The sequence below is a fragment of the Hypomesus nipponensis genome, chromosome 12 (assembly GCF_054491055.1).
Source record: "Hypomesus nipponensis isolate SF chromosome 12, ASM5449105v1, whole genome shotgun sequence".
Taxonomy (NCBI): Eukaryota; Metazoa; Chordata; class Actinopteri; order Osmeriformes; family Osmeridae; genus Hypomesus; species Hypomesus nipponensis.
In genome coordinates, this window is record NC_140372.1 from 11,299,766 (window position 1) to 11,540,000 (window position 240,235).

General features: G+C 46.3%; 14 protein-coding genes across 24 annotated transcripts in view; 9 read left to right on the top strand and 5 right to left on the bottom strand.

Annotated features, from left to right (window-relative positions):
- Positions 1–1,448: 1,448 nt before the first annotated feature.
- On the top strand, positions 1,449–20,283 carry appa (amyloid beta (A4) precursor protein a). The gene is made up of 17 exons (XM_084667830.1): positions 1,449–1,641; positions 10,140–10,307; positions 10,899–11,028; positions 11,164–11,276; positions 11,378–11,568; positions 11,761–12,050; positions 12,302–12,469; positions 14,043–14,176; positions 14,350–14,424; positions 14,574–14,732; positions 15,005–15,133; positions 15,275–15,374; positions 16,732–16,944; positions 17,063–17,116; positions 17,229–17,320; positions 17,809–17,955; positions 18,041–20,283. The coding sequence occupies exons 1-17, from the start codon at positions 1,579–1,581 to the stop codon at positions 18,140–18,142; spliced, it is 2,328 nt and encodes a 775-aa protein (XP_084523956.1). The 5' UTR covers positions 1,449–1,578; the 3' UTR covers positions 18,143–20,283.
- A 238-nt stretch (positions 20,284–20,521) lies between these two features.
- On the top strand, positions 20,522–22,285 carry atp5pf (ATP synthase peripheral stalk subunit F6). The gene is made up of 4 exons (XM_084668360.1): positions 20,522–20,582; positions 21,569–21,749; positions 21,852–21,976; positions 22,181–22,285. The coding sequence occupies exons 2-4, from the start codon at positions 21,580–21,582 to the stop codon at positions 22,207–22,209; spliced, it is 324 nt and encodes a 107-aa protein (XP_084524486.1). The 5' UTR covers positions 20,522–20,582; positions 21,569–21,579; the 3' UTR covers positions 22,210–22,285.
- Positions 22,286–22,366: 81 nt separating this feature from the next.
- jam2a (junctional adhesion molecule 2a) lies at positions 22,367–31,038 on the bottom strand. Of its 2 annotated transcripts, XM_084668358.1 has the most exons (11): positions 30,661–31,038; positions 26,316–26,381; positions 25,893–26,003; positions 25,587–25,736; positions 25,034–25,221; positions 24,638–24,740; positions 24,431–24,535; positions 24,259–24,271; positions 23,616–23,687; positions 23,331–23,364; positions 22,367–23,112 (listed from the first exon to the last, which is right to left on the bottom strand). In XM_084668358.1, exons 1-11 carry the CDS (start codon positions 30,710–30,712, stop codon positions 23,074–23,076), a joined length of 933 nt encoding a protein of 310 aa, XP_084524484.1. In that variant the 5' UTR covers positions 30,713–31,038; the 3' UTR covers positions 22,367–23,073. The 2 variants fall into 2 exon arrangements, with proteins under 2 accessions (XP_084524484.1, XP_084524485.1); XM_084668359.1 differs by lacking the exon at positions 23,616–23,687.
- A 1,285-nt stretch (positions 31,039–32,323) lies between these two features.
- mrpl39 (mitochondrial ribosomal protein L39) lies at positions 32,324–35,062 on the bottom strand. The gene is made up of 10 exons (XM_084668080.1): positions 34,861–35,062; positions 34,243–34,449; positions 34,002–34,141; positions 33,732–33,831; positions 33,545–33,612; positions 33,341–33,453; positions 33,159–33,224; positions 32,766–32,919; positions 32,609–32,656; positions 32,324–32,521 (listed from the first exon to the last, which is right to left on the bottom strand). The coding sequence occupies exons 1-10, from the start codon at positions 34,898–34,900 to the stop codon at positions 32,405–32,407; spliced, it is 1,053 nt and encodes a 350-aa protein (XP_084524206.1). The 5' UTR covers positions 34,901–35,062; the 3' UTR covers positions 32,324–32,404.
- A 1,266-nt stretch (positions 35,063–36,328) lies between these two features.
- LOC146261086 (ras-related protein Rap-2a-like) lies at positions 36,329–41,167 on the bottom strand. The gene is made up of 2 exons (XM_084668455.1): positions 40,276–41,167; positions 36,329–36,940 (listed from the first exon to the last, which is right to left on the bottom strand). Exons 1-2 carry the CDS (start codon positions 40,587–40,589, stop codon positions 36,703–36,705), a joined length of 552 nt encoding a protein of 183 aa, XP_084524581.1. The 5' UTR covers positions 40,590–41,167; the 3' UTR covers positions 36,329–36,702.
- A 3,861-nt stretch (positions 41,168–45,028) lies between these two features.
- LOC146261087 (muscleblind-like protein 2a) lies at positions 45,029–178,449 on the bottom strand. 10 transcript variants are annotated; one of them, XM_084668446.1, is made up of 11 exons: positions 178,321–178,449; positions 177,822–177,933; positions 72,333–73,228; positions 56,000–56,164; positions 55,550–55,750; positions 54,564–54,815; positions 51,492–51,545; positions 50,811–50,961; positions 49,670–49,705; positions 48,754–48,848; positions 45,029–46,015 (listed from the first exon to the last, which is right to left on the bottom strand). In XM_084668446.1, exons 3-11 carry the CDS (start codon positions 72,504–72,506, stop codon positions 46,001–46,003), a joined length of 1,143 nt encoding a protein of 380 aa, XP_084524572.1. In that variant the 5' UTR covers positions 72,507–73,228; positions 177,822–177,933; positions 178,321–178,449; the 3' UTR covers positions 45,029–46,000. The 10 variants fall into 10 exon arrangements, with proteins under 10 accessions (XP_084524572.1, XP_084524575.1, XP_084524570.1 ...); XM_084668449.1 differs by lacking the exons at positions 177,822–177,933; positions 178,321–178,449 and adding an exon at positions 81,702–81,953 and having other exon boundaries at positions 55,550–55,747; XM_084668444.1 differs by lacking the exons at positions 177,822–177,933; positions 178,321–178,449 and adding an exon at positions 81,702–81,953.
- LOC146261088 (myosin heavy chain, fast skeletal muscle-like) lies at positions 96,195–108,017 on the top strand. The gene is made up of 39 exons (XM_084667601.1): positions 96,195–96,401; positions 96,511–96,654; positions 96,760–96,916; positions 97,026–97,053; positions 97,213–97,327; positions 97,484–97,576; positions 97,672–97,735; positions 97,851–97,949; positions 98,089–98,192; positions 98,299–98,437; positions 98,541–98,659; positions 98,819–98,968; positions 99,192–99,362; positions 99,554–99,857; positions 100,003–100,067; positions 100,193–100,280; positions 100,413–100,530; positions 101,004–101,127; positions 101,379–101,515; positions 101,780–102,035; positions 102,120–102,362; positions 102,453–102,629; positions 102,802–102,947; positions 103,310–103,400; positions 103,569–103,958; positions 104,044–104,170; positions 104,311–104,429; positions 104,550–104,746; positions 104,859–105,042; positions 105,255–105,420; positions 105,516–105,640; positions 105,733–106,041; positions 106,341–106,544; positions 106,629–106,754; positions 106,931–107,101; positions 107,251–107,355; positions 107,443–107,538; positions 107,705–107,836; positions 107,944–108,017. The coding sequence occupies exons 1-39, from the start codon at positions 96,195–96,197 to the stop codon at positions 107,959–107,961; spliced, it is 5,808 nt and encodes a 1,935-aa protein (XP_084523727.1). The 3' UTR covers positions 107,962–108,017.
- On the top strand, positions 111,305–123,626 carry LOC146261089 (myosin heavy chain, fast skeletal muscle-like). Its single transcript, XM_084667600.1, has 39 exons — positions 111,305–111,511; positions 111,621–111,764; positions 111,870–112,026; positions 112,136–112,163; positions 112,318–112,432; positions 112,662–112,754; positions 112,850–112,913; positions 113,029–113,127; positions 113,267–113,370; positions 113,453–113,591; positions 113,695–113,813; positions 113,940–114,089; positions 114,313–114,483; positions 114,675–114,978; positions 115,124–115,188; positions 115,313–115,400; positions 115,533–115,650; positions 116,125–116,248; positions 116,500–116,636; positions 116,901–117,156; positions 117,249–117,491; positions 117,582–117,758; positions 117,931–118,076; positions 118,954–119,044; positions 119,213–119,602; positions 119,688–119,814; positions 119,953–120,071; positions 120,193–120,389; positions 120,502–120,685; positions 120,896–121,061; positions 121,157–121,281; positions 121,374–121,682; positions 121,922–122,125; positions 122,208–122,333; positions 122,491–122,661; positions 122,810–122,914; positions 123,004–123,099; positions 123,266–123,397; positions 123,518–123,626. Exons 1-39 carry the CDS (start codon positions 111,305–111,307, stop codon positions 123,533–123,535), a joined length of 5,808 nt encoding a protein of 1,935 aa, XP_084523726.1. The 3' UTR covers positions 123,536–123,626.
- LOC146261090 (myosin-13-like) lies at positions 129,259–129,997 on the top strand. The gene is made up of 3 exons (XM_084668597.1): positions 129,259–129,465; positions 129,575–129,718; positions 129,824–129,997. The coding sequence occupies exons 1-3, from the start codon at positions 129,259–129,261 to the stop codon at positions 129,995–129,997; spliced, it is 525 nt and encodes a 174-aa protein (XP_084524723.1).
- LOC146261091 (myosin heavy chain, fast skeletal muscle-like) lies at positions 130,278–142,076 on the top strand. Its single transcript, XM_084667603.1, has 35 exons — positions 130,278–130,386; positions 130,616–130,708; positions 130,803–130,866; positions 130,982–131,080; positions 131,220–131,323; positions 131,406–131,544; positions 131,648–131,766; positions 131,893–132,042; positions 132,266–132,436; positions 132,628–132,931; positions 133,077–133,141; positions 133,267–133,354; positions 133,487–133,604; positions 134,079–134,202; positions 134,454–134,590; positions 134,855–135,110; positions 135,203–135,445; positions 135,536–135,712; positions 135,885–136,030; positions 136,907–136,997; positions 137,166–137,555; positions 137,641–137,767; positions 137,906–138,024; positions 138,146–138,342; positions 138,455–138,638; positions 138,849–139,014; positions 139,110–139,234; positions 139,327–139,635; positions 139,875–140,078; positions 140,161–140,286; positions 140,444–140,614; positions 140,763–140,867; positions 140,965–141,060; positions 141,233–141,364; positions 141,484–142,076. Exons 1-35 carry the CDS (start codon positions 130,381–130,383, stop codon positions 141,499–141,501), a joined length of 5,163 nt encoding a protein of 1,720 aa, XP_084523729.1. The 5' UTR covers positions 130,278–130,380; the 3' UTR covers positions 141,502–142,076.
- On the top strand, positions 144,382–156,666 carry LOC146261092 (myosin heavy chain, fast skeletal muscle-like). The gene is made up of 40 exons (XM_084667598.1): positions 144,382–144,422; positions 144,675–144,893; positions 145,003–145,146; positions 145,254–145,410; positions 145,516–145,543; positions 145,723–145,837; positions 146,257–146,349; positions 146,445–146,508; positions 146,624–146,722; positions 146,862–146,965; positions 147,048–147,186; positions 147,290–147,408; positions 147,581–147,730; positions 147,915–148,085; positions 148,264–148,567; positions 148,906–148,970; positions 149,125–149,212; positions 149,356–149,473; positions 149,557–149,680; positions 149,927–150,063; positions 150,181–150,436; positions 150,523–150,765; positions 150,857–151,033; positions 151,206–151,351; positions 151,721–151,811; positions 152,007–152,396; positions 152,482–152,608; positions 152,753–152,871; positions 153,216–153,412; positions 153,535–153,718; positions 153,929–154,094; positions 154,189–154,313; positions 154,406–154,714; positions 154,950–155,153; positions 155,236–155,361; positions 155,519–155,689; positions 155,831–155,935; positions 156,033–156,128; positions 156,296–156,427; positions 156,548–156,666. Exons 2-40 carry the CDS (start codon positions 144,687–144,689, stop codon positions 156,563–156,565), a joined length of 5,808 nt encoding a protein of 1,935 aa, XP_084523724.1. The 5' UTR covers positions 144,382–144,422; positions 144,675–144,686; the 3' UTR covers positions 156,566–156,666.
- LOC146261093 (myosin heavy chain, fast skeletal muscle-like) lies at positions 159,291–171,690 on the top strand. Its single transcript, XM_084667599.1, has 40 exons — positions 159,291–159,332; positions 159,585–159,803; positions 159,914–160,057; positions 160,165–160,321; positions 160,427–160,454; positions 160,634–160,748; positions 161,168–161,260; positions 161,356–161,419; positions 161,535–161,633; positions 161,773–161,876; positions 161,959–162,097; positions 162,201–162,319; positions 162,492–162,641; positions 162,826–162,996; positions 163,175–163,478; positions 163,817–163,881; positions 164,036–164,123; positions 164,267–164,384; positions 164,468–164,591; positions 164,838–164,974; positions 165,092–165,347; positions 165,434–165,676; positions 165,768–165,944; positions 166,117–166,262; positions 166,634–166,724; positions 166,920–167,309; positions 167,395–167,521; positions 167,663–167,781; positions 168,126–168,322; positions 168,445–168,628; positions 168,839–169,004; positions 169,100–169,224; positions 169,317–169,625; positions 169,936–170,139; positions 170,224–170,349; positions 170,526–170,696; positions 170,846–170,950; positions 171,040–171,135; positions 171,303–171,434; positions 171,568–171,690. Exons 2-40 carry the CDS (start codon positions 159,597–159,599, stop codon positions 171,583–171,585), a joined length of 5,808 nt encoding a protein of 1,935 aa, XP_084523725.1. The 5' UTR covers positions 159,291–159,332; positions 159,585–159,596; the 3' UTR covers positions 171,586–171,690.
- A 4,424-nt stretch (positions 178,450–182,873) lies between the features above and the next one.
- On the bottom strand, positions 182,874–185,392 carry LOC146261094 (zona pellucida sperm-binding protein 3-like). The gene is made up of 9 exons (XM_084667906.1): positions 184,964–185,392; positions 184,753–184,871; positions 184,533–184,636; positions 184,192–184,369; positions 183,992–184,109; positions 183,791–183,882; positions 183,590–183,687; positions 183,383–183,511; positions 182,874–183,112 (listed from the first exon to the last, which is right to left on the bottom strand). Exons 1-9 carry the CDS (start codon positions 185,324–185,326, stop codon positions 182,970–182,972), a joined length of 1,344 nt encoding a protein of 447 aa, XP_084524032.1. The 5' UTR covers positions 185,327–185,392; the 3' UTR covers positions 182,874–182,969.
- A 34,215-nt stretch (positions 185,393–219,607) lies between these two features.
- The window catches only part of pard3ba (par-3 family cell polarity regulator beta a), a 62,892-nt gene continuing 42,264 nt past the window's right edge, over positions 219,608–240,235 (top strand). Inside the window, exons 1-10 of the mRNA XM_084668598.1 lie at positions 219,608–219,856; positions 223,156–223,250; positions 226,869–226,955; positions 227,118–227,243; positions 227,860–228,328; positions 228,367–228,490; positions 229,921–230,060; positions 230,178–230,306; positions 235,421–235,606; positions 237,372–237,554. Coding sequence (XP_084524724.1) covers positions 219,608–219,856; positions 223,156–223,250; positions 226,869–226,955; positions 227,118–227,243; positions 227,860–228,328; positions 228,367–228,490; positions 229,921–230,060; positions 230,178–230,306; positions 235,421–235,606; positions 237,372–237,554 — 1,788 coding nt within the window. The remainder of the gene's footprint in view (positions 219,857–223,155; positions 223,251–226,868; positions 226,956–227,117; positions 227,244–227,859; positions 228,329–228,366; positions 228,491–229,920; positions 230,061–230,177; positions 230,307–235,420; positions 235,607–237,371; positions 237,555–240,235) is intronic.

The window sequence follows — 240,235 nt, forward strand, 5'->3', positions numbered from 1 at the left end:
GATTTTTACTTCAATAAATGTATGGCGCACGTGTCTGCCAGTGCACAACTGAGACTGGTCGGGACCTGGTCTTGGAGCTCTGGAGATCAATAGGTTGATGATGAATCCTGTGGAGTGAAATTACATTTTACGGCAGACATTTTTCATCTTGTTTCGTATGTTGTTGCTATGTATACAGTGCGTGTGGTGTAACATTGAATAAAGTTTATTTGTGAATTGTATTTTGACCTCAATCGGTGTTCTGTAAATTCCCACCCAGGGAACACTAACACTTGTAATATGTAGGCCTGTATTTTTATCGATGAGGAAGTGTTGCTGTGTAATGGTATGTTACAAGAAACAGTTTAGCATTATGTGTGAGATATTGTCTATCTGCTAGCAATTAAAGGATGTTGTCTTGTTTTACATTCAAGGTTAGGGGGGGAGGGCTTGTTTAAACAGGAAGATGTGTGTGTGTGTGTGTTTACATAGTGATAGGAAACACGAAGCGCCAAAGGCCAAGGAAACAAACAGTCCAGGCTGTGGAGGATAAGCCGGGTCTCTGGGGACAGGTTGACGGTGTCCTGCAATCAGAAGCGCTTATCCTTATCGGAGGAGTGACTGCGAGTTCAGGATCGGGTCACTGTATAGTCTGGTCTGCAGAGTGGAAGAAAAAGGTCAGGCTCTGCCCATAGTGTGACTTCAGTCAAGGTTTTGAAGTTTGAAACGCATTTATCAGTCTGCTGAGTGGAGAGAGAGATTGGAGTCAAGAAATACGAGTCAGGAATAATGAATAGATCTAAGACACGGAAAAGGCCCGCTGCGAAGTGTCTCTGAGGCACGAAGGTCAGAATGCAGCCTGATTTATACAGAAGGCAGCCCTTATATTTGATGTCACGTCCTGGCAGCTAACTTCCTGGTCTAGGCACAGGACATGGAAAGCACCTGCACAGACATATATTGCCAAGACTTCAATACAAGAATATCAATATAATGATGTCAAAACAACAATGGATATTTTTATGTAAGATGTTGATGAGGTCAAACATAATCTACCGATTAGGATGAACAAATGTTAATACTTCAATTACTCCCTTTGCATGCCTATTTATGGCAAATTGCCTGGTACAAGGTTGTTTTTTTTCCCATCACCAGTCTGAGAGGCATTTACTGTATCTTGTAACCGCCAATGCTTTCTCACCTGTGACTTTCCGACGCCTGTATTTAGTGGGCATGCACAATGGTGACCTTAACCACAATGTTGGCCTGACGATCTAGAACATTATAAAGCCAACAAGGATTCAATCACAGCTGATGAGCTACCGCCTCATGCTTATTCAACTGTGATTTGTGTGTTTGTGAAAGAAAAAGAGGGGGGAGGCGGCACCATCGGCCCCCTCCCTTCCCTTCCTCCATTCTATTCCCTCGTTCTCCGGTCAGGTGATCTGGCGACTGAGCAGCTGTAAAGCCTCGGTATCGTTCTCCATCACACAGAGAGCAACACACACCGAGAGAGTCACGCTGCATACCTACACCCACGGATACATAAAATAAGCCCCGACACATCGCACATTGGACGCGTTGTGACAAGAAATCGGCATGGGGGACCGTATGGCTTTGTTGCTGCTGGTGGTGGCGACGACCTCGGCGCTTGCTATTGAGGTAAGGAAGGGTTTAGACGGGATGAAACCAGGCGGTGATTACCGCTACCATTCCTGTTCTCTTCCGCGGCTGTTGTGAGATTAGTTGGGCCATGTTCCAAACAGAGGGGGTTAATTACGCGTGAATAGACCATGATGAAACCAAAGTCAGGAACTGTGTACTTCTGAATGTTTAAAGAAATGCATTTTAAGATCGATTTCAGAGTAAGGCTACCTCGAGTTCGGATGGACCGAATATATATCTTTCAATCTTGTCCTTGTTGGCATTCGTTGTCATCTCGCGAATGTTATTCTGCCGATCGTTTACATTGTGTAAATACACGTGTCCGAACCTAAGAACAATACATTTGTTTAAAAATATGGGATACAAATGCCTATTCGGGTAAACTTGGCTTGTTCAAAATTATTGACAAAATAGAAATTCTCTATTTCAATCGGGCGTGATTTCGTCTGTGCATTTGTCCTTTGGTTAAGACTACACACAGCCGTATAGCCTACACACGCCACATTTTGTCCATAATATGATTTTTAAGTCTACATCGATTGAGTTGGGGGTGATATTGTGTGTTTCTTAAATGTTTGGAGAAATGAGACCCTTGTGGGGTGGGCGTGTTGGAGATGGAAATCTTTATATAGGCCTAATTGGTTATATAGGCCCATTAGAGAGGGGAAAAAAAACTTTAAAATAAACGATTAAGATAAGGGTAACAAATTCTTAATGTGTTAGGTTGACATTGCACGGAGCCATGCAAATAACGGCCGCAGAACATTTTCCTGCTCGTCAACATGTTTCATGTTGAGGATAAAGAGAATGTAGAGAGGCAGAAGTAAGATGGCGGCGGTATACTGCAGCATTCCACAGTCAGAACATTGGGAAACTAGCACTCGCCTCGCACAGCATTACTTTAGCATTTTAACAACCATGACAGCATGTTCCTTTGACATTTCAAGTTGTTTTGAGTGTCTTGAACTTTGGTAAAAATATATATATATATATATCAGTAGAGGCAAGTTTAGGATTTGGCCCTGGCCGAGATTCCAGGGATGTGTTTCACATAATAACGGATCATCTATCTTGGGCGACGTGCCATGTATGTGTGAATGTGGCATTGTCGGCTACAAAGACATGTTTTACAACCATATTTAGCGTCTTTCCTACCTATCAGAACAACAGTTGCGGCGTTCCAGATGCAACATTTCGAATAAACTTGGGAACTGCGGTTCTGGAAACAAATGTTGCTGGTCAGTGTAGGATACATTTAATAAAGGCGCTACTTGTAACGGGTCGATATGCGTCCGTTCCTCACATAATAGCCATTATTCTCAAATGCACATTCCTCTGTTTCACAGCAGCCGCTTTCTCACAGATGAACAAGTTCAAATTATTGTAGTTCTTTTATGTTACGGTGACACTTTTACCAGTGGTTATCGCTGTATTTCTCAAACCTGGCTGTAGGAAGACCATTTGGGATTGAATACCCGTTTCATGTGTCATGTCAGCAAACCTACATCATCTATTGTTGAACATCAATCAACAAATGCTTTCTTTCTTTTTTGCTTCAAATTCTTTTGTATAAATGACCTTTTCTGCTCTACATGCTGGTTACATCAGGTTCCTTGTTAATTACCCTCTCCATGGATGGTGTTGAGTGTGGAAACTGAATTCCAGCCATTGTGTGGTTTTCATGCTAGGGCAATGGGTTGAGGACCAGAGAAAGCAGTCTGGCAAAGCACTGTAGTCATTCAGCCCAAGGCAACATAGCCGATCTCAACACCATTAGTGCAAATTATTCCTGTTGGTGCACCCGTTGTTTCCCTTTGGCACCTTCCACGGCGAACACTGCAGTGCCATCTCTCCACTGTTCCCCTGACCGTTAACACTGTTATGCTGTTCAGGCCTTTTAACAGGTTGTTGTGCCCTCTCTTGTGTCATGCCTCTGGCCCGCCAGACAGGAATTTCAGCTTTTATTGCTTGGTCGTCACACAGCATTTGTTGTGTTATCGTGGCTGTTGGCTTCTCTGGCAGAGGATGCACCTCCCCACTCAGTTTGTTGTCTTTTGGTACCTCTCTTCAACTCCTCCCCCACCTCGTCTCTCTCTGTCTCTCTTTCCCTCTCTCTCTGTGTGTGTGTGTGTGTGTCTTTCTCTCAGTCCATGCTGGCCCCCCTCCCCTGACTGTGAATGTGTCTGCCTGTGGAGGTGGCCCCATGGTTTGCGTGGAGGAGAGCTGATCTCAGTCAAATCAGGCCAGTGAGGCTCAGAGAGATCAGAGATGATTCTTCGCTGCCAGGCTCCTAACCGCGCCTCGACGCTGCAGCGTTCAAAGGCCCTTCAAATAAGAACCAATTTTTTGTTTTATTTTTTTACAACTTCCCTCCTCCTCGTCCCATGGCTGTGGGGCGAGAGCGTCCCCCCCCCCCTCCCCTAGCATCGGCGGTGTGAGATAATCAATCCTGGCGCCGCGGCGCCGCCGCCGTATACACGAGTCCGATGGCGAGATGCGGGTGCGCCGTGTGTCGCGATGATGACTGTGGCGTGACGGATGTGCCCTTTTTAGCGAGGCGGGCCAAGCGACCTTCGCGGATCCATGCGTGACCCAGAGCTTGACAATCCAGCCAGGGTCCAGGGAGGAGAGGCCCGGCTTCCAGAAATGTAATCAACATTGAGTCATTACTTCAGTCTGTCACACCATGGTCGATGTGTTATTATTCAGCTGGAACTGAGAAAAGGGAGGGGGAGGGGGGGCAGATTCTAGGTCCGTGTCAAGGAGATTGATGAATAAGTCTTTTAATCATTGAGGATGTACACAAACACGCCGCACACACACAGCGATGGTGAAAATAGCAGTTTTAGTCATCTTGCACACCAATGTACAGACATTGGTGTTCTGCCAAATACCTAGGTAAGATGGTTGACTTAACAGCTAAGTCTTAAGAATTACCAAACACGTGTGGATTACAGTGAGGTGACCACAAGTCCCTCCCATCTTCTACGGCAAAGGTGACACCTTCCATTTGACTTTCTAATTGTCCTCACTACCCACTGCACCCCAGGAACACAAATGACAATACTGTATTTAAAATGGCCGCTCGCTGTAGTCCCATTTCAGTTTTTTCTCCAAACTCGAAGGTTTCCAGGGTTGTCGTGGCGGCAGTGCCTTCCCCCGGCGCCTGGCACCCGGACTATAATTAGAGAGACGCTGCCGTAGAGCGATATTCCTGTCTCTCACCTTCCCTCCCTCTCTCTTCTTGCTTGCCGCACCACTAGCACCAACTCCTGTGTTTTCTTCCTCGCTAAGTACTCCATAGGGCCATCCAAGTGTCTGTCACATGTGTCGTGCAAGCAAGTAGGGACATGTTTCACGTATATCTTCAGACAAAACTCGAGACTCCTTTTCATGAAAAGGAATCAACTCAGAAGTCTGTTACTTTCCAGCCCCCAGCCAATCCGAACCGAGGGCTTGGATTCCGTCGATTTGCACCCACTGCTAAACGCAAACCCCTTTTTTGCTGGTCTTGTAAACGTCCATTGGTTCTTTTATGGAGTGAAAGTCTGCTTGAGAATGCCAGTCCTGCCAGCCTGACCTCCTGACCCCGGTGTGTCATGAAGCCATGGGATATACTTGGATGTGCCTGGCTATTCTTGGGTGTTGTGTCTTGTTTGGTCTCTGCTGTAATGGACTTCCTTCACTTGTGTTCATGCAGATAGAGGTGCATGCTGTGTATGGGTGTGCTTGCATAGAATGTGCCCCAATATTGCTAGCACTGCACTTACATAATAACTGGGAGGGGCCATCAATTCCGACTGTGAATTGCTTTAGATCACTGGAAGGAAAGCTGCTCAAGTACCAGGAAATGTTAGGGAATAATACAGACCCAAATGTGAAGGAATTAAAAATTAAGAGCCTTATCAAAAGGGTAATGTCCTCTGTGCGTGTGTGTGTGTGTGTGTGGTTCCAAACCATTATGTGATACAAGTGTAACTAGTGTGCATTAGTTTCAAAAGCTGATTTATTAGTTTTTTTGTCCCTAAAGCTTATCAGAGACCAGGGATGATGATGTCGTCCAGGGTTTGGATGACAGATGTCTGCTGTGGTGGTGGTCACCAGCAGATCAGGCCATCTGGGCTGGCAGGGCACAGCCCATGTGAGCTGCCTGGCTGGAGGGGAGGGGAGGGTGGGGGGGGGGGGTCAGGAAACCATAACTGGAACTGCTCCTCATATACACACACACACACACACACATGCTCTCCTACATCTCAACAGACACTCGCACACACAGACTCATCCCCCTCACACCACAAACACACTTTTATGATGACCTGCCTGCTCCCAAACGGGCTTGGCAAGAAGGGCTGTTGCTTGTCGTCATAGCACGTTGGGGGGTGGGGGGGGGGGTGGTGGTGAGTCTGCCGCAGGTCCAATGGGAACAGACGTCAAGATAGACCCCATCGTCATGGTGATAGCCAAGGCAACCACTCTTCCGTCCCGGGTGTCTTGCCTGTAATTGGAATGTTGGCAGGCAGGGGTGTGAGAGGCTGGAGGTCTGATTGCCCTGTAATCACAGTAACACATTCCCCGGAGAAGATCCGGTCCCCAAGACCAGGTGCAGATATCATTACAGGCGCACACACACACACACACACACACCAGTGCACAAGTTCAAAGATGAGCTCAAGCCAGAGGTTTAAGTCACTGGATGTTCTGCTCGCCAACTGCTAAAGTGTGTGTGTGTGTTTCGGTCAGCCTGTGTGTGTGTGGGAGATAGGAAGAGGTAGTCTTGACACCTCTCCTGCCTTCTCCAGTTCAGTCCACACACTTCCTCGCTAACTGGTTTCCCACAGCTCCCGTTTCCTGTGCTCTGTAGAAAAAAGAATCGATGAAAAAGCAACCATTTGTCTATGCGTCATCGCTAATCCCCACCATTTTCGATACGAGGCTGCCTTTGCGATCTGGCTTTGTGGTATCTCTCTCTCGCCCCCCCCCCCGGGTTGGTAGAGGGTTGAGAAGATCCCTCAAAACACATCCAGACCCTCAGGGGGTCTTCCCCAGGCACCACCCTCATCCCAGACCCCCCGCCCCCCGGCAGGCCTGAACCACTCTGATAAGACCCTCTCCACAATTAACATCACTTGGGGCCAGCCAGGACCGATTTCCACCATCTGATGCGTGTGTTTGCGTGCGTGTGTTAATGTTATGAAAAGAGTGAGAAACAGATGGAGGAAGAACAAGATTTTACCCCAGGCCAAACCCAACACAAGGGACTCCTGCATAAACCAATGGGAACATTGTCATCTGGGAAGGCAGGGCCATAGGGAATTTGGTTAACCAATAGAATAATTATTCTGGGCTGAGAGACACGCCCAAGAGCCAATTGCGTCATCTGAACTAATCGCTGGCCAAATGAGGTAGCAAACATTGACGAAGGACTACAGGGTCTTTCAGACCAAACAAGGAGCAAAGTGTTTGTTTGTTTATAGATCCCTTTTATAAAAATTATGGTCTGACAGGATTTGATTTAGGCTAATTGGAATATTTCACAACTGTTATGCATGTGGGTGTGTACAGTTACTGTGAAACTGTAGTGGAATTCTAGATGATGAAAGATTTCTGATGAAATCTGGGTCTGTCAATAACTGAACTTGGAAATGAGATCCTAAATTGGTTAAATTGAGTGTTGGCTGAAGCAGTAATTGGACAAACATAATTCTCCTTTAGAAAATGTCTCACCGTTCAAATTGTGAGTGTTACAGCTGGTTCAAAGACTAGACCCTGGGTATATGATTGACTATTTCCACAAACACACGGTGGCCCACTTTGGAAATTGCACACAGACAAACAGGCCGACAAAGAACAGAACTTCAAAATTTCAAAGGAGCCCTGCACTAGTTTCCATGGCATCAGCCATTTTCCCCTTGGCCTCAGCAGTTGTGTTAATTAGCTAATGTAGCTAGCTCCAAGGCACATCTTGCTATGATGGATAGCGGCAGCCTCGAAACCTGCTTATCAAGAAGCAACGATATCAGCTCCTGCATTAGCCAGCTGTGATAGCCTGGCTCTTGTTTGAGATGGTATCAAATTGATACAAAATTAAATATACATAATTTTGTATCTAGATCTGTTGTTCCTTTCAGCGTTTTTGTGCATGATAGAGGGAGATTAACGTATCAGTATATCAACGTCTAGCCCTGTGATGCAAGAGCTGCTTCAAGGAATAGTACTCAGGTCTGCGCTGGCGTGGCTTGCAGCTGTCTTAAACACACACGCACACACACACCATCCTCCATCCTGTCGGCCTCGGTGTGCTGTTCACAATGGTTGTGTGGCGATTGGCTGGTTGTGACTGGAAGCACTGTGCCGTGAGTTCCTTCACTGTGGGTTGGGACTAGCAGGGGGGGATATGTCGCCCGGGCTCAGTCCTAATTCTCCTCCCAGATTACTCGCGGCAGGTTGGCCAGACGATGGATGAGATGGCAGCCTGGTCGAGCGGAGGGATGAGGGCCGGCAGAGGCGAGCGAGCGAGCAGGCTGTTCAGGGAAGCCCTGTCGCTTCGCATCAAGCCCACCATGTTACTATTACTGCTGCTGTTACTACTACTGCTACTCACCCCCCCCCCCCCGGCCTCTCTCTCACCCACTCTGTCTCTCTGTCTCTCTCTGTGTCTCTCTCTCTCTGTGTCTGTCTGTCTCTCTCTTTCTCTACTGCATCTTGTAATGTGGCATAGCACTTGACCTTCTGAGACAGAGGATTATTGACCAATCTGTCTATATTCCAATCTCTTCCTGTCTTTCCCTGTGGTGTTTATTGCTTTCTCTCATGCCCACCCCCTCCCCTCCACTTTTCCTTTCACACACCCCTGGCTCTCAGTGTGTTCTAGAAACGGAGATTGATGAGACTGCAGAAGGATTTGGCTGCTCGCCCCAACCCTCCCCTTGCAAAGAACAGTCAGAGAAGAGAGAGGTTAGGGCGATTGCTGGAGGCAGGGAGGGAAGCGATGGGAGATTGGGATGGGGGAGAGGCCATGGAAGAGGGATGTCCGGGGACAAGTGAGAAAGGGCATCGTTTACAAGCCAAAACGGGACAGGATTGATTTGAAAGTAACTTGTAGGCGATCAAACCGCTGAGTCAAATCCATACCTGCTCTTGGACAACATGGAACCACAGCACATCCACAGGGCGGGGTTTAACCTTAGCCCTCCCCTGCATGTTTATAAGATGGACGGCTGTTTATCCCCGGTCCCTGAGTGCTCATGCTCAGGGCTCCCAGATGGCAGGATGGGAGTTGAGCCCCGGTCCCCAAGTAACCCCACTGGTGCAGATGGCAGAGTTAGTGCTGCTGGCCTGGGCTAAGGTGACCATGTGTTGAGGCTGAGAACGGCCGGGGGTGCCACGGATGGCACACCCCGCTGGGTGTGTTGGTGTGTCTGGAGAGTGTGAAGGGGATTTGATGCCGCGTGTGTGTGTATGGAGGGTGAGTATGAGAAGGATTTAATGCTGTGTGTTTGTGTGTTTGTTGAGAGGGATTTACGAGACATGCGGTTCACCAGGGCATGTGTTGTAGCAGGTTGGCGTGAAGGACATGAACTTCTTTAGACAGTAGCTTCACAGAGCATAAGGCGCCAATCTGATGTGTGCGTGTCCGTGTGGTTCTTGTTTGAATTCGCTGGAGAAGGGAAAAACATTGCATCGACTGCTCAAGTGAATCAAGTCCGGCCAAAATATGTTATCCACTTCACAAGCAAACATTTGTGTTGTTGCCAGAACGGTCGAACCACTAACGAGATTATGGAATACACAATGGCATCAGTCTCCCTCTCTCTCTCTCCCACCCCCCCCCCACCCTCCCTCCCTCGCTAGCAAACTCTTTCTTTGTGGTCTCCATTTCCCCACACAATGCAGTCATTCACTGTCTGTGCTGCACCTCCTTCCCTGAGGGAACCTCCTTATGCATGCGGACGGCTTGGTCAGCATGACACTACCCACACGCTCTCCTCATCTGCCTCGATTCCTGTCTGCCTTCACTCCCTCAGTTGGCGTGGCAGAGATGGAGGCAGCCCTGCACGTCGTCAATACAGTTACATAACCCCATTACCAGTCCAGGGCCGAGAAAATTACATGGAGACGCGCACAGGTTTTACCCCCCTGACGTGATTGGGTGCTTGGTTCCATTTATGGGACTTGGAGAGAGGGCACAAGGAGAGTGTGAGTGCATGTTGCTCGCTCTCCTGATTGGTCTACAAGACGCTTCTTGTTAACATCCAGCCCCTCATTTGGAACAGATTATCGGGTGATTGATCCGCCTGGCTTAAAGGCCTCAGACGCATCTCGTGGGTGGGGCTCGTTGATGTGCCAGCAGCATCCAAGTTAACCTCATCTTCCCTTTCTTCCTCTCTCCTTTCCTTCTTCTTCTCCCCCGAACCTCTTCTTTCACTCGTTCTCCCACCCGGCGCCACCCCACCCTTACCTCCCTGTTCTCCCTCACCACCTCCTCTCCTCCTCAGGTGCCGACAGATGAGTCCATGGGTCTGCTGGCGGAGCCCCAGGTGGCCATGTTCTGTGGGAAGCTAAACATGCACATCAACGTCCAGAGCGGCAAGTGGGAGTCGGACCCTTCCGGAACCAAGAGTTGCATCGGAACCAAGGAGGGCATCCTGCAGTACTGCCAGGAGGTAGGAGAGGAGGAGGAGGAGGAGGAGGAGGTGGAAAGGGCGAGGAGGAGTAAGGATAGGGTGGTGGTGGGGGTGGGGGGGGGGGGGGTGGTAAGGAATGTGGCCATGTGAGCGTAGATGGTGAGGCCGAGAGGGGAAGCGGGGAGGGTGGAGTGGAAAGGATGAGAGGGAGGGATTACTGGCACAGAGGAACGAATTCGGAGAAAGGGAGCATCTCGGGAGAGACGGGAGGGGGAAAAACACAAGGAAGGCTTTTGAGAAAAGGAGGAGTACAGAGAATTGGGTCAGGTGGAAGGGTGAAGAAAGGATAAACTGCAGGCAGGGGAGGGGAAAAATGCTGGCGTGAAATCAACAAAGTAATTAGTAACAACAAGAACTAATATCGGGGGAGGGAGGGGGCTGAAGGTTACAAAGAATACTGAACAGAGGGTGACAAGAGGAGAGGAAGGGATTCGCAGGGGAGAGGACGAGGACAGTGAGGCTAGCTGGAGCAAGGGCGGGGGGGAGAGGTGGACCAGGAGGGGAGGAGAGGAGGGGGGGGGGGGACGAGAAGGGATGGGCAGACTGATGGAGCGTGCTCTGTGTGTGCAGGTGTACCCTGATCTCCAGATCACCAACGTGGTGGAGGCCAACCAGCCAGTCAGCATCCAGGACTGGTGCAAAAAGGGACGCAAGCAGTGCCGCAGTCACCTGCACATCGTGGTGCCCTATCGCTGCCTGGGTGCGTGCGTGTGTGTGTGTGTGGTCTTATGTGTGGGTGGTTAGAACTGTGTGTGTGTGCAGGTGGGTGGCGAAATCTGTGGAGAGGCTGTATATATGTGGGTATATTAAGTGTGTGTGTGTGTGTGTGTTGCAGTTGGGGAGTTTGTGAGCGATGCCCTGCTGGTTCCTGACAAGTGCAAGTTCCTGCACCAGGAGCGCATGGACCAGTGTGAGAGCCACCTGCACTGGCACACTGTGGCCAAGGAGGTGAGACACACACACACACACACACACACACAATACATATTGTCAACACACACTCGCACACATAAACGGACATGTTTGTAACCCATCATTCCCCTACCCAGTCCTGCGGAGACCGAACCATGAATCTCCATGACTACGGCATGCTGTTGCCCTGTGGCATCGACCGCTTCCGGGGGGTGGAGTTCGTGTGCTGTCCCGCGGAGGCCGAGCGCTCGGCCGACAGTGGCGAGCAGGACGAGGACGATTCAGACGTGTGGTGGGGCGGAGCTGAGGCCGACTACACCGACAACAGGTACACACACACACACACGTCACGCTATGGACTAGTGTTTGTGGTATGAACAGTGTGGATGTGACATGCAACAATTGACATTGACACATAGTATCTCTCTCTCATTTTCTCTCTCCCTCTGTCCCTTTCTCCCTTTCTCTCCCTTTTTCTTTCTCCATCGCTCTCTCTCGTTCTCGCTCTCTCTCTCCTCAGTATGCCCCGGGAGGCGGAGCCAACAGTGCAGCAACAGCAGCAGGAAGAGGAGGAGCCTGCTGTGGTAGAAGATGACGAGGATGACGAGGTGGTGGAGGAGGAGGAGGAGGAGGAAGAGGAGGTGGAGGAGGGGGTGCTGGACAACGACCAGGACGGAGACGGCGAGGAAGAGGAGGAGGAGGAGGACGACGACGACGTCATCGACGAGCGCGACGACGAGCCCACCACCAACGTTGCCATGACGACGACCACCACCACCACCACCGAGTCGGTGGAGGAGGTCGTCAGAGGTGAGCCTGTGTGTGTGTGTGTGTGTGTGTGTGTGTGTGTGTGTGCGTGCGTGTCCACACGTGCTTCTCACAGGCCTGACAAATCGTAGCTGACTCAAAAAGGTTGCAACTTGAGTCAAATGTGTGTGTGTGTGAGCAAGCCTGCACACGAGAGGACATGGACACGTGTGTGTGTGTGTGTGTGTGTGTGCGTGTGCGTGTGCGTGCGTCTGCTGACCTGTGTGCGTGTGTACATGCGTGTCTCCTCTCAGAGGTGTGCTGGGCGAGTGCGGAGACTGGTCCTTGTCGCGCCATGCTGCCCCGCTGGTACTATGACCGCGAGGAGGGCCGCTGTGCCCAGTTTATCTACGGGGGCTGTGGGGGCAACCGGAATAACTTTGAGTCGGAGGAATACTGCCTGTCTGTCTGCGACAGCGTCCGTAAGTCACCCCCCCCCCCGCTGTGTTACTGCTAGCCGCCTAGCTGCTAACCTCGCTGCCGGCTGGCTAACCTCTGGTGCCTCTCAACACCACTGGTTGTGTGTGTGTGTGTCTTAACGTAAACCGATCCATGCACGCACGTGCTCTGTGGATTGGAGACTGTACACACTAACAAGACTGTCCGCCACTTCCAGACTCCTATTTTAAACACTTCATTTTTCGTGGTTTTTTTTTCGAGCGAGCGCCACCGTCTGTTTGTCTTGTCTGTCTGTGTGTGTGTCTGTGTGCCTTTTGATAAACGGGAGTCAAAGGTTTCTTCCTCACACTGATTGGAATGTTTGTGTAGCAGTGACCTGGCAGTCTAGACATCTGTGTGTGTCACTGAGGGCACATGATATCTCTTCCCTCCCTCCTGCCCCATTCTCTATATTTGTCCCCTCTCCGCCTCTCCTAACTAGTCACGTATTTTCCCCTTATCCCGCAGATTCAGGTGCGTGCATGTGTGTCGGGCTAGGTGTGTCGTTTCTGCTCTGTGGAGCATGGCGGAGGTGTGAAGGTGCCGCAGCAGTGTGGGAATGAAAGTACCGTCATGTCTGTCTGTGTCTCTCTCTCTGTCTGTTTCCTTCCCTCTTTCTCCACCCCCGTCAGTCTCTCTTTCTGTCTTCCTCTCCCTGTCCCTCTCACTTTCATTCTCCCTCTCTGTCTCGCTCCGTCTCTGTCTTTCTCTCCGTGTTCCCCTCTCTCTGTGCCCTCTACACTGCCCTCCCTCACTTCTCGCATGGTCACAGAGCGGTCAGTGAGTGGTCAGACCAGGATCAAACTCCACGGGTGGACCTGGGGTCAGAGCCAAACGGGAGGCGTTTTATGCGTGTCCGCGGCACAAAGTTTCAGGAGATGTCAGTTAGCCATGGTCAAACCTCCTGGGGTGGTTGAGCCACTAATACTGCCTCTGTGTCTCAACCTAACCGCACTTTCAGTTCATTTGTATTTTTAATACTGTCTAATTTGAGGAAGTTAAGTCATATGACATGAGCAAACTAGCCTCACATGGTTTACACACACACACACACACACACACACACACACACCCACCCTCCCTCAGTAGAGTCCTAACAGATATAGATAGAAATGTCTACATGTGAACATCCATTTGTGGTCGATGGTTAATTAGGCTGAAAGGTGAAAGGTTTCGTGTAATGTGAGCTTCAGTTTTGCCTTGAGGACAAATTCCACGAACGGGTCACTGAGAGAAGAGGATCCTATGAAGCAGGATGAGGATGGGTCACCCTGGGGGACAGGACCGCCTCGCTCACTCACTTGTCTGCTCGCTCTATCACTCACTGTCTCTCACTCGCTCGTTCACTTGCACTCTCTCTCGAGTTCACTCACCTCAAAATGCAAGCTCACTCACTCTCCAATCGGCTTGTTTCTGACTAACAAATGTCGATGGTAAACCAGAAAAGGAGCACAAGAAAAGGGATTGTGCGGTGCCATGTTTATTTACTCAACATGCCTGTTCACCTCTGCCTCGTCCCTACCCTTCTGCCTCGTCCCTACCCTCCTCCTCCCCCAGTGCCCACCGCCGCCCCCAGCTCCTCCGACGCCGTGGACCGTTACCTGGAGACGCCCGGCGACGAGAACGAGCACGCCCACTTCCAGAAGGCCAAGGAGAGTCTGGAGGCCAAGCACAGAGACAGGATGTCCCAGGTACGAGGGAGGGAGAGGAGGAGGAGGAGGAGAAGGAGAGGGAGGGTAGAAGGGAGGCAGGGGAGCAGGGAGTACATCTAAATCAGATGTTGCTGTATCTGGGGGGGGGGGGGGAATTGTTGTCTAGCCTACAGTAGATAACCGTGGTCTCTGTCCTGCGGCCCTGTGTCTAGGTGATGAGGGAGTGGGAAGAGGCTGAGCGGGAGGCCAAGAGTCTGCCTCGGGCTGATAAGAAGGCTGTCATCCAGGTCAGACACACACACACACGTATTCGACTATTACTGCTTGTGCTGTACAACATGTATTTGTGCGCGTGTGGGGAGTACGGTAACTCTGTTTATACAAGTTACACAAACGAGTTGCGTGTTTAACTTGGTGTGTGTGTGTGTGTGTGCAGCGTTTCCAGGAGCGCGTGGAGGCTCTGGAGCAGGAGGCAGCCAGTGAGAGGCAGCAGCTGGTGGAGACGCACATGGCCAGGGTGGAGGCCCTGCTGAACGACCGCCGGCGCCTGGCCCTGGAGAGCTACCTGACCGCCCTGCAGGCTGACCCTCCCCGGGTACACACACACACACACACACACAGAGACACAGGCGCACACACACACACACACACACACACAGAGACACAGGCACACACACACAGACAGACATGCACGCCCCCACACACAGACGCGCGTCGGTACGCGTGCCATCAATACGTGTGCGCACGGTGCCCACGTTCTGTTCAGCGCATGCTCCTACGCACAGGCCACGTTAAGACTTCCCTCACACACACGACGTTCTGACTCACAAAGCATCTGACTCCCCCTCCCTCCCTCCCCCCACCCAGCCTCGTCACGTGTTCAGCCTGCTGAAGAAGTACGTGCGCGCCGAGCAGAAGGACCGGCAGCACACCCTCAAGCACTTTGAGCACGTGCGCATGGTGGACCCCAAGAAGGCGGCCCAGATTCGACCCCAGGTACGGGCCCCTCCCAGGGAGCACTCACCCTGGAGAGAGCGACCCCCTCTGTGTGGAGGCGAGGCTCCTCTTCTGGTGTCGGAGGGATGGGTACGTGCTGCTCGGTGCAGGTGTTGATTGTGTGCGCATGTGTGTGTCCAGGTGCTGACCCATCTTCGTGTGATTGAGGAGAGGATGAACCAGTCTCTGGGTCTGCTCTACAAGGTGCCCAGTGTGGCTGATGACATTCAGGATCAAGTGGGTGAGTATCTGCCCTGTCCTTCCGTCTTTCTGGAAGTCGAAGGCAGACGCTATCATTCATTAACTGGTCGTTCGGTCTCGCTTCGCAACAGTCAATGTGGCATTGTGTTACAAAATGTAGTTATTAGTGCTGGACGTCTATAAATCCATCCAAACACACATTACCGCTCAGTAAGAATGAGAACAGCTCGCCCCTGTCTTTGTTAGGAGGTTGTTTGAGTTATATGTGTGTTTGCGTCACTGAGCCATCTGGGTCTGTGCCTGACTCAGATACAATTTATCTTTCCACTCTAAGCCCAACCACGGCTTCTACGGCACACACTCCCACACACAAACGCATGCTGTTGACTTTTCTCTTTAGATCGTAAGATCGTGTCAGGGTGAAACCGATCGACTGGTCTGGGTCTTTGACCAGTATGTTTGTGTTTTTATTAGCCAGAAATGTGGTGTGCACCTGCCTCACTGTCAGGGTCCTATCCTGTTAGCTGTTCCACATTTCAGAACTGAATTGGGTATAAAGGGCTTTTGTGTACTCTTCCATCCACTTAGAACAGCTTCCATATTGGTTTCAGACTGGATGAACCAGATTGGTGTTTTAAAATCATTGATGAAGGATTTTTGAGGGTGAATCCCTGACCTGTAAATGTTTGTCAAGTGTTTTAGGATTTTATTTTACCTCTGTGATTTTTATCATTTAAATTATAGTCTTTCATGTTGCATAGGCCTAATGACTTACTACTGCCTATCTAGGCCAGGACTTTCTTGAAAAAATAGATGTTTCCATCTGTCATCCTTTGCTTGTTAAATCAAGGTGAAGTAAAACAAATACATTGACTTTGCATTCATTAAATGTCCCCGTGAAATACATTTTCTGTTGAATGTTAAATCGGTATCAATCGAAGGGAAATTGAAGAAACCATTGATTCATGTTGTCGTTTTGGAACGCGTTTCCACTCCCGTGGTCGTCTCCTGTTCTGTCTGGAGGGTTTGTTCGGGGGCCGTCTCATGGCTCATGCACCCTCATGCGTTTTCAGTCCAAAATACAACCAGGCGCTGTTTGATTGTGTTCCTGACATTTTAATGTCGCAGTAAGTCATTCACACGGTTCGGCAACACAATATGGCTATTTGCTGCACTACTGAGCAGCGACGGAACCGTCGGTCCCTCCTTTCAATCTCTCGCGCTCGCTCTTTTTCTGTTTTTGTTTCTTTATTCTCCCCATCAACATCTACCCCTTCTCCTCACGTCTGTCTACCCCTCATCCTCTTCTCCTCTCTGGCCTCACCCCGTCTTCCCCTGATCCTCCCCCTCCATCTCCACCTACCTAACACCCCCTCCCTCCCTTCCTCCTCCCCCAGAGCTGCTGCAGAGGGAGCAGGCAGAGATGGCCCAGCAGCTGTCCTCCCTGCAGAGCGACGTGAGGGTGAGCTACGGCAACGACGCCCTGATGCCCAACCTGCCCGACAGCACCTCCAGCCTGGACTCGCTGCCCAAGGAGGATGGCCTGGGCCTGGACGGCCTGGGCTTCATTCACCCCGAGAGCTTCAACCAGGCCAACACCCAGAACCAAGGTAGGAGGCACACTCGGCACACTCCGGCACAGAACAGTCCCGCATAATAAACGATTATCATCCAGACATGAACTACATTCTCTCTCCTCCTTCCCTCTCTCTCTCTCTCCTTCCTCAGTGGTTCCTGTTGACGCTCGCCCCATCCCTGACAGAGGCCTGCCGACACGACCGGGTGGGTTGTGTGTCTGAGTTTGTTATCTTTACTGTGTGTGTGTGTGTGTGTGTGTGATAACGTGCAGCTGCAGTGTGTGTGTAATGTGTGTGATTGTCTGCATGTGTTCCAGTGTCTGGTCTGAAGCCAGAGGAGATTCCTGAGCTCAGGATGGAAGCTGAGGAGAGGCACAGCACCGGATATGAAGTCCACCACCAGAAGCTGGTACACACACACACACACACACACGCACACACGTGGCACTTAAGTCTCCAGTGTGTCCTTGCAGCCCACTTGCAAGGTTGTCGCCATGGCAACCGTATCCCGCGGAGACGGCGGCCTGCTAACGACCATGCCCGAGACCTCCTTTCCTCCCGAGTCCTCGCTCTAATGGCCCTCACACCGGCTCCCCCCCTCCAGCCACGGGAACACTGAGCTTACCGCCCTAAATCCCTCTCCACGTCCTCCAATCTGAAACCCTCACTTTCTACACCTAAGTGTAATCCCTTAATCCTGACATTCTATTACAAATCATCTTTCTGTCCCGTTTGTTTGAGCCTTAAATTTGCCAGGCCCTCTCCTACCAACATGTCTAGCCCTAATCCACATCCCCCTCGATCCCAAATCTCCACGAGGTAACTAAGCCTCCTGTAGCAGTGCCATTGCAGGCCTGGGTGTGTGATTGACAGGTCATGTCTTCACCCCTCCCCCAGGTGTTTTTCGCGGAGGACGTCGGCTCGAACAAGGGAGCAATCATCGGGCTGATGGTCGGTGGTGTTGTCATAGCGACCGTCATCGTCATCACCCTGGTGATGCTGAGGAAGAAGCAGTACACATCCATCCACCACGGAGTCATCGAGGTGGGGAAGTTGTGTGCGTGTGTGTGTGTGTGTGTGTGTGTGTGTTCAGGTGAGCAGTGCTCTAACTCGTCCCTCCCTGGTGCAGGTGGATGCCGCCGTCACCCCCGAGGAACGGCACCTGTCCAAGATGCAGCAGAACGGCTATGAGAACCCCACCTACAAGTTCTTTGAGCAGATGCAGAACTGAAGAACACGCCGTGTCACCATCCCACCTTGACCACTGTCACCCCACCCCCATCTCTCGCCCCCATAAACATCCTTCACCCCCATCCTCTCCTAGATGTGTCCCATGCCTAGCCTAGACCACCCAGCCCCACCACCACCACCAACCTCTCCTGGTCTGGGGTGGGAGGAGCAAGCCCTCATACTGGTCCAGGGTCAGTGTTAGCTTCTGGCTTGCGAATGCTGAGGTGTGGACTTGAGTAGAGAAACTGACCCTGCATCAGCACCTACGAGGTGTCGTGTGTCACACACTGCTCCTCCTCCCCCTCTTCCCTACCCTACAGCACCCACGATACACTGGGGTATAGGTGAGGTCTATGGGTCATGAATCCCCTCCCCCCTTTCTTTTCCCCTCTCACCTACCCGCCCCCCATACCCCTCCCCCCACCCCTCATATCTTTCTCTGTTCATTCTTATGACAGCTGTGCTGTGTTAGATCACACAAGGCTTTTAAGGATTCAGTGCTATTGCTGATGTTGATGATTATTATATATGATGATGATGATAATGATGGCAACAATGTATTCTGAATGAGCTCTTTTGTTTTGGAGTTATTCTATCATTTCTGGTTTTGTTTTCCAAAAAAAAGATTCAAAATGTAAAAAAAAGAATTCTATGTAAAGATGACAATTGTTCTTTTTTTTATTGCGTGTTATGTACTGAAGTAATGCTTAAATCTAGCTGTTCTATTTAGTGCATGATGACAACAATGACGATGATAATGATGATGAGGGGATTCAAAACGGTCTTTCCGGTTCTGAGAGATCTTTTCTCACGTGTAGATTGTCATTCTAGCAAGATTGTAAATTTTTAGTATCTTCTCGTGATCACGTGACTCAAAAAAACAATGGAAATATATGATAAATCTAGATGACTGGGCTCTCTGCTTTGATATCATGTGAAGTACACCTTGAGAGGTCTGTGCTTTTGGATTTGAAGATTTTTTTTTTCCCCTTTTTTTTTTTTATTTTTTACCATGCTTGTTCCTGGAGCTACGGGCCCTGGCTTGATCCGTATGTGTACATTGTTATTATGATCTGAAATGTATTGTGTTGGAATCCTATATTGCGTTTGCAGACTTAAATGTCGAGGCTCTTCGACATGGCCCTATTTAATTTTGATTTATTTTCAAACCCATGTCGTTTTTTTTTTTTAAGGTTTGGGGAAGATTTGCTGTATGTTTGGTGGGGGGGGGGGGGGGGGGGCAGGACGGATGGTTCTCTGTGTGTGTGTTCTCCAGTCTAGTTAGTGTTCTCGTCCTGTTCCACGTTTGCAAAAAAATAATAATTAAAAAGCCCCTCCTTTTGTTTAAGATGCAAACATTTTAAATGTCCAATAACAAGATACAGTAACAAGACATCCTGTAGGGTTAGCCCTCTCTCCATCTATCTCCTACCTTTCTCTCTGCTGACACCAGAACAGGTGCACTGCTAGAGGGTGTGCATGTGAGAGGGGAGGAAAGGAAGGAGAAGGGGGGGGGGTACAGGGAATTAGCTGTTCCAGATGGATGCCTAAGCCAGCAGGCTGTAAAATAGATTTTCTCTCCAGCCTTTCCACCCTTTAGGCATCCTCCTCACTTCATAACTATCACAACACACTTCTTTCTAAAGACCCCCTGATTAACCAAGCCTGTTCTTCGTGGCTGGATGTGAAGAGTACTGGCAATTAGTAAAGATTAATTGAAAGTAACTGGGAGTGAAAAGAGGGATACCAGGCTGATTGGAGGTTGTGATTCTAGAAGATTCCATGGCAGCCTCCTTCTCACCATCCATCTGACCACACCATTATTGTAAAACATCACTACAACACAACTCCAAGGGTTGTCTACTGCTTGTTAGTTGGGAATGCTGGAAGCATGCATCTCATGAGTGGAGCTTTTGATAGAAGGTTGGTTCAAGAGAAAGCCTTGTGAAGAATTGCTGATAGCTGAGAGAGGGTGTTTTTGACCAACTGAAAGCAGTCGAGTTGGAAGAAAAAGCAGGGTTTCTTTCCGTCTATTTGTGGCTTTATATCCACCGTGTGTAATTGTGCAAGCCATTTGCTTTGACTGGGAAAACGCTTTCTACACTGTATTCCATATAAATAAAGTTTTGAATGTACATACAGCTCCCTTGTGTGTGCCTTATTTTGTTTAGTTTGGGTCAGTGCACATGCCACTGCAATACGTCTCTATATTAAAATATATATAATCGTATTCAAAGATAACTTTCCCTCATGGGTAATGTAACATCTCTACTGAAAGAAGGGAAGAAAGATTAACAAATATGACACAATGAGACTCATTTAGCAGTTTTCCAGCACTGCGCAAAGGGTTTGCGCTTTGATGCGCACGAAGCTTGACTGACATTTTACCCACAACCCACCGCTGCTCATCACATTCGTTTTTCGCTTTCCCGAGTGTCAAGGTGAGTGGTGTTTATGAGACAAAGAAGTGTATATAAACGAACGTAATCGTACTTTCTTCAGCATTTCTGATAGTCATTACATATTAAGTCCAATGATAAAGATATTACTTTGTTTTACAAGTAAGAATGATGAAAGCAGACGGTTTAAGCAAGGCTACGATGCGAATCAGGGCAGCTAACTTTAGCAAGCTACTGTGTATCTAGCTCTAATGCTTTAGCTACGCTGGCATGAACCTAGTAAGACGAGCTACTTAGTTGCATTAGCCGTATACAATAAGGCGTAATACAGTGTCCGTGAAAGGTTTTTAAATAGCTGTACAGATAAGGTCACATTAACCAAACATTTTAAGAAAACACATGCTAGGTAGCTAGCTAGCGAGGTGCGTTCTTGTGACACTACTCTGGTTGCAGACGCGTGCCACCAAATAGCGATGTATTTACATGTATTCATTTAGCAGCCGCTTTTATCCAAAGCGACTTCCAAGAAAGAGCTTTACAAAGTATTTATATGGAAGTTGAGGATGTATCGTTATATTCAAGTATTTTATTTTGTCAGGTACACAGAACAACACAAGGTCAGACTGGGCACTGAAATTCTTAAGACAAGACAACGCAAGCACTTGGCATAACATATAAGTACACATAACATAATTTACATCTATACCGAGCTTACGTAAGTGAAACTTCCTAAATTTACTGATAGCAATAAATAATCGACTTTACTAACCCTAAATGCACTTAAAACCTATCCCAACCCTATAACCTATTCTAACCTAAGTGGAGTACAGTACAATAGTGCAAACTTGGAGATCAGTGACTGTGTCAATGACCATACAGGAGCCTGGTGGCGAGGTATAGTGAGGTTTATAATGCTTTGACAGTCTTTGAACTTGACGTCTGTAATGAAATGGCGAGAACGATATTGCACATGACCTCGGAGCTGACAGACATCGTGTATAACACATCCTCTCTTTTTGCCTCATCAGACAGTACCAGGATGGCGCTTCATCGCTTGTTCCAGCTGTCCGCGCTGCTACGCTCTGCCGTGTCACTGACACTTCGCAGGAACGTGGGTCTGTCTGCAGTCCTATTTAACCGGGCATCGGACATGGACCCCGTCCAGAAACTCTTCCTGGACAAGATCCGTGACTACAACACCAAGAGCAAGTCAGTCCCAGTTAATACTACATACGGTCCCTGTCCATGCTATTTCGAAAATGTTATAAGTGTGCACATCATTTTACCATGTCCCTGCCTCTACACCCTCAGGGCCACTGGTGGGATTGTTGATGCCGGCACCACCTATCAGAAGAACTTGTCGGATGAGAAGACTAAGCTCCAGAGGTTATACGGTGCCGGTGACCTCACCAAATTCCCAGACTTCAAGTTCCAAGGTGTGTAAAATGCCCAGGGTTTGATCTGGTCCTATATTAAGAGATCGCATTTCTCTCGTCAACAAAAGCTGCTGTTGACCTGAGAGCTATTTTCCATGACTGTGTCACTGATGTTTGCCCACTTGAAATATTTGGTACTTCCAATGTAGGTTATGAGTGCTCTTTATGAATAAGATTGACAATAAGTTCTTCTTTCTCTTCCAGACCCCAAGTTTGATGAAGTGGTCAAGTAAATGGTGGCTATGTTGTCTGTCCTAAATGTCACCACTATAATGTACTATTTAATAAAAGAAATGGATATATCAATAATGCTATGTATTTTCCATAATTTTTATAGGGATACCAAGACTGTGCCAATGCACAATTATACACACACGTGACAATTTGCAGTTTGATAAGAAAAACTACTCTTTAATTGAGTGCATATCATAATGAACAAACTTAACTCATCCATACCTTATCTAGAAAACATACACTCAGGTATACAGACACACTTTGGAGAACACAGTAGCATAATAATACTTAAGATGCAAGTAAGGCAAATGTTGACAAAGAAATAGAAAAATAAGGTCAACCCAAAGCAAAAGGCACAGGTTATCAGAGACCATGCAGGCACATACGGGTGACAAGGGTTCTTAATCAGCTTAAATGGCAGCTTCAAAACATTTACAATATGTCCCAGTTAAGAACCTGATGCATTTAAAGCAGAGCAGAGGAATACAAGTTTAAGGTGGTGGTGCTGTACACTGTGGTTCCCTCATGTCCACAACTTGACATGTTGTATGCCAAAAACATTTCAGTTTTTGGTTACCCAAATTGTAGTTCATGTTTTGGCCAATGGAGGGGGATAAAGACTTTTCATATTTAGTCACCAGTGGGGGTGAGAGTTCCATGTAACTTCACAAGGAGGAAAAACAGGCTTTGTTTTCCCAACAGACAGGCAGAGAAGCCTTGATGAGATGTCTATTTTTAAACTCCATGAGGAGAGAAGAGTGACTGGGCAAGAGAAACACAACTTCAAGGAACATCGATGAAGACTCGTCCAGTGTTGGCACAGCAATATGAACCTGAAGCAGTGTCTGGAGAGGGCTGGATCCTTACAGCATGAAGGACTGAGTGTGTTTAAAGTCTTGAGGCTTAAAAAGAAGATTAGGAAATGAAGCATTCTGTGTCTTATGCAAATCATAAATCATGTATACTACATGATCTAGCTTTTTGCTGAATCATTTCATCAATTGGGTCCCGTGTGCAATGCATGAGCCAGAGAAACCCGAATCAGCACTTGTCTGTCACAATCCACCAGTATTCAACTCACAAAGAAATCAGCAGAAAAGCAGATTGACTCAACACTCACATTTTGTGGAGGAGCACTGTAGTTGGTGTTGGGCCTGGAAGAGAAAGAGAAACAATCTATAGATAAGACTATTGGGAATACCCAAAGCAGGATAAAGAGATAAGCAGCCGCTGTAGCCTGAACATCGACTAGATGTCTGAAACTAGTTTCTTTGCCGTGCCTATTTTGCTGGGGGAAGGGCTTTTATCAGAAGTCTTTGTCAGGACGTGGTTGGTTGTGTCTCTTAACGGAGTGAGTCTGTCGGCCATTTTAGGGTCTGTGTGTCTGTCTGAGGGTCAGACTCACATGTCCTCTGCTCTGTGGAGGTTCTGGCTGCTGATGTGGGCCACACCGTGACACTGGGGGATCCAAAAGGACCTGCAGTGGGTACATTTACGGGGGGGTCGTAGGACAGAGTTGAGTGCAGGGGTTGGGGCAGGGGGCAATTTAGTTTCACGCTGCACACCACATGCTTGGGGGTTACGGTCAAAACACAACCATACGGAGTGGGAAAGCCAATCGCAATGCTGCTACAGTTGTGTTAGCCAATTCAAATGAAAGAGAGGGGGGACCTGTGGCGGCAGCTAATCCGGTCAGTGATCCAGTCAGTAACTACTGCAGCCAGTAATGGAGTCCTTCAGTGTTAGAATCTGTTTTTGACATTATCTTTGGTCTTTGACCTGACCTAGTGCATGTCAAGTAGTGGTAAATGACAACACAGATTCTCATCAACTGCTCAACACCTGTTAAGTGTCTGTAGTCTGTATGCACACAACCAGGACAACCAGACCCCCACTGCGTTTACACACACCTGTTAGACTTCACAAGCCTGACCCAGCATTAAACTTATGCGCGCGTGTGTGCGTTTGTTGGAACAACCACTCTCACTTCTGGCGAGCAGTGTATGTGGGCTATTTTTAGTCAAAGGAGGAGTGACACTCATGCTTACCGTCCTTTTTGCCCTGGACAGAGAGAGAGATGGATTGGAGAAAGGAAAGAAGAGGGTATACATTGAGAGACTTGTAAATATGGACACAAACAATAAAAAAAATTATATCCATCAACCATATACATTGTCAGATGACTAAAGGGACACACACACAAAACATGCAGAGACTCACTGGTGAAATAGCCATTGCGGTGGGCATAGAAGCCTCCAACTCCACCGATGGCGACCAAGCATATCACCACAACTGCAGCTACGACCGCTGGGATGTTGACATCATCTGAGAAAAAGAAGATGCACAAAATCTAAAATGTGTGCATACCAAGACACTCACTCCACCTTAAAAAAAACAACAAAAAAACACCCTCACACAGTCACATACCTATCTTCATGCGTTTTCCCTCACACATCTTGGATGGTCCCACTCCATTTGAGGCCTGACAACTGTACTGTCCAGTGTCTGTCCTGGACACCGTCCTAAACTCCTGAATGGGGAAGCGAGAAAGGAGGGTTATACATTTCATTTTGGCATTTGGCAGACGCCCTTATCCAGAGCTACTTACAGTAAGTACAGGGACATTCCCCCCCGAGGCAAGTAGGGTGAAGTGCCTTGCCCAAGGACACAACGTCATTTTCACATGGCCGGGAATCAAACCGGCAACCTTCCGATTAATAGCCCGATTCCCTAACCGCTCAGCCATTTGACAACCTATAGAATAACACCCCCAAAAATGTGCAGGATGTGTTGAAACTACTGGTTCAGGGTGCCTTCTCTCACCAGGATGCCCGTCATAGGGTTGATTTTGTAGGTGGCGTTGGCTAAGTGGGAGGGAACCAGGGGCTGGTCATCCTTGTACCAGGAGTAGGTGGCAGGGGGGATGCTCTGACGGTCCCTACAGCGCAGCTGCACCACAGAGCCCGTCAGTGCTGAGCTGGGGATGTCACAGGACGGGGTGTGTGGGGGCACTGTAGGACAAACACACAGACACACAAACACCAGGATAGCATCAGACAAAGGGACAAACAAATACTTCCGACTGCAAGTACAGCAAATCATCCAAGACTAGAAGTGCAACAGTTCTAACAGTATTTCAGTGGTGTTAAGAGCCAAGGAACGGTTTGTATTTTAACCAGACAATGCAACAATACTCCTATCAACGACAATAGTACATAGCTCGATAGGAGAATGTTACAATAACATCAAATTTAAGTGCAACATCTTAATCAACAGTTACAATTGTCAGTCAACATAAAACAGTGCAGGGAGGAAGAAATAGACAGGACAAACTGACAAGCAGGCAGATAGTTAATAGGCAGACAGACAGCCCTACCCAGAACTTTGAGGGTGATGTTGGTCTCTCCCAGGGTCAAAGTGTCTAAAGGGGCGCTGATCTCACAGCGATATTGGCCGGCATCTTTCTGGCTCACCCGCCTCAGTGTCACCGTTGCCCCCTCAATCTCCGCTCGGCCGGCAAAGTTTCCTGGGAAGCACGATAGCGGATGAGGGAAAAAAAAAAAAGATCCTTCTTCCTGAAACACGTACTGATGTATCTTAAATCAAGGCATGCGGGGGGAGAGAGAGTGACAGGGAGGGAGAGAGAGTTATTGGGAGGGAAGAGGAAAGAGAAGGATCATACCTCTGAAGTCGCCTTCAAAGTAGACAAATGACACGTCCGTGTCTTTCTTCTTCCACTCAATGCGTGGGTTCTGCTCTTTCTCTGTCTTGAACTCGCAGGAGAGAACGGCATCTGCATGCAGACAGAAAGTGTGGGAGAATTAGAGAAAGACGCAGTAAATACACAATAAAATGACACTGGGAAGGGATAGATTAGTGGTCCTCTACCTGGTCCTCAGAACCCCCTTGTACTGCAAGATGATTCCCTCTTCCAACACACCTGATTCAAATGAAGGGGTCGTTATCTAGCTCCGCAGAAGCCTGGCAACAATCGTTCATTTGAATCAGGTGTGTTGACGCAGGGGAGCACCTAAAACATGCAGGGCAAGGGGGTCCCGAGGACCAGGGTTGAGAACCGCTGGGATAGATGGGGTGACCATCTTACCTGCACCTTCACGGACCTCCACCTTTGGCCGGCTGGTGAACACAGTCACAGGAATGGTGGGTGGGCCTGTAAAACAGATTAGGGAGAACAACAGTGAGATTATCTTTGCCTGCAGTACAGCTGTCATCCATGAGGGGGCAGAGGAATCGTAACACATGATGAAGACAGGCACTTAGTGGGTGTGAGAGAGGTTCCTTGTATGCGGCCTCAGATGACGATGGGATTACCAAGAGGTGTAATCCTAGGAGTTAGCCAGCCTCCGTATGAAGATTTAAGGGATGTGTAAGGAGAAGTTTAGTGGGTCTAATTTGAGCTGGCATGTAGTTGATGGCCTCTGATTGGCGTTGAAATGTATTTCTGGCGTTCAAAGGCTGCCATTGATTCATGTTATCTTGACAGGAACAGGAAACAGATGCAACCCTTCCTGCAAGCTGATTGGTGAGGCGGTCAAGATTATTGTTTTGTCAGCCTGCTTCTGTTGGCAAGTCGCCTTGGGAAACGCCTATTCTGCATGAGTAAAGTCTGAGATTTTTCGATGGTTCATGTGTGAATGCAAAAAGAAACACATGCAAGACATGAACACACTGCCTTTGATTGTGCGCTTCATGTTTCAGAAGATAACATTTACATTTGTTTCATTGAACACCAAGATGTACTGTGTACTTAGCAATTACAAGCAAAGATTAGACATAATCGTAAACAAAACCAGTGTAGTCTTGTTAACCTGTACATTGTTGGGCAACATCCCTTGGGTTGCTTAACAAACAAGGTGTTTGCGCTTGGCACACAGCTAAGCCATCAGTTTATCAAGATTATCGGAGGACACCTCATCCCTATGAAGCACTTAGGTCAGTTGCCAAACACCAGCCCTCAGAGCTGGCCGTGAGCTAGCTCCCTCTTTGATGGGCCTTGTTTGGTGTCTGCTTCCTGTGTGATTCTATTAGCAGACCAGGGTAGGGAGCAGATAGTGGAAGGTCAACGGACTGGCTTAAGTCATTGTCCTGCTGCGGCTGTGGCTGTGGCTGCTGGAGGGCAGATCTTTAGAGGAACGGTGGAAGTCAACACAATAGCAGTGGAGAAAAACACAGGAAGTGTGTGGAGACCACAGGAAGGAGACTATTATGGGTGGCCATGACAGGGCTTAGTGTAAGCTAGGCCCAATATTTCCGCTATGTCCACAATACCATAAGACCTAATGAATCAAGCTCAGCACACGTTGACACGTGCAAATACATCAAAGCTGGAGTGAAGTAAACATTTACCTCTTTTCCGTAACTTACTTTGACATTATAACAGCATCTTTTTTTTGGCCTTGTTTTCACACGCCCTCAGAAATTTCAATACCGCCCAAGATAATAGCAGCATCATGTTTTGGGGTCCCCATCCTGCTTGCTTGCCTGCGTGTGTTGTTATGTGTGAGTAACGAGGTTATCAGTGCAGCTGGTGTAGGGAGTGTGGCCTTGCAGCGAGCGCCTAGACAGACTTTTCTAAGAGCCTTTGTTTTTCTAAATGGATGAACACAGGCAGAGAAAGAAAGAAAGAGAGAGAGAGAGAGAGAGAGAGAGAGAGAGAGAGAAAGAGGGGTAGGGAGAAAGACAAATAGAGAGATAAAGAGGGAGAGGAAGGAGGGAGGGAGGGAAGGAGGCGAGGGCGAGAGAAAGTAATGGAGGAAGATGGAGGAAGAAAGAAGGCTCATATTGGGAGACATGGATGGTACTGAGAGGAAGAGGATGAGACAGAAAAGTGAAAGAAAGAAAAAAAGGGAATGAGAGAGAGAGAGAGAGAGAGAGAGAGAGAGAGAGAGAGAGAGAGAGAGAGAGAGAGAGAGAGAGAGAGAGAGAGAGAGAGAGAGAGGAGGGAGAGGGAGAGGAGAGAGAGAGAGAGAGAGAGAGAGAGAGAGAGAGAGAGAGAGAGAGAAAGAAAATGGATATATTCTATGATGACGGTAGCATCCCGTTGCATTGAAGAAACTTGTCACAGTGTATCAGCTGTGGTGAGCGAAACCTCGCTGAGGGTTGTCTCTTAGAGGAAGCGGAGATGCAGCGACCTGACACAGGGCCCACACTTCTCTGCCTGCCTGCCTGCCTGCCTGCTGCTCTGCCTGGACCAACTGACCTGTCTAAGCTGTCACACACACACACACCACCAACACATAGCACGCACGCCGTGAACACACAAAAGCACACGCACGCACACCCCGATTTCAACGACGCATAACCAGCCTGATGTCACAAACGTACACACATATACTGTGACTACACAGACAAACACAGACACATGGGCAAACACTTCTGTCACACACTATACACTTCACTGTACATACTCACTGAGGTCCGGCCCAATAACAGAACTTCCACATCAGAATCAGAAAGGGTTTTATTCGCCATGAAAGTTCGCACACACAAGGAATTTACTTTGGCAGGAAGGTGCATACATTCTAACTATACTAAAAGTACAAAGTCTAATTTATACTAAGGGGCTAAAGTAGTTGGACTTTGTACTTTTAGTATAGTTAGACTTGTACTCCACATGCGCACGCACACACACACACACTCAGTCACGCATGTGTTCACTCACTCTGACTGTTCTGGGAGCTTTAAATAAAGGTCCACCTGCAGCGATCTCACACGAAGTCTGTGGACATTCAAAGGCATACATCTACAGAAGAGACAGCCAGCCCAGAATCCAGGGACAGAGAAAGGACAGTTTGTGTGTCTGTGTGTGTGTGTGTGTGTGTGAAGGGGTGTGGGTGTGTGTGTTCCCCCCCTTGAGAACAAAGCCTCTCTGTATCAGTGTAACCCTGCACTCCACTGTGTGCAACAGCTGGCCTCGTCAAGCCCTGGGGGTGAGGGGTCCTACAGGAGCCCCACCCTGGCGTACATACCCCGAAACCACAACAGCCGGTAGACACACTACCTACCCAGCTGTATGAAATAATCCCTACCATCTAATATTACACAGGCTTCAATCGTGTTTTTGCAAAAACACACCAACTCATAACAGTGAATAGGATAACTGTAACCGTATCTGGCTATGCTTCCTGATCCAGATTAAGATGATTCATATCATACTGCCTATTCCAGGGTTCCCACACCTTGTTTCACATCCAATTCTGTGACTTTTAAGGATTGTTTTCCTCAAATTCAAGGACTCAACATTGCGTGTTTTGCTGCACAAATGGCAGGTGCTTATCTCCCACTGGGAACGTTTTAAGGCAGAGCCTGTTATGTCTGTAGGTCTGATACCATGGCAGTGGCCGCTTTGTCCAAAGAACTGATGACCCAATCTGTGACATTGGAATGTAAAGTCACAGTAAATATAATATGAAAGTTTCTTGACGGGACAGGAGTGGATTAGATGTACTGAGTTATGCGAGTGGGAGAGTTATCTTCACACATTTGAGATTAATCAGAGGACTTGAAGTTAGGGAACTGTATACCCACTATTAAACATAACTTCTACTGTATAATATAGGCGATACTGTATATCTCAACTGTGGATTCCAGTACTGAAACAGATTCTGTTTTTCACTGTCAACTTTTCAGGTCTTATTTTACCTTTCTAGATTTCACAAACTTAATAGGATTTTCAAGACTTGTGGGGACCTGCTATCCTGATGAGCAGAAACGGTATAGCAGGCTCCATGACCATGGAGCAGAGCAGAAGGAGCTGCTTAAGATAGATCCATTAGTCTGGTCTAGGACGACCGCAGAACCACAACGCTGCAGCCTCCGGGACAGGCGGGAGCCAACAGGAACACTGGTATCAAGCAGCAGGACGGGAACACAGTCTGGGTCCTGTGGACCGCATCTAATCAGGACTGGAACAGTTCAGACGGACCGGCCGTAGGCTGCCCTGGTCTGCCGTGTCTGCGGACCTTCCCAGAACAGTGTGTTGATGCCAGCAGGGCTGGGGGTGGGGGCCTGGGGGTGGGGGCCTGGGGGTGGGGGGCTGGGGGGCACACCCTGGGTCTCCTCGACTGGACAGCGGCCAACTACAACTCAACACCACCCGCTGTGGTCCCCTCTCAGATTCACAGTGGAACATACTTTCATGACTGGCCACTCACGGGAAGTGGATTAGATGTGAAGATCTATAAATCTACAGGAACAAACTATGGAAGATATCCTCCTAATATTGCTGTTCACCTAGCCAAGCTGACAGTAGTTTGAAAACAGCTATGATCATAACAATACATTGAATGATTAATTAGGTGGACATCCATTTTCTTCTTAAACACACACACACACAGTCAGACAAAGCTTCATGCAATTTACTTAAGGGTAGAAAGCATCGCAAGCTTATGATATATTTAAGTCCTCGTTGACGGAATAAGGCTACTTACACTGTATAATTAGGATGACAATAGACAGCAACAGTGACGCTTTCTCCATCATCAATTCCTGATGTTAAAAATATACGTCCTTCCTCGAAAGGAGAGCTTCTTCTGAACCTTCGCGCCTATTCTTGCACTTATTCACAACTCCAAAATCCAATTAATAATCGAAAATATTTTCCAACGTGGGGCATTCCATTCGAGGTCGCACTTTCGGACCCTTTTGTAAACTATTTAGCGCTTCGGCCACGACGTAGTCAGTAGCAGCGTGGGTCTCCCAACCTCCTCAGGTCTCCTCTTAGTAATTACACTGTGATATCGGCTCTTCGATGTCCTGCTGTCGCGATCGGAGAAGGTTCTTGGATGAGTGGAAGGGAGGGGTGGGGGAAAGGTACTAACCATGGCATGTGAAGAGCGCAGCGCTGTGTTCAAGACGCGCACTACACTTGTGCACTCCTGCGCTCAACCAATGCCACCCCAGCTCACTCTCTGGCAACAACATCGAACGTAACTACTGAATTAACGCTTAGATAACACTTGTTTGTCTTGCTTTACTATATAAGAGGTTAAGGAAAGTGACACCTGTGGGTAGGTGTGTGACTTTGGTGGTTTACAAAAATTGATAATAGCTCACAATGGTGTAATTAAATTTGACTGAGACAATAGAAGTCGTACTGAAAGCAATTCAAACAACCCCAAAGTTAATTAACCATATAAATCTGAGATATTTTTTCCGCTCATCTGCCTTTGCTATTTTAACCCCGATTAAATGTCAAATGTTCATTACCCCATTTTAAGAGTCCCTCTCAATTTAATGAGTATGAAAAAGGTGACATAAACCTTTGTTTTAAAAGTCCAAAACATTTAAAACTCAACAACTTCTGAAGATTTTCCAAACATTTCTCCCAATCATGTTCTACAATTGCCAGGAATTCTTGGCGGTGGTGGAAACATTTCAATTGCTGTATGGTGGGGACACATGGGTGGGCATATGTCTTTGGGTGTGTCACACACACACACTGTGAGTGTAAAAGTGGGGTGTATGAGTATGGCCAACAGCTGTGAAGTCACAAACCTTCGACCTCAAGTCTCTCTAGGCTTCTCTTCAGGGAAGCGTCACCATCCTTCTTCCATAAAGGGCCAGGTCAACGTGTGGTCCGTGAAACAATTACAAAGAACATCCTTAAAATGATATACATCTACAATAATACCTAACCTCAGTCTGTCAACTGACCAGGTAGTTCTGACTGATCTAGTTCACTTTCTCACCCCTCCCCAACACACACACACACACACACTCCTTCAACACCTGTCTGAGAGTGACAGACAGAGCAGCTGCTCTATCCTGACAGTCAGCCTCCACACACCACCGCCTTTGTCTCAGGGCAAAGTGCTGACTGTTAAATACCAAAAAAAAACACACCCACCCAGACACCCCTTTGACTTACATGTTGTCAGCTGAGCAGTTAAAGACCCATGCAAGCACACCTCACAGTGAAAGCACATTATTATACCTCGCTCACTGGACACAGTGGTCTGTCACAAACAAGCAGAGAAGTTATCCAATTGTGCTTTCAAGTTGAAAACCAAGTATATATTAAATGGATCATGCACTTTTCACAATCAGCACATATATACACATACATATACACACACAAAAATGTGTCAATAATGAGTTGAAACATTAGTTTACATTTATTGAACAAATATAACAAAGATATGCAAGTATGTATGCATGATGTGCATTTATGTTTTAGTTGTTGGCTGCCGGGGTGGGAGTCTCAGTGGCGGGGGGTGGAGTCACAGCAGAAGGGGGTGGGGACAGCGCATCTGGAGCTGCTTTATTGGTTGTTTCTGTAGGCACTTTAAGCTACAGGGAGAACAAACCAGTGAGATTACAATATCAACTCCAGTTATGTTTGAGACAATTCTGAACATCCGTGCAAGGATACCTTACCAGCTTCTCAGCCCGACTTCTAAGCTTCCTCCAAACTGTGTGATGAGCCTTTGAGGGGGAGGGGGGCAGAACAGGGAATTATTCTCTGACAGAAAGATCCACACATAAAAGGGACATATAGCTTTATGTCTGCACCTAAACAGGTGTGTTATTGTACCTGTAGCTGTAGGGGCAGCGAGAGCCCCTGCACGCGGCGCTGGAGACCCCAGGGACCCTTTCCCAGAGTGTGGACGGCCGTCACCTCGTACTGGGAGCATAGACCCGTCCTCGCCACTAGGGGCCCTCCGGTCAACAGCACATGGTCCCCACACCTAAAAGACAGACAGTGGGTCAATACAGGTTGGTCAATTTCCCGAGGGCATCAAATTTAATGAAACCTCCCACTATCCTTGAGATTCAAACACACTACCAGCAGAGGGTGCCAACCGCGACACGTCACATGTCCGTGTTGTGGTTAAACCAGCATGGAGAAGTTTCAGTGCACAACTGTGTTGCAGGAGTGTGTAGTATGTGAGGTACCTATTTGTGTGGGTGTGTCTGGGTCTCTCACCTGTAAAGTGTCACTGTGCCTTTATCGCTCTGCGCTGCCTTCTCCTCCACCTCTTTCTGTTTACACCTGCACACCCACCCACACTTATTAGAAGACTGCACTCGCATCTTTTCTGTAGAGGAAAAAAACTAAAAAATGTACGATACGACAGAAAGAAAGAGAGAGAAAGGAAAGGAGGGTACCTGCTGTGGGAGAAAACCTCCAGGGCTACAGAGGGCACCACCTCCAGAGGTTCCCAGGGCAGGTCCCGGTGGATCAGCTGCTGGACTCCCTGGGTCAGGGACCTCAGAGACTCCTGGGGGGCAGATCAGACCATGTCTACAAGACATCCTACAGACGGCACCGACACAAAAGGAAAAAACATGGATGAAACGACCCTCACGTACCTCAGAGGGTTCCCACGAGTCTAACTGTGGATCCAGCACCACATCACAACAGAACGCTCCTGCCGTCACTGTGGACAGAGATGGAGACAGGGAGGCGTGAGGGACAAACACTGCTGCATAATATCCCAGGACAGTATATCAAATGTTTACTCAAGTATTCAGACCCGTGTGTGTCCAAGGACAGTACCTGGCACCTCTAGGATTGGGAGCAGCTCCACCGTGAAGTCTTCCTTAAAGGCATCCTCCAGCACCTGGCCCAGCAGGCCTGCACATGACCTCCAGTACGCCTGGCCAACAGCAAGGGGAGGGAAGACTTACAGAGCAGCCAGGCACATCAGTTAAACCAGACCGTCTTAACTTGGTACAGTGTCTGGCATCACATGGGTTGTCCACCATCGCGAGAGACAGGTAGACACCTGACACTGAGTTTGGCAGACAGGACAGTGGCAGCCAGTACCTGGTTGACCAGCTGGGGGTCAGAGTCTTTGAAGGTGAGCAGGGATAGGGAGCAGGACTGGGTGAGGGGCTGGTGCAGGGGCCAGGGCTCCCCATCCACTAGCGCCAGGGCAGAGTTGGTGACATGCCACTCTGTCAAATCTGAGAGGAATAAAGAGCCAGTCATTGTCTTATTCAGACACAGCCAAAATCTGAAGACCAATCCCTTCTGCGCACACACAAATTTTGTTTACTGAACTTACGGCGTGCGCAACTGTGTGGAGTGGACATTCCCTTGTTCATGACGAGCAGGGTCCCTTGCAGACCTTGTCCTTGCAGGGTCACCTCTATCTTCTCCGTGCGGGGATACAAGGCGCGTTGCCGAGCCTGTTCACGGGAGAACACCGCGCTGCGCTGGACTCGCAAGTCGGTGGCCAATGGACGGACAGCCGCTACGCTGGACGCCAGACCTGAACGATGCCAGGACGGAATACGCGATTAGAGGGTTATTCTAAACGTTTCAAGCAGTTTGAGCGGACTGCCCACCCATCCCAAAAATACTAGCTAGTTAACGCTTCTGTTACCAGTTGTTCTCACAGCTGACTGGAGAATGACAAATAATACAGGCTTTAAACCACCTAGTGTCCTAGCTAGCTAGCTAGCAACAAACATTTTGTCAACGTTTACTAGCCAATTTCACATTTAGCATTAGACACATCATCGACCTCATCTCACAATTTAAACATATTTATAGATTTGTATGACATTAAAACAAGGAAACCCCAAGGTCACACAGGGAATATCAGAGCTTGCTCGGTTTCTATGGCCGGCTAGCTCTTAGCTGGCATTGCAGTTCTGCATAAAAGGGATGGTGTACTTACGGCGCAAAAGAAGTTGACACATGGTCCTCCTACACGACATGGTGTAATATTCACTGTACAATTACTTAAATTATGTAATAGTTCAATAGCAAAGCTGTGCATGGAAAATATTTCAGTTTTCTGCAGTTGACTTTAAGCTACAGAAACTGTCAAAAGGACGCCATGCGTACTCGGGTGCAAGTCTTATTTATGTCCGTGTTGTATGTCGGGCTAGTTATAAGGGTTCCAGTCATCATCGTAGAGTGGAGGCTGTTCTACGACATGGTCAGTAGGGGTAGCTGTTGCTGTATTTCAGATATTTCCTCAATTTGATTTAGTAACTGTTGTTACAAAAAAAATAATACTGTTATTTTCAACTCCAAAGCGCTTCACCTTTCCACACGGGCACCCACACATCCCACGCACTCCATTAGTGTCCCTGTCATTCTCCCCTTCTTGTTCTCTCTCGACAGGTGCTGCTATAAATTGTCTTGACTGTCTGTGCCAATAAGCTGCCATGGTGAAGTAAAATAAGATCAACGTTGGTTATATCATTCTTAAAGTAGGACGAAGGAAATGTTTGTTGCCACAACTTGATAGAGTTCCAGGACTGTAATACAGGCTATGTGACTAATGCTTGTTTAAATAAGACTAGGATACGTAGTTGGCATTCATAAGGAGGAATGTTTGCTAATGGATCTAAGACATTGGGCTGTAGAATGGAGCTGGATCCAAATGCAATAAATTAGGCCTGGCATCCTATGAAGTTTTATGAATCCTCTAGTATGTATTTCAGTCTTGTATGCATTGTTGATTTGCATTACTGATCTATGGACACACATGCACACCATAGCATAGTGTTTATATATTGGATCCTATCTTGTGTCGTAGCTGCTTCTGTAGCCGTGACTGTCAACACCCTGATTCACTGATAAATCATGTCGGGTGATATCATCAGTCACTGTACTTCCTGTAATTACATGGCCTGTGCCGCCTCCCAAGTCAACTTGCTGTTGATCCTCGGGGTCTCTGTCTCCAGGGCTTCTGCAGGTTTAGGGTTTGAACGTCCTGTTAAGTTCAGATGAATACAGGAGTAACACAGAGGCATGAGTCTTCCAGGAATTGGAGGGTTTTACCTTTAGGTTATGTAGTGTAATTATACATACAATGTACATATTTTACATTGTATACATACGTATACAATGTAAAGATTTCATAAAGGGTCTCCAATGAGCTTGTCAAGCCTTTGGCTTTGTCTGAAGGCATGAAGTTCCTGCTTTGACTCCTCCCACTGGACTAGTGGCTGGCCGTTAAGTTTAGAGAAGTAAATCACATTGAAATTCCCTATAAAGATTTGATAGCAAGCTAAGACCTTGCCAGCCATAACACCAGTGCTGAAGACCAGCTGTCACATCCAAAGATGCTTTTAATCAGTGGCAATGGTGTTTGTTTTGTTTCCCAGGACAAATGCCATTTAAGGATAGTGAGACCTTTTCAAGTTAATTTATTGAGGTGCTAAAATAAAACAGTTTTACCATGTCTCCACAGTTGAGCGCAATGTCCTGTACAAGTAGAAAATCTGTAGTCAGCGATTAATGTAATGAGACAAGGCAACTAATTGACCCACAGACAGAGTCTAACATTAATTGTGTCATACATCTGTACGTCTGTCTGACTAAGGTTTGGTTGTACACATTCAACAACAGTGGAACAGGAAAGTCCAGACTGAAGTAATCAACACACTCACACAAAACCAATTCACATTTGATCGTTTCACCACTTTTGCCACACGAGCTAGTAAATATTCAGAGTTTTGCGTTTGTTGCGCTTGGTTGGTGGACTCTTTCCCTCCGCCCCTCCGGGTCACTGCAGACTGCAGGTGGAGCAGCATGGCTTGTCTCGGTCAGGCAGGGAGGACGAGTCCATCTGCCTGACGATCTCAGTGAACAGCTGGTCTACCATGGTTTTGCTTTTGGCTGAGGTCTCCATGAAGGGGCAGCCCCAGTCCTCAGCCAGGGCCTGGCCCTCGTCACACGACACCTCCCTCTCGTCCTCCAGGTCCACCTTGTTCCCCACCAGCACCACCGGCACTCGCTCGAACCTAGAGAGAGAGCGAGAGAGAGAGAGAGAGAGGGGGGGGGGGGAGGGGGGAGGCATTCATGGTTAATAAACTGTATGTATGGTACATTGAGCAACGAGAAAGGCCATTCCTGAGATCACGGGTTCAGAGGTGAACATTTTTACGAACAACAGAGGTTTTCTGACATTGTGATCACACACACTGGCTTGGACACTGACCCGAGGAGCGCTGTCTGGGAGGAGATGCCATTCTTAAGCTGTCCTTAAGAGCCCTACGCATGCTCTTCATGGCACCATCTCAGGCTCAGAACTGCATGGCTAGGCCCCTCAAAGTACCCTCCCCTTTCACACCTCATGGCCACCAATGGCATCATGCTGTTATGCATTAAAGCAATCTAAGCTTTCCCATGGTGCCCGTGTTTTCGCTCCATTGTTCGAATCCTTTCCTCTCATCTTGTCCCGTTCCTGCCGTGCGCTCCAGCTTGTCTCAGGGTCCCCCAAAGCTCTTCCCCGGACGTGTCGCTGACAGTTCACATCAGAGGAGCCTCCCTCAGGCGGCAACACCAACAGGGAGGAACGGGACCGCTCGTTGAATAATTGACCACATCTAATGGGAAGTTCTCAGAGAGCCTGTGAACGCAGCGCCCGGGCTCCCTGTTACAGACACCTCCTGCCTGGGAACCCACTGGAGGGGGGGGATTTGGGTGTTCAAGACAATCTGCATGTCGCTGATGGGAGAAACGATCTGGATTTCCGCCCGCGAACGAGAACGTTCATTTCCGCTTTTTTTTATGAGGTCCTGGAATACAGACCGTTTGTTGGATGGACTAAACAAATGATTGTCCCGGACGTTGCGTCGCCGGGGAAGGATCCCTTGGGGCTCCTGGGAAACGGTGTCAGAAAGGAGAACCCGTGTCTCCAGAAGGAAGGATCACCATGTGGTGGCTCTGCTCACAAGTGTCTCTCTGACTCAGGAGTGCTGAGTCATGGAAACAGCTGGGAGCATCATCACTGTTATTCTTATCGGCAATTGGGAAACAGGAATCTATCTAGATATATTCACTTGGCATGCACACAACATACCACAAGACACACGCACACATACACACATGCAGACCATGGTGCAGAATGCTTTGCTTTTTACCAGTGCTAAGCATGTGTCACTTTGGGAGTCTTGCAGCCTAGAAGGTGTGAAGTGTGTAGGAGGAAAGTGCCACACAGACAAAATGTCATGTGGCAGAGATGCTGGAGAGGCTCTAAATATAGCTGGCGAAGCAAGCGCCACCTAGAGGAACTGCACAAGAACTGCAGCTGGTCCTACTGCTAGCTCAGTCACCAGATACAAACTGTATGTGCACACCTACGACGTTGCATATCTACACAGTTGTTGAGTGTAGATATCCAACTGGGGAGCTACGAGCCATCATCGATTGTGTCTCTGCTGTACAAAAGATCCTCTGGTCTCAGTTTTGGCTGGGATTGGAAGCGGTCTCATTGTTGAGGGGGGTCTGTTTGAGCTGTTATGAAAAGCATCGCTCCAGCTGGGAGGCAAAGATGGATGCATCGTACAAACGTCCACACTGCAGATGCTCACAGACACTGTGCGAGATGAACATGTTTCCTGACTTCCTGGCTAAAAGGGAAAGGCTCCATTCTTCGGCCATTTCACCCTCAGGCCAGCTTGACGTGGCCAAAGGCTTTGACGAGACCTTCACAGGCAACCTACCCTGCGAACTCGACACCAGCTTCACAATCCTCCGTGCAATTCTACTAATTACAGAGCCGCACACAGTCTCTCTACAGCTCAATGGGCCTCAGGCCTGGAGCTGCTATTGTTCTTCAGCGTTCATATGTCCTTAATTAACAGGGAAACTGGCCTACGCAGTAAACAGGCCTCACCACTGGCTTAGCTGTTACTGCAGTGACGCAAGCCACTGTAGATAGCAGAGTTGGAGAATAGAGAATATTATTTATGGTCTCAAGGGATGCAGTCACTGTATAGTTTCAAACCCCCCCCCCCCACCCCCCTTCTCCACCCCCCCACCAAGCAGCTGCTTCTGATGGAGTCTTTCACAGTAACTCCAACTCTTGTTGAAGATTTATGACGCAGGCCCAAACCTACTTTGAAAGGCTATATTTTCGAGGCACTTAACGGCAAACCAGGACACCTCCAAGAAAATAGGTTTCTGTATGAAGAGACGTGAAAAATGGGAGAAAGAGGGCTAATAAAGACAGAATATGCACAGGATACAGAAACCTGTTTTTGTCGGTGTGAGCCAGTGTACTGCTGATGTGAGTCGGGCCGCAGCACACAGTGGGTGCTTGGAATACAGTAGCTATGTGAGGAGTTCAGAACTTATAGGTAAAGATCTCTTTCACCAGTTTTTAAGACGATATACTAGAGAGATGCAGAAGGAATCCTGTCCAAGCGATTATTTCGCAAACAGTGACTGTTCTCATTTGGCACCTCACTCGCAGGCCCATTGAAGTACAGTCAGTACAGGATATGGGTTGGGCCTCAGTGTTTAGCAGTTCCCCCCTGGGAAATGTTGTTTCAGTCTCCATCCCATTCCTCATCTCTATACACTTAACGGCTCACTGTGAATATGCTGTTATTAGACACAGCATAAGCACAGCGTGAGAACCCTCTGATGTGCTGGGCAAACATTGGCCCTCCACCCCATACAATCATAAACCTTAGCAAGCTTCGGAGGAAATCATTAAATCATTACGTGGCACACCCAGTTTGGATTTCCCTGTGAGGGCTCGGTTTATTTGGTTCTTCTGTGGAGCATTGCAGTTGGGGGTTACACCAACAGCATGTACTCTGATGTAACACAGACACTAGCCACTGTCTTTGTCTAAGATGTGAAGACTTGCTTTCCTGAGAATCTCCCTGGGTTATAACTTAACAGACCAAGGATTTGGTTTGCAGGTACCTGGGTTTATATCTTGTTGGTCACAATGCAACAGAACAGCCTTGATGGTACCTCATTCCAGCTCCCTATTGCTTTCTGGGTGCCAGGAGTTAAAATGTTCCTCATTGCTCACTAATGGAGGCCTGATGTCTTCTTGGCTTCCAGCTGAACACAATCCCATTAGGTTCTGGTGAGTTTGCAGAACTCAGCATGATGTGATTTCTACTTGCTGGCTCAGCACTTGCTGTTATTTTAGGGTGAAAATCCCATCTCAGAGATAAATGGCGATATTCATGAAGACACTTTCGTAAAAGGTATAGTGCGTGCTGGATAGCTGCTCGCCAAAACAGTACAGTTTCAAAGATACAAATACACCCACACACAAACTTATGACACCTGCTCAGTCTAGGACTGCTGTAATTTGCTTTTTCATACTCACCTTTTAACCCTGATAATCTGATCTCTCATTGGCTTGATGTCCTGAAAACTTTGTTGATTGACAAGACTGTAGACCAGAATGAAACCTTGTCCGTTTTTGATGTAAAGGTCTCTCATAGAGGCAAACTGTTCTGTTCCAGCGGTGTCAAGAATCTCCAGCACCGATGGAGAGGAATCCACCTCAATCTCTTTCCGATAAAAATCCTCAATCGTAGGGTCATACTTTTCGATAAATGTTCCAGTCACGAACTGAACCGTGAGGGCGGACTTTCCCACGCCACCACTGCCGAGCACCACCACTTTGTACTCGCGCATTGCGCTCCAACGCAATGTGATCTGATCAAAGCTCAAAATACAGTGACATCGTACATCGGATCTCAAAGCATTGCAATATAGTACAATGCATAAAGCATGACATTGACAAGGAAACGCCAAGTCAATTGAGAAATACAATTCCTACTCCACGTCTCATCAAAAGCAAATACAACGATTAAGAAAAAACGAGAAAACAATATTATTAAATAGAGTGACTTAAATATGCGGCACACTACATACAATTGTATAAACTTCCTGTCCAAATCTATAGCAGTCTTATGCGCATAGTTTTCTTTTGCACATGAGCAGTACAGTATATACGGTGCCCCTTCTAAATCGGATCCCTAATAACGTAATCTTGCCTCTTGACTACGTCCTTCAGTCGCCATTTGAAGGAAAAAATAACGGACTCCGTGTTGTCTAGGCTCCTTTGCAAAGATGCCAGCCAGAGCCACATTCAAGCAGGACCACAAGCCCATATTGCTCGTGCGCGTTTTGCACAGCAGGATACTCTGCCGGTGTAACACTGACATCTTTAGACGGAGGAAAGCATCGAACCATAACTAGGATGCTAACTGTTGAACTGTAATGTAAACGACATTGGATGCTGTTTCTATGACAGCAACTTGGTCTTTCAAATGGGTCGTGGAAGAGACTTGCTGTTTGTTTAGACTTTTATTTTGGATCTGGCTAATCTTAAGTCCATACAATTAAACAAAACAAATTATTTGAAGCATACACATGCTCTCATTTTATGTAGGCCTAATGAAAAACAACATGAAAAACCTACATTTAAATATAAATGAAAGGATAACAAACACTGAATAATTGCAGAACACACACATCAAACAATACCTTGCTTATAGCCTAAGTCTACATGTTACGAGCTTTGTGGGTTAAGAATTACGCTCAATGTGTACGACCACCAACCTGCACCCGCACATTTAATGACGCAAGGCTGGAAACAATCTGATCCGTGAGTCTCTGGACCGGACCGAGAAGATATAGTTAACAGTGACGTCACCGGGATACCGATTTCATGCAAGTGTATGGCCATGATGTATATCAACTCAAGATGTAAACGCACGGGAATTCATAACTTACACAAATATGAATGCTTGTTGCATCTCATCATGTTGTGTGTTTTGCTGTCGTTCATTTGTAGATGCTATAGTAATAATCATGCGTATGAGTCCCATGTATCTAGCGCCATCGTGTGACATACAGTTGCAACTTTTGAATTATCGGATATCTAACTACTTTTGCAATTAATTCTCACAATGTCCCCTTAATAAAAGCATTTGTTTGCCGATACTAAAAAGATGAAAGGTCCACCCGACAAACAGTCTTTCATTTTCTTTATTTCTTTCAATAAATTTTACACTATCTTGCTGGAACCAAAACATTTGACTATAGTAACATAAAGTAGCACAAAATATATGCACAAATCAAACATTGAGAAATGGTTACATTGAAACTAAGAATCCAATGAGGGTCTTGGTGTCTGTTTATGTTTTAGTTACATCTTCGATCGGATACTGCATTTCGGATGGCATAGCAGTCACAAGTGATGGCCAGACCCTCCCGTTATCGCACCCACAACACCAGGTTCTGAACTGGAACAGGATACGCGCCAACTTCCTGTACTCCGGTCAACTCTTTTGGCCTCATAATGGAAATTAAAAACAGAAACAATATAATATATATTTATATAGATATATATTTTTGTTCAACTGAGAAGTCACTTCAGTGGAGACCCAGTTCACAACCTTTTTTTTCTCCTATTTTAAGAGCTCTGGAACATGAAACCTTAAGCACGATGGACTAAAGATAAGGCAGAGTGTTTGGATTAGCGTGTCTGCTCAGTTGACCAACTGCTCAGAAAGTGCTTACATTTTCCTGTTACCATTAATCAGTCATTGTCAACACATTTCAATACATTACAGTTCATTTCAATACAATTCAATTCCATTCATAATGCTTGGGTCCATTCACACGGACCCAAACTGGGGACAACCTGAAGTTTGTCTCATGTGCAGACCTTTTTTTTTCTGTGTTTTTCAGTATAACTAAAAACATTCAGTATGTTATTATGTAGTCCTAAAAACATGGTGAGTTTTTTCTCATGCAGGATGCTTAATGAAGATAATTTACTGGTAGTAGTAACTGGTAGTGATTAATACACAGAACGACAGTGTTGCCGATGTGTTGCTAAGAGTGCTAGATCCTACAGTCACATATTACATTTTCTTTTACAGGAAGAAAGTGCAATCCATAACTTTGATGGACCATCAAGCATACAACTTTGATTAACCATTGCCTCTGATGCTGATAAAACCAATGGTCCTTTCTTAGGGGTTTTTACATCTTAACTAATTAATAGACAATTCACTTTTTTATCCTACAGAATATTGGTAACTTTGCCTAAGTGTTACAGATACACCTTTATCGAGGCTGATAAATGCTAATGAAAATATTAGGTCATTAAAATCTCAACAAATAATAAGAAATATTCAAATCTGCTTTACAATCTAGCTTGTGTACAGTGTTCTAGAAAAAAAAGAAAGAATCAACTTAACAATTACATCATTTACAAAAATACCGAACTTTAGTAATTGCAACTTTAGGTTGCCACAGCAACAACTTAATATCGTTATGAAATACTATCATACTAGAGTGAAAAGTACATCCTTTTAAAATTGTATTTTTTTAGTTTTTTTTTGGTAAAATGTAATCTATACAATAAACATTTTATTTTTTAATATTTTTTTTACGATACAAGCAATTTCAGAGCCTTGCTCATTACTGCAATGCGATGACCTGTGTTGATGACAAGGCGAGAAAGATCCAGTAGCTTTCTATTGGTGGTTTATAAGACTCCACCCCTTAACCCTGACCAGCTCCTCAGTTCCTGAGCTGACAGACTAGACCTTGAGAAGGGACCACCGTGCAGAATGGAGCACAGCTCAATAAATTACATTCATTTCCAAATATAATAGGTTACAACATTGTTCCAACTCAAATTTGACAAAGTAAAATAAGATAAATTACAACAAAATATATCTTTTTTTTCACCACACCAAAAGTTACATTAAAACTGTAACTTTTGTGAAAAAAACCTTAGTAAAAGTGAATGAAAAACAAAAGGAAACGTAAGCGTCAAGACCAGTGCCGTATTTTGCTGAACTAGATGTGTCTTGTTGTGGATTGTCTGTGTCAATCAAGCACCATGAATAAACATCATGATTCTGATCAAATTATTTTGAACATGAACAGACACACATTCCCCTCTCTCTCTCACCCACCCACCCACACCTTCCCCCCCTCTCTCTTTCTCTCACACACACACTCCCATGCATCCATGCATGCACACACTCACATACACTCATCCACACACACAAAAGTTGTGTAATACCACAGACATTGAATACACTGCCATAAAGACAGCTAATATAGTATGGAGGTTGGTTTAAAACAATGCTAGTACGTTTTAAAACATATTGGCATGTAAATAACTGATTCTTCTAATGATAGTCTTGACACACATACCTTGATAGTTACATTAAACAACACAATTTGAAATTTATATAGAATACACTGCTATGACCATGAATATAAACTCTCAAAATAAGAGACATATGTTACGTACACACACACATCACAATACATCTTCTGTGTCACTTTTCCCATGTAAACTACTTAAAACCATGGTAAGAATGAATATTACATCATGAAATATTCAACAAACATTCTAGCAAGCTATCCTAATTTGACTGTTGTCTCTCTTTGTATATTTTTTTAAGTGACAAAATAACTGGTTGTGTTGGTGAACGACGTCTACAATGACATGCACATCACACAACTGTTCATGTTTTCTGTAGTTTTGGAGCTTTGCTTTGACCAACCTGTTTCTATCCTGCGGCAAAAAGTAAGATTCTCCGGATGCTTATGGTGGTAAAGGATTTTTTAGGCACTTCTACTGTTTCTCGAATGGAACAGGATTATCGGTGATAGCAGGGTTGACGACTGACAGTCACAGATAGCCCTCCAGTCAAAGTTCAAGTCATCTCACTTGACGAGGATCGTCGAATGCACCTTTCGAGTCTTAGCACTTGTTTCACCCCTCTGTGACACCTGCCACCCCCCCCCCCCCCCCCCCCCCAGGCTTTGTCCTGTGTTGAGGAGCTCAGAGGCCTTGGCAGGGGCCTCTGGGGGCCCCCGGGTCTGTCTGTCCCAGTCTGTCGGCAGACCTCCAGGCCCCGCCACACTGCTAGGGCTGGGCTTCACCACAGCCATCACCACAGCCTCCTCCAGTCCTTGGCACACAACACCAGCTGGCCAGAGGGCCTCTGCTCCCTCCCCATGGCCCATGACTCCCCCGGATGAGCAACCCCCCCCCCCCCCCCCCCTGCCACCCCCCCCCCCCTGCCACCCCCCCCCTTAACCCAGCACCTATTCTAAAGACAAAACTGAACAGGGGGCTGATGAAACAAACTAGAAACCCCCCCCCCAGGTGTCCTTTTCAGCAGGGGATGTGGACAGCAGACACGGCCTGGCTGAGGTGGCTATAGAGTCGTTCCTCAACCAGACTCCTCCCTCGCCTGTGCTCTCAGTGATGGGGACTTGTTGTTTGGCAAGATTCATATCCTTTGTTGTCTTTACACCCCAATCTCTTGTGTTGGCAAGTGGTTCCCATTGTAGACACAGTGTACCACAGCATCTTAAGGGGGGTAGTGGGAGTGTGTGTTGGTGCGTAAGGGTGGGAAGTGTGTGTGGGTGGAAGGGGGGGTCATTTCCTTTATCACTAGGACAGTCCATTTAGTAAACACTGAGCTCATTTTGCCCTGCGACATTCATATATATATATATATATATATATATTGTTTTTAAAGAAACAAAACTTTAGCTTGGCCAAAGCACCAGGTGTAACTGGTAAATTACATTAAGAGGGGGTTCTCTGTGACGTTTAAAACAATGAAGCACTTGACAATAAGCACTATGTCTCTTATAGTGCAAATAAGGAGTTTTCAGGGGTGAACATTGTGCAGATGTTCCTTGTCTCTGAACAAAATATGAAAAGAGGGACCCACATTGTTTTGGAGAAGAACAATCATTAAAACAAACTCGCCACCTCTGCCTCTATGGGTCTATGTAGAACTGTACATTTTCTTTTTGTCTTTTTCATGTTAATAGTTTTTCTAGCAATACATATACGTCTTTTTTTTTGTCTTTTTCTTTCTTCTCCTCCTGTGCATCTTACACCAGCACTCAAGTCTTATGGTTAACTGTTGAATGACTCTCTTAGCATGCAGGTTGCTGTACCTCAGGCTGTGAGGGTTGGTAGTATTTACATAAGAACTGTTTGGGTCTTCTTAGTGCAGCCTCTTGACACCCCATGTCGTGCCTGACCATTACTTCAGGATTATCTGAGAAAGGAAAGAGAGAATAATTGATGAGAGAAATGATTTGACTTTGCAAATAACGCCAATCATTTTCTCGGGCTACTGAGAAGCCACTCCACACAAAACCTATGTGCAATGTAGACCCTGCAAAGCCCCTGCTCACACTAACAGAATGGGGCAGTGCAGACGACGTCTACAGAACGAGGAGGATTCTGGTGTCCGACACAGACTGAGCAGACTGAGTTGGCTGAAGGTCTGAACATGTTGGGCTGGATGCCAGAGAGTCCGAATGAGAGTGAGACGGCGAGAAAGACAAAAGAGAGATGAATAGAGATAAAAAAAGCTGATAGGCTGGACCTAGTGCCCATCACAGGGTGTCCACAGCGTACCACAGCACAGGGCAGAGGCAGGCAGGCAGGGAAGTAAAGCACATAGACCAATGAGCTGAGGGGAGAGCCAACACCACGTGGAGGAGGAACAATGGAGGGATGAAGGTTTTTTGTTGTTGTTTTTTTTTTACACAAACGTTGGTGCAACTAGGTGTACAACTAAGTGTCCTCCCCCCCCCCCCCCCTTTTGCTTGGTAGCCTTTTAAGCCAGCTGAGCGGACATGTGTGGGATCGTTATGGAGGTGGGGATGTGATCTGGGTGTCTGTCCTCTCACTCTACCATGCCTGGCGGATCGGCACAGCATCAGCCCAGAGGGCCGGTCAGCCCTGCTGCTCTCCAACAGGACCTTCTCCGGCTGACCTGCGCCGCCTGCCTTTACAGCCAGCAGAGGGCGCCACAACCTCAAACCTCAGAGGTGATGGATGGTTCTGCTTGCGGCGAAGACGGCGAGTCTTATTAATATGACCCAGACAGTGCGATATGGGCCTGGCCAGCTGGGAGTCTAAGTATGACTAAAGTCATGTGTTAACCAGCTCACAGAGACAGTGACTCAGCGATGATGAGATTCACATCAGGGACCTGTGGCGGCAGCCATCTGGGACAGAGAGCCTGTTCACACACACACAAACATGTGCAGCGAGGGGAGTCAAGGGTGAGGGTGGGGGGTTGGGAGGTCTTGACACACAAACGCGCGCACACACACAATAGCATATACACACACACACACACACAGAGGTAAACAGACAAACACAGGCGCACACACACTTGTCTGTTTGCTCAATCAGCATTCAGGGCGGATGCTGTGTACTACAGGGAAGGGGAATGGAATGAGAGAGAGCAGGAGAGAGAGAGAGAAACAGTGCACGACAAAAAGAAAGAGAGCTGTAAGGGAGAGAGAGAAAGAAGGAATAAGAGCCAGAGAGACACCGAGAGAGAGAGAGAGAGAGAGAGAGAGAGAGAGAGAGAGTGAGAGGGAGGGAGATAGAGACTGCGAGAGAGGGAGAGACAGTGAGAGGGAGGGAGATAGAGACAGCGAGAGAGGGAGGGAGATGAGCAGACAGACATCGGCATTGCTCCTGTTCCCAGTCCCACGCATGTATCTTTAACAAGGCGCCCTGCTCCCCACTGCTGCAGCCAGTCACTCACAGGAAGCGGCACTGACTCACAGGAAGTGAGCTCACTATCAGCCAATAAGGGGGAAGAGCACAAGGGACCTCCCAAAGGGATGAATGAGTAGTCAGATCCGAGTGTTCAACCCCAGTCTACAGCAACATCGCCTGGTGCTCAGGGTATTCTATTGTCGCTAATAAGACACATTCTATTGTCGCTTCACGACCCCCATCTTCTAAAGTGAGATCGCAGATCGTAAACAAAACATTGAAACGTCAATGATGTCACGCAACGAGAACTATCGGCAACAATCCGGCTACAGATGTCGTTGGTGGGGGAGGAGTGAATGCTGTCTCGTGCTGTCTCATGTGCTGGTGCACTAGAAACAGACCCAGGCAGGTGGAGTGTTTGGTAGATGCACGGACTCTTCCACCGCAGGCAGAGAGCTCTAATTGTCTGGTCTAAATTGGCGTGTGTGTGTGTGGGTCTGTCTGCAGGCAGACACACACACACACACACACACACATCTGCGACTTCCTGGCCCCTGCTGACACAGAGCCACGGGTGGCCGGACCGGAGCCATTTTTAGCCCTCGTTTCCGGAATAAAACATCCTTCCTGTCTCCTGCAACAGCAATAGAGGGCAGGAGCTGGTGGATCTATAGCAGGTCTGAACAGGCAGTGTCCTCCAGGCCTCCTCCCCCCTTCCCCCCCTCCCCCGGTCCCCTCCCCCAGCTTCACTACGCCCCGGACTGGCGCTCTGCACACAGACACCACCCAACATGGCTGGCGGAGACGGATCAAGACTGACCAGAGGAGTGTGTGTGTGTGTGCATGCATGTGTGTGTGTAAGCGTTCGACACACAGACAACATTCTTACGTTGATGGAAAGGGATACTTGAGACACAAACAGAAATGGGGGAGGACAAAAAAAACCAAAAAAACACAGACATGCTAAACAGGAAGTTACGCGACACAACACAACAAACATTTGCAAACGTGAAAAGCTCTGAATAAGTGAGGGAGCTGGACGGTCAAATACAAGCCCATTAATCAGAACAACACTAGATATAAAAGTAGCGATGATCCTAACGATCCTATTCCCTCTGTGACTGGGCCGTTCTGCCTCATGGTCTGTGTGCCGTCATCCTGCCAGCCAGGACGCTAGCAGCAGCACACCAGGGCAGTGAGACGGCCTCAGCTATGTGGAACTTATTCAGAGCTCAGGGACGGATGAGAGGAAGCTGGAAAAAAGGAGCAAACCTGGTTGGCTGGTGCTGTTGCTGCGTAGGGGACACTTGTGGCAGGAGTTGCTGCTGCAGAGACAGCGGCGGGCGAAGCGCTGTACATCATGGGGACTTTGTTCAGGAAGGGGGGAGGGCAGGCACCGTGGAGGCAATGGACAGGGAGGGGTGGAGCGTTACGGTAATCGTGGTCGATTGTGTTTTTTGTTGTTGTTGTCGTCGTTTTGTTCGTTTGGGAGTGGTGGATTTGTTACAGAGCGGCAAGCCATCGTGAGGTTAGACCAGCAGATGGCATGCAACCACAATGCAAAGCGAGAAACGCATGGAAGGAGAACAGAAACACAAAACAGAGGAGAGAAGCTGATTACAATCACAAGTAAGGAAATTTAGCCAGACAATCAGTTTTTCCCAGAGAAGATTAAGATACAAGTTGCTAAATTAAAAGAGCTTCCTCCTGGGTTAGATTGCCAATCGAGATCACATTTGTTCTCTGAGAAACTGATTAAATTTCCTAATCAACAGTGCACAGCAATGGACAATTTATATTATACAACAACAAATTCAACTGGAACTGTACGCACACGTTTCATTGACATGGCATTTATGTAAAAAAATAAAATAAATAGCTTATCGACCATAAACTAAGCATTGAAAGGAGAGTTAGAACTCAATCGGAAAATAAAGCTTCGGCTTTTTCATTCCGGGCTCCATTCATCATATCTCACAGGTGAGCTCAAATCTCCACGTGCCATCTTCTACGGCCTACTTCACCAATTTCTTTATGCACCGTGTGTGAACGGTGCGCTGCGGTCAATGGGGGGGGTCAACGTGATCGAGTCACCTGTGAGAGTTGAGGAGAGACCCCCCCCCCCCCCCCCCCCGTGTCAGAGAGCTAGAGAGAGAGCGAGAGAGAGTAAGGGAGGAGAAGAACCTACCAAGGCTGCTAGCAGGAGTCATGCACAAGACTGACCCTGTGTGCCCATGCAGTGGACAGTGAACAGGAGTTAACAAGGGGAGAAAAAAAAAAAACAAAGTTAGAGAAGAGCCAGAGGTCTGACCAAAAACAGCATGCCGTTCATACAGGTTGATTCACAGGGCTATCGTCGGTTTCAAAACTGCTGGAACATTCTGAGAATTCAATTCACAGCACGGTCGGTAGAAAATAACACGAGAAAAAAAAAAGATGTGCTTTTACCACACCATAGGACTAAATATAGTTCTGTGGGAGGATGCTACAAATAGGTTATTTTCAGTGCGAGAAGGTAGAAGGAGGTTAGGGGGCTGGAGGCTGTTATCAGAGCGGAACATGCAGTGAGGGTGGACCTTGGCAGTCTGAACAAGCTTCCCACACAGGTCCACTGTCAAGAGGGAACGGGGGAGAGGAGAGGGGCCACAAGGCATCAACCACCACAGAGGAGAGGGAGGGACAGATTGTAGTCTCTTCAAGCGCAAGACCGAGCAGAAATGGAACCATTAGCAACCGCTCACTCCCTTATCCGCTAGCCTGAGGTACTCTCTGTCTGTACTCCTTCGCACGGCGAGAAATGACCCTTCTTACTATCACATGGGGCTGAACAGTAGGTGTCAAACGTTTTTTGTCAACGCCGGCTGGCACCTCATGGGTGCCGTCGTTAAATAAGGAGGTGTTGAAAGCGCCAGGTGTATTTTATAGCATTTTCAACTGCCATACATCCCGTCATCAACGGTTTTAACGAGAGGACCTTTATGACCGTGATCAAAGCTTAGCCATGCCTCCACCCAGTCTAACAACCTGGCAGCCATTACCTGTCCTTACATGGGCGTGGATTCACTCAAAGTACAGGCATTAATGACACCTCTATCACGTGTGTAAGCTTCTATTCTGACGCAAATTCATATACTCGGCTGAAATGTTTGTTAGTTTGTTAAATAAGGAGATGCCATCCCGTTTTGGGGGGGTTTTGGTTTTACAACTATTCAACAGTGTTTTTAATGCTCGCATGGGGACTTTGAAGAGTTAGGGGAAGCTACATCCAGTGAGTGTGTGTGTGTGTGTGTGTGTGTGCGTGTGTCAAGTTGTCGGGGTGTGTCTCCTACCTGTGGGAAAGAAAGCGGGCTGCTGGAGCTGTGCGTTGGCCAAGGCCTGCTGATAGTGCAACATACTGGGGTTGAACAGAGAGCTGGCCCCGTTGCTCTTCTCCAGGGCTTGTCTCTTTGGTAGGGGCTGCAGCATGCCGTGGGGGAACGCCTGCGTGGGGGGTGGGGGGGCACAACGGAGGAGGACGAGGGGGGGTTGGGGGGGGGGGGGGGGGGGGGAGGGTGGGTGGACGTTAGACCAGAGGCTGAGGCCTCGCACCAGCAACATGCCAGTCTTGACAACAAGATCACACTCTGCTCTGTCGTGGCTATAGGCACAAGCACGGGTTACGACAAGGTCACAATGGCAACTTAGGTTTAAAATAGTCACAGACAATGAGGGAACTACACACAATATCTAGCAAGGCAGTTATCAACAATACACTTACAGCGTAAAGAAAATCATGAAATACTTAAGAATTAGTACAGGTAAACATTGTGTAACTGATACACAATTCATGAACGTAAATCAAAGTTAAACATTACTTGACCAGTTAAGCAAATTGTAGGATATCTACTTCATATACATATACTGGGTGTGTCTTACTGGTTTCAAAAGCAAAAAGCCAAATTAAATTCTGTGAGTTGCTACAGTACATTACAAAAGCTACATGCAAAGCAAAAGGTGAAAGGTCAAAGTACCAGGTCTACAGTTGCCTCGAGGGGTCGCTTCATTGCTTTGGCAGTCGACTGAGTCTTTTAATAGCAGGCAGCGAGCACATGATGGCAGTGGGCCAATGGGATTCAAGCGTATTAACATACAGGTAACAGCAAGCAGAGGTGCATCATGGGGGACAGCATTGCATTGTGGATAGGTGAGAAGGAAAAAAAACAAAATACAAAATAATCTGAATGCAGTATACCACATACGAAACAATAGGCATGCACATAAACAAAAATATATATTTTTTTTTTTTCAAAGAAACATTGCTAGGTTCTGAATTAGTACGAAAGCAAAAAGCCTCTACGTTACCTTTGGTTAAAAAAGCGTTAGAACTTACAAAATACGTTTGTAAAATGTACTTTGCTGCGTGCTAAACAAACTACAGGGATAGTATTGCGTAGATAGGTAAAAGTACTTATCATCAAGTAAATCAGCTTGGCTAGGATCAACAATACAGAAGGCTTTCGGTAAACATGATAAAGTCGGCAACTCTATGAAGACGGCCGAATGCCAACCTTCGGATCTGAAGGTGGAGATCTTTGGGTTAGGCACCCGGCCGATACAAATCATAAGAGAGAAAGCCACCACCAGTGACTCTACTGTCTGTGGTGTTAAACTGGGATAGGTGTCAGTGTGTTCTGGGTGGGAGTGGGGACCACTGTGACATAGAGGGACATGAGGGAGGGACTGCTACACAGACCAGAGAAGCAGGACCCAAGCACTGGTTCTGGTCTGTCCCTCGATATTCCCATTCAAAAGGGGCAGAAACACTTGTAGCACCGTGTTAACATGGTGACATGTTAGAGCGCTGGCATTTTTGAAGCAGAGCGCATGTCTTCAATATATAATGAGACACGCTCTGGGTTGTCAGATAATCACGTCCATCTGGGTCACAGGTCGAACCTGTCTGAAGTGGAGCCGGCAGCGGTGATGGAGGGCACCCTGGTTATGACAGGGATTTTCACTCTCAAAGTCTGCTTGGGGGAAGCTAAATGTGTCTTGGTCGTGTTCAGGGATGAACGGTATAGAAGTGAATGTCGAAATGTAAATCGGGGGGGGGGGGCTATCAAATGCGGAGCTCAGTTTATTCATCGTTGATATGTGTCTATGGGTTTGTAAAAAATATGTAAATAATAAACTAGAGCAAAGCAGCGCAGTCCACAAATACTGACTGGCTGCGGGCGCGGACTTCACTAGAGGATGTGGTTTTCTGAGACTTGAATGGTCACTGAAAACGATATGGGTTAGGCTGTAGCTGCGAGGCCGCGCACCAGACTTGGGTTCACACAAGATGAACACATTCCGAGTCTCATTCCACATACTGTACGCCACACATCCAGTGTTAACAGGTTGAAATGGTCTGGTTAATATGAGCACAAGACAGACAAGGGGGGGGGGGGGGGGAGCAAAAATGGCGGCGTTGGACGTCAAGCAGCTTGCCATGACAAAGGAAATCAAACAGACGACACGGGTGAAGATGGAGCGCAACGCCACGACACCTGAGAAGCTAACGACGACTCCTAGCAACAGCAGCCGCGTGGGCGTAAGCACCCCCCCCCCCCCAAAAACGGAATATTCCGTTACGCTCCTTGAAATCCCGACGGGGGAATTCGACCCCGTCGACGGAAAAGAACGAACGGGTTCCGTCTCCGTCAAGTGGAATGGTGATACTTGAGGGGCGGGGTGGCTTAGATTAGGGGGACTTGGGAGTGCTCGGGGAGGTGCTTGCTCAGCTGCAGCGGAGGCCCTGCTGTCCTCAGGTCAACCTCAAGCTTTGCTCATAACCGGCTTAAGAAAACACAAGTGTCATCAAGGTAGACAGGGGGGGGGGGGGGGGGGGGTGCGGGGGTGGAGAGAGAGGGGAGGGGGGGGGGTCATGTTTCTGGAGCGCGGGGCTACCAGTGCTCCAGTCACCTTCTCACCCAGACAGACAGAGGAAGGGCAAAGGGAGGGAAAGGGGAGGGGGCGAGCAGTGCTGGAGCAGGCTGATGGATGTGCAGGCACGGCGTGGCCGCGGAGGAGCACACTGCAGTGGGGGGGGTGCGTGCGGCGCGGGAGCAGCAGCAGCGGCGGACCCCGTTGACAACGTTGCTCGCTTGAAACCGTGATTACGGAAATGGCTTAACATGGGGGGGGTGGGGGTGGGGGGGAGACTAGTCGGTCCCCTGTAGTCAGAGCCTGCCGGCCTCCGAGTCTGTGTGCATCTACTCCTCCGTCCTGGTGGGGCTGAATGGGAGGGGGGGGGGGGGGGGGAGCAGCAATGGTGTCAGCCCGGCTCCGAGTTCTCATCCATCTCTCTTGATTCAATTTGCAGCGATCTGTAGAAAGCTGCACTTCTCATTGTGACAGAGAAAGTGGAGGTGGGGTAGCCGGGGGGGGGTGGGGGCTGAATGTATTTGTATGATCAAGGGCACTGGAATAAAAGGGCCGGGGCGGATGATAATAATATATTGTTGTGGTCTGTCATGTAACTGCACCTTCGGCTATTTCTTCCCCCCCCCCCCGGCTAAAGGCCAAGGACCCCTGTTTGGGTGGAATGATTCAACTGTAAACGTTTAAGACGGGAAACCGCAAAGGTGGTTGCGTCTGTGTGGTGGGAAAGCGGGGCTCTGCGTTTATGAGAGCTATGCTGGCTGTGTAAACAACATTAATCACTCGCTTGTGTTTGTGCACACTCGACTTAAACTAGCACCTTCGCGGAAAAATCGCGCCTAAACGATAATGCAAATCCTACGTGGGCCGAAAGCTGACACAGAGAGAAAAAAAAGTGGATATTCATGTAGGGTGAATGAGTTTTGTACCAGCAGAGCACAGTATGTCCACTGTGTGTGTGTGTTGGAGGACATCCACAAATGTGTGTGCGCGTGTCACTCCAATGCTAGGGGCAGTGTGTGTGTGACTAACACTAGGAGGCCTCTGTGTGTGTGTGTGTGTAGGTGTGTGACTAACACGAGGAAGGGTCTGTGTGGGTGTGTGACTCTAACACTAGGGGCGGCGCGTGTGTGTGTGTGTGTGTGCGTGCGTGCGTGCGTGTGGGGAGGGTGTCTCACCATGGCGGCGGCGGCCTGGGCAGCCACGGCCGTCTGGTTGGCCTGGTGCTGGGCAGCCTTGATCTTGGCCTGCAGGTGGGCCGGAGGGTGGAAGTACTTGCACTTCTCCCTGGAGCAGCGGCTCTTGATGTAGTCCATGCACACGGTCACCGTGTTGTCGCTGGTGTCGATCATGGGGCTGTCGCTGGGGTGGGCGAAGCGGCAGTCCGTCTCGCCCCGCGCGCAGTTGCCCCGCTGGAACTCGCGGCACACCTGCGAGCGCGCGCACACACACACACGGGACACACACACAGGATACACACACACACACACACAGGACACACAGAGGGGCACGCACGCACAAATAACATTGTCTGTCATATCAAAAAGGTGACACATCTTGGATGAAACCAAGCGGCTCAAATGCAAATTTGGAAAGTGTTAGATGAGTTATCATATAAAGCACAGCCTATGAATCCTGCAGAGCTGGGTGTAATTAGGGACTAAATGAACCAGTTTATGTGTTTATTCTAGTCTGGGCGTGATCACAGGAGGTCTTCACTGGCAATCTGGGACTGACACAAACACATAGACACACACTGTCACACACACTGTCACACACATACACAGTAAACATTCTCACTTAGTGTGGGAGTGGCTCCATTCCCCTGTGGAATATGGCCTCTCATTAGAAACCACCAGCTCAGTTGCTAAGTGACAGCACTTGGGCTCAAACACACCACTCCAAAGCTAGTCAAGGCTGCATCTTTGGACTAATTCTCGTCGAAAACAAGAAAGCATTGAGATATTCCGTTCCAAGTGCTGAATCAAGCTGAGGTAAACAAACCCAGTCACCGACAGGCCCTACCTGAAATCCCTAACGTACAAAAGGTCCAAACAACTACAACCCCCAAAAAAGAAAACAAAATCAGATTTTGGGGGATTGGTCAGTGAAGGACATGCCATCACAGGCTAGAAGGGGGGGGGGGTGAGCTGTGATTGGTCACCTCCAGCTTGTCTGTGCGTAGCAGCTTGGGGTTGGAGGAGGAGCCCTGCATGGAGATGGGAGGGCTGCCCGGGACGATGAGCGGGGTGTTGGGCAGCATCTCGCTGGGGACCAGGCCCATGCTGTGGGTCATGGGGGTCAGGTACTGGGCGTAGCTCAGCCCCGGGCTGGAGCCCAAACCCTGGCTCACTGGGAACGTCTGCTGCAGGGGACCGGAGGGAGAGGAGAGGAGGGAGACACCAGAGAGGAGAGGAAAGGGGGGGGGGATATGTGGAGAAGAAAGGATGAGAGAGATATTTATACACACACGCGCGCACATGAGAGAAAGAGAGACAGATGGGAGGGGGGAGTGAAGAACAGAGGGAGAGAGAGAGAAAACGCATGGGGTAAAACAGTGAGACGTTTCTGACACCAGGTGGGCGACCCCCGGGGGGGTCCAGAGGTTACTAACCACGGGCTGCATGGTGGTGCCGGGGATCATGAACTGCATCTGCTGCGCCAACATGGCCGCCGCCGTCTTCTGCTGGATGAGGTTGTTGCGTCCGTTGATCTCCAGCTGGGTCTTGAGGTGGGCCGGGGGGTGGAGGTACTTGCAGTTCTCTCGCGTGCAGCGACCCTGGAGGAGGGAGGAGAGGAGGAGGACGGCCGTGAGCGACAGCAGGGAAGAGAGAGAGTTGAAGAACCAAGTAGGAACCGGCGGCGGCTGGGCTTTTTGCTGAGAACCAATTCTTAAAAAAAGATGCAAGCGGAGAGACTGTGGGGAGACTGGGCAACATGCCATAGCTGAATAGTGATAAGGCATCCCCCTGCAGGCAGGTCAGACACATACACTGGCTGGTGCCTGCTCCGCGGACAGCGAACTGGCGAGCGAGGTGACTTGGTGGGCTGTGGTCCTGAGGGCAAGGGGAGAGCTACGCTTCCCACTCTGACGTCAGCCAGCGCCAGCTGGAGAAGCGGAGGAGGCCCGGAGCGACCCTCCGCGCCATTCCTCACAGCCCGCTCCCTCGTACAGGAAACAGGGGGGGGGGGGGGGGGGCAGGGGGGGGTCGAGGGTTACGCTCGCCAAGGCGCTCACATTCAAGGCCAATTAGCGTCAACCCAGAGGGCTCATGGAGAACACAATAATCCAATATGGATTTCTCCTTGGCGCTGCTTATGAGGGAGGGAGAGGGAGGGAGGAGAGGCGGGTCAGGAGGAAAGGATAGAGAGAGAGAGAGACAGAGACAGAAAAGCAAAGGAGAGAAGGGAGCGAGGGAGAGGAGAACGCAGCAGCGACCTAATTAGTGATGCGTCATTTCCCCAGTCACTGGTGAAATAGGACATCGTAGCCCGGTAAAAAAAAAAAAAAAAGAAGAAAAAAGAAAAAAAGTACAAAATATTACCTACCGCTCTCCAGGCACACAGTCTCACTCAAAAATAGCTAGTCTGGGCCTAGTTCCCCTTTAGAATGTAAAAACACAGCACCCGGAGGCCAGCACAGTTGTCGTGAGTTATGAATATCAGCAAAGACGGAAGCTAATCAGCTCCCATTTCCACAGCCCGCTGCCAAAGCACGAGCGCCGAGTGTGGAGAAAGGAGACGGCGCGCCGTCGACCGGCGACAGACCCCACGGCACGCCCAGTCCCTTCACGACGGCTCGCAGGCGAGCGCATGGCCGAGCGTGTCACTGCGGAGGCTCCTGAGAGGCTCGCCGCTCGTCAGTTCAATCTCCGGCGTGCGTCCGTGCCGGCAGCCTTCATCGAGGACGGGGCCATCGGTGCCTGGGGGACTGCACAGGGCCCCGATAAAGAGAGCCCTAACACGTGGGTCAGCAGGGTGCACTTTGGTCCGGTCAAAATGAGGATGTGGATGGGGAAACGGGGGTTGTTATTTTCCAGCCCGCTGATGTGGAGGGCTCCTCTGGGACGTGGAGTGTTTTACGGGGCGCGCGCGGGCGTTACATTTGAACTTGGGGGAGGCTCTGTGTGCTCGAGCTGAAACACACCCTCTCCGGAGACGTGTCGCGAGGCTGGCCGCGCGGGCTACTGTCATCGGGAGCGCGAGCGCGGGGCTGGGCCTGCGACCAGTGGCAACCGGACGCGAGGATGATGGACGTCCGGGGCTGTGTCTGGGATGACCCTGAGCAAGGGTGTGGGGACAACACTCCGCCCCCTCGCTGTCTCTACAGGAGAGGTGGGTGTGGGTGGGTGTGTGCGTGTGCGAGCCAGAGATCGCTCACCTCCATCCGACCCAGAAGAATAATGTTAGCGCTGGGCCTCACAGCCCAAAAAGCCTGAGAGGTGTCAAAACCAATCAGAGCCTCTCAGTGACGCCAGCTCAGAGCAGACAGAGAGTCCTGGTGGCTGCTGGGAGGATGCTGAGTGTGTGGGCGTGTGTGTGTGTGTGTGGTGTGTGCGCACAGTGTGACTAAGTGTGTTCACGCAGTGTGACTGTGTGTGTGTGTGCGTGGGTGAGGGGTGTGAACGTGTGTGTGTGTGTGTGTGTGTGTGCGTGTGTGTGCGTGGCGCAGCTGAGGCTTGGCTGCCAGCCAAACAGCAGAGACCACCCGCCCCAGGCCTGCAGGGTACAATGACGTCACTCCACCCCCCCCAGAAGAGCGGCCGTTCAGCGAGGAGAGAAGCCAGCACTCCCCTTTTCATATTCTACCTCCACCGACCCCTCCTGTGCAGTGATTGATTCCGATTTTATTGCATCATTACTCTGTGTGAAGTGATGAGGTAAGTAGAGCTATAAAGCCCGCTAGGAGAGAAGGTTTCATCTCAGTCACGTTGGGACACTGCGGGGGGGGGGGGGGGGGGAGCAGGCACAAAATGAGCAGGGCTGGGCTGCTGCTGTTAGCTCTCCCTACCTGATTCCCCCCGTGTTTGGGGCATCGCCCTAATCCCAAGATCGATAATAAAATCAAAACAATCAAATCGATGACGCGGCCGTCTGCGGACACGGATGCCAGCCCCGTCACTCACAGCAGGGGCGGCTGGGACACTTGTGGATCCCTGACACGTGCAATGACGCAAGGACTGAATGTCTGATGGGGAGAGAGAGCGAGACATCATGTGAGAAGGAGAGAGAGAGAGAGAGAGAGAGAGAGAGAGAGAGAGAGAGAGAGAGATGGAGAGAGTGAAAGAGACAGAGAGAGCAACAGAGAGAGAGCCCGATAAGACAATGAGAGACAGAGACAATGAGAGAGAGCGAGAGACAGAGAGAGAGCAAGAGACAGAGAGTGAGAGAGACAGAGAGAGCAAGATACAGAGAGTGAGAGAGACAGAGAGAGAGACAGAGAGTGAGAGAGACAGAGAGAGAGAGAGAGAGAGAGCAAGAGACAGAGAGAGAGAGACAGAGAGTGAGAGAGACAGAGAGAGCGAGAGAGAGAGAGAAACAGACAGAGAGAGAGAGAGACAGAAAGACGGAGAGAGCGAGAGACAGAGACATAGAGAGAGACAGAGAGAGAGGCCTGGAGCTGCTGATCCCAGTCAGGAGCGCTGCTCTCCTGGCTCAGCCTCTCTGAGCTGCTTCGCTGGAGGAGCACGTCTCACGTAACAATGACAGCGCTGGAAAACCTGCCACCGTAACTGATGGAGCACTGAGCAGGCGCCATCAGGGGATGGAGTCAGATGATATCCAGCCCCGGGGGAGTTGGGGAGGGGGGGAGAGAGACAGAGGACAACAGGGGCGGGATGCATGTATGGTGTCGTCTTTTCTGCCACCCACTATGATGGAGCAGACTCTCTCTCTCGTTCACTCCCTCTCTCTCTCCCGCTCGTTCACTCCCTCCCTCTCCCTCTCCCGCTCGTTCACTCCCTCCCTCTCCCTCTCGTTCACTCTTTCCCTCCATCCCTCTCTCCCTCTCTCTCTATCTCCCTCTCTCTCTCTCGCTCTCTCTATCTCGCTCTCTCTATCTCTCTCTCTATCTCTCTCGCTCTCTCTCGCTCTCTCTCGCTCTCTCTCGCTCTCTCTCGCTCTCTCTCGCTCTCTCTCGCTCTCTCTCGCTCTCTGTCTCTTTCTTTCAATCTCTCCATCTCCCTCTCTGTCTCTCCCTCCCTCTCTCATCCCCCCTCTCTCCGTCTATGAAAAGGAGCTTTCAAAACCTGAGGCACATGACTCAGATCGCCGGAGAGAGCTGGCGCTGTAGCCATGGCAACGGCGTTAAGCAAGCGTCTCGGGGGCGCGTCGCCGTGGCTCAGATGCAACGACAGCGTTTTGCTTCTGCGCCAGTCGATGAGCCGCGCCGCTCGCGCCGCTAACGATTCCACGAGGACTTCATCGTCATCACTGGGGGGAGGGGGAAGGGGAGGGGGAGGGGGAAAGGGGGAGGGAGGGGGGATGTTGTGTCAAAGCCCGGATCATACTCGAACAAATGGAGACCCTGCAGCTGAAAAGGCATCGCAGGCCCACCCGCTCTCCTGTCTCGGAAAAGTTGATTTCGTCGGGAGTGAGAGCTTCGACTTTGACACCACCGAAAAATGGGTTCTAACGTTCGCAGTAAGCCTACAGGGGATGGAGATGAGCGCCTCTAATTTCATAAACAGATTAGGCTTATGCCCTCTTAGCCCATTTAGACCTGTCCCATGGGGGCCTTGCTAATTATGACCACTAATTGTCCATGCGGATCCAAGACCGTGGTTGATATCAACCCCAGATTTGTATTTCCTCTTTCCGAGCATGAAATCGTGGCAGCACTGTTCTTGGAATTTCCCCTTTGCCGTCATGTAGGCATGTCAGTTGAAAGCCCTGCCCTGTACGAAGCTCTTTGGCAAGGAAAGGAACCGTTTTTTTTCGGGCTGCGCAAAAACAGAACATGGCAGAACCTTGCATGGCTTACACCCAACCTACAACAGCCTATCCTCTGGAAGACCCCCCCCCCCCCCCCCCCCCAGCTGTGAGCCGCGCCCGCGTGTCTGTGGGTGGCACACACAAGAGGGCCACTCTTCCCCGACGGCCACAGAACGACGCCTCGGCCGTGGCCTCCGCTAACGCCTGAAGCATTTGCATATTCTCCCTCAATGGGCCCCTCTATTCTGTACGGGGCCTAGACGGGGGCAGGCCCGGCCGTCTCTCCAGCAGACACCCTGGTCAGGCTGGAGGGGCAACAAGGCCCCTTATTAGCCTCCCTTCTCCTCCCAACTCAGTTCCCAACATGCGAGGCTCTGTACTTCAGACAAGTGCTTGTGAACGAGGGCTTGGGAGGGCTTGAGTTGCATTGTTGAGGAAAGTGGTCTGTCTGTCTGTCTGTCTGACTTTCACCCCTCCTTCTCTAAACTTTTCTCAGGTCTTCCAACGGGGAGAGGAGAGAGGTGGACCCAACAGCAGAAGTCCACATTCCAGCAGCTCCTACTCACCCAACCCAGCCCTAGCAAGGGGAAGAAGAAAAAAAAAAGCCATGGGGAAAAACTGATATTCATGCTGGACAACAAACCGGGGCGTCTCTGTAAATAGCAGCTAATGGAACAGGGCTACATTGTGCTCCCTGTTTAGCCACACCTCAGCTAGCCGTTATCTCATGAGGAGCAGACAGAAGTCCTCCTTTATCCGGTTGTCCTTCTCGCGGCGAGGGGAGGAGAGCTCTTGTGAGAGCTGACACTAATTTCTTTGACACGAAGCCGGCGATATGTGTAATCCCCTTACACCATATCGGAGAAGCTCTTGTATCTACACTGACCCGCCAGGGTAGACTCCCCACTTTCCTCCCATTTCCCCCTCCCCCCTCCCCCTCCTTCCCTCCATCTCTCTCTCGCTCCCAGGGCATTAATGGCTGCTTACACGCTGGCCTTTCCCCGTCACGGGGAGGAAAAGCGAACCCTCTTTAGTGAACCCTCGTGCAACAGGAACCAGACAGGATGGCCAGTGGTGGAGATGGGGGGGGGCAGTCGGTGAAAAGCAGAGGACGACCCCGGCCAGGGGAGAGGGGGGCCTGGATGCACACGGACAGACAGGCCCTTCATCTCGGGACGAGGAGTGCTTCCGTGTACCCTTTCCGGATCCCCTGTCGGGTGTGCTACCACGTCCACTTTGGTGGTGAATCTGAGGAGGGTGGTGTGATCCTCATGCGGGGGTGGGTGGGGGGGGGATGGGTGCCACCAGCGCGGGGGGGGGGGGGGGGGGGCTCTCCGGTTCGCGAACGCTCGCCGATCTTCTGTCGGGCCGCGCGGGGCGGAGCGGAAATACTTTGCTTCCATTATGAAGCGACACCGGGGCCTTTGCCCTCCGCCACGACTTAGAACTCAGTCATGTGATATGAGACAGCCTATCGGCTCCCATATCTACCCTAATCGACTTCAAGGAACATTAAACAAGGACAGAATTTTCCTGTTAGATGTTGGGGATTCCCCCCCCCCCCCCCCCCCCCCCCCCCTCAACTGTCGGCCGTGGAAAAAAGGTTTTACGACACAATGGCTGCCCATTGGGCTATGTAGCCCAGCCTTTTTTAGCGAGGCTATCAAGACATTGTTCTGCAACACAAATAACCCACACAGACACACACCGCCCTCCAAACAAACAACTACAGTATCTCATTATGGAAACAAAGGACTAAGCCATCTTCTATCTTCCATAACATCTTTCATGTACAGTATCCGACACACACTCCACCCTCTGACACAGCCTTCATGCAATGCCTGGATTCCAGTGGCGTCTCAGTGGTAATTAAGTATGCCTTTGTTTCAGCAGCCATAATCCTCCAGATTGTAGAGTAGAGCAGACACGCCTAAGACTGTCTCTGTGTACTATGAGCCTGCTCAGGGCAGGAGGCGTAGGACTGAAACAGAGGGAAAAGATAGATAGATGGGTGATAATTCTTCCCCGCTGCTAGCTCTCTCTCTCTCGCCTCTCTTACTGTCTAACTGGGCGAGGACATTCTCCGCTGCAGGAGTCCCTCTCCCACAGGGCCCCACGCAAACACACACTCACCAAAACACACACCTAGGCACAAACGCACACCCACACGCTCACCGAAACACACACCTACACAGCGCACTCACCAAAAACACACACCTACGCACTCGCCCCAAAAACATAGAGCCACCAGGCATGTGCGTTTGAAAGTGTGGCAGCCAGCTATACAGTCACCGTACACCTATAATCAGGGACAAGCCCTTCCACAGTTTCTGAGACGGTAACATCAAGGTAGACGGCACTCTAGACAGAACTGACACTGAGCTGAAAAACGGAGGACCTAGGACTGCACAAGAACTACTTTCAAGAGCTAGTCTGCCGACTGGCTGGGCCGTTCTGTGTGTTTGTGTATCCCTCACTTAGAGCCAGTGTGGGCCCAGGACAGAGACACAGTGGCCCTGGCTCTACGGGTAATCCAGTGAGGCCTGCCCTGCTGTAGTTAATCTGATCATCTGTGACCTGCTGAGACATGAAACCACCTTCAAGAGCTGCTCTAATCCACATCTCTCTCTCTCTCGAACACAATGCCATCTTTATCTCTATGTTGACAGGCCAGTCACAGCTAAAGAACTGAGGAATTAAGACTTCCCCCTTCTCGACAAGGAGTCATTTCACCACTCCAGTTCAGAGTTCTGTTAAGGCTACGCCTAATGGTTTCTGAAACACATAGTTGAGGGTTAATCATTTGAAAGAGGGGGGCATTTTCAGATGTAAATGACGCCACCTGAACCCTTGGGGGGTGGGAAGAGGACAATTGATTCCAGAAAACTCAGACAATTCGATGGATTCTTTCCTGTAGACGGCCAAAGACATTATTCATCAGACCTGGGACCCGGAATGTTGCGGAGAAACAAAAAAAAAAAAAAAAAAAGGAAAAAACGAAAACGAAAATCTTTCCCAAGTGTCTTGAGGACGGTATTGATTGTGCAAGGAGGAGTGCACGTGAGCGATGCGGGCCTAAATCCATAGCCGAGATAAAGTGGGATAATGAGATGGGGGAGAGAGACACAGAGCTGATCTATTCATCAAAGCCCCTTTCCAACGCACTCAGCAGATAGGGGCCTGTCTACCTAGTGCTGGTGCTAGTCTGTTATGTTGTTACTGGCCCCTGCTTCATTCAGGGAAACTACAGCACCCATCACTCCACACTGGAAGGCTGCGTGGTTAAAACAGAGAGTGACATCATCATCATCAGCATGAGTGTTTTGGAGAGATAATGGTGTGGGTGACATCTCTGCTGGTGGCGAGTATGGAGATGTTTAGCCGCCTCCGGGGAGCGGGAAACAGAGGAGGGTGCTCTCGAAGAGGAGAATCAGGGACAGAGCGAGAGCAGAGCTCCTCTGTCTCTCTCTCTCTCCGGGTGGACCTATCACAACCCAGGATTGCTGTTCCAGGAAGTGAATAAGAGCTTCTGTGTTCTGGTGACTCATGAGGCGATGAAGTGGAGCCCACCTCTTATCTCAGCACCATCACTGTGGGCCTACACACAAACACCGCTGTCCTCCACCTCATCCCCCCTCTCTCTCTCTCTCTCTCTCTCCCTCTCTCTCTCACTCTCTCTCTCTGTCTCTCTGTCTCTCTCCTCCCCAGGCACTCTGCCGTAGGAGGGCTCTGAGTGGGCTGAAGCAGAGGGTGGGGAAACAGGTTATGTACGTCACTACACGCACGCACGCACGCACACACGCACACACACAGCTGTTGTAGGGCAAAGGGAGCAACAAAGAACGGTGTGTAGACAAATCTGCGATTTACATCGATAAAAAGGACGGTCGAGAAAACACGTTCACAAAGCAAAGAAGCGTGAGCCCTTATTCCTACTCTGAGCAGCAACACAACGCTTCCTAGGGAGTTCCACCCATCTGGGGTGGATCGTGGTGCTGCCAGTGTGCCCTGCCGTGAATCCACCACCACCACTACGGCGCTCTGCCTCATGGGGCTACCGGAGTCTGCCGGCAACGTGTGCGCTGCCAATTAGTGTCCCCACCTGTCGTGGAGGGTCAGTGCTGCAGGCATCTGCTGGGCGTGAAATTGGCCATCTCACTTTCGGCCCTGAACTCTGCACATCCCTCTTCCCCTCCCCTCCCCTCCCCTCCCCACACCCTCCACCTCCTCTCACCCCCAGCAGGGCCGGCAGCCTGCCCTGGCCATGGCCTCTATTTGGGAGGGAGGGGAGGAGGAGGCGATCACAGTGCTACCAGTACTCACTGACTACTCCAGCACACAGTCCTTCGGAATCACAAACGGTGACTACCAGGGTTTTCAGCCCCAGCGAGGCTGAGCGAAAAGAAAATAAACCATCTTTTCAAACAGAAGGAAAAATGACACCTTCGGCACAGTGATATGATTCGACTTATCGCTTAACGTAAACAAGACTCACTGACACGGAATCACAGCTGTACAATTCGGAGCAATCGTAGAGGGAACATGACATGAGGTGTCTCTTGTTGACATGCTGCGAGAGTTCAGAGGTAAAACTGAGTGTGGTAGAAAGCAAACACCAGCTCATTAAAATGAGGCGCGGGGGGGTGCTATTTTTGAGATGCATCTGGTGGCCTTAGTTTTGTTCATAAATCATCCATGCACTGCAGAGGCACTGGGGCACAATGGTGGATTCTGCTTTGACAGTGCTCTAATTCAGACCACCCTTGCAGCCAACACTGTACAGAATACAGCTTGATGGCTTCATGAGAAGTAACAGTCTACTGTGGCAAAAAGCAGTGTGTCCCTGGCCTCGACTCAATCCTGTCGGCTCAGCCCTTCTCTCCTCTGTCCCACCTCAGCTAGCAGCAGCCCTGGTTTACCCAGCTGCCCTGGTCTATCTACCCTGCTGCCCTGGTCTATCTACCCTGCTGCCCTGGTCTATCTACCCTGCTGCCCTGGTCTATCTACCCTCCTGCCCTGGTCTATCTACCCTGCTGCCCTGGTCTACCTACCCTGCTGCCCTGGTCTACCTACCCTGCTGCCCTGGTCTACCTACCCTGGTACCCTAGTGTATCTACTCTGCTGCCCTGGTCTATCTACCCTGCTGCCCTGGTCTATCTACCCTGCAGCCCTGGTCTATCTACCCTGCTGCCCTGGTCTACCTACCCTGCTACCATAGTGTATCTACTCTGCTGCCCTGGTCTATCTACCCTGCTGCCCTGGTCTAACTAATATGTTGACCTGGTCTACCTAATCTGGACCTGGTTTATTTACCCTGCTGCCCTGGTCCATCTACCCTGCTGCCCTGGTACATCTACCCTGCTGCCCTGGTCTACCTAATCTGTTGACCTGGTCTATTTACCCCCTGCTGCCCTGGTTTATCTACCCTGCTGCCCTGGTCTATCTACCCTGCTGCCCTGGTCTAACTAATCTGTTGACCTGGTTTATCTACCCTGCTGCCCTGGTCTACCTAATCTGTTGACCTGGTTTATCTACCCTGCTGCCCTGGTCTACCTAACCTGTTGACCTGGTCTACACGGCTGCCCTGATCTGCCTCCACATTGCCAGAAGGATTAAAGACATTGCATGAACATCATGTGAGCGTCAAAGTCTTTGATTAACCATGCCACGAACACAAGGGGGCTGGTTAGCTATCTGGTTAGATATCTCTGGGATTGACACGGCCATGCCGGGTCATGTGAGGGTGGTTCCGCACGTTATGATCGCCCCTCTCCACACAGTGGCATGCACAGGCGGCCGTGTCATTTGATTTGACGGTGGCGAACACGGGCCGCCAATCACAGACAAGCCTAGCAGGGGATGGGAGCAGCCAGTAAGCGTCAGTGCGGCACTAAAAGGTTACCATCCAGGCTAATTAGACAAGAGCTTTAGATTTTTTGCCGCACGCCCCCCCCCACCCCCCCTCCAACCCCTCCCTCCTCCTCGTTCTTTCTGAAGGCCAATTAAGGAGGTCCCTGGCTCATTAATGCGTCTGCCCCTCCGAGCCAGCTGTGCCCGTCTGTCTCCCTCCCGCTCCCCGGACGGAGAGACGAGGCATGGGTGGGAGTCCTCGGGGCTCCTCCCACCGCCGCATGCCCTGCCAATTCCACAGCCTCCATTTTACACCACCGGGGCGGAGTCCTGTGCTTATTGAGACGAGTGAATCATTTGTCTCTGGTGTCTGTCTGTGTCTGTCTGTCTGTGTGTGTGTGTGGGAAGGGAGGAGTGCCCCTCAAACCGTCTTCGTAAACGTGTTCGGGCGTGGGAAACTTCCAAATCTTCGCTTGTGGCAAATGAGCTGTTGGGTTACGGTCCCCCGTGGGGAGAAATCTGTTGAACACCTGAAGCGGCGAACAAAAGGGAGAAGTCACGAAGGGAGGAGGTGGATCGAGAGGTGTGATGACGAAGGTAGATTTCATATCAATAAGTAATGAGCGGTGTAAAGGTCGAGCGTGTGGTGAACTTCCTGCTGCTCTGGCACTCTGGATGCAGACAGGCTGGATCTGCAGGGGGAGGGGGAGGAGATGCAGAGCTGCTTACCCTAGCAGAGCAGCCCAGAGCCAGGCTCGTGTAGGGGGGAGATGCAGAGCTGCTTACCCTAGCAGAGCAGCCCAGAGCCAGGCTCGTGTAGGGGGGAGATGCAGAGCTGCCTACCCTGGCAGAGCATCAACCATGGGAGGACACCCTGCATTCTCCAATATGGTTTATGTAGAGTAGGGAATCTATTTGTTCTATCTCTGTTTTAAGACAAAGGGGACCGAGTGAGAAGGAAGAAAATTGAGGAAAGAGAGTTGAGGTATAGAGATGTAGAGAGACAGATGGAGAGAGAGAGCTAGGGAGAAAGAGAGAGTGTGAGTGAGTGTGTGTGGACCAGGTGAGAGCTCGGTACAGCTCATGGAGTTCTCTGTCCTACAAGCGAGCTGACAAGGTCGAAAGCAAACGTCCTTCCCTCGATCGTCCTCTACTCGGGAGAGACCGGACGATCAATTGAATTATCAAATCCATTACTGAACAATGACACTTGTTCCCAACACTATGTTGCACCTAGGCACAGTGCATCAAGTGCGTCGCCACATTGTCCAATACCGCTGTGCTTTTAGGAAGCTAAACTAACATCCTGCAATGCGCTGTAAAGCACTGCGTCGTGGTGACCAGCACCCCCCTCCCCCTCCCCGCGCACGCAGATGTGGGTCAAATCGATGGCCCAATTAAAGGGGAAAAAGACTGGGCTCACGTCGGCTGCACAACAGGAGGGGCTCCACACATCGGCCGCTGCCCCTGCCGCCAGCCTCCACCCGGGCACCGTCTATCTGGGGATAGGTCACAGGACAGGGACAGAGCCGGTCCCCTCCGTCGCGGCCCTTCTTGTCTGCTCCCAGCTCCTCACCACCCGTCCCCTCTGCTTTCAGAGTGGCCGGGGCGAGGGAGGGGGTGAAGTCGGATGGACAAAATGAAGTTTGGCGTGTTGGAAGCTGGTGGTGGTGTATGTGTGTGGAGGGGGAGGTGGCGAGAGGCCCGTGTTAAGGAGCGAGAGGGCCTGATGACCTCATCAAAGGCCGGCCCCCGTCGGTAGCCTTGCGTTAGGCTCCAGCCAGGTCCTTCCTTGTTGCCGTGGATAAACCCTTGGGGGGCTGTCCGCCCGCCGCACACCACATTCCCCTTCGTGTTTGCTCTGCAGAGGGTGTGGCCCGGCTTGGGGGATTACACCCAAGAATGTGAGCTCTCCCCCGGCACATTGTCTGAACGCGAGCCAGCGAGCAGATGTAAAGTTCAAGTTCAAAAATCAAGAGTTCCCCTCCTAAAACATCCCCCTGCGGAGCCTCGTGTTTTTCGATATCAAATCCAAACTAAGGGAGAGAATTCCCCGAGGTGATTTGGTGTGAAAGCCGGCCTGGCTAACTCCGTTCCTTGGCCCGGCTGCTGTCTAAAAGGCCCTGCCGCTCGCTAACAGCTGAGCTTAGAGAGGTCAGGCTTTTCTCCACCCCCCCCCCCCCTCCTGAATCTTAGACACAATCTTTGATAATTGGTTTCAAATCCGGCCCAGGCTTCCTGCCTGACTCTTCACGCTGGGCACCCAGCGGAGAGGAGCGCCCCTGCCCATCATCCTCCCAAGACCATTCGGTGTTTTAAGCTCGAGCTACTTGCTACCTTTGTGAAGGCTTAAAAAGTTTCGACAGGAAGCGAGGGGATGAGAGGGGCAGGCAGGGGAAACCGAGATACGTGAAAAGACCCTGCTGCTACTGTTACGGCGGCTAACCACTTCTGTTTGACAACTCCTCCAGTGAAACCTGATAGGCCGGGGCGCACTCTGAAACGGTTCCTTGTAAAAGTTCAGTCAGGCAAGGAGCCCGCACTCGGGATTGCGTAGTGGAACCACCGATCATGTAGATTAGAGGAAGGCACAAGGTCAAGATCTGCCCAAAACACTTCACTTCATCATTGTTCTGGTCTTAAAACATCCCAAAGGATCCAAAGGAAGAAAACAAAGTGTCTTTTTAGGAGTTAGCCTTTGATTTGCTTCACACACGCCAGACTATTGGTTGAGACAACATGGAGTAAAGCCTGTACGTATGATAACCCCCTATGTGGGGACTGCACCTGACTACATCAAGTCTCTCGTCTAGCCTTACACTCCCACCCACCACCTACGGTGTTTTTCTGACAACAGTCCGGTGGCCCCACTTCTCAAGAGCGCCCACTCCCAACCTAAGCTCTTCTCTTGTCTGGCCTCCCAATGGTGGAATCATCTCCCCACCTCCATAAGAAATACTGACTTGTCTCTCCACCTTTAAGAAAAGGCTAAAGACGCACTTGTTCCAGGAGTACAACGGTACTTAAGAAAGATTTGTTGGATCAGATGTTAGCTTATTTCCTCCAGGAACACAATGACAATTATTGAGGGACTTGTTGATTAGTTGTAACTGATTTAACTATTTGTACTCACTGTGAATTATATGACTGTTGCTTGCTTTTCTCCAGGTACACTCTAGCACTTTCGAGGATCATGTTGTTTAACTACATGCTCTTCTGGTTCTACCCATTGGCACTTATTTGCTTTTTCACAATTTATGCTTCATGTTTTGGCTACCCACAATGTTTGGGGCTTGTTGTTTATGATCATTGACCTATGCACTTTTTGTAAAGCTTTCTCTTGGAAGTCGCTTTAGATGAAGACCTGCTAAATGAATACATGCAAATGTAATATAAATGTGTTAAAAAGAGTCTAAACTGATACTGCCAGAGGCAGAGTAGACTGGCACAATGGAGAGACTTATCACGAGCAGACCAACACTCCAGGGGAGAGAGGAGATAACAGCACACCTACATGACTCATTAGACTACCTCCACTCCAGCCTGGCCTGGAACAGTTTCATGGTCAGCATGCTGTTCGAACAGGGTTTTACTGACTAATGAACCGTAAGGCCGGTGTCACGCATGGCAGCTTTGTCTGGAGTCGCCCCAATTCATCAGGGAATATAGAAATTCTGCATCGTGGAGAAACCCTATCTCAAACCCTCAGGGGAGAACAGAAGCTGGAGAACATGCACAATCCTCTTTGGCATTTCAAATACGCTGAGAGCAGCAAGATGAATGCAGGACACCGTGGCGACAGCCCAAACAAGTCTGTGACAGAGCTCGTTTTTCTTTTGCGCCCCTCTCTATCTCCGAAATGCAAAGCGCGCCAACCGAAAATGCAAAGCCGGCCGTTCTGTCGTTTCCTCTGCCGGTCAGGCTTTCAGTGCTTATCTGTGCTGTGCCGTTTGCCTCGGAAGCCCATCCCCCACCACTCTGTGGGCCTTCTGGCCTGGTCTGGTGACTGCCATCCCTGCCTCTTGGGGGTCCTGGGGAGGAGGCTAGAACAAGGCCTGGCTGTTCTGGCTGGGGCTACATCACCCTGCCTACAGTGTGCGGGACCTCTCCAAGGTTAGGGCTTGTGAATGGGCCTGTTCAGATGCCTGGTCTGTCAGCCTTCACACTCCCCCACAGCAGCCATGGGCAGATAACCTTAACAAGGCCGGGAGTGGGAGGACACAGGGAGGCCCTGAGGATGTGATTGGATGAGATGCCAAGCCTGCCTTAAGGGAAGGGGAGCACACCGCGTGAAAGAGAAGGGAACATTTTGTCTCTCTAGCTTCCGGTGACGCTCCTCCACTTGCTCGTCACGTTCCGAGGGGGGCTCGATGGCCCGACAGAACAGAGCGTCGGAGCAAGCTCGGTTGACAACCCGAAAGGTTCGACAGACAGCGAGCGAGGGGGAGGGAAACGTCAGGCCCGTGGCATGATAAATTGATCCCAATTGGAGTCAGCTGTTTGCTCGTCAGGCCGTCACTGGGCTTGATGGGCCTTCGCAGTCCACACCACCCCATCAGTCGACGGCTGATTGCTCCGCAATAACTCAGCGGGCTTACTAAGAACCGCCGCGGACGCCAAGAAAACAGCTGATGGCAACATAAACACGGCTCATTTTCAACAGTGTGTTGGCCAGATCGTGTCAAGCTGCCAAGATTGGTATAGAGTATACAGACATTGTGTAACAAGGAGAGAAAGTGGTGCGCAATCCAGCAATCTGATGTAAGGAAGAAGAAGGTGATTCTGGATAATGTTTATTATTTCCCATGGAAATACAGGCCATTATAGACGAGACATATTGAGAGGCACAAGCCCTCTTTTACAGGACAGCAAGAGCTGTAATTCACACTCTTATAGGGCCAGTGACTCTGCAAATGGTTGTGTTAGATTACAGTCTCTGGCCATTTCTATTCCTGTCTTGATATTATAGGAAACATTAAACTCTCTCATATGAAACTCTATCAATACCATGACTCTGACCCCACGTATAAAGAATGTGTTTCAAACAGCACGCTCCTCGGATTGCGCTTTGTTTTCGAATGCTGCGGTAGTTACATCTACGAAGTTACAGTAAGGACTGACATGCGAGTAATGTTCCGCAAGGTGACTGCTCTAGTTTCTATGGTCGTTCATCACTGTCACCTCTATGCTTTACTTTTCTCACAGTCTTAAAACAATGACTGCACACCTCACTGCAGGCATTGCTTTGTCAAGCTACTGTGTGGACACCTGGTTTATATTCGATCATTCACACGTTGTTGAACAGAAGAACCATTCCGTTCTCTGATTTCTAGGGTATTTAGTAGAATCATAGTGTCATGCCCCTTACAGTCCCAAAGCTCGGCTACAGTAGTATTCCCAGATTACTGGGAAGATGAGAATCATGATGCTAAATAGACCAACTCATCTTCAGTCGTCGTAAAAACCTAACAGGAAAGAAAAAAAAAACAACAACACTTTGGGGAAAGCGGCCATTTCCTTGTCAGGTCATATTCGTGTTGTTGTTGTTTGATGTGTAACAGCTGACAGGCTCCATAAATAGAAACCCTCCGTCGCTAGTATAAATGATGGACATGGTATGGTAATATTAGAGGCACACACACACACACACACACACACACACACACACACACACACACACACACACACACACACACACACACACACACACACACACACACACACACACACACACACACACACACACTTGAGGTGGTAGGGATCCTGACAGGAGTCCTCTCTCTGACCTTTCAGCCAATAGGTCAACCTCATGTGATGAGTCTGACATTGCATGGAGCGCTGACGCGCACACTCTAATTTGAGCACTGGCGCTGATACGCACACCTCCTGACCCAAGATGAAATCTTTAACGGCAGACATCGGAGTGATACCACAACGATACCACAACGAGAATGAGGTCTTTGTATACGCTCATGTGGTTCAGATGTATGGGCTGTGGCATTATTCGTCTAATGTAACAACTACAGACAGATTACATAGACAGACATTTAAAGTGATAATTATCAAGCCCTTTGAATAGCGTGATTCAAAGCTCTCCCAACATGAAAAAAAACCTCAAACGAAACACAGGTCATAAGGAAGACATTGTGGTTGGCATTTCTTACCTTTAGCGAGTCAAAGCAGGCAATCACCCTTCCGTTTTCAACCTGGCAGCTTTTAGGCGGGTGTGCAAATTTGCATTCCTCATCACTACGTGAACAAGTCCCCCTCTGAAACTGCCGGCACACTTCCAGGGTCAGCCATTTTGTGTCTCGTATTGAAGCAATGTTTAAAGCCATATCTGCGCTGGGTGATGCTAGAACCAGCCACTACTTTTTTGGGGGGAGACACTATTGTCTGAGGGCTTTTCAGGGTGTTTTAAAAAAGAAAAAAAACTAAAAGGGATGAACCATGTAGCTAAAAGTGTTTTTTTTCCTCTTTTTTTTATGTCAGTCGATGTTTGCCCTTGAGGACTTTAGAGAGGAGTAAATGGCCTGGTTACCCCCCTCCCCGTGGCTGCAGCTTGGGAGACCACTGCTATCAGAGAAGCTGTCAATCAGAAAGCAGTCATTCATCAATCACTTAGTCCCAGGTGCAGAAGCCTGACAAGGCAGAAGAGGCATGCTCAGAGGCAGGCTCGACTGACCCCACCGACGTCCCCGAAACGCCCTTTCCTTGACAGGAGCACTAGGAGTCCTGGAAGAGGGGGGTGAGGATCTGAAACAGGTGCTATTTCGAGGCGATGGCCCAGCTTGGGAGGATGGGAAACGTGTGCAGACCGTGGTGGGTTCGGTGTCAACTTCAGCTTCGACAAGAGCACAGCGGGCTCTCGGTGTTGTGGCAGCGCAGGGCCGGCTTTCTTCTCTGTTTGGGTTCCCCTCTCGCTGGGTTAAGACGAGATGGGAGGGCAGGGGCGTTTGTGGTTGAGCTATCTTCCGTCACGGCCGCAGGAGGAATGTTTGGGCTTCGCGGGGAGCTTCAAGTAGGGATGTTGTCTGACAAGGCACTTTCTGTCGACGGTCTGCAGAGAAAAAGAGAGAGAGAGAGAGAAAGAGAGAGAGAGAGAGAGAGAGAGAGAGACAGAGAGAGAGAGACAGACAGAGAGAGAGAGACAGACAGAGAGAGAGAGAGGGAGAGAGAGAGAGAGAGAGAGAGAGAGAGAGAGAGAGAGAGAGTTATTCTCAGAGAGCATAAACAATAAGCGCACCAAATCTCCCATTTTGTCTTATACGCTTTAATTTGTCGCTGAAATCAGGTTTATGTGGCCATCATAGCTGGGGAAAGCACTGCGTCGCCATTTACTTCCTCAATTACAAAAGCAAGAGCAATCACCCTGAATACTCTGTAAAAATTATCTAAAAAGGAGCTAGATTGGCCAATGGTGGCATGGCAAGACTACAAAGCCTACTCACTAGATTCCACCGCTTGAAATGGTTTCAATGAAGATACAGAAGCCATTGTTTCTACAATTGTATCCTGTGTGGATAACGTCATCCCGCTAAAAGCCTGGCCTCCTCTAGATCTGCGTTAGGACAGCGAACCCTGTGTAGAGAGAGGAGCTCCGGCTTTATGAAATATATCATCCTTTATTCAAATATAATAGGCCCCATTGCCTGAAAAAGCTAGTCAAGAATCCACCGGTCATATTTTAGACGAACAAAAGAGCCGTCAGACAGACACACCGACTGGCATCCTTGTCTGACATCTCTGTTCACTTTTAAGTGGGTTCGAAACGTCTGTCTGTCTGTGTGTGTGTGTGCACGTGTGTGAATGTCTGTGTTGAGCTGGCATGGAAGTGTCGCCGACACCCGTGCCCGTTCAGCCCCACAAAAAAGGCAGTTGTGGGGGTTATTCAGCAGCCACTTGGTTGAAGGCCCTCATCATTGCTGTGTGCCATTGTGCCGCGAGGGCAGCTCTCCAGCCGGCGGAATACAAAGCGGAGAATGGCAACGACCCCTGTGCGACGAGACAGCCGAGTGCAGTAAGCCAGAGAGGGATAAAGCCCCAGGGTCCACCCACCCGTCGAGAAATGCGCGGCGGGACCGCCAGCCAATAGAAAACGCGCAGCGCAGCATTATTCCAGGCAGCCGTCCAACAGGCAGGAGAAGGACTGAGACAGATGCGTGTGCCAGACGCGATTACGACACTGCCTAGCGTGCCCCCGAGCGCCACAGCCCTGACGCTGGTCGTCCGAACGAGAGCGGTGAAGCGATGACGACCTGTCGATGTTGCTTCTTCCGGAGAACACACGTCTTGCCTGGTTTATGTTAATCTGACAACAGCCACAGGTCTGGGTCTGGCTGAGTGATAAGGTCAAAAGGGACAATTGCTAGACGGATCCTGTTGCGGGACACATCTAGGCCGGTTTAGCTACTGAAACCATAACAGCAGCTACTGCCCTTAGTGCCTTCTCCTGGAACATCTGGAAATATTTTCTTTTTGAGTACCGGGGGCGGGGAAAAGGGAGTGGGGTTGGGGTTGAGGTTGAGGTTGGGGGTGGGGCAAGAGGAAGAGGGATGGTTGTAAAAATCTGCAGCTGCTGTCGATTCCCCTAGCTGTTCAGATTGAATACGTGACACATCCCTCTGCTTCACAGACCCAAGGCATGGAGCAAAACAAGACCACCAACAAAAAATTAAAAACACAACCCCAAAAACAACATGGAGAGTTACCATGGAGAGTTGACTCAATGAGCAAAACTTCCCACACAGATCCCATAGTAAGATGTTATGATGGGAACTTCCCTAGGCTGTGTGATAAAACCTCAAGGCCAAACTGTGACGAAAACGAGCTCAGACTTGCAGTTGAAACACCACCTCACACTTACGATCCGCCGAATATAGGGCTTGGCCTGGAGTAGCTGCTCTAGTGATAATCCCTCATTACCGATACATTACCCCTCATTAACAAAAACGTTTGACTTGGCTTAATGTAGCCTACCTCTCAATCTAAGTAGTCCACAACATCTACATTCACTCAACGGCAAAAACATAACCGATTTAGACCTTGGCCAATGATGCAAACTGAGGTTTTTACATCTTGGTTCATAGCCCACTTTCTTAGTGCGTGTCTGACAGGAGATGAGGGCCAGGGCCCAGTCCCTGGCATGGAGGCAAGCTCTCTCAGGCACTGTTTCATTTCATGCCATCTCCCCAAGGAGAGACGGTTGCTATGAAGGAATCAGGTGAGAATCATGTCAGATGTGACCTTTTACAATTAGGTCTAATCTCTCTATTATTTTTAGAACTTACCCCAAAAGAATTAAGGTTTAAGTTGTGTTGAGTGAGGTAAGAGAAAGAGAAACTGTGACATTTCACGGCTATGACTTGGCTTAATTTAGGCTAAATATTTGAACAAACTGAACAGCCTAAATTTGCCATGCATTTCTACCATTTCAGCTTTAATTGCCTCATAAATGAGATTAGCATTGTTACATTAGTCAAGTTATCAAAATAGGCTAGTCACAGCATAATACATGAGCAATTTCCCAATGTCTTTAAGAGCTTGTACAAGTAGCCTTGCGCTGAAAATGGTGGGAGTTCAGTTAGAATTGCAAACATCATTAGACCTGTCTTTAGCCCAAACAGATCTTGTGCCTCATCCTTGTTGCCAGCAACAGCAACACTGGCTACAGTACATAGTAATAGCCGAAATAAGCTAAACTGCATGAATCTAAAAAGTTGCTTGAACCGACCTGGGGACAGTAGCATAGCTTAGCCTAGCCTAGTCATCTTAGGTCCAAGTAAGTGCTGGTGAGGTAAAGACAGATGGTGTGCAGGTAGGACGGGCCACGCGACACCCTTGTTGTGGCCTGAAGAGATTAGTCCTCCTGAACGCCCCCTTGCTTTGTCTCCACTCTGATTGGTGCTCGCAGAGCAGTGTGCCCAACAGGGAGGCTTGGCATTCCACAGACAAACTCCAAAACGCTGCAATCCCCACAAACACTAAAAACGTTCCCACCATGGACAACAACACAGACCAAGGTGATCTGTCCATTTAACTGGAAGAAAAATATAAAGTTGGAATTCACCAGTATTGGATTATTTAATTGTAATATCTAAAAAAGGTACATTATACAGTCAGTAACACATAGAAACACGTAACCTCTCATTCCTCTCACGTTTTCACTTGAAAACAGAGGAGACGCAAGGAATGAAGTTCGGCCCTTTCTTCCAGACAGCCAGCCGTCAGATATTTTCTCAGACAGGAGAAGGGAGAGTGACCAGGGGCTGGCTGAGCACGAGGAGAACAGACATACATCGAAAGCACCGTGCTCCTTGACCCTTTGGATTAGGCCATCAGCGTTCCTCTGGCCAGCTGTCTGCAGCGTTTCCTCCAGTCTGCTTAATTGAATGGGAGCCGGCCGACCCGGGTCCTCTCCGGTGAAAGTCATTGGCTTGACCTCTGAATACCACGTATGCCTTCTATTAGCCGTGCCTCTGCTCGTGTGTCTGTGTGGATTCAGTCAACCTGGGGAGCCCCGCGTTAGATCGGAGCCCGTTTTCAATTTGAGAGCATCTGGCCAACATGGTTAAGTAACACGCCAGCTAGCCAGATGTTAAACCATAGCCATGTTTTCTAATGTGGGTTTAACGCCCAAACAAATGAAGGCCAGCTCTTTTGAATTTATTTATCATACCGAGAGGGGAATCTAGCGTGTAAGCCTGGGTCCATTTGCATGGGCAAGAGGAACCACTGTGAGCTCATTCGAATGGTAGAGAAGAGTACTTCAGTCTAATGAGAAACAGTTGACAAGAACATTTGATTAACACTAGGTTTTACAAAACCAAGTCGGTCAAAGCTTGAGTCTAACCTACTTCAGTTCAGGTTCATTTGAATCTGTATTACACCTATTAAGACATCTGCCTAAGGTTCTGTCATGTGCTGAACACTTTGGCTAATCATATCTAGTTACAGTCATTGTTGTACAGCCCAAACTATTTGAGCATTGATGTGTCGTACGGGCTAGAAACCTTTACTTAACCCCAATGGAAGTTCTGAAATTGTGGCGGATGCTTAAGCTCTTGAGACAATTAGAATTATCAAATGTCATTAGTGTCAGGACAACTGTATGGTAGAGGTAGGGTAAGCAGTAAGCAGATGTTAGCAGACTGATCAGGGCAGCTAAGGGGAGGCAATGCAGTCAGGATCTGACGGAGTCAGCAGAAATGTGTGCTTCATATCGTAATAGCCTTATCTAAACCCTCTTGACCCATTGGTCATCTTATGCCACTCATTCAGTGGGCGGGCCTCGCTAAAGGAGCTTCAACCAATCAACTGGACCCCTCACGGCTGCAGAAGAGTAACTTGTATCTCAATGTCTGGTAGAGCCAGCCTGTTTAGTGTCTTTGTGATCATTACGAATATTTTGTAATCTGGTCCACATGGGTGGTCTGCACTGGGTGGTCTGGCAGAAATCATAAAAAAGACACCTGAATGCTACTTCTAAGTAGGCTACCGTAACACGTCCCACTACTGGGAATCCATTAAGAGAGTTGCCCTCTGGGTCTCACAAACACAAACACACCCTCGGATTCCTTCGTTTTCTCAGCGGGAAGGGTTGAGCCTGTCTTCCATTTCAGAAAACACCCCTTTCTCCGGCAATCCCTGCCCATTTCCGATCAGTGGTCCTGTCTGGCCTTTTCCTGCCTGTGGTCAGTTCGCAATGGTAGCCTCTGTCCAGCCCCAATCTGGACAAACACTACAAACCTGTGGATCACCACAGAGATGATGAAAGACCTAGAATCCTGGACCTCGTTATTTTGGTGTGAGGCTCAGGCTAATTAGAGAGCAAGATTTTGGTTTGCCTGAGTCAATTTTCAAAGGGCGGGATACATTTATTGATTTGCCAATCCCAAAATAATAATACAAGATTTCAAATGTTATAAGACCAAGAGAAAGAGGAATACATGATAAAGTTTTGAACTGCCTATGGTGAAGGCATAAACTCAACACAGCCAATCCCTTGGCAGGCGGCAGATGCAACTGGGAATAAAAGAAAGAAATGTGTGCTCAAACGTGTCTCATGATCACCCTACAAAACAATCACTAAGGGGGTAAAGAAAACCTGGCAACCGCCGTTTCATGTCGCATAGTAGAGAAACCCAACAAGTCCCTCATCTTGAGCAAGCGTAGGGGAACTGCTGCACCAGTAACCTGCAAGGGCAGTAGCTTGTCACAGAGTACCATCTAGCTCTCCTCGCTCTCGTCCAATTCAGTTCCCCGTCTCTCCCTTTACCCTTATTTCCTCACACACTACATTCTCTCTCTCGTAACTCCCTCCCCCTTACAGGATGGTATGCACCACACTGCAGCAAACTAAAAAATGCCGCTGTAAAAAAAAAAGAAAAAAAAAAAAAAAAAAAGAGGTAAAACCTACCCGAGAGACGGTCGAGTTCCCACCTCGTTACGTTAAGTCCGGTGGCCTCTGTTGTGCCTCAGTCTAAGCCTCAGCGGAGATACACCAGGTGCAGGCGTCTGTGTGTGCAGCTCCGAGTCCTCGCGCTTCAGCGTCTGCAGCTAATGACCATGTGAACTGTTGTCATTCTCTGGGAGCTGCCGAGTGCTGCAGCCAGAGGCCCATGCTTAGACAGGGATTTTCTCTCTCGACTACGGAGCAGGCAGGCAGGCAGGCAGGCAGGAAGCAGAGGAGTGTCTGCTCAACTATCTGGATGAAACACTTCCAGCCATCCCCCACAGCCAGCCCCTTCCTGGCCATCCGCCTCCAGCAGGGACCGCCCCTCACTGCTCCGGCCAATAGGAGGACAGAGGTCTGATAACAGACGTTTCTGTTGGCTCACTGTGTGCTGATTGGCATGGACATCTCAGAACTTTCAATGACAGCCATCAAATACTGATCTTAAAGATATACCAATTTTACTATTTCATACCCCAGCTCAACTAGGGTGACACTGTTCTGTCAGACTTTCAAAATACTGTAGACACACACAACTATATGATTATTAATACTAGAGGGTTGAAAATTATGAATTGTGGACACTGGGTCTTTTTTTGTAACCCGTGTGAAATGCTTATGTCAGACGTGAACCACAAGCTCAGCTAGTCAGCACCCTGTAACACCATAATTAACACCATCCCCCAAGGAATGAGCTCAGTCCCTTCTCTCGTCTCCCCCTCCTTGACTCCCCTTCCTCTCGCCTCCTCCTCTTCCTTTCCTTCCCCACACCGCTCCTCCTCCTCTCACTCTCCTCCCTGGTGACGGCAGCCTCTCTGGCGTCACGTGAGACATGAAGCCTAAGCACCGCAGAAGTGATGAGTCAGAGGGCCCGGCTTCACGATGTTTCTGTCCAAATCTATACAACAGCTGTATTCTCTCTCTCTCACCCATTCTCTTCCTCACTCTCTCACCCATTTTATCTCTCTCTCTCTGCTTTCAGCTCCCACTCCTATACAAAAACTGCAAATGATGTGACAGCCTGAATGCTTCATCAACAACATCAATGAGAGCGGACATGCTTTTTACAGTCCGCTGCCAAATAAACCTGTTAACCCTCCAGGGTAGCTTTGACAATACAGTTCTAAAAGGGGACCATTTCTTTTTTTTTTTATCTGAAACGAGGGGTTAATCTTTTGGACCAGGTGAAATGTCAACCTCAGCAGTGGACAATACCCACGGGATGGTGACTTTAAAGTGTTCTAATATAGGAGTAGTATAGTAGTACTGACATAGAACCCACAGGAAGGATGGTGATTCTACTAACAGGTAACAGAGGGGGGAGATGCCAGTGATTATCCTATGGTCCCCGTCAACAGTAAACAAGTACTGTGCAGTATCATGATACATCTAATGAAAAACATGTTCATCAGGCCATGAGTGTTCAGAGCAAAACAATTCCATGTTTTCAAAACCACATGCTACTTGCCATTGTACTCTAAGGCTTGTAGCAAAATTGCATGGATGGCACAGAAGCAACTCGTTCATTTTTATTTTTTTCTTCTTCGTTTCAGTGAATATGTGATTATCGGAACCATGAGTACATTTTCGTGTCTGTGTTGTCTACTCCGCGTTCTCTAACATCTAGCCAAGATGGATGCCTCGTCTTATTACAAACCAAATAAATCTACCTTACAGTAATAAATCAAGTAACCTGAAGGCAATGCTGCTGCGTAATGATTCATCAGTTGAACAATTGAACGTTTTTTTTTTTATGAATAACACCTCCCATTTCAATACAAAACTAGCCATAGCCAACCTGCAGGTAATTTTGGAGATCTAAATAGATTTCCCCCACAGGAAAACAAACAAAGACCAAGCAGAGCCAAGTGATACTAGGCAACTTCCTTCCCTTGTGGTCTCCACTCCCTCACCCATCCTGTTTGACTCTTGAGGCTAGTTGAAGCCAGACCAGATTTAGTCCATCTCATAGGCAACAACTGACAACAGCTGTTATATGACCAGATCTTTGTAGCATAGTACAAGTGTGTAGATGTTAGTAAGTTAGACCAGACACTAAAAAGAAATATCAAAGGGAGAGAGGGAGAGTTGTTTCAAGCCGAAACACATCCTGCCATTTTAATTTGTCTATCATTAAAACAAAACTATAATACAGTACCCCTGTCTGTGTGCTGCATATAAGAGTTTACACAGTATGCCTACAGTGCAGCCTGTTGAATGATACCTCAAAACAAATGGTCTTTGTCATATTTCTTTCAGACTAATTGAATTGTTGATTATCCTATGCAATGCACTGAGCCTCTGACAGTCTCATTCAGTAGGTTTCCATGGCTACAGTGATGTACAAAGAAAACAGATCCACAGATAACAGGCTAACTTGCATTTCAGTGAAGGTTCTCTTTTGGAACAAACGTCTAGCAATTAAAAGGACATTGGTATAAAAGATTATTCCAGTCTGAACACCACTGAACATGTACAAATTAGTACCACAGACAGTGCTGTGTTTCAGATAGGGACAATCCCAAATACTTGTGTCGGCTCACCAGTTCTGTTGGTTGAAGAACCAGCAAGTAGCCTATGCAGTGACGGTAAATAGCCTACTATTTTGAAAATGAATGGTTGCCGCACATCACGATTAGAATTTTTTTTTTTACATGGCAGATTCAAATCAGTGTCAACCCTTAGCAACAGTAGTGTAATACATAGAATACATTTTACAAACCGACGTTGTCAGCGTTGTTTATGCTATTCAAACCAATTCAGTGGCAAGCACGATATTAGAAAGAGGATTCGGGTTAATTATTTTCAGCTCGCTATTTAACACAGCGTTAGCTGTCAAGCTAGGACTAGCTATACGCTAGTTAGCTAGCATAGTTACGTGTAGTTTCATGCATCACTAGGACTAGTAGTAGTAGTAGTACTAGCTCAAGTCTATGCCAACACGTAGCGGCCGTTTCTTTTGCTAGTGTAAACTGCAGTGTACAGTAGATTAGATAATACATTTTTGCAACGTACTAGCTAGTTAACAATATGGCTAGTTAACAAGCTACAAGCTAATAATAAGAGCAATCTAATTTACCTGGTGATGCCACAGGCTGTAAGTGACCTGCCTCATCCAGCTGTCTGAATCACGATGTCGAGGTGGAGAAGAGTAGGCCCACGGTCAGCATTAAAAACTACATACGATAAGACTAACTAAGGCTTCTTGTTAATTTAATGCAAACGTTCTTAAGGATAATTGATTTAAAGGCAGAAAGTTTTGCTTGGAACTAGCTAACTAGATAACTACTTTGCAGAAGTAAGGCTGTTTGGGAAGCAACAAGCGCGTTTGACAGTTCGCAGGGCCGACAAATTGTAGTTTATTGACGGGGGTAAACTGAAGTAAAGATACACACAAAAGTATCACTTATTTTTCCAAATATTGCAAATGCATTTAAATTTAAATGATATACTTACTATGTTTATGTAAATTATACTAATGACATGACTTGGTCTTATAAAGGGATGTAGATATGTCTCATACTCGAACATGCAGCCTCCCTATATCTAGTTGGTATCGCCCAAATGAATTACAGTAAAGGAGGGGGTGGGGCGGGGTAGAGTTCTCGGGCGGGGGGTGGGGGTGGTGTTTGGTGAGGTTGGGGGTGTCTGCTTGTTACCTAGGAAACAAGTGAATCTCCCTGGGGGCAGAAAACATATCAAACCAATACAGTTTGAGCCAACTAAAATCCATAGAGAATAGACCTCTTTATTATCTCCGGATTTTAGAAGATCAGTGAAATCGACAGTTGACCAAAGAAAACTGACCTGAAAATCGCTATATTGTTTCACATCATAATTAACTACTTTCACATAGTTTTAATGTTTTAATTAGCTGATTATTAACAGGGTCTATTGCTATTTTTTCAATAATAATTAGCAATAGGCCTATGTCATGGAATCTCAATGCACTATTCACTTTTTGGGGGTTATTCTCAAACTGATAAATCTGCATATGCAGTTTTCAAATTCAGAAGAGAGAACACAGTCTGCTGCTTTTGGGTATCTAATTACATATCTTGATTTAGCATTCATTGGTGATAGCAACACAAACTTTTTTCAGCAAGGAGCCAAAGTTGGAATGAGCAAGAGCAAGGATAAAATATTCTTGGAATGAGCCAGACACAAATTTGGCTCCTGTGACTCCTGCCCACACCATATGCAGTGGAACTGCCTATTGAGTGTGTGAACAATGCGCATTGCTACCATGATCTGTGCCCAAGGCCATTGCCGGGCCAAGTGGAATGTTAGTGACAATGCACCATGCACCCGCTTGATTAGCAGCAGGTCTGAGAACAGAGACTCATTCTAGGGATGGTGAACTCAGTACAGTAGCTCTACTACACCCATTATCCTAGTCATCAGGAAATGTCTGTGTCTGTTTTTAACAGATTGCCGAGTGTTCACTATCCCTTGTCTTTACGTGTCGTTAGTTGTCTCAATATCCATCCTCTGACACCCTTGTTGACCTGTGAAACAGTAAGCAGATGATTGCTGAGTTAGTGTTGTGAGTGTAACTTGACCACAGAGTTTGGCTTTTGCCGTACAGGTCCTTTAAGAGCTTCTTGAAAAATCTACTCAATGACAAACCCCAAATAACGTGTATGTGCTTTACCTTAAGTGAACATTGCAAGGCTGCTTTCGAGAAGTGTTCTCAACTGAGTTATAACAAACATAAAGTACCAGTCCTTCTCTAAGTACATAGGAACAGACCATAATAAACAATGTCATACTGCGAACAGTTTTATGGTGGTAATGACTAGGAAGAACGTGGATCCAGAGTCAAGCTCATCCCCTTGGGTCCCCATATTGATCTCACTGCAGAGGAGGCATACTGATTGTGAAAATGCTGTTGCAGGCTAAAGCATAGTTTTGCAACCATCCTCCCACACATACTGTATACACACACACACACATACACCCACCCACATAAACACACACACACATATGCACACAGGCAATGGATCAGAGTTGTTCTGTGATTGCTACTCTACACCGGCTAACCAGAGGCTCAAAAACATGCAGATAGTGAAATAATGGATGTTGGAAGCAAGAAACACACCATGGGACTGGTCAGGGCTAGCAATCTCACACAGACCAGCATATATACCTATCCTGGAGCTAAATCTGTCCAAGTCCATTCATAATGCCTTTTAATTAGTAGTTAGCATCGACAGTGCTATGGAGATGCTGGCTTTCTCCTTGGCAGATGTGGAGTAGGATGATGTCACCTTGGGATCATTTGAGGAGGCGTTCGGTATTCATGTGGGAATTGATCTGCATTCCAAGCAGGAAGTAATGCCTATTATTGTGCTCCAATAGTTTCTTTAAGGAGGTGAAGAAAGCTGCATTGCATTTAAACAGCTTTCTATCTTAAATCCATTGACAAAGTGTTACTTTGTGGTTAACAATAAAGCATGATTCACACAAATGTATTCCACAGACGTTCTTCTCGGACTTCCTCCATAGGATCAGCAGGTCAAGTTCATCTAACACCATACTGGATTAAGGAATCAGGTAAATAGTGATCAGTGAAGCCAAGTGAACAGACTAAATAGAAACATGAAGAAGATGGGCGGTGGAGCCTAGCCCGTGGAAATTCCAGTGGATTGACATTCTCTCCAATGTGAGCATAGACCCTGAAAACCTCGCAAACCATCACACACCTGATTGGGAAAGCTTTTAACCCAAATGTTCAATGTAATGCTGATTAAACTGAAACAGATTAAAGCTGTGGTGTGTGTGTGAGTGTGAGTGAGTGCTGTCAGTCAATTTGATTGATTGAGGCTTTTTCACTTGGGGGTTTCACCTATCTGGTCTGCCTTTCATGTGCATTTTCCAAATCACCTCACTAATGCTACATTTTAGTTTCCCATTCAGACAGTTTAGCATTTCAGCAGAGATTCCTTGAGCCCTGATCAAACCTAATTTGCTGAGTGATGATCTTGTTAGATCTTGGCAGAGAAAGCAATGCCATGACCCCATTGGTGGTAAACAAACATCCTACACCAGTACTGTCTCTCTCTCTCTCTCTCTCTCTCTCTCTCTCTCTCTCTCTCTCTCTCTCTCTCTCTCTCTCTCTCTCTCTCTCTCTCTCTCTCTCTCTCTCTCTCTCTCTCTCCTCTCTCTCTCTCTTTGTCTCTCTCTCTTTGTCTCTCTCTCTTTCCCGTTCTTTCTTTCTTTCTTTCTTTCTTTCTAAACACAGTACCTTCTACTACCATAACTGCTCTTCACTCCCCTTCTCTCTGTAGAACCAAACCACGTTGACATTTACAGAATGCCAGGTAGGAAAAAAGATTAGGGGAATTGCAAGAAGAAACACTCCTTAAAATGTCAGAGAAAATGACACATGATTATGACCATGTTTCTAATGCTTGTTTTTATCAGGCTTGAAGGGTTGTCTCTGCTTGATGCTGACTACTCAAAATGTTGGCCTTTTTCATTCCCATTTTTATTGTTGTCTTTTTTATTTGAGAGAATAAAACATTGATAGGGATGGTGACCTCAGCCATCAATGTGCCTCGCTACACTGATATTACAGGATCAAACTTTCCAATCAATTGGCCAATAGCCGACCCTGATTTCCTTTCTCGGCCTCAAGAGGCTCCAAATACAGTAAATCTCCTCTATTATTCATGAGTTCCAGGTTCAGTCAGGGCCACCTCCGTCTCTCCCTGTGTGTTCACAGCTGAGCGTCTTGGAGCTGCTGTACTTCTGCTCCACTCCGTGAACCCTGCTCAGCAGTCACCACTTAGCCCAGAGGATTTAGCTTCTTTTGAAATATTCAATAAAGCGCCGGGATCAGAGAGAATTCAGCTAATTACATTCTCCTAACGTCACGCTCACTCATGCTCAGCAGTTCCCACTATGGCGGACTATTGTAGACATCAAATGTTGACTGGTTGTAGTGGGGTTTTCACTAGATCTTTTTTTTATGGAAAAAATGAATGAATTGAAAGTGTCTGAGAGAAATTGTAAGTGTGTGTGTGTGTGTACGATGAGGAGAAATGAATATAGATGCATATCCTGTGTTTACGTATAGTCTCGGAGATGATAATAATAGCTTGTCTCAAGCAGTCCATCAGCTTGAAATATTGATGGAACCCTGCTGCAAGGCTGCTGCAGAGAGAGGACAGCTGCAACCAACACTATGTTCATCTGCAAGACGTCATGTGTCTGAGGCATTGGACAGTAGCAGACAAGAAGATGCACATATGAGTGATTTGTCTATCCCAGGTAAGAGATGCTCTCCATCTCCCCTTCATGATGCCCAGAACAAATGGTTGATAATTGCTGGTCATTCAAGTGCTCATAAATACATATTCAGACCATGAAATCAGTCCTTTCTAGTGCCAAGCAAGCATTAACCAGAAATCCCTCAAGTGCAAGTGGTTTATTGCTGTTACTATGGTGATGATGAAAGGGGAGGTTACATTTAAATATATCCATATGTGAGAGACTGGGAGGATGGTCAGTGTTGGGTTGAGGAGCACACACACACACACACTTGTTGCTCTAGGTTGGCTGATTGGTTTGTTGCCTTGTTAGTGGGAGTTGAGCAGTAACCTCACACCAAGTCTAGATTTAACGGGCAGCATGAATGCTAATAGACAAAGTATGTCCTGTTACCTGAAATCTGTAACAAACTTGCTACAAGGTGAATATTCCTCTAAGGATACCACAAACTAGCTGTCTGTCGATGGCACAGAAGACATGACGATGTGCAGCTGTGACTGACAGCCTATATGAGGATAAGGCACCATCTAGTGGACAATGGTTGTATCTGCAGATTTTGTTTAACTTTTTTTCAAATGCTTCCACAATTCTTTTTTACTTGTCCTCTTTTTTTTCAAAACTTAACACACAAATCCAATAATTGCACACACAAAATGCAAATTTCCTCGCTTTTCTTTCAAAATGAAGCACTGCATTCAAAATGTTTCTGAATGTGGCATGGTCAACCAGGATCCTGGTTTGTATCTGTCGGAGTGTGAAAGTTTTGTTTTCACAAACCATTTTCACAATGTCAGTTTCCTGTTTGGCTGTGAAAGTGCATGTTCTTCCTCCACGTCGTGGTTCTCTTTCAGTCATGCAAAATACAACTACAGTGAGCACACTGTATTCTATTGATATGCAATATTTCAGTACACAAGGGCAAATATGATTCATACCTGTTCTCCATTCTAAAGTTTCTAATGATGGCAGTAACTGTGAAGCGGCTGATATTTGGTTGGATCCTCTGGCCAGCCTCCCTCATGGTCAACCACGGTGGCCCGAATCTCATTGGAGATCTTCGTTCTCCTTCTTCTTTCTCCTTCTTCTTTCTCCTTCTCCTCCTCCTCCTCCTCCTCCTCCCCCTCCTCCTCCTCCTCTTCCTTGTCCTCTTCCTTGTCCTCTTCTTCCTCGTCTCACTCTTACCCCTCTCCTTCTCTGGTTGTTGATATGTTCTAAGTTGTAATATGTTCCATTGTTCACCAAACAAAACAGAGGCTCAAGACCCTTTTTATGCTGCAATCCTGATCGCAAATTGCTCACCTGGGGCCTATTCCATAAAGGCCACTCAAAAAAGCTAGACTTAAAGTCCTAAACCAGACTTGAATAAGTTTAATTAGTCAAGCGGGGCTTAAGCAGTTCCATAAAGGCCAATTTCAGCTCACGCAGTCCTACTAATTCAAGTCAGATTTACGTAGTCAAGCTAATTGCGCATGCACCCTATTTTTTAACAGCCCGAGAGGTAAAACATGGATCATACAATCCACCACGGCAAAAGCAATGCACACGGCCACGTGACTTCTTCCAGAAATAACGTCCCTTTTAAATCGTGTACAATGACAGCTCCCTCATCCACCGCTTCAATCAATGTAAAATGACACGCCATGATTGACGTCATGAACGAAGACCTTCGTTGATTAAAAAATACCCTCTAAACTAATCTAAATGGACTTTTTTGACATTGTTTAAAATAAATAGCCTACTATTAATTAAAACTATCCAGTAGCCTAGTGCTAACTTTTTACAGTAACATGGGTTTTGTGTCGGGGAAATGGGGGGCGGATTTGGGTTCGTTTTGCAATTGTAGGCTACTGTTAACAATTATATTGCTATGATAATTATACTCGGATAATTTAGATTGAGATGTAGGCCTATGCCTGATGCCTAAACTCACAAACTAACATCCATACATTTAACGGCTATGGTGCGTAGCCTAACAAAGCATTATTCATCATTGTTTAATGCATTAGGCTAAATGTTGTAGCCTATGTAGGCTATTTACGTTGACGGCTCCAGCCCCCCAAAATAGGGCTAGATACGCCCATGTGCCTAAATATTTGAAATCACAAACTAGGCTATAGTTTAGCCAAACGTTTACAGTAACGTGGCGTGTTTCAAATCATTGTTCATCATTGTTTAATGCATTAGGCTAAATGTTGTAGCCTATGTAGGCTATTTAATGTAGATTTTCTATCAATGTTGAACATATTGAACTGATGAAAATAAGAAAACGAGAATATACATGGTAAATCGTAGTTTTCCCGTTGGGTCAGTGTTACAGGAAGGTCTGGTTAAGCACCAAGTCACGTTACAGTAAGCCTGACAGTTAGCCTGACCCTGACCAAACTAGTTTTGCAGCCTAAGTTGCTATAGTAACCGGTTTGAACTACGTTGAGCTTTATGGAACCAAATGAACTTGAAATTAGTCAGACTAACTGACATAAGTCTGGCTTTACAGAACAGGCCTCAGGTATGAATTATATTTGCCTTGTATACAGAAATACTGCATATACAGTTTTTTGTGAATAAGTGAAAAACTGTGCTAGGACCGCCACTGCCTGTAATCTAATATTCTTCCTTTTCTACAGTGTCTCACTGTACCCCACTGTGTTGACCCATCTGTGTCCATACTACAGTATAACTGGCATTATCATGCTGTCTGTTCCAGCGGATCCAGGAGCATGACACAGCTAATGAGCTATATGAATACATATTCATTGATGAGGTTGGATTAAACCTGGTGAAGAGGAAGCGCCGGGGCAGAAATGTCATTAGCCAGCGCGCCATTGTTGAGGTCCCCGCCGAGCGTGGTGGGAACATCACTTTGTGTGCTGCAATGGGTTGAGCAGGCCCGTTGACAGTACTGTACTGTTCAGAAATTAAAAAATGTTTTGCCGCACATGTGCTGTTTTGTTTGACTATGAAAAAATTAGGCCTACACTGAGACATTTTACATTGTCATTCATATGGTGTGTTCCATTTCTAGAATTGTGTTTTTAATTTTGCACTACTGTGTGCTGTGAATGCTTGGTAGTGTGCAGCAAAGGCGTATTGTGTCTACTGTTATGAATGGTATGTGTGTTCCATTTTGTAAACATGTGAGCGATTTGATGGGAAAGAGTCATCTTCCAAAGGGAGTGTCAGGTTTAGCATTTTGTGTGTGAGGTTTTCAGTTTTGTGTGTGCAGTTTTGAGAAAGCCGTTCGTGTTTTGAGAAACGTTTGTTAACAATTGTGAAAAACTGTAAAGACTGTGGTACATGGTCTTTCTGCTGGGATTTGGCAAAATAGTTTTGTGAGGATGGCTTACCATACAATTTTTGTGTTAGAAATTGAGAAACTAATCAGAAGGTTGCCGGTTTGATTGACCATGCCAAATGACGTATCCTTGACCAAGGCACTTCACCCTACTTGCCTCGGGGGAATGTCCCTGTACCTACTGTATGTCGCTCTGGATAACATTGTCTGCTAAATGACTAAATGTAAAGTTAGACTTGTACACCACTATTCAAGATGTATGATCATACATCTTGAATAGTGGTGTACAAGTCTAACTTTACTAACAGTACAAGTTTAACGAATACTAAGGGGCTGTAAGAGTTTAGTAGTACTGATGATATACAATATAAAATACAAATATAAAAGTACAAAAATACAAATAAGGTAACTTACGGCAAATAAGAAAGTGTGCAAATATGGCAAGTGTGCAAATGTGGCAATGGTTACAGTTTTTTCTGATTGCTTAGACACAAAAAGTAAATAACACACAGTTAGTGAAACCTGACAGTCAAGGAGCAAAACAGCAGCCCAGACCTGCACAACTATAAGCACATTCTCAGCCTCACACTATTTTCAAAATACTACACAGCGTTTTGCAAATCACTAAACACACTTTTCTACATTAGACACAGAAATGTAAACTTATGTCACTTACATGCTATTGTAATTTTTAGACACTGTCTGGTAAAATGCCACACATGTGAACAAATGGATCAAACATGGACGTCAGCACTTACAATTTTTTCCAATTGCTTACGTAAGCACAATTTTGAAAACAAGGCTCACATAGACAATGTGGAAAACTACAGTAAATATTTTCATCAGTGTGCAGTACTGGTCTTGTGTGTTGTGTTTGGTCAACATATTCATGAAATGTACGTACTTGTAACAATATCTCTGACAAAATCAAGCAGGTTATGTCATCAGAAAAGAATAGTTAGTGTAAAAGTGTTTAAAATTTTGCACAGCACTGTGTAACTGGTATGAACAGAGTCCAATTACATGAACCATGTGTGTGGCATACGGTGACAGAAATTGTTTTTTTTATACATGATAATGTAGTTTTGAACAAAGTGCTTCATTTGTCAAATATTGGAGGTATTCTGCTACTTGTGTGTCTAGTTGTGTGAATTGTGTGTTGTGTTTTGACAAAGTGAGCCCTGTTCTCAAAATTGCGCTTAAGCAATTGGAAACAACTGTAAATTTTATGTGAGCCTATGGCCTTGTTGAAGAGGCCAGCAGCAGATGGGAAGAAGCTGTTTTTGTGATGTGGGTTTTGGTCCTGATGGACTGCAGCCTTCTGCCGGAGGGAAGTGGCTGAAACAGAGTGTGTGTGCGTAACTGGAGGCCATTTTCACCCCCACCCCAGGGAGACACAGAAACAAACTAAAAACGCCGCTAGGGGGCAGAGGTGGCACGACAATTGCTGCTTGCAGCTATATTTTTTTTCTGTCTTATGGTAGCCTACAATAAAGTTGTTGCAACTATTAGCCTACCTACTGTGTTTGGCTCAGTCAAACAACAACTGCCTGCAGCTACACTGGAATCTAAAAGTCTGCTTAATTAAACCAAAAAATGATCTCTCCCTTAATGTGTATGTTTATGGTATAAACGTGGTTCTAGCTAGCTAATTTAATCATTTTAAAACATTATTTTGTGATAACGTTTGCCATACATAACGCTAGCCGCGATGCTAATTTTCGCCATGTTAAACACTATTAACTTCTGCCAAAAACGAAGTACAATTTAAGTAAGCATATTAGTATATAGCCAGTACAGAATACACTATCTTCCGACCAGCGACACTAAAGCTACTCCTTAAAAGAGGGGCCTGAGGAGAGAGTTCCGGTTTAGAGGGGCCTCAGGAGGGAGCACTGCAGTTGGACCTTCCTGCCTTTTTCAGCCCAGGAGGTTGCCCCTTGGTCAGCACATATCTTTACTGTAACTAAATAGCCCTGAATGTCTGCCGAGCCAAAACCTTCTCTGGCCTTTCAATGAAGACATACCAAAGATATTTACTGGCTTGACATGGCATTTGACACCTCACATCCCAAATTGGATTTCAACTAGGCCTATGACATGTTTGTTGGTCCCAGCCACCAGCGCTACTTGATCTACCAAAGTAATTGCTATGTGTCAGGCAGACTCCCAGTAGATATAAAACATGTCAAATAGTAACAACTCACACCAATAAAAAGTGTCATAATAAGTTATTTCCCCTGTAGAGGGACGTTTTGTTTGCAAGAGCATAAAGCTTTAATGTGCTGAAATTAGTTTAAATCAAGATATTCTACATACCATTAGATAATGTTGCATGGTCGTGCAAGAACCAATAAATCACCCCAATGCAATAATACACAATTATGTTGGTTAGCTCTTACATGAATCACTTTTGTTAGTTAGTTTAACCATCTGACAAGTTTTACAACCTTTCCATGTCAAATATGTTATAGTTGTAATGAAGCCAGTCATGCAGCACAAATGGTTGGTCTAGTGTTTATTACAATGTCAATCTGTGGCCAGTGAAGAGGTCCGTCATTAACTACTGATCAATTAACAAATTAAAGATAACAACTAATGATTACTTTATTACTTTTAAACAGTTTTGAATGTTCTTAATATAATAATGTTTGATCAATAGACAAATTATTTGTTTGTAAACATTTGGGATGCGCGCGCAATGTGGTTGCAGAAACCCGGGAAAGGATAACATTTTAAATGGCAAAAGGACCACACGGATAATACAAATAGTTAGATTTAAAAAGACCAAAAAGGTCGAGGAGGACAGCCTTTAAGAGAGAAAGTTACCCATTGATCTGTCGCATCAGAATTTTGATTTGGGTCACGAAAGTCTTGAAATTTGAGTGAGAATGTCTTCAAGTCATGTCACAAAGTTCATAATTTTACAGTTTTACAGTCAATTCTACATCTAAAAAGTCGAGCAGGTGTCATCATAGATGATGGCATGATCCACACTCCAAGCGTAATAGACCGGGGAGAAGTTTGTCTTTTGCAACCGACATGCGCAGTTGAGCCTGCTTGACAGTTGTGTGACGTAGGGTGATAATTGGTCTATACCCTGCTATATTAGCTCATGTTCAGAAGAGAAATATGACTATCTTTGAATTATGTTGCTTGTTTCACGTAAACTATCATTAGGCTGTTTGCTAAAGCTTGCTTATGCCTGCATAGCCATAAGTTAGTGCTTTGTAAGATGCAACTAAGAAATGTATGTGACACTAGAGTATAAGTCAAAGGTCAAAATGTTACCAAAATGTATAATGCCATGCAACTTGGAACAAGCAAAATAGAAGGAACATCAAAGCCATTACTACAAGCTCTATCTAAAGACTAAACAAAAGCCATCCAGCACCATGAATGAAAAGTATTTTTCTGTGCTTGCAAAGCAATGTGTTGGGTTGATTGTCAACCCCCTCCCATATTGTGATACTATTTAACTGCCCTTCGTTCCTTTATGCTTTGTCCAGTCCTCTGAGATGCTCAGCTTGAGTGTATCAGACCTCTGCACCTTACATAGTATGTAATAAATACATATTTAGTCTTAAACTTTTACTTGGCAACTGACTTCATTGACTTGGTACTTTCAAAGCAATAGGGTAGACAAGATACTTCTTCACCAAAAAGATGCTCAACAATTAAAAAGGGTTGACTTGGTTACAGTTTTTCACAATTGCTAAAACACATTCTTGAAACAGTCACCCATTTTCTCAAAACTGTAAACACAAAACCTCATCTTCAAGCACTATTTACAAAACCTCGAATTCTCTTACTAAATGAAACTTTCGCCTCAAAACAGTTTTACCTGTCCTCAAAATCAAACTTTCACCTCAAAACAGTTTTACCTGTCCTCAAAATCAAACTTTCACCTCAAAACAGTTTTACCTGTCCTCAAAATCAAACTTTCACCTCAGAACAGATTTACGTGTGCTCAAAATCAAACACTGCTCTCAAATCATAAACAAAGTGATCAAAATGATATACACTATCAAGCAGTCAGTAAACAATACACCAAAAAATTTAAAACACATTGTTCAAAACATATAGTTCTCAAGGAGAAGTACATTTTTACGTAATCTCAAAACTAATTTCATATGTATCCGTCATTGTTTTTTGATGAATGAAAACATGTTCTATCATAGTAGCTCAACATTTATCAGAAATTACTACTCTGCTTTGCTCTTTGCAATTGTTCTTGTTCTTTCTCCTCCTTGTACCCCTATACAGTACTATACTGGCCTTGCATAGTTTGTCACCAAAGGGCACTCTACAACGTCCCTGCTGGCAACACGCGTGGGGCAGAATGTTAGGGAAATCTGTTTGTTTTGTTATCCGTTTCTGGATTTTTTATTTCATTACAGTAATTTTCTATATCGGCCGATATATCAGAGATATATCAGATAACATGTATACCCTGCATCTCACTACCCACAACTCACTCTTGTTCTTTGTTGATATAAACCTGCAACCAGTCTAAATATATTGAGCATTCAGTACTGTTACTGTAACAAATGGAAAGTGCAATGTTCAGGGACATACCATTTGTTACGTACGTAATTGTACAGTATAGAGCTTACAATGCACTGTACTACAGTATACAATACTATACAGTAAAAGGGACAAAAATCAAAGGAGTGAACATGTGATCAATGTGCTTCTTCTTGTCTTTGGGCTGGGTCAGGGTCATTGACATCACAAGGAATATTTTCCCACCTTCAACAACCTGTTTGCTCTCTGAACTGGCTTATATTGGTTGTGTCACATCATTTAAAAACAAGTGAAATCAATTTTGAGTGGTTGTGTTTAGTCAATGACATGTTTTTTCTATTTGTATTTGATTGTTGCCATTTGTGTTTACCAGTATGGATGACATGTCCATTAGAGTGCAGAATGTGTTTTGAGAATGAGAATGTGTTTAGAGTTTTGCTGAAAAGTCTATGTGAGATTTGCAAATTGTGTTTTACCATGTGAAATGGTTTAAGGTATTGACAACAGACTGCACAATTAGCTACATGAGTTTAGGCAACTGATAACTTTGTTCAGCCAATGGGTTTTAGTGTTTTAGCAATTCAGAAAAACTGTAACAAGAACGAGCTCAGATTATTTAACCACTTAAAGCAAGAGTGGTCAAATGAGTGATGCCAAGGGTTACCACAATCTGTATATACAATTAATAGACAAGTTCAAATATAGTTTCCACAGAATATTTCCTTACAGGGCACAAGTATGTGTTCAGCGTCTGCTCACTGACAGCTGTCAGTCTGACCAAGTAAGGGCCTTATCTAAATGTGGACTGGGCTAAGCTCCACAACATGACCTTTTAACCTCAGAAGAAGAGAAGCCTCTTTAAGTCTAGGCCTCAGTTAATGTCAAGACAGCTTTGAGAGGAAGTTCAACCAGAAATACAGGTGTGAATTCTTTACATGTTGTCTCCTGATAGCTGGATTTATAGTAAGCCTACCGTAGATATTATCAAGTCTATGGCTTGCTCAATCAGTAGATCATGTCATCCAATAATTTCTTACCCCAAAGAAATAGGTCTTAGATTTCCATGGACTGAATAGGATTAGGATACTGGAAACCAGACTGGATACATTTCAATGTAATTATTATAAAATTCATAGTTAACTAAAGAATGTGGCTAAAAAGATATTTTATCTATACTCTTCACGGTGGAAAAACAATACAACACGTTATCTACGTAATGTTCACCTTCAAATAAAACATATATTTTTCATTTTCTGGTGAACCTATTAATCATTTCTATGATCTAGAATGAAACACAATTTTCCTTTTCACACAAGTGTAGCGAATTGGTCAAAAGGTGTGAAACTGCATACTATAAAGCAACCCAAAAAAGTTAAAGTAATGCAGAACATATTCAGGAATGTCCTGTGTCATGACAAAGAGACACAGGGGCAAGGAGAGAAAGGGAGGGATGGGCTAAAAGTTTAACTCTTTCCTTTAGAGGAGAGTAGTCCACAATTAGTTTCTGCTTACTAATCACTCAACACAATATATAAGGAGTCCCAAAAAGAAGCATCTATGGACAGACAACTTCCACCTCTGGGGTAAGACACTTGTTATTTTTACATCCATTTACTGAGTTCAGGCACATAGATACAACTCATAACACTTTGTGCAATTTGTCCACTATTATGGACAACATTTTTTTGATTGAGTTTGGAAAGACTGCCAATGTTATACAATTAATTGTTGTCTCATTACTGAAATTCTATTTTGGGATGACAAACCTTTGTTTACTATTAGATTCTAAATGGGGTAAACAAAAACACAGGTGTGTGCAATATCGCGTAATCAGCACTGGACAGCGGTGCCACTAGTATTGTTGGCCATTTATCTTATGTCTGAATGCGGTATCATTCCTTTTCTTAATCAAATGAAAAAATAAATCCTCAAATTAACCTAAATTAAAGTGAGCAGAAAGACAATGTTTATCACATTTTCTGACATTGTTGAAATTATCAGTGCAGTCAAAACATTGGCATAGGACAATTTTGTTATATGAATATCGGCTGTTGTTGTTGGCCATTTTCTTATCGGTGCATCCCTACTAGGTAAAATTGAAATGTAATGGGAGTTATAGCAATGACATGTAAATATTGTATACAATGTTCTGGTTGTGCTTTTTGTGTATAAACTACTAAAAAACTCAAAACAAATATATTTTACAGCACCAACTAAGAGTCAATTTCATCTAGGAGAGGACAAACAGGTAAGACATAGTTTGATGCTATATACTAATGTATTCTGCTCAAAGCCTAAGGACCATCAGTATAACTACTACTGTAATTGTATAATATGAATGATGATATTGTTTTATTTAGTATACACCATTTGAAGTGATAATTGGTCGCAGTTGAATTGAATTGAACTTTGAATTAATGAGAAAAGAAGGAATAGATTTTGTAACAGTGATATATTTTTTCCCAGTAAACCGCCACCATGAGTACGGACGCGGAGATGGCCCAATATGGCAAGGCCGCCATTTACCTCCGTAAGCCTGAGAGGGAGAGGCTTGAGGCCCAGGCTGCACCATTTGATGCTAAGAATGCCTGCTACGTGCCTGATCCCAAGGATTTGTACCTTAAGGGTATGGTTGTTAAAAGAGACGGTGGGAAATGTGATGTGAAAGTCCTTATCCTTGACGAGGTAAGATGATACTTAGCGCGGAATGAAAGAAACATTTAGTGGATGTTGCTGTACATGTTTGTGTTATTCATTTAGTGTAGGCTTCATGTTTGTTATTGACGTTTTTCAGGTAAAAACCTTCAAAGAAGAAGACATTTCACCCATGAACCCTCCTAAGTTTGACAAGATTGAGGACATGGCCATGATGACCTACCTCAATGAAGCCTCTGTCCTGTATAACCTCAAAGAGCGTTATGCAGCATGGATGATCTACGTAAGAAAATGATGAGCCACCTTAAGGAGGCAAAATACACCCTCCGAAAATGTACCATACTTGGGCTCTAAAATCAAAATTTGTCTTTACTCTGCTTATATGCAGACCTACTCTGGGCTCTTCTGTGCCACGGTGAACCCCTACAAGTGGCTCCCTGTGTATGACATGGAAGTGGTCAACGCCTACAGAGGGAAGAAGCGTATGGAAGCTCCACCCCACATCTTCTCCGTCTCTGACAACGCCTTTCAGTTCATGTTGACTGGTATGGACGCTCACTGATAGATGGCTGAAGTCATATATAGATGGATGGATGCATTCTTAGTTGCTACTCGTATCACTTCTGACGCATTTATTTGTCAATTTACTTTCAGATAAGGAGAACCAGTCTGTCCTAATCACGTAAGTTTGAGACTTTAATTGAGTGTATATTTTGTATTATCTGACTTCTATATATGTATATAAATATGAAGACAAAATGCTTAATGACTTAAGATGCTTGACAATACTTATTTTAGTTAATGCACACTAAATCATATTTTTTATCATCTCATAAACTAGTGGAGAATCTGGTGCTGGAAAGACTGTCAACACCAAGCGTGTCATCCAGTACTTTGCCACCATTGCTGTGTCTGGAGGTGAGAAGAAGAAGGAACATGTTCCTGGTAAAATGCAGGTATGACCAAACATTTACCATAGAAAGTGCATGCAACGTCAATGAGACTGTTAGTGTATTACTTGTTATTACTCATTCAGCAACTTGATAGGTTATGGATTTAGTTTTGGATGATTGATGATCAGTCTGAATGACCAATGTTTTGTCTCCCTTCAGGGTTCCCTTGAGGATCAGATCATTGCAGCTAACCCTCTACTGGAGTCCTACGGTAATGCCAAGACAGTGAGGAATGACAACTCATCTCGCTTTGTAAGTTTGGAGGGAAAATATTCATTTTCACATTTTTCACTAACTTAGAAATCAATAGGATGCGTTGAAAAAGCCCTCTCTATGACCTCTTTCAGGGTAAATTCATTAGGATTCACTTCCACATGAACGGAAAACTGGCTAGTGCTGACATTGAGACCTGTAAGTTGGTTTGAATTACTTCCCAGATGATCCTTTGAATACATGTTGGTGTCCATTCACTTGAGACTCAAACTGTTCTCATGTTTTTATATCCTTTCAACCACGTTTCTCACAGACCTGCTGGAGAAGTCTAGAGTGAGCTTCCAGCTGCCTGATGAGAGAGGCTACCACATCTTCTACCAGATGATGACCAACCACAAACCTGAGCTTGTTGGTGAGGCACTGCAGGGATTAAAGAAACAATATGTTCTGAATGACATTTACTCTTTTGTCCACTCATTGAGGGTTCTTCCTTTGACATAACATGTACACATGCCTTTGTTGATAGTCATTTTAGTTTTGTGTCTCCACAGAAATGTCGCTTATCACCACCAACCCCTATGACTACCCCATGATCAGCCAGGGTCAGATCACTGTGGCCAGTATTGATGACACAGTTGAGCTTGATGCCACCGATGTAAGTCACTAAAAGGGTTCAACTTGAAAATATAATAACATATAAACTTTAACTTCACATATTTAACTTTACATACTTTACATATAAACTTTCTTTCCCCATCCAGGATGCTATTGACATCTTGGGCTTCACCGCTGAAGAGAAGATGAGCATCTACAAGTTTACCGGTGCTGTCATGCACCACGGCAACATGCACTTCAAGCAGAAGCAGCGTGAGGAGCAGGCTGAACCAGATGGCACAGATGGTAAGACACACTATTTCTATCAAAGTTCTAAAGAGCATGCATTTAACTATATTCCTGTGATAAATTTTGCACTCTGATGCTCATTGCTCATTTCTCTCCCCAGTGGCTGATAAAATCGGTTACCTTCTGGGTCTGAACTCAGCTGACATGCTGAAAGCCCTGTGCTACCCCAGAGTGAAGGTCGGCAATGAGTTTGTGACCAAGGGTCAGACAGTGCCTCAGGTAACAATAGACTTGAGAGCAGTCATTTTATAATGATACTGTTTCTTTAGACTTGTGGAGTTTTTGTAAAAAGATATTTAATCACTTTGCATTGAATTAATAAGTTAATAACATTTGTGTAAGACAGTGAAAGTAACTGCTAGCATTGATGTTACACAGGTGAACAACTCAGTGATGGCTCTGGCCAAGTCCATCTATGAGAGGATGTTCTTGTGGATGGTCATCCGCATCAACCAGATGTTGGACACCAAGCAGCCAAGGAACTACTACATCGGTGTGCTTGACATTGCTGGTTTTGAGATCTTTGACGTGAGTTTGAGATCCTTATGGCAATATTTGACAAATTATTAGAAATACATAAAAAATGTATCAAATGGTTCCTTTGGTGCTTCCTTAAACTATACAGATAGTGTCTACTTTATTTCAATGATTTGATTCATAGGAACACAAATCAAGTGCAAATAAAGTAAAAAATGCATTTGGTATGGTGGGATGACGCAATAAATTTCTGCCAAACTTTGCAAATCGACAGTACAACAGCATGGAGCAGCTGTGCATCAACTTCACCAATGAAAAGCTGCAACAGTTCTTCAACCACACCATGTTCGTCCTGGAGCAAGAGGAGTACAAGAAGGAGGGCATTGTCTGGGCTTTCATTGACTTTGGCATGGACTTGGCTGCCTGCATTGAGCTTATTGAGAAGGTGAGGTGTCTGTAAAAACTGTGGATGTTTCATACCTGGCAAGGATACAAGGTTTTTCATACATGTAGATACATTAAACTGACATGTTCTTATCATATCACAGTGCTTAATATATGTCTTATTCAATTATACCGTTTCAGCCCACGCTTATACACAGTATATTTGACTGATCAAAGTATATTTCTACACAGCCAATGGGTATCTTCTCCATCCTTGAAGAGGAGTGCATGTTCCCCAAGGCTTCAGACACTTCCTTCAAGAACAAGCTGTATGACCAGCATCTTGGAAAAAACAAGGCATTTGAGAAGCCTAAACCAGCCAAGGGCAAGGCCGAGGCCCACTTCTCCCTGGTCCACTATGCTGGTACAGTGGACTACAATGTCACTGGCTGGCTGGACAAGAACAAGGATCCCCTGAACGAGTCTGTGCTTCAGCTGTATGGAAAGTCCTCAGCCAAACTGTTGGCCACGCTCTACGTTGCTGCTCCAGCTGAGGGTTAGTATGGTTGAATTAGATTACAAACACAAAGGTTTATACATTGAACATATTAACATGATTTGTTAATTAATTAACAATATTGTTCAAGCAACAAGACACAGTCATGTGTTATGCTGTCTAACTCCCGACTCTCCTATGACAGATACCTCAAAGAAAGGAGGCAAGAAGAAGGGAGGTTCCATGCAGACTGTGTCCTCTCAGTTCAGAGTGAGTTAGGTTTTTTTTATATAATTTGTGATATGCTGTGATTGTACTCTAATATTAGTGAAGATTTTTGCTTTATTGTGAATAATATCTGAGCGTAACATAAATGCTTTATAACAACTTTACAGGAGAACTTGGGCAAGCTGATGACCAACTTGAGGAGCACCCACCCTCATTTTGTGCGTTGTCTGATCCCCAATGAGTCTAAGACTCCAGGTATAACATATTGTTTCATGGATTACTTCTCAGTAGTCATTATTACCTTAAACATAGAATACGTTCATTCTATTATTATTTCTATAAATAAGTTCCACAAAGTAAAAAGCTGACCCCAAATCTTTCATCCAGGTTTGATGGAGAACCACCTGGTCATCCACCAGCTGAGGTGTAACGGTGTGCTGGAGGGTATTAGGATTTGCACTAAGGGCTTCCCCAGCAGAATCATCTATGCTGACTTCAAGCAGAGGTAGTCTTACACACAAATGCAACAAAGATATGGTAGATGGATAAAAACATTAGCCTGGCTTTCAGCCCAACTTAGCTCCGCCCACAAAAAAAGGGTCGGGAACTTGGGTCTGGAGGGGCTCGTATTGGGGACAAACTATATAAAACGAGGAGCTGAGCGGACCAATGAAATTGCCAGGGCGGACTTTATACGATGATGGACAAATGATAAACAGTAACGTAATCAACAACGTCACGAAAGAGCGCATGGGTTGAATTTGTTTTCAACAAACAACATATGACGTTGCTCTGATTGGTTGTAGGTCTATCCAACTGAGCGAAGAGGCATTTGTTTTACGAGTTCGGTTGAAACACGCCCCATTGTCACAGCCCAACGGAGAGTTATCAGACTCAAATTCTGACTAGAATTATGAGTATGACAACGTCAAGCTATAAAAACATAGCAAATAATAAACACATTTTCTCCCTATTCAGATACAAGGTATTGAATGCCGGTGTAATCCCCGAAGGCCAGTTCATGGACAACAAGAAGGCGTCTGAGAAGTTGCTTGGGTCCATTGATATTAACCATGATGAGTACAAGTTTGGACACACCAAGGTAACATACCATACACTAATGATGATGGAATACTGGCAACTCATGTTTGTGACCTACAGAGGTTATTAAATATCTAATGTATCTGTTTCGAGAGCAATCCAACAATCTTAATAATTAACAACATATGAGAAATGTACTGTATTATCCATATTTGATCCTAATGTCATACATAACCTTTGCTTTCTATTTAGATGGCAATGTGTTTTCACCAGAAGTGTTTACTTCAGTTTTGTTTTATACTTGTGTCTCAGGTGTTCTTCAAAGCTGGTCTGCTTGGTGTCCTGGAGGAGATGAGAGATGAGAAGCTTGCTCATCTGGTAACCATGACACAGGCTCTTGCCCGGGGATACCTGATGAGGAAGGAGTTTACCAAGATGATGGAAAGGAGGTGAGATGGAAATGATAAAAGGATGGATTCAAGTATTTGCATTCAAATATTGCTTTTAGAGATGGATTCATTTTGTTTCACCAAGAAGCTATTGTTGGAATCATGATGTGGACTTGTGAATTTTGGAATGATGGATATCTTGGGCTTGATTGAATGATAGACTTTACATGTAGGAATGGGTTATAGTAATGACTTTACATTGCATAATCTGCATCGGGCTAAACTATCTCTTTTTGTCCATGCCTCTCTTTTTCTTATTATCAGAGAGTCTGTCTTCACCATCCAGTACAACATCCGCTCGTTCATGAATGTGAAACATTGGCCATGGATGAAGGTCTACTACAAGATCAAGCCTCTCCTGCAGAGTGCTGAGACTGAGAAGGAGCTGGCCAACATGAAAGAGGACTATGGGAAGTGCAAAGCTGCTCTTGAAAAGGCTGAAGCTCGCAAGAAGGAGCTGGAGGAAAAGATGGTGTCCCTCCTGCAAGAGAAGAATGACTTGTCTCTCCAAGTTGCATCAGTGAGTGAGCCAGACACACACACCCACACGCAAACACACACACACACACCTCATTAAGGTCTAACAAACCTCTGTTATTCTCAGGAATCAGAGAATCTGAATGACGCTGAGGAGAGATGTGAGGGTCTGATCAAGAGCAAGATCCAGCTGGAGGCCAAACTCAAAGAGACAACTGAGAGGCTGGAAGATGAAGAGGAGATGAATGCTGAGCTGACTGCCAAGAAGAGGAAGCTGGAGGATGAGTGTTCTGAGCTGAAAAAGGACATTGATGATCTGGAGCTTACCCTGGCCAAAGTGGAGAAGGAGAAGCATGCCACAGAGAACAAGGTATCAACATCTCACCACTTTCCGAGCAGTAGTTTGTTAAAAACACCAAACATTAGCTATAACTTGAGCTAACTTTGTCTTTGTCTGCAGGTTAAAAACCTGACAGAGGAGATGGCATCTCAAGATGAAAGTGTTGCCAAGCTGACCAAGGAGAAGAAGGCCCTGCAAGAGGCCCACCAGCAGACACTGGATGACCTGCAGGCAGAGGAGGACAAAGTCAACACTCTGACCAAGGCCAAGACCAAGCTGGAACAGCAAGTTGATGACGTGAGTCAAGTTATGTTTTCTGTCTTTTTATCCAACTTTGCCTCTATTGGTAATGAATTTAATAGGTTTGGGGATTCAGTATGACGTCTGACTACACTATAATAATATAAGGTGTTATGAATGAGCTGTTAACATCAAAGCTTAAGTATGAGAAACGCGTTTTGTCCTCCAGCTTGAAGGTTCTCTGGAGCAAGAGAAGAAGCTCCGTATGGACCTGGAGAGAGGCAAGAGAAAGCTGGAGGGAGACCTGAAACTGGCCCAGGAGTCCATCATGGACCTGGAGAACGACAAGCAGCAGTCTGATGAAAAGATCAAGAAGTAAGTATTGTATAATCATTAGACTTTCTTGACATTATATGGATTTCATTCACTCCAGCAATCATTAAAACCAATTTTGACTTCCACATAATTGTTTCGATGTCCAATGTTCAAACCCATTTGTGGGTCAATGCATTTAACATTTCTTACTTCAACTTAGAGGAATGCAATAATAAAGACCTATGACACTGACTTTTGTTTCTAAATATACTATTCAGATAACATAGATTACATCGCTGAATATCTTAATCATTAGGCATAGAAAGGCATTGTTATGAAAAATGGTGGATGTGCTTTACAATGTAATCTCCACTCAATGACAAAAAAACGAAAACTGACATGGATTCATTTGTGCACAAAAGGAAGGACTTTGAGACCAGCCAGCTCCTCAGCAAGATTGAGGATGAGCAGTCTCTGGGTGCCCAACTGCAGAAGAAAATCAAGGAGCTCCAGGTGCGTTGTAGTTACTAAACCCCAGACAGGTCGTATTTCCTGTTTTGGGATGGATGAAATGTGACTTGCTTGTACTTAAAATCCATGTTGTCTATTAAGTCATTTTCTGCTCATATTTAGGCCATTATTTGGAGACTTTGATGCAAAACAATGTTTTTTCTATTGTAGGCTCGTATTGAAGAGCTGGAAGAGGAGATTGAGGCTGAGCGCGCTGCCAGGGCCAAGGTGGAGAAGCAGAGGGCCGATCTGTCCAGGGAACTCGAGGAGATCAGCGAGAGGCTGGAGGAGGCCGGAGGCGCCACAGCTGCTCAGATTGAGATGAACAAGAAGCGAGAGGCTGAGTTCCAGAAACTGAGACGTGACCTGGAGGAGTCCACCCTGCAGCATGAGGCCACAGCCTCAGCCCTGAGGAAGAAGCAGGCTGACAGTGTGGCAGAGCTGGGAGAGCAGATCGACAACCTGCAGCGCGTCAAGCAGAAGCTGGAGAAAGAGAAGAGTGAGTTCAAGATGGAGATTGACGACCTCTCCTCCAACATGGAAGCAGTTGCTAAGGCCAAGGTATGAATCAAAGCAGAAAGATATAAGCATTTCAATCATTTATAAATAGATTCATGTAGAGTGTAACATTGTGTTTGTTGCACAGGGCAATCTGGAGAAGATGTGCCGTACCCTTGAGGACCAGCTCAGTGAGATCAAGACCAAGAACGATGAGAATGTTCGCCAGCTCAACGACATCGGTGGACAGAAAGCCAGACTCCTCACTGAGAATGGTAAAAAAAAAATTATACCAGACACGATTGATGTGTTCAAAAGTCTACATGCAGAAATATGTTCCACAAGGTGTATATTGAAAATAACCAAGTATAATCAAGAAACAGACCTAACAAAGAGCTTTCTTAATTCCACATAGGTGAGTTTTCTCGCCAGATGGAGGAGAAGGAGGCCCTAGTGTCCCAGCTGACCAGGGGAAAGCAGGCCTACACCCAGCAGATTGAGGAGCTCAAGAGGCTTGTTGAGGAGGAGGTCAAGGTAAAATAACTAAAGAAGCCCCATGTTGCCTAACTATGACAGTTTTACAGTACAGAAGTTATCAAATACTTTTTTAGTCCATTACTATATCACCCATGTCTCCTAATATTTTCCTCTCAGGCTAAGAACGCACTGGCCCATGGTGTCCAATCTGCCCGCCACGACTGTGACCTGCTGAGGGAACAGTTTGAGGAGGAACAGGAGGCCAAGGCAGAGCTGCAGCGCGGCATGTCCAAGGCCAACTCTGAGGTGGCTCAGTGGAGAACCAAGTACGAGACTGATGCCATCCAGAGGACAGAGGAGCTGGAGGAGGCCAAGTAAGTCCAAAAGATAGTCATTCATAGTACCCCAATATAACATTATTGTCAACCACTCCAAGCTAGCAATCAGTACAGAACATATTTGCAATGTCATGATTTCTGTCAATAGGAAGAAGCTGGCTCAGCGTCTTCAGGAAGCTGAAGAGACCATTGAGGCCACCAACTCCAAGTGTGCCTCTCTGGAGAAGACCAAGCAGAGGCTGCAGGGAGAAGTGGAGGACCTCATGATTGATGTTGAGAGAGCCAATGCCCTGGCTGCCAACCTGGACAAGAAGCAGAGGAACTTTGACAAGGTGAAAAATATTGTGCCAGTTCAAGGTTTTGATGTAACTGTACGTGTGGAACATGGGGATATTAATGTTTAATTGAATACATATATACATAAATGCATACATTGCAAGACTTATTTGGGATGTGCCTACTTGCCTAGATGGACCAAAATCTGCAATTGGGGCTTAAGAACTCTATTGTCATGCTCATGTCGTTGTCATGTGCTTCTTCCTAGGTTCTTGCAGAGTGGAAGCAGAAGTTTGAGGAGGGCCAGGCTGAGCTGGAGGGAGCTCAGAAGGAGGCTCGTTCTCTCAGCACAGAGCTCTTCAAGATGAAGAACTCCTATGAGGAGGCTCTTGACCAGCTGGAGACTCTGAAGAGAGAGAACAAGAACTTGCAACGTGAGTTACAAAGTTGTGTGTGGTGCTTTCCCACATGTTAAGTACATCTGACTATACATTTTGGAATGAAACTATGTTTCTTTTTCAAATCACAGAGGAGATCTCTGACCTGACCGAGCAGATCGGAGAGACTGGCAAGAGCATCCATGAGCTGGAGAAGGCCAAGAAGACAGTGGAGACAGAGAAGTCTGAGATCCAGACGGCTCTGGAGGAGGCTGAGGTAAAAACTCTCCAAAATTCCCAGAAAAGAATAAACCCTCTTGGAATCACCACAACTAAGATTGACATTTGCAAATATTTTCATTCATTCAGGGAACTCTGGAGCATGAGGAATCCAAGATTCTTCGTGTGCAGCTGGAGCTGAACCAGATCAAGGGTGAGGTGGACAGGAAGTTGGCAGAGAAGGATGAGGAGATGGAGCAGATCAAGAGGAACAGCCAGAGAGTGCTGGACTCCATGCAGAGCACCCTGGACTCTGAGGTGCGCAGCAGGAATGACGCCCTGAGGATCAAGAAGAAGATGGAGGGAGACCTGAATGAGATGGAGATCCAGCTGAGCCATGCTAACCGCCAGGCTGCTGAGTCCCAAAAGCAGCTGAGGAACGTTCAAGCGCAACTCAAGGTACCGTGAATATTGGCAATAGTGATGCGTATACTGCAGGTAATTACATTACCAATGACTTCAGACCATTACTACAGATCTAGACTCAAAATAAGAAAATGGGGGCTCAAATGTCCATCTTGGATCATATTTGTTTTGGTTTGGATAACATGGGTGCATGAATATAGAAGGGCAAGGAATAATATCATCCTTACAAAGAGCATGTATTTTCAGTACAAACAGTACTGCTGAAGCAGTATAAGCCATACTGTACACAGCAGCATCTCATCATTCCTCTCTACACTCTTCTGTGTTTCTAGGATGCCCAGTTGCACCTGGATGATGCCGTCCGTGCCGCAGAGGACATGAAGGAACAGGCTGCCATGGTGGAACGTAGAAACGGTCTGATGGTGGCAGAGATTGAAGAGCTGAGAGCAGGTCTGGAGCAGACAGAGAGAGGCCGCAAAGTGGCTGAGCAGGAGCTGGTGGACGCCAGCGAGAGAGTGGGACTGCTGCATTCCCAGGTGCGGACACATAAAGACAAGTAGATAAATAACTTGCACAGCAAAGGTTTTGTTTTGCTATATCCAAGTGTGCTCTCTTTCCAGAACACCAGCCTGTTGAACACCAAGAAGAAGCTTGAGGCTGACCTGGTCCAGGTGCAGGGAGAGGTGGACGATATTGTCCAGGAGGCCAGGAACGCTGAGGAGAAGGCCAAGAAGGCCATCACTGATGTGAGTTTGGATAACTAAGTATCCCAGAACAGTCACTATTGAGTATGCTACTTTACCTGCACTGTCTTTAAGGGCACATCAAGTCATGTAACCATACCAGGTCATGTAACCTGGTATGATATATTATGTGTGCGTACGGCTCCTCAGTTCAACCAAGCTGCATTCTGTTGCTGCAGGCGGCCATGATGGCAGAGGAGCTGAAGAAGGAGCAGGACACCAGCTCTCACCTTGAGAGGATGAAGAAGAACCTGGAGGTGACAGTCAAGGACCTGCAGCACCGTCTGGATGAGGCAGAGAACCTGGCCATGAAGGGCGGCAAGAAGCAGCTCCAGAAACTGGAGTCCAGGGTAAGTTTGCAAAAGTTGAAAATAAATCCCTGTTGCCTTGAGAAAGGTCAAATATTTGTAAGCCCCTTTTCCCCAGTTGTAATGCTGTTCAAACGGACCTTTTAGCATGGGAGTGATGGACTCACCATGAGCTACGGTTCTCGCTGCAGGTGCGTGAGCTGGAGACTGAGGTGGAGGCTGAACAGAGGAGAGGTGTAGATGCAGTCAAGGGAGTCCGCAAATATGAGCGCAGAGTCAAGGAGCTGACATACCAGGTAACAACGCAGTCAAAATCATCATTTGTTGATACAACAGTTCATGTTGACACATCTCATTCTAATTGACCTTATTATCTGCTTCAGACTGAGGAGGATAAAAAGAATGTAACCAGACTTCAGGACCTGGTGGACAAACTGCAGCTTAAAGTGAAGGCTTACAAGAGACAAGCTGAGGAGGCGGTAAGTCTAATGCTAAATTGACCCTTGCTTATGCAAAATAAAGCTTTCCTAGCTTTCAGTGTATACATATATGGCTTTACCAATGGTATTGTTCTTGTCAAAATGATCACTACAGCAAGCACTTACAAAATTTGTAAGAAATGTTTTTCAAATTAATTTATTCCAGGAGGAACAGGCCAACTCCCACATGTCCAAGTTCAGGAAGGTTCAGCATGAGCTGGAGGAGGCTGAGGAGCGTGCCGACATCGCTGAATCTCAAGTCAACAAGCTCAGAACCAAGAGTCGTGATGCTGGAAAGGTAAAGATCTGCTGTCACACCAAGGAATAAAATGCAGTATATTGTTTTGTCAGACCATTTGTAAATAGAATACAATAATTCCCTATTTTTGTCTTTCTCACAATCAGGCAAAAGAAGCGGAATAGACACTAACCTGAACAAGACCCTGTGAATCATTGCTGTGTTTCATAAAATATGTACATAGTGGTATTTTGAGGATTTTTGAAAATAAAACAAAACATCTACACAATGACATGGCTTGTGGGTTTGTTGTAGGAGGCACAAATGTCGTCTCAGGTTGCACAACTTTGTCCATAGAAATTCAATTCTATGGTCAATAAAGCATATACAAAATGTCTGCATCCAAATTAAGTTTGAAAACACATGGCATGTGTAGTCTTTGAAATAGATTCTTCCATGTTCCTGAATATAGTATTTATAAGAAAGTGAGATTTTTAGAGCTACTGTGGCCGGATTAAAGGTGCTATAGCTGAAAGTCTAAAGATATTTGTTTCAGTAAATTATGTTTGAAAAAGTGGGTCCATTAGTGACCAAGAGTGAGTAAAAGATCATGCGGCTAATCTCCTCTACTCTTCACACCTAGACAATCACTTGGTCAAAACTCCTTGCCGGGTAAGGATAAAATCACCAAATGTCATCCAATGTGACAAAACTAATTTCACAACACTCACATGCTAAATATACATAACTCTATAAATGTCATTACATCAAACCTAAATATTATTCCTTAATGCATCCCTAAGACTAGGAAGGTAGTAAACTTTTTAATTAAAATTGACATCACATGCAAACAATCAGTTCAAAACAAACTGATGGCATGAGTGAAACTCTGTCTCTCAGTCATGCTTAAATACATGAGTTGGACAGCACAGATATAGAATGCACAGAATTGCTTCCTTAACGGGTCTTCAGTGGTCAGTACACTGATACACTAGAGTAGTCAGCAGCTGAGGTGGTGGTTAATTACGTTGAAGTCCCAGTTCGTACATGATTTGCCTCACAGTCTCCTAACTGTCTGGGCTGTGTGCCATAATCTGCTCAGAGAGAGGCTTCGCTGCATGTACACAGAAAATCTGCCTTACTGTTAGTGACCGCAAGGGATACACAATATACCGATGAAATAATTCAAATTCATTTAATATTGCATCTTGACTAAATGTGAGCCTAACATTGGCCATTCATCTGATGTTATACCTGAACAAGAAAAGTCAGCTCTCTTGATATTTGATATTGATTCGATATTGCATCTGGATACTGGCCACTCATTTCATATTCCATCTGGAGAAAGTGTCCGCATTCTGGACACTGGCCATTAATTTGATACTATATCAGGAGAAAATATCAGCCTTCTGGACACTGGCCATTAATTTGATATTATATCTAGACAATAATGTCAGCCTTCTGGACACTGGCTAATCAAGCTCACAGGATAGCCCCAGTTACGTATTTATCAACTACCTTGGCGTCCAGGCAACATTTTGTTCTGCGTTGATCTAACATAACTTGTTGGACACAGTGCTTTGGGCAGCACAGTGGCTCAGTGGTTAGGACTGTCGCCTCACAGCACGAAGGTCCTTGATTCAAAACCCGGTGGCTTCCAGGTCTTTTCTGTGTGGAGTTTACATGTTCTCCCCGTGCCTGCGTGGGTTTCCTCCAGGTACTCCGGTTTCCCCCTCCATCATAAAGACATGCATTGTATGAATGTGATTGAATGTTGGTAACGAATGTTGGTGGTGGTTGGAGGGGCCGTAGGCGCAGATTGGCAGCCACGCTTCCGTACGACCACCGGTTTGACAGTGTCGGAATGAATGCTGGACTCTGTAAAGCGACTTTGAGTACCTTGAATAAACGCAGCACCAAAAATTGACCTTTTTTAATAAACGCCGCAGCGTTTATTGGAGGAAATGCTGTATGTATTTATTTAATTAATTTAGAATCAAACTGCATATTGCAGGACCCTAGTATCTAGTACTTTACTCATTAAAACCTTTAATGTTTACTGTACTTAAAAAAACAAACTTGGGCCTTTGTATGCATAATTGTATGAGGTATATGAATTAACCCATTAAAAAATACATTTTAAACTAAGAAAATGGAAAGCAATGCACAGAAAGCAATGCATGGAAAGCAATACACAGAAAGCAATGCGGAACATATTCAGGAATGTCCTGTGTCATGGAAAATAAACATGTAGAGGGATGGGCTAAAAGTTTAACTCTTCCTTTAGAGGAGGGTAGTCCACATTTAACTTCTGCTTACTAATCACTATACACAATATATAAGGAGTCCCACAGATAAGCCTCTATGGACAGACAGCTTCCACCTCTGGGGTAAGACACTTGTTATTTTCACATCCATTTACTGAGTTCAGGCACATAGGTACAACTCATAACACTTTGTGCTATTTGTCCACTATTGTGGACAAAAATTTAAGATTGAGTTTTGAAAGACTCACAATGTTATACAATTTGTTTTTGTCTCATAAATGAAATTCTATTTTGGGATGACAAACCTTTGTTTACTATAAGATTCCTACTATGTAACGTTAAAATGTAATGGGAGTTATAGCAATGACATGTAAATATTGTATAAAATGTTCTGGTTGTGCTTTTTGTGTATAAACTACAAAAAAACTCAAAACAAATGTATTTTACAGCACAAACTAAGAGTCTATTTCATCTGGGAGAAGACAAACAGGTGAGACATAGTTAGACATAGTAGACATATATACTAATTAGTGATGGGAAGTTCAGATTCTTTGATTCTGAATCGCGAATATCATTCACGTCCTAGTAAAACAGTGGCCACGCAAAAGGGGATGAGGAAACTATACTAAAAAATACAATGCGGGTCCCGTGAAAAATGATCCAAAGACTCGTAGAAAGACCGAGTCGGGAAATTAACGAATTGTCCGTTTCCTCTAGCTACCACCACAGAGCCTATGCGGGTCACGTGAAAAATTATCCAAAGACTTGTAGTAAAAGACCGAGTCGGGAAATGAACGAATCGTTCGTTTCCTCTAGCTACCAGTACAGAGCCTATGCGGGTCACGTGAAAAATGATCCAAAGACTCGTACCCGAAGACCGAGTCAGGAAATTAACAAATCATTTCTGTTTACTTGGACGAGCCTATGCAACAGTCCCGATGCGCGGCCACGAGAAAATGAACGATTCACTCTTTGAGAGGACTTGTTACTCCCGAGTCCTTGTAAGGATTTGTTCAAAATGAACGAATCGTTCACAAACGACACATCACTAATACTAATGTATACTGCTCAAAGCCTAAGGACCAGCAGTATAACTACTACAGTAATTGTATAAAATTAATCATGATAATGTTTTACTTAGTATACACCTTTTGAAGGCTTCTGAGGCCTACGTACTTTACAGTGATATAGTAAATGTATTAATCAAAAGAAGGAATACATTTGGTAACAGTGATATCTTTTTTCCCAGTAAACCGCCACCATGAGTACGGACGCGGAGATGGCCCAATATGGCAAGGCCGCCATTTACCTCCGTAAGCCTGAGAGGGAGAGGCTTGAGGCCCAGGCTGCACCATTTGATGCTAAGAATGCCTGCTACGTGCCTGATCCCAAGGAATTGTACCTTAAGGGTACGGTTGTTAAAAGAGACGGTGGGAAATGTGATGTGAAAGTCCTTATCCTTGACGAGGTAAGAGGATACTTTGCGCGGAATGAAAAAAACATTTAGTGGATGTTTCTGTACATGTCTGTGTTATTCATTGAGTGTAGGCTTCATGTTTGTTATTGACGTTTTTCAGGTAAAAACCTTCAAAGAAGAAGACATTTCACCCATGAACCCTCCTAAATTTGACAAGATTGAAGACATGGCCATGATGACCTACCTCAATGAAGCCTCTGTCCTGTATAACCTCAAAGAGCGTTATGCAGCATGGATGATCTACGTAAGAAAATGATGAGCCACCTTAAAAAAGCAAATTACACCCTCCGAAAATGTACCATACTTGGGCTCTAATATCAATATTTCTCTTTACTCTGCTTATATGCAGACCTACTCTGGGCTCTTCTGTGCCACGGTGAACCCCTACAAGTGGCTCCCTGTGTATGACATGGAAGTGGTCAACGCCTACAGAGGGAAGAAGCGTATGGAAGCTCCACCCCACATCTTCTCCGTCTCTGACAACGCCTTTCAGTTCATGTTGACTGGTATGGACGCTCACTGATAGATGGCTGAAGTCATATATAGATGGATGGATGCATTCTTAGTTGCTACTCGTATCACTTCTGACACATTTATTTGTCAATTTACTTTCAGATAAGGAAAACCAGTCTGTCCTAATCACGTAAGTTAGAAACTTTAATTGAGTGTATATTTTTTATATTTCTATATATGTATATAAATATAAAGACTATAATGCTTAATGACTCAAGATGCTTGACAATACTTATTTTAGTTAATGCACACTAAATCATATTTTTTATCATCTCATAAACTAGTGGAGAATCTGGTGCTGGAAAGACTGTCAACACCAAGCGTGTCATCCAGTACTTTGCCACCATTGCTGTGTCTGGAGGTGAGAAGAAGAAGGAACCAGTTCCCGGTAAAATGCAGGTATGACCTTGTATTTAAATCTGTCCCCTTACATGTTAAAACAAAATAACTCCCTAAGTAAAGTTAAAATCTAGTTCATACCCTCAAAATATGTTGTCAAACAGCACAATGTAAATAAGACTGTAAATTACTTGTTATTACTCATTCAGCAACTTGATAGGTTATGGATTTAGTGACAAGAGAATGATTGGTGATCTGTCTAAATGACCAATGTTTTGTCTCCCTTCAGGGTTCCCTTGAGGATCAGATCATTGCAGCTAACCCTCTACTGGAGTCCTACGGTAATGCCAAGACAGTGAGGAATGACAACTCATCTCGCTTTGTAAGTTTGGAGGGAAAATATTCATTTTCACATTTTTCACTAACTTAGAAATCAATAGGATGTGTTGAAAAAGCCCTTTCTATGACCTCTTTCAGGGTAAATTCATTAGGATTCACTTCCACATGAACGGAAAACTGGCTAGTGCTGACATTGAGACCTGTAAGTTGGTTTGAATTACTTCCCAGATGATTCTTTGAATACATGTTGGTGTCCATTCACTTGAGACTCAAACTGTTCTCATGTTTTAATATCCTTTCAACCACGTTTCTCACAGACCTGCTGGAGAAGTCTAGAGTGAGCTTCCAGCTGCCTGATGAGAGAGGCTACCACATCTTCTACCAGATGATGACCAACCACAAACCTGAGCTTGTTGGTGAGGCACTGCAGGGATTAAAGAAACAATATGTTCTGAATGACATTTACTCTTTTGTCCACTCATTGAGGGTTTTTCCTTTGACATAACATGTACACATGCCTTGGTTGATAGTCATTTTAGTTTTGTGTCTCCACAGAAATGTCGCTTATCACCACCAACCCCTATGACTACCCCATGATCAGCCAGGGTCAGATCACTGTGGCCAGTATTGATGACACAGTTGAGCTTGATGCCACCGATGTAAGTCACTAAAAGGGTTCAACTTGAAAATATAATAACATATATACTGATGGTTTAAAGTAAACTGTCTTTCCCCATCCAGGATGCTATTGACATCTTGGGCTTCAGCGCTGAAGAGAAGATGAGCATCTACAAGTTTACCGGTGCTGTCATGCACCACGGCAACATGCACTTCAAGCAGAAGCAGCGTGAGGAGCAGGCTGAACCAGATGGCACAGATGGTAAGACACACTATTTCTATCAAAGTTCTAAAGAGCATGCATTTAACTATATTCCTGTGATAAACGTTGCACTCTGATGCTCATTGCTCCTATCCCTCCCCAGTGGCTGATAAAATCGGTTACCTTCTGGGTCTGAACTCAGCTGACATGCTGAAAGCCCTGTGCTACCCCAGAGTGAAGGTCGGCAATGAGTTTGTGACCAAGGGTCAGACAGTGCCTCAGGTAACAATAGACTTGAGAGCAGTCATTTTATAATGATACTGTTTGTAATCACTTTGCATTGAATTAATAAGTTAATAACATTTGTGTAAGACAGTGAAAGTAACTGTTAGCATTGATGTTACACAGGTGAACAACTCAGTGATGGCTCTGGCCAAGTCCATCTATGAGAGGATGTTCTTGTGGATGGTCATCCGCATCAACCAGATGTTGGACACCAAGCAGCCAAGGAACTACTACATCGGTGTGCTTGACATTGCTGGTTTTGAGATCTTTGACGTGAGTTTGAGATCCTTATGGCAATATTTGACAAATTATTAGAAATACATAAAAAATGTATCAAATGGTTCCTTTGGTGCTTCCTTAAACTATACAGATAGTGTCTACTTTATTTCAATGATTTGATTCAGAGGAACACAAATCAGGTGCAAATAAAGTAAAAAATGCATTTGGTATGGTGGGATCACGCAATAAATTTCTGCCAAACTTTGCAAATCTACAGTACAACAGCATGGAGCAGCTGTGCATCAACTTCACCAATGAAAAGCTGCAACAGTTCTTCAACCACACCATGTTCGTCCTGGAGCAAGAGGAGTACAAGAAGGAGGGCATTGTCTGGGCTTTCATTGACTTTGGCATGGACTTGGCTGCCTGCATTGAGCTTATTGAGAAGGTGAGGTGTCTGTAAAAACTGTGGATGTTTCATACCTGGCAAGGATACAAGGTTTTTCATACATGTAGATACATTAAACTGACATGTTCTTATCATATCACAGTGCTTAATATATGTCTTATTCAATTATACCGTTTCAGCCCACGCTTATACACAGTATATTTGACTGATCAAAGTATATTTCTACACAGCCAATGGGAATCTTCTCCATCCTTGAGGAGGAGTGCATGTTCCCCAAGGCTTCAGACACTTCCTTCAAGAACAAGCTGTATGACCAGCATCTTGGAAAAAACAAGGCATTTGAGAAGCCTAAACCAGCCAAGGGCAAGGCCGAGGCCCACTTCTCCCTGGTCCACTATGCTGGTACAGTGGACTACAATATCACTGGCTGGCTGGACAAGAACAAGGATCCCCTGAATGAGTCTGTGCTTCAGCTGTATGGAAAGTCCTCAGCCAAACTGTTGGCCACGCTCTACGTTGCTGCTCCAGCTGAGGGTTAGTATGGTTGAATTAGATTACAAACACAAAGGTTTATACATTGAACATATTAACATGATTTGTTAATTAATTAACAATATTGTTCAAGCAATAAGACACAGTCATGTGTTATGCTGTCTAACTCCCGACTTTCCTATAACAGATACCTCAAAGAAAGGAGGCAAGAAGAAGGGAGGTTCCATGCAGACTGTGTCCTCTCAGTTCAGAGTGAGTGAGGTTTTTTTATATAATTTGTGATATACTGTGATTGTACTCTAATATTAGTGAAGATTTTTGCTTTATTGTGAATAATATCTGAGCGTAACATAAATGCTTTATAACAACTTTACAGGAGAACTTGGGCAAGCTGATGACCAACTTGAGGAGCACCCACCCTCATTTTGTGCGTTGTCTGATCCCCAATGAGTCTAAGACTCCAGGTATAACATATTGTTTCATGGATTACTTCTCAGTAGTCATTATTACCTTAAACATAGAATACGTTCATTCTATTATTATTTCTATAAATAAGTTCCACAAAGTAAAAAGCTGACCCCAAATCTTTCATCCAGGTTTGATGGAGAACCACCTGGTCATCCACCAGCTGAGGTGTAACGGTGTGCTGGAGGGTATTAGGATTTGCACTAAGGGCTTCCCCAGCAGAATCATCTATGCTGACTTCAAGCAGAGGTAGTCTTACACACAAATGCAACAAAGATATGGTAGATGGATAAAAAAAATTGCCTGGCTTTCAGCCCAACTTAGCTCCGCCCACAAAAAAAAGGGTCGGGAACTTGGGTCTGGAGGGGCTCGTATTGGGGACAAACTATATAAAACGAGGAGCTGAGCGGACCAATGTAATTGCCAGGGCGGACTTTATGCGATGATGGACAAATGATAAACAGTAACGTAATCAACAACGTCACGAAAGAGCGCATGGGTTGAATTTGTTTTCAACAAACAACATATGACGTTGCTCTGATTGGTTGTAGGTCTATCCAATTGAGCGAAGAGGCATTTGTTTTACGAGTTCGGTTGAAACAGGCCCCATTGTCACAGCCCAACGGAGAGTTATCAGACTCAAATTCTGACTAGAATTATGAGTATGACAACGTCAGGCTATAAAAACATAGCAAATAATAAACACATTTTCTCCCTATTCAGATACAAGGTATTGAATGCCGGTGTAATCCCCGAAGGCCAGTTCATGGACAACAAGAAGGCGTCTGAGAAGTTGCTTGGGTCCATTGATATTAACCATGACGAGTACAAGTTTGGACACACCAAGGTAACATACCATACACTAATGATGATGGAATACTGGCAACTCATGTTTGTGACCTACAGAGGTTATTAAATATCTAATGTATCTGTTTCGAGAGCAATCCAACAATCTTAATAATCAACAACATATGAGAAATGTACTGTATTATACATATTTGATCCTAATGTCATACATAACCTTTGCTTTCTATTTAGATAGCAATGTGTTTTCACCAGAAGTGTTTACTTCAGTTTTGTTTTATACTTGTGTCTCAGGTGTTCTTCAAAGCTGGTCTGCTTGGTGTCCTGGAGGAGATGAGAGATGAGAAGCTTGCTCATCTGGTAACCATGACACAGGCTCTTGCCCGGGGATACCTGATGAGGAAGGAGTTTACCAAGATGATGGAAAGGAGGTGAGATGGAAATGATAAAAGGATGGATTCAAGTATTTGCATTCAAATCTTGCTTTTAGGGATGGATTCATTTTGTTTCACCAAGAAGCTATTGTTGGAATCATGATGTGGACTTGTGAATTTTGGAATGATGGATATCTTGGGCTTGATTGAGTGATAGACTTTACATGTAGGAATGGGTTATAGTAATGACTTTACATTGCATAATCTGCATCGGGCTAAACTATCTCTTTTTGTCCATGCCTCTCTTTTTCTTATTATCAGAGAGTCTGTCTTCACCATCCAGTACAACATCCGCTCGTTCATGAATGTGAAACATTGGCCATGGATGAAGGTCTACTACAAGATCAAGCCTCTCCTGCAGAGTGCTGAGACTGAGAAGGAGCTGGCCAACATGAAAGAGGACTATGGGAAGTGCAAAGCTGCTCTTGAAAAGGCTGAAGCTCGCAAGAAGGAGCTGGAGGAAAAGATGGTGTCCCTCCTGCAAGAGAAGAATGACTTGTCTCTCCAAGTTGCATCTGTGAGTGAGCAAGACACACACACACACCCACACGCAAACACACACACACACACACACCTCATTAAGGTCTAACAAACCTCTGTTATTCTCAGGAATCAGAGAATCTGAATGACGCTGAGGAGAGATGTGAGGGTCTGATCAAGAGCAAGATCCAGCTGGAGGCCAAACTCAAAGAGACAACTGAGAGGCTGGAAGATGAAGAGGAGATGAATGCTGAGCTGACTGCCAAGAAGAGGAAGCTGGAGGATGAGTGTTCTGAGCTGAAAAAGGACATTGATGATCTGGAGCTTACCCTGGCCAAAGTGGAGAAGGAGAAGCATGCCACAGAGAACAAGGTATCAACATCTCACCACTTTCCGAGCAGTAGTTTGTTAAAAACACCAAACATTAGCTATAACTTGAGCTAACTTTGTCTTTGTCTGCAGGTTAAAAACCTGACAGAGGAGATGGCATCTCAAGATGAAAGTGTTGCCAAGCTGACCAAGGAGAAGAAGGCCCTGCAAGAGGCCCACCAGCAGACACTGGATGACCTGCAGGCAGAGGAGGACAAAGTCAACACTCTGACCAAGGCCAAGACCAAGCTGGAACAGCAAGTTGATGACGTGAGTCAAGTTATGTTTTCTGTCTTTTTATCCAACTTTGCCTCTATTGGTAATGAATTTAATAGGTTTGGGGATTCAGTATGACGTCTGACTACACTATAATAATATAAGGTGTTATGAATGAGCTGTTAACATCAAAGCTTAAGTATGAGAAACGCGTTTTGTCCTCCAGCTTGAAGGTTCTCTGGAGCAAGAGAAGAAGCTCCGTATGGACCTGGAGAGAGGCAAGAGAAAGCTGGAGGGAGACCTGAAACTGGCCCAGGAGTCCATCATGGACCTGGAGAACGACAAGCAGCAGTCTGATGAAAAGATCAAGAAGTAAGTACAGTAATCCCTCGTTTATCGCGGGGGTTACGTTCCGAAAATGACCCGCGATAAGTGAAATCCGCGAAATAGAAAACTTTTTTTTTTTACAATTAGCAACTATTACATGTATACAAATACAGTGACTCACGTGTTACCTTCCCTTAGCATGTCCAGAAGTTTAACTTTATCTGAGATAGGTAGCATCTTCCGCCGTTTGGGCCCATCCGCAGGTGCTTTTGTCGGTCCAGGCCGTTTCGTCGACATTATGGGTTTAGGAGATGTTCGAAATTACAAGATAATTTGGCCAACTTAATGTAAATTTGCCAAGCTGTTTTATGTACGTACACATAACTGCACGAGACGACAAAATGATAGCACAATTCGTAGCATGTTTTGATACAAGAAGCGGGAGTGAGTTTTTAGCGAATCAGAATGCAGAGCACAATGCACCCAAAAAAAAAAAAATGCATTATGAAAATCCGCGAAATAGCGAATCCGCGATAAGTGGACCGCGAAGTGGCGAGGGATCACTGTATTGTATAATCATTAGACTTTCTTGACATTATATGGATTTCATTCACTCCAGCAATCATTAAAACCAATTTTGACTTCCACATAATTGTTTCGATGTCCAATGTTCAAACCCATTTGTAGGTCAATGCATTTCACATTTCTTACTTCAACTTGGAGGAATGCAATAATAAAGACCTATGACACTGACTTTTGTTTCTAAATATACTATTCAGATAACATAGATTACATCGCTGAATATCTTAATCATTAGGCATAGAAAGGCATTGTTATGAAAATGGTGGATGTGCTTTACAATGTAATCTCCACTCAATGACACAAAACCGAAACCTGACATGGATTCATTTGTGCAATAAAGGAAGGACTTTGAGACCAGCCAGCTCCTCAGCAAGATTGAGGATGAGCAGTCTCTGGGTGCCCAACTGCAGAAGAAAATCAAGGAGCTCCAGGTGCGTTGTAGTTACTAAACCCCAGACAAGTTATATTGCCTGTTTTTGGATGGATGATATTGGACTTGCTTGTACTCAAAATCCATGTTGTCTATAAAGTCATTTTCTGATCATATGTAGGCCAGAATTTGGAGACTTTGATGCAAAACAATGTTTTTTCTATTGTAGGCTCGTATTGAAGAGCTGGAAGAGGAGATTGAGGCTGAGCGCGCTGCCAGGGCCAAGGTGGAGAAGCAGAGGGCCGATCTGTCCAGGGAACTCGAGGAGATCAGCGAGAGGCTGGAGGAGGCCGGAGGCGCCACAGCTGCTCAGATTGAGATGAACAAGAAGCGAGAGGCTGAGTTCCAGAAGCTGAGACGTGACCTGGAGGAGTCCACCCTGCAGCATGAGGCCACAGCCTCAGCCCTGAGGAAGAAGCAGGCTGACAGTGTGGCAGAGCTGGGAGAGCAGATCGACAACCTGCAGCGCGTCAAGCAGAAGCTGGAGAAAGAGAAGAGTGAGTTCAAGATGGAGATTGACGACCTCTCCTCCAACATGGAAGCAGTTGCTAAGGCCAAGGTATGAATCAAAGCAGAAAGATATAAGCATTTCAATCATTTGTAAATAGATTCAGGTAGAGTGTAACATTGTGTTTGTTGCACAGGGCAATCTGGAGAAGATGTGCCGTACCCTTGAGGACCAGCTCAGTGAGATCAAGACCAAGAACGATGAGAATGTTCGCCAGCTCAACGACATCGGTGGACAGAAAGCTAGACTCCTCACTGAGAATGGTAAAAAAAAATGCATCAAACACGTTTGATGTGTTCAAAAGTCTACATGCAGAAATACGTTCCACAAGGTGTATATTGAAAATAACCAAGTATAATCAAGAAACAGACCTAACAAAGAGCTTTCTTAATTCCACATAGGTGAGTTTGCTCGCCAGATGGAGGAGAAGGAGGCCCTGGTGTCCCAGCTGACCAGGGGAAAGCAAGCCTACACCCAGCAGATTGAGGAGCTCAAGAGGCTTGTTGAGGAGGAGGTCAAGGTAAAATAACCAAAGAAGCCCCATGTTGCCTAACTATGACAGTTTTAGAGTACAGAAGTTATCAAATACTTTTTTTTGTCCATTACTATATCACCCATGTCTCCTAATATTTTCCTCTCAGGCTAAGAACGCACTGGCCCATGGTGTCCAATCTGCCCGCCACGACTGTGACCTGCTGAGGGAACAGTTTGAGGAGGAACAGGAGGCCAAGGCAGAGCTGCAGCGCGGCATGTCCAAGGCCAACTCTGAGGTGGCTCAGTGGAGAACCAAGTACGAGACTGATGCCATCCAGAGGACAGAGGAGCTGGAGGAGGCCAAGTAAGTCCAAAAGATAGTCATTCATAGTACCCCAATATAACATTATTGTCAACCCCTCCAAGCTTGCTATCAGTACAGAACATATTTGCAATGTCATGATTTGTGTCAACAGGAAGAAGCTGGCTCAGCGTCTTCAGGAAGCTGAGGAGACCATTGAGGCCACCAACTCCAAGTGTGCCTCTCTGGAGAAGACCAAGCAGAGACTGCAGGGAGAGGTGGAGGACCTCATGATTGATGTTGAGAGAGCCAATGCCCTGGCTGCCAACCTGGACAAGAAGCAGAGGAACTTTGACAAGGTGAAAAATATTGTGCCAATTCGAGGTTTTGATGTAACTGTACGTGTGGAACATGGGTATTAATGTTTAATTGAATACATATATACATAAATGCATACATTGCAAGACTTATTTGGGATGTGCCTACTTGCCTAGATGGACCAAAATCTGCAATTGGGGCTTAAGAACTCTATTGTCATGCTCATGTCGTTGTCATGTCCTTCTTCCTAGGTTCTTGCAGAGTGGAAGCAGAAGTTTGAGGAGGGCCAGGCTGAGCTGGAGGGAGCTCAGAAGGAGGCTCGTTCTCTCAGCACAGAGCTCTTCAAGATGAAGAACTCCTATGAGGAGGCTCTTGACCAGCTGGAGACTCTGAAGAGAGAGAACAAGAACTTGCAACGTGAGTTACAAAGTTGTGTGTGGTGCTTTCCCACATGTCAAGTACATCGGATAATACATTTTGGAATGAAACTATGTTTCTTTTTCAAATCACAGAGGAGATCTCCGACCTGACCGAGCAGATCGGAGAGACTGGCAAGAGCATCCATGAGCTGGAGAAGGCCAAGAAGACAGTGGAGACAGAGAAGTCTGAGATCCAGACGGCTCTGGAGGAGGCTGAGGTACAAACTCTCCACAATTCCCAGAAAAGAATAAACCCTCTTGGAATCACCACAACTAAGATTGACATTTGCAAATATTTTCATTCATTCAGGGAACTCTGGAGCATGAGGAATCCAAGATTCTTCGTGTGCAGCTGGAGCTGAACCAGATCAAGGGTGAGGTGGACAGGAAGTTGGCAGAGAAGGATGAGGAGATGGAGCAGATCAAGAGGAACAGCCAGAGAGTGGCTGACTCCATGCAGAGCACCCTGGACTCTGAGGTGCGCAGCAGGAACGACGCCCTGAGGATCAAGAAGAAGATGGAGGGAGACCTGAATGAGATGGAGATCCAGCTGAGCCATGCTAACCGCCAGGCTGCTGAGTCCCAGAAGCAGCTGAGGAACGTTCAGGCACAACTCAAGGTACCGTGAATATTGGCAATAGTGATGCGCATACTGCAGGTAATTACATTACCAATGACTTCAGACCATTACTACAGATCTAGACTCAAAATAAGAAAATGGGGGCTCAAATGTCCATCCTTACAAAGAATATATATCTCCAGCACAAACAGTACTGCTGAAGCCGTATAAAACAGTATAAGCCATACTGTACGCAACAGCATCTTCTCATTCCTCTCTACACTCTTCTGTGTTTCTAGGATGCCCAGTTGCACCTGGATGATGCCGTCCGTGCCTCAGAGGACATGAAGGAACAGGCTGCCATGGTGGAACGTAGAAACGGTCTGATGGTGGCAGAGATTGAAGAGCTGAGAGCAGGTCTGGAGCAGACAGAGAGAGGCCGCAAAGTGGCTGAGCAGGAGCTGGTGGACGCCAGCGAGAGAGTGGGACTGCTGCATTCCCAGGTGCGGACACATAAAGACATCGATAAATAACTTGCACAGCAAAGGTTTTGTTTTGCTATATCCATGTGTGTTCTCTTTCCAGAACACCAGCCTGTTGAACACCAAGAAGAAGCTTGAGGCTGACCTGGTCCAGGTGCAGGGAGAGGTGGACGACATTGTCCAGGAGGCCAGGAACGCTGAGGAGAAGGCCAAGAAGGCCATCACTGATGTGAGTTTGGATAACTAAGTATCCCAGTACAGTCACGATTGAGTCTGCTACCTGCACTGTATTCAAGGGCGCATCAACCACGTCATGTAACCTGGTAAGATATACTTTGTGTGCATACGGTTCCTCAGTTCAAGCAAGCTGCATTCTGTTGCTGCAGGCGGCCATGATGGCAGAGGAGCTGAAGAAGGAGCAGGACACCAGCTCTCACCTTGAGAGGATGAAGAAGAACCTGGAGGTGACAGTCAAGGACCTGCAGCACCGTCTGGATGAGGCAGAGAACCTGGCCATGAAGGGCGGCAAGAAGCAGCTCCAGAAACTGGAGTCCAGGGTAAGTTTGCAAAAGTTGAAAATAAATCCCTGTTGCCTTGAGAAAGGCAAATATTTGTAAGCCCCTTTTCCCCGGTTGTAAAGCTGTTTAAACGGACCTTTTAGCATGGGAGTGATGGACTCACCATGAGCTCCGGTTCTCGCTGCAGGTGCGTGAGCTGGAGACTGAGGTGGAGGCTGAACAGAGGAGAGGTGTAGATGCAGTCAAGGGAGTCCGCAAATATGAGCGCAGAGTCAAGGAGCTGACATACCAGGTAACAACGCACAGTCAAAATCATCATTTGTTGATACAACAGTTCATGTTGACACATCTCATTCTAATTGACCTTATTATCTGCTTCAGACTGAGGAGGATAAAAAGAATGTAACCAGACTTCAGGACCTGGTGGACAAACTGCAGCTTAAAGTGAAGGCTTACAAGAGACAGGCTGAGGAGGCGGTAAGTCTAATGCTAAATTGACCCTTGCTTATGCAAAATAAAGCTTTCCTAGCTTTCAGTGTATACATATATGGCTTTACCAATGGTATTGTTCTTGTCAAAATGATCACTGCAGCAAGCACTTACAAAATTTGTAAGAATTTTTTTTCAAATTAATTTATCCCAGGAGGAACAGGCCAACTCCCACATGTCCAAGTTCAGGAAGGTTCAGCATGAGCTGGAGGAGGCTGAGGAGCGTGCCGACATCGCAGAATCTCAGGTCAACAAGCTCAGAACCAAGAGTCGTGATGCTGGAAAGGTAAAGATCTGCTGTCACACCAAGGAATAAAATGCAGTATATTGTTTTGTCAGACCATTTGTCAAATATAAAATAGAATACAATACAATAATTCCCTGTTTTTGTCTTTCTCACAATCAGGCAAAAGAAGCGGAATAGACACTAACCTGAACAAGACCCTGTGAATCATTGCTGTGTTTCATAAAATATGTACATAGTGGTATTTTGAGGATTTTTGAAAATAAAACAAAACATCTACAAAATGACATGGCTTGTGGGTTTGTTGTAGGAGGCACAAATGTTGTCTCAGGTTGCACAACTTTGTCCATAGAAATTCAATTCTATGGTCAATAAAGCATATACAAAATGTCTGCATCCAAATTAAGTTTGAAAACACATGGCCTGTGTAGTCTTTGAAATAGATTCTTCCATGTTCCTGAATATAGTATTTATAAGAAAGTGAGATTTTTAGAGCTACTGTGGCCGGATTAAAGGTGCTATAGCGGAAAGTCTAAAGATATTTGTTTCAGTAAAATATGTTTGAAAAAGTGGGTCCATTAGTGACCAAAAGTGAGTAAAAGATCATGCGGCTAATCTCCTCTACTCTTCACACCTAGAAAATCACTTGGTCAAAACTCCTTGCCGGGTAAGGATAAAATCACCAAATGTCATCCAATGTGACAAAACTAATTTCACAACACTCACATGCTAAATATACATAACTCTATAAATGTCATTACATCAAACCTAAATATTATTCCTTAATGCATCCCTAAGACTAGGAAGGTAGTAAACTTTTTAATTAAAATTGACATCACACGCAAACAATCAGTTCAAAACAAACTGATGGCATGAGTGAAACTCTGTCTCTCAGTCATGCTTAAATACATGAGTTGGACAGCACAGATATAGAATGCACAGATTTGCTTCCTTAACGGGTCTTCAGTGGTCAGTACACTGATACACTAGAGTAGTCAGCAGCTGAGGTGGTGGTTAATTACGTTGAAGTCCCAGTTCGTACATGATTTGCCTCACAGTCTCCTAACTGTCTGGGCTGTGTGCCATAATCTGCTCAGAGAGAGGCTTCGCTGCATGTACACAGAAAATCTGCCTTACTGTTAGTGACCGCAAGGGATACACAATATACCGATGAAATAATTCAAATTCATTTAATATTGCATCTTGACTAAATGTGAGCCTAACATTGGCCATTCATCTGATGTTATACCTGAACAAGAAAAGTCAGCTCTCTTGATATTTGATATTGATTCGATATTGCATCTGGATACTGGCCACTCATTTCATATTCCATCTGGAGAAAGTGTCCGCATTCTGGACACTGGCCATTAATTTGATACTATATCAGGAGAAAATATCAGCCTTCTGGACACTGGCCATTAATTTGATATTATATCTAGACAATAATGTCAGCCTTCTGGACACTGGCTAATCAAGCTCACAGGATAGCCCCAGTTACGTATTTATCAACTACCTTGGCGTCCAGGCAACATTTTGTTCTGCGTTGATCTAACATAACTTGTTGGACACAGTGCTTTGGGCAGCACAGTGGCTCAGTGGTTAGGACTGTCGCCTCACAGCACAAAGGTCCTTGATTCAAAACCCGGTGGCTTCCAGGTCCTTTCTGTGTGGAGTTTACATGTTCTCCTCGTGCCTGCGTGGGTTTCCTCCAGGTACTCCGGTTTCCCCCACCATCATAAAGACATGCATTGTATGAATGTGATTGAATGTTGGTAACGAATGTTGGTGGTGGTTGGAGGGGCCGTAGGCGCAGATTGGCAGCCACGTACCACCACCGGTTTGACTGTGTCTGAATGAATGCTGGACTCTGTAAAGCGACTTTGAGTACCTTGAAAAGCGCTACATAAATAACATTTATTATTCTTAAAAATGTATTATAACTAGTTACCCTGGGCACACCGTAGACATTACCCAAGTTTACCTGTCACTCGTTTGGGTTTCTTGAGGCAATAGCCATATTGACCATCACAGCCCCTTATGACACTACATTACAAATAAATACTTAGATCGTCATTAAACCCAGACAATATAAACAAAGTATGCTTAAATGCTTACACTGAGGCAAAGGAAGAGTATTCAAGTGGTAATATACTACCCACAACACTCTACTGAAGGTGTGGAATTTATGTGATTGACCATCCAGGTAACTTAATTAGGTGTCTAAAATACAGAGATTTGTATTTTGATTTGTAACAAACACACAACACTCACTTATGACATTTAGTACTATAAAAATTATTGAATGTAAAGCAGCAAAAAAATTAAAGAATACAACAACTCTAAGGGCTGCCCTTTGTCACCGATTCTGTTCATTACTTTTATGGACAGAATTTCTAGAGGCAACCAGGGCGTTAAGGGGGTCCGGTTTGGTGACCTCAGGATCGGATCGCTGCTTTTTGCGGATGATGTGGTCCTGTTGGCTCCATCGGGCCGCGACCTTCAGCTCTCACAGGAGCGGTTCGCAACCGAATGTGAAGGGGCTGGGATGCGAATCAGCACCTCCAAATCTGAGGCCATGGTTATCGACCGGAAAAGGGTGGAATGCAATCTCCGGGTCGGGGAGGAGATCTTGACCCAAGCGGAGGAGTTCAAGTATCTGGATGGAGCGCGAGATCGACAGCCGGATCGGTGCGGCGTCCGCAGTGATGCTGGCTCTGCATCAGTCCGTCGTTGTGAAGAAGCAGCTGAGTCGAAAGGCAAAGCTCTCTATTTACCAGTCGATCTACGTTCCCACCCTCACCTGTGGTCACAAACTATGGGTAGTGACCGAAAGAACGAGATTGCGAATACAAGCGGCCGAAATGAGCTTTCTCCACAGGGTGTGGGCTCCCCCTTAGAGATAGGGTGAGAAGCTTGGTCATCCGGGAGGGGCTCAGAGTAGAACCGCTGCTCCTCCGCGTCGAGAGGAGCCAGCTGAGGTGGCTCGGGCATCTGATTAGGATGCCTCCTGGACGCCTCCCTGGTGAGGTGTTCTGGGCACGTCCCACTGCGAAGAGGCCCCGGGGAAGACCCTGGACACGCTGGAGGGAATATGTCTCTCGGCTGGCCTGGGAACGCCTCGGGATCCCCCAGGAAGAGCAGGTGGAAGTGGCCGGGGAGAGGGAAGTCTGGGTCTCCCTGCTTAGGTTGCTGCCCCCGCGACCCGACCCCCGGACAAGCGGTAGATGATGACATGACAACAATAAAAACAACAGAAGGAGGCAGAGCAATTTACATCAAGAGGAATAAGCGGTTTTAAACAGATGTGTTTTGAGTTGTAATGTGTGGCATTACAGTAAACACGATATTACTGACTATTAACACACAATTTCAATACCAAACCCCTTTCCCCATGCAGAAACCACCATGATTAACATGTAACATAAGTTACTCCCAGAAGTAAAAAAAAAAAATGCAATTGCATTGAAAATGCTATTCAGGAGGTGAAAAGCACTAATTAGTAGGATTGGAAATAAATATAGCACAGAAATAAATGTGGCATTAGGAAATAAAAGTCCCATGCAATAAATAGATGTGGCATTAGGAAATAAAAGTCCTATGAAATAAATAAATGTTGTCTTTTGAAAGTCATTCTGAAATTATGTGTATTTTTGGGGGGGTAAATGGAATCATCTATATATTTATAGAATGCTATATTTAATGCAATCTTTTTTTATTTCAGGGTGTATTTCATAACCATATTTATTTAGTACTATATTATTTAGTACATATTTAATTACCTACCGTATTTCTTCGAATAAACGCCGCCCTCGAACAAACGCCGCCCTTGAATAAATGCTGCACCAAAAATGAACGTTGTGTAATAAACGCCGCCCTAAAATAAACGCTGCACCCAAAAAATCTGAAAAAAACTGATATTTAATTGGTTACATTCATTCCCAGTATTTATTATACATGTACTACATAACTTTTTGCACAGCTTTCTGTTTGAAAGCTAACGTGTATGAACGTTTCGGCATGCTGCTTCCGATTTCTACACAATGTAGAACAAAGTTGTACTACAGACGCACACCTAATTGATAGCCAATGAGAAAGGGAATTACCGCACTCAGAGAAAAAGAATAGTGGTCAGCGGTGGAAAATGAAACCTGAGTTTTTAGCTGCATGATTCATTTGTCTAAATGCCAGCAACAAAGTTGTCTATTGCTGCACTGCAGCTACAATTCACAAAATCACTCTTATTAATTAAACGCCACCCTCGAATAAACGCCGCCCTCGAATAAACGCAGCACCAAAAATTAACCTTATTTAATAAACGCTGCAGCGTTTATTGGAGGAAATGCGGTATGTATTTATTTAATTAATTTAGAATCAAACTGCATATTGCAGGACCCTGGTATCTAGTACTGTACTCATTAAAACCTTTAATGTTTACTGTACTTAAAAAAACAAACTTGGGCCTTTGTATACATTAATGTATGAAGTATATGAATTAACCCATTAAAAAATACATTTTAAACTAAGAAAATGGAAAGCAATGCACAGAAAGCAATGCATGGAAAGCAATACACAGAAAGCAATGCGGAACATATTCAGGAATGTCCTGTGTCATGGAAAATAAACATGTAGAGGGATGGGCTAAAAGTTTAACTCTTCCTTTAGAGGAGGGTAGTCCACATTTAACTTCTGCTTACTAATCACTATTCACAATATATAAGGAGTCCCACAGATAAGCCTCTATGGACAGACAGCTTCCACCTCTGGGGTAAGACACTTGTTATTTTCACATCCATTTACTGAGTTCAGGCACATAGGTACAACTCATAACACTTTGTGCTATTTGTCCACTATTGTGGACAAAAATTTAAGATTGAGTTTTGAAAGACTCACAATGTTATACAATTTGTTTTGGTCTCATAAATGAAATTCTATTTTGGGATGACAAACCTTTGTTTACTATAAGATTCCTACTATGTAACGTTAAAATGTAATGGGAGTTATAGCAATGACATGTAAATATTGTATAAAATGTTCTGGTTGTGCTTTTTGTGTATAAACTACAAAAAAACTCAAAACAAATGTATTTTACAGCACAAACTAAGAGTCTATTTCATCTGGGAGAAGACAAACAGGTGAGACATAGTTAGACATAGTAGACATATATACTAATTAGTGATGGGAAGTTCGGATTCTTTGATTCTGAATCGCGAATATCATTCACGTCCTAGTAAAACAGTGGCCACGCAAAAGGGGATGAGGAAACTATACTAAAAAATACAATGCGGGTCCCGTGAAAAATGATCCAAAGACTCGTAGAAAGACCGAGTCGGGAAATTAACGAATTGTCCGTTTCCTCTAGCTACCACCACAGAGCCTATGCGGGTCACGTGAAAAATTATCCAAAGACTTGTAGTAAAAGACCGAGTCGGGAAATGAACGAATCGTTCGTTTCCTCTAGCTACCAGTACAGAGCCTATGCGGGTCACGTGAAAAATGATCCAAAGACTCGTACCCGAAGACCGAGTCAGGAAATTAACAAATCATTTCTGTTTACTTGGACGAGCCTATGCAACAGTCCCGATGCGCGGCCACGAGAAAATGAACGATTCACTCTTTGAGAGGACTTGTTACTCCCGAGTCCTTGTAAGGATTTGTTCAAAATGAACGAATCGTTCACAAACGACACATCACTAATACTAATGTATACTGCTCAAAGCCTAAGGACCAGCAGTATAACTACTACAGTAATTGTATAAAATTAATCATGATAATGTTTTACTTAGTATACACCTTTTGAAGGCTTCTGAGGCCTACGTACTTTACAGTGATATAGTAAATGTATTAATCAAAAGAAGGAATACATTTGGTAACAGTGATATCTTTTTTCCCAGTAAACCGCCACCATGAGTACGGACGCGGAGATGGCCCAATATGGCAAGGCCGCCATTTACCTCCGTAAGCCTGAGAGGGAGAGGCTTGAGGCCCAGGCTGCACCATTTGATGCTAAGAATGCCTGCTACGTGCCTGATCCCAAGGAATTGTACCTTAAGGGTACGGTTGTTAAAAGAGACGGTGGGAAATGTGATGTGAAAGTCCTTATCCTTGACGAGGTAAGAGGATACTTTGCGCGGAATGAAAAAAACATTTAGTGGATGTTTCTGTACATGTCTGTGTTATTCATTGAGTGTAGGCTTCATGTTTGTTATTGACGTTTTTCAGGTAAAAACCTTCAAAGAAGAAGACATTTCACCCATGAACCCTCCTAAATTTGACAAGATTGAAGACATGGCCATGATGACCTACCTCAATGAAGCCTCTGTCCTGTATAACCTCAAAGAGCGTTATGCAGCATGGATGATCTACGTAAGAAAATGATGAGCCACCTTAAGGAGGCAAAATACACCCTCCGAAAATTTACCATACTTGGGCTCTAATATCAATATTTCCCTTTACTCTGCTCATATGCAGACCTACTCTGGGCTCTTCTGTGCCACGGTGAACCCCTACAAGTGGCTCCCTGTGTATGACATGGAAGTGGTCAACGCCTACAGAGGGAAGAAGCGTATGGAAGCTCCACCCCACATCTTCTCCGTCTCTGACAACGCCTTTCAGTTCATGTTGACTGGTATGGACGCTCACTGATAGATGGCTGAAGTCATATATAGATGGATGGATGCATTCTTAGTTGCTACTCGTATCACTTCTGACACATTTATTTGTCAATTTACTTTCAGATAAGGAGAACCAGTCTGTCCTAATCACGTAAGTTAGAAACTTTAATTGAGTGTATATTTTTTATATTTCTATATATGTATATAAATATAAAGACTATAATGCTTAATGACTCAAGATGCTTGACAATACTTATTTTAGTTAATGCACACTAAATCATATTTTTTATCATCTCATTAACTAGTGGAGAATCTGGTGCTGGAAAGACTGTCAACACCAAGCGTGTCATCCAGTACTTTGCCACCATTGCTGTGTCTGGAGGTGAGAAGAAGAAGGAACCAGTTCCCGGTAAAATGCAGGTATGACCTTGTATTTAAATCTGTCCCCTTACATGTTAAAACAAAATAACTCCCTAAGTAAAGTTAAAATCTAGTTCATACCCTCAAAATATGTTGTCAAACAGCACAATGTAAATAAGACTGTAAATTACTTGTTATTACTCATTCAGCAACTTGATAGGTTATGGATTTAGTGACAAGAGAATGATTGGTGATCTGTCTAAATGACCAATGTTTTGTCTCCCTTCAGGGTTCCCTTGAGGATCAGATCATTGCAGCTAACCCTCTACTGGAGTCCTACGGTAATGCCAAGACAGTGAGGAATGACAACTCATCTCGCTTTGTAAGTTTGGAGGGAAAATATTCATTTCACATTTTTCACTAACTTAGAAATCAATAGGATGCGTTGAAAAAGCCCTTTCTATGACCTCTTTCAGGGTAAATTCATTAGGATTCACTTCCACATGAACGGAAAACTGGCTAGTGCTGACATTGAGACCTGTAAGTTGGTTTGAATTACTTCCCAGATGATCGTTTGAATACATGTTGGTGTCCATTCACTTGAGACTCAAACTGTTCTCTTGTTTTAATAACCTTTCAACCACGTTTCTCACAGACCTGCTGGAGAAGTCTAGAGTGAGCTTCCAGCTGCCTGATGAGAGAGGCTACCACATCTTCTACCAGATGATGACCAACCACAAACCTGAGCTTGTTGGTGAGGCACTGCAGGGATTAAAGAAACAATATGTTCTGAATGACATTTACTCTTTTGTCCACTCATTGAGGGTTCTTCCTTTGACATAACATGTACACATGCCTTGGTTGATAGTCATTTTAGTTTTGTGTCTCCACAGAAATGTCGCTTATCACCACCAACCCCTATGACTACCCCATGATCAGCCAGGGTCAGATCACTGTGGCCAGTATTGATGACACAGTTGAGCTTGATGCCACCGATGTAAGTCACTAAAAGGGTTCAACTTGAAAATATAATAACATATATACTGATGGTTTAAAGTAAACTGTCTTTCCCCATCCAGGATGCTATTGACATCTTGGGCTTCAGCGCTGAAGAGAAGATGAGCATCTACAAGTTTACCGGTGCTGTCATGCACCACGGCAACATGCACTTCAAGCAGAAGCAGCGTGAGGAGCAGGCTGAACCAGATGGCACAGATGGTAAGACACACTATTTCTATCAAAGTTCTAAAGAGCATGCATTTAACTATATTCCTGTGATAAACGTTGCACTCTGATGCTCATTGCTCCTATCCCTCCCCAGTGGCTGATAAAATCGGTTACCTTCTGGGTCTGAACTCAGCTGACATGCTGAAAGCCCTGTGCTACCCCAGAGTGAAGGTCGGCAATGAGTTTGTGACCAAGGGTCAGACAGTGCCTCAGGTAACAATAGACTTGAGAGCAGTCATTTTATAATGATACTGTTTGTAATCACTTTGCATTGAATTAATAAGTTAATAACATTTGTGTAAGACAGTGAAAGTAACTGTTAGCATTGATGTTACACAGGTGAACAACTCAGTGATGGCTCTGGCCAAGTCCATCTATGAGAGGATGTTCTTGTGGATGGTCATCCGCATCAACCAGATGTTAGACACCAAGCAGCCAAGGAACTACTACATCGGTGTGCTTGACATTGCTGGTTTTGAGATCTTTGACGTGAGTTTGAGATCCTTATGGCAATATTTGACAAATTATTAGAAATACATAAAAAATGTATCAAATGGTTCCTTTGGTGCTTCCTTAAACTATACAGATAGTGTCTACTTTATTTCAATGATTTGATTCAGAGGAACACAAATCAGGTGCAAATAAAGTAAAAAATGCATTTGGTATGGTGGGATCACGCAATAAATTTCTGCCAAACTTTGCAAATCTACAGTACAACAGCATGGAGCAGCTGTGCATCAACTTCACCAATGAAAAGCTGCAACAGTTCTTCAACCACACCATGTTCGTCCTGGAGCAAGAGGAGTACAAGAAGGAGGGCATTGTCTGGGCTTTCATTGACTTTGGCATGGACTTGGCTGCCTGCATTGAGCTTATTGAGAAGGTGAGGTGTCTGTAAAAACTGTGGATGTTTCATACCTGGCAAGGATACAAGGTTTTTCATACATGTAGATACATTAAACTGACATGTTCTTATCATATCACAGTGCTTAATATATGTCTTATTCAATTATACCGTTTCAGCCCACGCTTATACACAGTATATTTGACTGATCAAAGTATATTTCTACACAGCCAATGGGAATCTTCTCCATCCTTGAGGAGGAGTGCATGTTCCCCAAGGCTTCAGACACTTCCTTCAAGAACAAGCTGTATGACCAGCATCTTGGAAAAAACAAGGCATTTGAGAAGCCTAAACCAGCCAAGGGCAAGGCCGAGGCCCACTTCTCCCTGGTCCACTATGCTGGTACAGTGGACTACAATATCACTGGCTGGCTGGACAAGAACAAGGATCCCCTGAATGAGTCTGTGCTTCAGCTGTATGGAAAGTCCTCAGCCAAACTGTTGGCCACGCTCTACGTTGCTGCTCCAGCTGAGGGTTAGTATGGTTGAATTAGATTACAAACACAAAGGTTTATACATTGAACATATTAACATGATTTGTTAATTAATTAACAATATTGTTCAAGCAATAAGACACAGTCATGTGTTATGCTGTCTAACTCCCGACTTTCCTATAACAGATACCTCAAAGAAAGGAGGCAAGAAGAAGGGAGGTTCCATGCAGACTGTGTCCTCTCAGTTCAGAGTGAGTGAGGTTTTTTTTATATAATTTGTGATATACTGTGATTGTACTCTAATATTAGTGAAGATTTTTGCTTTATTGTGAATAATATCTGAGCGTAACATAAATGCTTTATAACAACTTTACAGGAGAACTTGGGCAAGCTGATGACCAACTTGAGGAGCACCCACCCTCATTTTGTGCGTTGTCTGATCCCCAATGAGTCTAAGACTCCAGGTATAACATATTGTTTCATGGATTACTTCTCAGTAGTCATTATTACCTTAAACATAGAATACATTCATTCTATTATTATTTCTATAAATAAGTTCCACAAAGTAAAAAGCTGACCCCAAATCTTTCATCCAGGTTTGATGGAGAACCACCTGGTCATCCACCAGCTGAGGTGTAACGGTGTGCTGGAGGGTATTAGGATTTGCACTAAGGGCTTCCCCAGCAGAATCATCTATGCTGACTTCAAGCAGAGGTAGTCTTACACACAAATGCAACAAAGATATGGTAGATGGATAAAAAAAATTGCCTGGCTTTCAGCCCAACTTAGCTCCGCCCACAAAAAAAAGGGTCGGGAACTTGGGTCTGGAGGGGCTCGTATTGGGGACAAACTATATAAAACGAGGAGCTGAGCGGACCAATGTAATTGCCAGGGCGGACTTTATGCGATGATGGACAAATGATAAACAGTAACGTAATCAACAACGTCACGAAAGAGCGCATGGGTTGAATTTGTTTTCAACAAACAACATATGACGTTGCTCTGATTGGTTGTAGGTCTATCCAATTGAGCGAAGAGGCATTTGTTTTACGAGTTCGGTTGAAACAGGCCCCATTGTCACAGCCCAACGGAGAGTTATCAGACTCAAATTCTGACTAGAATTATGAGTATGACAACGTCAGGCTATAAAAACATAGCAAATAATAAACACATTTTCTCCCTATTCAGATACAAGGTATTGAATGCCGGTGTAATCCCCGAAGGCCAGTTCATGGACAACAAGAAGGCGTCTGAGAAGTTGCTTGGGTCCATTGATATTAACCATGACGAGTACAAGTTTGGACACACCAAGGTAACATACCATACACTAATGATGATGGAATACTGGCAACTCATGTTTGTGACCTACAGAGGTTATTAAATATCTAATGTATCTGTTTCGAGAGCAATCCAACAATCTTAATAATCAACAACATATGAGAAATGTACTGTATTATACATATTTGATCCTAATGTCATACATAACCTTTGCTTTCTATTTAGATAGCAATGTGTTTTCACCAGAAGTGTTTACTTCAGTTTTGTTTTATACTTGTGTCTCAGGTGTTCTTCAAAGCTGGTCTGCTTGGTGTCCTGGAGGAGATGAGAGATGAGAAGCTTGCTCATCTGGTAACCATGACACAGGCTCTTGCCCGGGGATACCTGATGAGGAAGGAGTTTACCAAGATGATGGAAAGGAGGTGAGATGGAAATGATAAAAGGATGGATTCAAGTATTTGCATTCAAATCTTGCTTTTAGGGATGGATTCATTTTGTTTCACCAAGAAGCTATTGTTGGAATCATGATGTGGACTTGTGAATTTTGGAATGATGGATATCTTGGGCTTGATTGAGTGATAGACTTTACATGTAGGAATGGGTTATAGTAATGACTTTACATTGCATAATCTGCATCGGGCTAAACTATCTCTTTTTGTCCATGCCTCTCTTTTTCTTATTATCAGAGAGTCTGTCTTCACCATCCAGTACAACATCCGCTCGTTCATGAATGTGAAACATTGGCCATGGATGAAGGTCTACTACAAGATCAAGCCTCTCCTGCAGAGTGCTGAGACTGAGAAGGAGCTGGCCAACATGAAAGAGGACTATGGGAAGTGCAAAGCTGCTCTTGAAAAGGCTGAAGCTCGCAAGAAGGAGCTGGAGGAAAAGATGGTGTCCCTCCTGCAAGAGAAGAATGACTTGTCTCTCCAAGTTGCATCTGTGAGTGAGCAAGACACACACACACACCCACACGCAAACACACACACACACACACACCTCATTAAGGTCTAACAAACCTCTGTTATTCTCAGGAATCAGAGAATCTGAATGACGCTGAGGAGAGATGTGAGGGTCTGATCAAGAGCAAGATCCAGCTGGAGGCCAAACTCAAAGAGACAACTGAGAGGCTGGAAGATGAAGAGGAGATGAATGCTGAGCTGACTGCCAAGAAGAGGAAGCTGGAGGATGAGTGTTCTGAGCTGAAAAAGGACATTGATGATCTGGAGCTTACCCTGGCCAAAGTGGAGAAGGAGAAGCATGCCACAGAGAACAAGGTATCAACATCTCACCACTTTCCGAGCAGTAGTTTGTTAAAAACACCAAACATTAGCTATAACTTGAGCTAACTTTGTCTTTGTCTGCAGGTTAAAAACCTGACAGAGGAGATGGCATCTCAAGATGAAAGTGTTGCCAAGCTGACCAAGGAGAAGAAGGCCCTGCAAGAGGCCCACCAGCAGACACTGGATGACCTGCAGGCAGAGGAGGACAAAGTCAACACTCTGACCAAGGCCAAGACCAAGCTGGAACAGCAAGTTGATGACGTGAGTCAAGTTATGTTTTCTGTCTTTTTATCCAACTTTGCCTCTATTGGTAATGAATTTAATAGGTTTGGGGATTCAGTATGACGTCTGACTACACTATAATAATATAAGGTGTTATGAATGAGCTGTTAACATCAAAGCTTAAGTATGAGAAACGCGTTTTGTCCTCCAGCTTGAAGGTTCTCTGGAGCAAGAGAAGAAGCTCCGTATGGACCTGGAGAGAGGCAAGAGAAAGCTGGAGGGAGACCTGAAACTGGCCCAGGAGTCCATCATGGACCTGGAGAACGACAAGCAGCAGTCTGATGAAAAGATCAAGAAGTAAGTACAGTAATCCCTCGTTTATCGCGGGGGTTACGTTCCGAAAATGACCCGCGATAAGTGAAATCCGCGAAATAGAAAACTTTTTTTTTTTACAATTAGCAACTATTACATGTATACAAATACAGTGACTCACGTGTTACCTTCCCTTAGCATGTCCAGAAGTTTAACTTTATCTGAGATAGGTAGCATCTTCCGCCGTTTGGGCCCATCCGCAGGTGCTTTTGTCGGTCCAGGCCGTTTCGTCGACATTATGGGTTTAGGAGATGTTCGAAATTACAAGATAATTTGGCCAACTTAATGTAAATTTGCCAAGCTGTTTTATGTACGTACACATAACTGCACGAGACGACAAAATGATAGCACAATTCGTAGCATGTTTTGATACAAGAAGCGGGAGTGAGTTTTTAGCGAATCAGAATGCAGAGCACAATGCACCCAAAAAAAAAAAATGCATTATGAAAATCCGCGAAATAGCGAATCCGCGATAAGTGGACCGCGAAGTGGCGAGGGATCACTGTATTGTATAATCATTAGACTTTCTTGACATTATATGGATTTCATTCACTCCAGCAATCATTAAAACCAATTTTGACTTCCACATAATTGTTTCGATGTCCAATGTTCAAACCCATTTGTAGGTCAATGCATTTCACATTTCTTACTTCAACTTGGAGGAATGCAATAATAAAGACCTATGACACTGACTTTTGTTTCTAAATATACTATTCAGATAACATAGATTACATCGCTGAATATCTTAATCATTAGGCATAGAAAGGCATTGTTATGAAAATGGTGGATGTGCTTTACAATGTAATCTCCACTCAATGACACAAAACCGAAACCTGACATGGATTCATTTGTGCAATAAAGGAAGGACTTTGAGACCAGCCAGCTCCTCAGCAAGATTGAGGATGAGCAGTCTCTGGGTGCCCAACTGCAGAAGAAAATCAAGGAGCTCCAGGTGCGTTGTAGTTACTAAACCCCAGACAAGTTATATTGCCTGTTTTTGGATGGATGATATTGGACTTGCTTGTACTCAAAATCCATGTTGTCTATAAAGTCATTTTCTGATCATATGTAGGCCAGAATTTGGAGACTCTGATGCAAAACAATGTTTTTTCTATTGTAGGCTCGTATTGAAGAGCTGGAAGAGGAGATTGAGGCTGAGCGCGCTGCCAGGGCCAAGGTGGAGAAGCAGAGGGCCGATCTGTCCAGGGAACTCGAGGAGATCAGCGAGAGGCTGGAGGAGGCCGGAGGCGCCACAGCTGCTCAGATTGAGATGAACAAGAAGCGAGAGGCTGAGTTCCAGAAGCTGAGACGTGACCTGGAGGAGTCCACCCTGCAGCATGAGGCCACAGCCTCAGCCCTGAGGAAGAAGCAGGCTGACAGTGTGGCAGAGCTGGGAGAGCAGATCGACAACCTGCAGCGCGTCAAGCAGAAGCTGGAGAAAGAGAAGAGTGAGTTCAAGATGGAGATTGACGACCTCTCCTCCAACATGGAAGCAGTTGCTAAGGCCAAGGTATGAATCAAAGCAGAAAGATATAAGCATTTCAATCATTTGTAAATAGATTCAGGTAGAGTGTAACATTGTGTTTGTTGCACAGGGCAATCTGGAGAAGATGTGCCGTACCCTTGAGGACCAGCTCAGTGAGATCAAGACCAAGAACGATGAGAATGTTCGCCAGCTCAACGACATCGGTGGACAGAAAGCTAGACTCCTCACTGAGAATGGTAAAAAAAAATGCATCAAACACGTTTGATGTGTTCAAAAGTCTACATGCAGAAATACGTTCCACAAGGTGTATATTGAAAATAACCAAGTATAATCAAGAAACAGACCTAACAAAGAGCTTTCTTAATTCCACATAGGTGAGTTTGCTCGCCAGATGGAGGAGAAGGAGGCCCTGGTGTCCCAGCTGACCAGGGGAAAGCAAGCCTACACCCAGCAGATTGAGGAGCTCAAGAGGCTTGTTGAGGAGGAGGTCAAGGTAAAATAACCAAAGAAGCCCCATGTTGCCTAACTATGACAGTTTTAGAGTACAGAAGTTATCAAATACTTTTTTTTGTCCATTACTATATCACCCATGTCTCCTAATATTTTCCTCTCAGGCTAAGAACGCACTGGCCCATGGTGTCCAATCTGCCCGCCACGACTGTGACCTGCTGAGGGAACAGTTTGAGGAGGAACAGGAGGCCAAGGCAGAGCTGCAGCGCGGCATGTCCAAGGCCAACTCTGAGGTGGCTCAGTGGAGAACCAAGTACGAGACTGATGCCATCCAGAGGACAGAGGAGCTGGAGGAGGCCAAGTAAGTCCAAAAGATAGTCATTCATAGTACCCCAATATAACATTATTGTCAACCCCTCCAAGCTTGCTATCAGTACAGAACATATTTGCAATGTCATGATTTGTGTCAACAGGAAGAAGCTGGCTCAGCGTCTTCAGGAAGCTGAGGAGACCATTGAGGCCACCAACTCCAAGTGTGCCTCTCTGGAGAAGACCAAGCAGAGACTGCAGGGAGAGGTGGAGGACCTCATGATTGATGTTGAGAGAGCCAATGCCCTGGCTGCCAACCTGGACAAGAAGCAGAGGAACTTTGACAAGGTGAAAAATATTGTGCCAGTTCGAGGTTTTGATGTAACTGTACGTGTGGAACATGGGTATTAATGTTTAATTGAATACATATATACATAAATGCATACATTGCAAGACTTATTTGGGATGTGCCTACTTGCCTAGATGGACCAAAATCTGCAATTGGGGCTGAAGAACTCTATTGTCATGCTCATGTCGTTGTCATGTGCTTCTTCCTAGGTTCTTGCAGAGTGGAAGCAGAAGTTTGAGGAGGGCCAGGCTGAGCTGGAGGGAGCTCAGAAGGAGGCTCGTTCTCTCAGCACAGAGCTCTTCAAGATGAAGAACTCCTATGAGGAGGCTCTTGACCAGCTGGAGACTCTGAAGAGAGAGAACAAGAACTTGCAACGTGAGTTACAAAGTTGTGTGTGGTGCTTTCCCACATGTCAAGTACATCGGATAATACATTTTGGAATGAAACTATGTTTCTTTTTCAAATCACAGAGGAGATCTCCGACCTGACCGAGCAGATCGGAGAGACTGGCAAGAGCATCCATGAGCTGGAGAAGGCCAAGAAGACAGTGGAGACAGAGAAGTCTGAGATCCAGACGGCTCTGGAGGAGGCTGAGGTAAAAACTCTCCACAATTCCCAGAAAAGAATAAACCCTCTTGGAATCACCACAACTAAGATTGACATTTGCAAATATTTTCATTCATTCAGGGAACTCTGGAGCATGAGGAATCCAAGATTCTTCGTGTGCAGCTGGAGCTGAACCAGATCAAGGGTGAGGTGGACAGGAAGTTGGCAGAGAAGGATGAGGAGATGGAGCAGATCAAGAGGAACAGCCAGAGAGTGGCTGACTCCATGCAGAGCACCCTGGACTCTGAGGTGCGCAGCAGGAACGACGCCCTGAGGATCAAGAAGAAGATGGAGGGAGACCTGAATGAGATGGAGATCCAGCTGAGCCATGCTAACCGCCAGGCTGCTGAGTCCCAGAAGCAGCTGAGGAACGTTCAGGCACAACTCAAGGTACCGTGAATATTGGCAATAGTGATGCGCATACTGCAGGTAATTACATTACCAATGACTTCAGACCATTACTACAGATCTAGACTCAAAATAAGAAAATGGGGGCTCAAATGTCCATCCTTACAAAGAATATATATCTCCAGCACAAACAGTACTGCTGAAGCCGTATAAAACAGTATAAGCCATACTGTACGCAACAGCATCTTCTCATTCCTCTCTACACTCTTCTGTGTTTCTAGGATGCCCAGTTGCACCTGGATGATGCCGTCCGTGCCTCAGAGGACATGAAGGAACAGGCTGCCATGGTGGAACGTAGAAACGGTCTGATGGTGGCAGAGATTGAAGAGCTGAGAGCAGGTCTGGAGCAGACAGAGAGAGGCCGCAAAGTGGCTGAGCAGGAGCTGGTGGACGCCAGCGAGAGAGTGGGACTGCTGCATTCCCAGGTGCGGACACATAAAGACATCGATAAATAACTTGCACAGCAAAGGTTTTGTTTTGCTATATCCATGTGTGTTCTCTTTCCAGAACACCAGCCTGTTGAACACCAAGAAGAAGCTTGAGGCTGACCTGGTCCAGGTGCAGGGAGAGGTGGACGACATTGTCCAGGAGGCCAGGAACGCTGAGGAGAAGGCCAAGAAGGCCATCACTGATGTGAGTTTGGATAACTAAGTATGCCAGTACAGTCACGATTGAGTCTGCTACCTGCACTGTATTCAAGGGCGCATCAACCACGTCATGTAACCTGGTAAGATATACTTTGTGTGCATACGGTTCCTCAGTTCAAGCAAGCTGCATTCTGTTGCTGCAGGCGGCCATGATGGCAGAGGAGCTGAAGAAGGAGCAGGACACCAGCTCTCACCTTGAGAGGATGAAGAAGAACCTGGAGGTGACAGTCAAGGACCTGCAGCACCGTCTGGATGAGGCAGAGAACCTGGCCATGAAGGGGGGCAAGAAGCAGCTCCAGAAACTGGAGTCCAGGGTAAGTTTGCAAAAGTTGAAAATAAATCCCTGTTGCCTTGAGAAAGGTCAAATATTTGTAAGCCCCTTTCCCCGGTTGTAATGCTGTTCAAACGGACCTTTTAGCATGGGAGTGATGGACTCACCATGAGCTCCGGTTCTCGCTGCAGGTGCGTGAGCTGGAGACTGAGGTGGAGGCTGAACAGAGGAGAGGTGTAGATGCAGTCAAGGGAGTCCGCAAATATGAGCGCAGAGTCAAGGAGCTGACATACCAGGTAACAACGCACAGTCAAAATCAGCATATTGGGGATCAGGGATATAACAGTTCATGTTGACACATAGCATTCTAATTGACCTTATTGTCTGCTTCAGACTGAGGAGGATAAGAAGAATGTAACCAGACTTCAGGACCTGGTGGACAAACTGCAGCTTAAAGTGAAGGCTTACAAGAGACAGGCTGAGGAGGCGGTAAGTCTAATAACTAATTTGACCCTTGCTTATGCAAAATAAAGCCTTCCTAGCTTTCAGTGTATATATATATAATATGGCTTTACCAATGGTATTGTTCTTGTCTAAATGATCACTGCAGCAAGCACTTACAAAATTTGTAAGGAATCTTTTTCAAATTAATTTATCTCAGGAGGAACAGGCCAACTCCCACATGTCCAAATTCAGGAAGGTTCAGCATGAGCTGGAGGAGGCTGAGGAGCGTGCCGACATCGCTGAATCTCAGGTCAACAAGCTCAGAACCAAGAGTCGTGATGCTGGAAAGGTAAAGATCTGCTGTCACACCAAGGAATAAAGTGCAGTACATTGTTTTGTCAGACCATTTGTCAAATATAGATAGAATACAATAAAATAATTCCCTGTTTTTGTCTTTCTCAAAATCAGGCAAAAGATGCGGAATAGACACCAACCTGAACAAGGCCCTGTAAATCATTGCTGTGTTTCATAAAATATGTACATAGTGGTATTTTGAGGATTTTTGAAAATAAAACTAAACATCTACAAAATGACATGGCTTGTGGGTTTGTTGTAGGACGTACACATGTTGTCTCAGGTTGCACAACTTTGTACATAGAAATTAAATTCTATGGTCCATAAAGCATATAAAAAATGTCTGCATCCAAATTAAGCTTGAAAACACATAGCCTGTGTAGTCTTGCTCCTAAATATAGTATTTATAAGAAAGTGAGATTTTTAGAGCTACTGTGGCCTGTTTATTAAAGGTGCTATAGCTGATAGCTTAGTCTAAAGATGTTTGTTTGAGTAAAACATTTTCAAAAAAGTGTGCCCATTAGTGACTGCAAGGGATACACAATAAACTGCTGAAATAATTAACATTAATTTAATATTGCATCTTGACAAAATGTGAGCCTAATATTGGCCATTCATGTGATGCTATACCTGAACAAGAAAAGTCAGCTCTCTTGACATTTGATATTGATTCGATATTGCATCTGGATACTGGCCACTCATTTCATATTCCATCTGGAGAAAGCGTCAGCATTCTGGACACTGGGCATTCATTTGATATTATATCTGGACAATAATGTCAGCCTTCTGGACACTGGCTAATCAAGCTCACAAGATAGACCCTGTTCATTTTATTTATTTATTTAAAGAAATAAGTTACGTATTCATCAACTACCTTGACGTCCAGGCAACATTTTCTTCTGCGTTGATCTAACATAACTGGTTACCCTGGGCAGACCGCAAACAATACACAAGTGTACCTGTCACTTATTTGGGTTTCTTGAGGCAATAGCCATATTGACCATCAAAGCCCCTTATGACACTACATTACAAATGAATACTTAGATCGTAATTCAACCCAGACAATATAAACAAAGTACGTTTAAATACTTACACTGAGGCAAAGGAAGAGTATACAAGTGGTAATATTCTACCCACGACACTGTACTGAAGGTGTGGAATGTATGTGATTGACCATCCAGGTAACTTTGATAGGTGTCTAAAATACATATACTTGTATTTTGTTTTGTAACAAACATACAACACTTACTTATGGACATCTTATTTCTTTAGTATATACTACAAGCATACAACAACATTAAAAACAACAGAAGGAGGCAGAGCAATTAACATCAAGTGGACTAAGCGGTTTTAAACAGATGTGTTTTGATTTGTAATGTGTGACAGTACAGTAAACATGATATTACTGTCTATTAACACACAATTTGTATACCAAATCCCTTTCCCCGTGCAGAAACCACCATGATTAACATGTTAGATCACTCAGAAGTTACAAACGAACCAATGCAATTGCATTGAAAATGCTATTCAGGAGGTGAAAAGCAATTTAATTAGTAGGATTGGAAATAAATACAGTATAGAAATAAATGTGGCATTAGGATAAAAAGGTCCCAAGAAATAAATAGATGTGGCATTATGAAATAAAATTCCTATGAAATAAAAAAATGTTGTCTTTTGAAAGTAATTCTGAAATAAGTATGTGTATTTTTTGGGGGGTAAATGGATTTAGCTATATATTTATAGAATGCTATATTTATTGCAATTTTTTTTTTATTTCAGGGTGTATATCATAGCCATATTTATTTATTTAGTACTTACCTATTTATTTAATTCATTCATTTAGAATCAAACGGCATATTACAGGACCCTGGGATCTAGTACTGGACTCATTACAACCTTTAATATTGACTGTACTTAAAAAAGTAAGCAGTATCTGAATCAACCCATAAAAAATAAATTTCTAACTAAGGAAATGGAAAGCAATGCACAGAAAGCAATGCACGAAAAGCAATGCACAGAGAGCAATATGGAACACATTGAGGAATGTGCTGTGTCATGAAAATATAACATGTGGAGAAGAAGGGAAGGGAGGGATGGGCTTCAGATCTATTTCCTTTATAGGAGAGTAGTCCACAATTAGCTTCTGCTTGCTTATCACTCTCCACGATATATAAGTAGTCCCACAGAGAAGCCTCTATGGACAGACAGCTTCCACCTCTGGGGTAAGACACTTTTTATTTTTACATCCATTTACTGAGATCAGGCACATAGATACAACTCAACACTTTGTGCTATTTGTCCACTATTGTGGACAAAACATATAATACTGTGTTTTGAATTGAATGACTGACAATGTTATACAATTAATTTTTGTCTCATAACTGAAATGCTATTTTGGAATGACAAACCTTTGTTTACTATTAGATACTGAATGGGGGAAAGTAAAATACAGATTATATACTTCACTGACAAGAATTAGAAACAGGTGAACAAAAACACAGCTGTGAGCAATAGTGCGTAATCAGCACTGGACAGCAGCGCCACTGATACTGTGGGGAATCTGAGCGTAGACGAGTCGCTGGCCTACATGTAACAGGCACCATGCTTGGGCTACTTTGTTTTTCCAGTGACGTGTCAATGTGTCCACCATATGTATAGCATATCAAATTGGTGGCCATTTATCTAATGTCTGAATGCGGTATAATTCTTTTCATAATTAAATGGAAAAATTACTTGAAAGTAACCTAAATTAAAGTGAGAAGAAATTAAAAGCCTCATCAGAAAATAAAATGTTTATTACATTTTTTGACATTGTAGAAATTGAGGGTGCAGTTAAAACATTGGCATGAGACATGGTGTTGGCCTATCAATTTCTTACCGGTGCATCCCTACTATGTAACACTCAAATGTAATGGGAGTTAAAGCAATGACATGTAAATATTGTATACAATGTTTTGGTTGTGCTTTTTCTGTATAAATTACAAAAAAACTCAAATCAAATATATTTTACAGCACAAACTAAGAGTCTATTTCATCTGGGACAGGAAAAACAGGTGAGACACAGTTTGATGGTATATACTACTAATGTATTCTGCTCAAAGCCTAAGGACCTAAGGACCATCAGTATAACTACTACAGTAATTGTATAAAATGAATGATGATATTGTTTTATTTAGTCTACACCTTTTGAATGCTTCTGAGGCCTACGTACTTTACAGTAATATAAAGTAAATTCATTATTTATAATTTGAATTAATGAGAAAAAAAGGAATAGATCTTGTAACAAAGATATATTTTTTACCCAGTAAACCGCCACCATGAGTACGGACGCGGAGATGGCCATATATGGCAAAGCCGCCGTTTACCTCCGTAAGCCTGAGAGGGAGAGGCTTGAGGCCCAGGCTGCACCATTTGATGCTAAGAATGCCTGCTACGTGCCTGATCCCAAGGAATTGTACCTTAAGGGTATGGTTGTTAAAAGAGACGGTGGGAAATGTGACGTAAAAGTCCTTGTCACTGACGAGGTAAGAGGATACTTGGCACGGAATGAAAAAAACATTTAGTGGACGTTTCTGTACATGCCTGTGTTATTCATTTAGTGTAGGCTTCATACTTATTATTGACGTTTTTAAGGTAAAAACCTTCAAAGAAGATGAGATCTCACCCATGAACCCTCCTAAGTTTGACAAGATTGAGGACATGGCCATGATGACCTACCTCAATGAAGCCTCTGTCCTGTATAACCTCAAAGAGCGTTATGCAGCATGGATGATCTACGTAAGAAAATTATGAGCCACCTTAAGGAAGCAAAATACACCCTCCGAAAATGTACCATACTTGGGCTCTAAAATCAAAATTTGTCTTTACTCTCTGCTCATATGCAGACCTACTCTGGGCTCTTCTGTGCCACGGTGAACCCCTACAAGTGGCTCCCTGTGTATGACATGGAAGTTGTCAACGCCTACAGAGGGAAGAAGCGTATGGAAGCTCCACCCCACATCTTCTCCGTCTCTGACAACGCCTTTCAGTTCATGTTGACTGGTATGGACGCTCACTGATAGATGGCTGAAGTCATATATAGATGGATGCATTCTTAGTTGCTACTCGTATCACTTCTGAGACATTTATTTGTCAATTTACTTTCAGATAAGGAAAACCAGTCTGTCCTAATCACGTAAGTTAGAAACTTTAATTGAGTGTATATTTTTTATATTTCTATATATGTATATAAATATAAAGACTATATATGTATATAAATATGAAGACTATAATGCTTAATGACTTAAGATTCTTGACAATACTTATTTTAGTTCATGCAAACAAAATCATATTTTTTATCATCTCATAAACTAGTGGAGAATCTGGTGCTGGAAAGACTGTCAACACCAAGCGTGTCATCCAGTACTTTGCCACCATTGCTGTGTCTGGAGGTGAGAAGAAGAAGGAACCAGTTCCCGGCAAAATGCAGGTATGACCTTATACCTTATACCTTACCATAGAAAGTGCATGCCATTAATTGTTGACCCATCAACGTTTTTGCCCCCCAAAAAATGCTTTTCCATGGAACAGTTCAAGGGTGTAGGTTTCATTATACATGAAAACTGTAAATATATCCCCCCCAATTCTTAATTCACTGGCTGCATCATCAGTTTGAAAAAAATAATACATCCCCTTACATGTTAAATCAAAATAACTCCCTTAGTAAAGTTAAAATCTAGTTGATATCTTCAAAATATGTTGTCAAACAGCACAACGTGAATAAGATTGTTAGTATATTACTTGTCATTACTCATTCAGCAACTTGATAGTTTATGGATTTAGTGACAAGAGAATTATTTTGGATGATTGGTGATCAGTCTGAATGACCAATGTTTTGTCTCCCTTCAGGGTTCCCTTGAGGATCAGATCATTGCAGCTAACCCTCTACTGGAGTCCTACGGTAATGCCAAGACAGTGAGGAATGACAACTCATCTCGCTTTGTAAGTTTGGAGGGAAAATATTCATTTTCACATTTTACACTGACTTAAAAATCAATAGGATGCGTTGAAAAAGCCCTCTCTATGACCTCTTTCAGGGTAAATTCATTAGGATTCACTTCCACATAACTGGAAAACTGGCTAGTGCTGACATTGAGACCTGTAAGTTGGTTTGAATGACTTCCCAGATGATCCTTTAAATACATGTTGGTGTCCATTCACTTGAAATTCAAATCTTTCTAATTTTTCTCTATCCTTTCAACCACGTTTCTCACAGACCTGCTGGAGAAATCCAGAGTGAGCTTCCAGCTGCCTGATGAGAGAGGCTACCACATCTTCTACCAGATGATGACCAACCACAAACCTGAGCTTGTTGGTGAGGCACTGCAGGGATTAAAGAAACAATATGTTCTGAATGACATTTACTCTTTTGTCCACTCATTGAGGGTTCTTCCTTTGACATAACATGTACACATGCCTTGGTTGATAGTCATTTTAGTTTTGTGTCTCCACAGAAATGTCGCTTATCACCACCAACCCCTATGACTACCCCATGATCAGCCAGGGTCAGATCACTGTGGCCAGTATTGATGACACAGTTGAGCTTGATGCCACCGATGTAAGTCACTAAAAGGGTTCAACTTGAAAATATAATAACACATATACTGATGGTTTAAAGTAAACTGTCTTTCCCCATCCAGGATGCTATTGACATCTTGGGCTTCAGCGCTGAAGAGAAGATGAGCATCTACAAGTTTACCGGTGCTGTCATGCACCACGGCAACATGCGCTTCAAGCAGAAGCAGCGTGAGGAGCAGGCTGAGCCAGATGGCACAGAGGGTAAGCCAAATTATTTCTATCAAAGTTCTAAAAAGCATGCATTTAACTATATTCCTGTGATAAACGTTGCACTCTGATGCTCATTGCTCCTATCCCTCCCCAGTGGCTGATAAAATCGGTTACCTTCTGGGTCTGAACTCAGCTGAAATGCTGAAAGCCCTGTGCTACCCCAGAGTGAAGGTCGGCAATGAGTATGTGACCAAGGGTCAGACAGTGCCTCAGGTAACAATAGACTTTAGAGCAGTCATTTTACAATCAGACTTCTTCTTTTGACCTGTGATGTGTTTGTAATGTGTTTGTAAAAAGAAATGTAATCACTTTGCATTTAATTAATACAAGTTCATAACATTTGTGTAAGACAGTGAAAGTCACTTTTAGCATTGATGTTACACAGGTGAACAACTCAGTGAGTGCTCTGGCCAAGTCCATCTATGAGAGGATGTTCTTGTGGATGGTCATCCGCATCAACCAGATGTTGGACACCAAGCAGCCGAGGAACTACTACATCGGTGTGCTTGACATTGCTGGTTTTGAGATCTTTGACGTGAGTTTAAGAAATACTTTCAAAAGTGGTTTCCTTCGTGTGTCATTAAACTGTACAGATAGTATCTACTCTATTTGAATGATTTGATTTAAAGGAACAGCAATCAAGTGTAGATAAAGTAACAAATGCATTTGGTATGGTGGGATCGCTCAATAAAGTTCTGCCAAACTTTGCAAATCTACAGTACAACAGCATGGAGCAGCTGTGCATCAACTTCACCAATGAGAAACTGCAACAGTTCTTCAACCACACCATGTTCGTCCTGGAGCAAGAGGAGTACAAGAAGGAGGGCATTGTCTGGGCTTTCATTGACTTTGGCATGGACTTGGCTGCCTGCATTGAGCTTATTGAGAAGGTGAGGTGTCTGTAAAAACTGTACTGATACAAAGTTATTCAAACATGTAGATACAGTATGAATAAACTGACATGTTGCTATCATACACAGTGCTTATTATATATCTTATTTTTGAGATCCGTTTCAGCTCACTCTTATTCACAGTATATTTGACTGATCAAAGTATATTTCTACACAGCCAATGGGTATCTTCTCCATCCTTGAAGAGGAGTGCATGTTCCCCAAGGCTTCAGACACTTCCTTCAAGAACAAGCTGTATGACCAGCATCTTGGAAAAAACAAGGCATTTGAGAAGCCTAAACCAGCCAAGGGCAAGGCCGAGGCCCACTTCTCCCTGGTCCACTATGCTGGTACAGTGGACTACAACATCACTGGCTGGCTGGACAAGAACAAGGATCCCCTGAATGAGTCTGTGCTTCAGCTGTATGCAAAGTCCTCAACCAAACTGTTGGCCACGCTCTACGTTGCTGCTCCACCTGAGGGTTAGTATGGTTGTATTAGATTACAAACACAAAAAGTTTATACATCGAACATATTACATTTAGTCATTTAGCAGACGCTCTTATCCAGAGCGACCTACGGTAAGTACAGGGACATTCCTCCTGAGGCAAGTAGGGTGAAGTGCCTTGCCCAAGGACACTGAGTCATTTGGCATGGTCAGGAATCGAACTGGCAACCTTCAGGTTACTAGCCCGATTCCCTAACCGCTCAGCCACCTGACTCCCTATTAACATGATTTGTTAATTAATTAACGCTATCGTTCAATCAATAATACATATGTATGTGTTATGCTGTCTAACTCCCGACTTTCCTATAACAGATACCTCAAAGAAAGGAGGCAAGAAGAAGGGAGGTTCCATGCAGACTGTGTCCTCTCAGTTCAGAGTGAGTGAGGTTTTTTTATATAATTTGGGAGATGGTGGTTGGGTGGATAATTTGGGATAGTTTCATGCTGTGATTGTACTCTGATATTAGTGAGGATTTTAGCTTCATTGTGAATAATATCTGAGAGTAACAATGCTTTATAACAACCTTACAGGAGAACTTGGGCAAACTGATGACCAACTTGAGGAGCACCCACCCTCATTTTGTGCGTTGTCTGATCCCCAATGAGTCTAAGACTCCAGGTATAACATATTGTTTCATGCACTATTTCTCTGAAGTCATTATTACATTAAACATAGAGCACGTTCATTCGATTATTATTTCTAATAAATAAGTACAAATAAGTTCCACAAAGTAAAAAGCTGACCCCAAATCTTTCATCCAGGTTTGATGGAGAACCACCTGGTCATCCACCAGCTGAGGTGTAACGGTGTGCTGGAGGGTATTAGGATTTGCACAAAGGGCTTCCCCAGCAGAATCGTCTATGCTGACTTCAAGCAGAGGTAGTCTTACACACAAATGCAACAAAGATATGGTAGATGGATAAAAACATAGCAAATAATAAACACATTTTAACCCTATTCAGATACAAGGTATTGAATGCCGGTGTTATCCCCGAAGGCCAGTTCATGGACAACAAGAAGGCTTCTGAGAAGTTGCTTGGGTCCATTGATATTAACCATGACGAGTACAAGTTTGGACACACTAAGGTAACATACCATACACTAATGATGATGAGAGGTTATTAAATATCAAATTTATCTGGTAGACATTCAAAATCGAGTTTCCATTTTTCTAAAGCAATCCAACAACTTAATAATTAACAAAATATGAGAAATGTACTGTATTATAAATATTTGATCCTCTGTAATACACAACCTTTGCTTTCTATTTAGATAGCAATGTGTTTACACCAAAAGTGTTTATTTCAGTTTGGTATTATACTTGTGTCTCAGGTGTTCTTCAAAGCTGGTCTGCTTGGTGTCCTTGAGGAGATGAGAGATGAGAAGCTTGCTACTCTGGTAACCATGACTCAGGCTCTTGCTCGTGGATACCTGATGAGGAAGGAGTTTACCAAGATGATGGAAAGAAGGTGAGATGGAGATGATAAAAGGAAAAATATGGATTCAAGTATTTGCATTCAAATCATATAATCATGCATAATCTGCATCGAGCTGAATCTCTTTTTGTTCATGCCTCTTTCTGTTAGAGAGTCTGTCTTCACCATCCAGTACAACATCCGCTCGTTCATGAATGTGAAACATTGGCCATGGATGAAGGTCTACTACAAGATCAAGCCTCTCCTGCAGAGTGCTGAGACTGAGAAGGAGCTGGCCAACATGAAAGAGGACTATGAAAAGTGCAAAGTTGCTCTTGAAAAGGCTGAAGCTCGCAAGAAGGAGCTGGAGGAAAAGATGGTGTCCCTCCTGCAAGAGAAGAATGACTTGGCTCTCCAAGTTGCATCTGTGAGTGAGCCACGCACACACACACACACACACACGCCCACACGCACGCACACCACATTAAAGTCTAATTAACCTGTTATTCTCAGGAATCAGAGAATCTGAATGACGCTGAGGAGAGATGTGAGGGTCTGATCAAGAGCAAGATCCAGCTGGAGGCCAAACTCAAAGAGACAACTGAGAGGCTGGAAGATGAAGAGGAGATAAATGCTGAGCTGACTGCCAAGAAGAGGAAGCTGGAGGATGAGTGTTCTGAGCTGAAAAAGGACATTGATGATCTGGAGCTTACCCTGGCCAAAGTGGAGAAGGAGAAGCATGCCACAGAGAACAAGGTATCAACATCTCACCAATATCCGAGCAGTAGTTTGTTAAAAAACACCAAACAATAGCTTTAACTTGAGCTAACTTTGTCTTTGTCTGCAGGTTAAAAACCTGACAGAGGAGATGGCATCTCAAGATGAAAGTGTTGCCAAGCTGACCAAGGAGAAGAAGGCCCTGCAAGAGGCCCACCAGCAGACACTGGATGACCTGCAGGCAGAGGAAGACAAAGTCAACACTCTGACCAAGGCCAAGACCAAGCTGGAACAGCAAGTTGATGACGTGAGTCAAGTTATGTTTTCTGTCTTTTTATCCAACTTTGCCTCTATTGGTATTGAATTTTATCGGTTTTGGGATTCAGTCTGACGTCTGACTACACTATAATAATATAAGGTGTTATGAATGAGCTGTTAACATCAAAGCTTAAGTATGAGAAACGCGTTTTGTCCTCCAGCTTGAAGGTTCTCTGGAGCAAGAGAAGAAGCTCCGTATGGACCTGGAGAGAGGCAAGAGAAAGCTGGAGGGAGACCTGAAACTGGCCCAGGAGTCCATCATGGACCTGGAGAACGACAAGCAGCAGTCTGATGAAAAGATCAAGAAGTAAGTATTGTAAAATCATTAGACTTTCTTGACATGATATGGATTTCATTCACTCCAGCAATCATTAAAACCAATTTTGACTTCCACATAATTGTTTCGATGTCCAATGTTCAAACCCATTCGTAGGTCAATGCATTTCACATTTTTTATTGATATTACTTCAACTTGGAGGAATGCAATAATAAAGACCTATGACACTGACTTTTGTTTCTAAATATACTATTCAGATGACATAGATTACATCGCTGATTATCTTAATAATTAGGCATAAAGGCATTGTTATGAAAAATGGTGGATGTGCTTTACAATGTAATCTCCACTCAATGACACAAAACTGAAAACTGACATGGATTCATTTGTGCACAAAAGGAAGGACTTTGAGACCAGCCAGCTCCTCAGCAAGATTGAAGATGAGCAGTCTCTGGGTGCCCAGCTGCAGAAGAAAATCAAGGAGCTCCAGGTGCGTTGTAGTTACTAAACCCCAGACAAGTCGTATTTCCTGTTTTGGGATGTATGAAATGTGACTTGCTTGTACTTAAAATCCATGTTGTCTAAAAAAGTCATTTTCTAATAAAGTCTAATAAAGTCATTTTCTGCTCATATTTAGGCCAGAATTTGGAGACTTTGATGCAAAACAATGTTTTTTCTATTGTAGGCTCGTATTGAAGAGCTGGAAGAGGAGATTGAGGCTGAGCGCGCTGCCAGGGCCAAGGTGGAGAAGCAGAGGGCCGATCTGTCCAGGGAACTCGAGGAGATCAGCGAGAGGCTGGAGGAGGCCGGAGGCGCCACAGCTGCTCAGATTGAGATGAACAAGAAGCGAGAGGCTGAGTTCCAGAAGCTGAGACGTGACCTGGAGGAGTCCACCCTGCAGCATGAGGCCACAGCCTCAGCCCTGAGGAAGAAGCAGGCTGACAGTGTGGCAGAGCTGGGAGAGCAGATCGACAACCTGCAGCGCGTCAAGCAGAAGCTGGAGAAAGAGAAGAGTGAGTTCAAGATGGAGATTGACGACCTCTCCTCCAACATGGAAGCAGTTGCTAAGGCCAAGGTATGAATCAAAGCAGAAAGATATAAGCATTTCAATCATTTGTAAATAGATTCATGTAGAGTGTAACATTGTGTTTGTTGCACAGGGTAATCTGGAGAAGATGTGCCGTACCCTTGAGGACCAGCTCAGTGAGATCAAGACCAAGAACGATGAGAATGTTCGCCAGCTCAACGACATCGGTGGACAGAAAGCCAGACTCCTCACTGAGAATGGTAAAAAAAAAAATATACCAGACACGATTGATGCGTTCAAAACTCTACATGCAGAAATATGTTCCACAAGGTGTAAATTGAAAAAAAAAAAAAAAGTATAATCAAGAAACAGACCTAACAAAGAGCTTTCTTAATTCCACATAGGTGAGTTTGCTCGCCAGATGGAGGAGAAGGAGGCCCTGGTGTCCCAGCTGACCAGGGGAAAGCAGGCCTACACCCAGCAGATTGAGGAGCTCAAGAGGCTTGTTGAGGAGGAAGTCAAGGTAAAATAACCAAAGAAGCCTCATGTTGACCAACTAAGACAGTTAAGTTGTACAGTACAGTAGTTAGCGAATACATTTACATTACATTTAGTCTTAGCAGACATTCTTATCCAGAGCGCCTTACAGTAAGTACAGGGACATTCCCCCGGGCCAGTAGGGTGAAGTGCCTTGCCCAAGGACACAACGTCATTTTGTGTTGCCGGGAATCGAATTGGCAACCTTCATATGACTAGCCCGATTCCCTAACCGCTCAGCCACCTGACTATGCTAATACTTACCGTCATAGATAGCATAATTCTTTGTCCATACTATATCACCCATGTCTCCCAATATTTTCCTCTCAGGCTAAGAACGCACTGGCCCATGGTGTCCAATCTGCCCGCCACGACTGTGACCTGCTGAGGGAACAGTTTGAGGAGGAACAGGAGGCCAAGGCAGAGCTGCAGCGCGGCATGTCCAAGGCCAACTCTGAGGTGGCTCAGTGGAGAACCAAGTACGAGACTGATGCCATCCAGAGGACAGAGGAGCTGGAGGAGGCCAAGTAAGTCCAAAAAAGTCCAAAAGATAGTCATTCATCGTACCCCAATATAACATTATTGTCAACTACTCCAAGCTTGCAATCAGTACAGAACATATTTGCAATGTCATGATTTGTGTCAACAGGAAGAAGCTGGCTCAGCGTCTTCAGGAAGCTGAGGAGACCATTGAGGCCACCAACTCCAAGTGTGCCTCTCTGGAGAAGACCAAGCAGAGGCTGCAGGGAGAGGTGGAGGACCTCATGATTGATGTTGAGAGAGCCAATGCCCTGGCTGCCAACCTGGACAAGAAGCAGAGGAACTTTGACAAGGTGAAAAATATTGTGCCAGTTCGAGGTTTTGATGTAACTGTACGTGTGGAACATGGGTATTAATGTTTAATTGAATACATATATACATAAATGCATACATTGCAAGACTTATTTGGGATGTGCCTACTTGCCTAGATGGACCAAAATCTGCAATTGGGGCTTAATAACTCTATTGTCATGTTCATGTCCTTGTCATGTGCTTCTTCCTAGGTTCTTGCAGAGTGGAAGCAGAAGTTTGAGGAGGGCCAGGCTGAGCTGGAGGGAGCTCAGAAGGAGGCTCGTTCTCTCAGCACAGAGCTCTTCAAGATGAAGAACTCCTATGAGGAGGCTCTTGACCAGCTGGAGACTCTGAAGAGAGAGAACAAGAACTTGCAACGTGAGTTACAAAGTTGTGTGTGGTGCTTTCCCACATGTCAAGTACATCGGATAATACATTTTGGAATTAACTATGTTTCTTTTTCAAATCACAGAGGAGATCTCTGACCTGACCGAGCAGATCGGAGAGACTGGCAAGAGCATCCATGAGCTGGAGAAGGCCAAGAAGACAGTGGAGACAGAGAAGTCTGAGATCCAGACGGCTCTGGAGGAGGCTGAGGTAAAAACTCTCCACAATTCCCAGAAAAGAATAAACCCTCTTGGAATCACCACAACTAAGATTGACATTTGCAAATATTTTCATTCATTCAGGGAACTTTAGAGCATGAGGAATCCAAGATTCTTCGTGTGCAGCTGGAACTGAACCAGGTCAAGGGTGAGGTGGACAGGAAGTTGGCAGAGAAGGATGAGGAGATGGAGCAGATCAAGAGGAACAGCCAGAGAGTGCTGGACTCCATGCAGAGCACCCTGGACTCTGAGGTGCGCAGCAGGAATGACGCCCTGAGGATCAAGAAGAAGATGGAGGGAGACCTGAATGAGATGGAGATCCAGCTGAGCCATGCTAACCGCCAGGCTGCTGAGTCCCAAAAGCAGCTGAGGAACGTTCAAGCGCAACTCAAGGTACCGTGAATATTGGCAATAGTGATGCGTATACTGCAGGTAATTACATTACCAATGACTTCAGACCATTACTACAGATCTAGACTCAAAATAAGAAAATGGGGGCTCAAATGTCCATCCTTACAAAGAATATATATCTCCAGCACAGTACTGCTGAAGCCGTATAAAACAGTATAAGCCATACTGTACGCAACAGCATCTTCTCATTCCTCTCTACACTCTTCTGTGTTTCTAGGATGCCCAGTTGCACCTGGATGATGCCGTCCGTGCCTCAGAGGACATGAAGGAACAGGCTGCCATGGTGGAACGTAGAAACGGTCTGATGGTGGCAGAGATTGAAGAGCTGAGAGCAGGTCTGGAGCAGACAGAAAGAGGCCGCAAAGTGGCTGAGCAGGAGCTGGTGGACGCCAGCGAGAGAGTGGGACTGCTGCATTCCCAGGTGCGGACACATAAAGACATCGATAAATAACTTGCACAGCAAAGGTTTTGTTTTGCTATATCCATGTGTGTTCTCTTTCCAGAACACCAGCCTGTTGAACACCAAGAAGAAGCTTGAGGCTGACCTGGTCCAGGTGCAGGGAGAGGTGGACGACATTGTCCAGGAGGCCAGGAACGCTGAGGAGAAGGCCAAGAAGGCCATCACTGATGTGAGTTTGGATAACTAAGTATCCCAGTACAGTCACGATTGAGTCTGCTACCTGCACTGTATTCAAGGGCGCATCAACCACGTCATGTAACCTGGAAAGATATACTTTGTGTGCATACGGTTCCTCAGTTCAAGCAAGCTGCATTCTGTTGCTGCAGGCGGCCATGATGGCAGAGGAGCTGAAGAAGGAGCAAGACACCAGCTCTCACCTTGAGAGGATGAAGAAGAACCTGGAGGTGACAGTCAAGGACCTGCAGCACCGTCTGGATGAGGCAGAGAACCTGGCCATGAAGGGGGGCAAGAAGCAGCTCCAGAAACTGGAGTCCAGGGTAAGTTTGCAAAAGTTGAAAATAAATCCCTGTTGCCTTGAGAAAGGCAAATATTTCCTTTTCCCCGGTTGTAAAGCTGTTTAAACGGACCTTTTAGCATGGGAGTGATGGACTCACCATGAGCTCCGGTTCTCGCTGCAGGTGCGTGAGCTGGAGACTGAGGTGGAGGCTGAACAGAGGAGAGGTGTAGATGCAGTCAAGGGAGTCCGCAAATATGAGCGCAGAGTCAAGGAGCTGACATACCAGGTAACAACATACCGTCAAAATCTGTATATTGGGGATCAGGGATATAACAGTTCATGTTGACACATAGCATTCTAATTGACCTTATTGTCTGCTTCAGACTGAGGAAGATAAGAAGAATGTAACCAGACTTCAGGACCTGGTGGACAAACTGCAGCTTAAAGTGAAGGCTTACAAGAGACAGGCTGAGGAGGCGGTAAGTCTAATAACTAATTTGACCCTTGCTTATGCAAAATAAAGCTTTCCTAGCTTTCAGTGTATATATATATGGCTTTACCAATGGTAATGTTCTTGTCTAAATGATCACTGCAGCAAGCACTTACAAAATTTGTAAGAAATCTTTTTCAAATTAATTTATCTCAGGAGGAACAGGCCAACTCCCACATGTCCAAATTCAGGAAGGTTCAGCATGAGCTGGAGGAGGCTGAGGAGCGTGCCGACATCGCTGAATCTCAGGTCAACAAGCTCAGAACCAAGAGTCGTGATGCTGGAAAGGTAAAGATCTGCTGATGTCACACCACGGAAAATAATGCATTACAGTGTTTTGTCAGACGATTTGTCAAATAGAAATAGAATTCAATGCAAAAATTCACTGTTTTTTTTCTTTCTGATCAGGCAAAAGAAGCGGAATAGACATTAACCTGAACAAGACCCTGTTGCTATGTTTCATAAAATATGTTTTACATAGCGGTATTTTTTGAGCATTTTTGAGAATAAAAAAATCTACAAAACAACATGGCTTCTGGGTTTGTTGTAGGTGGTACAAATGTTGTCTCAGGATGCATAGCTTTGTACATAAAAATTAAATTCTACGGTCAATAAAGCATATAAAAAATGTATGTTGAAATTCTTCCATACTCCTGAATATAGTATTTATAAGAAAGTGAGATTGTTATAGCTACTATGACCTGTTTAAAGGTGCTATAGCTGAAAGCTAAGTCTAAAGATGTTTGTTTTAGTAAATATCTGAAAATGTAGGTCCATTAGTGACTGAAAGGGATACACAATAAACTGACAATATTATTTTAATTCATTTAACATTGCATCTTGACAAAATGTGAGCCTAACATTGGCCATTAATTTGATGTTATACCTGGATAAGAAAAGTCAGCTTTCTTGACATTTTATATTCCTTCGATATTACATCTGGACACTGGACACTCATTTGATACTATATCTGGACAAAGTGTCAGCCTTCCCGTCACTGGCTAATCAAGCTCACGGGTACGTATTTATCAACTACCTTGACGTCCAGGCAACATTTTGTTTTGGGTTGTTCTAAAATAACTGGTTACTCTGGACATACGTAAACAATACACAAGTGTACCTGTCACTTATTTGGGTTTCTTGAGGCAATAGCCATATTGACCATCACAGCCCTTTATGACACTACATTACAAATGAATACTTAAGATTGTCACTTAACCCAGACAATATAAACAAAATACGCGTTAATGTTAAGCATCCAGGTAACTTTGTTAGGTGTCTCAAATACATTGATTTGTATTTTGTTTCTAACAAACACACAACACTCATGTATGGCCATCATATTTCTTTATTATGTACTATACAAGTTTTTCTGGTAAAAAGATTCAGCAATATATTTATAGGATGCTATTTTTCTAGATTTATAGCCATCTTTTTTATTTCAGGATGTATTTCAGCCATATGTATTTATTAATTTATATATTTAACTATAAATGTACCTATTTATTGATTTATTACATTTTGAATCAAACGGCATTCCATTTTTGGCATTAGCCTGGGATCTAGTACTGTACTCATACAACCTTTAATGTTTACTGTACTTAAAAAATCAAACTTGGGCATTTGTATACGTTAGCAAGCAAGCAAGCAAGCAACATTTATTTATAGAGCACTTTAAAATCCAAAGTGAACACAAAGTGCTGTACAGTAAAACAATAGATGAATACATAAAAGCCCAAAATTGAAAAACTCACACGTCTCACAATACAAATACAAAAACAATAACACACCATACAAAGACCCAATACCATCTATATAACCAGACATTAATTTTCAATTTCAGTTTTCAAAGGCCAAAGCATAGAGGTGGAGAGCAAAATCACAATCCCCTTTTAGCTTGCACTTTGTTTTAGGCACACTTAGGAGCAGTTTATCGGCTGACCTGAGAAAACAGGTGGGTCTATAGGGATGTGACAGCTCAGAGATGTACATGGGGGCAAGGCCATTTAGGCCTTTAAAAGCAAATAACATCAAAATGATTACTGCATTGATCATAAAATGATACTGTACAATTACTGTATGAAGTATATGAATTAACCCATGAAACGGAAAGCAATGCACAGAAACATTACACAGAACAACATGCTAGGAAAGCAATGAACGGAAAGCAATATTCAGAAATGTCCTGTGTCATGTAAAAGAGAAGGAGGGAAAGGGAGGGATGGGCTTAAAGTCTAACTATTTCCTTTATAGGAGAGTAGTCCACAATTAGCTTCTGCTTGCTTATCACTCTCCACTATATATAAGTAGTCCCATAGAGAAGCCTCTATGGACAGACAGCTTCCACCTCTGGGGTAAGACACTTGTTATTTTTACATCCATTTGATTAGATCAGGCACATAGATACAACTCATAACACTTAGAGCTATTTGTCCACTATTGTGGACAAAACATGTGAGATTGCGTTTTGAATTGAGAGACTGACAATGTTATACAATAAAATGTTTGTCTCATAACTGAAATGCTATTTTGGAATGACAAACCTTCGTTAACTATTAGATTAGATACTGAATGGGGCAAAGTAAAACCCAGATTATATACTTCACTGACGAGAATTAGAAACAGGTGAACAAAAACACAGCTGTGAGCAATAGCGCGTAATCAGCACTGGACAGCGGCGCCACTAATACTCTGGGGAATCTGAGCGTAGACGAGTCGCTGGCCTACATGTAACAGGCACCATGCTCGGGCTACTTTGCTTTTTATAGGTATAGCATATCAAATTGGTGGCCATTTATCTAATGTCTGAATGCGGTATCATTCTTTTCTTAATTAAATGTAAAAATTACTTAAAATTAACCTAAATTAAAGTGAGTGAAATTAAAAGCCCCATCAGAAAAAACAATGTTTATTACATTTTCTGATATTGTAGAAATTGACGGTGCAATCAAAACATTGGCATGAGACAATTTTGTTATATGAATATTGGCTAATGGTGTTTACCAATAATTTTCTTATCGGTGCATCCCTACTATGTAACACTCAAATGTAATGGGAGTTAAAGCAATGACATGTAAATATTGTATACAATGTTTTGGTTGTGCTTTTTCTGTATAAATTACTAAAAAACTCAAATCAAATATATTTTACAGCACACACTAAGAGTCTATTTCATCTGGGACAGGAAAAACAGGTGAGACACAGTTTGATGGTATATACTACTAATGTATTCTGCTCAAAGCCTAAGGACCTAAGGACCATCAGTATAACTACTACAGTAATTGTATAAAATGAATGATGATATTGTTTTATTTAGTCTACACCTTTTGAATGCTTCTGAGGCCTACGTACTTTACAGTAATATAAAGTAAATTCATTATTTATAATTTGAATTAATGAGAAAAAAAGGAATAGATCTTGTAACAGTGATATATTTTTTACCCAGTAAACCGCCACCATGAGTACGGACGCGGAGATGGCCATATATGGCAAAGCCGCCGTTTACCTCCGTAAGCCTGAGAGGGAGAGGCTTGAGGCCCAGGCTGCACCATTTGATGCTAAGAATGCCTGCTACGTGCCTGATCCCAAGGAATTGTACCTTAAGGGTATGGTTGTTAAAAGAGACGGTGGGAAATGTGACGTAAAAGTCCTTGTCACTGACGAGGTAAGAGGATACTTAGCACGGAATGAAAAAAAACATTTAGTGGACGTTTCTGTACATGCCTGTGTTATTCATTTAGTGTAGGCTTCATACTTATTATTGACGTTTTTAAGGTAAAAACCTTCAAAGAAGATGAGATCTCACCCATGAACCCTCCTAAGTTTGACAAGATTGAGGACATGGCCATGATGACCTACCTCAATGAAGCCTCTGTCCTGTATAACCTCAAAGAGCGTTATGCAGCATGGATGATCTACGTAAGAAAATTATGAGCCACCTTAAGGAAGCAAAATACACCCTCCGAAAATGTACCATACTTGGGCTCTAAAATCAAAATTTGTCTTTACTCTCTGCTCATATGCAGACCTACTCTGGGCTCTTCTGTGCCACGGTGAACCCCTACAAGTGGCTCCCTGTGTATGACATGGAAGTTGTCAACGCCTACAGAGGGAAGAAGCGTATGGAAGCTCCACCCCACATCTTCTCCGTCTCTGACAACGCCTTTCAGTTCATGTTGACTGGTATGGACGCTCACTGATAGATGGCTGAAGTCATATATAGATGGATGCATTCTTAGTTGCTACTCGTATCACTTCTGAGACATTTATTTGTCAATTTACTTTCAGATAAGGAAAACCAGTCTGTCCTAATCACGTAAGTTAGAAACTTTAATTGAGTGTATATTTTTTATATTTCTATATATGTATATAAATATAAAGACTATATATGTATATAAATATGAAGACTATAATGCTTAATGACTTAAGATTCTTGACAATACTTATTTTAGTTCATGCAAACAAAATCATATTTTTTATCATCTCATAAACTAGTGGAGAATCTGGTGCTGGAAAGACTGTCAACACCAAGCGTGTCATCCAGTACTTTGCCACCATTGCTGTGTCTGGAGGTGAGAAGAAGAAGGAACCAGTTCCCGGCAAAATGCAGGTATGACCTTATACCTTATACCTTACCATAGAAAGTGCATGCCATTAATTGTTGACCCATCAACGTTTTTGCCCCCCAAAAAATGCTTTTCCATGGAACAGTTCAAGGGTGTAGGTTTCATTATACATGAAAACTGTAAATATATCCCCCCCAATTCTTAATTCACTGGCTGCATCATCAGTTTGAAAAAAATAATACATCCCCCTACATGTTAAATCAAAATAACTCCCTTAGTAAAGTTAAAATCTAGTTGATATCTTCAAAATATGTTGTCAAACAGCACAACGTGAATAAGATTGTTAGTATATTACTTGTTATTACTCATTCAGCAACTTGATAGTTTATGGATTTAGTGACAAGAGAATTATTTTGGATGATTGGTGATCAGTCTGAATGACCAATGTTTTGTCTCCCTTCAGGGTTCCCTTGAGGATCAGATCATTGCAGCTAACCCTCTACTGGAGTCCTACGGTAATGCCAAGACAGTGAGGAATGACAACTCATCTCGCTTTGTAAGTTTGGAGGGAAAATATTCATTTTCACATTTTACACTGACTTAAAAATCAATAGGATGCGTTGAAAAAGCCCTCTATATGACCTCTTTCAGGGTAAATTCATTAGGATTCACTTCCACATAACTGGAAAACTGGCTAGTGCTGACATTGAGACCTGTAAGTTGGTTTGAATGACTTCCCAGATGATCCTTTAAATACATGTTGGTGTCCATTCACTTGAAATTCAAATCTTTCTAATTTTTCTCTATCCTTTCAACCACGTTTCTCACAGACCTGCTGGAGAAATCCAGAGTGAGCTTCCAGCTGCCTGATGAGAGAGGCTACCACATCTTCTACCAGATGATGACCAACCACAAACCTGAGCTTGTTGGTGAGGCACTGCAGGGATTAAAGAAACAATATGTTCTGAATGACATTTACTCTTTTGTCCACTCATTGAGGGTTCTTCCTTTGACATAACATGTACACATGCCTTGGTTGATAGTCATTTTAGTTTTGTGTCTCCACAGAAATGTCGCTTATCACCACCAACCCCTATGACTACCCCATGATCAGCCAGGGTCAGATCACTGTGGCCAGTATTGATGACACAGTTGAGCTTGATGCCACCGATGTAAGTCACTAAAAGGGTTCAACTTGAAAATATAATAACACATATACTGATGGTTTAAAGTAAACTGTCTTTCCCCATCCAGGATGCTATTGACATCTTGGGCTTCAGCGCTGAAGAGAAGATGAGCATCTACAAGTTTACCGGTGCTGTCATGCACCACGGCAACATGCGCTTCAAGCAGAAGCAGCGTGAGGAGCAGGCTGAGCCAGATGGCACAGAGGGTAAGCCAAATTATTTCTATCAAAGTTCTAAAAAGCATGCATTTAACTATATTCCTGTGATAAACGTTGCACTCTGATGCTCATTGCTCCTATCCCTCCCCAGTGGCTGATAAAATCGGTTACCTTCTGGGTCTGAACTCAGCTGAAATGCTGAAAGCCCTGTGCTACCCCAGAGTGAAGGTCGGCAATGAGTATGTGACCAAGGGTCAGACAGTGCCTCAGGTAACAATAGACTTTAGAGCAGTCATTTTACAATCAGACTTCTTCTTTTGACCTGTGATGTGTTTGTAATGTGTTTGTAAAAAGAAATGTAATCACTTTGCATTTAATTAATACAAGTTCATAACATTTGTGTAAGACAGTGAAAGTCACTTTTAGCATTGATGTTACACAGGTGAACAACTCAGTGAGTGCTCTGGCCAAGTCCATCTATGAGAGGATGTTCTTGTGGATGGTCATCCGCATCAACCAGATGTTGGACACCAAGCAGCCGAGGAACTACTACATCGGTGTGCTTGACATTGCTGGTTTTGAGATCTTTGACGTGAGTTTAAGAAATACTTTCAAAAGTGGTTTCCTTCGTGTGTCATTAAACTGTACAGATAGTATCTACTCTATTTGAATGATTTGATTTAAAGGAACAGCAATCAAGTGTAGATAAAGTAACAAATGCATTTGGTATGGTGGGATCGCTCAATAAAGTTCTGCCAAACTTTGCAAATCTACAGTACAACAGCATGGAGCAGCTGTGCATCAACTTCACCAATGAGAAACTGCAACAGTTCTTCAACCACACCATGTTCGTCCTGGAGCAAGAGGAGTACAAGAAGGAGGGCATTGTCTGGGCTTTCATTGACTTTGGCATGGACTTGGCTGCCTGCATTGAGCTTATTGAGAAGGTGAGGTGTCTGTAAAAACTGTACTGATACAAAGTTATTCAAACATGTAGATACAGTATGAATAAACTGACATGTTGCTATCATACACAGTGCTTATTATATATCTTATTTTTGAGATCCGTTTCAGCTCACTCTTATTCACAGTATATTTGACTGATCAAAGTATATTTCTACACAGCCAATGGGTATCTTCTCCATCCTTGAAGAGGAGTGCATGTTCCCCAAGGCTTCAGACACTTCCTTCAAGAACAAGCTGTATGACCAGCATCTTGGAAAAAACAAGGCATTTGAGAAGCCTAAACCAGCCAAGGGCAAGGCCGAGGCCCACTTCTCCCTGGTCCACTATGCTGGTACAGTGGACTACAACATCACTGGCTGGCTGGACAAGAACAAGGATCCCCTGAATGAGTCTGTGCTTCAGCTGTATGCAAAGTCCTCAACCAAACTGTTGGCCACGCTCTACGTTGCTGCTCCACCTGAGGGTTAGTATGGTTGTATTAGATTACAAACACAAAAAGTTTATACATCGAACATATTACATTTAGTCATTTAGCAGACGCTCTTATCCAGAGCGACCTACGGTAAGTACAGGGACATTCCTCCTGAGGCAAGTAGGGTGAAGTGCCTTGCCCAAGGACACTGAGTCATTTGGCATGGTCAGGAATCGAACTGGCAACCTTCAGGTTACTAGCCCGATTCCCTAACCGCTCAGCCACCTGACTCCCTATTAACATGATTTGTTAATTAATTAACGCTATCGTTCAATCAATAATACATATGTATGTGTTATGCTGTCTAACTCCCGACTTTCCTATAACAGATACCTCAAAGAAAGGAGGCAAGAAGAAGGGAGGTTCCATGCAGACTGTGTCCTCTCAGTTCAGAGTGAGTGAGGTTTTTTTATATAATTTGGGAGATGGTGGTTGGGTGGATAATTTGGGATAGTTTCATGCTGTGATTGTACTCTGATATTAGTGAGGATTTTAGCTTCATTGTGAATAATATCTGAGAGTAACAATGCTTTATAACAACCTTACAGGAGAACTTGGGCAAACTGATGACCAACTTGAGGAGCACCCACCCTCATTTTGTGCGTTGTCTGATCCCCAATGAGTCTAAGACTCCAGGTATAACATATTGTTTCATGCACTATTTCTCTGAAGTCATTATTACATTAAACATAGAGCACGTTCATTCGATTATTATTTCTAATAAATAAGTACAAATAAGTTCCACAAAGTAAAAAGCTGACCCCAAATCTTTCATCCAGGTTTGATGGAGAACCACCTGGTCATCCACCAGCTGAGGTGTAACGGTGTGCTGGAGGGTATTAGGATTTGCACAAAGGGCTTCCCCAGCAGAATCGTCTATGCTGACTTCAAGCAGAGGTAGTCTTACACACAAATGCAACAAAGATATGGTAGATGGATAAAAACATAGCAAATAATAAACACATTTTAACCCTATTCAGATACAAGGTATTGAATGCCGGTGTTATCCCCGAAGGCCAGTTCATGGACAACAAGAAGGCTTCTGAGAAGTTGCTTGGGTCCATTGATATTAACCATGACGAGTACAAGTTTGGACACACTAAGGTAACATACCATACACTAATGATGATGAGAGGTTATTAAATATCAAATTTATCTGGTAGACATTCAAAATCGAGTTTCCATTTTTCTAAAGCAATCCAACAACTTAATAATTAACAAAATATGAGAAATGTACTGTATTATAAATATTTGATCCTCTGTAATACACAACCTTTGCTTTCTATTTAGATAGCAATGTGTTTACACCAAAAGTGTTTATTTCAGTTTGGTATTATACTTGTGTCTCAGGTGTTCTTCAAAGCTGGTCTGCTTGGTGTCCTTGAGGAGATGAGAGATGAGAAGCTTGCTACTCTGGTAACCATGACTCAGGCTCTTGCTCGTGGATACCTGATGAGGAAGGAGTTTACCAAGATGATGGAAAGAAGGTGAGATGGAGATGATAAAAGGAAAAATATGGATTCAAGTATTTGCATTCAAATCATATAATCATGCATAATCTGCATCGAGCTGAATCTCTTTTTGTTCATGCCTCTTTCTGTTAGAGAGTCTGTCTTCACCATCCAGTACAACATCCGCTCGTTCATGAATGTGAAACATTGGCCATGGATGAAGGTCTACTACAAGATCAAGCCTCTCCTGCAGAGTGCTGAGACTGAGAAGGAGCTGGCCAACATGAAAGAGGACTATGAAAAGTGCAAAGTTGCTCTTGAAAAGGCTGAAGCTCGCAAGAAGGAGCTGGAGGAAAAGATGGTGTCCCTCCTGCAAGAGAAGAATGACTTGGCTCTCCAAGTTGCATCTGTGAGTGAGCCACGCACACACACACACACACACACGCCCACACGCACGCACACCACATTAAAGTCTAATTAACCTGTTATTCTCAGGAATCAGAGAATCTGAATGACGCTGAGGAGAGATGTGAGGGTCTGATCAAGAGCAAGATCCAGCTGGAGGCCAAACTCAAAGAGACAACTGAGAGGCTGGAAGATGAAGAGGAGATAAATGCTGAGCTGACTGCCAAGAAGAGGAAGCTGGAGGATGAGTGTTCTGAGCTGAAAAAGGACATTGATGATCTGGAGCTTACCCTGGCCAAAGTGGAGAAGGAGAAGCATGCCACAGAGAACAAGGTATCAACATCTCACCAATATCCGAGCAGTAGTTTGTTAAAAAACACCAAACAATAGCTTTAACTTGAGCTAACTTTGTCTTTGTCTGCAGGTTAAAAACCTGACAGAGGAGATGGCATCTCAAGATGAGAGTGTTGCCAAGTTGACCAAGGAGAAGAAGGCCCTGCAAGAGGCCCACCAGCAGACACTGGATGACCTGCAGGCAGAGGAGGACAAAGTCAACACTCTGACCAAGGCCAAGACCAAGCTGGAACAGCAAGTTGATGACGTGAGTCAAGTTATGTTTTCTGTCTTTTTATCCAACTTTGCCTCTATTGGTATTGAATTTTATCGGTTTTGGGATTCAGTCTGACGTCTGACTACACTATAATAATATAAGGTGTTATGAATGAGCTGTTAACATCAAAGCTTAAGTATGAGAAACGCGTTTTGTCCTCCAGCTTGAAGGTTCTCTGGAGCAAGAGAAGAAGCTCCGTATGGACCTGGAGAGAGGCAAGAGAAAGCTGGAGGGAGACCTGAAACTGGCCCAGGAGTCCATCATGGACCTGGAGAACGACAAGCAGCAGTCTGATGAAAAGATCAAGAAGTAAGTATTGTAAAATCATTAGACTTTCTTGACATGATATGGATTTCATTCACTCCAGCAATCATTAAAACCAATTTTGACTTCCACATAATTGTTTCGATGTCCAATGTTCAAACCCATTCGTAGGTCAATGCATTTCACATTTTTTATTGATATTACTTCAACTTGGAGGAATGCAATAATAAAGACCTATGACACAGACTTTTGTTTTTCTAAATATACTATTCAGATGACATAGATTACATCGCTGATTATCTTAATAATTAGGCATAAAGGCATTGTTATGAAAAATGGTGGATGTGCTTTACAATGTAATCTCCACTCAATGACACAAAACTGAAAACTGACATGGATTCATTTGTGCACAAAAGGAAGGACTTTGAGACCAGCCAGCTCCTCAGCAAGATTGAAGATGAGCAGTCTCTGGGTGCCCAGCTGCAGAAGAAAATCAAGGAGCTCCAGGTGCGTTGTAGTTACTAAACCCCAGACAAGTCGTATTTCCTGTTTTGGGATGTATGAAATGTGACTTGCTTGTACTTAAAATCCATGTTGTCTAAAAAAGTCATTTTCTAATAAAGTCTAATAAAGTCATTTTCTGCTCATATTTAGGCCAGAATTTGGAGACTTTGATGCAAAACAATGTTTTTTCTATTGTAGGCTCGTATTGAAGAGCTGGAAGAGGAGATTGAGGCTGAGCGCGCTGCCAGGGCCAAGGTGGAGAAGCAGAGGGCCGATCTGTCCAGGGAACTCGAGGAGATCAGCGAGAGGCTGGAGGAGGCCGGAGGCGCCACAGCTGCTCAGATTGAGATGAACAAGAAGCGAGAGGCTGAGTTCCAGAAGCTGAGACGTGACCTGGAGGAGTCCACCCTGCAGCATGAGGCCACAGCCTCAGCCCTGAGGAAGAAGCAGGCTGACAGTGTGGCAGAGCTGGGAGAGCAGATCGACAACCTGCAGCGCGTCAAGCAGAAGCTGGAGAAAGAGAAGAGTGAGTTCAAGATGGAGATTGACGACCTCTCCTCCAACATGGAAGCAGTTGCTAAGGCCAAGGTATGAATCAAAGCAGAAAGATATAAGCATTTCAATCATTTGTAAATAGATTCATGTAGAGTGTAACATTGTGTTTGTTGCACAGGGCAATCTGGAGAAGATGTGCCGTACCCTTGAGGACCAGCTCAGTGAGATCAAGACCAAGAACGATGAGAATGTTCGCCAGCTCAACGACATCGGTGGACAGAAAGCCAGACTCCTCACTGAGAATGGTAAAAAAAAAAATATACCAGACACGATTAATGCGTTCAAAACTCTACATGCAGAAATATGTTCCACAAGGTGTAAATAAAAAAAAAAAAAAGTATAATCAAGAAACAGACCTAACAAAGAGCTTTCTTAATTCCACATAGGTGAGTTTGCTCGCCAGATGGAGGAGAAGGAGGCCCTGGTGTCCCAGCTGACCAGGGGAAAGCAGGCCTACACCCAGCAGATTGAGGAGCTCAAGAGGCTTGTTGAGGAGGAAGTCAAGGTAAAATAACCAAAGAAGCCTCGTGTTGACCAACTAAGACAGTTAAGTTGTACAGTACAGTAGTTAGCGAATACATTTACATTACATTTAGTCTTAGCAGACGTTCTTATCCAGAGCGACTTACAGTAAGTACAGGGACATTCCCCCGGGCCAGTAGGGTGAAGTGCCTTGCCCAAGGACACAACGTCATTTTGTGTTGCCGGGAATTGAATTGGCAACCTTCATATGACTAGCCCGATTCCCTAACCGCTCAGCCACCTGACTATGCTAATACTTACCGTCATAGATAGCATAATTCTTTGTCCATACTATATCACCCATGTCTCCCAATATTTTCCTCTCAGGCTAAGAACGCACTGGCCCATGGTGTCCAATCTGCCCGCCACGACTGTGACCTGCTGAGGGAACAGTTTGAGGAGGAACAGGAGGCCAAGGCAGAGCTGCAGCGCGGCATGTCCAAGGCCAACTCTGAGGTGGCTCAGTGGAGAACCAAGTACGAGACTGATGCCATCCAGAGGACAGAGGAGCTGGAGGAGGCCAAGTAAGTCCAAAAAAGTCCAAAACATAGTCATTCATCGTACCCCAATATAACATTATTGTCAACTACTCCAAGCTTGCAATCAGTACAGAACATATTTGCAATGTCATGATTTGTGTCAACAGGAAGAAGCTGGCTCAGCGTCTTCAGGAAGCTGAGGAGACCATTGAGGCCACCAACTCCAAGTGTGCCTCTCTGGAGAAGACCAAGCAGAGGCTGCAGGGAGAGGTGGAGGACCTCATGATTGATGTTGAGAGAGCCAATGCCCTGGCTGCCAACCTGGACAAGAAGCAGAGGAACTTTGACAAGGTGAAAAATATTGTGCCAGTTCGAGGTTTTGATGTAACTGTACGTGTGGAACATGGGTATTAATGTTTAATTGAATACATATATACATAAATGCATACATTGCAAGACTTATTTGGGATGTGCCTACTTGCCTAGATGAACCTAAATCTGCAATTGGGGCTTAATAACTCTATTGTCATGTTCATGTCCTTGTCATGTGCTTCTTCCTAGGTTCTTGCAGAGTGGAAGCAGAAGTTTGAGGAGGGCCAGGCTGAGCTGGAGGGAGCTCAGAAGGAGGCTCGTTCTCTCAGCACAGAGCTCTTCAAGATGAAGAACTCCTATGAGGAGGCTCTTGACCAGCTGGAGACTCTGAAGAGAGAGAACAAGAACTTGCAACGTGAGTTACAAAGTTGTGTGTGGTGCTTTCCCACATGTCAAGTACATCGGATAATACATTTTGGAATGAAACGATGTTTCTTTTTCAAATCACAGAGGAGATCTCTGACCTGACCGAGCAGATCGGAGAGACTGGCAAGAGCATCCATGAGCTGGAGAAGGCCAAGAAGACAGTGGAGACAGAGAAGTCTGAGATCCAGACGGCTCTGGAGGAGGCTGAGGTACAAACTCTTCACAATTCCCAGAAAAGAATAAACCCTCTTGGAATCACCACAACTAAGATTGACATTTGCAAATATTTTCATTCATTCAGGGAACTCTAGAGCATGAGGAATCCAAGATTCTTCGTGTGCAGCTGGAACTGAACCAGGTCAAGGGTGAGGTGGACAGGAAGTTGGCAGAGAAGGATGAGGAGATGGAGCAGATCAAGAGGAACAGCCAGAGAGTGGCTGACTCCATGCAGAGCACCCTGGACTCTGAGGTGCGCAGCAGGAACGACGCCCTGAGGATCAAGAAGAAGATGGAGGGAGACCTGAATGAGATGGAGATCCAGCTGAGCCATGCTAACCGCCAAGCTGCTGAGTCCCAGAAGCAGCTGAGGAACGTTCAGGCACAACTCAAGGTACCGTGAATATTGGCAATAGTGATGCGTATACTGCAGGTTATGGGTATGGTATTACATTACCAATGACTTCAGACCATTACTACAGATCTAGACTCAAAATAAGAAAATGGGGGCTCAAATGTCCATCTTGGATCATATTTGTTTTGGTTTGGATAACATGGGTGCATGAATATAGAAGGGCGAGGAATAATATCATCCATACAAAGAGCATGTATTCTCAGTACAAACAGTACTGCTGAAGCAGTATAAGCCATACTGTACACAGCAGCATCTCATCATTCCTCTCTACACTCTTCTGTGTTTCTAGGATGCCCAGTTGCACCTGGATGATGCCGTCCGTGCCGCAGAGGACATGAAGGAACAGGCTGCCATGGTGGAACGTAGAAACGGTCTGATGGTGGCAGAGATTGAAGAGCTGAGAGCAGGTCTGGAGCAGACAGAGAGAGGCCGCAAAGTGGCTGAGCAGGAGCTGGTGGACGCCAGCGAGAGAGTGGGACTGCTGCATTCCCAGGTGCGGACACATAAAGACAAGTAGATAAATAACTTGCACAGCAAAGGTTTTGTTTTGCTATATCCAAGTGTGCTCTCTTTCCAGAACACCAGCCTGTTGAACACCAAGAAGAAGCTTGAGGCTGACCTGGTCCAGGTGCAGGGAGAGGTGGACGATATTGTCCAGGAGGCCAGGAACGCTGAGGAGAAGGCCAAGAAGGCCATCACTGATGTGAGTTTGGATAACTAAGTATCCCAGCACAGTCACTATTGAGTGTGCTACTTTACCTGCACTGTCTTTAAGGGCACATCAAGTCATGTAACCATACCAGGTCATGTAACCTGGTATGATATATTATGTGTGCGTACGGCTCCTCAGTTCAACCAAGCTGCATTCTGTTGCTACAGGCGGCCATGATGGCAGAGGAGCTGAAGAAGGAGCAGGACACCAGCTCTCACCTTGAGAGGATGAAGAAGAACCTGGAGGTGACAGTCAAGGACCTGCAGCACCGTCTGGATGAGGCAGAGAACCTGGCCATGAAGGGCGGCAAGAAGCAGCTCCAGAAACTGGAGTCCAGGGTAAGTTTGCAAAAGTTGAAAATAAATCCCTGTTGCCTTGAGAAAGGTCAAATATTTGTAAGCCCCTTTTCCCCAGTTGTAATGCTGTTCAAACGGACCTTTTAGCATGGGAGTGATGGACTCACCATGAGCTACGGTTCTCGCTGCAGGTGCGTGAGCTGGAGACTGAGGTGGAGGCTGAACAGAGGAGAGGTGTAGATGCAGTCAAGGGAGTCCGCAAATATGAGCGCAGAGTCAAGGAGCTGACATACCAGGTAACAACGCACAGTCAAAATCAGCATATGTTGATACAACAGTTCATGTTGACACATCTCATTCTAATTGACCTTATTGTCTGCTTCAGACTGAGGAGGATAAGAAGAATGTAACCAGACTTCAGGACCTGGTGGACAAACTGCAGCTTAAAGTGAAGGCTTACAAGAGACAGGCTGAGGAGGCGGTAAGTCTAATAACTAATTTGACCCTTGCTTATGCAAAATAAAGCTTTCCTAGCTTTCAGTGTATACATATATGGCTTTACCAATGGTATTGCTCTTGTCTAAATGATCACTGCAGCAAGCACTTACAACATTTGTAAGAAATGTTTTTCAAATTCATTTATCCTAGGAGGAACAGGCCAACTCCCACATGTCCAAATTCAGGAAGGTTCAGCATGAGCTGGAAGAGGCTGAGGAGCGTGCCGACATCGCTGAATCTCAGGTCAACAAGCTCAGAACCAAGAGTCGTGATGCTGGAAAGGTAAAGTTCTGTTGATGTCACACCAAGGGTTCAGACAAGAAAATAATGCATTACAGTGTTTTGTCAGACCATTTATCAAATATAAATATAATTCAACACAATAATTCCCCGTTTTTTTCTTTCTCACCATCAGGCAAAAGATGCGGAATAGACATTAACCTGAACAAGACCTTGTGAATCACTGCTGTGTTTCATAAAATGTTTCACATCGTGGTATTTTGAGGATTTTTGAAAATAAAAAAATACATCTACAAAATGACATTGCTTGTGGGTTTGTTGTAGGAGGTAGAAATGTTGTCTAAGGTTGCACAGCTTTGTAAATATAAATTCAATTATATGGTCAATAAAGCATATCGTATCATAGTATTTATAAGAAAGAAATAAGAATTTTTAGAGCTACTGCGGCCTGTTTGAAGGTGCTATAGCTGAAAGCTCAGTCTAAAGATTTCTGTTTCAGTAAAAGATGTTTGAAAAAGTGAGTCCATTAGTGACTTCAAGGGATACAAAATATACTGATGAAAGAATTAAAATTTATTTAATATGCATCTGAAAAATGTGAGCCTAACACTGCCCACTGCCATACTTGGACAAGAAAAGTCTGCTCTCTTGGCATTTGATATTCATTCGATATTACATCTGGACACTGGTCATTCATTTGATACTATATCTGGACAAAATGTCAGCCTTCTGAGGTACCTTGTGTTACCTCTGTAGGAGAGTGAGCTGCAGGCCTCTGCTGCTCACTGGTGGATCGCTTAGGTATTATTTGTTAGTTGGTCAAGCGATGAAAAAAACCAAACAAACACATTCGTTACGCTTGCAATGTATGTAAGCGAATATGTTCTCAATAGTAGGCCTATGTTTCAAATAGGCTACAGCCGAACCCTCGTTTTGTTTTGATCAATAGTAATGTAGTTGATAATTGTGTCTTCTTGTCTGATCAATACGCAACTGTGAGGTGCGGGAATGGACAGAGCGGCCAGTAAACTGTCGTTCCACCAGCCCGACGTGCACAAATACACCTGTACAAATGCAAACGAAACTTCCACTCAAAATGCTGACAAAAGTTTGATAAATGATTTCCAATGTAATGTTATGTAAAGAAGTTAACCTTGATAATCTTTGAACCATACATGGTAACACCATGGGGCTTGGATTATTGTCAATCTATTAGCGTATTCCTATAGTATCTATTTTAATCTAAAGTGGAAGCAAACATTTCTTCAAGCATAGCCTCCATTAGTTATGAAATGGTAAAAAAAAAACACGGTAACACACTGTTCTTCTTTCTTCTTTTTTTGAGCACCAAAGACCCATTTTTGACCCAGGAAAAACCCTGTATGTAGGAGCGTGGTTCCTTGCACCTTCCTTACACAGTGCCCAGATGGTCGTGTCCCTTGACGGTCTGCATCATAACGAGTTGTCTTTCTGCGAGCGGCTGTAGTGGGCGGCTTGTCGCATCGTAGTTCCGCTTTTGGTTGAGTCTTTTATTCTGGAGATGGGCAGTGACCTGCTTTGTGTTTTTCGGGGGTTGGCTCTAACAGTCTAGTGCTGACAGGAAGAGCTGAGCGCGTCTGTCGTGACATCAGACGTTCTGCGGGTGAGCCTAATGCTTGGTCACAGGGAATATTTTTGATGTTCCGCAGACTGTGGAAGATCTCGGTCCCATCTGTGTGAGATTTTCCATCAGTTGTTTGGCACTGCGGACCTCCCTTTCTGCCAATTTGTTAGACTGTGGATACTCCGTGCTGCTGGTAACATGGATTAAGTCCCACTGCTTGGTGAAATCTTTGAAACGTTGGCTTGTGTATTGCCTCGCATTGTCTGTGATGAGAGTGTGAGGCATACCGTGAACAGAAAAATGTATTTTTAGCTTTGTGATCACAGCTGCTGAAGTTGCGTCAAGGAGGGGGTCCATTTCATACCATCCTGAGTACGAGTCTACCAGCACCTGGTATTGTTGTCCGTTCCACTCAAACATATCGGTAGCCACTGTGGACCATGGCAAGACTGGAACTGAATGTGGTTGTAGAGGTGTATGATGTGTATGTATTCTCTGTGTAGAAAACGGGGAATAACTGTTCTGTGGCCCTTAACAACTATCCCATCCTCCACTACCAACGTGTCTCTGTGAGGGACGAGTACGGACGAAGGGAAGGGTGGACGCTGCGTTCTTTGCCGGGCTATCCGCAGTGGATGACGGTGCTGAGAGTCTGTAACACTTGATCCTGTGCTGTGTGGGTCCGGAGCTCCTGTAGTCTGTTAGTTGAGATGTAGCTAACAGACATCACCTCAAACGTGTCGTCTGCAGCTGGGATAGTCTCGTTTGGAGCTCGTGATAGGGTAATCAGCTAGGTACATGTGCTTCCCCATCTATTAGACCAGTGTGATGTCATAAGCCTGTAACTGTGGCAACATCCTTTGCGGTCAGACAGGAGCAGTGTGGATGGGCTTCTTCAGGAATGTGACGAGGGGTTGGTGGACAGTCTCAACGACCGTGTTCTCTACACACACGTAATCCTTAAATTTGATGCACGCAAACAACACAGCTCCTTTTCGATATGAACATACCTTGTTTGTGAGCATTTGAGACGTGTAGGCAACTGGTCTCCCATCCTGTAGACATGCAGCACCAAGTCCATAACATGACGCATCACAGGTCAGTGTGACTGGTTTTCTTACGTCGTAGTAGGATAAAATCTGTGAACTTGATAAGCATGACTTGAGACGGTCAAATGCCTGCTGATGCTGTAGAAACAAACACCACGCAGTATCTTTGTGTGTGAGCTGTCTCAGAGGTGCTGCAATATCGCTGAGGTTTGGCATAAACTTCCAGAGTTAATTCACCATGCCAAGGAATCGCTGCATGGCTGGAACATCCTAGCGGACTGGCATGTTTGTGATTGCCACTTTTTTGGCAGGGTCAGCTTTGAGGACCTCCTTTGTGAATATGTGACCCACATAACAGACCTGGTCCAGGAAGAACTTGCACATGAGAGGGTTAAGCCGGAGGTTTATCTTTCGTGCCCGGTCAAGCACTGTTTTTTAGGTTGGCATCGTGTTCTGCAGCATCGCAGCCCCCCTATGATGATGTCATTAACTATGATAGCACACGGATCCCCTGCAAATAGCTGTTGAGCGCTGGAACACCTCGCTTGCTGAGCTTATGCTGAATGGCATGCGGAGGAATCTGTAGCGCCCAAAAGGTGTACTGAATGTGGTCAGCATTGATGATTTGTGGTCAATCTGTATTTGCCATAATGAGCTATTTGCATCTAGCACAGAGAACACTATAGCACCTGACATTTGGGCAGCCACTTCCTGTGTAGTGAGGTCTCTTCAGGGCTGTGTTGAGGTCCTTTCGGATAGATGCACAGCCTGATTTCCTGTTTGTCCTTTTTGTGTGCTGCAACCATGGACGAAACCCAGTCTGTAGGTTCAGAAACTGTGGTTATGAGCCTTTGTTCTGAATGCTGTTGAGCTCAGCTTTGACTCCCCTTACAAAAAAGTATACAAAAAGTATATTAAAGTATACTATAAGTATACTAAAATATGGATAGTACACTTTTAGTTCACTTTTGATATACTTTTAAGAAGTATGCTTAGAAAATAGTTCACTTTTAATAAACTTTTAAGAAGTATACTTAGAACATAGTTTACTTTTAATATACTTTTAAGTATGCTTTGAAAATAGTTCACTTTTGTATACTGCAAAGTAGCCTGTGAAGTGCACTTTCAGTTCATCAAGTATACTTCCTCAAGTACTTCAAAGTATACTTTGGAATACCCTAAAGTAGCCTGTGTAGTGCACTTTCAGTTCATGAAGTATACTTCCTAAAGAACCTCAAAGTATACTTTGCAATACTTTCAAGTGCACTTTCATTTAATGTAAGTACGTCAACAAGTAAACTTCTAAATGTAATTTTACTATTATTTACTAATGTATTAAAATGTTTATGGGCCCCTCAAACGCCTCAGATATTGAGTCACGAGAACGGGGCCCTCGTAATAGTTTACTGCAGATTCGTAGCTCTTCACTACGTACTCAATAACGTACTTTTAGGGGTATGCTTAGAAACAGAAAATGGTATACATTTTTCTGGAGTAGGGTGTATGTTTTTTATTATTATACAGCAAAAACAGTCAAAATAATTTTAAAGTACATTACAGGTTACATTTTTTAGATCCATCTCATTCTAATTATTCATGTCAATGAAAATCTAATGCATTGCCCATTGAATCTTTTTTGTTACTGAAGCTGTAACCTTAATTACTGCTAAAACATTCTGAAACCCCATACTCTTGTACAAATAATTAACAATTGGAGTATTAATGGAAAAAAACGAAAAAGCTACTTTAGAATTTGAAGGTTATACTGTAAAACTGAAGGAAGAATGAAATAACAACGTGAAATAATGGAGATAGTGTGGCTCATTGGCTAGTCAATTCCCATGATGGAAGGCGGTAAATAGTGTTAAAATTTGCTGATAAGTTTGCCGTTTGTTCGAAATACAAATGTAACTTCATGAATTTCGTTTTTTAAATGTGTCTGCTTAGAATGTAGAGTTTTGTTGCGTGGTAATTGTCATTGTTGTGCTGGTTTACCATTGTAACCATGAGTTAAATGACTGTTACATTTGATAAGAACAGCTGGATTCTAGGAATGTTATTGAGTATGCAGTGAAGAGCTACAAATCAAAGTATAATTTGAAGTACTTTAGGAAGTATACTTTATGAACTGAAAGTGCACTACACAGGCTACTATGCCGTATTCAAAAGTAAACCTTGAAATACACTAAAAGTGTACTAAATGACCTAAAAAGTGGGCCAATTCAGTTTACTTAGTACCAAAAAAGTATATAAATAAGTACACTGCTAGTATACTTTAAGTAACATGATAATAGTATACTTTTTATGCTAAGTATACTTACAAAATAAACTTGAAGTATACTTTTTTTTGTAAAGGTCTTGCTTGCATGGTTGTACAGCTGGATCCAGGTTCATGGAGTATGATGTGATAGGGAGTTCTCCAAGCTCGTCACTGAACACGTCTTTGTATTGTACATGGATCTGGTCGGTGACATCAGCATTGCTCTCGGTGCTGACCTGATGTACATATGGGTTCATTGTGACAATTCCGAAGAGCACACACGCACAAAATCCCAATAGTGCCACTACATCTCTGTCCACTAAGAAAAAAGGTAGTGTGTGTTGCTGGTTGCTGTCCATCTAAACGACAAAGCAGTGTGACTATGCCTTTAGTCTCCATTTTGCTTCCTCCATAAGCTACTAGGCTGATATCTATACTGTGTTCCACTGGTTGCTTGCCATTAGCCAGCTGTCGGAAAGTGTCTTTTGACATTACATTGCACTTTGCACCTGTTACTAACCTTCATCTCAATTGGCCGGTCACGTACATGCAGTGTAACAAATCCTTCATCTTCTCCCCGTTTGAGGATTGATAGTTTCCACTTTGACACCATCCACAGCATTTTTTGTATTGATTAAATTTTCTACAGATATGGCCCTGCTGCCAGAAAGCAGGACATATGTCTGTCTGGGCGGCATGGCTGCCTCCACAGTTACTGCAGTTTGTAATGGATTTTGCTTCACGTTGGCCTGCTTGAGGTTTAAGTCTTGACCTGGAGTGCCACCGACTGGAGTTTGGCTGAATTGCATCAACAGTGGTAGCAAACTATTTTCTAACAATTTTGCCATTTACAGGTGTCTCTGTAATGGACTTTTTTTGTAATGGCCTACTATTGTGCTAGAGCACGAGGCCATCATTGGTGGCTTCAAGTGCCTCTACTGGTTAGTAAAATGGGGTGTGATTATTTTAAGAAGTTAAAGGTAACACACCTAAACCTTAAGATAAATGTCACCTATCATTTAAACATGCATTTAATCTTTACTTTATTGACTATACATGTTTATGTATAGATATATATGGACACAAACTGTTGTTGTCTAACACAACAAGGAGCAGGAGCTGTCCGGACCAATGACATTTTCAGGGCGGGCTTTATACGATGATGGACAGATGATCAACAGTAACGTAATCAACCACGTCACCAAAGAGCGCTTGGGTTGAATTTTGTTTTCAACAAACAACATATTACGTTGCTCTGATTGGTTGTATGTCTATCCAATTGAGCGAAGAGACATTTGTTTTGCGAGTTCGGTTGAAACATGCCCCATACTTACAGCCCAACGGAGAGATATCAGACTCATATTCTGCCTAGAATTATGAGTATGACAACGTCAGGCTATGGGAAACACTGATGTAACACCTAATTAGAGATGGTGGTTCTCTGCTGTGTATCTGTCCCTAAACTACTGGTTGAGGGTGGTTGATCAGGGCTTGGTACTGTTGCGGAGTCTACAGACCTGCTGGCTGGCTGAGGTTGATGTGTGCCTGAACTGCTTGGAGATGGTTGCTTATCATCTGTATCTTCCTCTTGGCCGCGTGCTCCTCCTTGTGCTATTTCAGAATTTGACCCTGCATTGATACAGGATCAGTGTGAAAAGAGACAAAATATTCAAATAAAGAATCTTATACCTTTTTTTTTTTTTTTTACATTAAAAACTGAAAGCATGCAGCCGAGGAGCTCTCCACATTTATTATTTATTAAAAACGATTTCATAAATCTATTATAAAAGCATAATATAATGTAAAGTAACGGCGTCGGTTACTTGTAAAATGCATAGATAATGTAGAACAGTAGCCTAAAATCTAAATTTAGCTTGCACCTGTTAACATATAGTACTCAAATATATTTGAGTTGGCTAACATTAGCAATAAGGCTAGTTCGAAGTGTATGCATAGGCTAACCATTACATTTGCAGCACATTTCCCGTATTTAAGAATGATTAAACATGGACTTACCTGCAAGTGATGCATGGCCATCATCTAGCAGTATATTCTTTCTCTGCTCCTGACTCCTGCTGTCTTTTCGAGGCCATTTCCAAAAAAGTTGACTTTTAGCCTAACGTCAAACATACCATGCGGGGGGGGGGGGGGGGAGGGAACCATCGATACTTTCTTGAGCAATTATCTATTGTTCTTCCTGTTTTGTGATATACATGCCTAAACAGTGACTAATATTTATATACTGAAATAATATTGGCATTATGACTATGATGATTTTTCATTAGGCTATTTTTGGTGCCCCCTCAGCACTTGGTGCCCTAGCACAGCGCCTAATGCGCGTGGTGAGAGCGGCGGCAGTTGAACTACCGTTTCCAAATACCAATGGATCCAGGCTAAAAAGATCAGTCTCCAATAATAGTATTTGTTATTATTTTCGCTCTTCGCAAGAAATCTTGTGTTTCACTCCCACGGTTTTTCCCCGCTCTTTTCTAAGGGCGACCTTCAATATGTATGTGTCATTTAATTGGCCCAAACCACCAAACCATCTCAATCTGATAATTCCACTGTCAGTAGACTAACTTTTAATTAACCCATTAGTTACCTTAGGTTACATTCTGGACACTGGGCATTCATTAGGATTCCTCTGTCAGGAGGAGAACTATTATTTTATATATTTCTGTCTACTTTGGTCCATCACTCTCATCTACCAGCTCCCTGTAGTATGAGTTGTTGGCTGCAGAGGGCAGTATAGCTCTTCCTGTGGAAGTGGAAACAAGTGTGATTAATATTGATGGTGAGAGACAATGGGAGAAAGAATGAGAAAGAAAGAATGAGAACAAGAAAAATAGATTTAGAATAGAGTTAAAATCATTGCAAAGTCAAATGTGAGGAAGCTGTAAGACAATTTTTGCATTGACCAAAAGTGAAACTTTCCTGATCCTAATTACAGTGGAATTTTGGCACTGATACACAGGATGTAGCAGGCCACAGTCACTGTGTAGCAGTCACTGGAGACATCACACACTAATAAAGATCCTAACATATTAACACATTTGGTGGAGTCGGTGCAGTATTTGTGGTTGGAAATGGTGACATGGATCATGGAAAGTTTTGTTTTCTCACCTGAGCTTTCAGCAGCGTGGATTTATCAACTGTTGAACGATATACTGGCCTGGATTAGCAGGAAGGGATGCCATACATAGAAGGTGAGGTCCCTAACCATATGCCACACTTTCTGCATACACACACGCACACAAACACACAACTCTCTTGGGACACAAAACTAAGAGTGTGAAGAAAAACAGGATTCCATTTCTCAGTAAAGCCAAAACAGAGGTGCTGACTGTTTCCTCTGTGGACTCCCAAAGGGCACGTTATCAACGGAGTGTTATGAGATAAGAACTGGCATTGTTTATTCAGGAGGTTGGCTCAGCTGACTTTGAATGATAAGAAACTCATATTAATACTCGTGGATGCAGATTTGATGTGCCAATCAGGATTAAAGGTCACGGTTTATGACGCTAAGACAAATAATGCTTTACAGGGATTTGTAAACGTGGAGAGTTTTGGACCCACAGAACACATACAACTTTTCTCAGCTCAACTTGATGCTCAGAGACACCTCAACTAATCTGACTGATCCAATTACATACACACTTACACAAACACACACAAACAAACAAACACAAGCTCGTACTCACACACACATGGACACTCAAACACACCAGGGATGAAAGAACCTACACTTTGCCTATATGTATTTTCATCATTGTCGAAACAAAGTCATCAAAGATTATGAGACGAACATGATGCTATTGTTTGAGACCACATCAAAAGGGATGTAAAGAGAGCTTTAGTTGTGGGTATACTCCTGCTGGATGATGGCTAGGTGCAAGATCTGCACCAGAGGCAGAGCCAGTAGTTTCTCCCAACATCTGTTCAACAGTAAGTCATATCCGTGTTAACTTCCCCGGTGAAAACAATTCCCTGGGTTGATGTTTATTTGTCTCGTATCGTTGATGTTCACCCCCCCCCCACCCCTCTCTCAACCACAGAGGGCTGTTGGCTCAGCTGAGCTAGAAATCATGGGAAAATAGTCCTCCAAGAAACCCTTTGTTATCTTTGGAGGACTGTTGGGCTTGGCCTGGACAGTACATTTATGTTGGGACTACCTTAAAGGAATGTCTGTCAGATCAACCTGATCTATATTTATGCAAAGTGATGAACCTAACCACAGAGATAAATCCCTCAATCTTATTTAGTTTCGTCCCTAAATATCTTAGGACAGCATTGGGGTTTCGACACAGGATGTGGACCTGCATCCAGGTTGCATGTGTTGAAGGAGGCTTTTTCATAACAAAGGATTTTTCGCACTTCAGGTGGGCAGATGTTACTATGAACTAGGTTAACAAAGCAAATCTCACAATAGCATCCATGGCTCTCAAGGGGGCCAAACAAAAAAGATCACAGGAATTCTTGCAGCCACCAGCGGATTTTTTTGGGGGGGCAGGATGGGGGGAGTGGGTCAGGGTGGGGGGGAGTGGGTCGGAGTGGGGGGGGGGGGTCAGGGTGTGGTTCTTGAGGTCAGACACCCCCCCCTTCCTCTTCCTTCCACTGGGAGGGGTCCACAGAGTTCTAACAGCAGGAAAGGACTGAAGGTCGGTGCACAGCCTTGTCCTCTTCCTACACCATTAATCTCTGACACCCGCACACAATTATGTTCTCTGTCTCACACATACACACGCAAACAAACACACAATAAAAAAGAGAAGTGGATCCTGCCAGAAGACAGAAGATAATCAAACAAGACAGTCGATCTACAGAGTTGGTCTGCACACACAAAATTGCACTCCTCATCGCTGAGCCTTCGTAAAACAATCAAACCTCCAAGACAAAACATTTTCTTGAGATCAAGGATTTATACAGTCCAAGGCTTAAAAATAGGAGGATGCAGGCACCTCCTTTTCATTTTCAGGAAACCCGCAATGTTTCGTACAATAAATAATCTGGTCCATCCCTAAACTTTGACATCCCTCCACGCGCTATCTGAAGAGGCTGGTGGATGCATACAATCAGCAGATTATTGATGAACTAAATGAAGGAGGCGCCGACTCACTGAGGCCATTAAGCAGGAGAGGAGAGACTTAATGTTTCCTCTGTGTGCGGATGTGCCAGTCCTGAGACAATGCTAATTAAATCTTCCTCTTCTATTATCTACTTCTTTTTGCCGTCATTAAGAGGGCTGATTAAGAGTCTCGACAGAGGTTGTCTCCTCACGTACTCACCCTCAGTATAATCTGACTGTGTTACGCCTCTCGCTACAACCTTCTGCTGCTAGAAAGAACCATGAACCATAACCATGGAGTTGAAGGTCCTCCACATTCTATCAGTGCACAATGTTGATAAGCTGGGACTCTTTGGTTCTGTCTGTCCAAATTGGAGGAAAAAGAGAAGGAAAACAGCGGACAGTAGGACCCTGAAGGACAGATGTCGTAGCGATACTGCAGGTTTCTTGCTTCAAACAAAGAGTGCGCTATGATGTAAACTGAGGTCATGTCTTCGCCAAGCACACCTCATTGGTTGCTTGCAGACACCGCTGTTAGCTTGGTGATTGAATGATCACCAACACACCATGTGGCAATGTGCCATGCACCATCCCTGGGGCTATGGTGTGTGTCTGTCTTTCTGCAGCTGTGGTGATTGTGTGTGTATGTTCTGTATTCGTGGGGTTGTGGTGTGGGTATGTATCACTGAGTATCAGTGTATTATGGGTGTGTGGGTTGGGGTGTGTTGGCATGGCTGCTGCATACCAATGGCATTAAGCAGTGTATATATTCCTCATCACGCTCGATCTGGAGCAATAAGTATGTTACGGTTGCCAGACATGATGGTTCCATCCCCCTGGGGACACAGATCATTAGGTTTTGTGATATAGCAACCTACAGGGTCACATATCCTGTCTATAAAAATGCTAGAAATAACCCCCCCTCGTAAAGCAAGGCATCACTTTGCGCACACACACACACACTCTCTTCAGCTGGACATGGTTGGGTGTTTAAAGCAGTGCCATTGTGATTCAGTATATTCATAAGCAATCTACTGTTCTTCCTCATTTACTGAAAACCAACAGCGCCCCAAGCTGTTTCACACATACTGTGTTTCAGAGATCTAACCTGCGCATGGCCCTCTCAGGGAGGACTGGGAGGCCTCAGTCTTCATGTGTTTTGATGGTGCTCCATTAACCATGAAGGTTATTAGCCCATGGCGGTTCTAATATGGCCAGGTCTACCAGAACTGAAATACCAAGCCGCAATGACCCGCACATAGGAAATGACATCCTATTAAACCAGCCTCACATATTACTGTAATAAACACATCCGCAACTGTCCTCATGGCCTTTTTAATTACATATTTTAGTCTTCTAGGGCTTGTGCAGGTTCATGTCACTGAAGCCCCACCCAAGAAGATCAGAGGCTTGGCATGTCTAGACAAAATGGACTATGCTTACAGCATCAACTGTTACCATACTGTACACCTATGGACCCTTGCACAATAAATCAAGATTCTCATTCAACCTTAAATGGAATTCTTTATTCAAAAGAACGGGAATGGAAATTTTGCGTATGGCACAAGGTAGCCCGTGTATGCTGGATACAAATGGGAGCTCATGCAGGAATTGGTTCCTCTTTTGAACATTCAGAGGAAGGTATATTGTGTCTCAGTCTCAGGTACAACACTGTTCCTATTACAGCCAGCCAGACAACAGTAGTGCACACTCCAGCCAGGACCACAAGCAGCAAGGACATTCCTAGATTGGAGGGGTGTTGCAAAGGGTAGTGACCGATAAGAACATTTGGAAATGCATTCCTTTCATGCATTTTTAAAAGTATGCGTTATTGATATACGTTTCCTTGCTTATGCCTTCAGCAAAATACAACAAAAATGTTTTACAAATTAAGGCGGCATTTCCAATTGCAGCAGAAGAATTGTTGTCATCCATGCATCAAGTCAGCAAACCTACATGAATGCAGTCATGGTGTTGAGCACAGTTATGAAGGCAGAGTGGAGAAGGTCTCACCTTCTGAGGCTTGGTCCTCCACTACCTGCAACTCTGCCTGCTCAGCAGGAAAATCTGGAAGACCCTCCTCCTGGACCCTTCTCTGGATCAAGATGGGTCCCAGGACTTCATCCCTTTCCCAAAGATTCTCTGGAGGAAAAAAAGGCATGATAACCATACTTCCGGACCATGGACTCCAACTGCTTTCCTCATCCATCTGTTCCCTACCCGTGTCTGAGGTCAGACTCCTCCCCTTCCTCGTCTGGCGAGCACAGGTCTTCTCACAGCAGTCACACACATCGGACGAGCCCTCTGAAGGTCTCCATCTGCGCGCAGGGCAGAGGCAATCGTCGTTAGCTCAGCGAACCTCTGGGAAGGCTCACGCATTGGTTGACGTTCAGAAACGACCTCCCATGCTTCCGGACAAACCTGACAGCACGCGAGTCAAAGGAGCAGGCCTTGTTTTCAGAGTCGTTGGGGATGAAGGCGGATCTTGCCTTCAGGTGACAGGTGATATAGATCTGGGAAAAATGGGACAATAAAAAAATGCGTTGGGAGTTGGGATAAGCCTTGAGCACCAGTCCACAGTACAATGGTTGAAGCAGAGTTGTTCCGGCTCATTCTACTCACTGAACTCCTGTCATCCAGGTGGAACTTAAAGGCTTCAAGCGCCAGCTGGAGTCTTTCAGGGCTGGTAGTCTGTAAAAAGTGGGACTTGGAGCTTGCCATATCACCGTCCATTAGACACCTGGAGGCAAGAATCAAAGGAGCTGTTTGATAGTCAACATGCAGGTTGGCGGGTACTGTTCTCCTGTACTACACAAGCTCACCCATGGTTCTGAATGAAGGAGTATCTGGGTTCAGAGTTCACATCCAGGGACAGTGTGGCCACACAGCGGTCTATGATTATCCTGAGGGGGGCGTGATTGTACCGATGAACGGACGCCTCTATGTTGATAAAATCACCCAGAAAGTAACGACCTGATGACCTCCTAGCTTGCCAGTCATCTAAAAAAAAAAAAAGACGTTAAAGACTCAATTTTAGGCAAACAATTCAACTGAAGTAAAGTTTGACACAAGTTTACCAGTTTCTGTTCAACCTTGTTTGTAGCTGGGTAAAGTAAAGGTTTCGGTGTCTCCAGAAACTTCTGTGTCCTGAGTCTGGACTTACCAGTCATGAGGTGGAGTGAGAAAAGCAGCTGTTGCTCCACTACTGTGGAGGCAACAAAGGGGATCCAGGTGGGATCCAGGCCTTTGCTGCTCACATTGATATGCCTGGATTGGAAGACAAGTAGCCTGTGTTTTAGATGAGAACGTTTTCATACCCGAGCAGTTAGTATTGACGTCACAAATCGCAAGTTACAGGTTCACGTGAGTCAGAACCTTCTCACCTTTGATAATAGCATTGAATGCTGACCTCGGCGCTGTTCCCCCTAACAATGGAGGTATCTTTGATGGGAGTTGGAGCGTAGGCCAGTTTGAAGGTGTAAACCAGAACATCCTCAAAGGCCTGAGGGAACAACAACATACATTCAGTCTCCTCTCTTCCTCGACCACAAACATGTTCAACCCCCACATCCTCACAACAAGCCATCTTCACACCATCAGCAAGCTGTCGCATCCTTGCAGCTCCGCCTCAAAGAGCAGCATCTTCTTCTCCTGGTCAAAGGCTTTCAAAGGGCAGCCCCCCAGGGTCAGGTCAGCGGGGTTGATCAGCTGACCGGTCCCCAGGAAGTCCTGCTGGGCCACCACCCGCACCAGGGCTTCCCCACACTCCACTTGAACGCTGTTGGCTGGCACCGGCCCCGGCTCCAGCTCTTCTGCCGTTGGTGGCATGTGGAGTTTGACAGGAGCTGTTGTGGCCCAGTGTGACTCAAAAGCTTGCTGCTTTCTATCATAGTTTGATCCCACACGTATGTGGGAGAGGAACAAAACCAGCTCAACAAGGTAAACTTTAATCCACATCTCCTCAACACGTGTCTTTCGCGTTCTCAGAAACACTTCAGTTTTGATTTTGGATAGAAAACCCTTAGCACTTGAAAGCTGCTATTTATGAGTGACTGATTGATTTATGAGCCCTGCAGTTGAACACCTGCGGAGGATTAGTTTAATTAGCCCTTCCACCTTCCTTGTCTTTCACCTGGTCAGATTCAGGTAATTACAACTCAAAGTGCATGCAAAATGTAGGAAGGGATTGGTAGCAAACAAAGATATTTAATTCACAAGATTTGGTTGGAAGTGAACGAAGCCTGAGTAAAGGGGGAAATTAAAAATAAATAAAAACAAAATGTAAAACATTCCAAATGGTGAGGTTGTTTTCACCCAATGAATAAATAGTCTGCTGCAGCTCAAACTGTCATAAAGAAAATAAAAGTTGCCCCCTGAAATAAATTAAAAAGCTTTGCTTGACAGTAAGTGCCATTTCTTGTTCTTGTGACGAAAAGCCGGTGTTCCCCTGGGGTGTTAAAAATCACACTTCTACACTGAAGGTCTAAAATGGCTTGGATTATTGAAACACTCATTATGGTTGGAGCAGTGTGAAGTTTAGAAAAAGCTCATTGACGTGATGTTTGATTGTTCCCAGTGTGACATTGGAAATGTCAGCAGTGAATGTGTGTGTGAGTGTGTGTGTGAGTGACAGTGAACAGGATCTGGGACCCCTGAGTTGTCAGCAGTTCTGCCAGTCACACCTGTGACCCAGGGAAACCAAACCACAACAACAGGAACTGGGCCCCTGTTCTTCATGGGTGGATTCCACTCTCAAAATGCCCCCTTGTCCTCAGTGATATCTACAGATCTCTGGACTCAATGCTCAAACAGTCTTGGCAATGAGGATCATAAGTGACTATCACTTACAACCTGGACGTAGATATCAATGAAAATCAGTTCGTAGGATTAGGGCTGGAAACAAGATGACAAGGCTTTAAAGCCATCTTATTCAGAATACCTGGAAGGACAAAATCTGACTCCACTTCCGACGACACACAACATACCATGTGCTACATTTTATATCGTTTCATCTGAAATTCCGGAAAGAATTGGTTCCCTCCCACCCCCATCTCTCCCTCAAGACCTCTCCATTGTCAGGAACTCTGGTCTTATCTGCTGCTGATCTGCAGCCAAACAAAAGGGATAGAGGAGAGAAAAGGCTGGTGTGTGATCAGTCTAGCCAGCCAGTCAGCATCCTGGCTCTGTGTCTTCATCTAACTCAGTTAGGGGCCCTAATTTAGCCCCCGGGGAGGCACCCCCCCCCCCCTCCCCTCCAGACACACAAACACACACTTGCACACACACACACCGCCCCAGGGAGCCTGTAAATGGGCTGGCCATCCTCTCCCAGCCCGGCTCCTCCTGTTCCTCTCTCATCTCCTGCATCTACAACAGCAGGCCATCTGGAGGAGAGCGCAGGTAGGGAAGCTGTGACCATTAAACACACATATACACACACACATATACACACACACACATTTTTGACATAGAACGTTAAACCATCCTATGGTCAGGAGACCATCCCAAGAAGCCAGCCAGACCTGACCACAGATGCTTTTGGTGTCACATTGAAACAGAGGACCCATTTGCTGACAGTACACAGTCTGAAACAAGGCCATTTGGCCGCCGGTCCTGTGTAACATGTGGGTAATGGTTATAGAGGTACATTATGCATGTGCAGAGGAGGCAGATCGTTGTTAGCCTGCTGTTGGGGTGTGAGCGTTCAAGATCATCGAGTTTGCAGATGTTCATCATTCAGCATCATTGGCAGTGGGGCAAGGAGAAGACTGGGACATGGTTTTTACTGTGCCATGACTGCCCAGTCATTTTCAATGCAGGGTTGACATCTGTTACAATCGTCAACATGGAAGCGAGAGCTGTGCTATGATCTCACTGTGTAAGGTTTGTATTGGCTAAAACAATAGTTATATTAACATTTAAGCAAGTAATGTAAAGTCCAAAGGGCTGAATCAAGTGAAGGAGAGAGGTGGAGTCGTGAGGTGGAGAGGAGATAGAGAAATACATGAGGATCAACAGAAAGAAATGAGTCGACAGGATACGTCTCTCTAGAGGCGCGGGCTAACAGACGAAACCCCTGGTGCTGGTGGTCCCAAGGGGAGACCCAGGGGTTTAATACCAACACGCTCCATCCACCTCCACTCCCTGCCGGTTAGCAGAGAAGAACGAGCCGGGCTGGGCTGTTCCACACCTCGCTGACGTCCTGTTATTAAAGACATGCATCACCCCACATCACCACACACCAGTCTAGACCACACACACACACACACACACACAGCAGTACACTCCAGAACTCTCTCTCTCTTTCACTCATACACATACACACGCATTTTCTTTCCTTTGCATTGAAATCACATCTGATGTAACATTTCCCAAAAGCCATCATGACACAACAGGGTAATGAACATTACCCAGAATTCCAATGGGTGTTTTTTTTTTCACACCTGCGAGTGGGGTAGACACAATCCGTTTCACCCCGTCTTTGTTTTGACTCTGTGGCATTTCTGGTAAAAGGTTTTTGTGCAGAACAGGGCACACAGGTTACAGGGAGAAGAATCCTGGGGTCGTGTTGTAAAGGTCTTTCCTGTGTGATGATTGGCAGGTGTCACTGACCCACGGAGGACACAATAGCATGGGCAGTGAACCAGGGCTTGACCTGTGTTTCCTCCCATGCCCCTGCCCTCCCAGATCATCAACAGAGACATCTGGTCAAGGAAAAACTCGTTATCCCAGCCATAACCTGAAATCCCCACGTTTAAAATGAACATATACATAATTGTAATATGAATACCCACCACACACAAGCAACCCACGCACGGTCTATCACTCTCACACACACACACACACAAACACACACACACACGCGCACACACACACACACACACACACACACACATCAGTTGAGGTTTTCACTCTGTGCTGCCTACTGAATCTATGTCATTTCTACAGCAAAGCAAAGCCCTCTTGTTTGATAAACAATTTGTCAGTGATGTATTGCAAGCCAACCCTAATAGGATTGTCTCTGAAACATGTGCATGTGTTTCCTCCTTTCCAGTTGGGTGGTTGAACAGAAGCGCAGCCAGTGAGTGTGTGGTGGGTGGGTGGGCTGGAAGACCGATGGAAGAGAACGCTGCAATTACATGGAAATGGCATAATCATCCATGATGGATGACTGCCTCAGCCCGTCCACAGTGTTTCTAGCTCAGTTCCTCCGACCCAATATCATTAGGGTGAGACACGGAAATGATGGAATATCTAATGGTTTGACTTTGTGTTTTATTTCGCCCTTTACAGGTAATTGGTAAGTGGCCTAATCGAATTATGTTTTGCGGTCGACTTACATGCTTGGAGGAGTGGTTAGTCTGTGCCGGGATGTTAGCCTAGACTTGCTTCCTGAGTCCTGACGTGGAATGATAGCCCTGCGTTTTTAATTCTGGAGAGTTCTGAGTGAAGCCATGTTTTAAACATAACCTGGAGACTGGCAATCCCAGGTAGGGACAGACGCCTCCCCTAGGGGGCAGTGTGGGACCAACGTTTCCCTCGACGTGTGTGGCAGGGTTCCAACACAGAGCACGGCATGTCACTCCAACCCTGAGCCTCCTGGTGAGTACCGAGACTGGGCTGAAAGGTTTATTTTAAGATGTGACTTTAGCTATGTTGCCGAATGAACTCGCAGTCTTAGCTTTGCATTGGTAGTCTCACCTTGTTGCTTTAATTCAATGTTTGATACACAGGTTTTGATGCATTTCCTGCTTTTGAAGGTTAGAACTCTAAATGTATGTCTTTAGATAGCTGGATCCAGTCGCTGTTGTAACAGTCAGGCCTTAGGGGTTGAGAAATGATCGCGATCTCAGGAGGAGCACTGTTTGTAAATCGGAAATGAACATCAAAATGCCGTCAGCCACTCGTTGTTCTGTTGAGCAGGAGTCTTCTACCACAGAATGTGGCACAGCAAGGTGACACACGAGCTGCCTGTTCTCAGACAGTCACACAACGAGGCGTCGAGGGAACCTGGAAAGCTGAAGAAAAAAAACCCAAGCTTTGTTTCTGTCTCTGCCGTCAGATGAATCTTTGATGCGTGATGTCTCTGCGCCCCTCCCGGCATTGTGACATCACCACAGCACCACGTTCCCCAAGGGAGCCTCATTACCCAGAATTCCAGGGGCTGAAGACTGGAGCTGACAAATCCGCCATTACTCTGTTCTCACCACTCTGGGAGAGAAGACTGTCACCCTGGAGACGGAGACAGATGTTAAGTTACGGCAAAAACAAACAACTCAAAAATAGATCTCCATCACAGGCCTGATCTGTGAAACGTTCTTTGTATCGGGGTTCTGATGATGTTGGTGACGTTGTATTTGCGTGACACCCTCACTGCTTCTGATGTTTGGTTCCTCCAGAGTGGAGAGCAGACGAGGGACAGAGTCTCAGCTGAGAGCTTCTGTCTTGCTCACCGGCGTCCAGCTCTCATCCTCCTGAGCCAACTTGAACCTCGGAAGAAACACCTGAACCTGGAGCATCTAGCTGCAGCAGCTGTGTCGTTGCGACCCCGCACCCTTCCAAACCAGTGAATGTGTGTGTGTGTGTTTGGCACAGGGGGGTGCGTTTAGGTGTGTGGAAGGAGTCGACCGGCTGTCCTCCAGCAGCGATTAAAATTCACCCCCTCCTCCACCCCCCCCGCAAGCCAATTTTCTGATCAGTGAAAACATGGCAGCAACAAATGAGTGTTCGAAACTGCTCCCGACACAGAAATCATTCTTTTCTAATGCCAGCACTACACCTGACAGTGAGAAACGGATCGTGCTCCGAGGAGAGGAAAATAGTTACCATATTCTCCGGGTGACATTTGAAGGATATTTACCTTGTAAAGATCCTGGCATTTCACCATGTGCTCTAATAATATCCTGAAATATGAAAAGGAGTTTGGAGTGTCTCAACTCCTGGGGAGCTTTTGTTAACAGGTATTGATTGGTCCTCTGGGAGGGGAAATGACAGGCGTGGAGACCTGGGGAGAGTCATTCTTACTCATTATCCTGGGCGGCTGTCAGAGACCATGAACCACCCAGCACAAGCTGTGTTCCCCACCCTGCCTGTGGAGCCCAGCCAGTCTGAAGCTGGGCCTGCCCCGCCACTGCTCCTGAGCAGGAAACACTCCTGGCCTTGGGTAGACATGGAGGGAACCTTCTGGTCATGAGATACCAGCTACCATGAGCCACACACACAGACACACACACAAAGAGACACACAGACATACTTTCTGAGACTGGGTCATTAAAATAAATGGTTTTGATAGATGATAAATTAATGAATTTTGCTTAGTTGGGATCTATACTTGACTGCAGTTGTAAATAAAATCTGCAATGTTTAATTCAATTTAAATTGATCTCCAAAAGGTTGGGGAGGAGACTGCTTTGCTCTCTCCCCGTTTTGTCTAAATGTGTTGTTGTTGTTCTCTGCACTGCAGGAGAGTTGGGGAAATACAGAATTGATTTTCTGAAAACGCTTGGATGAAAATGATTCACTTTCAGTTCAGTTTTTTTAGTGATAGGAAGAGGAACTGAGCTAGAAATGTGTTACGGTATCTTGTATTTGGACAGTGTGAATGTTGTTCAGAGATTTTTTTGGATACCATCATTTACTTTCAACCTGGTAGCCAACCAATATGACCGTCCAACAATAAAGATCTGATCTGGTCTGAAAATTGAGCTGTTTGTTTTGACCTGCACTACATACCATCTTCAAGGACAGAAAAAACACCTGCCCAGGCACCCTAATTCCTCCCACCTTCTACCCTCCTCACATGGCTCTAACTCCTCCATGAAAAGCTCCATTGAACTCTCCTCACCCTACCAGTGTTCTCCCACACCCCCTGTCCTTCAGGCATGACGACAAGGGCCTGCTCCGATTGGCAGTTGCCGTGGCAGCCATGTGATTTACAGGTCAGTGGAGTGTTGTAATGGAGCCGACGAGGCAAGGATTCTTCCTCCAATCACAGTGCAATTTTTGCCCAACTCAGATATTGCCACCTCCTCAAAAACACACAGATGCACACATGCACACACACACACACACACACACATACACACAAATCCCACTTTATGGGGGATAATCCAATGACAGCCAATTTGCTGGAGGGGATATACTTTTTTTTTAAATTCTTTATTTATCTATCGCTTTTGCTTTTACAAGGCAATTTGTTTGGTGGCAGATAGGAGAGGGAAGTATTAACCTAGCTTTCCATTACCATGCCACCCCTCCTCCTCTTCCTCCTCTTCCCACCCTCCATCCCCTTCATCCTTTTAAGATTAAGCTGACCAGAAAAGAAGCATAATCATTAAAGTGTCACATTTCAGCAAAGTAGAGGAAGAGGTGGGTTTTAAGGTCTTGGTAAAAGTCTCTCTCCTTCTCTTCGTCTCTCTTCCTTTTTTCCCTCCCTCTGTGACTCTCTCTCTGTCCCTCTGTCCCTCTGTCCCTCTGTCCCTCTGTCCCTCTGTCTCTCTGTCTCGCTGTCTATGTCTCTCTCTGTCTCTCTCTCTTTGTCTGTCTATTTTTCTCTCTTTCTTCTCCTCTCTCGCTGTCCTCTGTTTACTTCTCTCCCTCTCATCACTTCTCCCTTCTTCCTTCCCTCCTCTCTGCATCTTCTTTTTCTGGCCAGGTTTTAGCTGGAGACTGCAGAGTGGCCCGCTCAGTTTGAGGCCAATTACCCAGTCCCACTGACACTCCCCTGTGACAGACAGGATTAGCCTAGCCTCCTGACCAGACCGCCTCCAAACCTGCCAACTCCTACTCTCACTGGATCTGACACATGCCAATCAACCTGAAGAAAACACAACCCCCCCCCCCCAAAACAGGGCTTACCACAGCTACAGTCACAACTATTATCTCTAAATATGACAGTAACTGAGATGCGGTCTACCGAAATCGGTCATGTTGACAATGATGTCAAATGAGCTTCCTGTCCATCACAAACAAGGTCTTGTCAAGGTTGTTACCGGGTCATATGTTGCCGGGTTGGGCTCAGTCATTGCATCATTTTGGGTGATAACAGATAGTGTTGGTCTGAGTCAATCTTAACTACCTGTCTGCAGCCCCGACCATGAGGAAGTGAGCTGTCACCATTAGACAAGGGATGAGGGCAGGGTCAGGGTTACGGGTTAGGGTTGGACCGTAGGAAAAGATTGCAGTCGATTGGCAATGATCATTTTAAAAAGGGTGAAAAGAAAAAAAACTACATTGATGCTGGTGGATAAAAGAGAAAAAAAAACAGGTCATATGTCTTTCATGTACTGCCGGTCCTCTGCAGAATAAAACAAATAAAAGAATAAGCTACATATTGCCTGATGGAGGAAAGGCTGGTTGGTTAAACCCCTTCTGGAGTCTCCTGTTTCCTGCTGAACTGTTCTCTGATGTTGAGTGAGGGAGTAGTCAGGATTAAACAGATCTGTGGATTGAATTCCTCTCCTCTGCATTATGGAAGACTATTGGACTGTCTCAGGTCCGTCTCTTTGAACATGACTCACGTTCAGGAACAGCTTACTACTTCAAAGACCTGGGAGGAGAGCCGGTATTACATCAGGCCTGACCAGGGTGACCTAAGATGTAGAGTAGTGTTACCGAAAAAGAAAAAGACTGGGATGTGTGACTGACTTCTAATTGTTTCCAAAGGTCTTGTGTCAGACAACTGTTGAACTGTTCTGTGATGCTGAAGAGAAGGAGGGAGGTGGAAGGATAAAGGAAGGACATAGTGAGACAGTGAAATCTAGGTAGAGAACAGTGAATTTTTTGCAGAAAAAGAAATAGAAGAGTTTGTGATCCGGGTGAATAATGCTGTTTGTGATGTGTGGAAACCACAAAGCGTGGACTCAGTGGAGACAACGTCTCAAGCATAAGTCTTCTAGCCTTGGATAATTTTTCACTCTTTATACTGACTGAACTACAGCAACTGCTATTTTCTGTGTAATTAAGTGAATTACAGCCCTACCGTGTGCTTGGAGACTTTGTCTGTAATTACAAACGAACGCCAAATCCAGCTGCCACTTTCATCTCAACCTTGGGTTAGTCTTTGTGAGGCTGTGCGGGCACATATAACTGTTTGTGATCAACATGATAGTTAGAGAGAAATCGGTTCAGTACTTTGAGTGTGCATGTGTGTATGTATATGCGTGCATGTGTGTGTAAATATGTTTGTGTCTGTGTACGCATGTTGTGAATGCAGGCGGAGACAGAAAGACACAGAAGAGATGTGCGTTTTATTAAAACAGATCAAACATTTTCTGCTCGGTTTGTTGATCAATGAAGATAATTGGAACTAGACACAAAAGAAGAAGAGAGTGCTGGATAAACGGAATGATTTCCTTAACAAACAATGATTAATACATTGTGAAAATATAAACAATTGAAAATGCCCATATGAAAAGACAAATAAGATTAGATACACCTGTGAATGCAGCCAGTGAAAAAATGCAATGCAAAAAACAATATTTCCACCTTAAATAATGTGTTTCAACATTTTTTCATGAACACAGATTTGCTTCTCAACAGGTGGCAATTGATTGTGACGTTACCATGGCAATGGCTGTCCTAAATTAGTCGGCGAGCCCGGAGGACGACGGAGGATTCAGGCTGGGGGAACAGAGACCTCCCCCCTGGCCCTTTCAACCTGCTGCAATACACAGCAGTGTTTATCTATCTATCTATTTATTTATCTACGTATCCATCTATCTATCTATTTATCTATCTATCTATCTATATATCTATCTATATGTAACGGGTGTGAACTTGTGAAACTCACTCCTCAGGTATGTAATGGGATACCCGCGTCAACGAATAGCTAGCTTTTCTTTGGCGTCGTTGGTAGTGGTCGCGCTTGGCAAGTCAGAGGTCGTTTGAGCCCGGCAAGTGGCGAACGACGCCTTGTAGTGACGGAGCGTGGCCACGTCCGTTACATACCGTCACATATACGGCCCATGACTATGAGGTATCCCCATAGCCGCTACACACCATGATGTGCTCCAAACATCTGTAGTTCATATTGGCTCTAGGTGGACACATACATGGACATGGTGGATCTTTTCCATTCCTTGTGATTCTGGTTCTTCTTACATAAATTAAAACCATTTTTATGGTTGTGTGACAGCATTGGCAAAGCCTGACCGGTTTTCTAGACAATCCAGCCCCAGGAGTCCTTTGTGAATACAAATCAAAGCCAGATCAATCAGAATTTGTCTGATGAACTATTTCGGCAGTAATTGCAGTGCTCTACACCAGCAATTCATTATGTAAGAGGACTTTATTGTGCTTTTTCTTGCTGATGGAGAATGATAATTGCCTTTTAGATTCAAATAGGGGCCATTTTTGATCTCTTTCTTTGCTTCATCCCTGCGTTCTCTCTTTCATCTGTCTCCCCCTCTCTTTTGCAATGTCTTTTCAATTTCTGTATTTATTAGGATCGAGAACATGGCGGGGGGTGGCATGGAAAACTCCCATCTTGTGCTCGTGTCTAGAAGCCTCTAGCAGGGTCATTGGGGTTAAGCGATAGCCTGCGTAGCCATGCATTAGCAATTAATACATTTGCATAACTTAATTGACTGTATTTGGTCGATGGAATGTCATTAGTTCTAGCGTCACCATTGGCACGTGTTAATGGGATGTGATGACAAGAACCTCACACGCATCTGCACCACACACACACACACACCGACACACACACACACCGACACACACACACACAGAGACACACACACACACACAGAGACACACACACACACACACACACAGAGACACACGTAGAGGCACACACACACACACACACACCCACACACACACACACACACATACACACACACACACACACACACACACAGAGAAACACACAGAGGCACACACACACACCCACACACACACACACACACACACAGAGACACACACAGAGGCACACACACACTCACAGGACAGCTTTGCCATCCCGTTGCCATCCCAGTAAGGGATCCTGACCGGTATAAAGGGTCACACATGTTGTTGATATCGCAGTAAGCTTTTCTGTATTCCATAGGTTAGTTCCAAGGCGTCCGTGTCTGATGGGTTGATCAATGTGACCAGCCACACAAGACCCCCGGTCACGGTAACACCAGACCTCCATCCCTCTCGTGTCCCCCGAGGAAACAGTGAAGCAGTGAGGACCCCACCTCCTCAGAAGCACCTGAAGAGAGCAGCTCCCTGGACGAGCCAGAGACAGACAGTTTCATCGTTTTCCAATCGGTGCTTTTGCTCCCTTCTGCCTCTGTAAACAAGTTGCTTGTGTGCTGATGTTTCCAAACGGCGGGGTGTGTGAGAGTGAACAAAAGAACGGCATGATTCAGACCTGTCAAGTGACAGGGTGGAAAAGGTGCCATTTAGTTCCATTAAAGTGGTGAGACACGCCACAGCAGCAGCAGTCTCTGATGCTCTGCATTTCATTACCGCAGGTTCTTAAAACCTTTTTAGTTTCCCCCTTTTTTCCCAACAATTACCTCTATCTTGTTTGCTTTTGTTGTAAATGTAGCCCATAATTGCCAAATCAATGTTCACCGTTTTCGTCGCGATTAGGCAGAAAATTAGGTTATGTGGCAGTTGCCATGGTTCCCCGGCACAGGGTTTGAGAGACCTCCTGGCGGGAGAGCGAGAGAGTTCATGGTATAATGAACTTAAATTAAAGCAACTTTCCTCTGAATGCAGTTTTAATTACCCACTGACTGTTTCCGGCAGCTGGGGTGAGGATGAACGAGGCAGAAAAGGAATAAGGTGAAAAGAAGAGGGGAAAAAATGACTGATTTTATGTGACAGTGTGCTAATTTGATCCATTAGAGGAAGTGTGAGTGTGTGAGAGGGAGGGTGTTTCTGCGAACCTGTCTGGGGTCTCGTTCCCACCACTGGAGGTGCACAAAGCCCAGGGTGAGAAACAAGAACTTTCCTGTGAAAACTTTCAGGTTTGGCACACATGCTGAAAGAAATGGGTTTAATTATGCGTGTACAGTATGACACTTGGAGACGGTGTGTCACGGGGTTCCTCACTGGGAATGGAACAGTGAGAAAACTGGATTTGGAAGGTTTTTGAAGTCACATTCTTCCACAGTTTTCTCAAACCCCCCTTCCCCCCCTCTCCCACTCCACAGCCATTTCCTCCATTTCCACTATCTCCTATATTACTGATCACATAAACCAAACTTCGTTAGCTTACAACGTGAAATCTTGCATGGAATAATTCCACTGCAAATCCATTTACAGAAACCTTTGTCTGCATAAAAACTCCATTCCAACATCACATTGGCAGCTCACGAGCTGACCATGAATTTTGCATAAACCCTGAAAGTCATAACACCATTTGGCAGGGTTCTCTGTGTTCCTTTCCCGTGTCCAGAAAACATTGTGAAATGGAACCACAGTAAAAAGTAAACTCTTAAACGGATCCTTCCTGACTGTGCTGACAGACACTGATATGCAACAGGCCTTGACTCTGAGGTCGGGTCATTGGCCTCCCTGTGAGCTAGGCACTGCTGTTGACTTGTCCTTGTGCTCAACCACAACTTCCAGCCACTCTGAGGAGTCTGTAATCAGTCTCCAACCCACACAACAGACTCCCTCCAGGCTGCTGATCAGGAGGATGCTTTACTGTGGGTTTCTCTCAGAATAGTTCTGGCCTGGAGTGAAGGATACTAAGAGGAACAGAGAACATTGTTATTCAGGTCAACATGAGGTCAGCCATGTACCCCAACTGCCCCTCTGTTCCCAATGTTTACATTTTGGTTTTCTGCACAGTACAAAAGGCTGAAATATGGGGTGAAAGAGAGGTGTCCTGTGTGCACTGCTGTACCCTACTACTTTTGGTAAAATATTACTGTAAATGTTTTCTATTGGCTCACTATGATATTCTTTCAAAATAGAGTTGCAATGCACTTTTTGGGACATTCTCCCTGAATGGGTCATTTGTGTCTGGATGGTGACTGTGGACTTCTTTTGCCTTGGGTTTTCAAAAGACGTCATCAAGTTGTATCAACACATCATGTATGAAGCTGTGCCCTGTTAACCTCCTCCTTGACCTAACAACAACATTCAAGGTTCAAAGGATAACTTGATGGGGTAGATCTGAGGGAGGCTGGCCATTGTTTGGTCATGAGCTAAAACTGAAACGGGGTTGTTAAAACACGACAGGCGCACCACTGAATCATCGGCAGAAAAATGAAAACAGACTCTATGGTCGCCTGTGTGTTTGCACAGCTCTGTCATTTCCTGGATCCTGTGGCCTGTCTCTCATAACATTTATGGAGTGAGAATATCACTGGAAAAACAATATTTGTCAACCAAGGACCCCTTTGATTTATAGCTATACACATACTCGACGTTTAGTACGACGATGAGAGATCAAATGTGTTGGCCCCAAATCTGTGCTGTTGAAAAAAGAGAGATGAAACTTGAGAGAAAAGAAGGATTTAAATATGGTGGCTGCGTTCTGTCTTTAAATGGTCTAACAGCACTCGCTCACTTTCAGTTTTTCTCTCTCATTCAGACATGCAAGCGCAGACCCACTTACAAAAAACACATGCGCACACACAAACAAACACACAGGCGCGCACACACAGTATGGCTCTGTAATCCATGGTAGTGATTCTGTTCCTGTACGCAGCAGGAACAAAGCCAAGGCACTGCCATTGACGTCGCCCGGTCTCACACTGAGCCAAAACATGGAGGTGGGACTACTGCTGAGAACAAGTCGATTCTGCTCTTTGGAAAACACCACTTGTCGAAAATCTGAAAGCAAATCAACCAATGGTATTGACTTACACAACCACCCATTAGCTTTCCAAGGGAGCTGAAACTGAAAAATCCTTTTCACCACTAAGACTCTCAACATCATGCTAGTAAGTTAGTTAGTTAGTTGGTTTGTTCATAAGTGCATGTAAATATTACATTGTATGAGTTACACAACTTTCCAGACACTATGTCTCCTAAGGACAAAGAAAACCAAAATAAATGCCATTGCATTGTAGATGAGATGGAATTTAGAAATAGGAATATACTTAATTCAGCAAACATTAGAAAATGAGCTCAATCCGAAAGGAGTCTTTCTGAAAGGTCGGATGTGTGTGGGGAGCTGAGACAGACAGTTGTGATGTTTAGGAAGATGAGAGAGAGCGTGAACCAACGTGTTCCTGTCGGAGGATAGAGAGATGTGGGAGCCAGGATGTGGAAAGGCTTTGGAAGTGAGCGGGAGGGTTTCGTATTTCTATTCAGTATTGCTGTGGCGCTTAGGAGCACACCTTCTGTTTACATTTAGTCATTTTAGCAGACGGTCTTATCCAGAGCGACTTACAGTAAGTACAGGGACATTCCGCCCGAGGCAAGTAGGGTGAAGTGGCTTGCCCAAGGACACAACGTCATTTTGCACAGCGGGGAATCGTTCCGGCAACCTTCTGATTACTAGCCCGACTCCCTCACCGCTCAGACATCTAACTTCCTGTTTACATTCTCCATAAAGCTTTGCCAGAGATTATGACCAGATCCGACAGGCGGGACTGTAATCACGATACTGGTTAATGAAAGGGGAAGTGACATCATAGTAAAGAGAGACGACGTAATGTACTCTGCATTCCAGCTGGAAACGGCTCTTCCCCTTTCACTCTACCTTCAGAAACAGTTCAGTTACATGCTGATATAGGAACAATGCGGATGGTCTGTTATCTTTGCATGTACGAGAGGAACTCAACTTATATGACTATTTTGTGAGGACCTAATGCGGTTCTTTCAGAGTAAGAAGCATTTGTTCTTAAATGTACTAAACTTGATAGAATGTGTTTGTTAGGGTGACTGTGGAGTGTGAGTGAGATTGCACATAATGTCTGTGTGTGTGAAAGGGAAAGAGAGCTTCCCACTGATTATGCTGCAGTGCTTCCCAGCAGTAAATGACCAACAGCTCTCACTGAGACTATGATATCGCTAGTTTCTTTTTGTGTAGCCATGGTATGACCACACTAAAGCAGCGGTGTAATGGCGTTCATCCCTCACCTGCCAAATCCTCAGCACACACAGACTGGGAAACCGCACAGAAACATCACGCCCGTTTGAAAGTTCCGCTCTGGCAGACTGCTGCCAATTTTACATGCACGAGCACACACACACACGCACATACACGCACACACACACAACTGTCTCTGGTCAGGCTCCAACTGGGGGGGGGGGGTATCTTCTCAATGGCTATGCAAATGGTAAGTTTAACCGAGTGTGAAATCATGAGCTGGAATAAAAATGGGACACCAGAGAGGGAGGACACAATGTGGGATTGGCCAGCCGGGGCTACCTCTACAGATGGCTCATCCTTTTCTTTCTCTTTCATACCTTGTTTATGTGGATGAGCAGAGGGAGTCTAGGGGAGGGTGAGGTAGCCTGCCAGTCGTCCATTGTTCAGCCCATAGAAGAGACATTTAGAGGGGATTACAATGCCTGCAGAAATAATTGGTTGTCATGATTATGAATCCATCTGCTGGTGCTTTTTAGGGTGGATGGGGGGGGCTCTCAACGGGGGGATGGAAAGAACGAAGTGTTATGTATGTGGATGTACACAAAGACACTATATTAACTAGAGTATTAAGGATGTGGAAATGACTAAATGTCTGATGGAGAGGGTGTTGACAGTGGGGCATGACTGAGTGAGTACGTGTTATCAGAAATAAGTACAATGCATTCCTCTTTAAAATTAAGTATCATACTTAAAAGTATGATTTATAACTTTTTGAGCCACTGAACACTTGGAAGATTTGCTGTCTCTGTGGAGTCAGCTACTGGGTATCCTAACAACAAACATGCCTTTTGCTCAGAGACTGTTTGATGCTAAACCAACCGTGTGTGCGCTGGCCCTTTAAAAAAAAGTTGGGGTAGGTTAGAAGTTCATGCGTTTGTGCAGTTTCAGTTGAATTTAACTCAAATGTTAAATTCGGGCTGTACTATTATTGAAGAGAGAATTAAAGCATGATATATATATATATATCCTGTAGACATCATCGAGTATCAATTGCGTTAGACTTAGATTTCATGTAAGCATCGCTGCTAGTTTCGGTGGGGCGCATAACTGCAGAAAATTGTTATTGTTTTCGGCAAAAATGTTTGTAACTTTCTCAATTGTTAAACACGGTAAAACATTTATATAGTTTACGCTATCACGAACATTATGTAACGTCAACTCTTTCCCTACATGTGCATAGAGAAGTGACATTCCTGTGATTTCTCCCAGTGACACCTGTTGCTCCAGTTTCGCTAGCGCGTACAGACTATTCGTCACTTGACAGGTGAACATCCAAAGAGGAGTACAGCTTTAAAAAGTCGAGTAAACACTTTTTGGAAACTTTTTTAGATGACAACGACACCATGAAAGTAACAGTAACTTTTGGTGGTACCGCGGTGGTCGTTCCATGTAAGGATGGATGGACAGTGCGAGACCTAATTCTTCAAGCTACACTGAGATACCGCAAAGTTCTCGATCAGGTAAAGGCTACTTGTGTCATATGTTCTTATTTAAATAGTCCTGTGATAACAGTACATGTATTTATTCAAAATATCAGCGTTTTTTTTGTTGCTGTAATTAAAAGTGAAGAGAAAAAGCAGCTCGTCTCATTCCATGCGTTCCTTGCCTCCTGCGTCACACCTTTTGGGTAGAGAATCCAAATCACGTGATCACCGTAGTTCAGCAGGTGTTAAAGGACAGAAACTCCTAACTGTGGGTAATGTTGTTATGACTGTTGTGAAATTGGCTAGTATTCCACAACTAATCCGAGAAGAGAAGCACATTTGTAAACTTTCGTTTAAGACCTATACAAGATTAAGATGGTACATGGATATATCTGGGGCTTTATTTTCTTATCCACACTATAAGCCTAAAGCATTCTTTTTGATTTGTCTTTAATCAGTCATGTTGTAAGCTCAAGCGCAAGGCATTATAGAGGACATACAAGTGTTTGCTGCCTAGCAAGGGACGTCAGTCTTCAGATATAATAGTGGCTTGTTGAAACGCTCAGTATCTTCCTGGCCAGGTGGGAGTCGGTGTTTGATGTGCTGTGCTGGGCTCCTGCCGGCCTGTGTGGACAGAACAGCAGGCTTTGTGCTGTGAGTGATTGGGATTAGGGTTGGTGACAGCCCAGTGTTATCGCCTGGTGCAAACAGCAGGATGGACAAGGCTGAGCCAGACCCTGGGGATGAATGGATGGATGAATGGATGGATGAATGGATGGATGAATGGATGCTTGTGGTTCAGTCCTTCATAGCACACGCACGCACACTCATTTACGTGCTACCTCTGCCTCACTGTCCATTTCTGCACCTACGTTTACGGTTCTGTGGTTTTGAGTTGCTGAGATTGTTGTTCGTCTTGACAGTGTGTTGTATCCCGACAAAGTGAATGTAAGGCCGTATGATTGGTTAACTCGTGTAAGGACATCAAGGAACGACAATCCAATCATACACCTGTCAAGTACTTGGATGACAGTTAGCAGTGTCAAATTACTCTATATCTGTTTCCTGTCAGTGTGGGAAAAAACACCCACTGGAATGTCAAAGTCACTTTTCTCTGGGGAACAGGTAGAAACTCCCAGCATGCATCTCAATGTCCGTCCGTGCTTCTCCAGTTACAGCCGTGGGCCCAGGAGGGAGGCCGTGTTGGCCGTGCTTGTGGTGCAAATGATGCCTGATCACAGAATCAATCATTTCCCTGTCTATTCTTCACTCAGGCAGTGGTTTTGGAAAATAACTTGGTTGTTAACAAATCTTCCCGATACCTGTTTCATGTATCTTCAAAGGTTTCCCTGTTAGTTACGAAGAACTCCAAGCGGTGCTGCATCAAAGGCTTCTTCAGAACTGTCACCTCTCTCTAAACACACTCGGTGTACTTCCTCTGAACGCCGGGACGCTTCTCATTGGCTGCTTCATTAATTTCTTTGGAATGCTGAATCCACAGTGCTCTCCTGCAGCTATGTAATTATGGGGTTTGAGGGATTAAAGTGTGAAAAATGGCGCCTCGAATTGAACACTGTGCCGAGCTAATCGCCCGCGCTTCACCACTCTGAAGTGGTGTAGCATTTATTTTTATTTTTTTAGTGCTGAAGAGATATCGCTTCAAATGGGGACTTAGTAGTGTAATTGGTGGGAAATATACCCGCTTAACTTCACAGTAATTCTCTTTTTAGTTTGACTGATTGGCAGTTCATCCTTCTGTTCTCACTTCTCGGGAAGTATGAATGTCAGGTACAAGAGAATTATGCAGTTTAACAATGACACTTTGAAAGTAGGTTTTTCCCCTGTTTTTGTCTCTCACACTCAATTATTCCCTTTCTCTTACTTGGGAAGAAATGTATGCTGCAAAGGTAGACTCGCTCAACATCTCATGGACTCATTATACAGTCAGATACCCAATTATCATATAGTAGGGATGTACCATTATTAGCAAAGACTTCAATTCCAGAAGAACCTGATGATGATAATAATGTAGTGTAGTTGCAACACACACTGGTATGCAAAGGTCTCCATATATTACGTGAGATGGGCGTGTCCTTGACTTGTCCCCCTGTGATGTCATTGGGCAGGAGCCATTCAGCAGTTTTCTCCTCACCTCACTGTTTCCACTGGAAGCTGCAACCAAACATTCCTGCTCAGGTGGAAAGAATCCTGGCGGCCCTGCAGGTGGGACCTGTTTTTCCAGAGGGGCTGTTTGTGCGGGGCCAGGAGACTCAGACTACAGGAGCTCTCACTGGTGTGTTTTCCCAGTGGCAGTGTGCTCTAGTGCCCCTGGACTCTGTACCTGACAGCTTACCTCACCAGCCAGCCCCTTTACACACCTAACATGATACAGTCTAAACATTCTGAGTGTGGGGGGGGGGGGGGGAATAACCTTTTTCACTAATCCTCACACTTACAATTTACACTGAAGGCTTTGTTTTTCTGGTTTGTCAGTGGCTTGTCAACATGGCTTAGCAACCATATCCACAGCTAACGTACACTACAACTGTACGGTATTGGGCTGTCTGATATTCTCGCATACTTTACAAACTATTTGTTTTCAAGATCACAGAGCTGCTCTTTCTCTGAGCTTCCTCTGTTGTGACAACCAGACGTTTTCTTTGAGCACCTCCTGTGATGTCATTGAGAGTCGACCGTGCGAGAAACCAATTCAAAACATTGCTCAATGACGCTCCCCCGAAACTCACGAGGGGCGGCCGCTGCTACATACACCTGGCTTTCCCTGGGCACAAACCAAGCACACGGGAGATACCCAGCCTGCGCTTGGCTGCGTTTGAGTTTGTTTCCAAACTGGGACGTTCTGTACAGTAGCTGCTACATCATTTTAGCTAGCATCCCTCCTCCTCCCTCGTTGCTGGTTGTCCGAGTCAGCTCACCCACACATCTTGTGTAATATAGTAACGTTCTTTAGTGATTCTCCTTGACACATGGTTTTGGTGTGTTATCTCAGAGCCTGCGGAGGGCCTCCGCAGCTGGTCGCCGGTTTAGTGACAACGCTCCAGGCCCCAGTCTGTATTGTTTTAGGAATGGCACAGATTACAGATTGCACCAATGGACAAAGTGTTCCCTCTCTGACAATACAGTATATACAGTTCTCACGGCCCGTGTTGCAATAGTGGCAGATAAAGGGCCCGGGAATGGATCCGGCCCTCTGATGGAATGGGGAAACTGGGACATCACAGCCCCCCCCCCCTCCTCCCACCTCCCTCAACCCCCATCTTTCATGTATGGTAAACAAACAACGCCGTAACACTATGCCATGACAGACTGTACGCCAGGCCAACGTCCTCCATTCTGATGGTTGTGATGACTGTAGCTCTTGTTGAGGGCAGTATATAATACACCTCTCTTCAGCTCATCACTAACACCTTGCTGAGGGATTTCAACAAGCTAAAATCAGCAGCTGATAGACTAGGTTGATCATGATTCCAGTGTTTATTATTACAATATGAGTTGTAGCAAGGGCACTCCATCCAAAATCACAGCTTACTTCAGCCTTGTGCCCTTCCTTGTTCAATGTTCAATGTTCAGTTCCTAACGTAACATCAAATGTTCCGTTCCTTCATTGACAAACGCAGTATCTTTGCTGAGTGATGAAAGGCGATGCGGTCCTTGTCGGTGACCTGGTGTGTCCCTGTGTTCTGTCTAGGAAGGGGAGTTTGCGGTGCGGACCTACCACGTAAAGTACAGCGACGGAGGCATCCTGGATCAGGACGACCTGCTCAGCGACCTGGTGGAGGACCGAGACAAGGTAGGCCACATGGGGATCCGAAACACTTCCTGGCCCTCGAGGGCACGTCTCCAGACTCTCACGGAACGACCTTGTGTTTGTGCGATGTGTCACGGCGTAGTATCTGCTGCCCTTGTCAAGCCAACATGACGTGACTTCCGTGTGGAGGTGTGTGTAGTCTGTGCACCTTTTGTGAGCACAAGGAGAAAATAGTCTTGCCCATAGCGAGGACTTGCTTAGCAAGTTCCCCCTGTTTGATGGTGACTGGTGAACTCGACGATGTTGGTGTTTGGCGGGGTCGCGGTGACTGGCGGTGTTTGTCGAGGTCATGGTCAGCTTTGTCTCTTTGTTCCCTTTGGGGTGGAGTGGGAGTCTGTTTCTGTGGAAACCCCTGGGTAGGAAGTGGCTTAGGGAACGGAACAGAACAGAACACAAGGGCTGATCTCTCGCGTACACACACAGACACAGACACGTACACACACTCACTCACTGAGACATTCACTGATCACACTCTCCCATTCACGCGCTGTATTACTCACCCTACCTGCTCCAAATTTGTACATATACCTTTTTATATTTCTCCTAATTTTACATTATGCATTCCTAAGATGTGCTAATAAACTGTTCGTCATTCATATTCATGAAGCTGGGAGCAGAAGAATGATAAATTGCCAACACTTAGTCAGCAAGAACGCAATATGAAATGATATTGGAATATTCATACAGTGCTGCACACTGCAATAACAATCGCTTGATGAACTCAGTCCTGTGCCTCTAGCCTCCCAGCACTTGTGTCTTCATAGGAGAACCAATCAATAATAGATGCGTGAACTCCCAAAAACCTAAACAGGAACTTTCTTGTTCCTCTTCTGTGTTAATTCAACACACATTTAACTTGAGAAGTGAAGTACAAGGACTTGGAGTTTGTGTGTGATGGGTTTGGTGTATTTTTTGGGGCTGTTCTGATTTAGTGTACATGCTAAGAAAGAGAGAGACAGGAGAGAAAAGACCCATCGATTACGAGCACAAAGACTTCTCAACGTGCTGTTAACCGTTGCCGCTTGGTCGTTCTTGACAAGCGACGCTTAAAGTGATCAATCACCCCCCCCCTCGAAATTGGCCACTTTCTAATGATGGACATGACCTGTTTACAGTGCAGCTTCTTCTTCTATGGTGGCGGTTTGGTTTTGTGTAGATAAGAAGGTTGGGGGTGCCAGGGGGGGGGGGGGGGGCTTGGCATGAATGCCCCGCAAGGCTGTGAAGGCCTGGGACCTCCCCTTCTGCCACCTGCGGTAGGGGCCCCCTAATAAACGGATGCACAGCCTGGATCATTTGATTAGCTTTCAGCCCTTTGTTCTACAGTTTCTTTTTTTTTTATCAGCGTGGCCGTTGCTGCTAAATTCTAGCGTCCGCGCTTTTGTTCCGTTATTGTAAGCTGCACCACTCTCCATCAATCACCTAGAGGTGCCCCTATTGTGAGCCCCCTCCACAGCACCGTGTGCGCGGTGTGTTAGCCCCAGATGCTAATGAGAGATAATGGGGAGCTATTTGTCCATGAGTGCAGCCCCAGCGAGCGTCTTCTTGATGGGAGGGGGGCGGCTCGCTCCCCCCCTGCCACCCCCCGCCAAGTTACGCTAGCGCGTAGCGTGTAGCGGAGAGCGAGACCCCGACACCACTGGTGGTTGATGAGGGGCGGCTGTGATTTGATTACAGCCATGTGCACACGCACGCATATATACACACACACAGACACACACACTTAGCTGTACTCCATTTACCCCCCATCTAGGGACATGGGCCACCAGCCTGCTCATGAATATTTGGGCCCAGCTCTAAGTAATAAATATGGTGGGCTGTATCGGGGGCAGCGGGGCACCCACGGGGACGGAGGGGAACAGCTCCGCTGGTTAAGCACCCAGACTCCCTCACAGTCACCCCCCTTCACCTCCACCCTCTCATCCACCACTCCATCCCACTTCCCTTCCTCTGATTCATCCCTCCCACTCATTTCACCATGTCTCTCACTGTGTCGCTGGGGCTGGCGGTTCTTTAAAGGACGGAGTCTGGTAGCCGCACACACACACACACACACACACACACACACACACACATGGGGGGAACACCTGTTTGGTCCTCCCCAGTTTTGAAAGTTCCTGGAGCACCTCCCTTTGTAACTTGAAACGTATTTTCTCACACCTTGTACTTTCGGGCCTCGCACACGCACAGGCACGCAAAGGCACACACACGCACGTGCCCCTGCTCTGACACTACTCTGTGTTTCGGTTCTAATCCCCATAATCAGTTTGTGTGCTACTAATTATGAGTGGCGATGATGGGAGAAAGCAGGCCGGCTGTGTGTGTGTGTGTGTTTGTGTTGGGCTTGGGTGGGTGGAATGGAGGGGGGGGGACAAACTCCAGAAAGCTTTAACTACTCCTGCCCGCCTCTCCTCTCTTCTCTTCAAGAGGTGATAATAACAGAGGGAGCACTTTAAGTCTCTCCCACATGTCCATTTACCAGGGTAGAGCTGTCATTCAGGTCCTTTCACTGGCTCCAAGGCTGTATTATCTGCTGCCATTACCGCTCTCCACGCACACACACAGGAGCTGTCAGAACCTTCCGGGCCTAGGCCGTCATCAGCGGACAAAATCCATGGTGGCTTTCAATGGGCTCCGACTTGGACCATGCACCAAGTCTGTTATTTTCTCCCACCATTATAACTTAGTTGTCTTCAGCAGACGGAAGCATGCACTTTAAATTGCCGTGTATTTGATGTTTGATGTCGCTGCTGAAATAGGTAGTTGCAAGCTAGATGCACAACACCCAAGTGCCTCAAAGCGCGTGCATACTTGCGTCTCTCTCGGTGTGTGTGTGTGTGTGTGTGTGTGTGCGCGCGTGTGTGAGAGAGAGATTGTGCGTCCTCTATTCTGACACAGTCGCCTCAGCAATGGGAATTAAAGGCAGGAAGCATGGCGGATTCTCATAAATGGACAGTCACTCCTTATTCACACCCAGACACACACACACACAAGCAAGCAAGCAAGCACACACAACCTCGCCAACCCTTCAAAACATGCTTTTACAGGGAGAAAAATACCCCACCACGAAATGCAACCAAATGAGAAATCTAATTTCATGGGAAATTTAATAAAATAAAATCCTAATGATTCCTTCCGTCTCTCCTAATTAGCCTTTTAATTACTGAGGATAGGAGCCATCAAGGGCCCCGGTCTCTGGTCACACTATGCAAATAGTGGAGCAGATTTCCCAAATGATCCCTCTCGAAAATGTCAAATTGTTTATTAGCGTTGGGATGCAACTCTGCAGCCGTCAGCCGTGTGTGTGTGAGTGTGTGGCAGCACGGCTAATGCATCCGTCACATCTGCATGCCGTCCTGGGCGCCGCTTCATTGCGGATGCAGGGTCGTCAATTTAGACGCCGTCTTTTGTTTGTAAGAACTTGCTCTCAATCGACCTGCTTGGTTGAATAGAGGTTAAATAAACTGCCGTCGAAAGGAATTGGTTTGAATCCTTTCCATGTCTGATTCAAAGCCTATAGGGACCACAGGAGACTGGAACGTCTAGAATTACGATCCATTCACCCTGATGCATCTTTTCCTCATCAGACGAAAACCCTATTGACGTGCTTAATCGCCCGTAAGTACAGATCAAGCAGAGTTTCAGCGACTTGTATGAGCGCTCCCATGAAAGCTCTGCGATGTAGTCAAGTGTTGGAGGGTTATGGATCTGATGCCAGCGACAGACACAGCCGCCTGAATAAAGTCTGATTGCGCCATTTAGACATGCTGATTGGCTAGAGACGTCAGCATCACACCTAAGAATGGCCGGTGATGAGTAGATTGACGAGGGAAATGTCACCCTCCACCAATCACAATCCAGAGTCTTTGTACGAGGCGATCGGAGGGCAATTGAAACCTCTCGACGCAGGGATTTCCATAATCAAAAGTCCTATATGAATGCATATGATTAGAAATGCTTTTCACATCGATTGGGTCCACTTTGGCCTCGCTGCACACCAAATCAAAGAGGAAATAGTTCATGTGGGTGCGTGTCAGCTGTTGCCCTGTAAAGTTCCAGTGACCGAGAGCAGTTAAAGCTGGAAGACTCCCTGATGACAGGGTCTGTACACTGCCTGCTTTAGTGTTGCTTGCCCCTTGCTTGTGAGAGACAGACAGTGCCATAGACCAGAACAATAGGTCAGACAGAAGTAATGGATTGTTGTTCCACACACCAATCCCACCAATTCTCTCAGGCTGTCCTTATTTCATTCCTGTCGTTCTTTCTCTCTTTTGTTACTTTTACTTTCTCTTTCTCTCCTTGTTTCTCTCTCTCTCTCTCTCTCTCTCTCTCTCTCTCTCTCTCTCTCTCGTCTTCCTCTCTCTCTCGTCTTCCTCTCAGCCCACAGGGAGAGGTCACTCAGTAATCAGACGACCAGGTTGGATAATCATCTCATCACCGTGACCTTGATTTTTCTCCTGTCAAAGTAGAATGACGGGGGGGGGTTATCTGATTACAATCAATTAAAACCCTTTTCAGCACCCCGGGAGGCGACCTGTATTTAAATGAACAAGTTTCATGTCGAAAGAGCCACTGTGTTGGGTGTTCTGGGAGTTGTATACATTTTCATATCGGGCTTTGGAAATTCACCTGCTTTGAGAGGAATGGCCACCCTTACCAACAATGTAACCTCAGCACCACACTGTAGACATGGGCCGTTTGTGACTGGGCCGCGGTGCTCTCTGATAACCTCCTGACCGGGGTCTGCTAGCACAGTAGTCTACACACACACACACACACATGCTCCAGTAACCTGCATGTCCGATCACAGTGCTCATTAGCTCCTAATGGGGCGAGACATCCAGACAGTAACCTGAGCCGGGCTGGGTGCGGGGAGCAGAGACGGAGCGCTTCCCACGCTCTGACGGCACACGCACACACACGTGACGCCCAACCACCACCACCACGACGGCGACCGAGATTCACAGCGAGTCGAAAAGATCCTTTGGCAAAGACATTTCTACGGCCGATGTGACAATTGCAGTGAACGGCAAATTATATCAGTGTCCTTGTGATGGATGATATGTTGCTACTTGGCTATAGATTGTTGGAGTGCAGAGACTGATCTCCTCAGAAATGATCTAATTATGGAGCTGGGTTTGTTTGCAGTGCAGTAGCACGCAGACTCAAAGCAGACCAAACGAGCCGAGCCATCTGTTTTCTTAGCTGACTTTGCCAGTGTGTGTGTGGGTGTGTGTGTGTGTGGGGGTGTGTGTGTGTGGGGGGGTGTGTGCGCATGTGTGTGTTCCAGCACCCCCATTGTTTGTCCTGCTCTGTCCTGCCTCCACTGCTAATAACTCGAATCAAGAGTAAGTCACGCTCTCCCTGTGTGTGCGTGTCTGTGTGTGTGTGTGTGTGTTTTTTTACATACAGCCCTGCCAGGGGGTGTGAAGGGTTAACTGGACGAAGGAACGATGGGAGGAAAAAAACCTTAATAGTCATCCTGGCGCAATTAGCGCCCCGGCGCCCACACCTGTGCCCATCGTCCTGCGCCCGTCGCCAGCCAGCGGCCCCAACCCCGTCGCCCCCGTTATGTCAAGAATCCTCATCGTTGTGTCCTTGGGCACTCCCCACCCTCCGCTAACGAATTGCCTTAATGAATGGACTCCTCTTGATTAGGCGCTAATGCCTCTGAGTCGCCCACTTGAATAACTCAGTCGATCGACAGTGTCTGATGCAGCCTTCTCGCCGCAGGAGGGCAGGAGCAGGAGCATCACATCTGCACCATCCTCAACCCCACCTCCCTCCCACCCACCCTCTCTCTCACCTCCTTATCTCTCCGTCTTTCACCCGACCTCCACCTTCCCTCACGAGGAGCGTACCTGAACTAAGCCCACACTGGCTACAAAGTGTCTTTGGAGTACCTCTGAACCGTCTCATGGGCCGATCATTTCGAGCCCCCCTCCCCTCTCTCCCCCACCCCTCCCTTCTTCCTCCATCCATCCCTCCCTCTTCTCAGTGTCGTCTTCTAAGCCCAGGCTAACCTACTGGCCTTCTGTGTCATTGTCTAATGGGGAGCGGAACAGGGGGTTGGGACTGCTGGGTGTCTATTGAGTGCTTATTAAGAGCGTTTAAATAGTCATTAAGACGGCTAATTGTGTATCAAAAGACTATTAGGCGTCTGCCGGCGTTGATTAGTTGGTAGGGAAACTATGCAAATAGACTCGGGGAAACGGGGAGGGTGGCCGTCAACAAAGGAGAGACCAAAATGGAGCGAGACGGGGGAAGAGGCGAGCACAGAACGGAAGTTGAAGGCATTCACAAACGAGTGAAATGGATGGCGGAGAGAGCTACAGGTGACTGGTCCTGCAGCCACAGCAGCTCCAAGTTAATCACTCCTTCCGTGGCTCTCTCCTGTGCCCTCCAGGGAGCCGGGCGATGGTGGGAGAGAGCGAAGTGGGGAGGGAGGGAGGGAGAGAAGGAAGGAGGGAAGGAAGGGGGCTGGAGGGAGCAGCTGGCCTTGCCTGGGCCACGGGGGAGACGGTAAAGCTGATTATTAGCGCCTCACCAGAACAGTTTGTGTGTGTGTGAGGGGGTGTGTGTGTGAGGGGGTGGAGGGGAGGGTGGGGGGGGTTTGAAGAGGACACAGTGAGGGCCCAGCTTACTGTTAGTGATGTGTTTGTACTGTAGGGGGGATGGATTCGCTGTGTGGGAGTGATGAATGGTTGTTTTTTTCTATATTCTGTTGTGGGTTTGAGAAATACGAGGCCTGGGGGCCCCTCCTCTCCCCCATTCCTCCTCTACACCCCAGCCTCCTGGGCATCCATTTGATTTATGGAGAGTTTACCCTCTCCCTTTATGAGTGTGCATAAATAATAATATGAGCTGTCACCAGGCAAAGTGTGTGTGTTTGTGTAAGCGTGTGTGTGTGTGTGTGTCTATGAAGTGGGCACTAGGTAGTGCTCCATCACAGTGGTTTAAGGTAGAGACCAGGTGTGGGAGAGAGATGCAGCCTCAGCCCTCCCTACTGGGAGAGGGAGAGAGAGAGAGGCAAAGACACGGAAAGATGGAGAATGAGAAACACACAGAGAGAGAGAGGGAGCCAGGGAGAGGGCCGGGGAGAGAGAGAGACAGGGAGGGAGACAGGGAGGGAGACAGAGAAACAGCCCCGTATTTGTACTTGATTTGACCAGGGTAGGACCCAGCCTGCTATATCTGAATTGTGTGTGTGCGTGTGTGTCTAGTGCTTGTGTATGTGCGTGTGTATGCTTGCCTGTGTGGGGGAGGTAAGTCTAAAGCCAGGTGTGTATTACAAGGGGCTAATCCAGCACATCTGGAGATAGGTTATAGATACACAGCAGAGGAGACACAGGATTAGCGGAGTCTCTATGGTAATCTATCCAATTTTCTAGTTGTTTAAACAGCATAGATGACTTGCATTCCTTTGATGGCTCTCCTCTGTGTGTGTGAGTGTATGTGTGTGTGTGGAGGGTGCTGTGTATCAGTACCTCATGGCTCCCTAGTAAAACGGCTTTGTGTTTATTTATATCCAAACTGTGTGAAGCTGCAGCACTGCCGACTTCATCCTGAACCCCGCGACAACCCCCGCAACCTCGCAACAACCTTGCAACAACATCGCAACAACTTCGCAACAACCTCTCAGCAACCGTACAGCAACCTTGCAGCCTCACGACAAGCGTACAAGCTCACCGCAACCTCCCCACAACCTTACCACAACCTCACCACGAGCTTGCGACAAGCCCGCATGGCTCGTTGCCGCAGATGTATGCATTTGAAAATCGGCTACAGCAATCCCATCTATTTTAAGGAGCAGCTTGTCCACGTCGTCAGAACGGTGTAAATCCACGCTGGAGGCCAAGCTGGTGCACCGGGGCAGGGCTGCTGGGCGGGAAACTGAGAGGTTTAGAGGACACGCGTGAGTCTCTCTGAGAGATTTGAACCCGTGTCTAAGAGGAGTCCCACTGTAAGCCACGCGGAGGTACTGTCGACTTCTGACAGGTAGAGTTTTATGACGGGAAGAAAGAGAGGGGGAGAGAGGGAGGGAGAGCGAGAGATGATTGGGTTACCACACTACTGTCAGGATGCAGTGAGCGCCTGCTGAATTATGCATCCCCCTTTCAAAGGAGGGAGCGAGAGGAAGAGGAAGAGGGGGACTCTTAAGATAAATGACAAGCACACAAAAGCCAAGGATCTCAATACAGTGGTGTCGCGCAAACACACCACGGCCGACAGAGGGGATGAGAGAGAAGAAAAATGGATTGATTAAAGAGAGAAAGGAGATGATATTGGGAAAGTGTGTGTGTGTGTGTGTGTGTGCGTGCGTGTGAGGGAGGTTGTTGCGGGGCATTGTGCTCTGGCTTTGTGGTGTGTGTTTGGACATGTGGAAGTTGCAGTGACTGTATTCATTGCTAGGTGGCACTGTTTGTCTGTTTGCAGAGAATGCAGTGTGCGTGTGTATGTGTGTGTATGTGTCAGTATGTTCTATTGCTATAAGTTATATTGTATAGTGTGTGAGAGAACATGTCTGTGTGTAAACTATATCCAAAGAACTGCAGTGGTTGGGTCAGAAAAGAATGAACCATACCACACCAACTGCCCTGGCCCCTGCTACCACACTGCCATTCATCTGTGTGTGCGTGTTCTTCCATTGAGGCTCAGACTGGCTCCACGCACCAAAAACAATCTGTCTCTCACGCACACACACGCACACACACACACAAACATCCTCGCTATTTATGATTTGAGGGTGAAGTTTTGGACTCGGCTGTGGGAAGGGTGAAGGTGCCAAAGGATCTTCCACATGTCGAGTCATGCTCCGCCCTCGACCAGCACGCCCTCGCTAGCGCCCTCTGCAGGGCCGCCCATCGGCCTCTCCACCACGACAACCGGCGCTTGCTCATTAGCATGGGGCACGTGGTTCTGGTAACTAGCACAGGCCTGCCCCCCCCCCCCCCCCCCCCAGGCCCACATCACCGTCCCTCCTTGGGCAGGCAGCAGGAATAACAACCACCTCGCTTTTCTGGAATACCAAACGCAGTGGAGACGGAGGCTGACCGATTTGTCCAGTTAGAAGCTAACGTTCCACAAGTGAATGTTTGGGGGGGTGGGGGGGGGGGGAGGGGGTGTTTTTCATTAGCGAAGAAGCCTAGCAGTGAGCCTGAGTTCCAGTAACGGTATCGTCAGTTTCGAGACAACCCAAAGTGTTTGGAGCCATGGCGCCCCTTTGGCATGTGTCAGCACCTTTTTTGGCTCGTGTCAGCAGATGTCAGCACCCCCCAGGGTTGCTTAGCACCCTTTAGCTCACATGACATTTTAGCCTCCTGTTGGTTTCTGGCTGTCAGTGTTTCTGTCACGCTCCTTATCTCCTGTCTCTCCTCTCCTCTATTTATCTCTCTCCTCAACTCTCCTCAACTTTCTTCTTCTCTCCTCTACTCAACTCTCTTCTCCTCTCCTCCACTCTCTTCTCCTCTCCTCCACTCTCTTCTCCTCTCCTCAACTCTCTTCTCCTCTCCTCAACTCTCTTCTCCTCTCCTCCACTCTCTTCTCCTCTCCTCAACTCTCTTCTCCTCTCCTCAACTCTCTTCTCCTCTCCTCAACTCTCTTCTCCTCTCCTCAACTCTCTTCTCCTCTCCTCCACTCTCTTCTCCTCTCCTCTCCTCTCTTATCCTTTCAGCTCCTCCCCTGGCTGACACTATCAGCAAGAGAAGGAGGTAGGCAGCAATAAAGAGCGAGCTCGAGACAGTGGGAAATCAGAAAGAAATAAAGATAAAGAAATCAGAGGCAGAAAGGCCTCCATCCATCCCTCCATCCTTCCATCCATCACTCCCTGGGTGTGTTCTCTCCGTCAAAGCTGGTTATTTCCCCTCCCTCCCTCCCTCCCTCCCTCCCTCCCTCCCTCCCTCCCTCCCTCCCTCCCTCCCTCCCTCCCTCCCTCCCTCCCTCCCTCCCTCCCTCCCTCCCTCCCTCCCTCCCTCCCTCCCTCCCTCCCTCCCTCCCTCCCTCCCTCCCTCCCTCCCTCCCTCCCTCCTCCCCTCCCTCCCTCCCTCCCTCCCGCCCAGCAGACTGGGGGAGCAGGCCCGAGTGGTGTGCTGGCGGGCTGTCCAGGTGTCCAGGATATTGGATTATGGGAGTTTGAGGCAGAAGCATGATGGATGGTTTGTTCCGCCTCTCCTTCCCCTCTCTCCCTGCTTATTGTTTCTGCCTTCGCACATCAGCTATGGATGCAGATGATTTAGAGGCACACTGGCATGCACGCACACCCTTGCTAACCCCTCTCCTGGTGTGTGTGTGAGCGTGCACGCTCGTTGTGTGAGCGTGTGTCCATGTGTGTGTGTGTAGCCACTTCTTTCTTCTCCGTTGTTTGTTTTTCCCTGCTCTCGGCTTCATTCTCTCTTTCATTAAGTGGTCATTTCCGATGCCAAATCCATTTAATGAGAGCGTCACGCCACCAAACACTAATTCATCAAACGCCAAGACAGCGTGTCCAGGCCTCCACTCACCCCCACTCTCTGTCTCTCTCTGTCTCTCTGTCTTTCTCTCACTCTCTCTCTCTCACTCTCATTTTCCTCTCCCCTCCTTCTTCACCTCCTGGAGACAGCTGTCTCATTGTGTTTGACGGCTTCTGATTCTGTTGTCAGATTTCATTTGTCTATTAATACCTTACAGACACACCTCATATCCTGTTGGCTGGAGTGTGCGCGCGTGCGTGCGTGCCGTACGCGGTGATGAACTATGTTTGCGGTTTTAGCCTCATCAGAGGATTGTGTTGCATGAATACAAATGGGACTGGAGGAGAGATGAGTGTGCTGGACTGATTGGGTGTGTGTGGTTGGTATGCACCTGGCGTGCTGGCACGGAACACAGGAGACGGCTGGATCCTGCCGGTGCGTAAGACGTGTGGAAGTAGCAGGCTGTTGTCTCTCTGTTCTGTCACTCTGTCTGTCGGTCTGTCTGTCTGTCTGCTCTCTCGCTCTCTCTCTCTCTCTCTCTCTCTCTCTCTCTCTCTCTCTCTCTCTCGCTCTCTCACTCTTTCTGTTTCCCGCCATTCCTCTCAGCCACGCCCTCTCTCTATCTCTGCCAGAGGCAGGCCCGGCTCTGCTGCAGGGCAGATCAATCACACAAAGCCTCAGAGAGGAATGGCTTCTTATCACTGTGTGGGTGTGTGTGTGTGCACACGTGTGTGTGTGTGTGCGCACGCATGTGTGCGTGTGTGTGTGCAGACACATGTCTGATGATATAGCTGCACTATATCATGCAAACCTGAATCCGATCCATAAGATTAACACAACCGTGTGTGTGTGTGTGTGCATCCTCCAGCTGGTGGCTGTGTTTGAGAAACAGGAGGTCCAGAGGGTGGCGTCAGCGAGCCCAGCAGCCAGCGACTCCACGGACACGTCCAGCCCCGACTCAGGCTCATACGAGCCCCTGCTCGCCGCCCTGCAGCCAATGGAACACGGCGAGATTGAGGTCACCGCCAGCACCCTCAAAGCCAGTACGTATACCAGAGACGCACCGAGTGGCGCCTGTGACGTTGTAGATGTCACGCACCCCGCGTGGCCCTGGTGTGACGTGTCAGCGGGCTGTATGAACACCGTGACAATCGCGGTGACAGCTGACATGTTGAAGTTGTGTCGAAAGTCGTGACGGGTCGACAGTCAACCTCATGTTCTTTTTCGGGATTTCTTCCAGTCCGCTCTGCATCCCTCTTTTCTAAGCAGTAGCTCTCTCTCTCTCTCTCTCTCTCTCTCTCTCTCTTTTTCTCTCTCTCTCTCTCTCTCTCTCTCTCTCTCTCTCTCTCTCTCTCTCTCTCTCTCTCTCTCTCTCTCTCTCTCTCTCTCTCTCAACCCCCTCTCTCCCTTTATTTCTCCAACCCCCCCACAACACGCCCCTCTCATTATCTCAGCTGGTGGGTAACCAATGTCACAGTGCCAGCCCCTTCACTGACCCAGTATCGCCCCTTTGCCTCTTCTCCCCGCCCCCCTCTCTCTGCCACCCCCCATCCCACCATTTACCACCAACCAGCTGCCAGTCCCTGACCCACACCCTCACCCCTCCAACCACACCCCAGCAACCCCCCTCAGCGCCGAGGGCCACGGTCGGTCACTAACCCCCCCACCCCCCCCCCCCCCCAGCTCTCCTGCTATGGCTCCTCCACTAAGTGGATTAGCACTGTAGCCTGTTAGCATGCCCAGGGTCCAGCAGAGCGTGAATTCATTTCAATGCCTCCTTTTCAGCCAGACAGGGCCCTTCCTGCCTGCCCCCCCCCCCTCTCTCCCTAGCTGGACCCTGACTAACTTAGTTATGACGTGACCCCGTGGAGCCCCCCCATAAGAGTGAGACCGATTCAATAAAGCTGCTTTTGTTATCCAGACCTCCACACCCTCACAAAAGGCCTTCCCTCAACAACACACGCTCACACACACACACACACGCACACAAACCATCCAGCCGTAGCCATGAATATGTAAGGGAAGCCATGTGAGTTCTGGTGTTTGTGAGGGCTTTGTCACTTAACCAGATCAACAGTTAGCTGAGTTATCACTGCACACACAGCTGCCCACCCGCCCCACACACACAGAGACACACACACACACACGCACACACGCACACACACACACACATGACCAGCAGACGAGAGACAAGGGAGACTCACACCGTAGAAAGAAAGAGCGTACACACCGGACTTTCCCCCGACGTTGCGCTGCCCTGTTCGTGTTAGACCCCCACACCTGCGGGGGCACTCGTTGGTGGCATCGCACAGGAAGCTGTGGCGTTGTAAATGACGTGGTTAAAGCATTGACTCGAGACACTGCTGCTGTAAGCTTAGCCAATGGCAGGCTAAAGGGAACTGTTGAGTCATACAGCCTCCATGCCCGCTCCACCAGAAAGGCCTGTGTGTCAGGGCTGTGTGTGTGTGTGTGTGTGTGTGTGTACGTGTGTGTAATAGCAGTTGTTCAGTAGTGTGAGGATCAGGTTTGAACAGTGCGATTGAGCCCCTGGTGGGATGATTAGGCCCACATCGATCGCCGGACTGCACAAACACACCCGTCCTCACACACGCAATCTTCCTCTCACCCACACACACACACACACACACACACACACCCATCTTCCCATAAACACATAGATACAACTTTCCTAATACACACACACACACACAAACTCAGCCAGGGGTCCGGAGGAAGGGAAGGCAGTCCTTATCACATCGTCCCATGAGCACCCACAGCTTGTGCGCTGTATTGATCGTGGTGAGACAAGACCACCCTGCCTGTGGCGCTGTCTCTCACACACACACAGACACACACACACACACACAGACACACACACAGACACACACACGCTCCCTCTGCGGCATGGTGTCCTGGGAGTGCCCTGGGGAAGCTGAAATAGGAGCAGAAGAGGAGTATTCTCTGGCTGCTGGTTTATGCCCAGAACATGAGTAAAAAAGAATCATGAGTAGATTTGATTTAATTGGCTCCAAACAATCACGTGACTGTAACATGCAGCCCCAGTACCCCCCCCCCCTCCCCCAATCACCTCACCTAGGAAAGAGATTGATTACAGGATGGCAGAGATCCGAGGGAAAACTCTTTACTTCCTCTTCAACCTTTCCCCATCTCCCTCTCTCTCTCTGTCTGTCTCTCTCTCTCTCTCTCTCTCTGTCTCTCTCTCTCTCTCTCTCTGTCTCTCTGTCTCTCTCTCTCTCTCTGTCTCTCTCTCTCTCTCTCTCTCTCTCTCTCTCTCTCTCTGTCTCTCTCTGTCTCTGTCTCTGTCTCTCTCTCTCTCTCTCTCTGTCTCTCTCTCTCTCTCTCTCTCTCTGTCTCTCTCTCTCTCTCTCTCTCTCTCTCTCTCTCTCTCTCTCTCTCTCTGTCTCTCTCAGGAGTGTGCAGTGTGTGACTGCTCTGTAAACATCTCTGTGTAGCTCTGCACTCCCAGCCCATCAGGAGATTCCCCAGGCTGGCTCACCCTGCTGCCTGAGCTCTGGAGGCCTCCTCAGACCACGTCGCCCTCCACCCCTTCTCCACCCCCCGCCTGGCTCTGAGCAGAGCTGTGAACCTCACACCTCACAGAACTTTAACGCTGTGCAGGAAATGGCTTAATTGGGGAAGAGCTACTCCTTTGTCGGATGGGGGAGGGTAGACAGGGTGAGGTAAGGGGTTTGGAGGGGGGTGAGGGACGTCTGGAGGGACCAGCTGGTTAGATGGAAGGGTGCAATGGAAGTGGAGGGGAGGGAGAGTAGTTGCTTATAAATTAGCAGTTGGAATCATGTTTTTGTAATGCTGATAATCACTTGAGACAATGATGGGCAAGCTACTTGATATGTGTAGTGAGCTAAGCTACTAGCTACTCAACAATAAATTCAGCTTCACTACACAGAAGCTACTACTCATAAAAATGTAGCAAGTTAAATTACAAAAATCTGTCAAAACTAGCTTGATACATTAGTAGCTACTTTCAGTTAAAACAACTGCATGCCAAGTCAATGCAATTTTAGTGATCAACACAATTGTCAGCCAGATAAAGGCTAAAATATGTTCAGATGTATTTATTGAACAATAGCCTAATCCAAAATGTTAATACACAATTGCTGTTATCTAGTCAGACTGGCAGCGCAGGCACTGTGTGAGTGGAGATGAGACGATCATAGCCCTTGCTCCTACTCAGCTCTCGTGAGGTTGTAACGTGAACTGCAGAACAGGATATGTGAGATGCTTTTCCCGTGCTTTGCTTTTCAGATGTGTCCTGGAGATATTAGCTTTCAAGGACGCTACTGCGCTACGTGATCAATACAAGAGCTTAGCTACTGAAAAGTTACTTGGTTTTGTAAATAGCGACGTTACAGCCAAGCTACTGACAAATGTAGTTAAGCTAGTAGCGTCGCTACAAGTAGCGAAGCTACTGCCCATCACTGACTTGAGAGTGAAAACTGTCCTTACCGAATGGAAGCGCCACTGACCCTCCCCCCTCCCCCAGACACTCCACTATTGGTGAGGAGCAGCAGTGACTCCGCCTTGGCCCCGCCCCTGGAGACGGCCCCGCCCCTGGAGACGGCCCCGCCCCTGGAGACGACCCCGCCCCTCGAGAAGACCCCGCCCCTGGAGAAGACCCCGCCCCTGGAGACGACCCCTCCCCCGGGCACGCCGTCGCCCCAGCCTGGCGAGCACCACAGCAGCCGGGCAGCAGATACGGTGAGAGACACAGCCAGGGTCCCTGATGGTCAGACCTCAGCAAGAATCTAGCTAGGCTAGGCCTCCTTAGGGGTCACCACACCTATCCACTGTCTTTCTTCTCACGTGTTAGAGGCCAGTGTGTGTGTGTGTGTGTGTGTGTGTGTGTGTGTTTGCACTCAAACCCTTCAACTTTCCCTAACTTTCCCCCAACTATCCGTCTTTCGTCCTCTGTTTCTGGGAGGAACGCTCCCCACATCACCAGGGTTGTTTCCATCTCCTGAAGTACCTGTGCCCCCCCCCCCTGCCCCCCCCCCCCCCACTACTCCTCTCTCATTCTCTTCCCTCCATGCCTCGCTCCCTATTGTTCCATTTCTATCTCTCTCTCTCTCTCTCTCTCTCTCTCTGTCTCTCTCTCTCTCTCTCTCAGCCCCTGTGGTCTCATTTCCTATCACAGGGCTTGTTGTTATTTCTTAGAGCAAACTGCACCTGAGGTCCTCTCTAATACCTGCTCCTGAGCCCTCACCGCCAAATGGTGTTTTTTTGCTGCCCTCGCCCACTAACACATACGCACAGACACGCATACACGGACACGCACGCACACACATACACACACACACAAACGCAGTATGTGCCATATGTGCTTGGCTGTGATTGCCTGTGGAGGTGGTGATGTGCTCCTAGGGTCTATGGGGTCCGTGCTCTTGTCCCTGGTCCAGCTAGACAGGACAGCATGTTTATTTCCTGCGTGATGGGAAGGCTGTGTTCAAATACTATTTGTTCATCTCTCAAGTGGAGAGAGAGAGAGAGAGAGAGAGAGAGAGATGATGAAGGAGAAAGACACAGGTAGGGAGGAAAGAGAGAGAGAGAAAGAGGGAGGGTGGGGGGAATGGAGAAAAACACTATTTTGGCGGTTGAAGACCCGAGGCAGGGCTTTGAAAGGGTCAGCTTTTCAAGTGCTGTCCTTTCAGAGATGGACTGCCATTACCATCCCACTCTCTGCTGTCTTTTCTTCTGACTGTGTGTGTGTGTGTGTGTGTGTGTGGAAGAGAGAGAGACACACATGGCTGACTCTCTGCATCTCTCCTCACTGTGTGAGGCGAGCCAGTGTACGCCTGTATTTAGCTGATGACCAGTAACACAGGTCGGCCGATCATTAGTGGAGTAGTCATTAGATTACAGAGTGCTGTGCAGTGTGTGTGGGTGTGTGTTGGCCTCGTTGCCTGCCACGCCCCTGAACAGATAGAGTTCTCTCCGAGGATCAATATTCTGCCACCCATCTGTACTAGTCTCCTTTAGCTCCACCCCTCAATCACTCTCTCTCTTCCTCTCTCTCTCTTTTTATCTCTCTCTGTCTCTGTCTTCATCTATCTCCTTTACACGTACACACACGTTTCCTCTCTGGGCCTCTTTCTCTGTGCTCCTTTCTCCTTCTTTCTGAGATGGGTGGTGAGATTAAGGTCAGTCCCGTGATAAACAAAAAATAATCTGAGCTAGCTGGTCCTTAATAGAATTGTTCTGCCACACTGAACTTCAGGGACAGCAAACACACACCTGCTGAAACGGCTCAGGTGAATGCCAGTGTCATTCTTCCTCTCTCTCTCTCTCTCTCTCTCTCTCTCTCTCTCGTCTCTTTTTCTCTTTCTTTCATTCTCTCTCTTTTTCTCTCTCTTTCTCTCTCTTTTTCTCTCTATTTCTCTCTCTTTTTCTCTCTCTCTCTCTCTTTTTCTCTCTCTCTCTGTCTCTCTCTCTCTGTCCTAGTGTCTTGCTCTCTTTCTCTTGCTCTCCCTCTTTCCCACCCTTTCTTCCACCGTCCACCGCCCCCTCGCTCCCTGGAGTACAGTTCGGCTGTGAGTCCCTGTGATGGATCGGACAAGGGGTCAAAGTTCACAGAGAAGTGCCCTCCAACCTGTGTTCGACCATACACACACGTCACCCGCACAAACACCCACTCTGTTTCTCACGGGCCTGACATGTACCAGAACCACAGAAATGCTCCCCGTGAAAACACACACACACACACAAAGCAACACACACACCTCATTTCTCATGTGAACGACAACAGACATCATTTGTCACAGGATGCTGTTAGCACATGCCTTGTTAGGTCACACAAGCCTGTACCGGGGGTGAAAAAAGGCTCAGATGCTGAAAAACACAGTGTTGTTTTTGCAATCATTTACAAGCCTGTCAGCTGTCTATAAAAAAAAAAAAAACTGCAAAGATGGGAGTTTGTCTTGTTCTGGTTAGACCGTTTCAAAAGGGGCAAAGTCTTCAACCGAAGATGACAGGTCAGCTTTTGTGTGTGTGTGTGTGTGTGTGTGTGTCTCCCTGCTCCCGTGGGCTGTGTGAACCCTGGTCTGCTAATGGAGCAGGGGAGGATGAACATCAACAATAGCAGCAGCAGCTCCCGCTCTGCTCTCAGCAGCATGGGCAGCACCATTGTGGGCTGGTCACCCCGTCGCTCCCAAAGTGGGTCACTGTTTGGACGGCCAGCATCATGTGTGTGTGTGTGTGTGTTTATCAGGGCGGCTTAGGGATAAGTGTGTGTGAGAATGTGTGTGTGTGTGTAAGGGGAGAGTGGCGGGGGAGGGGCAGCGGTGTGACAGAGGGTCTAGTGCTGGAGAGCTGTGGTGGGGGGAGGGGTGCACCAAGAGGGGGGGGTGAGCGTTGAGGTAGTTCGGTGTGTGTCTCTCCCCACCTCCCCCCGCCCATAAATGTCATTAGGATTGGGGTGCACAATGAGACTGGCGGGGGGAATGAGGGGGGAGGTGCGCCCTCCTCCTCCTCCTCTTGAGTGCATTGTTTTAGGGCGTTCTCTCCCGCTCTCTCTCTCTCTCTCTCTTGTTTCTCTCTTCCCCCCCTCCCCGTCCACGTCCATCTCCCTCAACAGTTTGAGCCGCGTCGTCTTGTTTCTCCGCTTCCCTCTCGTGGCTCCTCTGTTCCCCCCCGGGGCTGTGGAGGTGCCGCGTGACTCCGGAATAGCCTTCCGCCCGGGCAGAGAGACACCGAGATGGAGGGCACTAGAGAAGGCAGCAGATAAGACCTTAGCGAGGAGAGAAGGGGCAGAGCGAGAGCGAGACAGAGAGAGAGAGAGGGGAGAGAGAGAAGGGAGAGAGTGGATTAGGTGAGGAGGGGACACAGGCATCCTGCATGTCTGTTGTGCAGCTCCTTGTCTGAAGAGCTTTGGCCGAGGTGATTGACGTGGCCGAGGATGGAAGGCTGTTAATTGGTGGGCCTCCCAGCGGACTGGGTCAGCGAAGGTAGCGGTGTCAACAGAAGACTTGACCGTCTGTGTGTGTGTGTGTTTATTCTGACAGGACGCCAGCAGCCATGCTCTGAACCCAAAGGGAGGAGCTACAGATAGACTACGGGTTGAGGTCCCCGCTGGCAAGATGAAACGAATCACAACAAGGTAAGTGCGCGTGTGCGCGTGCGTTTGCACACCTCGACTGGCTGGATGTGTGGCAGCTTGTGCGCGTAAATGGCGCGCGGCGTAGACGTTGAGCGTGCGCGTGTCGGTGAATGTGTGTGTCGTGGCTTCACACTTGCAGGAGCGCGTGTTTGTTTACATGTAGCCTACGTCTCCCTCTCTCCCTCCCTCCCTCTCTCTCTGTCTCCACGTCTGTCATTAGCAGGGCTTTCACTGTTCAGTATACCTATTAGGAGGTCCTGATGAGAGAGCTGTGTGTGTGTGTGTTCCGCGGTGGATCATTAGGACAGACAGACAGATCAGAGATCAGTGTTTGGGCTGGGCGCTGTAATGATCTGCTCACGGATTATGGACCTTCTCTTCCTTTGTTCTCCTCCTGCTGAGACGAGATTAAAGAGCGGTGTGTGTATGTGTTTGTGTGTGTTTGTGTGTGTGCGTAGTCCTTTCTATCCTTCATCTGATGTTCCAGTCCAGTAGAGTATCAGTTGTTTCTCTTCGAGCTCGTTTCACAAACAGCGAACGCTCTGTGTCTGTCTCTCGCCATGGCAACCGAGCACTGCTACCCATCCTCCTCGGCTGCTAGGCTACCCCGAGGGAGCGCTCTCCCTAATAGCCCTCCCGGCATGCCTTGTGGTCATGTGAGAGCACAGCTCCTCGTTCTCTTCCTGGTTCAGTCTGTGACAGGAAGCCCGTCAGCCCATTCGCACCAGCTCTGCTGCAGGGGGGCTGCTCCCAACTGGACAGCAACTCCTCAAGCCTCCCCCTCCTGAATATCCCTGCTCCTCCAGCCTCCACCCTCCTGAATATCCCAGCTCCTCCAGCCTCCACCCTCCTGAATATCCCAGCTCCTCCAGCAAGCACCCTCCTGAATATCCCAGCTCCTCCAGCCTCCACCCTCCTGAATATCCCTGCTCCTCCAGCCTCCCCCTCCTGAATATCCCAGCTCCTCCAGCCTCCCCCTCCTGAATATCCCAGCTCCTCCAGCCTCCCCCTCCTGAATATCCCAGCTCCTCCAGCCTCCACCCTCCTGAATATCCCAGCTCCTCCAGCAAGCACCCTCCTGAATATCCCTGCTCCTCCAGCCTCCCCCTCCTGAATATCCCTGCTCCTCCAGCCTCCACCCTCCTGAATATCCCAGCTCCTCCAGCCTCCACCCTCCTGAATATCCCAGCTCCTCCAGCCTCCCCCTCCTGAATATCCCTGCTCCTCCAGCCTCCACCCTCCTGAATATCCCAGCTCCTTCAGCCTCCACCCTCCTGAATATCCCAGCTCCTCCAGCCTCCACCCTCCTGAATATCCCAGCTCCTCCACCCTCCTGAATATCCCAGCTCCTCCACCCTCCTGAATATCCCAGCTCCTTCAGCCTCCACCCTCCTGAATATCCCTGCTCCTCCAGCCTCCACCCTCCTGAATATCCCTGCTCCTCCAGCCTTCACCCTCCTGAATATCCCAGCTCCTCCACCCTCCTGAATATCCCAGCTCCTCCAACTACACTGCTATCAACTAAGCCTTGTGAGTAGGAAGCAGCATGACCTTCCATTACAGTAACGACTGCGCGAGGCGCTAACGGGCCAAATGAATCTCTGGTGCCATGTCCCCCCAACCCGTCTCCCCCCCTTGGTGGTGTGTGGGGGGGGCCGGACTACAGGGAGAGCTAGTTAGTTAGTTGGCGTGGGCGGCTCCACGGAAACTGATGTACGGTCGGTCAGCACAGAGTGTCTCCTCCATCTGTCTCTCTCTCTCTCCACGTTGCTCTTTTCATCCTCCTTCTGTCCCCCCCCCACCCTTCTCCCCCCTCCCTCCCCAGTGGAATGGATGGGTTTGTTTGTCTTCCTGCTGGATTCTAACGCGGGCGAGTCTAGCATGCATGTATTACCCCGGCGCTAACAAGCACTGGCTGCCTCTGATGAGCTTGTTTGTGCCAGCGTTTGTTTTTATGAATGTAAATTGGTTATACCGAGAGGGAGTCGCGAGGCTGCGTGTAGCATTCTGTGTCTCTGTGTGTGTGTGTGTGTGTGTGTGTGTGTGTGAGCATTTGTGTGTGTGTGATTGTAAGCGAATCAGTCAAATATGCGCGCGCGCATGTGTGTGTTTATATGGTGTGTATGTTTTGAATCACTGTAATTGAAGGGTAGCTTTGTATATTTGTAATTTCGAGGTAAACGCGTGTGTATGTGCCAAGGCTGATGTAAATTGGATGAGTGTTTGTTTGAATTCCATTAAGGAGTTGATTGGGTGTGTTTGTTTACAATGCACCACCAGAGAATGTTCTCGGGGTTTGTGTGACCCCTGTGGAGGTCAAGTAGAGCAGTGAGACAGTGACAGACAAGGGAGATATGATGACATGGAGCCATGTGTGAATGGGAAGAACACCATCACAGGCCAGCAGCAGAGTTAATCCAGGCCGGGCGAGGCTAGCTGCGTCCATGTGTTGGGGACTGTTGGCACCTTAATGCCTCAGATACTTACGCCCCCCCCCCCCCCCCCCGCTCTCACACACACTCATCACCATGACATTGCTCTAATGACTGCAGGAATGATCATACAGAAGCTCATACATAAGTCATGGTCGTGACCTACACCCACACACACACACACACACACAAACTCTCTGTCTCTCTCTCTTTTTTCTTTTTTTACCCTTCCGCTTTCTGCCTCTGTCTCGCAGTCACTTTCTGTCTCTTTTTTTCTGTCTCTCTCTCTCTCTCTCTCTCTCTCTCTCTCTCTCTCTCTCTCTCTCTCTCTCTCTCTCTCTCGTGATTGCGTCTGTAGGACCTCTATCCTCCGCGGCCCGTTGCGTCTTCGAGGCGGCGCTCCCCCTCTTTGTTGACCGTGTTGTCTCTCCCTGCTTGAAGGCCACCACTCAGAGGTCGGCAGATAACCCGGGGCGGGGGAGACAGAGAAGCCTCTATCTCATCACTCCATCTCCAGCTACCTCCCCTTTATCGCTCAATTCTTTTTTGAGTCCGGCGGTTGAGTAGCAGGTAGATAAATAGGCCACCTGTGTCCCTCATCAGACGCACACATACGCGCACACACACACACACCACTCTTCCTTCAGGCATTGCTCTTTGGCCGGACCTACCTTTAAGCTCATTTGTGTTTCTATTAATGTAGCCCTCAGGAAAACAGCAAATGGATGTGAAGTACAGGGACAAGAGGCTTGCTGAGTGTTGCGCGCGCTCGCACGTGCATGTCGACGTGTGCGGGTCTTAGTTGTAGTTAGTGTAGTAGGTGTGTGTGTGTGTGTGCGGTCAGCTAGGTCAGCTCATTACCTCGCTCCCCCTGCTCGCGGGTCTGTGAAGCATCAGTAGGCCGCCGTTCCTTCCCTGAGAATCCATTTCAGGGTGTGTGGGAGCGGAGCGGCCTTTTCTGTGACCCCTCCCCCCCCCACCTCCCTCCCTGCTCCAGCAGCTCCTCGCTCCCCTGCACCCCCACGTCCAGGCCTGCTGCCCCCCACCTGAACAGGCAGGCTGGTGGGGGGGGAGGGCGGGGGGGGGGGGGTCGGCATGGCTGCATGGGTTTCTGCCGTGGACACTGTGTATGTGTGTGTGTGTGTGTGAACTGTGTGTGTCACTAAACATTGTTGTGTCTCTGCAGACCCCTGACCAGGACTGTGGAGCTGGCTGGTGACCCGGGACCTCTCGGCATCCATATCGTCCCCTACTGCTCCTCACTGAGTGGACGGTGAGCACACACACACGCACACACTCATTTACAAACACACACACTATCAAACCCTCATTCTCTGCATCCCCAGCTCTTGCTTTCTCGCGCCGACGATCGTTTCAGTGAGTGTGCGTGGCCGTGCTCCGTGTTGAAGTGTGTGTGTGTGTGTCTCGTCATCAGGACGCTGGGCTTGCACATCAAAGGCGTGGAGGAGCACAGCCGCGCCAAGAGAGCGGGCCTCTTCAAGACGGACGAGTGCATCGTCCGGATCAACGACACGGAGCTGATGGACAAGGCCTTCTCCCAGTGTGTACTCTCCCTGCACCTCCACGCTATCGCACATCGTGTCCGGGCCCCTCCCGTCAGTCACTTAACATCGCCTTTGTCCCCCCCCTCTCCGCTCCCACTAACCTCCTCCTGTCCTCCACACGTATCACTGCACCACATCAACCACCACATCTACCACCCCATCTACCACCCCATAACAGGATGCATCTCTCTGTGGGTCTTTCTCTATCACGCACACACACACCCACGCATCCTATCTCGACTTGCTTCTATTCGGAAACAGGCCCATTTAGGACTATGGCAACATTGGAGTGACTTCAAAGGGAGCAGGGAAAGTGGTTATTAGCGAGATGGAGAGAATGGGAGAGGCATTGTGCTCTGTTGGAATGAAATGTCTCCCCTAACAGGCGGGACCTGCTGTTTGATCTGATAGCGCTAACGCTAGTGTGTTCCAGTCTAGCCTGGCTCAGGGTGATCACTCTGCTCCTGCACTAGCAGCCCGTTCTGTGCTAGTTAGCCTCGATAGCTTCCTGTGAGGGCTGTTCAAACGACCCGTTGAGGTTTTTTTTTGTTTGCGTGGTAACAAGTGTACCTTCTAAATGGGACTACGTCCACCTCCTCTTTCTTCCCCCAGGTCCCAGGAAGTGTTTGTCCAGGCCATGTCTTCTTCTCTGGTGCGTCTGGAGGTGCTTCCTGTGGCCAACAAACTGCGTTATGAGAAGAGTCTGATTGGCCAGCTTTTCACCACAGAGGGGCAAGACCCCAACCCCAAAGCCAAGAGCCCCTTGCTGGTTCGAGCCAAAATGGAAGTCAAACAGGATATCAAACCAGATATCAAACCAGATATCAAACCTTCTATCAAGCCAGATATCAAACCACATATCGAACCAGATATCAAGCCAGATATCAAACCAGATATCAAACCACATATGGAACCTGATATCACACCAGATATCAAACCACATTTGCAACCAGATCTAAAGCAGGATCTCAGACCAGACCTGAAGCCAGAACTGAGACGACCAGATGTGCGGGTGAAGACCCCTGACCCGGCCTATCTGCCCCCCCTGCCAGCAGAGCCCCAGACGGGGCAGGGCTCCGAGGTGCGTCCTCCCAGTGCCTCCCCCACCCCGCCCGCCAGTGCCTCCCCCACCCCCAGGGGGCACAGCGAGAGCCCGCTGCCCAGGAAGAGTGCTGGCCTCCCGGGCCTGGTCAACCTGGCCAGCAGGAAGGGGGGAGGAAGATGAAGATCGACCTGAAGAAAGGTGAGTCCGCAACTCACCGTGGGTGGAGGTCGAGGCTCCTCAGGTCCGTGTTGTTTGAGACGTCTGTTCTGGAGTGGCTGGCTTTTAGAGCTTCCCCAACCACATACAGACATTACCATTCTGTCTCTCGTTCTTCCTCTCTCTCTCTCTCTCTCTCTCTCTCTCTCTCTCTCTCTCTCTCTCTCTCTCTCTCTCTCTCTCTCTCTCTCTCTCTCTCTCTTTCTCTTTTTCTCTTTCTTTCTCTCTCTCTCTCTCTTGTTCTTCCCCTCTCTCTCTCTCTCTCTCTCTCTCTCTCTCTCTCTCTCTCTCTCTCTCTCTCTCTCTCTCTCTCTCTCTCTCTGTCTGTCTGTCAACAAATTCATCTCTCTCCCACTCTCCATTGCCCTCTCTCCCTCTACCTGCTTTGCATGTACCTGCTGCAGGATTAGAAGTGATTGTAGGCTCTTTGCCCCATCCCATCCCGCCCCCGCCCCCGTCTCTTGAGTAAAGACGTCTCTCCCAGTGATTGACAGGCGGGAGGTTGAGGAACGTGGCAGCAGCTTAGGTGCAGACATGAGATAGCATCGCTGGGCCGTCTTTAGCACGCCTCACGGGGTTTCGTCTCCTCTGCTCGCTGGGGCACATTTCACTCATGGCTTGGGGTTTGAAGACCCATGAAGAGAGGAGGGACACACACACACAGTCTGTCTTCAGCTCCAACTGATTCTCCAGGGAGAGCAGCAAGGAAAGGGAAGGATATCTCAAGACAGCTCTTTCTCTCTCTTCCACTCTCTGTCTCTCTCTTTCACTCTTTATCGCTGTCTCTCTTTCACTCTTTATATCTCTCTCTCTTTCACTCTTTATTGCTGTCACTCTTTCACTCTTTATATCGCTCTCTCTTTCACTCTTTATCGCTCTCTCTCTTTCACTCTTTATCTCTTACTCTCTTTCACTCTTTATCTCTCTCTCTCTCTTTCACTCTTTATCGCTCTCTCTCTTTCCCTCGTTATCTCTCTCTCTCTCTTTCCCTCTTTATCTCTCTCTCTCTTTCACTCTGTCCTTCTCTCTCGCTTTCTCTCCCTCTCCCCGTTCCCTCCCTCCATCCGTCCCTCCCCTCCACCAGGCACTGGTACGCCTGCTCACACGTGAAATTAAAGGCAGGCTCCCCTAATCCGCGTGGCGCAAAGCCCTCTTCTCCCAGCAGCAGTGTGGGCCTGCGGGCCAGCCACACCAACAGCAGGTACAGGGGAGGAAGTCACTAAGCCCCAGACAGGATGCAGCAGGACAGGGCAGGCCTCTCCCGTCCATCAGCGGACCAGCAGAGCTGCTCTAACCCGGGGCATGGTGGGGGGCTGGGTGGGGCTTGGGTGTGAGGCAGGGGTGGGGGCTGGGTGGTGAAGGATGGGGGGGGGCGCCGGGCACACTCTCATCCCTCCGTCTCTCTCTTCCAGGTACCGAGGGGCTGGGCTTCACCGTGGTGACCCGAGACTCGATGCCTCACGGCCCGGGACCAATCATGGTGAAGAACATCCTCCCCCGCGGCGCCGCCATCAAAGATGGCCGCCTGCAGCCCGGAGACCGCATCCTGGAGGTGACACGGCACCAGGCTAGCTCTGGAGGGTCCACAGGAAACTGAGATTGTTTATGTGCTTCCTCTTACATGTGTGTCTCTTCCTCTGTGTGGGTGTGTGTGTGTGTGTGCGTGCAGGTGAATGGTGTGGACCTGTCTGGCCGCACTCAGGAGGAGCTGGTGGCCATGCTGAGGAGCACCAAGCAGGGGGAGAGTGTGTCTGTGGTGGTCGTCAGGCAGGAGGAGATCTTCCTACCCCGAGAGCTGGTGAGAACACACACGCACTCCTGCACACACATACTCACACCCACATCGCACACCCTCCTCGCCCCGTGCCCTCCGATACACTGCTGCTCTGCAGGTTCTCGTTAGGAGATGCGACCTCTTGTTTTCCCACCCAGAGCCTTGACAGCCGTAACCCCCCTCAGCAGTCTCTTCCCTTCTTTTGTTGTGCCAGTCCCCGTGGCTGAGGCGTCCACACCCCCCTCCCTCTCTCTCTCTCTCTCTCTCTCTCTCTCTCTCTCTCTCTCTCTCTGTCTCTCTCTCTCTGTCTCTCTCTCTCTCTCTTTCATTTCCGGCTCTTTGTCTCACAGTGTCCTCTCATAGTGCTCCGGCCCAGAGCGGATCCTCTTTTATCTCTTCTGCAAACACGCTGTCAAACAAACAGTGGTCACACACGCACGCACACACGCTCCCTCGGCCCTGTCCCCCTTTCCTGTCCTTATCTGGGTTTGTTGACTCAGCGCTGGACAGGAAGTCACACACGCACGTCCCAGCGGCCCGCCAGGAAGTTCCCAGTGGCACGGAGGTGCATGTGGACACGCGGCCGTCGGCTTACCTGTGGTTCAGGGGGGCCGCCGCGACCTCCACGCTTGGTGTTACCGTCGGCGCCCGGGCGTAGTCTAAACACGAGGTCAGCCTGGCCAGGTGGTGGCGGTAGAGGCTGGGGGGGGGGTGGAGGCAGGAAACGGAGCGATGTCCTCGCGGGCCCCGCTCCCCCGCGCGCGGCATTGCAGTCGTCCCCTCTCCTCGGCTTCAAAGGGCTCGGGGACGACTCGCGACGCTTTGTAGTGAGCGATGCATGTTCACATCGGATGAGGCCCTCCCCACACCCACTGCACTCGAAATAGACACGCAGCGCACACACTTGACTTGGTGCGTCTGTAAATAGTTTGCTCTGATTCGCGCCGCAATCTTCACAACATCCAAGGCTTTGAACAGGCCCTAGCTGAGTAAACTCGATCACCACCCCCCCCCCCCGCCCCACCCCCCTAAACCGGCCAGGTCCTGGGAGACACAGACACCCCACCTCATCACCGCAACACCCCCCGGCCCCCCCCTTCCCAATCTCTGCTGCAACTCTGCCTCACCGACTGATGTACCTCCAAACCAAGAGACAAGTTCACAAACTCACACACACACACACACACAGCTCCCAAGTCATCTTGCCCTGCATTGAGCAGAGGCAGCAGCCGAACCGACGCACGACCCCTCACTCACCCAACACATACACCTTTGCCCGCGCCTCCTCTGTGGAGCAGCGATGCTGGTGGGCATTTCGGCCGTTTAGTTGCGGTCTTGAGAAGGCCCGTGCCCATGTCACAGCTGCACCCTCAAAACCTCGCCACGCACAAAACCCTTCCCCGCTCCTCCACGCACGCCTCAGCGCATGTTTACCAAGAGACGGCATGTTTTGGAGTTCTTTTTTTTTTTTTTTTCTCGCTTTCTCTCCGTTCCAGTGTAATTGGGTTAGCCTCTTCAGCTCTCCGAAGTGGGAAGTGAGATGGGGGAGATGTTCAGTGTTGAAGGCACTAGGGAAGACGGCTGTGGAGAACAAGAGGTTTGGGTAGAAGAAGACACGAGGATTGTCCTTTGTGGCCATCTGCTTCTTCTTTAAAGTGTGTTTGTGTGTGTGCGTGGACTGTGTGAATATTTATGAGCGTGCCCGGGATATCACGTCTTCAAGCCGGGTTTTGTCACCACGTGATGTGCTCAGACCGTAACTGTCAATCACTCACCATTAACCACACCACAGCCGCATGCGGTGCACGGCACAGAGCCACAATAACTCCATTACCGTCTTATTACTGAATGTCACATCCGCCATTTTGTGTCGGGGGAAGTGGATTGTGTGTGTTTTAATGGCCTTCCTTCCTTCCAGCCATATGAAAGAGAACAACAGCCTTTAGTGATACAGTAGTCATCCGTCAGGCGGGTCAACAGCAGACTAATGTCACCTGAGGGAGATCAGGGCCGACACTATCCCATGCTTTCTCTCTCTCTCTCTCTCTCTCTCTCTCTCTCTCTCACACACACACACACACATACGCGCATACACACTCACAGCATCGCACACATAGGAACAAAAAGACCCCTGGTCTCTTTTGTGGTGTAAAACACACACCACGGTCACTGGATTTTCCCGTGTCTGAGCTGTTGACATAGTTAACGACTCAAGGCAGTCACCACGGGGACTGTGGGACTGGTGTGGACGTCCGGTCACAGAGACAAAGACCGAAAGAAAGATGGAGGGAGAGAGAGAGACAGAGAGAGAGACAGAGAGAGAGACACAGAGAGAGACAGAGAGAGAGACAGAGAGAGAGACAGAGAGAGAGACAGAGAGAGAGACAGAGAGAGAGACAGAGAGAGAGACAGAGAGACGGAGAGAGAAAGAGAGAGAGACATAGAGATAGACAGAGAGAGAGAGCCAGAGAGAGCCAGAGAGCCAGAGTGATCAATGGTTCCCACACGCACACGCAGGTGAGCCAAGGCAACAGCAGACTGGATTGTTCGAGGGGGCCCCGTTGTTCAGCAGCCGTGTGCGCGAGGGGGCGGGCTGGGGGGGCGGGGGGGCCCTGAGAAGGGCCTTGATGTGGCCCAGCGGAGGGTGGGGGGTGCAGGGGGTAGATGGATGACAGGATGGAGGGGGTCACCCCACACATGTCTGACCTAAGACACGCCGGCAGGACAGGCCAGCCCACAGGAAGTGAGGTCGGGGCGGCGGGAAGGGAGGTGACCTCGGTGCGGTGCGTCCCAGCGCTGGGATGGGACCGTTTGTCTGGTTTGTCCTCTGTCGGTCCTCCATTGTATTTATACCCACGGTGGAGTCCATTTTTTTTCATGGATGGGTGCACACACACACACACACACATTCACACACAGGCCCTCCAAATTATCCCAACAATCAGCAATTTTCCTTTTTTCCTTTCTCCGGTTGAGGTAAAGGTGTAGAGTCGAGCGATTCGGGGGCCGAGACAGACATTAAGGCGATTAATTGGTAGCCGTTGCCGGTAGAGCGTGGAGAAAGATCCCATCTTAATTGAATGTCGCTCTCGTCTCTAATCCAGCGCTTTGAAGCTCTCAGTTTAGAATCCAGAGTGACAAAAGAGCCTGTGTGTAATCGCTTGCCGTGCCCCCCCGCAAGGGTAGAAAGGCTCCTTTTGTCTTCTCATTTGGCTGTTGGGGTGGTGTGTGTGTGTGTGTGTGTGTGTGTGTGGGGGGGGGGGGGTAACTACCTCTCAGAGAGCTAGTTAAGTTCAGAGGAGACAAGGAGCAGTCTTGTACCAGCCACAGGGCTCAGAAAAGGAGGGTCCTGATCTGCCCCTGAGGAGAGCATTAGGGGATATTAGAGTGTGTGTGTGTGTGTGTGTGTGCCCGCGGGTGTGTGTGTCTGCTCAGACCACCTAGGATATGTGTGTGTGTGTGTATCCCACAGCATCGAGGGAGCCTGTTTTAGTCCTGAAAGCCCGGTTCTGCTTTCCTTATGACTCATGGGCCTCCGCGCGTAAACCCGCGTGATGATGCTGTTGTTTTTGTCAGACGCCCCTAACATCCTGAAGAATTCCCCAAGGCCTCCCGGGTTTGGATTTGGCCAAACTCGGCCTGCGTTGAGGGGTATTTTGAACCTCCCAGGTTGCCATACGATCCAGTTGTCTCAGAGGTTGAGAATCCCCCCCCCCCCCCCACTCCACACAGTCCAGAGCAGGAAATGGAGAGTCACAGAGGCTTTACTGGCGACTTGATATAATCCTCAAGATACTGCCGACCATTCTCGTTGGGGGACGATGGGGTTCTTAATAAGACAACACCCCCCCTCCTGGTTCTGCACGAAGGGCCCATCCCACCAGGCTAACCCCTCTCCCCCACCTCTCCCTGCCAGGGGCGGAGAGCCCCAGGCAACCGGGCTGTTTGAGGTCTCTGGCAAGTCTTGGTTTCTCACACTGACTGCTGTGTGTGACGAGGCCTTGGTTGGCTCTCATGGTCCCTGTGTGTCTGTGGTTCTGGGCGCACCTCCCTCCGTCTCTATTGAACAGAGAGGTGGGGGGGAGACTTCGGGCTGATGCAAGGATGTCGCAATAACCCGACCAGAGCATCTATTCAGCCCCAAGCTGGAGTAGTGTGTTCGTGTGTGTGTGTGTCATGCATGCTGAAAATGTGTGTGTGCCCGTGATCATTTTTTGCACTCCACCCGCCCCCCCCCCCTCCTTCAGCAACATCCAGAGAGGCAGTTGAGGATTGAAATGTCACGTGGTGTATACAAACACGCATCGGAGCACACACACGCCCGACACAGTTTGTAACAAACACGCACACAGCCCATCGACCTCCCACCCCCCCCCCCTCCTCAGGAGTAAAAGGGAGGTGCAGACTGAGGGAGGCTGCACCTCCTCTCACCCCCCTCCTCAACCCCCCCCCCCTCAGCCCCCGTTTCCCTGGCGACAGGGCCCCGGCGTTTTCATCGCTCCGCTGTAATGACAGACATTTTCTTTTGTCGTCGTTGCTCCTTTCTCTCACTTTTTCATTTCGGAGTAGAATCTCGTCCCTGGGTCGTTTTGTTCACGTGAAAGGGGGGGAGGGCAGGGGGTAATAGAGGTAGAGGACTGATGCATGGTAGTCTAAGGGGGAGATGTCGAGAGAGACATGGGCAGAGGGGTTGCATGGGGAAAGTGGGTACCTCTGGGATGGGTTATTACTTTTAAATGATCCCCTGCCCCCATCCCCCCCCCCCCATAGTGCAGCAAAAGGAGGTTTGAAAAGGTTATTATGTTTCCTTTAGAAAACACACGCACGACGTCTGCGCCTTTCATGGTCAAATGGGATAACCTCTCTCGGCCGCTCTCTCTCTCTTTTCTTTTTCTCCCAAATGACTCCTCTCGTATTCACCTCCTCAACCCCCCACCCCCCCTTGCCTTTCTCTCCTATCTCTCTCCATCTCCCTCTTTTTCAACCGTTCTCTCTCTCTCTCCTCCCCCCCCCTCCCCATCTCTCTCTCTCCTCCCTCCCCATCTCTCTCCGTCTCCCTCCGTTTCTCCACGCGTCTCCTCTCCTCCCCCTCTCCCTCCGCGTCTCACGCCCCCCTCCGCCTCTGTGTCCCCCACCAGAAGGGGGAGGAGGCGGGCTCCCTGGTTCTGGAGGACGGGAAGGAGCAGCTGGTGTTGGAGGTGCCCCTCAACGACACGGGCTCGGCCGGGCTGGGCGTCAGCCTGAAGGGCAACAAGTCCCGGGAGACAGGCGAGGACCTGGGCATCTTCATCAAGTCCATCATCCACGGAGGGGCCGCGTACAAGGTGTGTGTTTGTTTGTTTGTCTGTCTGTCTGTTTGTTTTTCCAGATAGCTGCTCCCCCCCCCTGTACACATACCACAGCTCTCTGGATGGTCTCCAGTGACAGCAAACTCTCCATCTTCTCATTTCTCTTTGACTTATAACTCATGTAACTCCTCCCCTCGGTCGGGAAGGCTGCCCACATCTGCTTTGGGTCCCCCTGACCTTTGACCCTTCTGCCCTGACCAGCTTCAGTCAAGACTTTGGGTCAGGGGGAGTGAAGTGATGGAGGAGCAAGGGCTTTCTGGAAGGTTCCACTTTGGCCCTCAGTCCAGCCATGTCCAAAGTGCCAAGTATCTCTCTCTCTCTCTCTCTCTCTCTCTCTCTCTCTCTCTCTCTCTCTCTTTATTTCTTTCTTTCTCGCTCTCGCTCTCGCTCTCTCAGCGCCGCAGTGGAGTGTCCCTGTGTAGATAAGGGCTGCACTGGGATCAGGGGAGCAGAAGCACTTGAGAGAGTCCCCAAAGCAGCTCCCAGTCAAAGCCGTGTGTCCCACTCCCACATCTGTCACCTCCTGCACCTGCATATCGCCCCAGCATCTCCCCCCTCCTCTCCAGCACCTCTGCTGAACCGGGCAGCAGATAGTGGGAACAAAGGAGGAGGGGAATGCAAGGGATGCTGTGAAGAAGAGAGAGGCGGGGATGAAGAAAGCCTAGTTGAGACAGACTGGGGGAGAGAGAGGGAGGAGAGAGGGGGAAAGAAAGCGAAAGCAACGGAAACTCCAGGCAGGGGATGGCAGTGAAGAAAAAGTTTGGGCGCTATTTAGCACAGGCTGAGAATGCGTGTGTGAGAGAGTCCCCTGTCGACCGAACCTCCTGCCTGGAGCTCCAGGAATGCTAATTAAAAGCTGTAAAGAGGCCGGCTAATGATCCAGCGTGGTGCCGTCGACTGGGGAGGGATGGTTGGGCCCAGTGCTGCTGCCACACTATCAGTAGGCAGGGGAAGAGAGAGACGCTGATCTCACCCTGTGTGTGTGTGTGTGTGTGTGTCCTGGTTGGAGCCCGGCTGTGTGGGAGGTCATCCCAGGCAGGCCTGGTTAATGAGGCAGGTCAGAGGTCAGTGTTGGCCGTAATGGCTGCTGACTCTGCAGACACTGGGGAGTCTTTAGCAGCGTCACTCACGTGTGGTCTTTCCTCCGTGTGTGTGCGTGCGTGCGTGTTTCTATCTCTCTTACACGCTCCCTCACTTAGTTTTTGACTCTGTCCCTCGCTCTCACACTCTCTCTCTCTCCCTCCCCCTCTTTCTCTCCCTCTATGTTCCCCCAGAGAGACATTCTGTCATCCCACTCAAACAGCCTGGCAATTTAACACACTTACAGGTGATTTAGAGCCTGTCGAGGCCACTCCATTAATGTCTCTGCACTTCTCTCTCTCTCTCTCTACCTCACCCTCTCTCTCTACCTCACCCCCCCCCTCTCTCTCTCTCTCTCTCTCTCTCTGTCTCTCACCCTCTCTCTCTCACACACACTATCTCCCTGTCACTATCTCTCTCTACCTGTCTCTCTCTCTCTTTCTATCTCTCTCCCTCTCACCCCCCCCCTCTCTCTCTCTCTCTCTCTCTCTTTCTCTCTCCCTCTCATCCCCCCTCTCTCTCTCGCTCTCTGTCTCTCACCCTCTCTCTCTCACACACACACTATCTCTCTCTCTCTCTCTCTCTCTCTCTCTCTCTCTCTCTCTCTCTCTCTCTCCGTCTCTCTCTCTCTCCGTCTCTCTCTCTCTCCGTCTCTCTTCAGGATGGACGTCTCCGCGTCAACGACCAGCTGGTCGCCGTCAACGGCGAGCCCCTGCTGGGCCACTCCAACCACGCCGCCATGGAAACGCTGCGCCACTCCATGTCGTGGGAGGGCACGGCCCGCGGCACCATCCAGCTCGTGCTGCTCCGCGCCTCCCCGCGCCCCCACCCCGACCCCAACCAGGTACGCCCGGACGCCTGCCGCCCCACCCAGACCCTCCTCCGGCGCCGCGCCTCCGAACCGGGCCCCCGCGGCCCCCTCCTCCGCCGCACAGACGGCCCGGGGTCGGGGGCCAGATACACGCAGGCCGAGGTCCACGGGCGCGCGCCCGGGGACCCCCCGCCTCGCGCACTGGACGCCACTCACAGCCGGCCGGGTCTCTGCTCCCCGGGACCCCCCCGGGAGCGCGGCGAGCCGCACACGCGGACACACGCGCCCGGTGCCCCCGCGCAAGCACACGCGCGCAGTCACACCCTGGGCGACCTGTATAGTCACACGCTCGACAACAGGCCGGCCCACGCCCAGGGCCCACGCAGGTACTCGGCCTATCAGTACATGCACGACAACATACGCAACCACACCCGCGAACACGCGCACAGGCGCGAGCACACGCACGAGGACCTCCGCGAGCACACCTACGTCCACACCTACGTCCGCGCGCAGGACTCGCGATACGCCGACAGCATCCGCGCCATGGCAGGGCTGATGTACGGAGACCCACCTGGACACCTCCACAGAAACACACACCGATACACCAACTACGTCTACACACACAACCACCTCGGCCTCTCTGGGGGGCTCTGACTCACACTGAGTGTGTGTGTGTGTGTGTGTGTGTGTGTGTGGGTGGGTGGGGGGGGAGGGTGGATGGGTATCAGAGTGTGTTAACTCTCTTTCCTTGTCTAAGGCTGCCTCCCATGATTGCCACTACAGTTAGGAACAAGATGTCTTCACCCCAAGCCTGCTGCTTTGTGTTTGTAACCCACCACCACCTCCTGCTGTCTGGCTGTCTTCCTTGCTTCTAACTGCGCTAACGCTAGCACGTCACTTAACTGTTGTATCTGTTATTTTCAGTATTTCTTCTTTTTCACTTTTGTATCATTTCCTGCTCCTCACCTGTAAAGACCCTGCTGAATAAAGATATGAACTTTCCTGCATGCTGTGTGTCTGAGTGGTGGTGGGGGGGGGGGTTTCCTGGGTTACCTCTGTCCAATCCCTGCCCCCTCCCTCTCCCTCTCTCTTTAACTCCTGGTCCTCTCCTCCTCTGTCCTCTCCCTCCACCCCTCTCTCTCTTTGTCCCTCTCCCTCCCTCTCCATCCCTTCTGGACATGTCCAAACCACAGCACTGTCCCACCTCCAAACACCGGCTAACCACCTTGGAATGGAAGACACGCCACAGAAATGATGTGCTTCACAGTACACAGGATATCCACACTGGGGGGGGGAGGGGGAACAGGGACAGTAGTGGCCCATGATTAGACCACAGCAAACCGTGGTAATAACAGCAAGTCCAGTAGTGGGTCAGTAAATCTGCCGTCTGAGCTGAAGGCATAGTATCCGCCGGGGTAAGAAAGACATCAAGCGGCCGTGATGGCTGGATGGAGGCAGCTGCTTTGCAGGGTTAATCACCCCTATTCAGAGGCATTGTGGGGCCTGACAGGGGTCTATTAGGGCGGAGAGACGGATGATTACGGACTGCCTTTATGTCTGGGAGGAGGAGACGGCAGGGGGGTTATGGGATTGAGTGGCCGCGACCTCCCCGTTTCGGGCGTGGCCATGTCACCTTTGACCCGCCCACTCTTGCGCGGGGGGGGGGGGGGCTTAGGCAAAAACAGGGGGGGGTTGTAGGGGGGAGGGAATTTGGTATCAATAACCTCTCATGTGTCTGTGGTTTGTGTTTGGAGGGAGAGAGAGAGGGAGAAAGACAGTGGGAGAGAGACAGGGAGAGAGAGAGGGAGAGAGAGGGAGAGAGAGGGAGAGAGAGAGAGAGGGAGAAAGACAGTGGGAGAAAGACAGTGGGAGAGAGAGAGAGAGAGAGAGAGAGAGAGAGAGAGAGAGAGAGAGAGAGAGAGAGAGAGAGAGAGAGAGAGAGAGAGAGACAGAGAGAGACAGAGAGAGACAGAGAGAGACAGAGAGAGAGAGAAAGACAGTGGAAAATAGAGATAGAGGTGTTTCTCAAGTCTTTACTGCTAGCCAGTTCAGGTGAGTTCATGTCTCTATAGACGACAGCCCCAACGCCCTAATCTGATCACACCACGGGGCACCGTGATTAAGGAAGCCGCTCCATAACTGCCCACCCCCACACCCAGCCCCCTCACACCCCTCACCCCGGAGGTGAGCAGGGGGTCCAGGGGGACACAGCGTGTGTTTGTGGGGGAGTTGCTTTGTGTTAAACAGTAGGTTGCCCCCCCCCCCCCCCCCAACACACACACACCTCTCCAGGCATTGTGGTGGGATTAAGATGTCTTCCCTTGACTGCTTTGATGCCTCTGGGCTGTCACTGATCCAGGAGAGAGACAGATGGATGGATCGAGGAAGGGTGAATGGTTGGATAACAGGATGGATGGTGGGATGGATGAATGGATGGATGGTAAGTCACTGAGCGACCGACTGAGGTTCACTCGAGCAACGAGCCGTGGGAAAAGCATACGCACATTGCGCGAACACACACACATACTGACACAGGCAGTCAGCCGGTGTGACAGACATGATTCTGACGCGAGTGTGTGTCTGTGTGTGACAGTGGCTCATGTAAGGAGCCGAGGCGAGCGCTAATGATGCCAGTGGGAACAAAAGCCTGGATGCCCCCCCCCCCCCTCAGAATCTTCCTCCTCCCTCTCTCTAGGCTGCTAGAACATACAAAT

Coding starts and splice junctions, on each gene's coding strand:
- appa (XM_084667830.1), top strand. CDS start 1,579: ATGGGGGACCGTATGGCTTTGTTGCTGCTGGTGGTGGCGACGACCTCG. Junction 15,134..15,274: donor CGGCCCAGATTCGACCCCAG/GTACGGGCCCCT, acceptor GTGTGTGTCCAG/GTGCTGACCCATCTTCGTGT. Junction 15,375..16,731: donor TGACATTCAGGATCAAGTGG/GTGAGTATCTGC, acceptor CTCCTCCCCCAG/AGCTGCTGCAGAGGGAGCAG.
- atp5pf (XM_084668360.1), top strand. CDS start 21,580: ATGGCGCTTCATCGCTTGTTCCAGCTGTCCGCGCTGCTACGCTCTGCC. Junction 21,750..21,851: donor GACTACAACACCAAGAGCAA/GTCAGTCCCAGT, acceptor CTACACCCTCAG/GGCCACTGGTGGGATTGTTG. Junction 21,977..22,180: donor CCCAGACTTCAAGTTCCAAG/GTGTGTAAAATG, acceptor TTTCTCTTCCAG/ACCCCAAGTTTGATGAAGTG.
- jam2a (XM_084668358.1), bottom strand. CDS start 30,712: ATGATGGAGAAAGCGTCACTGTTGCTGTCTATTGTCATCCTAATTATA. Junction 24,536..24,637: donor GGGAAAACGCATGAAGATAG/GTATGTGACTGT, acceptor TCTTTTTCTCAG/ATGATGTCAACATCCCAGCG. Junction 23,365..23,615: donor CTCCACAGAGCAGAGGACAT/GTGAGTCTGACC, acceptor TTTCTCTTCCAG/GCCCAACACCAACTACAGTG.
- mrpl39 (XM_084668080.1), bottom strand. CDS start 34,900: ATGTCGTGTAGGAGGACCATGTGTCAACTTCTTTTGCGCC. Junction 33,613..33,731: donor CCCAATCCTAGAGGTGCCAG/GTACTGTCCTTG, acceptor CTCTGTCCACAG/TGACGGCAGGAGCGTTCTGT. Junction 32,657..32,765: donor CGCTGCCCCTACAGCTACAG/GTACAATAACAC, acceptor TCCCCCTCAAAG/GCTCATCACACAGTTTGGAG.
- LOC146261086 (XM_084668455.1), bottom strand. CDS start 40,589: ATGCGCGAGTACAAAGTGGTGGTGCTCGGCAGTGGTGGCGTGGGAAAG. Junction 36,941..40,275: donor CAGATTATCAGGGTTAAAAG/GTGAGTATGAAA, acceptor CTCTCTCTCTAG/GTTCGAGCGAGTGCCGGTGG.
- LOC146261087 (XM_084668454.1), bottom strand. CDS start 72,506: ATGGCTTTAAACATTGCTTCAATACGAGACACAAAATGGCTGACCCTG. Junction 56,165..72,332: donor CCTGCTTTGACTCGCTAAAG/GTAAGAAATGCC, acceptor TCCCTCCTCCAG/GGTCGCTGCACGCGAGAGAA. Junction 54,816..55,549: donor TACGCACAGACAAGCTGGAG/GTGACCAATCAC, acceptor GCGCGCTCGCAG/GTGTGCCGCGAGTTCCAGCG.
- LOC146261088 (XM_084667601.1), top strand. CDS start 96,195: ATGAGTACGGACGCGGAGATGGCCCAATATGGCAAGGCCGCCATTTAC. Junction 104,171..104,310: donor CAGACTCCTCACTGAGAATG/GTAAAAAAAAAA, acceptor AATTCCACATAG/GTGAGTTTTCTCGCCAGATG. Junction 106,545..106,628: donor TGGGACTGCTGCATTCCCAG/GTGCGGACACAT, acceptor CTCTCTTTCCAG/AACACCAGCCTGTTGAACAC.
- LOC146261089 (XM_084667600.1), top strand. CDS start 111,305: ATGAGTACGGACGCGGAGATGGCCCAATATGGCAAGGCCGCCATTTAC. Junction 120,072..120,192: donor TTGTTGAGGAGGAGGTCAAG/GTAAAATAACCA, acceptor TTTTCCTCTCAG/GCTAAGAACGCACTGGCCCA. Junction 123,100..123,265: donor AGAGACAGGCTGAGGAGGCG/GTAAGTCTAATG, acceptor AATTTATCCCAG/GAGGAACAGGCCAACTCCCA.
- LOC146261090 (XM_084668597.1), top strand. CDS start 129,259: ATGAGTACGGACGCGGAGATGGCCCAATATGGCAAGGCCGCCATTTAC. Junction 129,466..129,574: donor AAGTCCTTATCCTTGACGAG/GTAAGAGGATAC, acceptor GACGTTTTTCAG/GTAAAAACCTTCAAAGAAGA. Junction 129,719..129,823: donor ATGCAGCATGGATGATCTAC/GTAAGAAAATGA, acceptor GCTCATATGCAG/ACCTACTCTGGGCTCTTCTG.
- LOC146261091 (XM_084667603.1), top strand. Junction 133,355..133,486: donor CAATGAGTCTAAGACTCCAG/GTATAACATATT, acceptor TCTTTCATCCAG/GTTTGATGGAGAACCACCTG. Junction 133,605..134,078: donor TATGCTGACTTCAAGCAGAG/GTAGTCTTACAC, acceptor CTCCCTATTCAG/ATACAAGGTATTGAATGCCG.
- LOC146261092 (XM_084667598.1), top strand. CDS start 144,687: ATGAGTACGGACGCGGAGATGGCCATATATGGCAAAGCCGCCGTTTAC. Junction 145,544..145,722: donor AACCAGTCTGTCCTAATCAC/GTAAGTTAGAAA, acceptor CTCATAAACTAG/TGGAGAATCTGGTGCTGGAA. Junction 152,609..152,752: donor CAGACTCCTCACTGAGAATG/GTAAAAAAAAAA, acceptor AATTCCACATAG/GTGAGTTTGCTCGCCAGATG.
- LOC146261093 (XM_084667599.1), top strand. CDS start 159,597: ATGAGTACGGACGCGGAGATGGCCATATATGGCAAAGCCGCCGTTTAC. Junction 160,749..161,167: donor CAGTTCCCGGCAAAATGCAG/GTATGACCTTAT, acceptor GTCTCCCTTCAG/GGTTCCCTTGAGGATCAGAT. Junction 161,877..161,958: donor TTGAGCTTGATGCCACCGAT/GTAAGTCACTAA, acceptor TTCCCCATCCAG/GATGCTATTGACATCTTGGG.
- LOC146261094 (XM_084667906.1), bottom strand. CDS start 185,326: ATGTGGATTAAAGTTTACCTTGTTGAGCTGGTTTTGTTCCTCTCCCAC. Junction 184,370..184,532: donor CTCACTCCACCTCATGACTG/GTAAGTCCAGAC, acceptor TTTTTTTTTTAG/ATGACTGGCAAGCTAGGAGG. Junction 183,113..183,382: donor GGAGGACCAAGCCTCAGAAG/GTGAGACCTTCT, acceptor CCTCCAATCTAG/GAATGTCCTTGCTGCTTGTG.